The sequence below is a fragment of the Pteropus medius genome, unplaced genomic scaffold (genome assembly GCF_902729225.1).
Source record: "Pteropus medius unplaced genomic scaffold, Ma_sr-lr_union100, whole genome shotgun sequence".
Classification (NCBI taxonomy): Eukaryota; Metazoa; Chordata; class Mammalia; order Chiroptera; family Pteropodidae; genus Pteropus; species Pteropus medius.
In genome coordinates this window covers 4,379,720-4,642,536 of record NW_024346667.1, presented here as the reverse complement: position 1 = coordinate 4,642,536, position 262,817 = coordinate 4,379,720, and the positions used below count along the sequence as shown (strand labels likewise).

The 262,817-nt window shown below is 42.0% G+C and overlaps 3 protein-coding genes across 7 annotated transcripts; 1 reads left to right on the top strand and 2 right to left on the bottom strand.

The window, feature by feature from the left end:
* Positions 1 to 29,377: 29,377 nt before the first annotated feature.
* On the bottom strand, positions 29,378 to 124,328 carry SCARA5 (scavenger receptor class A member 5). Of its 2 annotated transcripts, none has more exons than XM_039875900.1 (9): positions 123,908 to 124,328; positions 119,628 to 119,745; positions 97,828 to 97,956; positions 65,579 to 66,253; positions 56,545 to 56,625; positions 54,198 to 54,296; positions 52,365 to 52,421; positions 38,199 to 38,396; positions 29,378 to 31,560 (listed from the first exon to the last, which is right to left on the bottom strand). In XM_039875900.1, the coding sequence occupies exons 2-9, from the start codon at positions 119,737 to 119,739 to the stop codon at positions 31,424 to 31,426; spliced, it is 1,488 nt and encodes a 495-aa protein (XP_039731834.1). In that variant the 5' UTR covers positions 119,740 to 119,745; positions 123,908 to 124,328; the 3' UTR covers positions 29,378 to 31,423. The 2 variants fall into 2 exon arrangements, with proteins under 2 accessions (XP_039731834.1, XP_039731835.1); XM_039875901.1 differs by having other exon boundaries at positions 38,199 to 38,393; positions 123,908 to 124,325.
* Positions 124,329 to 133,311: 8,983 nt separating this feature from the next.
* Positions 133,312 to 180,791, bottom strand: NUGGC (nuclear GTPase, germinal center associated). 4 transcript variants are annotated; one of them, XM_039875897.1, is made up of 21 exons: positions 180,718 to 180,791; positions 179,325 to 179,391; positions 175,152 to 175,254; positions 169,879 to 169,967; positions 167,870 to 167,974; positions 167,070 to 167,178; positions 166,021 to 166,243; positions 165,402 to 165,632; positions 162,436 to 162,645; positions 157,771 to 157,946; positions 156,315 to 156,333; positions 155,947 to 156,036; positions 150,686 to 150,791; positions 149,344 to 149,477; positions 145,056 to 145,220; positions 142,227 to 142,384; positions 140,528 to 140,666; positions 139,248 to 139,356; positions 138,428 to 138,564; positions 136,006 to 136,096; positions 133,312 to 133,451 (listed from the first exon to the last, which is right to left on the bottom strand). In XM_039875897.1, exons 4-21 carry the CDS (start codon positions 169,919 to 169,921, stop codon positions 133,312 to 133,314), a joined length of 2,385 nt encoding a protein of 794 aa, XP_039731831.1. In that variant the 5' UTR covers positions 169,922 to 169,967; positions 175,152 to 175,254; positions 179,325 to 179,391; positions 180,718 to 180,791. The 4 variants fall into 4 exon arrangements, with proteins under 4 accessions (XP_039731831.1, XP_039731829.1, XP_039731832.1 ...); XM_039875895.1 differs by having other exon boundaries at positions 179,337 to 179,391; XM_039875898.1 differs by having other exon boundaries at positions 175,152 to 175,215; positions 179,337 to 179,391.
* Positions 180,792 to 182,396: 1,605 nt separating this feature from the next.
* On the top strand, positions 182,397 to 254,361 carry ELP3 (elongator acetyltransferase complex subunit 3). The gene is made up of 15 exons (XM_039875899.1): positions 182,397 to 182,554; positions 185,603 to 185,702; positions 188,024 to 188,162; positions 191,255 to 191,325; positions 192,078 to 192,141; positions 193,883 to 193,951; positions 196,087 to 196,241; positions 208,745 to 208,906; positions 211,470 to 211,596; positions 216,057 to 216,250; positions 226,734 to 226,824; positions 229,354 to 229,419; positions 231,012 to 231,239; positions 232,151 to 232,232; positions 252,839 to 254,361. The coding sequence occupies exons 1-15, from the start codon at positions 182,536 to 182,538 to the stop codon at positions 252,913 to 252,915; spliced, it is 1,644 nt and encodes a 547-aa protein (XP_039731833.1). The 5' UTR covers positions 182,397 to 182,535; the 3' UTR covers positions 252,916 to 254,361.
* The last annotated feature ends 8,456 nt before the right edge of the window (positions 254,362 to 262,817 follow it).

Genomic DNA, 262,817 nt, shown 5'->3' with positions numbered 1-262,817 from the left:
GAAGGAAGAGAAGCGCCCAAAAAGACACACTGATTTTTATAGCCACTGTCAACACTTCAGAGGAACAAAAAAATATATATGCCTGTATTTCCTGTATTTAAGACTGAAATTCTCCCCAGTTACAAACACTGAGCTCAGAATGTGGAGTAATTATTATATAACTTGTATTACAAATTTATTTGGCTTTGAAACAGTGTAACTGAAAAGGCATTAACCTAGAGTAATGATCATGTTTCGCCGAGAAGAAAAATGGATATTTAGAAATTTTGCTAACTCTTATAATTACCACATTCAGTTCAACAATTGTTCGTTTATTCAAAAATATTTATAGATCACTTACTATGTTCCAGGTGTCGACTGAAAGCCTACTGTACTATAGTAGTCAATGCAAGAGACGCTGAGATGATGAAATCACAAAACTCCCACCCAGAAGGAGCTTAGAATCTTTTGGGTGGATGGAGCGGGGAGGGATGGAGACATGCCCTAAGAAAAGAACAATAATAGAAACACACACACACACACACACACACACACACACACACACACACACAATACCTCCCATGGTATAAAAGAGGACTTTATGTGGGTTACTATGTTCATATTCCCTATTTTTCAATTGAGGAAACTATGGCGCCGAGAGGTTAATTAATTTGCCTGAAGTCGCAGGACTAATAAATGGTATTTAAAGCTATGTTGAGTTTAGACTTTTACAGTTGTGTTCAAAATCTCTTTCATCTTACACACTCTTACACACACACATACTCCTACCCCTCTATCCCAAGGGCCTTCGCATTTTTGGTCACCCTCTCCTAAACATAGATGGTCGTGTTACACCTTCCCTCTATTCTCAGCCTAATTTTTTTTTTTGTACGTGTGGAGGCATAATGTAGACCTTGGCATCTTTTAAAAGACTATTTATAATTTTCTATACTTTTTATTAAGTCCTACATTTTCCAAGCCCTTTGTTTTTTATTCTTACTGGCTACTAAAATCCTACCTAAAGCAAGAAACCAAGAGCTTCTTAATTAACCACTGCTTGTGAAAAGAAACTCTAGGGAGATGAGGATATTGACACAGGTGTAAGATGAAGCAGCAAATATTTACAAGAATGAAGGCCTTTGGGTAAAGACTTATACTCATAACTATTCTGTTCCCCATCTTGTAACCATAAAAGTACCTCCAGAGATTATCTGTAGAAGCATTGAACTTCACAAACTTAATGTTAGTGAAATATAATTATTCACCTCAAAATCTTGCATATCAGTCAACTGTCATGAGAAACAGCTTCCAACTTGAATCAGTTATTTCTCTCAGTGTATCAATGGCCTGGATCACTTGGCTTAAGCAAAAGAGCCCCAAACTCTATATTTGACTCTTGGCTGGTTATGCCCAAAGGAACATCTGCATCATCCTTTTTAGACCATAAACTCCAACTTTTGTTCCCTTCAGAGCCTCCCTTTTTGACTTTCGTGAGCCTAGTTTAAAGGGGAAAAAAGAATATTACAATTCCCTTGCCCCTCTTTTCTAGTGCTATTACATTTAAATTCTCTTCAAGGCCATATGGATGCTGCTGATTGGCTAGAAGAATAGTGAGAATGTTTAAGGAAGAGGAAGAAAAAAAAATTAAAATTTTGAAATATCCTCTTATTACAGCTGTGTATTCAACCAGTCAACATGCTACTAGGGTGCTGCTCAGGCATCTTGAAGCCATTGGGTCCACAGCTTGAGACTCCCTAAGTTCACCCCTCCCCCACCTCAATTCTCCTCTTCTGGGTCCCAGTTTTAGTGTATGGCACCTCCATCTATCCCCAGGGTCTGAGCCAGGAGCTCCTCTTTCCTTCACCCATCCAAGTTCTGACTACTTTTCCTCGTGCATCTCTAAAATCCCTTTCCTCCTCCGCATCCCACCTTCCTCTGCCTTGGACTGTAAATTCTCACATCTCACTATTGATGACTCCAACAGCCTCCTAATTTGCCCCCTGCCTCTGACCACTCCTCTCCTCCAGTAGATTGCCACATCGCTGCCAGGTTAATCTTTCTTAAATGTAATCAGTCACTCCCCTTCAGGGTTCTTCATTAACTTCAGTGTTAAAAACAACCCCTCTTAGGGGCTGACTCTGGGTGTCTCTAGCTTGGGTCCCTACAGCTCTGAATCTTGTCTCCATTAACTGAATTAATGGTTGTTCCCAGAGCATGCATGTTTTCTCATATCCCCAGCACATGTACGTGTTTTCTCCTCCTCCAGGAAAGCCCTTCCCCGTCTTCCTGACTGGATTAGCATCTCCTCTGCCTTCAGCACTCAGCTCAGGTACTGCCTGCCCCAGACGATCTTCTTAATCCCTCCAGTCTAGGTTATTCCTCCTACAAGTGCCTAGAATGCCTTCCAACGCTTCCTGTCCCAGTGTTACCAGAGAGTGGGGATCTTCTTCCAGCAAGTTGTCCAGGTTCTTGATGTCTCGAACATTGAGCAAAGAATTGAGCAAGACACCGAAACACAGCAGAAAAGAAAAGTTTTATTAGAAGGGAAAGTACACTTCCAGACATGGAAGCAGCCCTGAGCAAGAGAAGTGTGGTTCAAAAGGCCTAGTAACAAAGCCTTTGGGGTTTTTATCCATATTTGCTGTGGGTGGGTACTTTTCGCAGAGAAGTGGGCTTCCTTGATTGACAACTAAGATTGACAGGACTCAGTGATTCGTAACTGTGTAATAAAGCTCATCATGGCAAACAACAGGAAAAACATGGATTCAATTGTAAAATGTAAAATATAAAACTTTTAGAAAAGCTGTAAAACAAAACCATAAAACATAGAAATATAAAATGTAAAACATAAAACTATAAAACTTTTCGGGAAATGTAAATCAAAAAACTATAATACTTTTAGAAAAAAATATAAAACATAAAAGTGGAAAACTTTTAGGAACAGGCTGGTGCTACTTAGGGAAAAACTTTAGAACCAAGGACTAGGTAGAGTTCGTAGACTTAACACTAAAAGCATGTTCTATAAAAAACAAACAAACAAATAAAACGATAAATTGAATCTCATCACAATGGAAAACCTTTGTCCTGCAGAAAACACTGTGAAGAGGTTGAAAAGACAGCTGTAGAATAGGAGAAAATATTTGTGAACCACGTATTTGCAAAGGATTTGTATCTAGACTATTATATAAAGAACTCTCAAACTTTAACAATAAAAAACCCAAACAATCCAGACAGAAAACAGGCAAAAGAGATTGTAATTGGCTGAGTAATGGCCCCCAAAGACATCAGGTTCTAATCTTTGGAATCTGTAAATGTTAGCTCATTTGAAATAGAATCTTTGCAGATGGGATTAAGTCAAAGGATATTGAGATGCAGAGATTATCTTGGATTATCAGATGGTTCCTAAATGCAATCACATGTGTCTTTATAAGAGGAAGCCTTGATGATTTGACCTTAACCAGAGATCAGGCACATAAAGGAGAAAGCAATGTGAAGATGGAGCTGAGAGAGATTTGCAGATACTAGCCTTGAAGATGTAGTCTAATAGCCACAAACCAAGAAATACTGGCAGTCACCAAAATCTGGAAGAAGCAAAGAATACATCATCCTCTGGTCACCTCACTCACACTCTTCATTCCACATGGTTCCAAATGCCTGCCAAAGCCCTATGCTGCCTCTCAGACGATGTAACTATCATGTTTGCTCTTTCCACTTAATCTCACAAAGAAACCACCTTTGGCCTAATTTTTGTCATCTTCATAGATGCACCTAAGTGAGCTAGGCAAATAGTAACATCTTATCATAATTCAATGACTTTTGGCTTCATACTGCCCCTTCCTCCCTAAGGACAGTTTAGATGAATGATGATCATGAAATGGAAACTTTTGAGGATAGAAAAGAGAAAACAGGAATGGAAACGTCGGTGAATTCTGAGGTAATCTGCTTGTCTGGAGCAGCTTCCTGAAGGTGGGGATCTGGGAGAGGGGGCAGCTGCTTTGGAGCAAAGCAGGAGCTGGGGAGCTCTCCACACAGCTGCCTGTTAGGAAGGCTGGACTCCATCAGCCTCTACTCATTTTCAATGGCCAAAGATTTCCACTTGCAACTCTCTGAATTTTCCTACCTTCCAATAAGAGGTAAAATTTTGCTGGTTCTGGGAATATGGGGCTTGGAAAACAAGAAGTGCTTTGGAAAATGTGCTGGGACCTGAGTGCCTTGTAATTGATGAGTTCCTTCCTCTATTGTGGTCCAGAGAACTGAGAAGATGTGACAGGGAATTCTAACTCTCCCTCAGGGAAGACGCCTACTCAATGCCTTACAAAGATGAGTATTCCATCCTCTATGATTGTGTAAGACTTCTGGGCTGGCCCTGACATCTGGCCACAATTTCAGCACTCTGGCATTGTTTTTGATTCACTGTGTTCTTTGCTAACTCAGCCTGAAAACATCTTTGTGATTCTCAACTTCTTAGGGTGAATCGATATAGTGAATAATAGGAAGGGATTTTTGGTTTTGGTGGATTACATTTTAACTATCAAATACCCACTTGAATGTGTAGAGAGGCTACCCCTGGAAGTCCTATTTACTGCATGCTGTTAGAAATTATCCTGCCACTAAGGAACAGCATCTATTGAACATATTGTGTGAAGAGAAATAAACAGGATATTCTCAAGACATATGAAAATCATAAGTTCAGGCCCCTTCTTCCAGGAAAATAGTTAACTAGAGAAGCTGGTCATCTCACACAGTCGGGTTGTACACACATGTACCATATATTAAAATGCACGAGACAGAGCCATAAAAACAAGCCCAGAGCTTATTACTACCAAACCGCCCTTAACTAGAGATCGCTTTTCCAGCAACGTGATACACCCAGTTTTTCAAATAATTGCTCCTGACGTACTTTGAAGAGCTAGGTGGATATCAGAAGGGAAAGGGCCCCTAAGGGCCCAATATCGATGCCCTTTCATGTATCTATTAGAATCGTCAGCACAAATTCAGCAATCCTGAATCAAAGAACAGTTCTGAGCTAGTTATGTAGCTTATTAGAAATCACTGCTATAGTGAATGGGAGATAGATAGATGATGATGATGATGACGACGACAATGATAGATAGATAGATAGATAGATAGATAGATAGATAGATAGATAGATAGATAGATAGACAGACATTTAAATTTAACCTGAACTACGTGGACTTCGATGAGATTCTTCCCTGTGAATGGGAAGAGAGATGGCACTGTAATAATTACTCTTGGAAACTTCAAAAATGGGTGAACTCCTTCACTCCTTTCCTCCCTCTCCTTTTCATTCATTTATTCATTGAAGAAATGATCCTGATCCAGGAGCTGAAGGTTAAAAAAAATAAAAAGATGTATATAAAAACCCAACCTCCCTTCGGGGAGCATACAGACTAGTTAACAAATAGATAAAATACAATGTAGTAAGTAGATGATGAGAGCCTGATTGTGCTTGAGGTATAGGGAAGATTTCACTGACATGGGTCTTGAAAGATAAGAAGTTTGTGTGACCATCCTAATTGGCGGGCAGATGAGGACTGGTAGAGCTCTCTAGGCAGAGGATAGAATGTGTGGTGAGAGACAGGATGCAGTCTTAGAGCAATAAATAGCAGGGAAGAGTTCCTGGGAAAATAGGTAGAGGCCAGATCATGTGCTTTTCTGATGGTAGAAATTTGGATTTTGTTTTGTAGGTATTAGGGAGCCATAGAAGGATTTAAAGCAGTAGAATGACAGAATCAGAATCATGTGTTAGATAAAGAGTTCTCCTTGGTATATGTTGCAGGTGTTGGTGGGGGTTGGGGAGATGGCAGACAATGGGAGATTGTTATCAAAGTCCAGGTGAGAAGTCAAGGTGGGGTAAATTGAACCATGGCAATGGGCTGGAAAGGACAAAATTAATCAAGGCAGTGTTTATGGGGTAGAATCAACTTGCACGACGTGTGAGGCCATAAGAGGCCTATCGCCAAGGCGAAAGGAGGTTGTTTAATCCCTCGAGAAGAGTATTGGAACATGGTCAAAGAGAAAGGCCAAAGGTCTTTTCCAGATATTGCTCCCCTGTGGCAGGGAGAGGCAGAGAGCTGGAAGGAAAGGAAGTTGGGAAAGGCGTCCACCAAGCTGAGTTGACATCACATCAAATCCACATTGTGGTTTTGGCCTAAAATTCCAATAGAATATAGTTAAAAATTCCAGGCTGGATCAAGACTGAAGGCATTCCTTTTTGTATCTTCTATAAGTTCCTTTCTTTTTCTTTTTAAAGACTCTTTAAAAATATATAGCTATTTTAATTTGTATTGAATCAAAATTCACATACAGTGAAATGCATAGATTTTAGTTGCACAAGTGATAAGTTTGACATATCTCACACAAAATATTCAAATGCATACATCTGGGTAACAAGCATCACAATCAAAATAATAGCTATTTCCATCATCCAAAAAGTTCTCTCTTGTCCCCTTCTAGATTATCCCCACCACCCATTGATAATCACTCTGATTTCTATCATCTGATTTATCTGTCCTTCAATTTGATATACAAGAAATCATATAGTATGTATTTTCTTTTTGTCTGAATGAATATACCACAATTTGTTTCTCTCTCTTTCTGTTGATAGATAGTAGAGCTGTTTCCAAATTGGAAATATTGTGAATATAACTGCTATAAACATTCTTAAATGACTTTTTGTGGATCCGTCCTTATTAGTTATGAGTAAATATTAAAAATGGAATTTCTAAGTCACGAGTTGGTGTATATTTAAGTTTATAAGAAACTGCCAAACTATTTTTCCCAAATCATGCTATTTTACACTCCACTAACAGTGTATAATTTTATTTCTAGTGGGTGCAAAGTGGTATTTTATTGTGGTTTTAAATTCTATTTCCGGATACTAATGATGTTGAGCATCCTTTCTTATACCTGTTGATCATTCGTATTCTTTTATAAAGTGTGTTAAAGTGTTTAGCCCATTTTTCAATTACTTGTTTGTCTTATTATTGAACTGTACATGTTTTTTATATATTCTGAAAACAAATCCTTCATTGGATATATATATTGCAAATATTTTCTCCCAATTTTTGACTTGCCTTTTGATTTTTTTGACATCTTTCGATGGACAGATTTTAAAATTTTTAATGAAGTCCAATTAACAGTGTTTCATGGTTGGCGCTTTTTTATTTTATTTATTTATTTATTTTTTATGGTGACATTGGTTAACGAAATCCAGTAAGTTTCAACTGTACACTTTAACAGTAAGGCATATATGTATTTATACTGTGTGTTCACCTCCCATAGTTATTCTTTCTGTCACCACATATTTGACCCCCTTTACCCCATCTACCTCCTTCTTTCCTCCTCCCCGCTCCTCTCTGGTAACCACTAGGTTAGTGCTTTTTATGTCGTTTCTAAGAAGACTGCCTAACACAAGTTTGCAAAGATATTCTCAGTTTTCTTCTAGAATTTTGATAATTTTAGCTTTTAATTTAGGTTTTCGCTCATCTCAGCTTTTGTGTGGCATGAAGTACAGGTCAAGGTTCATTTTTCCCTCATGTATATCCAGTTCTTCAGCACGGTTTATTGAAAAGTCTTTCCCCATTGAACTACCTTGGTGACTTTGTTAAAAGTCGATGGACAGGATATATGTGGGCCTATTTCTGAACTTTTTAATTTGTGTTCCATTGATCTATTTATCCTTATACCAAAATCATACTGTCTTGATTAGTTTAATATTATAGTATGTCTTTAAATCAGGTAGCAGAAGTCTTCCAACTATATTGTTTTGTCTCCAATGTTGTTTTGACTATTTTAGGTTCTTTGATTTTTCCATACAAATTTCTGAATTATTTGATCAATTTAAACAAATAAGTATATTGGTATTTTGATTGGGATTCCATTGAATTCATAGATCAATTTGACATCTTAGCACAATTGAATCTTCACATTCATAGACAAAGTATCTCTATTTATTAGATCTTCTTAGTAATGCTTTATAGTTTTCTTTGTGTAGAGGTTTTACATGTCTTTGACTTAATATATTCTTAAGTATTTTTTGTTTTTTGATGCTATTGTAAATGGTCTCGTTTTTCACTTTAGTTTCCATTTTTTTATTGCTAGTGTAAACAGTGCAATTGATTTTTGTATGTTGAGTTTTTATCCTGCCATTTACTTCATTTATTTATTGGCTTTAGTTGATTTTTTCGGAAACTTTATATAAATAATCATACACATGTGTTCAGAGATTTAATTTGCCAATATTTTATTAAGAATTTTTGTGCCTATATTTATGAAGAATATTGGCCTATAATTTTCTTTTTTTATTAGGTTTCGATATCCAGGTTATGCTGACTTTTAAAATACTGGAGAAATATTCCCTCTTCCTCTATTTTCTGAAAAAGTTTAAGATTAGTACTATTTCTTCCTTGAATATTTAACAGAATTATTCTGCGATTTACAAATTACAAATTTAACTATTTTCATAAACATGAGCTATTCAAATTTTCTAATTCTTTCTGTGTCAGATTTGATAAGTGTGTCTTTCAGAGAATTTGTCTACTTCATCTAGCCCTCAAATTTATTAACACAAAGTTATTCATTATATTCCCTTATTATCATTTTATTTTCTGTAGGATCTATGGTAATGCCCTTCTTTCATTTCTGATTTTAGTAATTTGTGTTTCCCTCTTTTTTTTTTCGGACAAGTCTTATGAGGTTATAATTAATCTTATTATCCTTTTCAATGAATAAACTTTTGGCTTTGTTTATTTTCTCTATTATTTGTCTAGATTTTGTTTCATTCTTTACTACTTTTATCTTTTTTCTTCTAGTTGCTTTAAATTTAATTCTCTTTTTTTCTCATAGCTTCTTAAGAAATTTAGATACTTGATTTAAAAAAAAATTTTTAGAAGTATTTAAAGCTAGGCATTCCCTCTAAGCATTGCTTTAGCTGCATCACAGATTTTGACATGTTGCATTTTCATTATATTTTAATTTAGAATATTATCTAATTTTCCTAGTAATTTATTCTTTTATGTAGAATTACTTATAAGTATTATTTTTAATTTCCAAACATTTGGAGTTTTTTTGGTATCTTAGGATTACTGATTTTTAATTAAATTCCATTTAGTCAGAGAAAACACTCAATAAGGTTTTTGAAATTTATTGAGACTTATTTTACAGCCTAACACTTGGTCTATAATAGAGAAATTTCCATGTGCATGTATAGTAAAGGTATATTCTTCAGTTTGGAGTGGATTAGCCTGTAAATGTTTTTTAAATCAAGTTAATCGATAGAGTTAATCTACATATAGAACAACATATATTCTCTCTATGTAGTGTCCTCTATACTCTTACTAATTTTCTCTCTACTTGTTCTATCAGTTATTTAAAGAACAGTATTAAAACATTGAATTATGATTGCAGAATTCTCTTTCTTATTGTACATCTCTTAGTTTTTGCTTCATATGTATTAAACCCTAGGTGGTGGTACCTTTTTTCATTAGGAGGCACTTAATGTCTGGTTGTCTCTTTACGATGTTATTGATGCTCAATCCCTTGGTCCACTAATTTATCAAAGGTTACAAAATGGTGATACATTAATTCTATCAGACATTTTTCATTTATTTGTTTCCTCTCAACTACTATTTTCTTATCCAGTTACACTATTTATGTAAAAATAAAGCAGGATAAATGCTTCATTATATCCACTTATTTACCAGTTTTCAAAATAATGAATTGGTTGCTGATCATCCTCCAAAGGTAAGTACTTAAGGTTTTAAAAAAATATATCATAAAAACATGGATTTCAACATATTCGATGGATTTTAATTCGTTGCAATTATTGTCCTTACTGATACTCATAGTATAACATCTTTGGCCAGTGGAAGCCTCTTCAGATCAGCTTCTGAATCTTGTTTACCTGATCTTAATCATATTTGATAGCTTCATTTTTAATTGATATGACAAGATACTTCATACTCGTCTTGTACATTTCTTGCTCCAGACTTGGTATCAGCCATTTCTTCAAAAAGTCCCCACGTTTTTCTTTTTAAAGCAGGAAATGACATTTTAAGACCACAACCTGGGTGTTAGGGATGATCATTACTTCTGGTTTGGTTGCTGTTTCTTGAACAGACTTTCAACCAATCCTCTAGTTTTAGCCATACCTTCCCCCAACTGCCAAAAGCGGCTACTGCCTCTGAGTCTTAAGCTTTTGTGGGAGTTCTCTAGCCTTCTTCACTTCACATTTAATATTCAGCCTTTTCATATCTGTAAGTCATTCACCTCTTGTCCTCCATCTTTTCAGTTTCAAAAATGTTGCTTTTGTCCTTTCTTCTGCTAGCCCATTCTTGTAGGTTTATGCCTTTAAAAGACAAAATCACTTTGTTCTTGTTTCACAAGGGCTTTGGGAAGAAGTGAAAGAAGGCACATATATCCAGTCTACCATTTTTAGCTCTGAAAATCTTTCCGTTATCTTTGTATTCCTGGTCCAAATATAGACTTCATTACTACATAGTAAATATTTATGGAAGAGAACTACTCTCTCTTGTTCTTGCTTATGACAAGATGGGTCAGACCAAGACATGCTGGGATAACACTTTTTCTTTAATCTCAGTCCCTGACTTGACCTTGCATATTCCCTGGCAATCACCGCATCATTTACATTTTAAATCCTAAACTTGTGCTCCCTTGAAGATCCTTAGTTTCAACACATGTCTGGTAGATCTGGACTTTCTGATTCTGTTAGGAGTAGAGTCCTCTCTTAGTTATTAACTTTGCTGCTGGCTGACTCATCACCAAGCTGAACCCTGAGCTGATTCCCAGGTGATGTTGCTGTCAGCTGTAAGCTGCATCAGAAACCCTTACAGCTGAGCAGGCTCTAAATATGCCGACTTTAATGCAGGTAGACCTTTTCAAACAGGAAGAAATCTTTAGGAAAAGACTATTCTGGTCTGTCTGTGAAGCATGGAATGTCATCAACCCAGATCTCCCTTTGGCTTGATGGAATATGAGCTTTTCTTCCCACCCTATAATCTAGGGGGGACATTTTGGCCAGAATTATTATTTATTTCAAAACATATTATATTCCAAGAAAGAGAAAAAAAAAGACACCTTCGTTATTTGTTTTGGAAGATATTTCGGTTTGCCTCAGTTACTCCTCATCTTCTAAATAATTTGTGGGATGAATGCATTACCTGATTTTTCTTGTGAGGAGGAAAATAGGAAGAGAAAAATAATTCTTATGCTTCTCTGGAGGGGCAACATGGAATTAAATGGAAAAGGAGGCACAGTGATACATTCCATTTACCTCCAGCAAACACAGTGTAGGGGACCCCTTGACCTCAGTTTCCACAATGCCAAAAATGATTGCTGATCTTTTTTTCAAATGTGACATATTTTCCACAGAATTTGATTCTGATCTTTGCTATGACTGCCTGTGGCCACTCAATTACTGGAAACCTACAATGCCAGTTCTTTGCTAAGTGGCTTTGGCAAGGCCTTTGCTAGCGTTTAATCACAGTAAGAAGGCTCCAGAGACTTCATTGGCTATATAAAGAATTATAGAGAAATTAGTCTAAGTTGGATGAAGCTCAGAGCAGCTGCCCTGCTCTTTAAGGCCAGAAGAATTCTCAGAGATGTATTATGACAACAAAAAAGTATCTTGGGATTTAACCTTAAATTATGTTAATAGTGAACTTAAGTGTTCCTTATTTTACAAAATAGCTGTGTTCCTGAAAATTGTTGTGTAAATCTGACTTCTCTACCTAATCCTACTTCCCCATTCAATATATCATGATTTTAAAAATGCTTAATCTCTATGGCTGAATGTCAGTGTACATAATTATTTTTAAATTCCTCTATTTCTCCAAGTTTCTTTAACAAGAAAGTATAAAAATGTAAAAAGTAATACAGGTATAGTTATAGTATACTATGATAGCTATACATTTAGAGGAATGCTTGTTAAGTATTTTGGTAAAGTGAATATTCACTCAGCATTTTGATTTTTATATATTGACAGAAATTAAGTCTTAGCTTCATCCAAAATGTACAAATGGGGAAGGGGTGCCTTGCCAAAACAAGGAAGCTAATTAAGTTTGCCATTTTTATTTGTTTTGCTTGCAAATTTTGATAGTTCCAAAATGCCAATTTTCTAATTACTCTGTAATAAAGTTTCCAGAGGTCTAACATAAAAAGAGTAAAATAAGAGGAATAAATGACATTTTAGAAGGCTAAATGCATTCAATTTAAAAAATTACCCTTTATAATCCTGCGATTATGACCTTTTTTTTATTGATGATTAAATACACTCTCAGATGTGAAATGGTGATGGTTTGTGTAGATGGTTTTTCAAAGATGTTCTTAGATAGCAAATATTAAAAGTAGGCAACCTTACAACAGTCTTCCATATTTTTTTTTGGAAATTAACTGATCAGTGAAACTCAAAAGTATGGAATTTATTGGCTTCTTTAACGTTCTAAAGCACATTTGCCGGTAATTAACATACACTGGCACAAGATGAGGGGGACAGCTTTGGCCATGCATAATTTCTCAAATGAGAGAAATATACCCTTCTTTTAAAAATCATATGTAAAAATATTTCACAGTTGAAATAGGTGCAGTCTATATATTTTCCATTAATCATTAAATATTATCACTTTCAACTTAATCTAATTCTCAATTTATTCTAATGCTCGGCCTACAGCGATGTTTCTCAAAGTAAAGTTTATAGAACACTAATTCTCTGTGTAATAATTTTCTATGCTGCGTTACAAATTACCACAATCTCAGCAGCTTTAAACAAAATATTTAGATTTCCAGTTCTGGAATGACAGCATCGGGAACTTGGCAGTCTCCAGCAAAACAAGCAAACTAGTGAAAAAATTTTTTTCAAATCTCTAGAAATTGTCCTGAGGGCATATAGCAAATTAAAAAATATATTTATTCAAGAAAATCTAGTAAAACTTAGTAAGAATAGTGAAAGTCTGTAGCATTTGAACCATGACTCATTCCTTCCCTCCCTACTCCCAGCTCAAGGTGACAGAAACTCCATTCCAGGCAGGTAAAGCCAAGAACACAGGGCTCCCTCTTCCCCCAGCTCTCACTTAAGGGATATGGCATCTCCCTGGGAGGGGCAGGCAACAAGAATTTTTCATCAGGCCCAGCTATGTGTTGGCAAGGTTGTGGAGAAATCTGAACTTTCATACACTGCTAGTAGAAATATAGAGTGGTATAGCTAGCTGCCTTGGGAAACAGTTTGGCGGTTCCTCAAAAGTTTAATCATAGATTTACCATCTGACCCAGCTATTTCGCACAAGTATATATTCTCCCCCAAAATGAAAATATATGTCCCTACGAAAACTTGTACACAAATATTCATAGGAGCATTATTCATAATAACCTGAAGGCAGAAACAACCCAAACATCCTTCCGCTGATGAATGGATAACCAAATGTGATATAACCATACAGTGGAATATTATTCACTGATTTTGAAAAAAGAAGTACGTACTACTCATACATGCTACTACGCTGGAAAACTTTGAAAATGTTAGACTAAGTGAAAGAAGTCAGTCGCAAGAGACCACATGTTGTATGAGTCCATTTATAAGAAAGGTCTAGATTAGGCAAATTTATAGAATCAGAAAGTAGATTAGACCTTTTGAAAGAGCAAAAGCTCTTTTCTGAATTAGTGTATAGCTAAGCTTGCTGTACATTGTAGAACTCTAAGGCAGGGGTCCCCCAACCCCTAGACCACGTCAGTGGCTTGTTAGGAACTGGGCCGCACAGCAGGAGGTAAGCAGCAGGGGAGCAAAGCATTTGCAGCCACTCCCCAGTGCTCACATCAATGCCTCAGCTCCACCTCAGATCATCAGGCATTAGATTCTCATAGGAGCACCAGTCTCTAGTGCCAAAAAAGGTTGGGTACCACTGCTCTCAGGGAACCAGCCCATAGACTATTCTATCCTCTGGAATTTTGCAATATAGACACTCTGACTCTCTGCCTTCTGCTGAGGAAGGTTTAAATGGTTCAGACAAGTGGTATGACAGCTGAAGGTAGTTCAGAGTAGCCTTTCTGCTTCAAGAGATGATGCCATCTTTTACTAGCATGAAGTGGTGAGTGGGGAATAATGAAACTGGGTCCAATGTGGAGGGTGACGACACAGCTTTACATTTCTGTTAGAACAAGGTCAATTCTGAATTACTTTTATTGTATGAACTGGTATAATATTCATGAATCTGACTTCTGTGGTAATGATTGCTTATACATATTGGTAGTTTGGTTCAAAGAATAGGGTATGTTACAGGCTGAACGTTTGTGTCCCTCTCCCTGCCCCCAACTCATGTTAAAACCCTAGCCCCAATGTATTTGGAGGCGGGGTCTTCAGAAGATGTTTAAGTTTAGATTAGGTCATGAGAATGGGACCCTCCTGATAGGATTAGTGCTCTTATAAGAAAAGGAAGAGGTCTATCTCTCTCTCTCTCTCTCTCCCTCTCCTTCTCTCTCTCCCTCTCCCCATGAGCACATACATAGAAAAGGCTATGTGAACATACAGCAAGAAAGTAGCCGTCCACAAACCAGGAAGCAGGCCCTCACTAGACGCTGAATGTGCTGGCACTTCGATCTTAAACTCCCAGACTGTGAGAAATAACTGCTTATCATTTAAACTCCCAGACTGTGAGAAATAACTGTTTATTATTTAAGCTATCCAGTGTATTCTGCTATAGCAGCCTGATCAGATTAAGGCAAGCTGTTGGATTAGAAGCCCCAAATCTCTTATTCTAATTTTGTCATTACCAGCCATCTCAGTCCCTTTAGGCTGCTATAACAAAATACCACACACTGGGTAGCTTATAAACAACAAAAATTTCTTTCTCACAGTTCTGGAGGTTGGAAGTCTCAGGTCAGAGTCCCAGCAGAGTCAGGTGAGGGCCCTCTTCCGGGCTGTGGACTTCTCGTTGTATTCCCATGTAGTAGAAGGGGCAGGGAACTCTGAGGGATCTCTTTTGTAAGGACATTAATCTCATTCGTGAGGGCTCCACCCTTATGACCTGATCACTTTCCAAAGGCCCCCACTTTCTAACATTATCACATTGGGTATTAGGATGCAATATATGAATTGTGGGGGAGTGAGGGCACAAAAACTCCAACCATAGCAATAAACACTACACAGGGCCCATCTGGTTTACCAACTAAAGGAAAACTGTTTATCTATTTATAATACTTCTGACACCACATGTGTGGGTTTTCCCACACCAAACATTTTTCCAATTGTCTGTAGACACCAACTGGGTGGCTTAGAATTTAATTCAGTTCTGTCTGACACTCACTACTTGGAGTTAATGCAGACCTTACAGGTCAGGGGCTCAATCCCACAAGACTGCCCCCACTTCAAATGACAATCGCAAGTCTGGGCCTCCTGTATTTCTGACTGATCAGTTACAAATCAGGGGTTCCCACGACTCCTTCCTCTGGTTTGGTAATTTGCTAGGATGGCTTGCAGAACTCAAGGAAACACTTTACTTATGATCACCAGTTTATTATGAAGGATATAAGTCAGGAACAGCTAAATGGTAGAGATCCATAGAGCAAGGTATGGTGAAGAAGCAAAGAGCTTCCATGCCTTCCCCAGGGGCACCACCCTCCTAGCACCTCCATGTGCTCACCCACCCAGAAGCTCTCTCAATCCACTGTTTAGGATTTTATGGAAATTCTATTATATAGGCATGATAGATTAAATTATTGGCCATTGGTGATTACCTTCTCTTCCCTCTCCAGAGATCAGAGTAGGCCGAAAGTTCCAACCTTCTACTGAAATGGTTGGTTCCTCTGGAAGCCAGCCCCCATCCTCAAAGAGTTATTCATTAGCATAAGCTCAAGTGTGGTTAGAGGGGACTTACTATGAATCATAAACAAAACTCCCTCTCATCCTTATCACTCAGAAAGTTACAAGGGTTTCAGGAGCTCTGTTCCAGGAACCAGGGATCAAGACCAAATATACATATGTCACAATATCACACCAACACAGAAGTCATTGGGAAGCTTAGGACATTTCAGGGTCCCTAAAGGGGTGGATATCAGATTGGAACATGTTGAGGAGAAAGTGGGAAGTGAAGAAATAGTCAATAGTTCATCTCTTAAGATTTGGCTTGAAAGAGGAGACAGAATAGTAACTGGAAGTAGGATCAAGGAAATTATCTTCTTAAGCCTTGCCAGAATTTCAACATTTCTAAATCACAACTCAACTCTTCGTTTACTTATCAACATTTATGAGGTCTTGCTATGTGCCAAACACAGTGGTACTTGCTGAGGAAACAATGCAGAATATGATCGAGGTCCTAGATGACAAGCAACTAGCTGTGCAAACAGTTCCCAAGCAGAACAGACACTTCTGTGTACAATATTTAGGTACAAGAGACAACTTGCTAGCAACATTTTTCTTCTGCAGAAATTGTGAACTTTCCCTTAGGCTATATTGGTTTTGAGGTCCTAAAATATTGGAACTGGAAAGGAATCGAGAGATCATCTAATGCAGCCTCTTCATTTAACAAATGCAGGAATATGAGTCTCAGAGAGGCTGAACACCTTGCCCAAGGACACATATTCAGTAAGTGGCAGATTCAGGGATAAAGAAAGCCCTTATCTTCTGTTTCCCAGTTCGAGGAATTTTCCACTACCCTACGCCAGATCATACACGCAAGTGTCAATTTCTGCATTTCTAAATTCCTATAGCTTAACCATTACTTCAGATGGTAGCGTTAATAAATTCCATGAGTCAGTGCTTATTTCCATATTCTGCCAATTAATTGTGGTTTGGGGGTAATTCACTCCAAGGCCCTGGATTATAAGGTGCATTGTCAGCTGCTTTTTCAAGGTAATTCATTCCAAATCTTGGGCCAATTACACCTAATGGAGTTGACAGTTAGCTGAACTTGTCTCTAAATGTCCTTGAATTAAAAATTAATAGTTCTCTTTGTTTACCCCATAGCCTAGCTGCAGGGAGAAATTGTGGCATAGGGAGGGGTGGGTTTCTGTAGAACCTGGGAGAGTGGATACTCTGGGGAATGAAAAAGTCAGGCTTGAGGCAACCCCCGGTACCCTGGCAGATGATGGAGTGGAGTGACTGTTTTGGGAGTTGGCCTTTTTTGTTATTGTAGTCAGAGATGACAGCTGGAAGCACCTATGGTGATTACTGACCTTGTCTCCCCTTCAGCAATCTGGACTGGGCTCTTACCCTCTGGGAAATATCAATTTCATTTAGAAACCAGGAACATCTTCCACCTCATCTAGAACTGGTTACCTCCCCAGCCAGCAGCAGGTCAAGGAGAAACAGGAAAAAAAAATCCTGTTTTATATATATCTGATATATATATATATATATATCAGATATATGTATATATATATATATATATATATATATATATATATATATATATATATATATATATCCATTGTACAAAATAGCCATTTTCATGCCCAAGGCGTTTGGCGATCAGATCATTCTTTAGTGGCCTCTGCCATCCAACCTGATCTCTTGAGTTTATCGGAGGAGATTAAGCCAGGCCCACACTGCTCCATCTAAGCAGTGGGGCCTTGTGTAAGTGATATCATCGTTAAATATTAGAGCTGGAAAGCCTCTCTGAGCTCACATAGTGAGCTATTACAGACAAGAAAGATAGGCTGAGAGAATGGAAACGTTCTACATTATTTACATTGTGATGGTTCCTGCCTTCTCATTTTGTTCTCAGCTTCCTCACCTGTAGAATAAGGAAGTTGAACAAGATGACTTCTAACATCCTGTCCCCCTCTGACACTCTTTCTTCGAAAGTCCCTTACAGCCTTGCTACTCAACAAATGCTTGTGACCAAGCATCCTTGCAAGATCGCCTGGGAGACAGACCTGCAAGCTCTTGGTCTCACCCCAGACCTACTGAATGAGAATCTATGTTTGAACAAAATCCCCACGTGATTCATATGCACATTATACCTGGCTTTAGAAATCGAGTTGATTTCGGCCCTAGACATTTTGTGTTCTTTCCCTAAAGCTTTCGGTTCCCATTTTCTCATTAGCCTGAAGATGTCACCAGAGAGCCAACAATGTTCTTTTTGAAGAGGAGGGAAATACTACATCAAGCTATTTTCCCCCCATTTACTTATGTTTACTCTTCTCTTCTGCCTTTCAAATTCCCTTAAGCTCTTTGGCCTGTTACCCAGTAAAACTACAGAGAAATGGACTACGAAGCGTATTTTGAAGCTGTCCACCCTATAGAAACCTCAGTGTCTGCCCTTCCAGAAAAGAACTGGACCTTAGGGGCCCTCTCGTCTCATCTAAATTTTTATCTACTTAAATTTTTACCTACTTAAAAAATGCATTGGCATAAAGTTGTTTATAATATTCTCTTATTTTCTTTATACACACACACACACACACACACACACACCCCACACACCACACCACTCACACACATTTCATTGCTTCCTTTGCCTTATATTATAAAGCAGGCACCCGCCACATTTTATTTATCCGATTCCTTGACACGCATTTCTCTGACATGCATTCCTAGGAGTGGGATTGTTTGGTCATAGACTTAGCCATATTTAATTTGACTAAATACTGCCAGAATGTTCATCGGAATAGCTATATCAGCACTCACACGGCAGTGCACAAGTCCCCCCGAGCCTCATTCACGCTTGGTATCCTCCACGTTTTTAGTTTTTGCCCTTCTGATGTAGCTCCTTGGGCTCACCCTCAAGATTCAGCTCAAGGGTTAGCACTCTTAGAAAACTTTCTTTCACCCTCCATCTAAGTTAGGTGTCCCTCCTTCGTGCCTTTGTAACGCCTATGCTTATCTTGACCATTACACTTAGCAAAGTTCGGTATTGCCGCTTTCTTTGTCTATCTTTCTATTAAACTGAGAGCGCCTTGAGGGCAGACACAGTGTCTAAAGGTGCTAATATCACCTACTTCCTATTGCTCCCAAGACAAATATCCTGCCCACAACCTGTAACACAAAGGCAGGGAAATCTGCGTGTGACTGTGGACTCTCTAGCTGGGCTACAGCTGATTAGACCAGGTAGTGAGTGACTTGCATGAAATCCTTTAGGGGAGCCAGTTTGAGTGTGTGTCTTTGAGGCTTGAACAAACTGTCTTTTATAACTTGTGTCTCCATCACGTAGCAGTGTGCCTGTACAAGGGAAGGGCTCAATAAACATTTGAATGTGTTACTTCCTGTCATTGGACAAATTAAGAAACTTAAAAGCAGGACATCGTTTGGAACTGTTTCTCTGGCAGGATAGAGTTTTCAGTACCTCCCTTCCCTTCATTCCTCCCTATTATCCTTTCTGGAGGGAAGGGGATCATTTAGCATCACACTAACATGCCGAGAAACAATCAGAAGAAACAATAGAAGTTTGTTGGTATCATAGATGCATTCCCTGCAGAACGTAAGGACTGACCACTGCCATCCAGGACAGAGCCTGGGCCCATGAAACAGCAGCATGATGGAGCTGGGTCCATGAGGGGGGTGGGGGGTAGACAAAGGGGTAAGAAAGGAAGAAAATAAGCAGACATAAAAAGAGGGGGCTTTTGGATGCTCATCTGAGTTGGATTCTGTATAGACCAAAAGATAGCCCGACAGGAAGAGTTAAGACAGGTTTGCAGAAGTACAGTCATGTGGTGTTTTAACAACAGTGATATGTTCTGAGAAATGAGTCATTAGGTGATTTTATCATTGTTTGAGCAATGTAGAGTGCACCTACACAAACCTAGATGGTATAGTCTGCTGCACACTTAAGCCATATGGTATAGCCTGTTGCTCCTAAGCTATGAATCTCTACAGCACGTTACTGTACTGAATTCTGTAGGCAATTGTAACACAGTGGTAAGTATCTAAACATATCTAAACAAAGAAAAAGTATAGTGAAAATACAGTATAAAAGATTAAAAAATGATACACCTGTAGAGGGCACTTACCATGAGTGGAGTTTGTAGGACTGAAAGGAGCTCCGGGTGAGACAGTGAGGGGTGAGTGAACGTGGAGGCTACGATATTACTGTACACAACTGTAGACTTTAGAAGCACTGGACATTCAGGATACACTCAATTTACAAAAATACGTTTCTTTCTTCAATAATAAACTAACCTTAGCTTACTGTAACTTTTTTGCTTTATAAACTTTTTGATTTTTTAACTTTTTTTGTAATAACGCTTAGCTTCAAACACAAACACATTGTAAGCCGCGCAGTAATATTTTCTTTCTTTATATCCTTATTCTATAAGTTATTTTCTTTATTTTATTTCATTTTATTTTTTTCATTCTTTCATGTCACCACATATTTGGCCCCTTTTACCTCATCTATCTTCCTCTCCCCTCAGTTTTTTTCTATTAAATTTATTTTTTTACTTAAATTTTTTTTTTTTTTTTTTTGTTAAAAAGTAAAATACCAACAAACATATTATTCAAGGATGACACACGGTTAGGATTGTCTTCCACTTCCATCTCCTGTCCCACTGGAAGGTCTTCAGGGGCGCTCACACTAATGGAGCTGTCGTCTCCTATGATGACAATGCCTTCTTCGGGAACACTTTCAGAAGAAGGACCTGCCTGAAGCTCTTCCTGAGGAGGTGTCACTGTTTTCGGAAATAGGTCCATGGTAACTTACTTGATTTCTTTCTTTTTTTTTTTTATTATAGATTTGCTTGTAAGCAGATAATGCACCATGAACATTTCTCTGTATTAATGGATACTTTTGGTGTTGAGGTCCATGTTTTCAAACTTTTTAAGGAGCTTGCAAAAACTTCTGCTAAACAGTTCACTGTGTGAATTCTCTTGGCGGTTCTTCCCTTTATTTTTTTTTCTGCAGTTTCCTTTTCTCTTGCCTCTTCTTCAGCTATGCATTCCTGTTGCCGTTCCAACAACTCCCCATTAGTCAACTCCTCAGGAACCACCCCGAGGAGCTCCTCAGTGTCATCCTCACCCACACTCAGGCTCAAGTTGGCTGCCATCCCAACCACAGCTTTATTGATTTTTGCAACCTCTTCACCCGTGGCAAATTCTTTGAAGTCATGGACAAACCTCTTGAGTGTTTTCTTCCAGATGCCATTCATATACATCTTTGTGACATTACCCCAAGCCCAAGCAGGATTCTTGATGCAGTCATAGATATCGAAATCTTTTCAGAGTTGCATTAGTGTCTTCTCAGTGTCTTCCCCAGCTGAAGCAATAGCCTGGGCAAAGATCCTGCTCAGGTAGCAGGCCTTAAAAGCTGCTATAAATCTTTGATCCACTTTTGGATCAAAGAGGTAGTGTGTGGAGGGAAAAATACCACTTCGATATTGGGATGGAGACCATCACTAAAAGGAGAGTGTCTAGAGCATTATCAAAAACAAGCAAAATCTTCAAAAGTGTGTTATTCTCCAAACAGTACTTCTCTATTTCACTTGCATAGCAATTCAGGAAGGCATCTTGGTGGAGGAGTTGGGTCATCCACTGGCAGCATGTGCTTATTGATATACTTGAAGGCCCAGGGATTCTCATGATGCCAGATCTCAAAGGGATTCCATTTTTAGCTTGCAACATTGCCCCCAAGTAAGACTGTTATCCTATTCTTAAAATCCTTGAAACCTGGCATTGACTTGGCCTCCTTACGGATGAAAGTCCTTTCAGGCATCCATTTCCAGAATAAAGAGGTTTTCCCCATATGGAATATTTGTTCTGGTGAGTTATTTTCCTCCACAATCAGCTTATTTCGAGTTTCCAAAAATTCCTCAGCTGCCTTCACATCAGCACTTGCAGACTCATCAATCACATTTACATTATGTAATAAATAATGATTCTTGAATCATTTAAACCACCCAGAGCTAGCAGTAAATTCAACATTGTAGTCTGGTCCAGCCTTTTCTTTCAACATTGAAAACAAACTTTTTGCTTTGGCAGTGATCATCATGGTGCTGAGAGAGACACAGCTGTGTCTGGTCTCCAATCCAGGTCATTTGATATTTCTCCATGTTTGATATAGACCCTTCTCAAAATTTTGTTAGACTCATTTTTCAATGAAGTCGATCCTTTAACAGCTTCCGTCACTTTGTTCTTGTTCTTGAAGATCGTAGCTATAGTGGAATGGGACTGTCTGACTGGCAAGCAATAACCATCACCAATTTTCTACCTTCGTAGTCCTTAATCATTTTGAATTTTGTCTCCAGTTCAATCACTTGACATGGCCTCTTGCTGGCAACATTGGCAGTAGATTTTGTACACTTAGGGGCCATGATGAGTACAGCAACACAGGATTAAGTCAAGCACAGAGAAAACGATGCAATCAAAAGATGAAGTAAATATGAGATGTATAAGGCTGCTGCCAGTATAACATGCATAGTTTTTACAGCAAACTTTTTTCTATAAGTAGAAAGAATACACTCTGAAATAACAATAAAAGTATAGTATAGCTAATATATGAACCAGTAAGAGTTATTTATTATCATTATCAAGTATTATGTACTATACATAGTTGTATGTGTTATAAATCTATATGACTGGCAGTGCAGTAGATTTATTTACATCAGCATCACCACAAACATGTGCATGATGTGTTGCACTATGGTGTTATGACAGCTACAACATCACTAGGCAATTGGAATTTTTCAGCTCTATTACAATCTTATGGAACGACTGTCATATATGCAGTGTTATTGACCTAAACATTATTATGTGGCACATGGCTGCATTTGAATTGGGGGTGTGTTCATGACAGGCTATGAGTAAGAGTAGGACACAACCATAGGTTGACAGATATTACCTGATTTGCTAAAGAGTCCTGAAGAGCAGGATAAGGCTCCCTACTCCTAACTGGATAATACAAATGTCAGTGAGGGCATAAATCTAATTTCTCATCCTAAGGAATTCCTATGTCCTTTCTTTGTGACAAACACAATGTGCAAGCATCATCAGCATGTCCAAGGCACAGATGAGGCACAAGGTGGCATGTTTATAAACTTTCCATCTCTCATTTCACCTTATGAAGAGTCAGAAGCATCATAGGTTAAGTAATCGCTATCTAAATCTCTCATGTCTGAACCCTCATCTCCACACCTGTGGCCATGGCCTTAGTCCAGACATGAACTTAAATCCCAACTTTACCCCTTAGTAGCTACATGACCCTAGGCAAGTTACTTAAGTCTTCAGAGCTTGAGTTTTTTTTGAAATGGGACTAATAGTAATTTACTCTTCATAGGAAGGCTGTAAGGATTAAGTAAGGCAGAATAAGTGAAGCACCTAGCACAGTGTTTAGCAAGTATTAGATATTCAATAAATATACTTTCCTTTTCTTTCTCGTTTTTCTTTTCCTTTTTTTTTTTTTTTTTTCACATTCCACCTTCTTGATATTCCATAGCAGAGTCAATTACTGACCGCTAAAGAAGATCTAGCAGTGACGTTTGTCCAGGGTCACTGCCCATAACACCGACTCTAGAAAAGTTAGTCCTCACCCCCACTGTAATTTATTCCACTTCTCTGAGATGCACTAGTTAATACAACATTGTCATTATCTCTTTCCCACTAGACTGAGAGCTTCCTGGAAGCAAAGAATGCTGCTTTCTTCATTTTTAATGCTCACTTTCCCATGTTCTCAAACTGGACCATATGTATTCAATTTGAATTAACTCACTCTATTTACTCTGAGAAGGAGTGGATTCATGCCATCCGGCTTGTGGAGGCAATATGGCACAGCGTTAGGTGTAGATATAAGCTTAAGTCCCAATTCTGCCACTTACTGGTTGCGTCACCATGGGGTTCGTCGTATGTTTCTTGAGGGTCACTTACTTTATCTATAAAATGAGAAAACTAACCTATGTCATTATGTGGTGTATGACTGGGTTTGGATTAGGAGTTTATTCATGACAGGCTATGAGTAAGAGTGGGCACGACCACAATTGTTTTAAGGCTTATGACTCAGTTGTCAGTACTTACTAAATTTCCGTTTTTTTATCTTTAATTTTAAGTAAGTGTAGAGCCGATTTTATTTATTGATTTTTTTCAAAACCTTGGGGTTTTGCTTGTTTGTTTAAGTGTTTAAAATATGACTCGTTCTAGAAGAATTGGCGGCCTTTGGTAGTTATCTTTGAACGAGAGAGTTCCCAGCAATGACTTGACAAGCTTCAACGCTGTATCGGTCAGGGTCCAGCCAGAAGGCAAAAACATACTAGTTATTTGAGAGAAAATTCAACAGAAAAAAACTGTTCACTAGATAACTGAAAGGGCGAAATGAGCACTCTGTGAGGTTACAGCGGTAGCGACTATACAAAGCAACTACAATTCCCTACAGTTGAAAAGACCAAGAAAACTAAGGAAATAATGTCGAGGAAGGGCCCTGCCGAGCTTCGGGGAGGTGGGGAGGAGGGGTGGGAGGAGGTGGGGCTGGCGGGTGCGGGTGTCTCTGAGAGGACATGATGAGACTGGTTCCTCAGTGCTGGGAAAACTGCAGCCTAGATCCAGCTGATGCTACAAGAAGGCACCTCAGATGCTCCAGGAAGATGTCTTGCTGGGATGATGCTTACGGAAACTTCAAGCAAACAGGGAAAGCTCACGGAGGGAAAAGCATTGTCCCTGCCGCAGCAGAGAGGAGCAGAGAGTTAGGACCCAGCCCTTCTCCGTCTTCAGCCTCATTATCCCTCTAGAGCTGCCTAACGTGTAGGAACGTGTAGAGCCTAACAGGAAGTCCAAAGCAGAAGTGTGGTTTGCAGAGTATCACAAAGTGTCAGGAACTGGGTATCAGGATGTGTCTGGGGCTGAGAGACAATAATTTAGTAACAACGCAAATGTTCAGAGCGACCATTGCAAAGTTGCAAAGGATTTTGGATGCCAAGCTAGTCTGATGCCCCCAAGACCATACGCACAGGGCTTTGGACTCTAAAAAATATCAAGGAATTACAATAGAATCTTCAAATCCAGCTTGTGTAAAAAGTTTGAGTTTGAATGGACATTATAACACATGGAGAAGTAAGTACTTGGCTCGGTATTCAATCAAATCTTGCTCATATGGTCATCATTTTAGTAAAATAGCAAATGCCATTTGTGTAACTGTTTTAATAAAGACTTCTGGTTTTACATTTATTAGAATGAGTAGAAAATTAATGTTTTTGGATTTTATATTGGCAGTGTCATTCTAACAAAGGCCCACCCTAAGGCAGTATCACTGGCCACCTGATGGGAGATGACCCTAAATGAAGGCAAAACATCCAACAAGATTGATCAACCAAATATTTGCAACAACTGCCAAAATGACATAATCAAACATTCTGTTTCTTGGACAGTAGAATCTTGCCATCAGAAGATACTGATGCTCGGAATTGTAGATAGGAAGTTGGCAGTAAGAGAGGGCTCGCACTATTTATAAGATCCCTGATTCTAATCACCTTTCTCTGGGGATATGCATATAACAGAATCTGAAGTTTCTGGTCCCCAGCTTGGAACTCTGAGTCCTCAGAGAAAGCTCCCAAAAAAGTTGAATTTGTTGGTTTCTAACAAACCCAGCTCCTGTTTTGATTTCCTTGGTAAATCACCTCTTTCCCCACCATTCAACCTTATATCCTAGTCTGAACACATGCCCTCTGTTGCACTCCTGCTTGTGTAAATGTGGAGACCCGCGACCTGCAATTTGCCCTCCCTTGCCCCATACTAAGCTAGCTAAGAAGGATCTTAAAACATAGTCGTTTATGTTTCTTAATTCTCCAGTTTTCTTTGTTCAAGTATCACTATGGCTCAGAAACACTTGGAAGGAATAAGATATCTGTCAGACTATAACTAGATAACTTAGGAAATAAATTCAGCATAAATAGCAAGCGACTCTCAGTCTTGATCCAGGAACTGTTGTCTCATTTGCTGTGATTGGTGTGCATTGTGGGACCTATTTGACATTCTTCTTCACACAAGGTTCTACAGCTCCAAATGTCAAACGCTTTCCTCCTCAGTCCAACTTGTGATTCAAGAATAAATAAATATGTCAAAATGATTTTCAGGAGGGAAGAAATTATACTCAAAATGATTCACTTTGAATTATTTTGCTAAGAGAGATTTTAGGAATGATTTCAGAAAGGCCAAAGGTGCTGAGGAATATGAGAAGAGAAACAAAGCCCAAAGTATTCTGGATCATAGAGGGACTCCTCCTATGAGGTAGCAGATCCTAGGAGCTTCATAACATCACCTTTGCCTGACTCCTTCAAATGCTGTCAAAAAGCGGAGAACTTTCCAAGTTGGCGGGGAAGGAGGCATCTGCAGCCTCTAGAAAGAGTCTGTTGTGAGTCAGAGGAGTCCCCGATTGTTCTGAGTCTGTTCTGAGTTGATTGGTCTCACCCTCTATGGGTTCGCTCTATAGGTGGTGCATTGGGTCATTTGAATACAGAGCTGTTTATTTTTGTCGGCATATTAATAGGACTCAAGAGCTCGAATATTTTGTATTCTACCATAATTGACCTATGATCTCCACTTCCTCTTTCCTCAGTTAACCTTTTGGAATTCTGGTTCTATTACTGCTTGTGTTACACAGAGTGTAGTGTTCAAGATTTCTTGAATTCAAGTCCTAAATTCCCCCTTTACTATATGAGCCTCTCGGTGCCTGAGTCTCCCCTCCACCCTCACAGAACTGGGATGGTTAGAACAGAACCAGGGTTAAAAAGATTCAGGGAGTTCATTCTTTAAAGCCCTGAGAGCCTGTCACACGGTAAAAGCTCAGGGGACGTTAGCTATTGTTTCTGTCACATGAGCCACTAACACCATTTTGAATGAATGGACTTATATTTGTAGTGTTTAATTATCCCCCTTTCCTATTATTGATTATTTATAAAACCAGAGCCACGGGTTGTTAACTCACTAGCAATGAAGATGATATTTTACAAATATTTTTAAACAATTGAGTTATTTGTGTTTTGTATAAGTAGGTTAAGAAGCAGCCACTGTCTATTGTTCCTTTTACCTAGGTATTTCCTGTTGTCGTATATTATTGTTCATGTGTGCTCATTGCCATGCGGAATCCTGTCAAAAGGATAAGAGCTGGAATGCAAGTTTCACGAGGGCAGGGACCAGATCAGTCTGGTCCACCACCGTATCTCCTGTTTCAAGTTATGGGGCCTTGCACATGGCAGACACTCAATACTACTTATTAAATGGCCACACGAACGAAAGAAGGGCAAAACCATTCCCCTGTGGGGATAGAGAGAGAAAGGTGATTCACTGTGCCCACTAAAACGGATCCGAATCAGTCCGTTGCAGAAGGATAAGGTCCGTCCCTCAGACCCAGAACGCTTCCTCATGACTGCGGCCCTGGCAGACGGCGGAGTCAGCACATTCTTTTCTACGTACTGAGGAGAATGCAAGATGGGAAATAAGAAAACACCCATGGTGTGGACATAGGTGCGGCTGAGAGGGATGTGGGTCAGGCCGGGAGCCAGGACATTCTTACCAGCTCTTTGGGACAAGAACTCAAGTAGTTATCGAAGGGTCTAAGACTTCTGTTTTGGAGATTTATCTGTTCGAAAGCTGTTTGCATTTTCCTGATATTATTTCTCTGTTGCTCATCCTTAGCTTAACTCAGCCAGTATGAAGGAGAAACAAGCAACACCCCGGTGGCTGACCTTTGAAAGGAGTCTTAGTGAGTGGGGGCCATGAAAGAATGTGAGGGGGAAGCCCCCTCCCCGCGTGAAGATGCTCTTTCCAGAACTGGTCCCTGCCCAATCCTCACGTGGTATGTATTTTAACCATAAAGTCTCTTCCCTTATGATTTTCTGTGACTAGAAAATACCCACGAGAAGAACTTTACTTTAGGCCATGAGCGAGTACTTGCCAGAATTATTCTCCCTCGGTCCTAACTAAAAAATTGTCCAAAATACTTGAAACATATAATTTCAGACATTGGACTGAATTCTGGTACTATAGGTGGCATAAGACTACGATCCTTAAGAAAAGGCAAAAAGTGAGGTGAGCCCACCCTGGCCGGGCTTTCTGTCCGACTTAGGCACAGCGAGGGGAGCCCAGAGTCCAGCCATTTCACCAAGGTGAGGAGACAAAGATTGGAGCGAGGGGAGGCCAAGGAGGCTGGAATTCGCAGGGCACAGGATTCGAAAGTAGAGAGCTACACAGAGGAAGTTCCAGAAAGATGGATAGGGCTCCCTTGAGTTGTGGGCTGAACACCGACAACAATCTGTGTGCACCCTGCGAGGCTGGCTAGAACAACTTCTGAGGAAGCACCATTACTAGAGCTCACACAGAGCTGGGAATTGTGTAACTTCCCTCTAGACAGAGTGAGAGAACTACTCAGAGGGATAAATGACAAAGCTCCACTCAGTTAGAACCCCACCTCTGTTCCAAAAAGCTAAAGGTCAAGGGCAAGAATAGGAAAAGGAGGGAAGGGAGAGGAGTGTTCTATGAAGGGTTGAGGGGAAACCATTCTAGGAAGAGAAAGACAAGGGGTTCACACATTTGTTTTTATAGGAATGTTAGAATAACTGTTATAAAACAATGTGGCTGAAGAAGCTAAGGGCGCCCATAGTAGAGAAAGTTCTAACTCCCTTCCATATATCAAGTCCACTGCAGTGGGTGGTTTAACTACAGCACACATAGGCCCCAAAGCTTGTTCCTCACACGCATTTGAGATGAGGGCATTCGTAGTGCCTCGTAGACATGAGAGAGGGCAGCAAAAGGGAGGCTGCTGCCCCTCTCCACGGGGGCTGCTTACAGAATGGGAACCATAATGATTTGGGGGTGGGCACCACCAGGCTTTTTAGAGGAGAAAATCAGGATGCCTCCTTCGTGGATTCCAGAAGTCAGCTTTTCTGTGGACTTCCTTTAGCAAATTATTGTGGCCCACAGCAAGTCTGGGGCCATTAGGTATTCCTAGAAGTGCCAGCTATGAGTATGTAGCCAGAACTATGCAGTGGCCTGGGCCTTCCCCATGCACGCTCAGGCCCTGAGCCTGGGAAGTCCTGCCTCTCATTAGGTGATGAGGTCCAATGACTTCACAGACCTTGTACTTATCTCTGGATGATCTTCTTACATGTGAATAGAACTCCGGATGGAAGCGCATCCCGGAGCAAAAACTCTGGAGATGTGAGGAAATCGGTGTTTTTTTTCTTTATTGACTATAAAAGCAATTCTATTATAAGTGAGATCTTGGTTATTGTTCTATGGCTTGGGACCTTTTTTCAGGTGACCAAACAATTCTTGACACATCATGTTCCACCATGTTTTTAGTCTATGCTGTTTATTGCCCTCCAGAAGTATTAAGGCAGCTTCTCATAAGATGTCCATTCGACCACAATCCCCACTGAGAAATGATCACGCCACACAATTCTCACCAGTCTTCCCCATCTTCACCGGGTTTCCATGAGAAAGAATGTGATGCAAAGCTTGTCAGTGACATGTTTTTAGCTTTATTGAAATTCTTTCTTACAAAAGGTCTGATGTATTTTAGGCCAGGCCTAATTTCCTTCAGTCCCTGAAATACAGGTCCATGGTGATTCCCATGTCCTCGTAAGTAGAAATGTAAACTAGTAGACTTTTATTTTCAGGTTCAAACACTAACCAGCATCATTTTTGATATAAAACACGTCTTGTGTTTTCCCAAATGAAAAGACCAAGAATATTATGTGAGTCTTCATTGGGGCTGTAACTGGGTTCTTTGCCAGAACCAACTTGGGAATCTATTTTATTCAATGTGACATCTTTCCACCTTTAGTGGTCTTTTTTATAATACAAACTTTACAATGTGCTGAGCTATGCAGTAAACAGTGCCATGTTTATATATGCATACCTATATTGGCTCTGGGAAAAATGCATGAGTACATGCGTATTATGTAAACATAGCAATCGGTCAGAAGGAGAATCTCTGATCATTAGGACATTAATGAATAACAAGCATATTTTTAAAAAAGAACGACCAATCACACATATTGGTTTAGTTGTCAGCCAGGAACTTTGTTGGTCCCACACCTGCGGGGTCCCAAGTGTCACTTTCCCCAGGCAGGCTGAGGCTCATATGACAGGTGATGGTATATCCAAGGCCTGTGAGTTTGTGACTCCCTTAAATGAGGTGGGTCTGCGCTCCCTTGCTGCCAGGGAGCTTCCTTAGTCCTGAAACACGTAGATGGCCCATTCTGACCTTCTCTATGTGCCAAAAGCACAAAGTCAACTGGATCTCCTATCACTAGGAGAGGGGTGCAGATAGAGGATTTGCAGAGGCCCAGGGCCTTCTCTTCCCTCAGAAATTATAAGGAATCCTCATTTCCTTCCACTTCTATAGGACCCATCAGGGCATGTGTTCTCCTGACCACAGGATCACACCCAAAGAGGCCAAGAAGGTCCAATATCATTACCTCCAAACAGCTCTGAGACACAGGTGACTTGGTTGTAACTCTGACTGCCAGAGTATTGGTCCCTCTCCAAACCACCTTTGCTCCTATGTGAATGGCTGGCCTAGAAGCCAGTCATGTCTGATCATACATTCATCCCCCATAGGTTTTGGAGTATGTAACCTAGTCGCTCAGGTCTTGCACCCAGGATTCTTGCTCACGCCTAGCAAAGACACACAAAGGTTCAGGTGGAAGCAATGGTCTCAAGTCATTCTCAATTTTATGACTTATAAGCCAGGTGAATGGGGCAGTTGAGTGCTCCTTGGAGGTAAGGTCTTACTTACCTAAGCTAACATGTCTTGTAGAACTGTAAAGTGGATAAATGAATTTAGCACTCAAGATACTATGTACCACACATGGTAGTCATTCAATAAATGCTAGTCTCACTCTCCTTCTCCAAACTCTCTCTGAAGGAAGCAGTACTTCGAGCTTCTCCGAATTCAGGTTAATTCCTACGGGTGACTTGCATTTCCTTCTCTCTCCTACAGCTGGCCTCTCCTCTATGTCACTCCCCCAAACTAACAAAAGTGTGCAGAGTAAAGAAGAAAAAAATGAATGAATATTCATCATTCGGTATTGCCTCTTGCTGGTAAGAAGGATGTCAAAACTTTTGGCCTAAGATTTGGGAATTATCTGAAAAGTGAATGATCTGTTATACTTCTCTCCCATTTCCATGGCGGCATTTGTCTTCAACATACTCTCAAGAGCATTCATCTGTAACTAACAGACCAAAGGGAACATGGATATTGAGGCCTGATGCATGGTGCTTAGGAGGCTGGGCAAAATGGCGATCCAGTTGTCCAGGGCTTCACGAGCGGGACTCTGGTGGAAGGGAGAGATAGGCAGTAGACCCCACAGTTACACTTTGGAGCAGATGTCCAAAAGGAGAATGACCATAGGCCACCATGGTCCTGGGACAGGGATAAGGGACTGCTGGACTGGGCAGGGAACAGGTGTGGTCAGGGGAGCCCCAGGCGATTCCCCTGCCCCAGAAATGCAGGAAAGAGGCTAGGCAGTAGGGCCTGGACCTTGGCTGTGCTCATTTTCAGTGCCTGGTGCATGTCACCCCAGCATCCTCAGCATGTCCGCAGTTTGTCACCCCCCATTTGGAGAAGCCGCAGCGGAAGATCGTATCCTCTGTGCCTTTGCAGGCGACGTCATCCATCCAAATCCTCCCTGTGCCTGTAGAGACAAGTCAACACGGTTTCTTAGCAGATATGCAAGAGAGCAGGACAGAAGAGAAACGGGAGCATTTCTACATCTGTCCTTGACCAGGCTGTCCCAGGCTGTGCTGGCAATTCTCAAATCTAGTGGTTCCCATCTGCCCTCTCCACCCTACCAAGACCAAATACTTTCTAGGCTCAGTTGCATGAGGGCAGAATAACGATAATTGATAGTGCTGATGGTAGTATTTACTATCTCCTATGTATCTTACACATATGATCTTCCTCTGTTCTCGCCATGGTGCTGAATAGATATTAATAAGCCTATCTTACAGATGGGAAAACGCAGGCTCAGAAAGCAATTGGTGTAAGGTTGCTCAGCTTGTTAGTGGAGTCTAAACTCAAGTCTTTACTGCCTTAAAGCCCACACTTTATATGAGACACACATCACATTACTTTTGAGATACAATATGCTGCAGTCTCTGTTGATGAATACTTAGGCAGGGCTGAATCAGAAGGACCATGTCAGATCATAGGTTGGACAGATCCAGCACTCCATACCAACCAAGTATGTCAGTATCAACATTACCTCCAGTGTATTGAAGTTTAAACCAGATGGTTCCCATTCTGTATACCCAGAACAGTGGTGCTGGAATGGCAGGGGACCCCAAAATTTAACTTTATAACCAGATATACATCTAATGACAAGCAGAAGAAGCATTCCTAACCATAATGACTAGGTCAGATCCCAAAATACAAGGTCCTTGAAATAATCTACTTGAGTTTTGCCTGCTGCTAGCCCTGTTCATCCAGCTCTTAAAGGGACTAGCCTGCTGGTCTGAAGTTGTCCGTGCAGGGAGGCTTTAAATGGCTTTCCTAGGATTATACCTGAATAACATTGGCATTGAGGTCCCTCAATAAATGTCAGGGAAATAGGGCAGCTGGGTAAGGCTCCAAGAGGAAATGAAGAGTTTCTCAGAGGTCAGAGGGGTCTGTGGAGAGGGGAGTGGGCTGTAACAGAAGTCACCTGGAGCCCCTACTGATGAACTGGCAGCACCATCACTCATGGTTCTTGTGGGTTCCCTGGGTCAATGGCTGTACCAGGCCCAGACAGTGAGAATCCATTTGGGAGCCCTCTGGAAGGATGACTGAGCTTCAGATCTCCAATAGAAGCGATGCTTAGAGTGTCACTGCTCAAAGTGTGGTCCTGGTCCAGCAACCTCAGCATCACCCAGAGTCTGTTAGTAAGGCAGAACCTTGGGTCCTGCCCAGGACCTATTGAGCCAGAATCACCTTTTAACCAAGTGGTCACGGATGGAAGTGTGAGAAGCGTGGGTATAGAAGGAGGAGGGCTTTGCAATGGTAGGACAGACCTTGATTCAAGTCCCAGCCCCATTTGGGAGAGCACCTCCATTTAAACTGGGAGGGGATTCCTCAGATGTGAGACTTCTGATGCTAAAACTGTGTAAGTTCTAGGTAAAATGGGATGGTTAGTCCCTCCAAACCCCTAACTTGTTAGGTCTATGAGCCAGTACCCAAAAGCATGTGGTTAGAGGTCATAAACTAGGTTTCAACATTACTGGCTGTGTCAACCCGAGCAAGTGAAATGAGGTAATAAGTAGTCCTCATATTCTGATGCTAGGCCTGCCTCCTCCCCGTCCCATGTCTAAGCAGCCGATCACTCCTTTTAGAGGAATTGTCAGCACTGACTATTAAAACCTTAAACCTGTCACTCACTCTCAAACTGCATGAGAGAAACCCTTTACAAAGAATGGCAAGGGAATACCTAAACCATTTTGCTGCTCAAATGAACTAGTATTTTTGTTATGCAGTGATTTCTGTTGTCACAGGACTGCTGAGCAGCGAATTTGGGGACAGAGCTGGGAGGAAGGGCCTCCTTCCTCTGTCTTCTTGGATGTTTTTTCTCCACCAGAACCTCTTCCCTGGCTGGATACCCTGTGCCTCTTACACAATAAACCCTTTGAGGCTGAGCAATAATTCGCACATTAAATGTCTCACGGAAAACAGCAGTTTACAAATTAGCCAGGAAAAGGCCATAAACCCAAGAGCTCTGTGGAATTAGTCACACCTAAAACAAATAAAGAAGCAAATAAAGGAGACTGACGAATACAGACATGGCTCAAAGTTATGAGCCCAGATGCCAATAGAGGAACACCAAACCCTAGTGGGTGTTCAGCCAGGAAGTCCTCGCTAATGTTCTGTCATGGAAGAGCAAATAAAATGAGAACAGAGTCATTAAATCAGTGGCACTGAATACCTGTGGTTACTGCACAGCCCGGAGGTGAAGGGCCAGTGAGCCTGCAAACCACCTCTGCTCCTTGTCATGTCAGAGAGGCAAGAACTCCCATGACTCTGGTACCAATCATCCCTTTAGCTTCAGAACTGACCTCTGATGGCTCAGAGTGTGGCCTGAGGACCAGGAGCAGAAGCATCGCCTGGGAGCTTGTTAGCAATGCAGAGTCTTGGGCCCACTTAGACTCGAATTAAAGCCTGCATTTTAACGAGATCTCCATAATTCATGTATGCATGCAGGTCTGGCAAGGCCTGCCTTAGATCAGGTCTGCACCCACCCACGTGGGTCCTCTCTTTGAGCTCTATCAGGTAAGCAGGGTAGATAGCCTCCGCCCTATTTTACAGATCAGAAAAACTGAGCAACAGGCTGACATTTTATCTTGAGAGAGAGGGGCAAAATTGGGAGTAGAGGCCAGGTCCTATGACACCGAGAGCAGTAGAGGCTGTTTGAAGGTGATATTGTTGAGATGAGTCAGTGAATATTTTATTTTATCCTTACCCTTCATTCAACAAATATTTAAGGGCTTACTTCATGCTCAGCAGTATTCTGGGTGTTTAGACTATGTAACTGAGCAGAAAAAGATAAAACAATGATGACAAAAATCTCTGCTTCATGGAACTAACTGTAGGCTTCTGTATGTTTATTTAGAGTTATATTAAAAGAAAAAGTGAATTATACTGAATCCAACAGGCTTTTATCGGAGCCTCACACAGAGATCAGTAGGACAGCTACTGAACAGATATTTAAGATATCTGAGGCTACAGATACTAAACAGATATTTAAGCGATAGGATAACTGAGGCTCCAGAAAGATTAAGTGACTCATCTCATAACTATTAAGGGGAAGAGACCATGACCCAGGCCTCTGACGTCCAGCCAATCCAGTCCTTATTCCTTATAGAACCACAGTACACAATATGCAGCACACACACCAAGCTGACAGGTGGCAAATCCTGGACCAATGAGGTCCACTGCCTGCTTTTGTAAATAAAGTTTTATTGGAACACAGCCCCACCATTTGGTTACATTTTGTATATGGTTGCTTTCATTCTACAACTGCAGAATCGAGTAATTATGAGAGAGACCATCTTGCCCACAAAGCCTAAAATATTTACTACCTGGCTCTTTAATGTTTGCTGAGTCTTACGCTAAGCACTAAGCCATCTTCCAGTATTCAAATTTTATCTTAGAAAAAAAGGGTAAAAACGGTAATAATGAAAGGATTAAACGGCTAAGTGAACACTCCCAAGTCTATCCACCCTCTCCCCCCTGCAAGTCCGTTTGTGTTTGTACCCACCTCCACCTCCATTTCGTCTGTTTCACAGAAAGATTTTTCTCTGCAGGTCCAAGCCTAACTCCCGGCTGTGCTGGATTCCACTCCCATGCCTCTCCTCCTAGACCCTGCTCTAGCCACCACCCGTCCACCTTCTCCATCCACATTTGCTCCCTCTCCAACAGCTCTTGGACCAATTTAAAATTAAAAAACACCCCCAACTTGCTCTCATTTGTGTCTTTCCTTACTTTTCCCCAGGGAAACTGATAATCTGATTATTAAGCCCGGTCCAAGAAATTTATGGTGCCAGACCAGTGAGAGAACTACCAGGGACTGGCACTTCCTTGTATTATATTGGGGAGGATTCAGGTCAGGCAGGTGCAGAAGTTTCTTCCTCCCTTTCTCTTCTCTCTCGCCCCTCCTTCCCTCTCATATTTATCTAGTAGCGACTATGTCCTAGGCACAGTTCTGGGTTTTGGAGGTATAAAGGTAAAAGACTCAAGATGCTCACACATTTATCAGAGATCAGAGAGTGTGAGAGGTGCTATGATAGAGACGCGCACGCACGCACACACACACACAGACACACAGACACACACACACACGCAAACTCTCTGGGAGTATAGCATAGAATGGGGCGGGGGCGGGAAGGGTACAGAGGGGATTAAAAGGAACCGGCACAGTTCCTCTCAGGAGGTAATAACTGAGCTGACTTTAAAAGCTGAATAGGAATTAGGTGGATGAAGAAGGAGGGAAAGGCATTCCAGATAGAAGACACAGCACATGCAAAGAAAAGAGACACGAAACAGCTACGCAAGTTCAGAGAACACAGGTGGATACCTATGGCTGAAAGGTGAGACGGAGGCAGGAGGCAGATGAGGAAGAGCCTTGGGGACTAAGCTAAGGGAACCAAACCTGATCCTCGCAATATTTTTCAAACGTGAAAGGATCGAAGCTTGGAGAGGTTAAGAAATCCATTCCGGGTCACCAGCTAGTAAGTGGCAGATGTGGGATTCATACTTGGGGTTGCCTCTGAACCTGGGCTTTTAACCACTGCTCTACCTTGCCTGAGCTCCTAAGGCAGGAGCAGTGAGAATAAAGAGGAGAGGATAGATTCCAGGAATGCTGGAGAGGTAGACACTGGTAGGACCTATAGGGCCCAGGAAAACAAGGGGACCAGATAAGGGGAAGGGGTTTGGGTAAGAGAGGGAGGAGGGACAGGCCTTCGGTCCTGGCTGGCAAGGCAGGAAGCACATCCAGAAAGAACCAGAGCCAGTGGAGGGAGGGGCTGAGGGCTTGGCAGACCTGGTGGGGCTGAGGAGTGGGCACACTGGGGTTGACAGCTGGGGTAGGAGGCTGTGATCCAAGGGTGTCTGAACCTGATGCACAGCCCTGCCCACTGCCCGAAGGGGTGAGCGTTCCCTCCCTTCTGCCACAACAGCCGCTTATGGTACGATAGTCCTTACGACGCTGCTTAGGATCTATAAATATGTCTGCCTGCACCTCTAAACAGAACACGTTGAGGTCAGAGACCAGGTTTACTCAGCTCTGTGCCCCAGCACGGAGCCCAGTATCTGGCCCATGGAAGGTGCCTAGAAACTGCCCAGAAAGAAAGGAGCGCAGTGAGGGCTGTGAGAGAGGGCACCGGCCAAGCTTGGCTGGCTCGGTCCCCCTGTGTACCTGTTCATAATGTCTGGCCTGCCTACCTTTCAAGGTCTCAATATCACAAGTCATAAATTATTGGACTGCGATAGGGAAATACCAGTCCAAATTTGATGTGTACATGGAAGCAATCCGGCTTCCCATCGACTAGTTTAAAGAATCAAGTGGCAGTTTAGGAACTTCTCCACATGTCCTGTGATATAAAAACCAGAGGGGAATGGAAGAGGCCACGAAGTCTCAGTTTTAGGCTAATGTTGCCCATGATATTCAAATGGCCAATTTGGCTTCTCTAAGAGTTTATGATTTTTCTCTTCCAAACGTTTAACTTCCACTTACCAGGAAGAAGTTCTCACTAGACTCAAACATTGAACAGTGAGGGCCGTTCCTACTGTTTTTGTTCCTTACGCAAACAAGAATGGCAGTTTTTCTTGAAGAAAACAGGATGAAATCCAGCCCAAAGCTTCAAGTGGGAGGCAAGTACTCTGTCCCAGGGGGCTGCCCTCCGTGGAGCTGGACCCTCTGAACTTCCCGTGCATTCTGACCTTTCAGTAGAGAGGCTAATACGTGTGGGGTCAAGTGCTCACTCTCTGCCAGCTGTCACAACAGACTTCACCAAAAGTCACTTTCAGTCAATGTGATGGTCTTAGTCTGCTCAGGCTGCTGTAACAAAGTACCATAGGCTGAGTGGCTTATAAACAACAGAAATTTCTCTCTCACAGTTCTGGAGGCTGGAAGTCTGAGACCAGGGTGCCAGTACGATCGGGTCCCGGGCCCTCTTCCGGGTTTAGACTACTGACTTCTCCATGTAGCCTCACAGAAGGAGGATGAGGAAACTCTCAGGGGTCCCTTTTATCAGGGCACTAATCCCATCATGAGGGCTCCACTCATGACCTAATCACCTCCCTAAGGCCCCATCTCCTAGTACGATCACATTGGGGGATAGGATCTCAACATATAAATTTGGGGTAGATACAAACATTCAGTTTGTAACAGTGACTAAGGTCTAAGGGACAAGATTCTGAGCAAGAATTGCAACAGCCCATAGTGGAGATGAGGAGAAAGGCGGCCGTGGGGAGTGGAGGGTTCCACGGCTAGTCGGACGTGACCTGGCTCCATTTCCCTGTCTGGAAAGGACACCTTGACCCCTCCTCTCATGCCATACCACAAGACCCTGTAGCCATTTAGCACAGTGGGTTGGGCAAAGAAAGAACGTTCTAACCATCAGAATTGTCTGAAGACAGACGGGCTTGCCTGGGGCACGGCGAGCTTCCCATTGCAGGAAGTGTCTGAGCAGAGGCCAGGTGACACACGGTAGGATTGCTGCCCAGGGGGCTTGAGCTTCAGAGAGGAGACCAGTCCTAGGCGTCCTGGGCCTTCTCCTTGCGTCCTTTTACTCCGGAGCGCCTTACCTTGCCCGAATCTAGCTGTCCGGGCCACTTCCTGCGCGCCACGGAAGCCCAGCATACGGCACACCACGTCCCCATCCTTCTTGTCCCAGCTGTCATCGCACACCGTGCCCCAGCGCCGGTCGTGGTACACCTCCACGCGGCCCTCGTGAGGGCCCGAGCCGTTCACCAGCCGGATCATCAGCGCCTCCAAGCCACCTGCTGGAAGCAGCTCACAGTCACCGCTCTGCTCCGGGCACGCTCACCCACACCCAGGGACCTTCCCTGACTCCCCTCAACTAACCGCCTCCAGTGTAGGGAGGAGGGGGCTGGGGCTACAGCCAAGGCCAAAACTGTGGCCAGTAGAAATCATGGTGTTACTCCTGCCCTTCATCAGCCTCCTTCCCTCCACATTTTATTTTCTTTGAATAGACTTCTTTTTTTTTTTTTTTTTTTTTTAGTTTTAGGGTCACAGCAAAATTGAGAGGAAGGTACAGAGATTTCCTACATACCCCCTGCTCCCAACATGACAGCCTGCCCAATTGTCAACATCCCTCCCCAAGAGGCACATTTGTTGCAATCGATGAACCTACATCGACATGTCATTATCACTCAGAGTTAATAGTTTACTTGCTGTTATACATTCTACGGGTTTAGACAAATGTACAATGACATCGTCACCATTATAGTGTCATATAGAATAGTTCAGTACCCTAAAAATCCCCTGTGAGCTGCCTGTAAAAATGCAGGTTCCTAGGCCCACGCAGACCTACTGGGTCAGAACCTTGTTGGCAGCAGTCAGGGATCTGAATGTTTTACAAGTGCCCCAAATGACTTTACAGTAATACATATGTATGGGCTGGCACTGGGAGCGACAGGATTCGATGATCTGTAATGTTCCTTCCATTCCAGTCTTCAGGGATTCCAAGGCCAGGAAAGAGGTCCAAATTGTCTATTATACAGCTAGAACTCACCTGGAACATGTAGGGTGGAGGTGGGGACATTGTAGAGGTGGCTGTGGCAAGGTGACAAGTGAGTGACAGAAAAACCCCTATGTGATCTGCCAGAGAAAACAGCAAATCTGATGGAGTTCTGCTCCCCATAAGTACTGCAATTCTGGATGACTTTTTCTTTCTTATTTTGGCCATGCGGGCTCAGGGGATTCCCATTGCTAATGACTGTGATTTAGCAAAGACCTTCATAGGCCCCTTGGGGAGATGGCAGGATTAATAAACCCCATATCTGTGCCACATGAGAAAGGAGAAGGATCAGAACTGGCCATGAGTCTGTTACGTGCTGCCTGGGCTGGGGAAACCCCAGCATATTCTATACAGAGAAGCTAAAGAAGTCACCAGAAAAATACACCGTTCCCAAGATGCTAAAGATTACAGGGTGACTACTTTGGAAGGCTCCTTGAAATGTTTGATGTCATTTTCTATGCTTCCTGCATCTCTCACCATTCTCCCCATACATAAGCTCCCACCAGGTTGTCAAAAAAGGCTGCGAATGATGAGCAAGAGAACACAGAAATCCTGGAGAAAGAAAAACCTGGGGAGAAGCTGGAATGCAGAGGCCCCGTCTGAAACAGAACGGCCCCCTGGAGCGGTAATGACATGCTAACCTGGAGCCAGCAGCGGCAAGTGAGGCCTGGCCCCTGGTTGGGAGCTTGGCCCTGGGGAGGTTGGCCGAGGCTGAGATGTCAGCCTTGATTTCTCACAGACCTGCCTCGCCTCTGTCAGCACCCTGTCACAGTGGCAGGAGGCCGCATCAGGCCAGGAGGCCTCCAACAGAAGCCTCAGTGTGGGGTCATAAGTAGAGGGAAAGTGGCAGGAGGATGCTGTGGTTCTGAGCAGCCCAGGCAGAGTGCAGGGTGTCGGGTCAACATAATAGGAAGAGGCTGGTGGAGGGGGTGGGGTGCGGGTAGTCAGGACTCACGTTCAGACATTTGCCCTTATTCTCTCTGCCCTGGTCAGCCTGAACTTGCTCTGTTCATGTCTTCTTTTAGCCAAATAAGTGACTGACTATCTTTTAGGAGCCTGATCCTATTCTAGGAGCTGTGGGTACATCCATGAACAATATTTAGTGGGAAGGACTAGCCATAAAACTAACAAACAAATACAAGTATAACTATGGCCAAGTATTGATGAGTGCACAGGTGGAAACAGAGGCACAGAAAGGAAGTGGGGGATGAAGGGAGGCGCCATCTTGGACAGGGAGTTTGGGCAGAACTTTTCCTTGTACACCCAGATGTTTACAGGGTAGGGCCTCTGTTTTTAGCTCCTCTTACCCCAGATTTGGAGTCAGAGGTTCTCCCCCTTTACACAGAAAAGCAGACAGAGAAGAGTCCCTTGAAATCAAAGCTGCAGATGTCACCATTACTTAGCGCATGGTGCTACTTTTACCTTTGGGCTTTTTCAACCATCACATGATGATAAGCAGAACCACCCAGATGCTCTTAGGAACCTGAGCTGAGGGAAATGGAGAGAGCTGAGCAGAAGCAGAAGCAAAAAGAGGCAGGGACCGCGGAATTATCGAGCCATGTTGGAGATGAGACACTAGACTGGGAGGACAGGAACCCCTGGTGCTGTGGCCCCAGAACTGCCTTGGATCTGAACGACCTTCCCATTCCATGCTCTGCAAGGCCCGCTTGTATTATGAATCCTGATCTTCTAAAGTTTTCCCAGGTGTCCTTACTATAAGTCCACCCATCGAAGTGACCCAATGAGTCTCTGGTCTTCGCCAGCAAAAATACCCATAGAGAGCACCTGTGAATCCCACACACCCATCTAAGGGCTGCTTAGCTACTTACCTCTTGGGCCCTGGGTGGATTTGGGAATTTGGATGGAGGAAAACAGGGTGGTGGTGATCCCTGTGGAGAGGCAATAGGGGACAGTGGGAAGAGGCAGGAGCTGGACTCAGGCACAGGGTTCAAATTCTGATTCCACTATATTGGCCAGATGTGACCTCTCTATACCTACCCTTTTCTTAAAATGGGTACAGTGGTGGCAGTTGGGAGCAATAGTACTTGTCAAGGGCTTGGTACATCATGGGCACCTCTCACTGTGAGCTCCCATCCCTGGCCAGTCATTGCTTTGCCCAGCAACGTGTAGGTCAGCTCTGAAAGTTCTTCATGCATTGCTAAGGATGGCTTGGATACAGCATCCTGAGCAGGGATGTATCCTAGACAGCTTCTGTGCAAAGCAACCCTGCTGCTTAAGGAGTAGGAATGAAGGGAGTTTATTCCCCCTATTGGATTAATCTCCTAACGTCCTCTGCTCTGCCCAGGACACAGTTCCTGGCTCCTTAGCATATTAGGGGAGGGAGATATGGGCATCAGCAGAATACTGACTTCTGATGTCAGCATCTGTCTGCTCTCGTGTGGGCTGGATGTGATTCGTTAAGCGAGGCAGCTCTGGAATGGTCCAGGAACGTGGTGCTAAGGCTGAGGCCACTGTGGGGCTCCTGGCACAGACCTTATAAAACTCTTATTTTGAGAAGGAGTCTCTTCTCAAAGTGAATGTTTGTTTTCTTTGCCTTGTAAATATATATGTAGGAAAAGCAAGGTCCTAGACAAAGCAGGCCTGGTCTACCCTAGACTCCTCTGGCTTTGACTATCTGAGCCCCAGAGCTGGGAGGGGCTTGCACCCTCCCTCCCACTTCAAACACAGGAATCCTCTCCATTCTGTTCCAGGCCTGACAGCTGCTCATCCTGCCTCTGGGAATGGAAGGGAACTCAACAGTATCTCCTCGAAATCCGTTCCAGGATTTAAAAACCAGCATCTGGTTTCATTCATAGAGCGCAGGCATCTCCAAAGAGGCTCCAGTGTTTTTTTGTTTTGTGTTTTTCATCCAATGATTCGCTACCTTGTTTTACTCTGTATACTTAGGGTTTCGTGCTATAATTGGGGAGTGAGATGCAGAATGACTGACTCTGTCTTTCGCCAGCATCTGGCGGGAGAGCACAATCAGGAATAGCTTCTTTACTCGGCCCTTCAGACAGTCTGGGAGGACAGCTTAATGGCCAGTGGCTACCATCTCAGAACTAGTTTCCAGGGCTGGAGTAGCCTTAGAACTACCTACTACCTGCAGAGCTTGTCTACATCTGGCTCGGAGCTGCCCTCAAACCCAGCCACAACAAAGCCAAGTTCTGGGCACTACCCAAGTGAGATTTCATGTCAAAGATGGACGGCGAAGGGAACAAATGTACACTCAGGTCCCACTATATGTCAGACACTATGCAAAGTGCTTCATTCATGTATTTTCTCATTTATTCTTCATAATTGTGCCAAGAGTTAGTTATTATGGCTCTCACCGAACAGAGGAGAAAACAGTCTCAGAAAAGTCCAGTAATTTGCCCATGGTCACACAGCTACTACAAGGGGCGCTTTAGAATCTACCCCTGTATGAGGATAGTCTCCAACAGTTCACTTGTGATGTAAAGGCACCAGCAGGGTGGACAAACACTGTTTGAAAGGATGGATCTGGGATCGAGCCCCAGCCACACAGCTGTCAGGCCTTGTGAGTAAGGTGCGTAGATGATGCCTCCTCTGGGAGGGTGTCCCTGACCTCTGGCCCCAGTATGCGCTCCCCATATATGAGAAATATTATACTACCCTTCCCTCTTCCAGGTCTCTCTGTTCTCACTGTGAAAGTGACAGCCACAGCACCCTTGTGGTTCCCATTTGCAGCCCCACCTGCAGGCAGAAAGCCTGGCCCATTGCAGTGCCCCAGTAACTGTACTGAATGAGTGAGTGAGTAAATGAATGAATGAATGAGTGAGTGAATGAGTGGGATTCGCAGCCCTTTGAGGGGCTCTAGAAACAGAACCGATCCCTAAATCCCCCAGAACCTGCTCAGCTGTGCATCAGAAGGGCCCCAAAGCCAGGGAGGAGGGAAACCCAGCCTGAGCCTGAAGCGGCTCCTTTAGGTTTGTTTTCCTAACTTCCATGCCCCTGCCAAAGCGAAACAAGTCAAAAGAAAGGAAGTTGTGAAGAATAGAAATAAACACATGGGGCTGGGAAAATAGGCTCCGATTTTCTGCAGCTGCAAAGTAGAGCCCCGGGGATAATCTGGACCAGCTGCCCATTAAGGAAGTTGAATTTTTATTCTCTTGTGAAGAAAGAACTCCCCATGCCCCCAGCCGCCCGCAGCCCAGGGGCCCTGCATCCCTGAGGTGGAGGAAATTGGGCTGTGTCCTTCTCTGGACATGACATTCCTCTTTTCCCTGACAACTCGGGGAAATGTGGTTCATATGGGAAGGACAGGAGCCATCCCACAAGCAAGCTAAGGAATTTCTGGTCAGGCTCTGCTGGAGGGCATCGCTTTTAAAATGTGGTCTGGCCAGTGGGTGTGCTTTCTAAAATGCTATTTCCTAATGATAATTAGGAAACTTAATATGCTCTGAATATGCTGCTTGATGCCTCTTCAAAGCACTTGTGTTAGGTGGTCTCATTTGATGTTTGCAGTCTCCTCTAAGGCGGGTGGTATCATACTCATCTAACAGGTGAGGAAGCCGAGACTCAGAGAAGAAAAGTGACTTTCTCAAGGTCACATGATAAAGTGGTCACACCTGGGTCTCTAGACCCACAGCCCAGTGGGACCACTGTACTGTGTCTTTGATTGGGGATCACACAGAGTGCTTAGGATATTACTGGGTAGAAGGAATAGCAAAAATTATCTCCTAATTCAACACGCTGGATTGGTTTTAACTGTTGACTCATCCGTTGGTCTTCCCAATCCTATTGCATGTTCACTGGAAACTGGGAGTTAGTCTTGGCTAATTTTGTTTCTCCAATGCCCTGCTCACGGCTGCCTGGCTCCTAGTAGGTATTCAAGAAAAATGTATCTGATTAAATAATAAATGAAGCACTTTTCCTGCCCAACCCCAAACCAGGAGCCCTCCCCATCGCAGTGGGAGGACGTCATTTATGCCCAGAAGCTCTGCTCAGGGCTCCATTTGTAGGAATTTACTGCGTGGCCCAGTGCAGAGGTGAGTCCTTTGCCTTGCTTTTGTTCCTGAGCCTCTCAAAGGGCAATGAGGGGTCAGTGAGAGTCAACAGGTCTTTAGGACGAGAAAGAAATGCTGCAGAGCCTGGAGAAAGTCAATGATGCTGAGCTCTCATTTTCTCAGGCCTACCTATAGCTGCGAGGAGGTGTCCTGTTTACGTGGCAGCCCACTACAGGCTTCATGGACCCGCTGCCTTTACCTCTGCGTACCATGACTAGAACTAGTGGCCTTTCCTAAGAAGGCTCTTTCACACCCTCTGCCTTCACTCATGCTGTCCCCACCTTGCCCTGTTTCTTCAGTTCTGCTTCTTCAAGTTCAAGGTCTGAGACACCTGGCTAGAATGCTTTCCCATCCCTATATTTCAATTCCTTGAACACAGGACCTGCCTCTAGCACCATGTTGACCACTTTCTAGCTCTATGACCTTGGACAAGTAATTTAGCCTCTCAGAATAGTTTCCCCATCTGGGATAACCACACATACCTTAGAGAGTTACTCTAAAATATACGTGAGCTCAGTGAACTGGGGTGATCACTTCTCAAGAAATCGTGTTGAACTCAAGATAAGCCCCAAAGATCGAGGTGAGGGACCGAGGCGCTGGGGCTAGGGACTCGCCCAGCCTCTGAGTCAGTGAGGAAACTAACCATGACTCCTCCTACCACAGCATCCACAAGACCTCCTGGGCTGTTCACAGGATTCGCCCCCCTCTTTCATCTTCTCTTTCTTCCATCAATCCCACCATGGTACTCTTTAGAAGAGAGGTTGAGATCTAGTGCCAGGGGAAGTAAGTCCATCCAGATAACTGGGTCCAAGCAACACCTCCAGGGTGTTTTCCGTTGTCAAAATGGCACTCTGAAGTTAATGCAGTGGCAGCTAACGCTGACTCAGTTACATCAAAAAGACACCCTGGGGACCTCCCCAGTTACATCAAAAAGACACCCTGGGGACCTCCCGATTTTAATCCACAGTGCCTTTGGCATGCCTCACCTCCCATCCCAAGAGTAGAGTGCAAGGTCATGGGGATTAAGAACAATTCTCGAGTTTGTTTGAATTGCTTTCTACATAAACCGTTTAACCATTCCTGGTTTTAAAGTACGTCTCAGTTTAAGATTTTCTTGCTCCAAGACCCACATCAAAGACTAAAACTTCAATTCCTCGGTGGTGCCAAGGCGTTGTTTTTGTAGAAAATTCCCGTTCACCTTCCATCTGAGGTTGGTGTCACTAAAGAAGTCTCTTGCAGGCCAAATACCAGAGACCACTGCATGTTTGCCAGGGCATTGGGAATGCCAGTTGTCGCCGGAGCTGCCTCCAGGCCCGTCTTGGAAAGAGGGCACAGCAGTGTCAGCTAAATGTGGGCGATGAGGGAAATGGAGACATAGCATGTGGCAGGCTCCCTCGCTCACTCACCGTAGAAAGAATAGGTGCTTAGGGAACAGTCAAACCGCTCACCTCCACTCACAGGCGTGAAATACCCTGCTAGACTGACAGTTAAAAAAGCAAACCTTCTCAGGTTCCACTTACACACTTGGCTGCTAATTCTTAACATAAACTCCAAACACTGGTGTGTTTATTTTCTTCCAGTTAGCCCTAAGTTTTGGCTTTCAGTTGGTTCCTGCTTTCACTTAGTATATATTTAGAATACAAGCATTAGGGGTCCGTTAGTGACCTTTTAGCACCGCTAGAGCACCGATCCCCCAGGGGGCTTCCTTTCTCTTGCCTAAGCAGTTTTTCTTCGCCAGGGCCCACCCTGCAGCTCACCTCTCTCCTCTCTTTCCTTTTATAAGACACGAATGCAACATGGCTTGCTAGCTCAGCCGTTCCTAACCCTCAGGCACCCCCGTCACAGATTAATCAGAACGGAACAGTTTTCTGCACATAGCAGTATAAAAGCTCTCCTGGAAGGGGTCACTAGGAAGCTTTCAGGAAATGTCACTGGATATGTTTTTGGAAGGCTTAAGATAGGCTCTTGGCAAACTGGAATGTTTGGAAGGCCAGATCCCATTCTCTGCACAGAACCAAGGGAGAGGAAATTGCAGTGGAGGAAGGCTGAGGCACTGGCCTCCGGGCTGGGTCAGAAGGGGACTTGGATCTCAGGATGGCTACTCCACAGCCTGTGCTGCTCCCCAGATCTCACGTCTCGTCTTCTCGGGAAGTGTGTTTCTGAAAAACGGGACTTTCTAAAGGGGGAACGGCTCAGAAAAGAGAAAGAGCGGGAGCATCTGAGAAACATGAACTTGGAATATGGACCTTTCCATGGGGAGGAAGGGTCTGCACACCCTGTGCCCGGCACTGGTCACAGGGTTAAGGGCCGTCAGGAATAGCTGAGGCTTCGTTACCCCTTGGTTCTGGCCCCAGGCTTGTTCTCCCCCTGGTTTGTCACCTCCCTGTTTACAGCCCATCCTGGCTTCCCGGTGCCCAGAGGTCAAGCCTGAACTCCTGACTATTGATCCCCACATACCTCTCCGGCCTTATTTTTTGTTTCTTACATCCTGAACCCTGGCCATGTCAAACTATTCGGGTTTACCAAACAATGTTCTGCTGTTTCATGCATGATTCTCTTTACCTGGAATACTTCGCCTTCCACATCTACCTGTTGAACAGCAACCTGCCCTTCAAGACTTGGCTGGAAGACACCTTATCAACTGACCTCTATAACAGGAGGCAAATTAGCCTTTGTATATATGTCTACTGTAGCCTCAGCACATTCTACTGTGATTAAGTGTTTTTGTTACCTGCTAGACTGTGAGCTCCTCAAGGTGAGGCTGGGTCTTACCCACCTTTGGTTCTCCAGCCGTTGGCCAGTGCCTGGTACATGGCAAATGCTCAGTAAATGTTTGCTATATAAGTAAATAAGCAATGTTCTGTTTCCTGAATGTTTTCTTTCCTTCCATGCATCTATCTTTTCTTTATGATAGAAGTGAGGGAAGCCAGTCCCTCCCTTCCCTAGGGTCCCATCTCAATCTCCCTCATCCCTGCTCCTTCCAAAGCTAGCGTTGTGCCAACAACCTGCTTTCTGATTCATGGGTTTTAGGCCTCTGCTGTCACTTCTGTCCCTGCCCAGTTTTCATCTGGTTCCCACTATCGACCTCATTCACCACGCCCTATAGCGCTCATTCCTTTTCTCTCTGGTGTGTCCCATTCTGCTTCAGCCAGGACTGGAAGCAATGTTTGCTGCAGGACAATTGTTCTGGGCGAATTTTGTGTCCCTGTGTATTTTTGGTGTGACTAGATATAAATTTAGGGGAGGAGACATTTGAAAAACACTCTTCTATCTCTACATATGCTTGGGTGTTTGCATCTGCCCAGCACTCGCTCTATAAGGCTAGAGAGAAGGAATGAATGAATACACAAACTGAACAAATGTGTGAGTGAATCAACACTGCCAGATATGTGCCAGGTGCTTCTGCACAGGTTATCTCAGGAAGGCTACTGTGCTCAGGTCAAACAATCACAAGAATAGGAAAAGTAAGCAAGGCGGGAAGGGCTTTGCTGGCAGGTGCAGAGTACACCCGGCCCCCACTGCCAAGTGAAAAGTTTGCTGTGGCCTATCTCAGAGCCACGGAAGCAGGTAAGGCAGCCAAGGCTTGGAGAAATGAAGAGCAAACTCTGAGACAGGGCAGGGTAACTTAAAAGTAACTGAGAATTGCTGAGGAGGAAATTAGCATCTCCAGATCAACCACTAAGAACAGACAGAGTGGCCGGTGAGGACCCCACACTGTCAAAGGCCAGGAGAATAAAAGATGACCCAAGGGTAGCAAAAGGACTCCAAGCCAGACAGGCCCGATCTGTGTCCTGGCTTCAATTCTTATGAACTCTGGTGACTTCCAGAAGCTTCCTTATCCTCTTCCCTCAGCTTCTTCATCTCTCTTACATCTGTAATCATGCCTCCTGAATATCACTGTGAGAATTAAGTGAAATAATGTGCACAGATACCTTACTCCTCATAGCGCCAGGTACAAGTCTGTTGATAGTATTACGTGAATGGTTAATTTTTCTTAAGTGTGGTTTACTTTTAAATCATGCTGTTGCTGGGGTATTAAAGTTGTATGAGGTATTAAGGATGTATGTGCAGTTAAATTAGCAAAGAAATACAATTGTATGGTCCAGTAGCTGTCTCTCTCGTGTTGGAAAAAATACTAACTTCTGATGCTACGATATCCTAAACAGATTCCTGGAGCCACTGCTTGCAGCCGACTGTAGGTACAGGGAGAGGAGGAAGGAAATTCATGAACTCCAAAGGACTCTCTTTGCACTCCTTATTCTAAAACAGAGATGGAAACATTTTAGCAGCTTGGGACAAATACTGTCTAGAAGCCACCATCCTGATCATTTATTTGGGGCTTATACTGCATAATGGGGGTACCTACTGCCCTAAATATTAAACACACACACAAGATGTTAAACATTCTTCAAGTTTTCTGAGATGTCACTGATAACTATTAACACACCCTGGCTTAGAACTGACCCCTGAGTCATTCTGCATATTTTTTTCCACGTGAAACCAAATTGAGGAAAAAATTTTAAACAATCTGAATGTAGATCCTACTTTAAATTCATGCTGTGGGGCTTAAACTAAACTATATCCTTTACCCACCCGCTAGCTGCAAAAAAAAAAAAAAGAAAAGAAAAAAAAAACCTATTTATTTTTCTTGCAAATGCACCATATACAAGGGTAAAACAAATGTCTTTCTGTCTTGAGATGTGTATATATAACTGTCCCCCCCACCCCCCGGCCAAACTCCCAAAAGCCAAACATCTAACAGAATGACTGATATCACCCTTGCTTTAAACAAAACAAAACAAAAATTTTACCTCTCATCAAGCAGAAATCAGGAGATCTGAATTCTAGACCCAGTTTGGCCATGACCTAGCTCAGGGACTATGGGAAGTCTCTCTGGCTCTCTGTTCTTGGTCCTTGTTCAGAGCTGGTAGGGTGGGCTTGGGGGTGGGAGAGGAGTTGATCTGAAACCCACCCAACTCTAAAATCCTATGACTCCAGACCAAAACATGGGTAAACAACTGCAAGATTTTGGAAAAAATATGTAATATTAACCTAAAACATGGGTACCGAGAAGACCTCTCTTATAAAGCCCTCTTTGACGGAAACAATCATTTTCGGATTCTGACCTGAGGGGTGTCTTATCTTATTTTTCTCATCAATCCCTTTCATGTAGTAACAACTCCACCTGCTGGAACTTTAGGTTCATGCTGCTAAAGGTAGGCACTGTCTGGTAAGGTTCCATGGCCTGAGCACAAGCTGGGTTACGGAAGGAGGGTCCGTCCTCCACCATATCCCTATTTGAAGGAGGGTAGAGCTCAGAACCCCTTCTTCTTACCCATCAGATCTTACAGTGAGGATGCTCAGGGCTCAGGGAATGACTAAGAAAACCCCGGAAGTGGGCACTCAGCGTGGGTCAGAATTTCTGCAGTTTTCTGAAAGATGATCCTTGGCTTCCCCTTCAGAGCCTCAGCCCTAGGGGTCCAGTTAATTCCTCTGGGACTGGAGTTCCGGAAACTAATCAGGAGTCTGAACACAGTGTGGGTTTGACGTGGTCAGAGGCAGGCCAGGGAGTGGAGGCCGTGAGAAGGCACAGATCTCAGCCCTGAATTGCTGCGATGGCCCCCAATAACACCCCGAAATCCATATCGCCCGGTGAGGGAATCACTAGGGCTTTTAAGGAGCCCAACCTACTCTTCAAGATCAGGGGCCTAAGCTCTCATTCCAGAATCAGAAGTCAGAGGCCTGGGTTTTTGGTTCCACCTCTGTGCTTGCCTTGGGAGAGTGAGCTCTCCACTCAAGGCCTCTGAAAATGGGGAGATGAATGAATGGCCTCCCGTTTTGTTGTTCGACAATTCCTGCATGTCTCCCATATTCCTCCACGCACTGTGTAAAAACCTCCTGTTGATGGCGTTATCTCTTTCTTCCCCAATCCATCACTGATGGTGACATTTTTGGGCCTTGACAGAGGGCAGGAAGGAGAAGCTTAGATCTTTGTGCAAGGGCTGTTGTCTGACCTCTGGGCTCCAGGGAGGGTGTAGCCTCTTCAGGGCAGGGAGGAATGCCAGCAGTCCCTGAGACAGGGCTGTCCAGAGCTTACATCAGCCTCTTTCGGTATAATCAATAGGCTCCAGGGCCAAGTGGATTAGACGCCTTTTCCCCTAAGCTCCCCACCCATGCCTAGGGGAGCCCCGCACCACTGGCTCAGTTCCCACCTCACGTACCGTGCACCCCCAGCCTCAGAGCCCAATTCAAGTGCAGAGCCCAGCCAGCTGGGTCCACAGAGACATGTTAAACAGTGAAGAAAGCATCCTTGGGATTCATGGTGACTGATGACCACCACCTCTCCCCAGGCTCGGCCAGTGCAGACTTCCTCTGTCCTCTCAACTCAGCTGAAGAACAGTTGCCAAAAAGTTCCTGACAAGCACCCCTCTGGCATGTGGGCAGCATTTCTGATCTCCCTCTAAAGGTCATTTTTCCACAGCTCCTCCCTTCCTGCCACCCCATCAGGAGTTGTTTATTTCACACAGCTAAATGCCATGGTCCTTCTCAGCTACCTTGGCAACATTCCATCAGAGCACGGTCAACAAAGAGAACAGGAGAAGGCAGCAACCCAAAGACAAAGTATGGTGCCCAGCCCAATTCATAAATGTGACTTAGATATATCGCAGATGTCCTAGATCACATCCAGACTCCCTTCCTTTGCCATCAAAATTTCCTTTTGGCTCCTGCAGGGTCCAACAGATCTCATGTAGCCGGGACACTCCTAGTTTAGCCTTTGGCTGCCCTTGAAAGGGACTCTAGATAATGCTAGGAAGACTGCCAAGAACATATATTGCTTTGTGGATTACAGCATCTAAGGTGAGGTGGGCATGTGGAGTCTAGGGTAAGTGTAGGCATACCTCGTCCTCAAGAGTGACAAAGTGCTATCACGTACATTTTTCCTGTTTAATCCTTAATCACTGCCCCGGGAAAAGGAAGGGCTGAGGAAGGAGGAAGCAAGTTTCAAGAGACCTTGGGAAAGGACACTACTGAGGAGTGAGGTCTCCATCTGGTCCTGCGTGACTGGGATGAAAGTGGCGTTGTAAGGACCTACTGAAACCAAAGAAGATCAGCCCTAGGGAAACTCTCAGTCTGGGTCCGAAGAGTGAATCTGCATAGGTATATGAGTGTCTACAGGAGAACCTGGAGGCGGGCGCTCTCTCCCAGCCCAGCCTCCCTAGAGAGCCAAGACTGGAGCAAAGATGTCCTGGAAGAGGATAATCCACTTATGCCTCACACAGGGTGGCAGCATGTCAGAGCCCAACAAATACTAGACGCTGATATTTTTTTGTGACTTGGCCAGGAGACGCTATTCACTGAGCCTTGGCTAGGAGACTTCATTCTTCTCTGGCAATCTCTACAAGGTTCTACATGTAGCCCTTTGGGGAAGGAAGGAGAAAATAAACCCTAGAAAAGAGTGTTAGCTAGGTAGGCTGGCTTCCCTTGTAAACATCTGAGGAAGGGCCCTCATCAGAAAGATGCCCATTCCGAGACTTGGTGGCCTGCCAGATACTGAGATCTCTTGCATCTCTGCTCAGTTAGCAGCAAAGGAGAAAAACCAGAGATTCCGCTTTGCCTCTACACCTTTCCTCATGTAGGTACTCAGGGAAGTCATGTGTTTTAATGAGGCCAGTAACTGAATTTTAGTGAGCATCTCCAATGATTTTAGGAAGTATGTCTGAATCGGTGTATTACATAGAACAATAATAATGAACATTACTGAGTCCCAACCACATGGCCAGGCATTGTAATAAACACTTCATGTGGATTAACTCATTTAATACTCACAATGATCCTATGAGGTAAAGACTCTTCTTATCCCCATTCTATAGGTGAGAAAACTAAGGCACAGAGATTACATATCTAGCTAGTGAGGCAGCCAGAAGAAAGCCCAGGCAGTCTGCCCCCAGATCCTTCCACACAACCACTGGGCTTAGATCACATCTGAAAATGTGGCCTGTGACCCTGGAATACACTTATCTCTTGCTGGACCAGCAGAGCCCTGAACCAGGTAGTGGGCTCCTTTGACACTAAAGCCGTGGACCGTGGATCCACCTCTGGACCCCCAAACTTTTGGGGCTGGTTGGGTGACAGCTACACCTGTGCTGACAGAAAATCCAGCAACCCCAACAGAATTTTCTTACTGGAATCTCCTGCTCTGTCTCCTTTCTCTCCTTTCTCTCCTTTTGGGCCTCGGTCACCTGAAACAGAGGAGGAAAATTGGCATTAGAAATGGAAGTAAATCCTAATGGTAAATAAAGTACAATCTGCAGAAGACTTATTAACGCAAGACCAGAGAGAACCTCAGGCAGGAGCCAGTAGCTCTGGAGGGCATGGCATGATGGAAAAAGAGCTTGAGCCAATTCTGCTGCCTGTTCTGGTCACCCCAGGAAGCGGAGGGCCCCAGCTGAGGAATTTCCTTCCCTCCTCATTAACACCTAGGAAAGCAGTGCAGCACAGACTAAAGGAGTAGTGATATTTAGCAGGAAGAAGACAAAACAAAGACATTCCTATTAAATAGTCAAGGGTCTGGAAGTCCACATCCAAGTTGCTCTAATAAGCATAAGAAGAGAAAAGGAAGGCTGGTCTTCAGTTACATAGGGAGAAACATAGGTTATATATCAGGCAGATTTACCAGTGGATGAGGCTATAAAACATGAGGGAGAGGCCCCAGGGAATTGTGAAATTTCTTTCCCAGGATATGGTTAAAAAAAAACAGAGAAGGCTCTTTTCCCAGCTAGCATCCTACTCTACAAAAATGTAGTAGGCTCTGACACTGCTCAAGCGGGAGTTGAAATGACCAAAGAACTCTGTTCCAAGTACCTCCATAAAGGTATCTGCAAATCAAAGTTCATGGCATATTGTCTGGTGAAAAAAATCAAGCCAATAAGTTTCAGAGGAGGATGCCAAGTGTGATTCAAGTTTTCTTTAAAAACAAAAAACAAAAAACAAAAAACAAAAAACAAAGGCAACCATATATGTAAACGTGAATATGCTGAGAAAAAGGTCTGGCAGGATATGCTCCAAACTGTTTACAGTAGTTATTCTAAAGAATAACAGCCTAAGAGACCTAGGGCGAGGGGACCCGCTTTCTACTTTACACTTCCTACACTTCTGTATGGTTACATTTTTTCAACAAGCATGTGCTGCTTTTGTAATCTGTTTTAAAATCGATTGTAAGAAATGTGGATCATAAAAGGACGGAAAACCTCAGGCTGTTTAATCACCAGCCGGGAAGTGAAATAAAAGTTCCCAGTGATGCAACGATGCAAGATTCAGAGACCGTCCTGGATGTGGGGTGGGAATGTTAGCAGAATGTCTTTCTTAGACTTCAGTTTAACAAGTGAGAGGCCGAGTCTGGAGAAAGACTGTCAGATTTCCTCGTCTTCTTCTGCAATGATGATAGGTCTGGACGCTTTTGAAATGAACGTGAAAAGACAGAGACTGACTATAACGTGGGCTCCCCTAAAACAGAACGAGGCAACTAGCAATAAAAAGGGAAAAGTCAGAAGAAACACTATTGGTAATGCAAAGCTGAGAACTGACTTAAGTTTGAAATGTCTGGGGAATCAAAATAAATTCCTCACAGTCCTGTGAGGAATCTGGCAGTGGTGGAGAGGAGGTGGCTGTCCCAGGTCTGCAGCCTCTGGGTCTCTCCTGCGGGCCTACTTTCCTGGCGTGGCTTCCTCTGAGCTGCAGCCAGTAGTAATCCTGGTTCTCCCTTGCATTTCTACAACACTTTCGAGTTTACAAAGTGTTTTTACACATGCGTATCCCATTTAATCCTCATGACAGTCCTGTGAAATATGGTATCATAAGGATTTCTAGTTTTTGGATGAAGAAAGTTGTGTCTAATGACGAGATTAAGTGCCTTGCTCGAGGCCACTTAGCCGGTCAGGGGCAGCCAGAAATCGAAGCCGGTCCACTCACTCCAAAGCCCAGGCTGGTGAGCAGGGGTGCTCAGAGACCATTATTACCTTTGAAGCCACGCATGCCCATTGTTCCTGTGGCTCCCGGCTTCCCATCATCGCCCTTGGGGCCGGGCAGTCCTGGGGTTCCTCTCTCCCCTGGAAGACCTGGGGAGACAAGAGACAAACTGGAGAGCCTCAGACTCAGAACTGGAAGGACCCTTAGAGGTCATCGTCTGGCTCAGCAGTTGACCTCAATCATGTGCCTCCCCTTGCCTGCCTCTGCTTCCTGGTTCTCTCAGGTAATTTAAAGATGCTACAAAAGCAGTGTTTCAAAGGTCAATACAAACCTTCCCCATCAGCACCTTTTATCCAGTTCAGTTAGGCCCTTACCCCTGAAAGAGCTATTTCTATTGTGAGTGATGGTGCTGGTGCCAACCCCAGTTAGGAGATGTCCCTTTACCTCCAGCTGTGCTGGAGATTTAGGTTTGCAAACTTTTTTTTCGGAGCATTTTCTAAGTGCCAGGCACTGTTCTGGATGCTTTGTATAAAGTATTTTATCTAAGCCTCACAGTAAACTGAGGTAAATATTATTTCATCTGTGTTACAAGTGAAGAAACTGAGGCTCAGAAATTAAGTAACCTGCCCATCGTCATGCAGCAGAGAGTGTTGGAGGCAGGATCTGAGTCTTTTTGAATTAAAAGACCCCTGTCGGTCAGCTTCATCTCACGCTGATTAAAAGAGCTTACTGGTACTCAAGGTGGGAGGAAGATGAAATAGCTTCCCGTCGTATTTAGGAAAAAAATCAAAAAGATCCTTTTCTTGTAAACACCAGGAAGTCTAGGGATGGGAATCATAGACTAGAGGAAGGGAGAAAGTCAGTAAATTAGATGGACGCCCTGCTACCAGATCAGACCCCAGGGCTCCGACCACGAGGCCCCACTGCTGCCCCCCCTCCACCCTCGCCCCTGCGTGTCACCAGGGAGAGCCAGAATCAACAAATGTGACAGGCCTGGGCCCCCAAGCTCCTGACCTAAGCTCACAGTTATTTCTGCAAAGCTTTAGTTAATTATTAATTGTTCTTTCCTGCTGTGGTTGTTAGTTGGTTTTCTTTGGGCTTTTGCTGTGACAGGGAGAAACCATCTCCTACTAATCATTCCTCCAGAGGACAGGTGGCCCTAAGAGGGTGGCGGGACCTCAGAGAAGGGCTTAATTTCTTTTTTTCCTTCCTAACACAATGTTCCTAGGTCCAACGGCCCGGTTGCCTCAGAATTGTGGATCTAATGCAGGATGTGCCCAGAGCTCCCCATCCTATAATTTACTAAGGCAGAAAAAGGGATTCCACGGCACAGACAGCCCTTGGGCATTCTCAATTTTGAGTAGGGAGCTTTCCCGGGGAGCAGGAGGCCAGGAGTGGAGGCCAGCCATGGGCTCTAACTCTGCCAGCCTCTACTTCCTCTCCTGTCTGCAGTCTCCTTAGAGATTTAGGAAGGAGATGGTTTGGAGGTATGACTCCTGATATAAATGAGCAGACACCGTTTCCCTGATAAACTTCGCCTTGTCTTACAATATTCAGAAGACTTTACACTTTCCTAGAAAAATGTTCCTTACAGTAGAGGCTCAGGAATGGACAGAACGGGATGCAAAGTTTGACAAAGTAATGGAACAGGAACTTCCCAGACAACAAGTCTAAGAAATACCTAACAGTAGTTTCCCAGGTAATGTCATTTCATTCAATGTTGGCGTTTTGTTATAATGCTGATGGGATGCCACTGGAACTTACCTCTCCTTTATATCTATTAGCCTATGGTAAAACTGGTTTTATTATTCATTGTTTTGCTTCAAGTCACAGAACCTATCAACGTCGTTAAGTAAGGACTTATTGTATCCTTTCCAGAAGCCCAAAAATTACCCTCCCCACCAGCTCCTGGAGCTTCAGGGCTGTCACTAGTGTGTCTAGCAAGATGCGGAGGGAAAGGTGTTTATTGACCTGCACAAGTTCTGCAAGAGGTGGAGGCATCAAGTGCCTGATGATTCAGGAAACACTGAAGGAGGCACAGCATACCTGGAGAGTTGATCCAGATCGCAGAATACCCTCAATTCCTTCTGAAAGCTCTGGTCACACAGACCCTGACTCCTGCCTTGGGAAGTGGCTTCAGGGAGCTATAAGCCTCTCATGCACTCTTTTCCTTCAGATCCTGGTGTTTTCTATGAAAAAGTGTTTGCTCCATCCTATTGTTACACCAACAACCTATTAGTCTCTTAACAGAACAGAGCATTCGAGGCTGAGTTGATTGGGCACTTTCCCAGGGAGCCCCACCACCAATACCAATGAGAAAGCAGAGGGTCGGCGATGGATTGGGATCCCTTCCCCTTCCTGGTGTGCCCAGGTCCCTCCTGGAGGTCTCCCTATTACCTCGAAGTCCAGGTAATCCAGGGCTTCCAGGCTCGCCTTCCTTCCCTTCATCACCCTGATCACCTTTGGGGCCCGGTGGTCCTGAAGGGGTTACAAACAGCACCAAGGTTAGAGGGCAGCTTTTTGGAACAAGCCACTTGCAGAGGAAACACAAATCCCTTCTTTGGAGAGGAAGAATCAGCATGATGCTTTAGAAGCATCCAGGACTCTACCCTGCCCAGTCTTATATGTGTGTGGTGGAGCAATCAGGGAAAGCTTCGTGGAAGAAGTAATATCCAAAGTGAAATCTCCAGGTGGAATAAAAGATGACTAATAAGCAAAAGGAGGGGTAGGAGTGTGTGATGAACTGAATGTCTGTATGTCCTCCAAATGCATGTGTTGAAGCCCTGACCCCTTCGGCGTGCTGGTGTTAGGAGGCGGGGCCTTTGGGAAATGATCAGGGTTAGACGAGGTCACGAGGATGGGGCCCTGATGATGAGATTAGTGCCCTTGTAAGAAGAGCCACCAGAGATTTCTCTGCCTCCTTTCCACCCTCTCTCTGGGGAGCATACTTTCTCTGTCAAACGAGGATACAGCAAGAAGGCGGCTGTCTGCAAACCAGGATGAGGCCTCTCACCAGAGCCCAACCATGCCAGAACCCTGATCTCAGACTGCCAGCCTCCACAACTGTGAGAAAGAAATGTCTGCTGTTTAAGTTACCCAGTTTGTGGTAGGTTGTAGCAGCCTGAATAGACTGAGACCAAGCAGAAGGGGCTAGTTCCAGGCAGAGTGAACAGTCCCTATAAGAGCTTAACGAAAGAGATATATGAGCCATGATGGGATTAGAGGCTGGGATAAGAAGGATGAGAAAGCAGAGGTCCTGAAGGCCTGGTCTGAGTGCTGGATTTGACCCTGAGGCCACCAGGCCCCATGGGGGCGGGGTGGGGGGCTGAGAGAAGTGCATGATCAGATTTGCACACAAGGAAGACCGCCCAGCCCGCGATGTTGGAAAACGGATTGAAACAAGAGGGAGAGCAGAGGCAGGGGGGCCAAGGAGAGGCTGCACCCAGGTGAGAGGTGATGAAGCCCTGAGTTAGGAAAGTGGAGGTCGGGAGGGATGTGGGCCATTGGTTGGAAGGAGAAGACACAGACGTGGCTAAGCATAGGTGAAGGCAGGGGAGGCAGCCAAGATCATCTTCAGAGTTCTGGCTGAAGCACCTGGATGAAAGAGGGGTTTCTAATTGCTCCTGAGTGGGGCTTCCTTCCAGGGCAAGACTTCAGTGTGGCAGGAATTCTAGCGTCTGTTTCAGTCCCCACAACAATACTGGGTATTGAAGTTACTTGTCTGAGGCCACACAGGCAGCTAGCAAGGGAAGGAGCTGTAGTTCCAACTCAGGGCTGTTTGGCCCTCTGCCTCACTCATCGCCCTAGACATCTTGCCATTTCCAGAATGCAAACTGAACCTTCCCGCCCCCGCGGCCTGCTGTTCCCAGGCTGGTGAGGCAGAGAGTCAACCTGCTATCACCACCTGCCCCCACCCCTCCCAAGGCTGCTCCTTGCCACCTTCTTGGCCAAACCTTCTCTGTTCCATCGTTCCCGCTGAAAGCAGGCACGGCCTGTTCGAACACACGTACTTGGTGCCATTTGACATTTACCTCACACTGCCTTGTCCTGTAGTCATAAGTGTATGCGCGCTCTTTTTCCTAACAAATTGCCGGCTCCCTGAGACAGGACTACATCCTCGACATCCCTGTTCCAGCGGTGAAGATTCAGACTCTAAGCTCTCCACGGCTGCTGCTTTGTGAGAGGAAAGGAGGACCAAGGAAAATGCACTGGGTTGAAGAGCATCCCCTCCAAACGCACGTCCACCCAGAACCTCAGAATATGGCCTTTTTGGAAACAGGGTTTTTGCAGATGTAATCAGTTAACATAAGGTCAAACTGGAGTCGAGTGGGCCCTGACCCAATGACTAGTATTTGTTATTAGAAGAAAAAAACACTGATAGCCACATGGGGAGAATGCCATGTGATGATGGAGACAGATACTGGAGTGATATGTCTACAAGCCAAGGAACACCAAGGGTTCTTGCAACATCAGAAGTTTGTAAGAGGCCAAGTAGGATCCTCAAGCTTTTGAAGGGAGTATGGCCCTGGGCCCCCTTTGATTTCAGACCTCCGGCCTCCAGAACTATGAGAAAATTGCTGTTGTTTTAAGCCTTCGAGCTCGTGGTCCTTTTGTTATGGGAGCCCTAGGGAAACCAAAACATGTATACCCACAGCATAGCAGTAATGTCTTGCACAATAAATATTTGATGAATGAATGAGTATATGAGATCAGAGGGTGTTAATACATACAAAACAACCAGGAGGCCAAGATCAAGATGTACTGATACATTCCAAAAGTTGGCACTCTCCTCAGACCCTAACCAAAGTTGACAGCTGTTTAATAATTCAATGGCACATGCACAGAGAAAAAGTAATCAACAATTTTAACATGCACAAGTTACACGAATCATTTAAGGAGGACTGGGTTTTGGAGCCAGCTTCCTCTTTTCTGTAAAGAAAAGCAAAGTCAGACTGGCCATATTGATCTCAGTTTTCAGGTGACAGGGTTGGGGCAAAGAACCTGTTTGCAACACACCTAAGATTATACAGCAAAGGAAAGACATAGCGAAGAAGCAAATGAGCTTCCCATTCTCGCAATCTCCTGGCCAGGTTAAAGCTCCAGAAAGGGAATTGAGAGAGGTACCTGGATCTCTGCACTGCTTGAGCTGCCACTGGGCTGGACCTCTGTCCCCCAGTACACCCCACCACTTTTCACTCTCCTTTGCCCACTCCACCCCTCTCCTTGTGGAACACAGGGCTCCAGAAATTGAGCTGGTTAAGTATGCAATCGATCAAACTCTCCAATTTGTTCTACTGGCTCTGATGCGGACGTGACTCAAGGTATGGATCTTCCCGAGAGTAATTCTCACAAGGGGAGGATGCTGCCCAGGGGAATGACCCTGATGGTGGGGCATCTGGGTGGCAGCTATCATTCGGAAGGTGGGAGTTGAGTATGGATATGGAGCATCTTAAGTTCATGTCCTGGTTCTATAAAAATCTAAGTATAAAAATTCCTTTCCCGGGCATTTATAGTGAGAAGTAAGTGGATTAAAAAACATAGTGGATATAAAGGGCCTTGGTAACCTTCGAGTAGCAAGGTCATCCTTGAACATCTGTACCCCACTTTGTATAACACTTTATTAGAACTATTCTTAGACGACTGTGTATGAGGGTTCTAAGTTGCACCTGAAATCACCCTGCCAAGCTTGGCTGGGTCATTCAGGGAGAGTCAGGTCTGAAGAACATCCTATACGTGGACATAGTTTTTAAGACACAAATAAATGCTAAGTGAAGGCCTTTACTAGAGATTATTGGGAAAAGGTTGGGGTGGGTAGTAAAGGTGGGTGCTGGTTTCTGAACCTTGCTCAGCAGACTCAGAGGAACCTAAAATGGGGCCAGTGTTAGTTTCGCGGGGCCAGGATGCCTGGAGCTCTCAGGACCAAGCGTGTCTTCAAATCATTGCTGTCCGTGGGTAACGCACTCCCGGGGCCTGACTTCTTATCATTCTCTCTGGAATCCAGGCTGAAAATCTCAAGCTTGCTTTGCGACTTCTCCCTTTCCTCTGCCCTCCTCACCCTGTCACTCTTCAAGGCTTGTCATTGAGGCAATTCCCGTGTCACGTCTCTACCTCCTTCCTCACTGCCACCGAGCACATCGAGGTCCTCCTGGCCTCGCTCCCAGCCTTTGGCACCTGCTTATCTCCAGTCTCTCTCTCTGACCCATTCTGAGCACTGCTGTTGATTGATCTCATCAGAATCAAATGAACTCAGAGCCCTCAGAGGCCCCCCACAGGATGATGTGCTATGGTCCCCTCTGTTGGAGACCCCTGCAGGTCATTCCCAAGTGATCCCTTCTTCTGCAAACTTACAGTGGGATGCTTCTGGGCACAAACTCTCTTTCGCCTCAGCAAAAACAGTCTCCTCGTGATGACCCCAAATCCTCTCCTTTCCAAGAATCCCTGCCCTCTTAGCCCATGGGCTCACCTTCATGTGCACCCTTCTGATCTCTTAGGGCACCAGGGCAGAGCCCCCAAATCTCAGAGCTGGAAGGAGCCTCAGGCATCACTGTGCATGAACTCCGCATGCAGTGGGGGATGCCCCTGACTCTGATCGGGCCACCTGTGCCCACTTGTGGGACACTGTCACTCACCCTGGATTGTGGTCCCCAAGGAGATTAGTCCCTCTGTGGGGCTGGAGGCACCCACTCTGTGGCCCTGTGCTTCGCACGGTACCTGGTACACAGTAGAGACTCAAAGAATGGTTTCTGGGCAGTCATAGAGGCCATTGCGGTATCAGTGGTCCCAGGGCTATCTAGACAAGCTTTTTAACTTTTCAACTTCGTACACTGTTACTTTCTCATCTTTTCTAGCACTGGAGCAGGTCAGAGAATGGAGGTGGGCTTGGACACAGGGGAGCAGGGTCTATTTGTCCTCCATCATGAAAATAGCCCCAGAGTCCCCTCTACTGTGCTTTTGGTCCAGGGTGCCAGCTACTCCTTCCTAACTGCTTCTCAGAGAGGGCCTGGGGAATGGGACCCCTGCGCCTGGGGTCCCCTCTCAGAGCCCGTCCACCAGTCTCGCCTACTGCCCCACATTGCCCCTGGGGCAGTTCTGCCCTCACCCAGGCTGCTCATGAGCTGTTCCAGCTGGAAGCATCTCCAGAACAGAACAATCTTTGGGAGAAACACCAGGATTCTTCTGGGAATCAGCGCACAGGGAGGGAAAAGCAACCCACTCTCCCTTCCCGGATCCTGGAACTAGAGATGGGGTGGGGGACTCGCGCGTGCCAGAATCTGGCCAGTGACCTGCCAAGAACAAATTCCCTTGACAGCTGATTAAGTGGGCCTGGCGCCAGCAAAAAGTGACCAAAATCAGAATGTAAACACCACCCCCAGAGCCATGCTAATCCCTGGGGTGGCTGACAGAGGTGGAGTCCCTTAAGTAATGACTCGAGTTCTATTTCCTTGATGTCACTGGGGCACTGGATGCTCAGTGCTGTTACCTTTACACTCTCGTGAGCTCTGCCACTTCCCTCATTCCTGGCATCCTCTCCACCACCCTGAGCATGTGCGTGGGGCAGGGACTGTCAGCCCCATCTCACCACGGAGGAAACTTGGGCCCAGAAGTGTGGTGGGCAGGCTGGGTGCAATGACTCATTTTCACAGCATACTCTCCACTTCCCGGCAGAATCAGACGTGGAAGGTGAAACGACTTAGTGCCATACAACCCGCCCAGAAAGTCGCCCCCCAGCCCATGCTTCCCAATCCTTGGCAGAAGAGAAACACTATTGACATGTTGCTCTGATCAGAGACACTCAACACCTCCGACATATTCTTATTCACAAGAAGCCAAAGTTTCAAAGTTTGAGCCTGGAACCCAGGGCTCCACAACGTTACACCATCCCTTCATAAACACTTGTTGAACCGGGCTCTCTAATCTACTAGATGGTGTTCTTTTTCTCGAAAAAGCAGCCCATGGATAAATTTGCTTTGCCAACTTGTTTTCCTGAATCGAGAGATGTGTTTCCTAGTCCCAGTTGGGCCACTGGCTCCAGATTTGACTTGGGGACGACATTTCCCTCTCTGGGCCTCAGGGTCCCCCACGACAAAACAAGAGGAGAGAACTAGGTGATTTAAGAGACCCATTATCACTCTAGCTCTATGATTTTATAAAACAACCAACTCGCAAACAGAGCCATCTGAATATGCCCGCAGAGTTCTGCCTTCAGGTCCTTGCTTACACCTTCCCCCTTCCCGGTGCGCCTCCCTTCTCAGGTTATCGTTCCTTCTCGTTGATTCTTTCCCCCTCCAGTTCCTTTTCCTCCCCTGGTACGCCTCCTCTTTCGGATCATCTAAGTTCTCTCTGCTGCTTGCAAAGCCACAGATTTCAACAGACCTGATTCATGCTGAAAACCCAAAGCAGAAAACAGAAAGTATTGCTGTGAATGTACACAAAAGACAAACTGGAGACAAAAATTCATAGAAAACTGTATAACAAAGCGAGAGAATGAAAACCATTTGGGGTCAAGCTCAAGAATAACATAAATAAGCTCATACTTGAAAAATACATAGTTAAGTATTTGTGGATTCTGAGTCAGGAAAGGGCAGTGTGTGTGTGTGTGTGTGTGTGTGTGTGTGTGTGTGTGTGTGTGTGTAAAGACTAAGAGAGGAAACAGACAAAGTTAGGGCAGAACAGCCACTCTAGGCAGCAGTATATAAATGTGTGGGAGCTTATCTGGTAAAACATTCCATATTCAAAAGCCAGAGTAGAGCTTTGTCTCGTTAAAGTTGAATGGTAATTACATTCAGACATGCCAAACTCAATTCTCTTTGATCATACCAACTGGGACCCTGGCAACCATGAGACAGGGAGGTGGGGAGAGCCTGTGAGGGACTACCCCGCAAATACAGGAACGGAGCCCAGGGGACCATGCTCCCTTCTCTCTTCATTGCTCATAGCTGGTTTCTCTCCACCTGGAAAGCAGGATGGTCAATGACAAAAACATGGTTTTTGAGCCAGAAAGACCCGCTTTCAGATCTTGGCTTTGCCACTTGCCAATTGCACAAGAAACAGTAAAAAAGTTATTCAAGTTTCTCATCTATAAAATGGGGACAATAATACCTTCTTGCAGGATGTGACGATTAGCGATCTTCAATGCGTTTGAGAATTAGAAAATTAATGAAAATATAGAGAATTAATGTTGAGAAAATGTCTGGCTCATGGTAGGTCAAGATTTGGTGTAGCTGCCACTCTACTAAGTACCTGCTATGGGCAGGGGAGGTCAAAAAAAAAGAGAGAGAAGATGGGAAAAGCTAAGATCCCAGTGGTATGGATTTGAAAGAAGAAATTCTACCTCTAGTCCTTCTTTGATTTCTGAGAGGTGAAATCTAAAATGACCCAGGACAAGAAAACTAATCACCTGACTGCTCAGGTTGAAGATTTAATGGTCGCTCCACAAATATTCATTGAGTCCCAGTTATGTGTATTGCCCTGTTGGTGCTGGAGGACACAGGGATGGACAGATGGGGGTGGACCATGATGTAATAGAATGAGCACTGGGCGTTGGGCTAAAAGTCTGGCTTGGTCATTGAATTGTACACTTGAATGGGTGAATCTTACAGCATGTAAATTATGCCTAATTAAAGCTGTTGAAAACAAAAGTCCTGGGTCAGATCATTACCAGCTGTGCAGCCTTGAATAAATCAGCCATTTCCTTCTGGAGCCTCAGTTGTTTTTCTGCAGGAATCCTACCCCACCCTCAGTAATGAAACCTGCCTTCCACCAGCCTCACAGCTGGTCATGGGGACCCACTTTCAAGTAAAACAATATACCCAAAAGCACTCTGTGAACTGGCAAATGCTATGCAAATGGAAGGCCCCATCACTACTATTTTACATTTTGATCAATGTACACGCTCAGAGGAGGGAGACTTGGGTGAGCAAAGGAGGCCAGCATGGTTCTTGGAGGAGGTGGGTTGGAGTGAGATCTAAAGGATCAGTGGGATTTGGATGACGTGGAGCAAGAGAAGAAGGACGCATTGCAGGAGGAGGCACAGCTGGAGTAAAGCTACAGCAGTGGGAAAGGCGGGCTGTGTCTCTGGGGCAGTGACGAGACGTGTCCCACTAGACTGGATGCTTCACACAGTACAGGGGGTGCAAGCTGGCCATCTATGGACCATCTATGGCCCCCAGATGTGTTGTATTTGGCCCACAAGGGTTAAGCAATTAAAATTTTCTAAAACATTCCATGTTTCTGGTTTCTCTTGAAAAATGGGAAGACCTTGTCAATGCCAGTCTGGCCAAAATGGGCTGGACTTGCCATTGCCTCTACTATTCCCCCAACACCGAGGTCACTTTACTCACTGATACTGCTCCACTGGTCTCTGCAGACAGTTCTGTTTGTAACCCCTGTATTCGAGGAACAGTTGGAGAAGGCAGGAAAGACAGGCTGGGGCCAGGTATGCGATGGAAGGCACACCAGCTCTGAGATCGGAAAATCCTAGGTCCACATCTGGCTCCATCACTTCCTACCTGCGACTGCAAAGCAGCTTCCTGAATCTCAGTGCACTTGTTTTTAAATGACATCATATAAGATACTCTTGGCATCACACCTGACAGAGGTGGTGTTCAAAATGGTATTATTATTATTATTGTCTACTGTTAGGCTAAGGAGCTTTTCATAAATTCGGCAGAACCCGAGAAGCCATGGTGGGTTCTGAGCCAGGGAGGTGATGCGGGAAAAGAAAACTTCCTGAAAGGTGCCGCTGACAAAGATGTGCAGGGTGGAGGGCAACGGGAAGGCATGGGGGAGGGGACGACTCAGACAGAAGTAGAAGACAGGGAAGTGGTTTTCAAGGCTATAATACCCATGGCCCCCAAGCAAGAGTACAAATGGAGGCCTGCACATGTTTTGCCGTTATATTTAAGAGTTATCTATACAGCTGGCAAATCGTTAAATAAAATATGTTCTTTTACCTGGATGAATACAGCTTCATAAAAGCCTGGAAGGCCAGGTTCGGATCTGGAATGCCAACTCCTTGTAGTTCTATCCAGTGGAACACTATGGCACTGCGCAGGCACCTCCCTGGTCCTGGGCTGAGCCTGCAGCCTGACCCTCTGCTCTTCCTCCCAGCCCCATCCTCTTAGAGGCCTCAACTGGCACATTCGAGCTCTGACTGCTCAGTCCTCCATCAACCAGCCTTGGCCATTCTCATGCACTGAGCGCACTCTTTGGGGGTGGGGGTGCACAGGCACATGTGCAGCCCTGGAAACGGGCACAGGACATTTGGGTGGAAAATCCCAGGGTCCTGTAGGGCAAAACTTAATCAAGGAGATATGGGCCCCCAGTGTCAAGTCAGCTTGGGGAGCTAGGGGGACTGCTCGGCCCTTGGGGAGGGTGCACGAGAAGAAGGCCTGAGCGGGAAGGGCCCAGCTAGGCCCTGTGGGCTCCCTACCTTTGGCGAGGGAGATGTTCCTCAGAGCGATGGAGTGCTCCCAGTCCTTGAGGCGCAGGTCCTCCGTGATGGTGTTGAGCATGGCCAGCTCCTGCTTGAGCTGCAGCTCCATGCCCATGTGCACCAGGCGCATGCGGCGTGTGTCCTCGCTGGCGTTGGTCACCAGCACCTGCAGGTCCTGCAGCCGCGTGCTGTGGAGGGCCACGTCGTAGGACAGGCTGTAGTTGAGGCCGCGCAGGGCGCCGCCCACGTCCGCCAGCTCCTCGCCCAGCACGTCCACCCTGCGCGCTAGCCCGTCGAGAAGGCCGGCGTGGCGCCGCAGCAGCAGCTGACTGCGGTTGCTCTCCACCTGCAGCTGGTAGAGCTCCAGCTGCACTGCATCGCTCTGCAGGCTGGTGCGGTCGCGCAGCAGGGCCACCGCCTGCTCTGTCTGCGCCGCCTGCGCCTGCAGCCCCCACAGCGCGCCCTCCAGCCGCTGCACCGCGCCTGCCAGCGCCAGCAGCGAGTCCGACTGGTTCTGCAGCGCGTCCTGCACCTTCCACACCTGCTCTGTCAGGTCCGCCTGCAGCGGAGCCTGCAGCAGCCGCAGCTGCAAGTCCCGGAAGCTCTCGTTCAGCCGGTTCACGTTTCGAGTCAGCGCCTTCAGGTCTTCGGGCGAGCTCCGGGGCTTGGACACTGCGGAGGAGGAGAGGGAGAGATGAGCGCCACTGGGGAGTTCCCCGGGTCGCGAGAGGCAGGCCCGGCCAGAGCCCGGAATACAGTAGGTGCTCAATAAATGATAAGTGAAGGGAAAGCAGAGGTGGCTATGGTTGAGTGCCAAGTACTGTGCTAAGTCAACGGTCCCCAAACTTGTCTGCCCATTAGAATCACCTGGCCAGGCACCCCACCTGCAGAAATTGTGATTGAATTGGTCTGGGTGTGACCTGGGCTTTGGACTTTTTAGAAGAGCCTGAAATAATTCCAAGGTGCAGACTAGTTTGGGAAGCACTATACTCATCTAACCATTATGTATGAGGTTGATCCATATGAAATGGCCACTTCTTTGTGCTCAGCCTATGATACTGTGTGTTGTTGAGAGGTCAAATAGAGGAGGAAAGTACCAATATTGTCTCCATTCACCGTTAGAGCTGTTGAGGTGGCCCAAGGTAGCCCAGCAAGTAAGTCGTGGAGCCAGAGGGCTTGCTTGCTCCAGAACCCAGGTGCTTCCCCACAAGTCTGCTCCAGAACTGGTTGAAGGAACCATGCCTGCAGCAGACTTAGCATCTAGGCAACACTATTTCCTGGCCTCCTGAGCTCAGAGTCCCTTTCCCTCCTACTCATCTGCTGTGGCAAGGGCCCATCTGGATGGACGTACACACTTTCATGTTGATACCCTCCCTTCTCCGCCTCCTCCAACCCTTCTTCTGGATCCCCTATTTCCCTCTTCACACAAACAACCCATCTCAGTGACTCCCTCCCCCCACCCTTTCCTCTTGGGGAGGTTCCTTTTCTTGGTTATAAGCAGCTATTTCACAATGCGAAGGGGAGGTATGTGCATCTTAAGCATTAGAATCTGGCATCCAGTGTCTCCTGGAAGCTTGCAGGCTGTGCTGACTCAGGTACACTGGGGCTGGGATAGTTGGAGATCCTTGCTGTCTGTTTGCCGTGTGCTGTCCACAGTATCTGCCTCTCTGCTCTGCACACTAGAGCAATGGCAACTGTAGTGGGAGTTGTGGGGAGTGGGAGGAGCAGCGGTGAGGCACAGAGGGAATTCGGCCTTGGAAATCCTGGAATGGAGAGGACCAGGGAACTGAGTACACAGCTTGTTCAATCAATGAGAAAATTTGGAGAGAATAGCATTCTTCCAGAATCTCAGTCTGGGAAGGGGAAAAATTGGTTGTGAGGGTGCTTGGGCATGTGAAGGATCAGTTAGCTGTTGCAGTCCTTTGGCAATGCTTCTGGAAGTATAAGCATTTACGGTGGGCACTCTGGAGCTAATAAGTCATTTCGGATTAGATTTAGGGCCTCATTGGGCTAGATGGAGCCTTGGAGCCCCACCTCAACTTCTCCCTCTGCCAGCACATTAATCTCCAAGAAAATCACACTGCCATGTTGGTAACCCAGCCTCTCTGCCTATACCTGTCTTTCCACCTTCCGTTAGTGCTAAGTATTGGAGCAGTCTGCATTCTATTCGGACTTGAAATTTTTCTCCCTGTAGTTTCTACCCACTGAGCCTGCCCTCTGGGGTCATGAAGAGCTAGTGAATTTTTCCCCCCCACAAGACAGCTCTTCAGAATTTCAAAGAGGTGTCGTGTCCTTGCTATGGGACACCCTTTCTGGTTTAAAATTTGCTCTCTCAAGACTAGGTTCTCAACCTCCATCGATCTTCTTCTGTACATACACCAGTGTGTCAATACCCCCCTTAAGTCTAAGTGTGGTTTTCCAAGCTGTGGACAGACTGGGCAAGGTATGGTGGAAGGATCAGTTCCCTGGGCAAGGGATTTATATAAATGTGGCCAAAACTGGACCTCATTTAGCTTCATCTGAGCTTTTCAGACTTCCACCATTGCATTTGGCTCTATACAGTCTTTGGTAAAAATTTTCCCCAATTTACAGATGAAGACACTGAGGCCAGGAGAGTGTAAGAGTTGTAAGTACAAATAAAGGTTCTGGGGAAATGGATCTGTGACCCAAACACAACCCAAGTAACCACTGGAACTGTCTGCTTAAGAAATCACCATAGGCCGGGATTTGATTTTAAAGCCAGCGTGTTTGTCCAGTATTTGATCCAGACTGGTTGACAAGTATTAGAGACAGGGCAGTTGGCAAACAGAAAGTCTGATATTTCAGTGTCAGTCTCTGCTCATGATGTCCATGGGGTTCAAAGAGACACTGTAGCTTATCGGAAGTAGTGAGAATACTCTGAATTTTTGTCAATACTGGTTTTAAAATCGGGATTGTGAGTGACTAAGAGAAACAGTGCAACCTACTTGATTTAAATCACAGGACTGATTTAAGGCTCCATCTGCCCAGGCCTGCCAAAGGCAACACATTGAAGTAGACAATTTTCCTTTCTCCCACTCTCTTCTAGCCCACATCAGTCCTTCCTTCCCTCTTCAAGTGGTCCCCACACCCGACTGGTGCCCTGCGACCTTGGAGGCCCCTGGCCTTACTCATTGGTCCCCTCATCTCAGAACCTATCAGCTCATAAGCCCTTCTCTCTTTCCAGAAAACGGACTGAAACTTGCCCACATGACAATCAGTTACCTCTCCCCAGAAAGTTCATTTGAGTCTTGTATTATGGTTCATTGCACAACCAATATAAACATGAATCCAAATAAAAGAAAGAAAAAAATTCTTCCATAATCCCACAACCTCCAACAAAGCACACTGGTTTTCTTTCTCTTTCCATGTTCTAGCTCCGCTGATATACGTACCTCATCTTTACAATTTGATTTTTTTAACCTAATATGATTATTTCATAAACATAATCCTATCTTCCTCTTTGTCTTGTATAATTGTAATTTTGATGGCTGTGTGAGAGTCCATCTAGGGGATGTGTTGGAATTTACCCATTCTCTTACTGTTGAGTGTTTTTTTTCAGTTGTGGAAAAGAAATGCAGAAAGGTCTCTCCTTCTTTTGAAATGTTTTCAAGGCAATGCATTAGCTCAAAGGAATGATATAGACATTTTAGGTACCCAGGCTAATCAGAACAGAAATTATTTGGAGGATAATACTCTTTGGGCACCAAATTGTGCTGTATAAGCCCAGCTTCCCTTTTTAGGGATCACTTACCCACTCCAGAAATGAATTATCTCCTTCCAACAGTCACAGTGTGTTCTCAGTCCACACCACCACTACTACCCACCCTCTTCCCCCATTTAATTCCTTCCAGATGTTTGCTGTTCTCAACAGGGAACAATTCTTTTTTGAGTGTGACTCTCTTAATTCATGTTTATGCAAACAGTTCATTTATCTCTCTGCCTGGTATATTTACTTTTAATGTGCTTTAATTATTCTTCAACTTTTATACTTTCACAAAGAGGAAAATAAATCATAGACTAACAATGCTAACTGGCATTTCCCGAATTCTTACTATGTGCCAGGCACTGTCCTAAGTGCTTTCCATATTAATACACTAAATCCCATAACAACCCTATGAAGTAAGTATTATTATTATCCTGATAATCCAAATGAGGAAACTGAGGCACATAGAGGTTAAATAACCCGCAAGGTCACACAGCCAGTGGATGGAGGAGACTGACCGGGCCCGGGTAGTTGGGTTCCAGAGCTCCCAACTCTTAACCACTTTGGGATGTTGCCGAAAGGGTGAAAGGCACAGAACAAACTTTTTAAGAGACACTTATGTGGAATAAGCTAGTTTCCCATCATAAACTAAGGCTGGAGTCAGACTATTTGTCAGGAATCATGTAGAGATTCAAATTTAGATTCTGATTTAGTATTAATGCTGACTGCTAATTAATGTGTTCATGTATAATTTGTAATAATATATAAGTAACATAATAATGTCAGCCTCGGGCTATATCCGGGGCTAGGTGGCTTGCACATACATATCTCCTGCAGCCTCATCTGCATGGCTTTGCCTTCCCATGCCTCAGTCCCAAGTTGGCCCCTGGTCCCATAATTGTTCTTTATGTTCATGAAAAAAATAATCACATGCTGGTTAAGTCAAGGTGCTCCAGATATAACTGACCAGGATGCTGTCTTCCCCAAACACATGAGGCACAGTGACAATGCCAGCATCAGTCGGGAGGAAGAAAGCTAAGCATTCCGTTTGCTGTTTAGTGAAAGAAACCCTTTACCTGTGTACGAAAGTGCACGTTCATTGCCTCACTTAATTTTCAACATAACTAACCTTGGGAGAGAGACAGGGCAAGTACATATTCATAATCTCATTTAAGGATGAAAAGGAGGCTCAGAGAAGTCAAGAGATTGCCAGAAGCATAAAATAAGGATGTATTGTGATCATCTGTCCCTTAATCCAGTACTCTGCCCTCTACGCCTGTTGCTGAGATAGTCAGTCACATACCAAACTCCCAAATGTATATGGGGAAGCAGGGCAGAAAGTGACATTTATTAAGCACCTACTACTATATGGCAAACTCATCCTAGTCTCCTACTAGAAGTGGCTTCACTTACTCTTCCCCACAACCTTGTGAAGTAGGAATCATTACACCCATTTTCAGATGAAGAAGCTCGAGCCATTGGTAGAGCATGAAAGCAGGCCCCGGAACATCGGTGAGCACAAACTGAACTGGAGGATGCACGGAGCACATGCTGACTGGTGCCAGCTGACAGCTATGATATACATATTAGGATGGCCTGGCATAAGTTCAGAGGATAAAAACCCCACCACTATGTTATTACTTTCCCTAGAGGTGTGGCTCTGTCCTCTGTGCTCCTGGCACGAGTGTTCTCTTTGGTGGTCCAAGCAGACAAAATCTCTGATTATTCACTGTTAATGACTGCAGAAATGGGATCCAAGATGAATTATAAATCAAAAGGTTCCTCTAGAGGAGACCGTACCCAGGATTCCTGTTTCAGTGGCTAGAATATCTGAAGTCATTACCAATGATGTCAGGAAACCCAGCCTTTTGATGAAGCACATGAATCTAATAGAGTAATTCTTTGTGAATTCACAAGTGGAATCGGGGACCTGCTATTTGGACTAATTTAGTGCCCAATGCAGAATCTTATAACCCTGGTAGGTGGTCAAAAAATAGTTGTCAGGTAAATAAGTGAATGACTGAAAATAGAGAGTGTTATGAGGCACTGAAGTGCCTGTATCTCTTCTTGGAAACAGAACTTGAACTAGTGGGGATGGATAGAGCCTCACACTCTCTCAACTCACCTTCTACTCCAGCCAGGGCTACAAGTGACCAACTTATAGTGGATGTAACCTGGCAAGATATCACTTTATCTACATCTCTGATCTTTTGCTTTCTACCCCCAGGCTTCTGTAACTTCTCAGAATCATGAGACCTACCTGGACCTCATCCGTGCATGGCCTTGACCCTTAGGGAAGCCCAGATCTATGTGGGCAGGAGCCGATGGATAGATATTCTCCACAGACGATTCTGCAGTTCTTACAACATAGCCCCTTAGAAAATCCTGCCAGGACTGAGCCCCAATGGCCACAGCAGAAACCAGCTCAAGGACACATCCTTGTATTTGCTTTTCCTCCTTTATGATTTCCCCACTCCCTCACTCCTGCTTCTCAGGATAACTTCTCACAGTAAACTACCAAGCCCATGTTTAAGGCTCCAATTTCCACAGAAATCCCAGGCTAAGACAAGAACCATCTCTTCCTTCCACAGCACAAAGAGGCCGATTGTCTTCCCATCTTCCTTTTTGTACTTTGCTTCTTCACATCTTGATTCCCTGTTGTCCTACGAGACCACAAAAAGTTCGGATTTAAGATATTCATTTGTTCATTCATGCATTAAGTCATTCAATACATGTATATGAGGTACCAACTCATTATATGGATCTGTGTGGGGTAACTGCAGTTGGCTCTTCATATCCACTGGTTTTGCATCCACAGATTTAACCAATTGCAGATTGAAAATATTCAGAAAAAAAAAAATCCCAGAAAGTTTCAAAAAGCAAAAGTTGAATTTTCTGCACTCGAAGCACTACACTGAATTCTCATGAATGAAGTGATGTGTGGGCAGACCCTGCTGTAGCCTATATACAAATATAGATTATATGCAAATACTATACCATTTGTTTAAGGGGCTTGAGCATCTGCCGGGGTCCTGGAACCAATCACCCCTGGATACTGAGGGTCAACTGTACAGAGAAGTCTAAATGCAACCTTTGCTACCAAGAAGTTAATCATTTAGTTAGAATGCTGCACAGAAAAGGAAACTGTCTTATAACTCCTCTGTTCTTAGTTTAGTTTCCTGGGGCTGCCATAACAAAGTGCCACAAACTGGGTGGCTTAAACAACAGACATGTACTTTCTGATAGTTCTGGAGGCTGGAAGTCTGAGCCCAAGGTGTCAGCAGATTTAATTTCTCCTGAGACCTTTCTCTGTGGCTTGTAGATGGCTGTGTTTGTCCTGAGTCTTCACATGGCCTTCCCTCCGTGAGTGTCTGTGTCCTAATCTCCTTTTCTTATAAGGACACAGATCATATTGGCTTAAGGCCCAAACCAGTGACCTCATTTAACTTTAATTGCTTCTTTAAAGCCCCTGTCTCCAAATATAGCCATTTTCTGAAGCCTTGGGGGTTAGAACTACAACTTAGAAATTTTGAGGGGGACAAAATTTAATCTATAACAAGTGGTTAGTGGAGGCCTTTACTAGAGATTAACTGGGAAGAAGTTGGGGTGGACAGTGAAGGTGGGAGCTGCTTTCTAAGCCTTAGTTTTGTCCCGAGGAGGCACTGACCTGACAGACATGGCCAGTGTGAGTCTCGTGGGGCCAGGCTGCCTGGACTCGGAGGATCAAGCGTTTATTCAAATCATTGCTGCCCATGGGAAATGCACTTTTGGGGTCTGACAATCCCATTTAGCAACAAAAATCTGGTGGAGAGTCTTCTCTGTCCTCTAGTGGGCCTTGCTGTTCTTTTATTGAAGTTATTTTTAGAAAGTGGCCCTCAAAGACATACTAATTGAATATAGTTATAAAGAAATAAAAAAAACTCTCCTGATAATTTAGACTCTGTTCTCAAACCACACATGAAAAACACAGTCCCATTAAAGAAAAATGACTTGTCCTATGGTACACACTCGCTGACCTTCCCAGGCACCCCTCATTGGCATTTAAGCTGAAGTCTCCTTTGATATAATAAAGCCCCCAACCTGTAATAAAGCCGTACATCAGGAAAGGGGGTGTAAACACTGCTATCTTAGAGCTCACACTTGATCTTACCTCCAGCACTTTTCATTCTATTTGAAAAGTAAAAAAAAAAAAAACCCTAACTTGATGGATTTCACTTAATGAATGACCCTTCTATATAATGTGGTATCCACTCATCATGAAACAGAAACTCCTTTCTAGAATTTTATTTCATCATTAAGCTAGTAAATTGACCATTTACATAAGTATAATTGGTATACAATATTATTTAGTTTTAGGTATACAGTATAGTGATGTACATATTTTAAAAAATACAAATAAGTGTTTGAATGTTATTAAGTCATGAGATAGTTTCAATGTTTATTGAAAAAAATGTCCCCTACTTATGTAATAATTGGATCATGAATAATTAATTCATTTATTTGGCACTTACTGATTACTAGGCACTGTGCTAGATACTTTGCCATATATGGAATCTTTAATTTTTATAGCAGTCCTCAGAGATTGATATTATGGGAAAACTTAGAGTTTTTGCTATACAGACAAGGCACCCACATTAATATGAAATTACATATATGTAATGGCACAGGTGCTCCACCACTCAAATGCCATGTACTTTCTCTCCGCCTCTCCAAAGGCCGGGCCCATGGTTGGACATGGGGGAGATTAGTAGTTTGGGCTCTAACGGTCCAGTGCAGGCCACTGTGTCAGAGCTGGGCTTTGTGTCCACAAGATGTGAACAATCTCTTCTTAATCTGGCATCAGAGTTTCAGCCTCCAAGCCTGTCTTTTCCATGTCCCCCAAGGGGACCTCTTGTCCACACCCTTCTAGCCCATAAAGGTGCACTGTAGGTTTCAGCAGCAATCAGACAAGAAAGTGGCAACAATAGGCCTGAAAGCTGTCTTGGAGACCATCTGGCTGCTCTTTCCTATTTCACAGGTGAGTCCTGGACAGAAGAATCCTCTTGCCCCAGGTCATACAGCCAGACATAGGTGTAGATGAGACCACTAATTTAATGGTCCATTCATTTAACTTACAGAAGAAAAGAAAACGCTAGTATTAATGGGTGTCTACTCAGTGCCAGACCGGGGACTGGGTGCTGTCATGTATCTTATCTCACGTGATCCTCTGAGGTCATTATTCATATATTCGGTTTTACAGATGAGATGTGTCGTGCAGTATGTGTGTGTGTATAATTATTTTCTGTATATTGTAACATTTTGACATCTTAAGAAATCTTTCTGGCTGGAGAGAAACTACTCTTCCCTGGGCTAGCCAGTTCTTGGGAACAGCAAAGAGCCCAGCTGGGAGCACACCTTTGATATCCAACCTGGAGCCACACCTCCTCTGTGACCCTGAGAGGCAATATACCTCTGCTCCAATCATCCCAGGGCCAGGGGCCAGTCAATGAGAGACCAGCTCTATAGCCCAAAGTCCACCAAAACGATTCCGACTGACCTGCGTTGTTTACCCCACCCTGTCTTGCCTTTCTCACAGGAACCCTGTAAAGGTCATGGCCTTGGTGTCCTCCTCACTTCTGTCTCCTGACCCCCCTGGTGCTTCCCTCCCTGTGGCCCCGTGTGCTGTGCCATGCCTGCTGTCTCTAGGACCTGTAAGAACAGTAAACTTTGGTTTCCTGAGCCTCTCTTCTGTGGCTACACCTGACTGACCATTTCAGGAAGGAAAACCAAACATGTTCATGTGTCAGTTTTACAGATGAGGCTTAGAGAGATTGAGCAGCTTGTTCCAGACAACACAACTCATGCATGGCGAGTCCAGGTTTAAACCCCAGACTATCCGCTCAAACCCAGTGCACGGTCCATTTTTCTTGCTTGAGCAATAGCCACTGAGGCTGGGTTAGGGGAGAGCCTTCCTCCCCCTCTCTAGTCTGCCTCACGGCACAGTCACATGAGGCCACAATCTGAAATCAGTGAGGGTGGCAAGAATGTTTCTCTGTTTCTGTCTTTCTGGACAATTTGTTCCATGAGTGCTTGTTTTCAAACAGCTCGATATCAGTCCCCCAGAGTTTCCACATGGCTTTGGGTTGGAGTGGGTGAGCTTTCCGTGTTGGCCAATTTTCTCCGATTCATCTTTTTTCATTTGTTGAAACTGTCATAAAGTATTTTAAGGAGGTTGGAAATTATTATCACTAATAAGCACGTAGGGAATTTGGGCCAGACTTGTCAGGGATCTAAGCACTTAATGGATTTCCTCTTTCAGAGCATGGGGTTTGCAGCCCCCTTGTCAAATCTCTCACATTATTGTTCCTTAAAAAGCAGACTCATGGTGTCAAAAGATCATAGCGCTTGGAGCTGAAATTGATCTTAAAGTCATTTTCTTCTTATTCTCAGATGAGGGAATGAAGGCTGAGAAAAGTGATATGAAACGTCCTAGGTCATCTAGACAGTTGGTGGCAGAACCAGGGCTCGTACTCATTTCTTGAAACCCAGTTCACATCTCATTCTACCATATCACACTGCTGTCCAGGAAAGCAGAATTAGGTATCCATCCACTCATCTATCCATCCATCCATCCATCCATCCATCCATCCATCCATCCATGTGAATTATCATTGACAATAATGCAAAAAGCATTTCCACCCAAACAGGTGGAGTTTTTCCAATTAGAAACATTTACACTAAGAATGAGAGTTACTTTGAAATATTAATTAATCCCCAGAGTATCTTGCATTATTAGGTTGGATATTTTCAGTGTCGTAAAAAGTATTTAGTATTGCAAAACAGTCATATGAAATTGCACCAGTGACAGTCATCAATCACAATATTGTATTATGTGGTTTCAGAGCCTTTTCTACAAAAGGGAAAAATTTTAATAACTTTTAACATATTGTAATAAAAAAAAGAACACCGCGTGCATCTCATGTTTCCAATTTTTCGAACAGTGACAGTGCTGTGTGAAGTGCAGAGATTATATAAAGGAAGTAAATTTCAGAATTTCATAGACTCTGAGAATTGAATGGGTTCTTAGATATGGATTAGAAAGGAAAGAATATTGAACTAAGAATTTAAAGGCCTGGGTTCAAGTCCTTCCCACCACTTCACCTGCTCTCTTGCCTCTTGAACAAGGGAATTTGTCATTTTGAGTTGCTTTTCATCTAAAAATAGAACTAACAACATCTACCTTGAGTTTGTTGTGAAGACTAAAGGAAAGAGTGAGTGAGCCAGACACTGTTGTGTGTTTTGTGCGGATGTTACATAAGTTGAGACAATCAAATAGGTAGGAAGAAAACCCCATGTCCATTAAAAGCCCTATTCGAATTCATACCATTGGTATTTCTACATACCCTTTCTTTATTATCACATTTGTTGACATTAATATTCATAATGGAACATCAAACAGTTGCATAGAGTTTCATATTTTACAAAGCAAATTATATACATTATCTAATTTCCTACTCTGGACCTGAATTTCATTCCTACTTGTATTAGCTGAAGTACTAAGGAAAGTGAGAAGAAACGATTTTTCGCCACTAGCTAGAGACAGCCTCGAGGCTCTGTCTTGCAATTGTAAATTAAAGAGTGTTCCATCCACCTTTATTCTTCATCTTCCCTGTCTGTGACTTTCCAACAACCTGAACACACAGTTCTTCCCCCTCTGCAGCTGAGTGACCCCCAGCACTGCTCCCCTTAGAACCTGGTAATCATTTGGTACTTTCTAAAGCGATCATGAACACTGACTCCCCTCTTTTCAACCACTGCCACCAAGCTTGTCACCTCTCTCACCATAAGGGGACCTGACCATTGTCATCAATAGGCAGACAAATCTTGTAACTTGACCTCCTCCATGAGCTCTCCTCTGGCTATACCTGAAATGCTGCTGCAACTGGATTCAGAGAGGCTTTCAAATGCCCCGGGTCTGGGGAGTTGAGTTACTTCCATATTAATTAGTGACAGACCCTAGGCAGCTGCAGCCACCTCATTTCCTTGCTATACCTCTTGAAGCACATAGCACTGCTGAAGGATTGTGGTAACTTGGTTCGTTCTTGTGCTGTTTGAATATATCTGGAGCTGACGTGTTTGAGTGGATTGGTAGGCTGGGAAAAAAATCTCCTTAGCTGTCACCTTCTCCATGTTTCTTACTGCCCAAGCCTGCTTTATCCCTCTCATTCTTAGAAGTGACTCTCTGTACCTTTACCAAGAATAGAATGTCATTTACTAGGAACTCTGTGTCCTCCACACCTCACATCTCTGTATCTACATTGTTTCCTCTAGGATTAGCGTGAGAAGCAGGACGTTCCCTACTCGAGGTGAACTGCAGCCTCTGTGTTCCATGCCACCCCTGCCAGTTCCCCACAGGAAGGGACATGGTGGGAGATGTGCAGGGCCTGTGGTTCCTTCAAAGACTCATGTAGTACTGCAGCACTGAGTGGCAGGGAAGGGAAGGTATTAGGGGTGACCGCCTGAACAGTGAGAATCCCCTCGCAAGACAGTTAGTTAGTTAAATATTCGAAGACAGATAGATCCTCCTTCCTTAAGGTTTAAGTCCCTTCATCACCCAAATCATTCTTCTTTGAATGTGTTTCAGTGTGTCTGCATCCAGTGGTGCAAAAACAAAAACCCCACCTTGTAGAGGTGCCAATTTCTGAGATATAAATACTCCCAACCTAGCGCATATCAAACTATCAATATGATATCACTAAATATGGAAAGTAAGAAAAAAAAACCCACCAAATTGTGACCAGCTTTGAAACAACTGATTCAGGCAAGAATTATCAACAGATGCTACAGTTGCTGAATGAAAAATGGTTGGGAAACAGTATATCTACACAGTATCAAAGCGTTTCCCACAGATCTCTTCTTCATTAGAAAAAGAATAAAGATACCTTTACAGTAGTTAAAGACCGGAACCAAGGGATCAAATTTAACCTCACCAATAAAGGAACAAAATGACACAATATGCCCCCAGATGTGAGGCACCGAGCAGGAATAATGAAGTATTTCTGCCAAAAATATTTAACTTATATCTAATCATGGGGAAACAATCAATCTCAAATTGAGGGACATTATACCAAACTACTGACCTGTGTTCTTCAAAAATATCAATGTCATGAAAAGCAATGAATGCTAGGAGCCATTCTAGATAAAAGAACACTAGAGAGACGTGATAACTAAATGTGTGATTCAGGATTGGGTCTTGATAAGGGTAAAAAAATATTTCAATAAAGGACATTACTGGAGCAATTAAAGAAAGTTCATTATGGACTATATATTTATAATTGTACTATACTGTGTTAAATTTCCTGAATTTAACAACTGTAAGTGGTGATATAAGAGCATTTCCTTGTTCTTGGAAATACATATGAAAGTGTTTAGGGGTGACATTTGCAACTGACTCTCAAATGATTCCAGAACAATAAAGATAGTAATAACAATGAGAGAGGAGAGAGAGATGCTGGTGGGGTGGAGGGTTGGGAGGTGGGGTGAGATATAGCAAAATGTTAACAATTGATGGATCGAGATGAAGGGTATATGCATGCTCATTAAATAATGCTTCCAACTTCTCTGTAGGTTTACAATGTTTTAAAAATAAAAAATCAAAAAGAAGACCAATACTGAGGAGTTGTGGAGTTGTCTAATCTGCATGGAGCTGAACAAGACTGCCACCTCCCATATTCTACATAGTATATCTCTATTAATGTAACTTTGATTGCAATGGCTTTCGGTGGGCAGCCATAGCACACAGTAACCCATAGTGGAAATCTCAAACCCTAAACCTTGCTTTAAAACTACTATCAAGCGCATCTTCCCTTCGCTGTAGCCCAAGACCTCATGCTCATCTGTATTAGATGCTCAGGTCTGAGCTACCTCTCTGGGTTTCAGGCTCATTTTGAATTCTGGTTCTACATTCCTTTGAATTGAATGCAGAGCTCCGTGAATCACAAAGATTCATAAACATGCTATCTGGGATTGAGCTACATTCAACAAAATTTATTGAGCATATACAATGTGCAAAGCAATAAGGTACAAAGAAATCAACAATAACTGAAAAAGATGTAGTTGTTGATTGTAGGCTTCTGGAAGGTGAGAACTAGGTCTTACACTTCCTTTGTCACCCCACAGCACCACGTGGTGCTTTTTTTATTAAGCACATAGTTGATGTTTAATAAATATCTGATTTGGCTTCACATAGGTAGTAAGCAGGCAAAAGGCTTAAAGGGCCAGTTCCCTTAAGAGATGGTATAATTAATAGCTAAATGTATGAAAAACTTTATGAGATCATTAGCTATCAAAGAAATGCAAAATAAAACAAAGTGAAATCTCTGAAAATAATGGGGCAAGTGCTACATCATGCTGGCAAGAATATGGTGAAAACTAGTGTGTTTATACATTACTGATGACAGCATAAAATACTTTTGAAAAGCAATTTGGCAAAATGTATCAAGAGCCATAAAAATGTTCACATGTCTGTTCAATAATCTCACCCCTGAGAATTAACCCTAGGGAAATAATCCAAAAGAAGGAAAACACTATAGCACAAACTCATCGCCTTCTTACCTTTTGCAGCAGTGAAAAGCTAGAGTGTTATGAATGGACAATTCAAGAATAATTAAATCATGGTACACTAACTAGATGAAGCCCTAAAAATGACAGCTATGAGGTCTCTTATATAACAATGTGGGAAATGCTTATGCTATAACATTAGGCAAACACATACTAATATAAGAATTAAAAGAAAAGAGGGATTATTGAAGATAATTGATGTTTTAGAGCTGTGAAATTATGAGTAATTTAATCATATTTCCTGATGGTGTTGTTCTATTTGAGCAATATAAATAATTTTAAATAATCATCTATTGAATAAAGGAGGAAGGGAGAGTTTTATGGGCTGAATTGTGTCTCTCCCACCCCCAAATTTCATATGTTAAAATCCTAACTCCCAGGACCTCAGAATGTTAACTGTATTTGGAGATAAGGTCTTTAAAGAGGTGATTAAGTTAAAATGAGGGTGGCCCTAAACCAAAATGACCAATGTCCTTATAAGAAAAGACGCCAGGCACAAGCTTGAGCAGAGAGATGACCTCATCGGGAGGCAGCAAGAGGGTGGCCGTCCACATGCCAAGAAGAGAGGCCCAGGAGAAACAAACCCTGCCAGCACCTTGTCCTTGGACTTCGTCTCCAAAACTGTGAGAAAATACATTTCTATTACTTAAGCCACCCAGTCTGGTGGTATTTTATTACGGCAGCCTTAGGAAACTAATACGGACTATAACACAACCCAGCCAGGCAGGGTTTATGGCTGTATCCAAGGATCTGATAACCAGAAGGCTGTGTGTGCAGGACTGTTCCTTATCAACGCCCCCAAGTGTACCTAGGACCACAGAGAATCTAATGAGGCCCCTTTTGCCATCTTCACCCCAGTGAGTGAAATATTCAGTTTTCAGGCTCTAAAACTTGCTGCAGATAAGGGTTAGCTGAGCAACATTGAGATTACAGCCTGGAGATTCTGATGCAGGAATGGGGTGGGCCCAGGAATCTGTACTTCACATAACAACCCTGCCCCAGCTCAGCTTTAGTGACATAGTTATGCTGGGAGCTATAGGATGATTAAAGTTCCTTATCTCCCCAGCTTTTGGTTTTCTTCTCTATTCTCCTTCAACTTCTATCTCTCCCAGCAGACGGAGGTCTCAGGTGGCCAGTCCTGTTGGACTTTCAAGTGCAAGCTGGCTTCAACATCCAAAGGAGCAAGCAATCCCCCTTCTGGGTACAAACCCAAAAGAATTGAGATGGGACTCAAGTAGATATTTGTCCACACACGTTTATAGCAGCATTATTCACAACAGCGAACAGGTGGATGCAACCTGAGTGTCCACTGATGAATGAATGAACAAAAAGTGGTATATACATACAAAGGAATATTATTCACACTTAAAAAGGAAGGAAATCCTGTCACATGCTACATACAACATGGATGAACCTTGAGGACATTAATTATGTTAAATGAAATAAACAAATCACAAAAGGACAAATACTGTATAATTCTACTTACATGAGCTACTTAGAGTAGTCAAATTCAGAGACAGGAAGTAGAATGGTGGTTGCCAGGTGCTGGGAGGAGGGGGAAATAGGGAGTCAGTGTTTAAAGGGTAAATAGTTTCAATTTTGCAAGATGAAAAGAGTTCTGGAGATGGATGACGGGTGACAGTTGCACAATAATGTGAATGTACTTAATTCTGCTGAACTATACACAAAAGGTTAAGGTGGTAAGTTTTATGTTATGTTTATTTTACCACAATTCAAAACATTTCTAAAGGGGAACTAAAGAGAGGAGTTTGGGTCGGGTGGGGCAAGAAGATGGCTATGTCTGGGGGCTGACCCCCTGGGGTGAGGGTGGGACCTAGGGGAGAGTCTGGCTGTGTCCAAGCGAGAGCTGCCGGCAAGCATTACTCAGGCTCTGCCCGGTCCCACCCAAGGCCAGATGATAAATGGGCTGACTGGGAGCCACTCACTGCAGCCCCAGCTCAGCTTTCACGACTGGAGTTTTGGGACCTGGCCTAGGGCCAGTGGGCAGGAATCTTCTTTCCCTCCTCCCATCTCCTCTGCCATCGAACTGTAAAGGTGGAGGGGCCTGGGACTGGCCCAGCTCTTTGGGGGCAGTCAGGGCTGCGAGCCAGCCGTTTGGCCACTAGGAGGAAGAGTGTAGCCTGGGGTTGTGCTTGGGGTTCGTGTGCCTGGGGACTTGAGAGTGCCTTGAACTGCTCATTCCTCTGGGGTTTGGTGGGGAACGTTCCCAAGTCCCTCTCCAAGGAGGAAAAACAAACAGCTGAGAGCAGGCGGCTCCAGCTGTGGGACACTTTCCAAGACTGAGAGGGGAAAAAAATTATTCCAGCCCCCAACGCCTAGTTAAATCAAAAGTAATGGCTCCAGAAAGCAATGGCAACTTCCTCATAACCTCCAGCTTCATCAAGAAAATTTGAAAATCAGTCCTTGAGCTCATGTGTTTTACTTCGTAGTTTGCAGTGTGGTATTACAACTCTTCTCGTAGATCTTTTGTATAATGTGTACTATAATAGCAGACATCATAAAATCCCACACGGCCAGGCCGTGTGAACTAACACAAATGAGTGAAAGAGAGAAGTGGCTTGGAGCTAGCCTGCTCTGTAGAAAATCATGTTCTTCGTCCTTTATGACCAGGTGCCTCAGTTTCCCCAGCTACTTCTTGCCCGGGGGCCATGTGGTATGATGGACAGAACAGTGAACTTGGGCAGACCCGAGTCCCAGGCCGGTTTTGATCACACGTGAGCAGAGGCCTTCCTGCCTGGCCCAGAGCTCCGGTTTCCAGCAGATCTGCATTCCCTTGGTGGGGCTGGGTGGTAAGCATAGGGGGCCGTCGGGGGGTGGGGGTGGGATGAGCTCTTGACTAGAAAACCGAAGTCTGAGCCCAACTCAGACCCGACCACCAGTGCCATTTACATGCAATGAACACCCATTCACCTGTGACAGCTGTCAGTCTCACTGGGCCTCGACCTCCTCATCTGTAAATGGGGACGATGGTATCCCCCCGCCACAGCATGGTGTGAAGATCAAGTGAAACCATGATGTGAATACAATACTAGCGTGATGTTGTGGTGGCATCGGTGGTGACGATGGCGGCTGCCCTATGGGAAAACGGGGGCCTTGGGCACTACAGATGGGGCAACTCAGGAGCCAGGCCACGGAAATAGGTGGACCTGTGATAACTCAGAGTGCACGGAAGGCAAGAAGAATGCAGATCGGCAGTAATACCCAACTCACTCTCAACTGACCTTCTGCCTTGACCATAGGCAGAGCTCTTCCCTGTGGAAACCGTTAAGCTTGCAGTGACTGGAGGCAGATGGGGAACCCCTGCCACACAGTGTTTCAGGTCTGCGTCCTCCACTACGGGCAGCCTGGGCGAGGACGGGAGGTGGACACAGGTGTGACTCCAAAGAGGAGCTGGGGGCTGCAGTGGGTGGGACACTGTCCCGGCCACAGGAAAAATGTGCACTGCAGAAAGCACTGGAGCTGGAGTGAGCTGGCTGGGCCAATAGGACGGCCACACATAAATGAGCAGGCTGGCCCCGGGCAGGTCGGAAAGCGCTCACAGAGTCCTGAGCAGAGACACAGGAAGACACAGGAAATATATTCTGCTTGTTGGTTCCTCGTGGTGAGACCTGGGCTGAGAGCAATGCTACCCGCTGGCAGCCTCTGAACTGAGTCTTTGCAACAAAGGGAGGTCCAGAGCCACCAAGGTGGGGAAGGCTCAGCACACCACCACTGCCAGCTGGAGGCCAACCCCAGGGTCTGATGCAGTGACACCAACACATCCGCTGCCATTAAATCACCCATGTCTGGGCTTTGACGAGAGCCAGACCTTGGAGGTGCCAGGAACACATCCGCCTACCCGGAACCTGGTCCAGGCCTCGCCCCTCTCCTCCACCCCCGACTCCTGTGCAGTCCTGTGCCACAGTGGGCCTTATGCCCATGCTTGGAGGCTTTCCAACTTGCACAGCTGAGTTCCATCCCCCCATGTCCCCCCATAACTGCAAACAGCTCATGCTTTGCCACTCTCTGGCCAGAAATGGACTTTGCCCTCAGCAGGATAATCCAAAGGCCTGGAAGAAAGCTGGGCCTTCAGGGAAGGAAATTCCACAGTGCCAGATATATTATGTATTTTAACAATTTTCTGTATATTACTGCATATTACGATGCTTTGATATCCTAAAAAACCTTCCTGGCTGGGAAGAGACTGTCCCTCCAAGCAACTAGAGACCACCCCAGTAGCCCAAAGCCCACCATAATTATTCAAACAAGCCAACCCTAAATGGGTTAGTCTGCCCTGTCTTTCCTTCCTGTGGAAACCTCAACGAAGGCATGGTCTAAGCATTGTCCTCACTCCTGTCTTCTGCCTCCTGCCCTCCTGGGGCTTCCCCACGTGGCCCTGCGTGCTGTGCCAGGCCGCCTGTCTCTAGGACCTGTTGGAACAACACATCATGTTTCCCTGAGCCTCTCTTCTCTTTCCTCTCGTGGCAGCACCTGGCTGAGGGTATCATGAAAGAATACAAAGCAGGGGGGTTTCTGAGATTCAGCAGAAGAGGGAGCCCACAGTGCTTTCTTCCTTTCAATGCTTTTTACCAGGAATGACATCAAGCATACTTTCATTCCTTGGTAGACTAGACTGAATAATGCCCCCTGCACTAAGTTCAGGTCTACGCAGATCCTGTGAATGTGGCCTTCTTTGGAATGAGGGTCTTTGCAGATGTGATCAAGTTAAGGTCACACTGGATTAGGGTGGGCCATTTGTGACAACATGGATAAAACTTGAGGAAATTATGCTAGTGTAATGAGCCAAACACAGGAAGACAAATACTGTATGATCTCACTTACATGTAGAACCTAAAAAAGTCAGACTCATAAAAACAGAGTAGAATCATGGCTGCCAGGGACTATGGGGAAGGAGGTGGGGAGACGTTGGTTGAGTGTACAAAGTTGAAGTTAATCAAGTGTTCTCATCACACACACAACAGGCGGGAACTATGTGATGTGGTGGTGTGTTAATGAGCTTGATTGGAGTGATTATCTCCTATTGTATACATATATCAAAACATCACATTGTACATCATAAATATATATAATTTTTATTTGTCAATTAGACCTCAACAAAGCTGGGGGGAGAAAGCTAAAAGAAAAAAGAAAAAAGAAAGTTTAAAGGGAAACTTGGAACATTTGAATTTACTCCCTTTGCTCCCATATAATGACTTTACTCCCAAAGAAAGTAGAAGTTATAAGAAATAAGAAGTAAAAATTAGCAAAGCAGTGAGCTTTGAGAACCAAGGGAGGTGCTGGAAGGCACAAGTCTGGGTGCGGGTGACATCTGGGGCCCCTGAGGAGGGCGCACAGGAAGACAGGGCTTCCCAGGGGGTCTGGAGTTTAGGAGGGTCTGGAGCCTTGAAAACAAGTTTCCAACTGGCCACCGAGGCCTGGGAAACCCGGAGCAGGACATGTCCCCACCCTGGGCCTTGGCCTCATTTATGAGGTTGAGGCCAGGACTAACCCGTCCCAGCTCTGGTTTTATTTGTCATTCGGCCCCTCCCATGCTGGGTGCCCTTGGGGCTCTCGCCCAGCTTCCCCTAGTCTGCGGCAGGAGTGTCCTCTAGTCCCTGACTCCAGGGAGCCGCCGTTGGCAGCATCCAACACCAGGCAGGGGCAGCACACGAGCACGTTTGGAGCATGAGTCAGGGGAGACCTGTCACCTCACCAGTTGGTGTGCTGATGACTCCGGGGCAGTCTCACAGGGCACTGCGTTCTCAGGGTTACAGAAAGATTCCCGTGGCTTTTTTAAAGGGTGGTTTTATTAAAACCCCAACAACATTAGAGGAAATTGAAAGAGAAGAATGTGTACCAATAAGCCTCCCACTCCTCCACGGGGTTTTTCCTTTCTCCAAGGTCCCTTCTGCCCTTCTTCCTTTTGTCTGTTTTTCTGCTTGCATACTTGCACTCCCAGCGTGCGCGCGCGCGCACACACACACACACGCACACACACACACACACACGGCTCGGTAGTCTTTTCCCCTTAATGGTATTTCGTAAACATTTTTCCATGTTACGTCACAGTTATCATTTGGGAAGGCTAGGTAATATTCCTTTGTGTTGATTTACCATAATTTAGCTAAACAACGCCCTTAAATTACGAAATTTAAGTGTTTTACCAGTCTGGAGTGATCATAAAAGATGTTGCTAAGAGTTTTATATACATCCTGTTTTTCTCCTTTGTAATAATTTCCTTGAGACAAATGGAGTAGGATTTCTAAGCCCAAGGGTATAAATGGCTTTTAGAGATCCTGAAAGGACATGGACTTCTTCAAGGCAATCTACTTGTTTACTCTTGCTCGGTGGCCATAGCTAACGGGCAGGGGACAAGTGTTAATAGGTAGGAGACTCCTTTCCTCAACGCCTTCCAGAAAGATGTAGTTTTTCCAAAACTCTGGCAGATACTATGTTTCACAGAGGACAACTGGCCAGACCCCATCGTTGTTAACAACAGCAAGAAGGAGAAACAAAGCACTTTGCAGAAAGAATCCCTCCCAGAGTGAGTCAGCACGACCAGGGCTCTGTCATGCTGTCATGTAGTTTCCCACCCTGGGATCTAGCACCATTGCCTCCTACAAGTCATTTTGGGACACCTTCTTAACTGCCTTCCCCGTGCTCGCACAGGTGCTGGGAGGCAGGTAGCCCCGCTAAATGACAGCTGAGTTCAGACCGGTGCTCTCCTCAGAGAGAAGCCTGGAAGGAACCTGGGGAGAGGCCACCCATGTCCCCTGAGCTGGAGCACAGCCTGGGTCCACCTCTCTTCTGGGATTTCCTGAGGAGGAAAGGCTATGGATTGGGACCACATCAGTGGTATAAGACGGGACTACAAAAATCCACCCCCCACAACAGTGGCTCCCTGTCTCAGTTCCTTGTAGCCCTAGATTACTTCAAAAAGGACCTTGGGGAATGTCGCAAAAGAGCACCGAGAAGGGCGGGAGCCCAGGGGATGCCTGCCAGCCATCATATCACACCGAGCTGCAGCTGGAAGGGCAGTTGGGGCCAAGAAGACTTGCGTTTCCCATCTCTGGGGACATCTCAGAGACAGAAAGCAAGGGGACATTATCCTAACAAGACCATCTGCGTGGAGGCCACAGCAATGGGCCACCAGCCTTGGCTAGCACCAGAGAGAGACCAGGAAAGCAATGCCCACCACCACCACCTCACCACCACCACCACCACCACCCCCACAGACTTGAGACTGGCTGACTATGTGGGAAGTCTTCCTGGTCTTCCTTCCTCCTGGGCCCTCTCACCGTGTATTTGAGACACGCTTCCACTAGAAAATGATTCATCATTTATCTGAAATTCAACTTGATCAGGGCACCCTGCCTTTTTGTTGGCTAACTGTGTCCATCCCACATTGGACGGCAATTGGTAGAGCCCGTTAGGGCTTGCTGATAGAGTGAACATGGGAGGCAGGTAAGATAAACCTAGGAGGATTCCTTGGTTCTTGGTTAACACAACTGGGTAGATCGTGGTGTCATTCGGAGATGGAGCAGAATGGAGAAGAACCATGTTTGGGAGGGAAATCAAGAGTTCTCTTCACATGATGAGTTTGAGATGCTTATTAAATGATCAAGTGGCAATGACACAAGTAGGCAGTTGAACGTATTAGCCTAGAATTCAAGGCAAAAGTCAGAGGTAAGGACAAAATGGAATGTGATGGGATTTGACGAAGGTCACCAGGATGAGAGTTCAGTTAAAGGAGAGAAGGCCAAGGACCGAGCTCCTAATTTACTCCAAGATTTAGAGGTGAAGCAGGTGGGAGTGAGGCAGCAAAGGAGACCAAGCTATGGCTTCACTGAGGTACGTCGGAACTTTCAGAATGTTCTAATACCTCTATTTTGAGGTTTACAGGGAAACATTTATTGAGCCCCTGGTATAAGCCAGGGGTTATGCAAGGTACTTTGTATATTATCTCATTGAATTGTCACAATACTGGTAAGTGATCATTATTATCCTCATTTTAATGGTTTTTTTTTAAAAAATGAGGCTTAAATAATTTCCCCAGATCACAACTCATAAATGATCAAGCTGATATTTGAACTCAGGTTTACTTGGTTCCAAAACGTCTGTTCTTTTTTCTACACTGTGTTTTATAGGTTTTTTGTTGTTGTTGTTGTTTGTTTGTTTGTTTGTTTTCGGCGTATCTGCTCTCTATTTGGTGCACTCTTTATGGCAGGGGCCTCTCTTTATTCCTCTTCCTATCTTGCTGTGCCTAATGCAGTGCCAGGCACATTGCTGGTGCTCAACAAGCATTTATTGTTTGGGATTTGATTGGAGAGGGCTCCAGTCTTTTGGGTGGGGGCAGACAAGGAACGATGCCTACAGGATCATCTCAGAAATTCCAAGAGTTTATAACTTCTTCCCTCCCAAAGGGTGGAGAACAAGAGCTTATTAGTTGCTCAGCATCAATCCCAATTCAAACTCAAAACCATCAGTGATAAAATCTACTTGATAGTTCTGGCACACACAGCAGAAAACAGAACCAGAAAGCAGAAGGAAACATGAGTTTTGAAGGTACAAAGTTTGAGCCATAAAGAGGGAGATGCGAGCTGCAGAAGAAAGCAATAGACTAACTCAAGCCCATTCCTACCTCCTTTTTGCTTAAATAAGAAAATTCCTTTTAGCAAGATCTGGGTGCTGCATTCACAGTTCCTCTAAAGTTTCCTCCAACTCTGGCTCCTGGGATAGAAACTGAAGCAGTCGACAAATCTCTCTTATTTCCTGCATAGCACAGTGAAATGAGGGATGGATTATGGTACGGTTGGCAGGACTTATACGTGTTGATAATCACCTAACAAACACTGACGATACTTAACTATCTGCCATGAATATTGTAGGCGCTTTATGTGGATGAATTAATTTAAGTCTCACTACGCTTTGAAGTGGGAAGTGTTACCACTTCCGAGACACTAAGGCTCAGGTAGCTTGAATAACTTGCTCAAGGTCACATGGTAAGTAACAAGGCCAAGATTTGGGCCCTGGCAGTCTGACTCCAGTGCCCATGCACTTCAACAGGGGGTGATAGGTACTGCACCTGACAGGAGCCTGAGCTAAGAGAAGTCCTGCATTCACACAGTCCCATTGCTCATGGTCTAGACTCCCACCCCGCAGCTGTGGGACCGAGCGCCAGCACCAGCAACTCCTCGGAGCCTCGATTTCCTCGCCCTTATATTGTGACCTCGTTTTTGGATTCCTTCAATTGTAAAGAAAATTAAATGACATAACATATGTGAAAATTCTTTGAAAACTATAGAACATAAACCAAAGGTGAAAGATTAAAGGGCTAATTAGCAGTCAGTATAAGCCTAGTTGGGGGTGGGGAGGTCCGCAAACTTTTTCTGTAAAGGGCCAGGGAGTAACCATTTTAACCTCCGCAGGCCACAGGGTCTCTGTTATAACTACTCAACTGCCACAGTTGTGCAAAGCAGCCATAGACAATACAGACAATACATAGACAATAGGTGAATGGGTGTGGCTTTATTGACAAAAACTGGCAGTGGCCAGATTTGGCCCTTTGTCTAGAGGACACATTCCAACAGGATGTAATTAGATTGTTCCTCTGCCGTGTCCTATCTAATTATTATAACAATTTGAAGACACAAACAGCTTATTGTTAAATTTACAGGCAACCTTTCCCCCACGCCCACTTTTTTCACCTAAAGGGTGGCTGGAGGCATCCATCGAAGTCAGAGAGACATGAAAATCCCTCATCCTGGGCAGTGGAAACTTCCACAGAGGAATCAGGATGTCAAAATTCTCTTCCTCCTTTTTCCTCTCGCTTCCCTGGAGCTAAGGTGAGACTGGGGGGCTCCTTCTGCTGGGGAGGCTCTGATAGCTTGGGCAGGCCCACCCAGCCAAGGTGGGAGGCAGGGGGTACCTTCTCAGGTGAGCAAGGTCCAGGTGTAAGGGAGAGGGTCATCGAGGTGATGTTACACCACCTCACAAGACAGTCAAGTGTGTGCATGGGCTGACGTGCCCCTGGTCATGTTCTTCTGGGAACCGTGCACGTGGTGGCAGGCTATGGAGTCGGGGCTGGGGTGGGAGACTGTCTCAGATATGTTCAGACGTGTTAGCTGAAAGAAAAAGCTAAATGACGGACATCGGAATCCAGATTCAAACTGATCCAACAGGCTGCAATATTTGGCAGAAACCAACGTGATGACATTTAAATAAGATCACTAACAAGATTTGCATTTAAGTTAAAGCAACAACAAAACCAACAAAAGCCAGTTTTACTGACATAGGACGAAGGAGCCTTGCTGGGCAGTGTTTCCTTTGAAAAAGATCTGGGGTTGGGGTAGGGTAGAGACCAGACATGATTATTAAATGACTGCACAGAATTTTATCTGTTGGGTGTAGTATCGTGTATTGTTATGAGTTACCACTAGAAAGGCTTGCACAAAATTAGACTACATCAGCATGCATGGAGCGTTTAGACCAAGACTGCTCACAGCCCAGCACGCCCTGCCCTGGCCGGACCACACCAGGAGTGCTATGTTTCATTCCATTTACCACGCAAACCTGGAGCTTGTCGGGTGGGGGAGCCATTATGTTGAGGTGTTGTTCAGTTTAGGCCACACATTAACTGGGCGCCTACCATATGCAGGGCATTTGGGAATAACAGAGCCTTATCGTGAAAGAGCTTTCTTTTGGACTAGGGGGCAGTAAGCACATACACTGATAACTTTAATAAAATGTGGCAAGTATGCAGTTAGGGGCATATCACACACACGGAGGTCTCTAAACCAGGTCTAATGAGCTACTGTTGAAGGAACTGGTGCTTACAACTCACTGGAGAACAATCACGAAGATGAGGTGAAAGCCTTATTATGAATTGCTTCTACGAGAGAAACTAGAAATAGCATGGGTGAGACAGTCGAGGAAGAGTAGGCAGACGTTTCTGTCACTTACAACTCTTCCTCGGTAGAAGCATAATATCTCATCCACCTGGGAAGTCGAGAAGGAGGTTCTTGCCCTGAGAAGGAGACGTCCTCTGAGGCCCCTGTCAAGGCTTAAGCTCTTGAGTGCCATTGGTGGGACCGGCACCACCGAGCGGCCTCATCTGCTCTCTTCTCTAAAGAGCCACAATGTTGAAAACACGGCGTCGCTTCTTGGCATCCTGAGCCCTGTGCTGTCACAGCAAGCCCAAGGTCCCTCAGACAAAGTCTCTAGGCTTCCCCTGTGTGTTTATTAGAAATGCGTGGGCCTTGGGCGCATACCCTCCTGCCACATAGAGAACACCAAGTCCTCTCTGTTTATAGGCAAAACCAGTAGTAGCTTAGGCTAAATAAGTAGGTTTCTAATCCTTTGATATTCTCAGAGCCAATCCCTCTGATTGCTCCAATAATAGTAATAACAATAAAAGTATCAAATATTTATTGAGTACTTTCAATATGCCAGGCACTCAGAGTTTTTATATATTAATTTAATCCTCACAACAACCCTATGGAGTAAGTACTATTACTATCCCATTTGATAGATGAGGACACTGAGAATTTGAGAGGTTAAATAATTTGCCCCAAGATTATAAAACCATTCAGTGGCACAGCTCAGATTGAATCCAGACGTTTACCTTCAAAGCCCAATTCTGAAGCTAATACACCTATTCTCTTAGAATGTTTGAAAGTCACATAGAGTAATAGAAGTATCATTTAGCCCATTGTTTTTCAGACTATGGCTTGTATCCCATTCATGACTCATGAAATACATGTACGGTTTTTATGACCTTTTTTTTATTAAATGAACAGAATAGAATAGGAAATCATCAGCATGCATCATACATTTAAGATTATTTCTTGTGTAGATGTGTGAATGTGTGTGAACTAGTTGTGATGTAAAATATATTTCTTAATGTAAGCCATGGCCAAAAAGTTTGAAAAACACTCATCTAGTTCAACCTGCTCATTTTATAAGTGAGTGTACTAAGGTTCACACAGCAAAAGGATTTTCCCCAAGATTACAGAGTGTTAATGGACTAAGCTGAAGTTTCTCCAACTCTCAGTCCACATCATCGAGCTTAATTTACTACAAAGAAAGCTAAGAAAAAAACGAGCAAGAATACTAATAGTCGTGGTAGCACTCTACTATAATGACAATAGTAATAGTAGCTGCTATTTCTATCATGCTTACTACGTGCCAGGAAGTAAGTTAACTTATTTAACTCTCATTACAACCAAATGAGGCAGCTATATTAATTTCCCCCATTTTCAAAAAAGGAAACTCAGGTACAGAAAGGGCAGGTAACTTGACCAACATCACAGACCTGGTAACGGAGGAGGTCTGGGTCGGGAGGATTTGAACCCAGACAGGCTGGCTTCACAGTCCATGCTGTTAAGCAGTGTAAGGTACTGCATGATCCTGCCTGTCTTAATATTCTCTTTAAATGCAATAATGCCAGTACAGTATAATTCCATGACCTCTAAGAACGTTTGTCACAACATTAAAACTCTCAGTGTCAGTTATGGATGTATGTGGAAATAGGAAAACTGTACAGCTAACATTTAGTGTGCTGTTACTGAGAGTTAAAGCGTTTCAAAGGTGGTGTGAGCAGTGCCTGCCTTCAGAGCGAGTACCTGAAAACATCATGCACTTGCAGAAATAAATAGAGTAGACAGATTTTTTTAAAGACAAAACTGTGCATAACACCCTTCTTTGTTCCAAAAGGGATTAAGGCAGTTTACAAGGAGACAAAAAATACACTAAGATAAAAGTAGATGAAAATGAGATAAAGGGAGAATGATTGAGAGACTAAATGATGGTAGGAATGAGACGAACACAAAAATGCTTTCCACAAAGTCTATATGTTGCTATGGGTGGAGCACAAATCTGTCTCCAGGTTTTTATTCTAATTACCTTCAGATTCACACATCTTACACTGGGATAACAACCAACTCTCAGTTTGCATTAATTACCTCCTTGAAAGTGATTTTAATTACTCTCAGAGTCACAGTCTCCTTAAGGTGAAAACAAACTAGTTCCTCAAGGAAAGCATACCTCCTTCTAAGACAGATAATAGTTTCTCCCTGGGCCCCCTTAGTCGACGTGCATAATGGAATGAACAACGTCCTCAACAGCACCCCTACAACAAGCGCAGGATGGGCTGTTTCTGACAGTGTTCCAATAAAGGCCAAGGGCATCACACTGTTAATTCCAAGATGCATGATAGTTATCAGTAACTTGCCATATAAATAGATTTGGGCTCTGAGCACACTGTTCTCTGATTGTAGAGTCAGGGAGAGACCTTCTTGAAACGAGGCGATCAAAACAAGGGGTGCTTAGTTCAAACTACATGTGGATCACTTGGTGTTCAGCTCTCCCCAGGCTGAGGCCTCCTCAGCTACTCCAGCACTCGGGAATAAGGCTCTCCTTTGCATAATTTGGCATGTAGCATTAATCACATCATACTGTCCTGATGTCATGTGTGTTTATGATTTTAAACGTTCCCAGAGCAAAAACCACATCTCATAATTCTTTTTATTTCCATGCTATAGATTGAATGTTCGTGTCCCACCCAAATTCCTGTGTTGAAATCCTAACTCCCAATGTGATGGTATTAGGAGGTGAGACATTTCGGAGGTGATTAGGTCATGAGGGTGGAGTCCTCATGGTGGGATTAGTGCCTTTATAAAAGAGACCCCAGAGAGGTCCCTTGCCCCTTCCACCATGTGAAGACACAGCAAGAAGACAGTCATCTATGAACCAGGAAAAGGGTCCTCACCAGAGACACTGAGTCCAGTTCCTTGATCTCATACCTCTCAGCTTCCAGAACCGTGACAGATAAATGTCTGTTGCTTAAGACCTCCAGTCTACGGCGGTTTGTTATAGCAGCCCAAACGGACTAAAACACCACGAACCCGCTAAGCACTTGTGCACAGATGAAGTGCTTGTTAAGAAGGACGATGGCAACATCTGACCTGCTTCTGTTAAGCAAGAATTAAACGAAGGTGCGAGAGGGGCGCATGTTTCGCAGGGAACTCTCCCTGGCCCCAGTCTCTGGCCCGCATTGCTGCAATATTCCACCTTCCCACCAAATTAGACCCCCAGATGTTTGCACGTCCCCTCTTTGCTGTTTCATTTTCACGGTGGGAATTCAAGTTCCCCAATGACAGGGAAGGGGAGGAAAAGGTGGTTCCTGATCACCAGCCTATGTCATGCCAGTGATGTCCCAGTGTCATCATGGGTAAGACTGAATTTCCTCTAACCCTTGACCTCCATCAGAGAACATCTTCCTTAAAGTGCTAGACTGAGGACCATCTGACCACACGACCATCCAATGTCTATTCTCTCGTTCATGAACTTAAGCCTGATAAATCTGAAATAATCATCTTTTTTTTTTCCTTTCACAAAGAAGATTCCCTGGAACGGTATAAAAACATAAGAACCATCAGCCCGGGTAACAGCTAAAATGGTTGAAGAGCTAGAAAGGCTTGGAGGAATTGGGGGTGGGAAAGATGGACTGGTACCGCCTCCTTGGGAGACGATGGACAGCTGTGGATATAGAACCGAGTAATGCTGTGGGATTATCAGAGGAAAGATCACAAGAGAATGCTAATCAGGAATGGAGAGTTAGATGGTGGGTAGAAAACCCAATAGATAAAATCGTTTGGGTGATGGCTAGATTAACCTACCGACAGGAGAAGCTGGGATGACGTACAAACACAAGGTATAGTATATGCCTTTCATTTTGAGTACTTGGATAAAGAGATGAATCGAGAGAAGTCCCAGGTGAGGCTTTTATAGAGTAATATTTTTATGTAATTGGATTATTATTTTGCAATATTGAAAAAACTGCAAGAGCAAGCATATTCACTTCAATCCGATGTTACCAATCGGGTATTCAAACATGGCACTTGGTTGCGGTGAATAATTTTGTCATCCAATTGTAAGAGGTATATGTGAGCTTTGTGGCAATGAGAATTTTTCTTGAAGTCTAGTGGGGTTCAAATAGAACTCCTCCTGTCTTAATCAGCTAGGGCTGCCATAACAAACTACCATAGACTGGGTGGTTTAAAGAACACACATTTATTTGTCACACTTGTGGATGCTGGGAAGTCCAAGATCGGGGGTGGGGGAGGTTAAGAATTGGTTGTTAGCGAGGGCCCTTTTCCTGGCTTGCAGATGGTTCCTTTTCATTGTGTCTTCACATAGTAGAAATATCTTTCTCTCTCTCTCTTTCTCCCTCTCATCGCTTCTTATAGGGCACTAATCTCATCATGATGGCCCCACCCTCATCACCTAATTACCTCCCAAAGACCCCACCTCCAAATACCATCACACTGGAGGTTAGGGCTTCAAAATATAAATTTTAGTGGGGACACAATTCAATCCATAGTGCCTCCTGTGCAAGGTGACCTCAGCAGGGCACCCGAAAGAATGTTCTCCCTAACGTTCTTAAAAACGTTAAGAACAGCTAACAGAAGGCCATGCATACCCTAGTTTACACTGAACCATGGATCTCTTCACCATCTTGGTATTCCTTAAAAGGAAGCATCACTTTCAATCAGGAAGTTTCAATCAGAGCAATCTGAAGAAACTTCCTTCCTCCCTAAGGTCAGGCAGGGCCTGCTTAAAGAATCCCAGACTTGTCTACCATATTCCTAAGTCCCCTCCTTAGGGGAGAGGCAGCTGCTGACTATATTCTTTCATTGGTCACCCTCACCAAATCTTTCCCAGAGGCCAACATGATTTTCCAGATAAGAACCTGGGGAGGTGACAGTGGCCAAGCCACAGAGCCAAGATTTTAAGTATGATGCTCTTTGTCATCAGATCAGTTCCAATCGATTCAAAATTTTCATTCCACACTGGCAAATTTCTGGTATCCAGGAATTTCAGGGTCAGAGATGATCATAATGATCAAAATCCTCCCCCGGTTTCCACATGGAACAACTAAGGAAGCATGACAATGTTTTCATTAGATCAGGAAATGATGTTCCACACTCCATTCTGAAACTTCCAGGATGTCATCGTAAATCCCATTTAACTTCCAAGCCAGGAGAAAAGCCTTTCTTCATCATTCTGGACAGCACTACTTATTAGAAATGCTCCCCGATTTTGAATGGAAATTTATCTTGTTACAAATCCACTCATTTTTCTGGTTCTACCCTCTGAGGCCATGTAGAAATGTGTCTCCTCTTTTCCACAACAACCCATCAGACACCAGACGAGAACTTTCATTTCCCTGCAAGCCTTCTCCCCAAAAGATGAAGTCCTTCCAGAACCTCCAGATCCCCAGAGACCTGTACCAGGGTCCCCACCAGCCTGACTCCTGTAGACCCTCTTCTGTCTGTCACCTTAAACAAAAGTCGACAGAACAAAACTTTTATGTTTAGCAGAGAAATTGTAACACCGTAGCCCAGCTTTCCTGCTGGGCTGAAACACTTTCCAAAAATTCTGGAAATTTGTTACGGTCATGGCAGCCAAGCCCACAAAACCCAGATCCCAATCTTTCACTGAGTAGCTCAAGAACATGTTCAAATCATCCTCTGGCTGGATCTCATCCCTGGATCCCTGGGATGAATCATGAGTTTCCTTCGTTGTTGCTGTTGGCTGCCCTCCGGGTCAATGGTCGGTGGGACAGGCACTACTCCTAATGATGCCCTTTGCCCTGAGTGCAGGAGCCTGAGGGTGCAGGTAGCATGGAACATCCTCATCACAGGGCGCAGATGACTTTTTTTGCTTGACACTAAGTGAGACAAAACCAGGGAGGTCCTAGGCATCCGCCTCAGGGTTTCCAGCAAAGGGTCATCGGCAAGGGCTTTTAACCTCCAGATTCCTTCCCAAGAGTTAAGTCAGGGACCCCACCCTCAGCACTTCAAGCCAGTTCTGCCTGGCCAGAAGCCTTGCTCTGACCAATCCCCGCACCATGCCACACCCACACTTCCTCTGTGTGTGCCTTTTCTGTATTACCACAGCACTTGTGTCAACATATGTCCCCATCATAGTCCCTTGAGACAGGGCTCTATCTGTGTGTACCTGCCTTGTCCCCTAGACTGGGAGCTCCTTAGGGGAAGCCCCTGGGTCTTAGCTGTGGCTCCAATCCTAGCACGGAAACTGGCACAAACGAGGCACTCATGTAAGACAAGCGAGGCTGAAATAAACTGATCCCGTGGCTTACTTTGTCAAGCCTTACATACCTCCATTGAGAAGGGTGGGCATTGAGAATCCCTCTCTCTGAGTGAGAGTCAGAAGAGACCACCACTGACTCTGTCCCTTCACCATCTCCATCATGGCTATGAACTGAGCTGCTCAAAGCATGGGGTCCTCCATCTGATCTCTTCCTACGTCCATGCTCTGCTCTTTCCTGCCTAGAGAATGTGCTCCAAACCTGCCTGTCCTGCAGACAGAAACTAGGGAGAAGAGCCCAAGTGAATTGGGGCCAACCCAACCCACCCCAGTAATTGCAAAAGGGCAGCAGGCTGACCGTGGCCTTGATTAGCCTTAGCAGCAAAGTGTCTCATGACTATTTTCATCACACTTCAGGACAAAGGGCCCAGCCTGCTCTGTGCAAAACACAGTGTAGAGCTCCAGGGAGGCCCAGCGTAGTGCATGGTGTCACATAATGATGCAGGAAAAGTCAGACACCACCCGGAGAAACTAGGTCTCTGCTCCTGGACTCAGGGACTTCCCAAGCTCATGCAGCCCCTGCCAAGATTTATCTCATATCAAACAAGCAATGCTGCTAACAGTGATGCAAGATCAGAAAGGCCAACCGGCTTTCTCGTTCACAGTTTCCATGGTGAGAAGGACAGTGTTTGGGCTCACGACTGTGGAAACGAAGAGTGGAGACTCTGGCTCTCCGGTTCCCATCTGCTCTCACTTCCTACATACCCCCTTCTGCATTCCTAAAGGCCAGGACAAGAAAGGGTGCTCTTACCTGCTAAAATGAAGATGCCCACGAGAATCAAGAAGACCAGCAGGTAGAGCCCAAGGACAGCATGCTTCAGGGCTGACAGGGAGCCCAGCTGGGTGCAGCAGCCCCCGACCCGGCGTTTCTGGCACGGACCTAAACAACAAAGGTAAGAAGAGGAGGGAAAAGACATTTGAAAACCTCATTAGCTTTTTCTTCCTTTCGATCCCATCTCTCCGTGATGCATACAGACGTTCCCATGGAGCCTCTCACACACCTTCTGAATATCTGTAATGCAGCTGGATCTATGCGCAGCTTTTCAGAACCACAAGCTTTTCACCTTCTAGCTCTCCTCCCACCCTCTGTGTTCTTGAACAAGCCAGACAGGCATGTCCGCCACGACTGTGCCCACACAAATCCATCCTCCCAGAGCACACCCAAGCAGCAGAGAAAGCTCGGATGAGCTGAAATACGTGTCCTTTATAAAGCATCATTTTCCCACGTGATCTGGAGAATATGGAGAGAATTTATAACAGGAGTTGCAAAGTCCAATTTCTACAGTGGCAGGAAGGATGGAAATGAGCCAAATGGGCCAGGTGGGGCTGGGGACCCCAACAGCACATGCCCAGTCTGGAAGAGGTTATGGTATAGAAATGAGGGCCGAGTGTTGCCAGTTCCAAAAATTTCAAGATGAGACAGAAGAGATTTTGAGAAATCTCCCTGTTTTTAAGTGTTAACAACTAACTTATCAACAACGACAAATGACAAAAAGCCAAAACTACTAGGGAATATAAAGCAAACACATTTGCATGCTGGATCTAACCCACCTATTTGCAACCTTGGGTTTAGATGTAAACACAGTAACGTCATCCTATGAAACTACTCAAGGTTCACCAGCTTCTGGTCAAAATGAAACAGCAAAATATCAACGCTCTACCAGATCTTATGAATCGTTTAGTCCAATGCCTTAAGTAATACAGATAAAGGATGTCTAATGTTAGTGGCAAACTCTAGGTGAGACTCAGGTTCCCTGACTCCTGGTCACCTTTCAGTTGGACTTCTTCGAGGCAGCCTTCTCAGACAGCCGTGCAGAGGCCAGGAATACACTGATCTTCACCTGCTACGTGCCAACAGACAGTGAAAAGGAAGAAATGCTCTCCAACCTGGACCCCCAGCAGGGCAGATAAGAATTGATAGAGGGTGTGTTTTTCAAAATATGCATGCCCTTATTATGCTTCTTCTCAAAGTTACCTAGAGATTGTTGCACATGGAGGACAGTGTGGGAGCAGAGAAAAGTTGACAACAAGATGTAATAATCGATATTAAGAAAATGTCTTTAAAGATGGGTGACGTTTACAATTTCTTGGTATCTCTGGGTTACTTATTAGCTCTCAGGTATCACTAGCACCTCTGCGGCCTTCAGGAGATTTGGTTACCATGAGGGAAATAGTGGTGACAGCGTTGTGGCCCTAGCTCCCCAGAGGTGTTTTTAAGTCAGGAGCATCCTCCCACTCATTGACCCCATTTTATTGAAAAAACTTCTGTTAAAACAGCTAAGTGGAACTCTTACATAATATTTCCATAACACATTGCGTACAACTTGGAGCAAATTGTCAACAAATACAAATTCAATTATCATTCTCATCAACCCTTAAATGATAGCAAATTTTGAAGAGTCAACCTGATTTTCCACTAAGATTTGCACAGAGTACATCTTTCTAAGTCACCTGAAATCTTCTTTGCCATTTTCCATTCCTTTCCACACACTAGGGTCTGTGACCTCTTTTGCTCCTAAATATATAAGCTTCTTGTATCATTTCTTTCTTTCTTCTTTTTATTCTTGTGAGAGCTACTAGCTGTCTGGTTGCAACATAGTAGAGAAAAGTCTGTTTCTTTTGAGAGTCAGTATGAAAGGCATAGCCCACCCCGCCAGCCCCGCTTCCTCCCTAGATGATAATGAGAATGATGGGAGACCAGCTGCTGGCAGAGGTCAGAAGATGCCTATGCTGAAATGCATTCTTATGTTTATCCTAACCAATTATGGGCTTCTCCATTCATTGGCTTTCTTCGACCTTCTTATTTCCCTTGAAATTTTAATTAAGTTCAACTATATTCTGTTAACTGTTCCAGTGGAATCTTATTTTCCTGGTTCATTATAACAAGAAATCATCCTTTCTCAGAAAAAAAAGTTGATATAAATGTTGTTGCATGTAACTTTTGATTGAGGCACAGCAAAGCATTATAACTTTCTTGAACTTGAGGCAGTCAGTTCATAAGCTGAATGTTAATGCAGTTAAGGATTAAGTGCAAACAATATACATCACGATTTATAAAGTGTAAGATTAGTGCTAATTGCCATTCAGCTTGAGATTTTTCATTTTGGGGAGGAAAACAAAAATGTATGGCCCTCTTAATTCCTCTGGGAATGAAAATCTTTTCCTAAGTCAATCAGTCATAAGGGTAAGGACTACTTTTCCTTTAATCCCACTGATTAAAACATCATCCTTTTATTGTCAAGTCTATACTGACTTTCAATCTTGGCAAAACAAGAGGAGGAAAATCACACAGCCTACAGCACTGCTAACTTGAATCTTGTATTTGTCGTTTGCATGTGTTTCGCTAGCTCTCTGTAAGAGTGGGACAAACTGCAATGACATAGCTCTATTTTTTTTTTCCATCAAAGAGTAGTAGCTCCCTTCCCCTCTACTTGAGGCTTCTATTTAATAGCAAAGACTCACTGGTGACACGTCCCTTTGTCAACTAATACACACAACATAGACCTTTTTCTGCAAGAGCTCAGTTCTCTTGGCAAGACATGGTTACTTTGTACATTAAACAAAATCTATTTTAAATAGGACATAATAAGTGTTTCAAATAGAGATTTTCTACAAATGGTTAGACAAGCAGAACATGAATGGTTCTGGCAAGATGGCTAGAGAATATGACTATGAGAAAGAAGACAGTTTAGGGGAAAGACAAGTTACTAAGTCTGCCTCATACTCATTTACTGACGTTTTAATATTACATGGAAGCAACATGTTAGCTGGGTAAACCATTCAAATAATTTAAGTTTACCGTAAGATTAAAAACATTCGAAAACAATATGATCAGTAAAGCCAGGGCAAAAAGTATGCTCACTTATTTGTTGAAAGAAAAAATGAAAGAAGGAAGGAAGAAAAGAAGGAAGGAAGGAAGGAAGGAAGGAAGGAAGGAAGGAAGGAAGGAAGGAAGGAAGGAAGGAAAAGAAATGAGCTATCAAGCCATGAAAAGACACAGAGAAACTTTAAATGCATATTACTAAGAGAAGCCAATCTGAAAAGGTTAAATATTGTTTGATTCCAACTACATGACATTTTGGAAAAGGCAAAACTATAGAGACAATAAGATCAGTGGTTGCCAGGGGTTGGGAGGAGAGCAGGATGAATAGGTGGAGCACTGAAGACTTTCAGCACAGTGAAACTATTCTGTATGATACTATAATAATGAATACGTGTCATTACACATTTTCCAAACCCATAGAATGTACAATACCATGATTGAATCATTATGTAAACTATGGACTTTGGTTGATCATGACGTGTCCATGTAGGTTTATAAATTGTAACAACTATACCACTGTGTTGCAAGATGCTGATAGTGGGGGAGGTTGTGGTTGTGTGGAGGCAGGGCATACATGGGAACTCTGCACTTTCCACTTGATTTTGCTGTAAAACTAAAACTGTTCTAAAACTAAAGTCCATATTTTTTTCTTAAAGTAGAGGTTTTGTCTTATGGATTGTTGGGGTAAAACTTTAAGAAATGGTTTCTGAACACCCATCACTGATTGCCCTGCTGTGACAGGCAGCCTTCAAGATGTCCCTGGATGATCCTTGCTCCCTTCTGTAGTCTCCTTCTGCACTGTACCAGGATTGGTTTGTGTGACCAGTGGAATATAGCAGAGGTAATGGTGTGTCACTTCTGAGATTAGACAAAAGACACTGCAGCTCCTTTTTTGCTCATTCTTTCTCTCTCCCGGAACATTCATTTGGGGGGAGCTAGCCACTATGTCATGAACACCCTATGGAGAGGCTACATGGCAAGGAACTGAGGTCTTCAGCCAACAGCCATGTGAGCAAGTCTGGAAGCAGAGACTTCAGCCAAATCAAACTTCCAATGACGACACTCTGGCTGAGCTCTTGACAGCAGGCTCATGAGATACCCTGAGCCAGAACTACCTAGCCAAACTGCTCCCAGATTTCTACCAAATTGTATTTTGTGTATATATCTTTCATATTTCTGAGCAAAATTTTGATGTGAAAAATAAACAAAATCTTGGCTTTCCTTGTATGCTCCCGGCTTCCTCAGAAACTGGGTGAGGTAATAAATTATTTTTGTTTTAAGCTGCTAAATTTAGGGGTAATTTGTTATGTGGCAATTGATAACTAATACACTTATGCTAGACATTGGGAAATGCAAAACTAATAAGCCACATGCAGGAGAAACTTTGTCAGGTTGTTCATTTCCAACGTCCCAGTTCTTAGACCAGCTCTTGGCACATAGGAGGCACTCAGAAAATATTTATTGAATAAAGGATTAAAATATGGCCACTGCCCTTCAGGTGCTCACATCTGAGGGGAAGAAGACATGTAAACAGATAACTATTATACGGGTATGACTGACATATGTGTATAAGAGAGAAATGTCATAAGCAAAGTGTGGCATTGCAGGAGCGATTCATTCTGTATTGGGAGGTGGTCCCAGAGTCTGAATAAAGGAGGTAACAACTAGACAGGGCTTTGAAGGACAGGCCTTTCTAGTTGGGCCAAAATCTCTGGCTTTATTGCCTGATTTACATCTATATCTTGGAAAACTGTGACTTTAAGAAGAAAATTTTTTTCCTCCATATGAGAACAGTTCTGGAGAAAATACCAGACAAAGCTGTTAGTTATTAAACATGGTTGTTTATAGACTTGGTCATACACAAGACCAGATTGAGGGAGAAAATGGCGCGTGCACACACACACACACACACAACCTCTTCCAAGATCTAGGAGAAGCAAGGAGAAGGTTTTTCCATCTTGTGATGGCCTCCAGAAATAAGGGTGTCAGCGCAGAAAATCAGAAAGCCGAGAGAAGGGAGCTCAAGAGACCTGGAGAGGGCAAAGCCTATGGCTCCAAAAGAGCAAATAAAAACTAAAAGAAAAATGTAAAGTGACTTGCAGAACAAGTCTCCAGTGCCAGGCTGAGAGCTGTTGTTTAGCCCAGCGTGGAGCATATACTTCCTGATGGCCGAGAAGCAGTCAGATGGTGTTCCCACTTCTAGGCATCCCATCTGCACGGGGCTGTGCAATTTTGCCATAGCTATATATCCCTGGGCTGTTATTTTCTTTGTCACTCCACATTTTTAAAACTTGAATTTATTTGAGAAGGAAATTTTATATCGTTATCATAATTAGAAACTTAGTATCTTCCTATCACACATGAAAATAAATACCTAACTATTAAAATAACAAATTGACACCCATACATCAGTTCAAGCCCTCTTAAGAACCTCTGTAAAGTATGTAGCCACATTCAAGAAACACTGATTTTAGTAAAAGTACTTCAATCACAGTTCAATGACAACTTGCAAGAAAAACGTTGATGCACTCCAAGGAGATTTCATTTATGGAGAAGCAATACCAAACTTTTTAGATGTTCAAGATTTAGTATATGCTAGAATGTGGAATGTACAGGATTAAGTGCCACTGAAAGAACCACGTTAGAACTTGTACACACTTCTAACACTAACTTCGTTATTTTCTACTGTCTACTTACATCTCCATCTGACCCATGTGTGTAAAAAGTCCCCCGGGGTGGGTGTGTCTCATTGATCTCTCTCTACCCACCAACCAGCAACAGCAGGACCAAAATAAGCTTCTTTGCAAGAACAAAGACATGTGTAAGGCATTGATTTTTGCTGCAAAGATCATCTCTTGCATTTGTCTTACGCAAATAGTTGACACATTTTTGTTGACTATAAAGACATATTTTTGAGCGAAATTTCTGTTTGAAAAAATAAAGAAAATCTTGGCTTTCCTTGACCCATGACTTTGGATTGCCACTTAGTGGACAAATAGGTAAACCATAGGTGTAATTCATTGGACCACAACACTTTAATCCTGACGGAGTAGCATAATCACACGTAGAATTTCTTAGACACCCTAAGGCCTGAGCTCCATCCCTGGATGTTCTGATTTTGATTCAATGATGAAATCACACATTTATGGCACAGAGGTGCCCAGTTCTGGAGTAAGGCATTTGTCATATCAAAAGAGAATGTGAAGACACATTCTCGGAAAGTCAATGAAAAGTCTTACTATTTTCAAAGCTTGTTTTTTGTTTTTTGTTTTTTTTTATTTCGATTTCTTTTTAATAGTACACATTCAAAATGGGGTTGTCTCAAACTATTTTATTATTCCCAGAGGTTAAAATAGCAAAGGATTCCTTTTCATCATGGAATAGGAGTACCCTAAAAGAGCTTTTGTTAAAATACTGTCTGCAGAGAGTGCGGAGGTGCTTGGGAGCGTGGATTAAAGACCAGAAAGGAAAAGCTCTTTTTTCTTTTTCCTGAAAACCAATCAGCTCTGGATGGTTGAGCGGCAGAAGAGTCGGGAGACAGCCCCCCAGTGTCAATGCCACACTCAAGTGGGAGAGCTTCAGAACCCTTGGGTCAATTTCCCTAACACTTCCACAGGGGGGACAAGCAAGGGTTTGGGGCTCTGTGGAGGTAGATTCAGAGCCCACCTCTGTCACTTACAGACTGTGAGACTATGAGAACACATTCTGAGCTATCTTGTTTGTCAATTTAGCCTTTCCTTGAAAAACTAATTTTTCAATTTCTTAATCATAATTTTAGAGCACTTTGTGAATTATTTGTTTGAAAATATTTTCCTCCCATGAAAAAAAATTACTCACAAGTTGTATCTGGTAGCAGTGGATATTTACTTATTTCCAAATACCCTGGGTCTAAACAACATAAAAAACAGGATGCAATGATTCAATTGTCACCTAATTTAGTTTCACAAAGGACAAACAGTCATTTTCTTTTCGTTCTCTTTGATCCCACAGCTGGTAAACAGCAGGTGGAGATAAGGTTTTATTTTGGGGACAGATCTCAGAGCTCATCTCATCCAGGATCTTAAACCCCTAAGGCTGACTTCATCATCCTTACTCTGGTTACTCACCACTCACATTGTCCATTGTAACAGGCAGCCCCAATTAACCACTGTCTTTGAAGCTGCCATCCTTTTCTGGCTTTAATGAGGCCTCTGTTTACTTTCTCTCAATAAAAGGAAGAGGAGAGTGTGGGGCAGGGACACTGCAGAGGAGACCCACCCACCTCAGTTTCATCTGACCTGCATCTGGGAAGGCCTTGAACCCCTTGCTAGGGGACCGTGAACACAGGCACCTCTGTCTCGTTGGGCCATGGACCTGAGTCTTCCAGGCAGATGGCCCAGAGAGGGCCCCAGGCAAAGGAGAAGATAGTCTTCTGCAAGATCAGAGGAGTCTGAGCCTTCCACATCCATTTCTAAGAAAGGGAGAGGAGGGATGGCCAGATCTCATTGGTTTTAGATGTTATGATGACCTAGGACAGTTTCTCCTAGTATTTCTAGAGAAGTCTTGTAATTTTGTAACTTCCCTGCAATAGTTGTTATTTTTCTCAACCCCTATTGATTTCCTAAGTTAGCATAAAAATTCTCAAAAACAATCAGGGGATTCTGTGCTTTTTGTGTGTAGGAGGAAAGTGGGAGGAGGAAGGGACACGGGGCGTTGAGCATCTTCTGTTTAGCTGGGGCTGAGGGATGGAGAAAGAAAGCCAGGCAGGCGGGGAAATGAGTGTAGTCAAGGTGAACTGGCTGGTCCCTGCACCCCGGGATGAAGGGAGGAGCCAGGGGTCTCAGGAAGGAGAAGTGGGACCTGGGGCTCGCAGAATATGCCTGCAGTTGCCCAACATAGGCAGTACCTGGATTGGAAAAAATGCCTTCTCAGTGCAGAGAGACTCAAACAACAGCAGGCTCAGGGTTCTGCCTAAATTTGGCCAAAAGACCCACCTTCTGTAGAGTGGCCCTGGATACCTCAGATTGCTCTCCTGGTCCCTTGTCAGAGGAAATAAATCATCTGATGATGTGTTTGCAATGTGGCAGCCAGTGCTCTATTTTAAAATTGCTACTCTTTCCAGGCAGCTAGTGCTGCCTCCCTCCCATCTCCTGGTCCACCTTGGTTTGATGAATTGGTCCATCCTAGGGGCAGGAATAAATAAGTTTAACATTCCTGTCTCATTCCCTCAACTTCTATCACCAACTAAGTTGGAAGGGCCATCTAGGTGTCTGGTTTTAAAGACAAGAAGGCTAAAGGCCAACTGATGCCACCTGTACAGGATTGAGCCAGAACTGTCCCTGAAGCCTACAGGCTCAGGAGCCTCCAGCTCAGTGTCCTCTGCACGGAAAGCAGAAGAGAATTCAGTGGATCTGAGGGAAAACAATAAACCTCTGTCACCTGGTAAGGCCTGGAACCAACAGTTATCATGTATAGAGCTTTGCCAACATTGTGGCCATTGATGGTACAGCTAATAATGTGAATAGAATTTCGTTCATAAATCAATGAACAAAAATACAGATTTGTTAAGGGTCAGCTCCCAAAGGGCAGGGTCTGTGATTCACTTCTGGATCCTATAGATCCTGGCACACAGCAGGTGCTCAATTAACATCTTTTAACCGATGTAGGTAAATGAGACTAATAACTAAACACAGATTTACCAGGCACTCCAAGCCATTGTTTACGCTTTTGTACTCACAATGTTTTCTAGCTTCTGTGTTTGATGCTTTAACATCTTGGGTCCTTGCTGACTCTGGAGAGACTGCCCCTCTGGGGTTAGTTGGACAATAAAGGACTCCCCTGCAAGCAAGCCTTTTATGTGCAAACCAACCAATCCACAGCCCACACCACCCAATCACCTCTTTTATCAGCTCTGACACTCTGGGCCACTACTCATCTGCCCTAATCACCCCAGGGCCACCAGGTACCAGACAACTAGTGACAGCCTTTGCCCCCCAGAGCCCACTGAAATTATCCAAACTAGCCAATCCCAAGACTGCTTTTCTTCCAAAGGAAATCACAATGAAAACTCTTGCCTGAGAGGCGGTTTCCCATTGCTCGCTCAGTAACAAACCATCTTTTCAATGGCAGCTGTCTTCTGATCTGTTGGCCTCAGCATAGCTGAATAATAATAAAACCTACTTTTAAAAACAGCTTTGAAATCTCCGACAGTGCAACACAACAGAATAACAGCTGCCACTTCCCAAGCACCTACTCTGGCTGAGCATTTAGATAAATTAATTATAAGCACATCAACGGGATTGTGACTCCCATTTTGCCGATGACGAAGCTGAGCCTCAGAGTGGTGAGGTGCTTTGCCCACAGCAAGTGGCAGAACGGAGATTTTTCAGTCTTGCAAGGAAAGAGGAGATGTGAGGTCCACAGTAGGGACCTAGGGTGATAAGAGGGAAGCTAGAGGAAGGAATGTCACAAAGACAGTTCTTTCATTCATTCAGAGACCACTTCTTGAGCAAGATGTGGTGGTCGTGAGAGCTGACTTCCAGACTCCATCTCCGCTGCCCGTGCAGTGCAGCCCTTAGAAGGACAATGGGCACCCAGCCTGGAGACCAGCGATGCGAGTGTCCTGGAGGGCGATGCTGCTCCGGGCACCCCCAGGGGAGAACCCATGGCTGTTTGCTTTATCTCTGCTTGATCCCAAGACAGGAACTGCAGCCAGGGAGCATGAAGTAGAACACATGCTCCTCCTAATGATAATTTACCCTTGTATCCAAGTCTTGTTCCATGTCTGGGTTTCCTTTGGTCATGGAGTTTTGCCCCATAAAAGGTTCATCATCTCCTAGAATCTAGGACCTAAACTAGCTACAAATAAGATTTGGGGGCTTTGAAAACTTAGGACTAGAGTAGCAAGAATAATTATATTTATAGTAGCAAGAATATAAATACTTTTATATTTCTTTTTTTAATTATTTATTTAAATTAGTTTCAAGTATATAGTACATTGATTAGACATCTATATAGTTCATAAAACGATCCCCCCAATTATTTTTATATTTCTGATCACAAAACAGAGCTGCCTTACTAGGATGTCCATTTGCAGAGGGTAGGAGAAGGGCACACCCGGCAAGTCAAGGGACCCCGTGGTTGCCCCAGGCGTCCGTGGGGCAGGTCGGCTCTTCTTAATTCCACCTGCTGCTCTTCTTACCTTTAGCCAGTTCACCCCTTCAGGAATTCCCAGTATAAACCTACAGGTTCTAAGGCAAAGCCCTGCCCTCCCGCCCACTGCCCTAGGAATGCTTAGAATACTTAAGACATCACATTTCCATTTTAATAGATGCCCTTAGGTCAGGGTTGGGGGAACACCATAACTCTGCAGGGAAGAAATAAATTTCTACATTTGGCAGAGCATATTGAGGTCCTCACATCACTGGAGAACCAAGAAGCAGAGATAAAACTCACTGGGGAGAGGACAAGGTCAAGCTCGCTTTTATTCATGGACGAACTCTGAGGTCACTTTCAAACAGAAACTCTTTTAAGAGTGAATAGTGTGCTCTATTAATCCATGTGAAGGGAGAGCGGGCCTAAACCAAGCTGGTTCCTGCAAACTGGGACGTGTGGCCCCCACTGAGGAAGCTTGTCCTCATTAGTCCTCTTCAATATGCTCCTCCTGACCTGATCACTGTCGTCCACCCGTTTCGGGTTTCTAGTATGTTCTATCTTCCTAGTGTCTCCTCCGTCAATTAGATTCCCTGTGTTCCCCAAAAAGACGTGTGGATGATAGGTGCTCTAACCCTCAGCGAGGTGTCAGGAAGGAAGGTGAGCAGCCAGCCCCCTCCCTGTAGCCTCCTTTCGTAACAGGACATTTTTTTAAGGGGAGTAATTAATTCATTTTATTAAAGTATAGTTGACGTAATTCTACATTGTATACCTTACGATGCGATCAGCAAGATAAGTCTAGTAACCGCCTTAACAGGACTTTCTAAAGACAAGACTTCTGCCCGCTATGAACATCTTGGGTTATCTTGACCTGAATCTTAAGGCAGACAGCAGGAAGTGGGAAGGCTCCAGGGAGCAGGCAGGCTTGGGACTGTGCAGAAGGCTGCCACCATCACAGACCCCCATCATCTCTGTGGCTGGGCCTTACCAGCAGCCAGGTCTGCAGAGCAGTGGTTTGGGGACAGGCCATTCCTATCTTAATGGGCCCCCTCTTCACCACCGTGTTTCTGCCACTGAACTTGGCACGTGGAGGTTAGACTCTGGGCCAGAATCCCCAGGGGCACTGGGGAGGATAGGGCATTTCTCTGACCTAAAGTCCACCTTGAGGTTAGTGTCCTAGGCTTCTCACAGAAACCATTTAAGACCCTGTCACTGAGTTCCTGTCCAAACCTATCTATGTTTATATCTATTTCCTGCCAGCAGCACCTCTTAGAATAATTCATTCCATCTGTCTTCTACACTGTAGCCATTTTTTCCCATGGCCCCACCCTAGCTTTATCATCAGCCAGAACATCTCCACCCCTGAAACCTTAAATTCCAAGAATCCGCTCTCATAGCCCCTCAAGCCACCAGGGACTCCAAGGCCTGGAACCAGAGGAACAGGCTTGAGCTGTGCTGAGGGGTGGGGTTTGAGGACCAGGCGATGTGAATCCAGGCTTTGCCTCTGACTAGCTGGGTGACACCTGAGATTTTAAATTCTCATGGACAAACAGAATAATAATATATACTGAGGTTTAATGGAGACAATTTATTGAAGCCCTGAATATAGCTCCTGCTTGTGCCACATGCTCGATTAAGAGGAGACATGTATTATTATCACTTCTATTATAATTACTCTAATAGACCCAGCCACCCCTCCCATCATTGCCTCTGGCCTCCTGGCCTCCACGAGAGCCAAAACGAACTCCAGAACTCCTGGTGCTGTAGGACCAGGAGCCCCACTCCCCTGGCCCACACACCACTGTCAGCAGGGCATGGTGGTCCCTAGGACTTTGTGTGCTCCTGGCAAGACCTCGATCACAAACACTCAGCCTCACCACCAGTTTCTGCCCCGGGATCAGCCTGACTAACCCCCCTGAGTCCTCAGCCCTGACTTATATCAGCCCCGCAGAAGCCCCAGGACTTGTGATGTGAGTCCAAGCTAGGAGACTCCCTAGTCACCCACCATAATCCCCCAAACAGCCTTGTTTATCCTCCTTTAACCCTATATCCCTCCCCAACCACTGAAATCTTCCCCCTGGGCCTCCCAGCCACGCATCAGAAAAATCCCTGATTTCCTCGACCTCCGCTCAGAGCATTTCTTTTGCTTTCTTTCTCTCACTGAAGCCTGCTTCCTTTGGCTTCCCATGTGTGGATTTCTCTCTCCTTCTCATACCATTGGTCTCAGGGTGCAGTAGGTGGTGGTGTTTTTCTTTGCTTCTCATTGCTACTTCCAGAACTTTCTTCCTCTCTTCTCCCTAAAAACTCCTAGCTTGGACTCACATCACAAGACCGTACTCTGCTCCTCCTTGCTAAGGGGCCTCTGCTCACCCTTCCCTCTCTGGGCTCACTGTCGCGCGCTCTCTATCTCCTTGGCTGACTCATCCTGACTGCCTCCCCTCTCCTGATTTTCCCTCCACCTCGACACACTCGAAACGTGGCTGGCCAAAGCTGAGGTGGGCTCGAAATGCAAAACACACACAGGATTCTGAAGGTTCAGCATGAGGAAAAAAATATATAAATACCACCGTTATTTTTATAGTGATTACATATCAAGAAGATAATATTTTGGAAATATTAGATGAAACGAAATTTATTCCCGTATTTAAATTAGTTTCGTCTGTGTCTGTTTACCTTTTTATGCGGCTTTTAGAACGTTTAAAATTGCACATGGGGTTCACATTACATTTCTATTGCTTTTACCGATAACCGAAACCCTTTCTTAATCCCGATTTCAAAAAATGCCATGTTGCAGCCACTCCTCCCGTTCCCTGGCGTGCTCCCTCAAGAACTCTGGCTCTGGGGCCCCGAACCTACACACCATGGACCCCACTGCCTCGCCACCCCCTCTCCCTCTCGTGTCCTTCCTGCCCTTCCTGTCTGACTTACACTCGCTCATCTACGTGAGTCACGCTCCGCACCGGTCTCCGCTCCCTTGCTCCTCTCTGGCTTCCTCACACTCCCTTGGCAACACTCTAACCATGGGTGGATGTAACTCTACAACTCTGCACTTCCGTCCACACAGCTGGGCCTAGCTGGGGAAAGGAAAAGCACACCGCCATGCCGATCGATCTGACTTTAAGCTCATGGTCACTAGAACGAAGTGGGCCCTGATGGCTGTCCAGTGGGCTTGCTGCCTGTTCACACTCAACTTCCAGACACCTGTTCCATACCTCCTCCTCCTCCCTCTTCCGTCTGACTGAAAACAAAGCAATGAGGACGAGCTTCTGTAAGTTCCCAGCACAATGTCACTGACCACTGACACGCAGGCAGGCCCTCACGCTTGGCCTTCCCCTTCGTCACCATAGTAGTACTGTCTGTGCTCTAGGCTCAGCCATCACCCCAACTGCACATCCGTTTCCTTCTTCTCTTACTTACTCAGGGACCCAGCTCCAGCCATTCTGCTTAGCCAACATTTCCCTCCGCGTGGTATCACTCCGCCAGCATAAACCACACCGCTATTTCTTTTGTCTTAAAAAATAGGGCAAAAAATCTCTCTTGATCTCCCTTTCCACTTCACGTTTGTCCTTTTATACAGCAGAACTTCTTGAATGAATTGTATGTACCCACGGCATCTAATTCCTCTCCTTACGTTCTCTCCTGAACCTAATCCAATCAGTCTTCTCCTACCCAAATTCCCTGAAACTGCCCTTGCCAGGTATTCTGGGCTGAAGTGTGTCCCCCAAATTCCTATGTCGAAGTGCTAACCTCCGGCACATCAGAATGTGACTATATTTGAAGATAGGGCCTTTAAAGAGGTGATTAAGTTAAAATGAGTCTTTAGGATGGACACGGATCCCTGGGTGGTGTCCTTATAAGAAGAGGAAATTTTAAAAAATCAGAGACACCAGGGGCACATACATACAGAGGAAAAACCAGATGAGGAGAAGGAAGAAGCCAGGAAGAGAAGCTTCAGGGGAAACCAACCTTGCTGATACCTTGATCTTGGACTTCCAGCCTCCAGAACTATGAGAAAATAAATACCTGCTGTTGAAGCCACGCAGTCAGTGGTACATTGTTACACAGCCCAAGCTGACTAATACACCAGGTCACCACTGGCCTCCAACGGCTCAGTCCAATGGCCAAAGTTCACTACTCTTCCAACTTGACCACTTAGCAGCATTGGCACCGTGAGTCACCCCTTCTTCTTTAATCATCTCCCAGGACTCAATACTCTCACTTTTTCTTTCATTAGCTGCTGCTTCTCCGTCCCCTTTACTGTTCCTCCTAACTCCCCACCTCTCAGACCTCTCAGCACGGCGTGAGCCAGAGCCCATTCCCTGGGCCTCTTCTTATTTTCACACACCCCACCAATCTGTCAGCTCTGATCCAAACGCACACAACCAGAATTGGGTTGCCTCTCACCCCCTCCACTTCTTCTGAGGCTCCTCAGATACCTGGATTATCCGCATTTGGATTCGACTATACTCTCTACTATCTGTTGATCTTTTCCTAAGTTTACAGTTGACTTTAAAGTGAGTCCAGTCAGGACTAACTCAGCTGCCAAGCTCTCTGCTCTATGGTTTCTGCAGAGGTCACTGGTAACCGTCCTACTGGAAAATCGAATGCCCTGCTGCAGCCAGAATATCCATTCTAAAAAGCAAGTTGTACCTTATCCTTTCACTGCCTTGAAACCCTCTGCTGGCTTCCCGTTGCCTCCAGAGGTTCAGATTCCAGAGGTTCAGATTCCTATAGATGGCACAGGAGACCTTCCCCGATTTGGCTTTAGCGTCATATAATTATTCTGACTCTGATTGCTATAGATTGATTGTTTATGTCCCTCCAAACTCATGTTGAAACCTAACACCCAGTGTGATGGTGTGAGGAGGTGGGGCCTCCAGGGGGTGATTGGGTCATGAGGGCAGAGCCCTCATGATGGAATTAGTTCTTTTATAAAAGAGACCCAGAGAGACCCCACTCCCTCTGCCACAGGGAGAAGGTAGCATCTACGAACCAGGAAGGTAGCATCTATGAACCAGGAAGGTAGCATCTATGAACCAGGTAGCTCTCACCAGACACCGAATCTGCTGGCACCTTGATCTTAAACTTCCTGGCCTCCAGCACTGTGAGAAATAAATTTCTGTTATTTATCAGCCACCCAGTCTATGGTATTCTGTTAATAGCAGCTTGAATGGACTGAGACACCAGTCCTTCCTAACTGTGACCTTGGGCAAGTTACCAGGTCTCTGTGCCTTGATTTCTTCATATGTCACTTGGGTATAATAATGAGACTCATCTCACTGGGTTAGTGTGAGGATCAAATGAGCTCATCCTTGTAAAATGCTTAGAACAGCGCCTGGCCTGGCGGAGCTCAGTGAGTGAGTGTTTGCTACTTCCCACCGCCATCCTTCCTCAGCCTGAGTGCTGCTTCCCTTGGCTTGGAAACCTTGCACTGCCCTTTGTAGCAGGCACGTTGCTGCCTGTCCTTCAATATTTTGCCCCTGCATCTATCCCTGCAGGAGGCCTTCCTCCTCCCTCAGGCAGACTGAGGGCTCCACCCCTCTACCCGCACTTTGCATGTCTTTCCATAAGAGTATTAATTAAATTATCATGCACAGTCTGTTTATATGTCTGTGTCTTCAGGGGACTTTAAGTCCCTTGAGGACAGGAACCATGGCCTTCCATTTCCGAGTGCACCAGCAGCACCATAAAACCCAGTAATCTTTGGATGAATGAAGTCACAGTTCCTTTTATTTGTCTTAAATTCACCTCTCTAAGCCTTCCTTCTTCCTGCCGCTTATAGATTTAGTGAATAAGAATGCATTCAGTCATTTCACAAGCAAAGGTGACTTCTATGTGCAAGACAGTGCTAGATATTGGGGACATAAAGATGAACTCAAGGCAGACAGTGTATGCCCTCAAGAAATTATAGTCCAGAGGAGATTCAGAGGCACAAGCTGCAGCCTAAGTGTGAATGGACAATGTCATGGGACAGGGAAGCTGGGTCAAAGGCCTGGGAAAGAGATAGAGAGAAGCCAGGGCATCTAGACTCAAGGAGCATCAGCCTTGCTGCTTATCGTGGGACAGCAGGAATCAGTACCAGATAAACCTGGGAGCAAGATGAGAAGAGAGCTCAGTACCCTGGAGACTGAAAAGAGAGACTGTGGAGGAACTAGAGCGCCGTAGATGCGACTGGACAGCGCGAAGGGCTGCGACCTACGCTCCTGAGATCTAGCACGAGTGCTTGGTGAACACCGGGACTTTGTGTGGAACAGCCGGTGTCGCCCCTGCAGAGCCCCGTGTGAGAACTCCGTTTAACAGAGGACGAGAAGCCAAGGGTAAGGACTCGTTCGGCGTTTCACAGAGAGAGCAAGAGCAAGCGGCAGAGCCAGAGTCAGAGCCCACCCAGCCTCTCTGGCTCAGAGCCTGGGCTTTTTGCCACCAAGCAGTGTCATCCCCGCCCTGGCAAGGGCCAGACTGTTCGAGAAGTTAAGTGCGGACTCAGGTACCTGGGGCGAGGGAGCCTGTCTGTAGTTCGCACCAACCGCGTGGGCCAAACCCTGAATGTCCTCCTCACTGCACCACCTTTGGGAAAGCTTTGTGCTTGGCCGGACCTTGGGCTGGTCTGCAATGGGGGGGAGGGGGGGCAGCAGGAGAGAGGGGGACAGACCAGCTAGAGTGATGGTAAAATGACGGAAGGCAGGGCCTTGTCGCATGCCTGCTTGCGCCCCTTGCTGCACGTAGCCAGCCAGTGTGAAGCATCTGGTGCCTGAAAAGAACCTTTCTTATGGAAAGATGAAGATAAACAAATGAAGGAATGAATGAGCAAGGAAATGAAGGGCAGGAAGCACAGGAGCAAGGTCCTTGGGTGGGAGAAACGGGTGACACAATGAAGACCAGCTATGACCTGACTCATCGGCCCTCCATTCAGGGTCTCCCACTCTTTAAGTAATGCCACAGAGGACGTGGCAGAGCTAAGCGGCAGGGGCTTGGGTGAGGAAAGGCAGCAGAGGCTCCTTTTGCACCCACCCACGTGGGAAGGAGCCCTCGGGGTGTCTGAGCTCCTCTCACTCTTCCCCGACCCCTGCACAGGACACCAGCAAACCCAGGGATAATGAAACACATCCCTCAGCCCCTCTGGCAGCAAACCTCGGGGTGGCCCCTGGGAGCCAACAGCTCCGATCAGGGTGGGGGAATGGCCAGCCTCACACACATCACAGCACCAGGAGCCCTGGGGACCTGGAATATTCCTTACACAGCCTACTACTTGGGGAACAGGACTAAAAGATCTCCCTGGGTTTCCTTGAATATCTAGGCTTCACAAGGAAGTCCGCTAACCAAAACTGCTTTCTTTAGCAGAAGCTAAGAACCGGCCTTAAAATGCTGTCCAGGCTGGGGGGTCCTTGAGAAGTGGGGTGGGTGTTTCCTGGGAGACCCTGGGTGACAACAGCTGCTCCTGACCTCCTCGTCTCTCCCTCTCCTTCCTTCCCACATCCCCAAGATTTGTGGGGACTCCTCAAAATGCAGAAAGGCGAAATACAGGTGTATCAAGAGCCAACTGCGCACAGGTGCTTTACCGGGGTTATGCCACCTGATTCCTGCCACAGCTCCTGCGAGGTGAGTAACGTTATTCCCATTTGGTGGATGGGGGCACTGAGGATTAGATGGTCAGGGCGTAACATGCCCACAACAGTTGCAGTGGTATCCTTGGGCCATAACCACCCCAGGCCCTCAGGGTCGGAGGGGAGCAGTCCCGGAACCTGGGAGGAGAAAGCCAGTGCGGAGGAGGTGGCTTACGAGGACCTGTGACCTTAGGCGGAAGGACACAGCAGCCTGAGATGACCCCGTACGGCAAGAGCTGGACGAATAAAGACTCCACTTCCCTTTCTTCCATCTCCCCATCTCCTTTCCAGGCAGCTCCCCGATAGCCATCCCCAGCAAGACAGAGAGTGGGGTGAATGGCGGCAAGTGGGATTGGAGGGGCAAACGGAAGACACCCTGCACTGAGCCCAAGGCCACACGGCCAGTGTGGTCTATGGATTCAAGCCCAGCCCTGCCAAACTTCAATGTCCAGGCTCTTGTCCCCTCCCCAGGCTGTCCCCCATCTTACCACAGTACGGTTCTTTGGGCAAGAGAGACCAGGACCCAGCCTGGGCCCCACCCCCCTGTGCCCACACATATATCTAGCAGGACTTTGCTCTCTACTCTGGTCTAACGGAAACAGAACCCCGAGAGAACTATGGCGCTGCATGAGTTAATATCTCTTCTCTTCTGCAGAGCGCCTGATTCTCCAACCTGTAGAGGGCGGGGACTCCCCTTGAGGCCCCTGCCAGACACTCCCAGGAAACTCACGTCTATCTCTGGCGGCTGCCCAGCAGCCCTCAGCTGCGCCAGATAAACTGGGAAGATTTGATTGATGAGACGGTAGATGAGGGGGTTCCCCTAGGAGAATAATTTCACTTTATGCGAAAGGAGCACTGGAATGGGGAGCTCGGGCCCTAAACTCAGCAAGCTGCCCGGCTGCGGGCGTCCAGGCACAGCGAGGAACATGTGTAACTCATTACCTCTGAGAACCTCCCATTTGTGGCCGGCGGATGACGCCACGAGTGTGGTGGAGGGCCTGAGGCCGCAGGGTGAGCTGACTGCAATATTTTTCTGACACTAACACCTCTCTCTGGCCCTCCGAAAGGGCCACGGAGGAGCCAGGCCCAGCCAAACATCACCCACAGCCAGCCCTCCGCCTCCTCTGCCTCCTGGCGCCAGACTAGAGAGGCCTACAGCTGTACGGGCGAGAAAAGAAAGAAACGGAAAGGTGAGAGGGGAGGGAGAGGAAGGAGCAGAGGGGAGAGGGACAGCGGAGAGGGGTGAGCAGGCCCAGCTGGCCCACTTGGGTTTCTGCTTCGGAGGCGGTGTAAGTGAGCATCAAAGTCAAAGGGAGCTCAGCTAAAGGACCTTGGAGGTTGAATTCTGCAGTTATTCCTTCCACGCTTTTGCAGCAAAATGGTGGAACCAACGCTCTCGCCTGGTGGCAATGTGGAGGTGAGGTGGTCCCTGCCCTCGCCTTCCCATCAAAAGAGGGCTCCAATGAGGATGCTGAGGAGGCCGGTCCTGAGAGGGGGCCCGACCAAGGGGTGCAGAGGAGGGAGAGGGCCTGATGCCATCACAGCGGGGAGTGTGGGAGTGAGCCTTAAAGGATGCAGGATTTGGGCACTTTGCCTTCTCATAGAGGGGACAGAGGAACCGAGACAACAGTCATCACCTTCCCTTCTCACCTGGTGAGTGAGAAGAAGGGAAGGGATAAAGGCAAAGTGGGAGGGGAAGAGAAGACAAGAAAAGAGAGGGGAAAGGAGAGGGAGTTGTCAGTGCGTGACCTGTGAAATAACACGTTTACCCCTTCATGTCTGTAAAGTGCCACCTGCATTAAAGTCCAAGTCATACCGTAATATCTGGGCTGCATTTTTGCAGCTTTGCTTCCCCAGTATCCCCAGGGCCAAGAGGAGACGCCTCCTCTCCTTCCCATCTCCTTACCTCCGAGGGGAAAAACCTGGAAAGAACTTGGAGCCCCTGCGAGGCCCACCACACGATACTGTTTCAATTAACTCAAGGCCCACAGGTGGCTCGGGGCTCCCTCCCTGGCCCCATCTCTGCCCACTCTCTTCTTTCCCATCAGCCTTCCTCTCCCTCTCTGGTTACTCTTTTCAGGGATGAGGATCAAGAAGAAGCAAGATCCTGGGGAAACACATCAAATATGGTTGGAATTTCCTGAAGTCAGAGCTCACTGTTTTCCTCTTAGAAATAGAAAAAAAAAAAAAACTAGAAACCCATGAGTTTTCATTTAAGTGGCTGGTTGCATCTCAACACTAGTCTTTCTGAGTTCCTTGTGTCCCCCTCCCCCAAACTCCGTGCCTGGCAGCCAGGAAGGAAGAGCAAGGGAGACGGAGACAATTTGAAAGTCAGGTTTAGAATGTATTTGTTTTGCCACCTTAAGATTTCCAGGACCCCTGCATTCATTCATTCATTCATTCATTCGTTCGTTCATTCATTTCACAAATACTTAGCACTTACTACATGCCAGGCTGGGAGACATCAGTGAACAAAACAGAGATGGTGCCCTGCCCAGTGTGTTTTTCCCACGAGGAACAGATAGCAAATGATAAATGTAATAAGAAAATTACATATGTGTTAGAAGGACATAGGACTCAGGGGAAAAGGAAAAAGAGAAGCAGGAACAAGAGAAGGCAGGAGAGACAGGAAGGCCTCCCGGGGAAGGTGAAATTTAGGCAAAGGCTGGCAGGAGGTGAGGGAGTGAGCTGAGTGGGGAGGGGCGGCAGAGGCAGCCAGCAACGAAACACGGTCCTTGAGGAAAAGCTTGAAAGGGGGCATGCATGATGGTTAATTTTATATGTTAACTTGACTGCCACAGCGGGGCCTGGATTAAACATCAGTTCTGGGTGGGTCTTGGAGGGCGTTTCTGGATGAGATTAGCATTTGAATTGGTGGACTCAGGAAAGCAGATTGCCCTCTCCGATGTAGGTGGGCCTCATCCAATCAGTTCAGGGCCTGAACAGAAGGTGGAAGTATTTGCTTCTTATTTCCTGCCTAACTGCTTGAGTTGGAACGTCTCATCTTCTCCAGTCCTCAAATTTCTAGTTACACCATTGATTCCTCTGGTTCTCAGGCCTTCTGACTTGGACTGAGTTACACTCCCAGCTCTCCTGGGTCTCCAGCCCGCCGATGGTAGATCGTGGGACGTCTCAGCCTCCATAATCATGTGAGTCAATTCTGCATAATATATCTCTTTATATATGTCCGTATATATCATACAGGTTCTGTTTGTCTGGAGAACCCCAGTACAGACTATCTCTACCTCAGTGGCCCTAAGTCTCTACAAGACTCTTCTGTGAGTTTCATTCTATTCATCTTCAAAGTGGGGATGACGCTGTCTGCTCCCACACTCACTGCAAAGAGGAGTGTATGTATTCGTGCAGCAAGCATTTATTAAGCACCTACTAAGTGTCGTCAAGCTCTGTGCTAGATACACAGGAGGCAGGCTATCGGCAAGGGGCTTTGGGCTTTCTTGGGGGAAGCTGCATCAGTTGTATCTCCAGAGTTTTAGCACGTTACTAGCCCCCAAAGATGTAGTACCATCTGGGTCACTGGGATGGGGAACCCCTCTCTGTGACATGGCCTGGGGCCTCAGACCAGAGGGAGAATGAACACCTGGAGAGGTATATTTTCTCCTCACAAATGCTTCTGGAAATGGACTGGAGGCTCCTCACCTGAGAGTCTGAGCTAATTGGTTCAGATGCCTTTACCTGACCCCAAAGGGAGTCAGGAAACTCAGTGCTGGAACCCCTCTACGACTGACGGTCTGAATTACCGTCAATGCTTTTCTCAGCCTCCACTAGCTCTTCTGTAAAATGGGTACTCATCTTGCTGATCACACAGGTTTGCTGAGATGCATGAATGAGAAAACACATGCAAAATACCTTTCAAAGCAGGAAGTTTAACTTATACAGTATTAAGTGGGAGGTCACCAGCACCCTGGAACAATGCCAAGGTTGGGTATGAGGTCCAGGGCAGATCTCCCACCCCAAGACCAAGCCAGAGGCACTCACCATCCTCGCACAGGTTCAGCTTGGACAGGCTCCTGCCATCAAAAGGCTCTTCAAAGATGGAGCCGGCGTCACGGTCGCTCACGGTGTGCAGGTACATGGCTTTGTTCTCCATCCCGTTCTGCAGCAGCAGCAGCGGGAAAGGCAGCAGAAGGAAAGGAGACGGAGGAGGGAGGCAGCGGGGAGAGAATAAACCGTAGGTGGAAATGAATGAATGGACAGAACAGGGTGCCCACCATGGACCCCAAACCTGGACACTGGGACCATGTCCTCATCAACAGGTGGCATCTACTGGGTCCTTAGGACCCCTATTCCCCATCTCCAACTTCCTCAGTGCTTGGGAAGGCCCAGGCCCTTTGGAACTTTCTGATAATGGGGTCCACCCACTTCCTTTCAACAGCTCTCGGTGGGGCTGGAGCTCTCTGAGCCGAGGGAGCAGTGGGGGTGGGCAGGGCCATGCTGGGCGGGGCCTGGAGGAGCTGACCTCCTGACCCAAACAGAGCAGTTTCTGAGCCTCTGGAGCCCTGGACATGTCAGACAAACTTGGGCTTCTGCTCTGCATCGTAAACGAGGGACATCAGACACCAAGGTGTGAACAGAGACCACTGGCCAACATAGCTAAGACCGGAACTGCTCCCGACCCAGCGGGGCTGGCACGGTCAGAGGAGCTGGGTTCAGGGGAAGCGTAGCAGGGATTCCCCTCTCACGGGAACCTCAGGAGCAGGTGGCCTTGGTTGGGCCCCCCAGACACTAAGACCCGAGCAGCCTTAGACCCAGGGAGGACCCAGGGAGGACCCCAGTGCCTGGATGGCCCCCTGAGGCTAGATCACGGAGGCTCGAGGTCCTACCCATGTTGTCCCAGGAACATACCCACTGACGGGGAAATGCTCTGCTGTTTGAAGTGAACCAGCCCCGTTTACACAAATGTGTATGACGCAGTCCCATTTTGTAAGATACACACATGTCCGACATATGGGAAGGAAAGGACTGTACGTGGGGATGTCCCAGTTGCTCCAGGTGAGACGTGTGTTACAGGACTTTGGTGGGAATTGTATCTGCTTTTGTTTGCTGGATTTTCTAGGTTTTCTATGATGCATTTGCATTCTTTATGCAATTAGAAAAATCAAAGTTTCGAGCCAAATTACAAAGTATTTACATAAAATACTTGATATTCTTTTTCTCACATATATGCTCAGTGATTTTATAAACTACCTCCTTTTGGCTGGTTCCCGCCATTAGCTTGGCCTTTGGTTCTGATGCTCTCTGACTATCTGGATATTGAATCAAAAATTCCGCTTTTAAAAAGTTAATTCTTTGGAAGATAAAAGCCCCAAGATAAGTCCCATGCCCGGAGTGGAATAAGCTCAATTCTGTGACCCAGAGCACCAGCCAGGGGACTACTACCTGGGAGGAGGGGACAGGGACCTGGCAGGTGACAGTGGGGGACAGTGTCTGCTGATCGAAGGGAGCAGCCAGTCAGTTCCTCTTCAGAGGTGGGGTGAGAAAGGTGGGGTCAGCACCATTTCAATAAACAGGGATAACGAAGGAGGAGGCTGGTCAAAGGCTCTGCCTGGTGGAGCGGGCATGTCTCCTGTTCTCACAGCTTGACCTTTGTCTTCAGAGACCTCAGGGCTGAGAACAGACAATAAATGGCCAGTTGACATACAACTGTCCTTCCGCTGGCCTAGGAGGGATGAGTAGGGGCTTCCGTCTTTTCAAGTAATGAGATGCCACATCCTGGGCACACACCTGCGGGCACGTACGCATACGCATGCGCGAGCAGGGTGCCCCAGTCTCTGTGGGCCTTTCTTCCAGCCTGTGGAGGGAGAGGAACGGGGAGCCCAGGCTCAGCCAGCATGTCTCCTCCCTGCCCCGGGGTTCCCGGAGCCCCGAGACAGCTCCCACCCCAGCTTCTCCGTGCTGCCGTTGTGTCCAGTTTGCTAGTCTCCAGTACCCACCCTCTATCCAAGTCCTCCACCCAGTAAGGGCCTCTAGGTGGGGCCCTGAGTAGTTCGCTGCTGCTAAGCCACAGGGGACCCTCCCTAGTTTCACAGCACCCTCCTTCTGGCCTCCATCCAATCCTGGGGAGCTACGAAGCAGGAGGCCGGTGTCTTCTGCAAGTGATAACCCTCTCTTTGCCAAAGGCAATAGGCACTACCTGCCCGAGCCGCAGTGCTGGGAGTGGAGGTGTGGAGATGGGCCCGTGCCAGCTTAGCCCCGTTTTCATTTCCACCTTCCCCTTCTGCTGATGGCCTCCTGGACTAAAACTGGAATGCAAGGCTTGTTATCTGGAATGTGTGTGTAGGGCGGCCTGTCTCTGCTCCCTCCCCAGCCCTCAGCCTGTGGAGCAGGATCCCTGGGGAGCTCAATCCTTGTTCCTTCCTTCGTTAGGGGAGAGGGGCTGGCTGAGCAGGAGGCCAGATGTGAGTGAGATGAGACTGGAAATGCTTAGCCAGCACCGCTAATGTTTGTGACTTGGGAATGAAACCTAAGAATGTTCTGTCTGCCCCAGGTTTTATTTTGGGTGGTTTTCTTCCTTGGGGAATGGGACCAGGAATTTGGACCTTTCGAATGTTGGTCTTATAATTGTTCGGCCGTTTGTGCTCTAAGGAAAGGCACCACGAACCCCTCCTACGGCCCACGAGTTACAGACATTTGCCATCAGGGATCTCTCTGCCCTTCCAGGAACACTGCGAGGCGGGCAGGTGGTATCAGTCTGTCGCTCCCATTTTAAAGATAAGCCAATTGAGACACAAAGAGGCAAGAACCAATGGATGTCAGAGAGGGGTGAGGCGCCATGCAAAGGCTTCCCACCCACAGCACTGGCTCGGCCACGACGTTGCTTTGTCCAGGAGAGATGTATCAGTGCCTTTCGATGACCAACTTTAGGGTCAGTGAAGAGAGGCAGGTAAGGGCTCTGTGGCCAAACAGAGACTCTGAGAGCTGGAAAGGAGGGGGCCAGGGACCCAGAAATATAGGCAAAGTGTGGCTGCTAAAGAGTCTTTGGAGGAAGTCCAAGGAATCTGGACTTCTGTGTTCCAAGTCAAAGAGTGAGACCTTCCTCTACCAGGGAGAGGGTACTTTACTGACCTCTTAGGGTATCTTGATGATGCATTTTGGAGCTGAAGCACTCAGCCATCCACAGCTCCACCCCAGGCGGCCCTGTGCAGGCCTGTGGGGCGGGAGAAGCTCAGCGGACATGGGATCCTATCCTGGCTCCACTTCTTGTTATTCGGGAACTTGGCCCAATCAGCTGAGCTCGTGCAGCCTCAGGTCATCATTTTTATGACTGAGAGAAGCACATCTGCCAGCCACTTGGTTATCGAGAGCCTCATGTGGAATCGTGCGTGTAGAAAGACTTTACGAACAAGGGCACACAGGGAGTTGGTGGCAGAGTCTGGTAAGAACCAACAGCCCCTCGGCAACATCTTATCTTGCCAAGCAGCCAGGTTGGGGGGGGGGTCTTGTGTTCCTGAGGCCTCCCTCCTGCCATGCCAGTCCCAGAAGCAACGCTGTTTGGGGTACCCTTTGCAAAAGGCAATCAGGACTGCAGACCAAAGCAGAAATCCAGACCCCGACCCTCAAAGTCCCTCTCTGGGCAGCAGAGGACTCAATCGATTCTTCCTGCCAAGGGGGTAGCATAAGCCTTGCTTGTTGCTGCAAAGATGGTGTCTCTGGATTCTAACATCTAACTCTGCAGGGCTCCTGGCTTTTCTTTGGATCACATAGCTTTAAACTCATCAAAACCAGGTAAAAATCACCATGCATGTGGCCCTCTCCAGAGAAACTATCACTGAGCAGGTTTTAAGCCCTTTGCTCCTCTAACTGTACTCAGTTAACCTAAGCTGGAGATGTGTAGATGCTTTATAAGTGAGCTTTCCTGCATACACTCCACCAATAGGCATGTGTGTGCACACACATGCACATAAACATGCATGTGGGGATATAGAGCGACATGTAGAATGACTGTCACCTGTACCATCTGCTCCCTGAAGAGGCTCAAGCTGTGACGCAAGCCAGGCAGAGTTGCCAGGCTTCCTCTGCCACCCCAAATGCAGGCTCACACTCGCCAGTCCAGGCAGCTGGATGAGGGCCCAGTGTATCTCCACAGGCTGACAGCTGGGGTCTTCCCATCTGGCACTGGCATCTCCATGTTCCACATCCTGAGAATGCCCAAAGGCTGTGCCCTGCCCCATCCACCACATCCTATGTCCTTCGATTGCCTTTGGGACACCATGCCCAGGTGCTGGGACAAAGTTAGTGTCAAAGTGACAAAAACTCACCTGAGTACCTCCGCTGAGGCTGCAGAGGCTGTCTCCTCAGTTCCCGGCATTCACTGTGGTGGCTGGAGAGAGGGCTGCTACTGATGAATGGAGACCCAGGCAGCCCCTTGGAGCTTGTCCCCACAGCCAGCCAAATCCAGACGGAGTCATAGAAAGAGGCTGCAAGGGTGCCCAGTGACTCGTCTCGGGGGTCACTTCTCAAGGAGGATCAAGGCTGTAGGCAAAACTCAGCCTTGTACCTGAGCTGGAGGCCTGTGGCCAGGGAGTCCCTAGGTTGGTGCCTCGCCTCAGTCGGCCACGGGCAGCGCTCAGGAGATGTTCTGTGGAGACACCAGCAGCTCTGCTAGGTACTGACTGAGATGTGAACGGCAGCTGCTCTAGCAGCCAGTCTTTAAATATGTTCGTGGAGCAATGAGGAGGCCCCGCGAGGGTCTGGAACACGTCCCTCCTCTGGCGGCCAATCTCAGTATTACAGCCTCACACAGGAACGGCTGCTTGGTCCAGAGCAGGGAAGTCAGCCTTGGTCTTGGGAGGGACTCCATACGCCTATTCTAAAGGCCCTGCTCAAAATACTTTTTGGAAAGCTTCTAGGAGAATGGCAGCTAGACCTGGCTTATGAGCCATGCAATAAAACCAGCCTTGTAAACATTTATAGGACAGAATTGGCATTGCTAAATGCATTCACCGAACCCGGTTTAGAATTACTTTGCAAGTTTTCCTGAAGTGACATTCACCCGCCAAAGGACACAGATTGGCCACACTAGGGAGATTCTAGAGACTGCCTCATGAGATTCCCAAGGTCATTCTCAACACAACTCAGCACTAAAGCCAACACTGACAGGGCATTGGCATCGCACAAGAGCCGGGAGATGCAGGAGTGAGAAAGATGAGTTCGCTCTCCTCTAGGGGGTTGCCATCCAGGATGAGAGGTGAGCTCAGGCACAAATAACTAAACCTAAGGACAATGGGTTACATTTAAAATAGGACATCTAACCAAAACATTGAGAGTAGCTACCTTAATACTGGGGTGGAGATGGGGGGGCGTCATCAGAATACCAAAAATAGTTGCAGCCACAGCAGCGCTGTCCGTTGATGTGGACAGCCCTCCTCCGGCCCAAGGTCAGAGTTCTGAAGGTGATGGTTATGAATAGGCTCCCATTTACCGGTTAAAAATTCAGCCTCAACACTTGAGGGTCAGACCTCGTACATGAGAGCAGTTCGCCAAGGCTCAGCTCTCCCCACAGGACAGCTGCCAACTCGCAGCTGAGTCAGAAATGTCTTAGTCATTTTTAGTGACTGCGCCTCCTGACCGTCCTGGGGAGGCAGCGCAGTATTACAGAGAGAAAAAATGGTAATGATATAATAATGATAATAATACTAATAGAAGGAGGAAGAGAAAGAAGAAGGGGGGGGAGAAAACATTTTATAGTATATACCATGTGCTAGGCATATATTAACTCATATATTAACTCATTTAACCTTGACAACAACACTGTGAAGTAGGTACTGTTATTATTTCCACTTTACGGAGATGAAGGAACTAGGTAACTTGTCCAAGGTCAAGCAGCCTGTAAGTGTACAGTTCAGTAGTGTTAAGCACGTTCACATTGCCGTGCAAACATCACCTCCATCCAGCTCCAGGATTCTTTTCATCTGGCAAAAATGAAAGTCTCTACTCATCAAAGAACTCCCCATTCCCCCTGCCCCCAGCCCCCGGGGGGAGCTTTCTGTCTCTACGCATTAGACTAGCTGGGTACCTTGTTATGTCTTTATCTGAGGCATGCTCTACCAAAAATATATATTCTTTATAATTTTTACCTTAAGTATTTTCTTTTTTGATTTCAATCTATTTCGTGTCAAATATAAATATTTCAAAAACCATTTTTATGCGTTGTTCACAGACCACCATTTGTCTTTTTCTGCTGTCGTTCAGCTTTGTAGAAATATCCTGGTAAAAAATATGTAATCTCTCAAAACCCAGAATTTGGATTTACCATAAAAAAAAAGTAATTATTGTTTAATTGTACCATGAATCTCATCAATTTAGGTCTTGTTCAAGAGATAGTTTGGGTAAAAAGGAATTATCGCGCACACCAGATGATATAGGAATTTAGCTTTTGTGGTTTTATAAAAGTTTGTTTAATCAATAATTGAAATGCTTTCTGATTTGTCATCTTATCATTTATCTCAAATTGCCCATCTGATTTTAGCTGAAATTCAACAACCCCCTCCAGCCACCAGCCCCACTACCCTCTGCCAATAAAAGCTACATCTGAGAGAAGGCAGACAGATCCAAGGAAAAGGGCTTCTGAACTGGAAAGCAGCCCAGGTCTCTGGGAGAGTCCATGCCTGCTCAGCTTGAAGTCATGCCTAGTGATTTTTACTTCCACCTCTATAAGTTGCTGTATCTTCCCCCCAAAGTAATTATGTATGCTTTATTAATTAGGAAAAGTATAATTACCCCTTCAAAAGATGATTCTGACATTGAGAGCCTGAATTAGAGACAAAGCCGCAGATTTATAGTGTCAACTCCTAGACTTTGATTATTCCTACTTGTGTGTCCTTGGACAAATCACTGAACTTCTTGGTCTCAGTATTCTCATTGGACATAAAGATAATAATCCCATATTACAGGGCAGTTGTGAGGATCAATTGGGATAAGGCAGTGACTGTGAGCCCACTCGTTTCATGAGATGTTCCTAGGAGTTCCTTGAAAAAAGATTCTCTGATCAAAGCAAAAGGTGTTGTTTAACTGCAGGACTTATCAGAGCCTTTAAGATGCTGCTGAGCACAGTGATTCTTCAGGAGAGAGATGTGGTATTAAGCTTCTCCATTCTTAGTTGAAAACAGAGCAGGGCTAGTGTTCCATAGGATACACTGAAGGAAATTCTGAGCTAAGGTAGTAAAAAGACTTGTTTACAATTTAAACAAAAACATTTTAGAAAACTGGAAGGCTTATTCTTCTGAGTGCCAAATAGTAGAAGATGTCTCATGCTATTGGAATGTGATGAGGAGCCATTCATTCCGAGAGGACAGTAAGACAACCCTGCCTTTCACCGTCACCTTCACCTTGTCATTGTCTCCCCATCCTGCAGCATAACCCATAGCCCATAAATATCAGTGAGTTGGATGCCTGAGCATGAGTGTCACTTCCTTGCTCAAGGCCTCTCTCTTTCTTAATTTACTTCCCTGTTTTGATGGAGCACATTTATGGTGGAATACATTTATGGAGACCTTGTATGTCTATAAATATCTTTACTTTTACCCTCGCCCTTGACTGACAGATTGTCTAAGTATAAAATTCTAAGGTTGAGATATGAAGAGGGGAAAGCACTTCTCAGGGAGTTGGGACCTGCCATCAGCAGGCTGTTGGGAGAAATATAGATCCTTCAAGCATATAGCAATTCTCTTAAAATTGCCAATGTATTCTACATTGAAAAGAACTTTGGAGAGAACTCAAGAGTTAAGGGAATAAACGGAGATAGAAGGTGTGTGCCTGGTAACCCCAGGACTGCTTCATTGCACAACTCCAGGGGTACCCCTCACATTGTATTTGCTGGGAGTTGCATCCCTGGAGTTGCATCATTTGGGACACAATGCCCTACCCCTTTGGCAAACGTCAAGTTAGTCTCTTAGAACATGAGAGCCAGAAGGCACCTTTGTGTCTAGTGACACACGATTCCCTCATTTTGGAGGTGAGAAGGCTGTGGCTCAAAGAGGTGAAGTGACTTGTGCAGGCATCGCAGGCAGAAGGGGCAGGACCTGTGGCCAGGGTTCTTGACTTTCTCTTTACCTGTGCTCCCCCCGCCAAGAGTGGTCCATAGACAGCTGGGAGTCTATTGCAAAGGCAGCATCTCCAGCCCCCACCCCAGACCTGCTGCATCAAAACCGCCTTTAAACAAAACTTTCTGGTCACTTGCACGTGCAAGTGAAAGTTCTAAGCATAGACCTTCACCACACCGAAGAAGAAATCATGGAGATCTTTAAATGTGCTCTTATTTTCAAGATAACCCAATTTTTTCCACTCTGAAAGAAAAAGGATGGATGATGTTATGTGGGCAGGGGAGGGGGAACTAAAATAGGTGCATTTTCAGAATCTAATCATCGGGAGAAGCTTACCCTTCCAGGTAGGTGGCCTCAGGAGAGACATCCATTATCAAAATAATAAACATTGAATAGTCTCAGTAAGATGTAAAGAAATACATGCCTAAATACAACCCTTAATTGGCATCAATTACTGCTACCTAATGTTGGCTCTGCCCTATCTGGGCTTCAGTAGGCATGTTTAACGCACTGAACGATTTCTAAGAATCTGGTAGTTCCAGAGTTTCAATAATTCTACCAGGTTTTGAGAAACATCTTTCTACTACAGGTTTTGATTTGAGAGAGAGAATATGAGAATCAATTGCCTCGGACTTTGTCTCCCAGGCAGCAGTCATCACCTTTCTTCCCACCAACTACACACAACCTTTGTTGTCTTCCAGCTCGAGACAAAATATGCCAGAGGCAAAGATCGTGGTCATACAACTTGTCTCTTTTCCAGCAGCACAATCCCACATGTTCCTTCCATGGGGGAAATAAATGAAAGAACTTTTATATAGACTATGCAGCAAGATTTTAAAATAGAGATTTAAAGTGGTTTTTATCACCAAGGGTATCTAGAACACGGTCTCATCCAGATTTCATGGATCATCAATTTTCTTTTTGCCTCTAATCAGATAGAACTATGTGGTTAGGAGAAGGGGGGATAACTGAGTTATGACATCACTCAGGTCGAAGAAAATGAACTGGCACGAACTCATGCTATTCTGGGTAATTCGACTGGAGTGGAGAGAAATGTAAAAGAAACAAAAGAACCACAGGTCGGTTGATCCCACTGACTGCGCATGGCGTGATGCTTTCGGAGGAAGGGAGGGGTCTCTTCTCGGTTGTCTCCGGTTGTCTCCTTGACGTGGAGATGCTGATGCTGTTTTCTGTTAACACCTCGTTGACCCGGTGACGTCATGTAATGAAGTGCTCCACGCATACCGCGTTCCCTCACGTCGTTTAGCGGACAAGATTTTATTTTTACAATTTGGATGGTGTGCATTCTAAAATGATCATTTCCCTGCTCGCGTAAGCAGAGCCATTGGCCACAATTTAATAGTTTTAATGAGCCAGAGTCACAATTTATGATTATTATTACTGTAACTGTGGCAGGATACATGTGAGTCCTCCCAAGAAGAGAAGGGGAAGAGAAAGAAGCTAATTGAAGTTGTCACCATCCGGCTGAGATGGATCTAACAGCCTTCCTCAGTTCAAGGGGTGGCTTTAGTGACATCTGCCTGGAACAGCATAGCGGAGAGGTGACTTAGCACAATCGTGCCAAGAAACAGAGTCCAAGAGTAAGCTCTCCTCATATGGATAAGTTCTAAAGTAATCATAATCATAATCATAATCATAATCATAATCACAATCACTGCTTTGGAGCAGTGTGCTCGCTCAGTTTGCAAGGCCATGGCTCCTGCTGGTGCAGAGCCTTCAGCTATGGAATTGGGGTCTGTTCTTCCCCACTTTCGAGTTGACAAACCTGGCAGAGAAGTGTCTCCATTACTTTCCAGCCAAAAGGTGAAAAACGGGCAGAGTTCCCAAAGGAGGATGCAAGGGGCCTGAAGGAGGGCTGTTTGAGAATGGATGTAAGGAGAGACAGAGGGAGGTCAGGAAAGAGGGAGCCTCTGGAGGTCCCAGCTGGGCACGCTCGGCTCCCTAGTGGCAGAGACCACGCCTTTCGTCCTCCTACCGCTGTGCTCTGAGAGCTCCTTCTGGCCCTTCGGTCATTCAGTCAGTGTGGAGGAGCAGAGGAAGCTTGAGAAAAGAAGCTATCAAAGTGCTCCCTGATCCCCGCAGGCCGAAATAGAGCTAAGAGACAACTGCCTTCTCTCCCCTTCTCCACCACAGTGTAAGGCACTTTGACAGTGCCTTACACGGTTACCGGCAGCCTTGGGCAGGTGACATTCTAGGCCTAAGAGACCGGGAGGCTCATTCCCATTCTCTTCCACATCCCTCCCTCGACACTCACCCCCGTAAGCTAGTGAGGATCACCCTACAAGACAGAGAGTAAGGGACCTGCTTCCACACCCAAGTTAGACTGTATCCATTTTTAGCTCCTAGTCTCCTTCGTCATTGTCAAGCTGTCAGCAGTAAATGGTGACATTTTCCACTAAAAAGAATGAAGGGTTTATGTGGTCGTTCTATGCCAAAGGTGTATGTTTTAAACCTAATCGTGAAAAGACATTAGACAAACCCAAATTTTATAAAACAGCTGGCCTATATTTCTCAAAAATGTCTGCAATTAAAAGAAGCAAACAGATGTGACAACTAGATAGAGTACATGATCTTTAGGTAGTTGCTGTACTGAGACAGGCTGCTCTACAGGCCAGAACTGGGCAATCAATGAAATTTGAACGTAGACTGTGGCTGAGATGGTAGTATTGAACTGATGTTGAATTTCCTGAATTTCAGCATTATCCTGGGGTAATGTGAGAGAATATACTTGTTTTTAGGGAACACAGTAAAAGATTAAGACATAAAGACATAGCATATGCAAACTACTTTGAAATAATTCAGAAAAAGTACATGCAAGCACATATCCACATGCACACATGAAGAATGAAAAGAAAAGTGTCAAAAAAAGTTTTAGCAAGTTGATAAAGGGTCTCTAGGAGCTCTTTGTGCTATGACTGCAACCTTCCTGTAGGGTCGAAATTCTTTCAAAGTAAAAGGAAAAACATCATAAAGTGATGGGGAACTCCCAAAGAAAAGATATGAAAGGACAATTCAAATAGAAGAAATTCAAATCAACACAAAAAATATTTCAGCATCAGTAAAACCTGAGCAATACAAGACAGTAATGTCAAAAATCTGATCCCATCATTCCATTGCAGAGAAGGATAATAACCAGTTTGGGTTAAAAAACAAGCGAACAAACAAATGAAAAAACCAACAGTGTCATAGGAATTCTCCTTCCTGCTAGTGAGTAAACAGGGTTTCTGGAAAACAATTTGAGACTTTAAAATACTCTTATACTCAAATCCTATAATGAAAGAATTCTTAAAATTTTATCCTAAAAAGAAATCAGAGATAGGGATAGAAATGTCTATATAAGAATATTTTCTATGATGTTATTTATAATGGAGAAAACCAGCACCATCAAAATGTCTAACAGGATAATGGTAAAATAAATGATAGTACTGTACAGGCCTTTAAAATTTGTTTCCAAAAAATACAGTATTGTTTTCCCTGCCCACCTCACAGTTTCTGAGCAGCATACCCGCTCTTCTGGTCTTCTGCTCTAGAATCCGGGCCTGCCCTGAACCCTAGTCTTACTGTCTCCGGCGGTAGCATCTTGCCTAACTCTAGCCAGTCTCCCCTTTCCTGGGAAGATGGATCTGCCATGATTTAGTATCCATGACGGGACCAGGGAGCTGGACTAAGAAACACAACAAAAGACTCTTGCTCCCCATATTAACCTCCTGAACCACAGCTCTTGCTCCTGAATCTCCTGCATTTTGATTCTACCTTTGGTATTTAAGCTTTTTCTTTCTTTCTGGCATGAGTTCTGACCTTCTCTCCTGGATCCACATTATTATCTGCCTGACCTCTCCCACCAGAACTTAACTCTCTGCCGCTGCTTCTTCCCCCTTGTTCTGCTCTGCCAGCATAGGTGCCCTCCTGGCAGGCGGCTCTCAGTTATGTTCTTCAGGCAGTAAACGAACAGCCTGTGCCAGCGCCAGCACCAGCTCTAACATTTTAAGCTTTGGCTGGATGGAGTTAACGCCATGGCTCCTGATAGCAACGAGGTAATTTCATTTGGGTAAAACTAAGATTTAGAGGAGAGAGCTGTAAACACAACAAGATGTTAGTCTACAGCCTCCTTTTGGCCTATGGGTTATTTAGAAGCACATTGTTTACTTTTCAAATATTTGGAGATTTTCCAGATTTCTTTCCAGATTTCTTTCTGTTACTGATTTCTAATTTAATTTCATTGTGGTCAGAGAATAGACTCTGTATGATTTCAATACTTTTAAATTTATTAAGACTTGTTTGTGGCTCAAGCTATGGTCTGTCTTGGTAAATGTTCCAAGTACACTTGAAATGAATTTATACTCTGATGCTATTGAGTACAGTGTTCTATAAATATCAGTTTATAAAGTTGGTTGACATGTTGGTCAAGTCTTCAATATCTTTTCTGAGTTTCTCTACTTGTCCTGTCAACTGTAACTGAAAAAAACTTTTTGAAGCAAAAAAAAGATAGTTTTCATATAATTTGTGTCCTTAGAAAGCATCTTCTTTCAGGGTTTAACAAGAGTTGAAGGAGATAATTCATGCCAAGTGCAACAAGTATAATTTGTATGTATACATTTGCTTTGCACATGTATGGCATATAGTAACTACTCAATAAACATCAGTGGTTATTAATATTTAAAAAATAATGTGGGTTCCTTATAGACAATGTATAGTCAGGTCTTAATTTTTAAAAATCTAATCTGATAATTTCCACCTTTTAATTATGTTTCACCATTCACATTTAATGTGATTATAAGATTGGGTTTAGATCTACCATTTAGCAATTTGTTTTCAATTTTACCTTGTTATTTATTCTTTTTCTTCTTTTCCTTCCTGTTTAGGATTATTTGAGTATTCTTAATATTCTGTTTTATCTCGTTTAGTGGTTAATTAGATTTATCTCTCTTTTGTGTTTCTAGTGGTGGCTCTAGAATGTTATTTATATTCACATGTAATGGGTTTGTTATTGTTACTTTTAAATGAATTGTAAGTAATCATTTACAATTTTTCTCAGTTTTAATTTTGAATACAGTAAATATCAGTAGGTATAACCCACATAAACAAAAACTCTTTAATAATTTTTAAGAGCATACGGTCCTGAGATCAAAACGTTAGAGAAGCACCCATCTTCATTAGCGCCCCTGAGAAGTAATAAAGCTGGGTCTGTCTGGCTGGCTCAAACTCATGTTGTTCCCACAGCACAGAGTTGCCTCCTTCCTCAAAAGTCTCGTCAGTATTAAAATGGGGAACTAGAATTGGTTCCCTGAAGCTTTATTTTGCAATTGTTTTTTCCCATAACTTTTAAGTTTTTTATGTTTAGATATTTTTCCTTGGCGAAGCACATGTTTCTTGTCCCTAAAGCTTTAGAACCCTATAAAAAAGATGACTCCTTTTGGCTATAGAATAAAAATGAAATGATGTTCTTCAATAATCCGCTTATGCCAGAAGTAACAATCGATTGAGTTTTATGTTGTATAGAAAGCACGATTGGGAGATGTTCTTTATTACAGAAGTAATTCTAATTATTTGGCTCCAGGCTTTTTTCTCATCCACTTGATACTAAAGCCCCAAGAATTAATTTATGTTTTGGGGGGGCCAGCTTTGCTGGGGGACATTCTCAGGAGGAAGTCTTGCATGCCCCGCCGTAGCACTGCATTCTCAGCAACCTCCCTCAGGCTTCTGTGTAGCTTTTCCATCTCCTTGTATTCACTTTTGACGTCTACGGAGGAGCAGAAAGCATGCACCGGGAGTTAGAATCTTTTTTCAGAAATGTCCCAAGAAAACAAATCCCCTGAGAATCGTATTGTGACTGGGCCACTTGTCCCAGAATATGAAATCTGCAATGGGGCTTAGAGATCAGATTATCCAATTGATTTGTTTTATAAATAACCTGATCACACCCAGCATTCTTGCTTCTACCTTAAGGCCTATGTCAGCATAGAGGTCACCCTCAAAAAAACACAAACCTACCAATAAGAAGGTTTGGGCCCTCACTGGGTCTTTATTAGGGCCCCACGAGAGCTCAGTGGAAGGAGATACAAAGCATACTACACAATAAACTTCCCCTAAGTCCTCTCTAGGAATCTCTCTCATTCCCCTGATCCCTCTCCCAGCAGTCCCCATTCTAAGCGAATTTGCTCTATTACGGCATTTCAAATTCTTCTCCCACGATCTGCAATCAAATTATATCCTCGCGATAGTTAATATTATGTGTTAACTTGTCTAGGCTCTGGTGACCAGATATGTGATCAAACATTATTCCGGATGTTTCTGTGAGTGTGTTTTCTGATGAGATTTACATTTAAATAAGTAGAGCTTGAGTCAAGCAGATTGCCCCCTTCATCTAATCATTTAAAGGCCTGACTAGAACAAAGGGCTGGCCTCCCCCGAGCAAGAGGGAATTCTCTAGTGGACTGTCACATTCCCAGTGAGACCCTCCCAGAATTCTCTGCCCTTACGCCCAGGCCTCTCTCTCCCATTCCTTGCTTTATTTTCCTCCGTAGCATTTATTAGCCTTTGGCATGCCTCATATTTTATTATTGCCTGCCTTCTGCTGCCTGGGCTACAAGCTCCATAAGCAGAGATTTTTGTCTGTACTGGTCACTGCTGTATCCGTAGCACCTAGAACAGTGCCCGGCACATAGGAGGAGCTTATCATTACTTGTGAAGCGAATGCATACTATCCACTGCTGTGGTTTACATTCTCACACATCTTATCTTACCAACCAGGTAACGTGCCAAGCAGAGACCGCTTTAGATTTCTGTGGCACCTGGCACAGTGCTCCCTACATAGTGTATATTTGCTGTTGATGGTGAAGAAAAGGAAATGGTCTTAAATTATGGCAGGAGCAATTTATGTCCAACTCAAGGGAACATTTTCTGTGCGTGAGACATGGACAGTTGGAAGACCTTAGGCAAGTAGGGGTTCTTTAAAGAAGACGCAGTGGGAGACTGGAATCTTAAAACAGGTTCCTGTGAAGGCTGAGATGGAAGGTCATGAGAGAGTCCAACGAATTACAGTGAGGAGGTGTCGTAGCCCCTTCCCAGGACAGCATTAGGAAGAGGTCGTGTGTCCACGTAACCAGCTGAGGGGGCACAGGTAAGTGCAGGACAGATGTTGAGAAGTGGCAGTTGTGGCTTTTACTTTGGAAGTAGCTCTGACCACTTGCATTCCTACACACTCGGTGACATACGGCAATGGCATCAGACCTCCTTTTGTTCCAGCAGACAACTATGCATGTGGTTTAAAATTTTAAAGGCACAACACGTAGAGTACAAAGCAAATCTCCCGCCCTCCTTGTCCCTCAGCCTCCCAGTTCCTCTCGTTAGAGGCAACCAGTATGACCAGTTTCTTGTGTATCCCACAGAGATCTTTATACATATGTATTTCCCTTTTTTCTCTCACAAATGGCAACATACTACACATATTTTCACTTTGCTTTTTTCCACTTCACAACATATTTTGGAGCTTGTTCCATGCTGCTACTATATATAAAGATGCTTTATTCTTTTTAACAATTATGGTCCTTCACTAGCTGTGTACCTAAGTTAACTTAATCAGTGCTCTATCGCTAGATATTCGAGTTGTTCCAATATTTGATATCATAAGCGATGCTGTCCTGAATAACCCTGCCCACGTGCCATTCCACTTATGGATGAGGACACCATAGGATAAATTCCTAGAAGTAGGATTGATGGGCCAAAGCATAGGTGCATTTTTAATTTTGCTAGAAATTGCCCATTTGCTTTTTGCACCAGTTTATACTCTCCAGTGTACACAGTGCCTGGTAGAGTCCACGGCACGAAAGGGAGATGGCCGCCTGCAGTGGGGCACACGAAGCTGGTATTGTCTCCACAGGCTCCCGGTGGAGGAAGAGAAACCCTTCTCCATGACCACCAGGAAATGAGGCTTTTCATGAGAAGGTATCAACTTAAAAGAACAGGTTTATGGAGATAGCAGGGAATTTGCCACTTTCCAGCTATGGATTCCTGGGCACATCATCTCGTCTGAGTCTCTGTTTCTGTGTCTGCAAAATGGAGCGATCACATCTACCTCTGACGGCTAATGTGAGAATTCGATGGGATGTTGTGCGGAGAGCCCGAGAGCAATGCTTGGTCTTAGCCCAGTGCTTGGTCAAGGGTGCAGCAGTCATAATCCTCATCATCATCTCCCGTCTTTCCCCCGGAAATTCTTCCTAACTTAATTCCCTTAAATCTGGTAAAGAGCGGCCACAGCATAAGCACCCATTATGCAAAGGTTTTTTTGTATTTACCTGCAAGCTCCTTGTAGAGAGCATCCCCCTGGGATGACGCCAGGGTCAGCATGGTGGCGATACTGCCCTTCACCTTCTCTGTGATTCCATTCTGCACAAAAAAGGGTCATCATTCTGTTAGGAGGACACAGCCCACGGGACAGGGAACCTTAGGAAAGGGACCCCACCCAATTCCGGAATCAAAGTGCACAGACTGGGGTTGCCAAAATCAAAGTCAGGTCCCAGGTGGGCCACTTTGGAGTACACAGAATGACTCAGGAGTCGTCAGGGCAACGTTTCTGTGGGGTCTCACCTGTCAAAGCATCGCCTTTCCTTCCTACCAGGACTCATTGGGGGTTGTCCCTCTAGTGCTGACCAACTGAGTCAGGAGCTAATGAGGATGCATGGATCCTAGGGGAGAGCACAGCTGCCACAGCGATGGAAATAGGACAGTGCTGGTCACTAGCCCACCGTCCCATCATGCATTTAGTCACTGGATACATGTTTGTTGAGTACCTGCTTTGTGCAACATTCCACACTTGACTTACCTGATTCTTCTCCCCAACTGCCTAACAAATGTCTTCGTGCTGCTCTCAGTCCTATCCTATCACCTAAAACCATTTACCCTCTTCTATCTCTTGCCTGCCTTTGAAAAATGCTCGACACGTTCACCTAGCCTGAGAGAGCCTAGCTTTGAACCTGGATCTCCTGACTCCAAGTCTTATGCTTTTTTTCTTCAACATACCAGGCCAAAAACCCTAAGCTCCAGTCTCAGCTCTCTAGCTCTGAGCTCTGAGCTAGTCACTTAGTCCCTCTCTCTGGGCATCAGCTTTCTTGTTCATAAGATCAGAGAATGAGAACGTCCTGTGGTCTTGTTTAATTTCCACTTCCTATGTTTGCAATTAAAGATACATTTGTACATAGTCAATGTACTAAGCTTTTTTTTTTTTTAGTGGATTAATTTCCTTGGTCACCTTAGGAGCCAATTTCTACATACCCAATGGGGACTGGGTGCTGTAGAGTTTGGCCAATTTTCTGCACATATTTGCAGACTGTAATAATATGTTAAGTGACAGAAAGTAAACTGCGGTTGCTACAATATGTCTCTTCGCCTATTCCAAGAGAAATTACATGCTTTTTTGTTGTTGTAGAGAAAGGGATTTTCTAAAACTGCAATGAGGTGTGGGTGGTGGGGGGAGGAGATTGAGCAGAAGCAGGTTGGAGATGTTTCAGGAAGTAGGTTGGTTCAGAGCTGAACCCAAATAGCAACCAGCCAGAGGGATCCTCAGAGGGTCAGCTAAGCCTGGACTGAGGCTGAAGAATTTGGAAACTCAGATGGCCAAGGAGGGGCCAACATGTCTTAGGCTAAAACAAAGAGTTTTGTTACTGGGGTGGGGGTGGCAGGCTAAGAGACCCAAAGCTGAGATAAGATGGCCCAAGTATACTTGACAGAAGCAATAAGGTTCAAGATATCTGTGAGGAACTATCTTCCGAGACAGAATCAAGCCTAAATCTGTGCTAGATGCTGTAACTGACTGACCTATAATAGTTTTTTGTTGGCATTTATTTATTGATATTTTGTGTAGACATTTATCTCATTAAAAAATCCATCTAGAGATTATGTTATTGTTGGAGACACTGGGGTCAGATTACCTGGTCCCAAATCCTAGCTCTGTGACTTACTAGCTGTGTGGCTTATTGCTAAAACTCTCTCTGCTTTCATTTCCTTATCCGTAAAATGAGAAGAATAATAGTATAGTCCTACCTCGGTATCTGAGGGGGATTGGATCCAGGACCCGCCACTGATACCTAAATCTGAGGATGCTCATGCCCCGTATATAAAACGTAGTATTTGCATATAATCTATATTTACATATAGGCTACAGCAGACTATGCCTACACATCACTTTCATGTGGATTCAGTGTCGTGTTTGGTATACGGCAAATTCAAGTTTTGCTTTTTGGAAATTTCTGGGATTTGTTTTCCAAATATTTTTGACCTGCGATGGTTGAATCTGAGAATGTGAAACCTGTGGCTGTCGAGGGCTGACGGCGTTTACCTGACAGATTTGCTGGGGACGAAATGAGCTAAGGAATGTAAAGATCTTAGGATCCCACCTAGATATCACAGTTGTTCTACTGACGACTTATTAAAGAAGAAAGACGCAGGAAAGGGCTGGAGGGGCTGCATTTCTGAAGTCCCAGCCTCGGAGGGGAGGCTGACTCCAGCAAGTACTGGCTGGAAGGGAGAATGCCGACCGCCAGCTGGCCTCCTCTCCCTGCACCATGGCCATTGGTTTGGTCCACTTGGCAGAAGGCATCTGGTTCTATTTGGGCCCAAACTGCTACTACCACTTGCATCTTCTGTGCCTGCTTCCTCTATCCACTCCCCCTCCCCGGGAGCCTTTTAGGGGCTGGGATGTAGACCGCGGATGTGGAATACCTTCAGTTGTTGAAACTGGTGCTGCATCCTTTCTTGAGCCCTTTCAAACATGCCCTCGGCCACCTGCCGGTCCACCCCTCTTCTGATGACATCTTTCATCCTCTCACATGCTTTTTTGCCAGTGATCTGAGCTGCCTCTGGCAAAATGATAGCCACAGTCACAGTCCAGCAAGGACTTGCTTAGAAATCTTTAGCATCAGAAAGAAAGAAAGACGAACGAACGAACTATATATCTATATATCTCTATCTATATCTCTATATCTATCTATATATACATATATGTAGTTATATATAGCACCAATTTCCACACAGTGGAAATTGTTTAATAATAATAGGGTATAAAAAAATTAGCATTCTCAATATTTACATAACTATCATTTAGAAAATCTAACGAGTGGATAAAGCAGAAGCTTACAAAATTCCACCCCCCTTGCACACACTCAGCAAACAATAACAGGACCACCAAAATGAAAAGAAGCTGGAAAGTGAGTTTACAAACACTTTTTAAAAAATAAGAATGAGAATTGAATAATGGATTTCACAGTTTAATTAGCTGAGATGCAGCACAGGGAGGAGAAGCAAGGTATCTAGATAAAGAGTAGAGAGAAGGAACTGGAAGCGCACAGGTAAAAATGGTTTCTGAATTACCTCTCCCCACACCCTTGCAATTATTTGATTTTAATATATAGACCAGGAGTGTTACAGGGACCAGGATGCAGGAGGACAAATCTTTTGAGGGAGAAGCAGCCAGAGAGGATGCTAAAGGAGTTGACAGGAAGACCCCCAGAGGAAGCAGAAGCATTGCCCCTGGAGCCCCCACCTTCATAACAGGGCTTCAGGTCGTTCTGAACAGAGGCAGTAAGGGACTCATAGATCCTCCTCTTCTTTCTGAGGATGTATCCCTCCAGGCCTCCCAGGATGGTGCTTATCTAAGAATCCGAATTTTCAAAAGACCATTTGTAACGATTTCCTCAACAGAAGCCCTCTGGTGTTCCCTGTGTGGTCGCCATTCCCCTCGGCCTTATGTTAAGGTTGGCTGTTCACATGTTGCCACAACTAGGCTGTGAGCTTTTTATAGGCAGAAATTTATGTCCCAAAGTGCTTGCCACAGTGCCTGGCATCTACAAACAACTTGTTAAATATTTGCTAAGTTGAACTGAGGCCCATGCAAGTTGATGGAACAGGCTCTCTTTGAGGGAGGGCAAGGGGGAGGCACAGGCTATTTCTGCGGTGTTGCCATGTGATTTGGGCTGGGCCTGTGCTCTGGATTGAATATTTGTGTTCCTCGCATCCCCACCCCTTCCCCCCGCCCCCTCCAAAATTTATATGCTGAAATCCTAACCCTAATGTGATGGCTCTCGGAGGTGGGGCTGGGTGGTGACAGGTTTTGAGGAGGGGGCTCTTATGATTGGGGTTATTCCCCATATAGAAGAGGCCCTAGAGAGTTTCCTAGCTCCCTCTGCCATGGAAGGTTATAGTAAAAAGACAGCTGTCTATGAACCAGGAACTGGTTCTGCCTGCACCTTGATCTTGTACTTCCAGCCTCCAGAACCCTGAGAAGTAAATTTCCTTTGTTTACAAGCCACCCAGTTTATGGTATTGTATGATAGCAGCCCAAATGGACTAAGACAGCCTAAAAGAAAATGAATCACAGATAAGAGTCTTGCATATTCAAAACTGCAAACTTATCTGCAAAAAAAAATGATATTTCTTTCAGCCTCGCTGCTTTGAATAATATTTAATAACACTGGCAAAAATGAGAGAGAGGTTAATGAAAAAAATTACAAGTGGATTTAAATTTTTGTATATCTGAGAATTCTTTGAAGATTCTTCCTGGGAACTAAGTCTACCTGAAAGCTCAGCATTTACTATCGTTTGCAGTAGAACAGTGGGTCAGAGCTGGCCAGGGTGACCAACACCTCAGGGCCACTCCTACCCCCATCCCACTAGGTCGTGCATTTCACAGCGGCTGCTGGGAGACACGGCCAGACCCTGGACACTGCGGGGGACACACAGGGAGAGAAGGCAGTGACCAACTTCCTGTTGGGAAGAAAGCTCCTACTCAACCTCGCTACCCTTTTTGTGATATGAGGATCTTACCTCCTGGATCAGGAAACTTTTTTTGCAGCTATCCAATTTCCAGCCGTTTCTTATCCCAATTTCTGTCATTTTCTCCTGCAGAGAGTTCTTAAAAGCATCTATGTGAGGCATCAAAGCTGAACTGCTGGGTGTTCCAGCCCTACAGAAGATAGCAATGTAAAATGTTAAGATATGAAGGTGGCTACTGTGAGGCTAAAACAAAGAGAGAACCAGCTGGCATCCTTTTATCATTTTAAAGAAAAGTGGGGTGAGGTCTACCAGTTATCACATTCCTATAATGTGCCAGGCACTGTGTTATGCCAGCCTTTGACTTAAAAACCTATGAAAACAGTGCAATGATGACCATTTTACAGAAAAGAAAACTGAGGTTTAGAGAGTTTGCTGATGTGTTCAAGGCCACACAGCTAGTAAGTGGCAGAGTCAGGCTTTGGGCACTGATCTGTTTTACCTCATAACTCAGCCTTTCCTCTGCCGGGGTGTTTCCCCTCGAAAGGGTGTGACTTAAACTACACCTTAAAAGATGGGTAAGATTTAGGGAAGTGAAAAGGAGTTATTCCCCACTGGGACAACATAGTGAATGAAGCTTCAGAATGTCCCAGGACGGAGAAGTAGCACGTTATAGAGGAGAGGGTGTCAGCTTGAAATGCTAGCTCTTTACTTATGAGTTGGGTGACATTGGGAAAGCTGTATGATTCCTCTGAATCAGTTTCATCACTTGACAGGAGCACTTCAGAGGATTATTGGAAGGATGCAATGAGATGATACACAGAAAGCACTCAGCACAGTTACTGGTCCATCTCAGTTGCTCTTTGCTCCCCTCCAGGCTGGCTAAAGCAGAGGGAGGACACGGGCCACAGCTCAGGGAGAGAGCAGAAAGGCCAGCTGGAGGCAGCTAGAATGTCTTGAATGGTATTCTAAGGAATTTGGAGTGTACAGACTTGTAAACAGTGGGTAGGGTGTGGTGGGCATAGGTGGAATGGCATGATCCTGAAAGGGTTTAAAGGGTGTTGGGGATGGGGAAGGAGAGCACTGAGTAAGAATCAAGCAAAGGTAGAATGGTTCAAGCAGCAGCGGGTGGTGGACCGGGTGAAATGCCAGAGGAGAAGGAAGGGAGACTGGGGACAGGCTGAGACATTAGGAGACTGTGTTTCGTTGCTGGAGAAAGGATTGAAGGTCAAGGAAAAACAGAAGGAGCAGGTGCCATGAAGGTATATCCGCCCCCACCCGTGCCACGTTTGTGAGCATGTAGCATGTCAAAAACAAGCACAGAGTCCTCAGCATGTCAAAAACAAGCAGAGTCCTCAGCAAGCCACTTTTCATTTTTGAATTCAGGAAAACTTATGAAGGCCATATGTTTGCTTAACTCCACACTCTCCAACCAAAATACCCTGTCCTGGGCTCAGATCCACAACAAAATTTATCTTTTGCTGCATGTATGATATTTGAAAAATAATGGGAATCATAATATTAGTCTGAAAGCAGCAACAACTGCACTCCAGGTCACCCTGGGAAATTTTTATGTAAACCAAAGCAAGAAGTCTTTTCTTTTGTGTTTTGCCAGAGAGTAAGCTTTCCTCCTCAAGCTGCGAGCTACTCTTCACACTTCCAGATCCAAAGTATAAATTCTTAAAGATGAAACTCTGGCCCAACGCTCTTCAGATGTTTATTCACGAAAGAGCAAGATGAAAAGATCCTTTACCTAAAAATGCCTCCAAAAACAGGGTCAATCTGGTCATAGATGGGCTGAGTGATGGCTTCATTCAAATCGATTCTTGTGCGAGTCCTGGAGGCGTAGATGCCGTTTTTCAGGCAAACGGCTTTCAGAGTCTGGTGGAAACCCTGGTTTCCTCTGCTCCTCTAGATAATTAAACAATAAGGTAGTGGAATTAGGAGGCATCAACTAGAGTGTCACAGGATCAGAATTGCATCGCCTTTGGCCAAAAGCTATTATCAAGAATCACAGGGAAGAGTAGCGACAACATGGTCTTTCAACACATGAGTAAGCTAGACGGAGAGGACAGCAGCCATGCCTCTGCTTGGGCTTCCTCCCAGACCATCATTAGGCTCCTCTAGTAGGCCATTGGCTCGTTGAGATCAGGCACAGTGTCTCATCCATCTCGATGTCCTCGCCATCTGGCAAGGGCATAAGTAGTGCTTGCAAAATATTTGTTAAGTGAGCAATTATTAAATGAAAATGTGCTATGACCCTTCTGGGAGTATCTGTTTCAGATTTTTGCAAGCATAGTCCAAGTTTTTTATACGTTTTGTTAAATATTTAATGAAATGCAATTTGATTTTTCGTATTTTTGTAATATTTTTCCCAGAGAAACAAATTCACATATCGGAGGGAAAAAAATATTATGAAGCTAGAACTATAAGAGACGTTGATAAATTTTAGCCAGATGGCAATCCTTAGTAAAGAGAATAGAAATACATTTGCACTGACCAAAATTTCAGTAGAGGACTTGGGGCCATTATTCAATGATGTATGTTTTAAAGAATTATTAAAGGATGTATATATAAAGGAATACCTTTCAAGTGAAGGGCTGTGTAGCACGATACAATTGGCATCATACTATTTATCTTAATATTCTTCCTTTTTCATCTCATGTTATAACATAAGCAGTTCCTTGATTCATTGAAAATACTTTCAAAACATTATTTTAATAACCTAATAATATATCATATAAATGTGTCATAATTCATTTTACCATTCTCTTGTTATTAGACATTTAGGTTATTTTATTATGTTACATAATGATATATTAGCATATAAATGTTTGCCCAAATTTCTGATCCCAAGGAAAGTTGCTTATCAAATAGGAACACCTTGGGTATGTTTACTGACACAGAGAAAGAAGCCATTGAAGGGCTGAGAAGAGAGAGGACGATTCATAGGATGAAGTCCTAATGGATGGAAGATGACTGGAACTGCTTCTTCTCACAAACAGATCGTCTCAAAGGAGTGGTCTCTGCCTCATGCCTTCCCCTTCTCAGCACCCGCTTGCTCATTCACTTCTTGTGACCTGAGATCTTTTACCATCGTAAAGAAACAGTTCTCTCCAGGGTCACTTAGTTATCTCCTGCTATGAAACAAATGACTCCAAACTTAGTGGCTTAAAATAACAATAAATGTTTATTATCTCTCACCAATTCTGTGAGTCAGGAATTCGGACTGGTTTTAGCTTGGTTGGTGTTTTATAGTTTACTTGGCTCTGCAGCCAAGGTTATAAGGCAGATACGTGCCACCCAGAGAAGAGACCAGTGCATGATTCAAGGTCACTGAGAATAGATAACATGCACACCAGGCTCAAGTGATACAGCATTTATTTACAGCAAGGGGAGGAAAATTACGCACAAGATCCAGGCCCTTGCAACACCTGGATGCCCCATGACCTGCAGGTATTACAGCCACACCCACCCCACTTTGTGCTGCAGTGCAAGGACCCAACCCCAACCTCACGAACAAAAACTGGGGGCTTGTCTGAGGGCCTTTGATGCTTGCACTACAGAGAACAAAGGAGTACACACCAAGCATGAAACAAGGGAAGATATTCCCACACAAGGAGATAAGCCCAGCACAGGCTGCGAGGGCTATTTATCTCTTGGCAAGAAGTACAGCAGGCCCAAGGCCCCTTCTTATGTGACTGAGTGAGGTCAAAAGACTGCAGGTGCTAGATTGCCTTTCCCCACAGCTGGCCAGTTCTGGCTCAGAGCTGCTCCGTGAGGTTTCTTCAAGTGTCAACTGGGGTTACTGTCACCTGAATGGGGCTGGAGGATCTGTTTCCAAGGAGGCTCATTAAAGGCCTCGCAAGGCGGTGCTGGCTCCTGGTGGGGGACCTCCGCTCCTCTCCACGCGGACTCGTCCGCACAGCGGCTTGACTTATCACTTGGAAGCTGGCTTCCCACCGAACGAGTGATCCCAGAGATCAACGCGGAAGCTTCAGCGGCTCTCAGTGACCTAGCCCCAGAAGTCCCACAGTGTCCCTTCTGTAGCACTCCACCACCCACAGCCACCGGCCCTGTTTCAGTGACTGAGAGGACTCCCCAGGGACCTGAATAGCAGGAGGTGAGGCTCACTGAACCATCTTGGGGGCTGCCTATTGCAGTCACCATCATGCTCAATGGCCAAATCCAATGGCCTTTTTCTTACTCCAATTTTCTTTAACCCATTAGGAGAATATGATAATCTCCTTAACGAACTTTCTTGCCTTGGTTTTCTTATTGGAAAATAGGAAATTAAGCATTACACTATAAGTAAGTATAAAAAATAAGAAAATAAGCTTCACACTCTTTCTCCTACTACTTCTCAGACTAATTTTTCTCTGCTCCCTCTTCTGGCTCCTCTTTATTCTGCTCCGTAAATGTGGCCTTTGAGGTTATGTCCTATTATTGTCCTTCTCTCTACTCTTTCGCAATGCCGTTCACTCTTACAGAGCTATCAGTTTCTTGCCGTTTACTACCAAACCCTTGGGGATCAGGCAGACCTCACCAAACACCACACGTTTCCCCGGAAAGGGCCACTCACCGCCAGGCATGCCCCGAGGGCCCGTCGGTAGGAAGTCCTGGCATTCCTGACCCCTGCTTGCAGAGGTCGTGCTAGGTGGGCAAAGCACTGGTCAATGGCCTTCTCCAGCAGCTGTATCTTCTCTTCCACAAATCGCCGCAGGCCGCTCACGTGCAAGTATTCATTCTAGGGACAAAACCATAAGGAGCATGAGGCCACCTACCTCCTCCCTAAAGGCACTTTCTCTTCAAACTTTGCTTCCTTTAACTTTGATTTAGCCTGAGCTAATCACTCACAATTGACTTCTCCCATCATCCCAATAAGGTATCCCTCAGTACACGAAACTACTTAAGCTCTGTGGGATTGGTATACAATCTATCAGGCTATTTGGAGGAATAACAATCCAAATAAAAAATCCAATTGTTACTAAAAGAGATTTTCCCAATGACGTCTGATTCAACATTTCACGTGCCTTGACTGTGCACAAAGCAGGTTTTGAGGCTAGTGTTTTTCAAACTTTAGCGTGTATACAATCTTAGGGCCTAGGATTCCACAGTTCTAGCAAGTGCCCAGGTGAAGCTGATCTTCTGGGCCCTGAATCACACTTTGAATAAAACACCAATAGGACCACAGAAATAAAGACTTGGTCCCTTCTTCAGAGGAGCATACAATCTAGTCAGGGAGAAAAATATCTATTCAAATAATATAGGGGAGGAACCACCAGGGACAGCTTTGACCTCTAGGTTTCAAACGGAACTCTAGTGCCTATTCCGTGCGGGAGAGCCTTGGGGGACCACATAGCACCTGCCCGCAGCAGATGGAGGGCACATTCCTTAGTTTGGCACTTAAGGCCCTTCCTAGTCAGGACTCAGCCAACTTCTCCAGCAGCCCCAGCTCTTTGCCCGAAAAATCCCCCCATGTAGTTGCCCCTGAACTTGCTGCCATGGCTCAAAGGTGCTCTTCCTTTTGTGACCTTGTGTCTTTGCATATGCTGTTCCCACCTTCTCATCTATTCCCATGGGAGGCCTTCCCTGACTCCCCCAGGCAGAGTTGGGCTCTCTTTCCTGCGCTTCTATCACATTCTGTACATCCATGGGTTACATCCGTCCTGCTGTGCTATGTCTCTCTCATTCCACATCTCCTTCCCTGGACAAGAGACTTGCTGAAAGGATAGACTGTGTTATTCATGTTTGTTTATTCCGAGATATGGCACAGAGTGTGCAGTCTATAAACATTTCTGGAGTGAATGAGTGGCTAATGGAGAAACTGTGGATAATGTAGGCTTTTAACTTCTATTCCAAATTTGATGACAGAAATAGCTCTTGAGTTGATGTGTGACCTTGTACAGATGGCTTAGCTTCTCTGGATCTTGAATGCACCATCTTTGAAGTAAGTGAATGGGGCCGAACGATTTTGAAAATAGCTTCAAACTCTCACACTCTGTGAGTCTTAGAGTTGATGAGTTTTAGAGTTTAAAGAGACTAGTTAGCTTTAGGCATGACTTGGGGATTTTCGTAGTTTCACTGGGGAGAATTCTGTAAGCCACATTTTTTTTTTCCAGAGTGCCCTTTAGATTCTTTTCAGTTTGTGGCTGGTCATCAAAATGAAATAAGAAAGGAGTCATGAAAAGAAAATCTATGGGCAAGATTCTTACAAAGTTTCACTCTCAACAAATCCATATTTAAAAAAGAAAAATGAAAAAAAATGATAAGAAAGGGAAGGGCTGACACCTACAATGAATAAATCCAAGACTCATTTGACATTGAGATGTCATAACCAACTCCTTATTGATTTGTAAAAAGAATGACTAGACCCCTGCTCATTTAAAATCACTAACTACCCAAACTCTAAATTTTTTGGTTTGAGGCACACTTTTAAAAAATGATCAATCATGCACTTTCTTACATTCAATTTTTTCAGAATGCAAGGGAGCTGACAAAACTCTTGCCTTCCAACTTTCTATCAAAGGACTAAGACTGAGAGCAATATCTGAAGCCAAAGAATTTTGAGGAAAGCTGCTGGCAACTCTCTGTAAAAGCTTATCACAGAAGGGCCGATCAGCCCCCTCCTCTAAGTTTTCTGTCGCCTGGAGTCTGGCTGCTAGGATGGGGCTGAGCCCCTACAAAAGCTGTACCTCCACATCAGCAGAGAATACCACATGGGGCGGGCGCTACAAGTTTGATTGCAAAATGCCTTGTCCTTCTGTTTGTAAAGTAAAGCAACCACACACGGCACCAAATCTGATTGGTTTTCCATCAGCACTTCCAAAAGCAATCTTTTGCTGGGCAGAGAGGCAACTTTCACCCTGAAGAACTTTTTCAGGAAGTTAGAAATTCAAACCCTTCCCCAGTATTTCAGAGGACAAAAGTCAAATGAGAAAAATCTCAGATTCCAGCATGTTTTGTTTTGTTTTGTTTTTTCCTCACAGAACTAGATGGAAAAAAAGTCATTAAAAATACAATGACAAAAAAAAGCAGTGAGTCTTGCTCTCTATGTCGCTTTTATTTAGAATTTTTAATATGTGGACATTTGACCAAAACTGCATAGCGATCCATAGTTGGTATTGCTTACTTTTCACATTGAAGTCAGGTCTCCATTATCTGCCTCTCCTTGCCACTCCTCAGGCCATCCTAGCTGCACTTTCCCACACTCTCAGGACCTTGAACCCTCATAGAACCCTACTGGTGCACTTTCTCTGCCCCTTCCCTGCTCTGCATAACAAGAAGTCAGACAACTTGGTTGTGTAAATCTGACAAGTAGAAGCAAGTGTAGAATTAAACACCAAACAAATGAGAATGCACAGAGCCTATTTATTCAGTTTGCTATAGCAAGGGAGTCAGCCATCATCACTTGTGTTTGACAGAGGGTGGGAAGGCCTCAGGTATGCCCCGATTGGAGGCCACAGACATAGGGAAGCTATAGGTGGGCTAAGTAGAAGAAGGGATCCTACATGATTCAGTAGGGTGAATATTTGGCTTTCTCTGGTTGGTCCTATGCTGGGTGTAGTGATAAAGATTAGGGAAGCTGTCAGTTATCAATCAAGGTCTGGCTACTTAGGCCATTTGTTACAAAAGTTATTATTTATCTTCTTGGATCATTACTAGAGATAGCAGCCTGACTTCCTACAAGTCTAACTTATAGCAAGCTGGCTTCCTGAGCTGTTTATTGTCAATAAAGAGTTGATTTCCTAGGTGGGTTGCCACAGGCCGTGGCTCACAGTTTTGTCTTTATACAGTTGACCCTTGAACAATGTGGGAATTAGGAGTGCTCACTCGCTATAGGCAGTTGAAAATCCATGTATCATTTTTGACTCCCCAGAAACTCAACTAACAGCTTATGGTTGACCAGAAGCCTTACTGATGACATAAACAGTTAATTAACACATATTTTGTATGTTATATGTATTAAATGCTGTATTCTTACGATAAATTAAGCTAGAGAAAAGAAAATGTTATTAAGAAAAATCAAGAGAAAATACATGTATAGTACTGTATGTATTCACTGAAAAAAAATCTTCATATTAGTAGACCCACATCTTTCAAACCCGTGTTGTTCAAGGGTCAACTGTATATGATTGTCCTTTTGTAATTCAGTCCCTCACAAGGAAACAATGCAGCTGGTGATTGATTCTAGTACCAGAATCAATTTTTCTTCAAAACTCTCCCAAGTCTCTAAAACAGCAACTTATCCCTCTTATTTTAGGGTTAAAAAAAATCATTGGATCGAAGCGATAAATTTGCTCATTACTATGAGAAATATAACTTTTAACTGGTCACTCAGAAGGCCTGCATTCTTGACCTTGAAAATAAATATCTAAACTCTGCTGCTGAAAGTCCCTCCATCTCGCCTTCCTCACACATCCTTTTACAGAGTCTGAGATTCTGACAGTACCAGGGCATGACAAGAGTCCACAGACAGAAGAAAACTTTTTGGACTGTATGCATACACACGCCTCTGCAGGAGAACCAAGAATTGTCTGTATTCCACTAGAAGTAAACATATCGCTCCTGCCATCACTTAAACACATTCCATCTTATTCGAGTCTCGGGAGAGGGGGAAGTAGCAACTGACTATTTTTATATTTTCCTTTCAGTCCATTTGTCCCAGAAAAAATATTATTCCTTTCTTTTCTACTCAAATGTTACAATGTTAACCCTGTAATTATCTTTTCGTCCTCTTTATATTCTCTAAACTTAGTATCTTCCTTTGATATGAAAAGAAAAAATATCATAATTTCTTAACTTGGTAAAAGGGAATGTTCTGCCTAAGGTGGGAGGCGGAGACTATCCAACCCAAGTGGCGTCCATACCGGCAGGTTTTCTGTACAGTTGAAACTGTCTGTGAGAAGCAACAGGCCAAAGGCTTCGGTCACATATTTAGTCACCATCCTCCTCCTCTTGTCCAAGAGCCTTTTCCTGATGTATGCTCTTAACTTGGGGATTTCTGGAATGTCACAGGCACCACAAACAATTTTACAAGATCAGAGTTCATAGTAAATAGAATTCATAAATCTCACAGATCGGGATGGCAGTCTCAGTTAACTACTGTTGAGGTCCTGTGTGAGCTGGGTGCCCACTAAACCAACCTTTCTGAGAAACTTTTTCCCGGGTCTAGGATCGACAGTAATGAATGGTAGATCAGCAATGATAAGTATTAATTTTACTCAGCAATATAAAACAAACTATGTAGAAAAGTGCAGGCTCGTTAAAAAATTGGCACTTTCCCCTGGATGAGTACTCACCTGAATAAACCCAATGTGCTCACATTTCTAGAATCTCAGCTCCTCTTCAGTTCCCCTAGATTTTCCTATATATATCAAATAACCCTTAATATCAAAATAGCAATGGGTGGGATTCTAGATTAGAAATTTATCTTAGCCCTAACCTTTTGTTATTCGGAATGTAACAGATGTCACTCTGCTATTTTCCCCATTATTCCCGTAAATGTAAGTTTTCCTACGTTCCTTGTGTATGCCACGCTGGTTATTTCTCTCATATCCATGTCCAAAGAGTTCCCCCATTTCTGGGAACATCTCACACCTTCTGCTGTTTAACCTCCTTTCGCACTCACCCATGTCTAGAGAAACGCATGCACATTTGAAGCCATTTTGAGCTCAGATCCGAGTCAAGCTCAGATTCTGCCTACTCACCCAGTGTTTACTGCTGCTGCAGTCACACAGATCTCCAGGTCCTCTGAACTTGTATTGTACTCACAGCACCATTTAACTAAACCTTATTTTCACTCTGGCTTTTGCACATGGCTTAGTACTCGCTCCTCATCTAGATTTTAAGTTCTGTAAAGGATGGCGCCATGTCTTCTACTTTTTCCCCCTCACGGGCGAAGCATACAATAGATGCTCAGTAAATTCTTGTAATACCCATAGCTGGATGCATGACGAATCTCAAGCCGAATGCTAAGGAAATGACAACCGGATCACTGACTTTCACAAACTCAGGATAAGATTTGGAGGAGAGAGGAATCAGGGTCTCTCACACCACAATAATGCAGAGAAAGAACAGATATATTTGCTAGTAGGTATAGAAACTGTGACAAGCTAGAACTGTGCCACGAAAAGTTCTAGAGTGGGAAATTCAGAGCGCTAGGCTTAATCTTGAGAATTTTAATGATTGAGATTAAAAAAAAAAAATTACCAGTTTCTTCCTCAGTGAGGAGAGCCTGCTGCCAGTATTCCTGGGCGCTGACTGTGTACACCAGATCCGAGGCTTCCAGGATCTTGGAGTCAGCCGGCAGTTTTCTCTGAAGTGAGAGAGGCACACGGGGGACAGAATAACTCAACCATGGCAAAGGAAACAAGCACAGGCCTCACGAGAGCCTTCAGCAAATTTCGACTCGCTCACTCTCAGTTCTACGAGAGCCCCGGAAAGAACAGACCCTACTCTGTATGTCCACACCACACTAGGTCGGAAGCTGTGAGGAAATTGCTGCACAGAAACTATACTCTCGGGAGTTAAAAGATCTATTCTAGAAGGAAATGTAGAGAGAAAATAGTTCAGAAGTGTACTTCAATGTTCAGAGTGGGGAAAGTACCAGGATCCTTTTTGGGAAAAGAAGCACAGCTCTGGCAAAGGCAGTGATGTGCTGGAGCCAGCTTGCACCAGCTCTGAGAGCGGACTCTACACAGCTCGTCTCAGTGCTGCCTTCAGTGACATCACACTGACAGCTTGAAACTGGCCATGGTGGGAGTATTTATACCATGGGAGTTGACAAGCTACATAACAGGTTTAGAAAAAAAAAAAAAACAGAGAGCCGATTGTTAGACATTTATCAGCATAACACAACACAGTACTGAGCAATGGTCCTATAAAAGCACAAGTTGCTTAGAGGGGTGTTTAGTGAGTAATCAAACACATTTACATGTGGAATGATGTTTAAGCAAATGACGGTTTTAAATATCAAAAAATTAAGAATCGTGAGAAAATCTCTTTTTCAGTAGAAAAACGACATCACAGAGAAGTCATACTAGAAGTATACATAAATACTGTTCCATAATCTTATTCTTCTCACTTAAAAAAAAAAGAGAGAGAGAGAGAAACCATAAAGAATGTGCATGGATATTTGGGGGTGGTAGAAAATAGTAGAAAGTTGTAAATTTCTTTGATTCAAAGATATAAAAGAGCTGAGTGAGTAGTCCACTAAGAGAGGGTAGAGGCCACATCTCTGGCAAGTTATAAACCCAAGTAGTCAAGACTGGAATAGAGATACTGAGTAGGTTTCCAGAAGCCCCACACACCAGAGTCAAGGCTAAAATTATATAAGGGATCTGCCAAGATCCATTTTTTTTTCCTTCTTATAGTTTTGACTCTAGTGGGGAAAGTTCAGGGAAAATTGAAACTATATTCTACTGGGAGATAAAACTAACGTGGAACTAAATTTAAGTAGAATTTTAAAATTGTTAAAAGGCAGGAGTACACCTAAGCTGTGTCTAGGCGTTTGCATTATTTAAAATCTTGCTCTAAATCTTGTATATCTTCTAAAGATTATGAAAGATTAGTTAACACTTATGCTTGTTATTGCAGTACAAAGAAATGTTTTTATAGTGTCGATGAAGTGACTACAGTATGCAAGTTCCATATTATCGTAAAAGAGAAATAGAAACAGTTAGAGCTGGAAGGTAGGATCCAGGAAGTAAATAGATATCCAGTAGATTATTCTATAGGATGATTAGTCACTGTTTTAATTTACACACATGATTTGTTATGATAATGTATAGCACGATATATTAAAGTTAGTAAGAAGATGTTATATATGGGAAAGGAGAAAACCTGAAAGCTCAAAAAAGAAGGGATAGCAGATGGAAGCAGAATCAAAAAGGATATAGTAAAATTGGACTTAGATTGAAATCAGTAAATCATGACCCCATTTTTGTAAAAATCTCTTTTCTAGCTTTGTCACTGAAGTGATTTTGCAGTAATGTCACCCCACCCACTTCTACTTGTATGAAATAATTTGATATGAACCCCTAGCACGCCAACTTTTATTTTTAATACTATTCTCTGCAAAAGGAACCCAAGCTTCTTTGAAAATAGTAGGTCCATGTCTCGAGGCAGGGAAAAAAAGAATAGGCCTAAAAATCTTATTGTTGCCAGAGAGCAAAATGTACTTTTTAATGTCTGGGTAATGCTAAAATGAACTAGCTTAAATGAAGGGTTCCTTTGGGCCTAGATGTGATCAAAAATAACACAATAATTCTGTGAAAAGCCATAGGCTCATTGTGATCCTCAAACTGAGGAAAACAGTATAAGGAATAGTGAAAGGATTAGATAGATGGATGGATGGATGGATGGACGGACGTACGGACGTACGGACAGATAGATAGATAGATAGATAGATAGATAGATAGACAGAATCAGTTGATCTGCTAGAGGAATCTTTTGTTCTAACATTTAGTCTTTAAACCCAGTTCCCAGCACATTCTCATTTCCTAAGTGATAAGAGCAATAGGAACATCCTTAGTTCTAGTTGGTCTTTGAACCTGGTTCCTGAAACAAGGCTCCTAATCCCTTGGAATTTCCGGAGCGACAGGAGTGCCTTTTGTTCTAATGAGGCAACTCTAGGTGGGCTTCTGGATGGGGGCTGGTCACCAGAAAAACCAAGCCATTAAAAACTTGGAATTTTCAGCCCCTCCCTGCCTTCTCCAGATCGAGGAGAGGAGCTGGAAATGGAGTTAGAAATTGATCATGCCTATGTGATGAAACCTCCACAAAAATCTCAATAGTATGGGGTTCTGAGAGCTTCCAGGTTAGTGAACACATCCACATTCCAGGAGGGTGACATATTCCCACTTCATGTGGACAGAAGCTCCTAGGCTCAGGACCCTCCCAGACCTTGTCCTGTCCTGACCGTCCACCTGTATCTTTTATTACATAATAAGCTAGTAAACATGAGTAATTGTTTCGCTGAGTTCTGTGAGCTGTTCTAGCAAATATTCAAATCCAAGGGAAAGGAGGTCACAGTAACCTCTAATTTATAGACAAGTTGGACAGAAGTTGTGGGTAACCGGGGAACCTACTACTTGTGATTGACATCTGAAGCAGGGGGCAGTCTTGTGGGATTGAGCCCTTAACCTGTGGGGTCTGACACTATCTCCAGGTAGTGTCAAATTGAGTTAAATTGTAGGATACCTAGCCAGTGTCACAGAGAACTGCTTTGTGTGGGGAACCCCACAGACACAGATCTGGTGTCAGAAGTGTCAGTGTGGTAGTAGTGTGAGAGTAAAGGAGACACAGGAAGAGCAGCATAGGTTTTCTTGACAGGTGTGCTAAAACGAAGGTAAATTGCTGTGTAATAACCAGTTCAAATGACACTCCTGAGCACATCAAAACACAGCTCTCCTTAACCTTCTACACACAATTAATCATCCAGACCTGTGTATCTAACCTCCCTAATATTTCTTGAATGCACCTCCTCTACTCTATTCCTACAGTGACTGCCTGGTTCAGACTCTTAACTAACCCTCCCAATGGTCTCTCTACATCCAATCTTCACCCGACCATCCCCTCAACCTTCCATTCTGCATATTGGTGAGAAATCAATCTTTCTAAAATGCATAGTACAGTTGACCCTCGAACAGCATGGATTTGAACTGTCTGGGTCCACTTATACGTGGATTTTTTTTTTTTAATTGATCTCAGTTCAAACCGATGTTGTTCAAGGGTCACCTCTTGGCTTTGAGAATCTACCACCATATGCAGAGAGTCAATGGTATTTATATGCAGATATATTATTTTCAACTGCTCGGGTTGTCAGCAACTCTAACTCCAGCTTTGTTCAAGGGTCAACTGTATTTCCAAACAGAGATCTATAAATGCAACCTCCAGGGTCTGTAATTTTTCTTACAATATTTTTTCTTAATTTTTATTTTTATAATTAAAAAAATAAGCATGGACAGCTATATGAATGAGTACCTTATAGTCAACTTCTGCCTCATATTTTCTATGATTAAGTTTGTTCCAAATGAGAACATGCAGTATAAGTAATAATTCAATTATTCACAATAATTCAAACTGAAATAAAGTGATTAGAGAATTAGGGCATCACTGAGCCATCAGAGGTGTAGGTGCGCAGATCACGAAAACACTGTACCATAACAGTCAGAACCATAGTCACCCTACAGGCTGATGTATTATTGCCCACACCCCATCTTGTTGTACATACCAATTTGCCATATTAGCAATAAACATTATGAATTGTGTATTGAAGCATTATGTTTCTGCTTCCAGAAACACTACAATTAGGTACTCATAAAAATGTATATTTTTAATGCCAACAAGAATGATTAAAGAGAATAATAGCTTTAGTGAGTTATTGCCTCATTAAAACCGGCATTCAAGAATTGCATGGTAAAAGACTTTGGCTTACATATGAGGTCTGATTATTCTGAATTAGAACCAAAGCTTTGAAATTTTCAATTCCACATTTTCAATTCCACATTGTATATCAGACATTTTCTGCATCAGTATAATTGGAGTCAAAATACAGAAAGCAATTAAATATAGAAATGGACATGAGGCCATATGTTTTTACTATAAAAACCAGCACTGAAGATTTAGTTTCTGCAAAACCATAGTGTCTAGCACATTATACTAACTCTGATATACCATTTATGTTGTTTTGTTTATATTTTATCTGAAAATTGGTTTTAGTTTTATAGTTGTATAAGACTATTATAGTAAAAAGTTTTGTTTATGTTATAGTAAAAAGTCACCTATTTTAGTGACAGAATAATAAAAATAATTTAAGAAAACATCAAGTATCCTACAGAACAATTACTCAAGCTTGAAAAATGTAGCTTAGGCTTTTCTCCTAACACTCCTGCATACCCCCTTGCTGAGCCATTCAAACTTGCATCCAGCTCATCATACGGAACAAGCTTTTTCAATCATGGTCTTGCCTCCATCTCAAATGTCCTTTCTCCTACTTCTTCACCTACTAAAGATACTGGTTCTTTAAAATTCTGCTCAAGAGGCTGAGACGTTTTCCCTGAATTTCTACCCAACACTGCCTCCCTGACTGCCAGTGTGACTAAAGCATTCTCCTGTGTTCCCATACTACCCTGTGCATTCCTCTAGCTGAGAATGCCTCAAACTGTTTGATGATCCCTGACTTGACCTACACATATTTCTCAGTAAACCATGTGTTCATTCCATTTTTCCTGCAATCATAGGAAGTAGATATTATTTCCCCATTTTACAGATGAGGAAATGGAGGCTCAGAGAGGTATAGTAATTTTCCTAAGGTCACAAAGTTATTAACTAATAGGACTAAGTTAAGTTCAAATTGTCTACTCCAAAGCTTTTGCCTTTGTCACTACCCAAGACCAAATAGACATTTGTTTCCCAAAATCTGAGTAGTTGAAAAGCAGAAAAGTACATACGGAAATCTGTTAACTTACCTTTAGTTTTTCCTTGAGACTTCTATTCCTTTGTAGTTTTATGATTTCATTTCTTTCTAAAACAGCCTCTCGCTGACTTTGAATAGCTTGCTAGATCGGGTAAGGGAATAAAAGCATGGCGAAGAAGACACAGTTACCAAGAGTGATGAAGTGATAAAATGCATTTTTTTTCCAGCAGATCTTCACTTGGCCCAAATAAACGTGCATGTATTTGAATTATATTATCATAAAAGTCTTATTTAAAAATAACTAGTCCATGCCTATGGCCAAACTCATCAAGATGTTGACATTAAATGTATACAATTTTTAGCGTATCAATTATATCTCAATAGAGCTTTAAAAATTAAAAATAACTAGTCCATACTTACATTTCCCATTTTTCTTTCCCTGAAATGAAATTAGAAAAATGTAACAATTACTTAACTCACTACGCGTTGCAGTAGTCTTTCGACTTTTTCTGAAAGCAGTGTACACTGTCCTGCCTTCAAGCCTTTGCGTAAGCTCTGTCTTCAATCTAAGTTCTCTCTCTTCTGACCCACCTCCAGTGTCCACTTGAAAAAAGTGTCTTTACTTCTCAATGTTTTGTCGTCGGTGGAATTTTCTGTGACCTCAACTCCAGATGCAGTCAAAATACAGTCCTGTCTCTGGGTTCCCACAGCACTTTGCTAGTCTCTCTCATATAACCTTTAATCCTCGTCTAAGGCAGTGACCTTAGCGACGAAGCAATATGCCTCTTTAAATTGGCAGCTACCCTTCTACGGGGTTCAATAAACATTTAAGTTAGATTGCCTTATGTTTAGTTTTAGAGTCGGCATTGGAAAAAGAGAGCTTGAAATATTATTCTGTGGTAGGGCTTGGGGTAGATGGAATCGCAGGAAACGTAAACGAAGCTGAAATTCCAACCTAGACCATGAGAGCAAGAGCTAGGCGGGGAAAGCCTTATCCTACTGCTTTACTGAGGAATTTTTCTCTGCTTAGTGAATTCCTGGAGACAGCAGACTCAAGTTTCAGTGGGTATAGGGGAAATGGTGGAGGTGACAGGTAAAAAGCTCTTGTTAGAGCCAAAAACCATCAACAATGCTACATCCCTTGATCATACGCCTGAGTACCCAGCATAGCCCAGTTTATACCTGCTGATCCTCTGTAACGGTTAATAACACCCCCTTTCACTTTCAAAGTGTCCCAATATGGAAGTTAAGCTATAGTCCTCCTAGTTACAGGGGATGGGGAAGAGGTCTACATGGAAATCAACATAAATTACAGCTACTAAGCTCTAAAATGCTTCTCTTTCATTATTTTTTTGTTGTTGTTAAAAATATGACTTTGTAAGAATGCTTTCACTTTTGGCCAAAGTTCTAAAATTTTGAGAGCTCTGTCCCAAATGAGTTTAAAATCTCAGAAGTAGTCAAATCTGAAAACAGGACCTGATACTTCAAAACTTTACTGTGCCAAAGAGTATTCTAGAAAGTGCCTACTCGCTGAGGAGGCATCTACATTTTCCACTTCTGGGGGCTGCTCAGGACCATTACACTGCACAACGGCTGGAGGTGCTGTTAGCCTCTCATACATGCAAGTGACACCCTGGGAACTACATAGAGGACACCTGTTGGGTGTTAAGCAGCTCCTCTGGAAGAGGAGCCACAGTGGTTCAGATTCCTGAGACAATCCACTTAAGGGTCCTGATGTCCCAAGAAGTCATGTAGACTTCTCTTTCATGCCCAACACTCACTTCCCTACGTCCACATCCGGAAGTCAAAGCTCTGTCACTGCTATAGTTAAAACCCATGGAGGAAAGCCCACATCCCCACAGGCCTAGCTCGGTACCTCAGATATTCCGGCAAGTAGAGTTTGTCTGTCTTGGTGACCACCAGGGCAACGTCCCTGCAGAAACCTCGTTGGCAGGCTTTGATGCTCTCATTAAGAAGGTCTTCGTGGGCTCTCTCTCCAGAAACTCTTTCAATGTCACTGATCACCCAGATTACTGAGCATTTATCAATGGTCTGTGAAACATGGCCACAATATGTTTAAGAACATGAATGGTGTCTCATTAGTAGAGGACATGATTCTCAATGTATCATTCGTGTCCTCCACCACAGGCCCCTGTCTCTCTCTCCCACCCTACCTCTCCCCACGCTCCACTGCAGTCTCTACGAACCAGCCATGCTGAGCTTCTTACAGTTTCTCAGATGTAACTTTCTCTTTAATCTCTCATGGGCTTTGCATTTGCCACAATCTCTTCTTGACCTCCACTTGCCCTTTGAGATTGCTGAGGATGGACTGGCCACCCCTCCTCTGCATCCTCAAGCACCCAGACTTCCCTGCCATACTACAGAGTAATTGTACAAGGGTGGCTCTCTGCACCTCCCTCCCCCATGCCTATTGTGAGGTACCTGATGGGAAGGGACTGTGTCTTTCAGCTTGGAATCCACATCACCTCAAGCACAGTGTGTGGCCATACTAGAGGCTTCCTAGATGTGTGTGGCATTGGTGATCGATAGAATTCAAGAAGTCAGACCTCCTCCCAGATCCATCACTGGCTTGTTCTACCACAGTTGTCCTCTAGGGGAAATGACTGTTTACCTGAAACTAGTTCTGGTCATGCATCTACTCCAAAGCTATCACCACGGGGCAACCTTTCCATGTTTGACTGTCCTACATAATGAGCACATTGCCACCGTGTGGCAGCAGGGAGCCAGAAACCGTATAATTCAAGTTGCAAAGGTCAATGAACATGAAATTATAACTTATGATTAATAGCATAGATATTGCTTTATCAAGCATGCATCTTTCATGGGACAAGTAAGCATGTGTTGACTTGTGACATTTCTCTTACTGTATTATTTCACTTGTCTTATCTCTCTATATAAATGAAAAGCTGGTACAACTCAGGGATGGAGTTGTGGTTTGTGGTTCTTCAGAACAGTGCTTTGCGGGAGGAAGAAAAGATTCCTCCTCAATGGATAACAACCCAGCCAATGGGAGCTGGCCATAACAGCCAATGAAAAGTCACTATACTTCAAACTTTTAGTTTCCTCCAATAGCCTCTTTGTAGACAACAGCCCCTCTCAAGTCCATAAAAGAGCTTTTTCTTCTTTGTTTCTCTGGAGTTCTTCATGGTCTGCCATTAGATCTCATGCCCCAAATTGCAATTTTTTATTGTTCCCGAATCCACTCATCTTGCTGGAGAAATATCTGGCTATTTGCTAAGGGCCAACAGTATTCCCCATGATCCTGGTAAATTACAAATGCTTAATAAAGGTTTATTAATATGAGAAGAAGACTGCGATCATAAAGGTTGCAGTGATTTAATTTCAGGCCCTACACAAAGCTCCTAACTGCCAGAATTTGGTAACATTAGATTCACAGAAGACACCAAAAAGCCAGTCTATAAGAAAAGAGCAACTGGACTTAGGAGTGGGTATGATGCCAGCCCCATATCCCTCCCTCCCCCTGAACAGAACGGGCCTCAGAGAGGTCAAATGGCATACCTAAATTCTCAGGACTTCTAGGTGGCAGAACAGGGAGGACTGAATTCATAACAGTTTTAGCTTAGGGAAGGCCAAGCTGATAGGTGGAGAGATGGGGCAGGGATGTTGGCTCTGCTCTCCCTGGAAAGAGGGGAGTCTTTAGTAACTACTCGTGAGAGGAGATCTCAAAACCACAAGAATGTAGGGGAGCCAAGGCCAAACACAGCATGCTGGGAACCATCCCTTCCCTTCAGCCTGACCTCCTCAGAGTGGGTATTCTGAGCCAGACTTGCTGGTTCCTCTATTCTGAGTGGCCTTTGATAAGCTGCCCAGTGTATCTGAACTGGCAGCAACCACGGCTCCATCCAGTGAGAGAGGCTGGCTGCCTCTCTAGGCTGCTGCCGCTCTCTGGGCCTGGCCTGAAACAAGCCAAGGCTGGGATTCCACTCCAAGAACTGAGACCCTGCAAAAACAAAGGCTCTCATGGCCAGGCTGAGCGACTGACCAAGGAGATGGATGCTGGGTCTGCCTTCATCTTAAAGAACTGTTAAGAGACGTCCTGGGGAGGTGGGTGGAGGTGAGAGATAAAGTCTCGGCTGGGGAGATAGGAACCTACTCTTTGGTTTAAATTCTGTTATTCAATAGCTGTGTGGTCTTGAGCAAATGACTTCCTCTCTCTCAGTCTTCATTTCCTCATCTGTAAAATCAGGGCAAAGACTGATAATCTGTAAACTGGCATCCTGATCTGGATTGGAAACCAGTCACAAAGGTCCCTGGCCTACCGTCCTGCAGCTGCCGCGCTGACCGTGTCTCCCTGATACTGGCCCTTCCTCCCAGTGCTCTTCCAGCTCCAGTCCTGTGTCTCTCGTGTTCCCACTGTGTGTGTGCCTGAGCTCCTTCTGCCCAAAGACACCTTTTCTTTCTCTATCACACACCCTAGTTCCTCTTGCCCTTCGAGCTTCCCTAGGAAGTGTAGTATTAAAGTCCACCCCCAGCTTTTCCAGGCTTTCTTCTGTGCCTCTCCCCTGTACACCCCTCTACTCCCTGCTCTCTAGCCACCCAGGAAGACTCATCCTTGCCCCAACACCCAGCTCCCTCAGCCCTCTGGATGTTTGCTAATGCTGGCCTGGCACAGTGTTCAGTGGTCCCACTCCCAACCGCTGTCTCTGCCTGGTGGAGGCTAAGCTTCGATGTCCTCTCTGAATCCTCACTACCTCCAAAAAGAATTCAGAACTTTGTGCTCTCATTTTTAAGTAATGGTTTTAGTTAATTAATATGACTAATTGATTCCTTTTGGACTGTGAGATTCCCAAGGGCAAAGACTTTGTCCTTCCAGAACCTACTACAAAATTGAGTAGATGCTCAGTGAATGTTTGTTGAAGGAATGAGAGTTCTTATTGGAGGTCATTTCTACTTTCGAGTATCCACAGCACCTTATCCCTCCATTGCATCACTTTCTGCCATGTATTTAGTCATCTGCATGTTTTATCTGTCCTATTAGACTCTAAGCCATTTGCGGTAAGGTTCTGCTTCTCATTCAGCTTTGTTTTGTTTTTGCTTTCAACTTTTTAGTTGTAAAGGAAATATATTTTTAGTTGTAAAGGAAATATGCGTTCATGCAAAATATATAAACAAGAGGTGTATGTAGTAAAGAGTAGTGGTAAACACAGAAACTTCTGATAAGAGATAGGTAGTTGGTGTGTGTCCCGTAAGACAGGATCTTTCTTTTGCTGTGCATTTATAAACATTATACACACATGTGCGCACATTAAAGGCCATGCTCTGCATCTTTTCATTCACTTCATTTAGTTGTGTTTTATCATGTAGGATACAGTAGGAGTTAAGAGCAGAGAGGCTCTCGAGCCATCTTGTCCAGGTTAAAACTCCCAGTGTTATAATGGGCAACTTACTTCACTAAGAATAGTAGCTAGCACAAAGTAAATGCTCAATAAATATCTGCTCTCATTATTATTATCTATAATATTTTCATCCTCAGTGTTTAGCAGAATGTTACATATTATACGTGTCTGGCGACTGAACAGCAAATGAACAAAGAGGTAAATTCTTAAAAATACTTCAGCCTCTATTCACTAGGTGCAGATCAAACACTAATGCTTAATTAACTCTGGCTGTAGATACATCTGGGGGTGCCTGGTCAGCTCATACCCCATTTATTGGGAATTGAACCCCTATCCAAGTTTTTTGCTGAAGGGGTAAACTTTCATTTTAACCACCACCATCAGCCACAGCTGATTGCACTAGGGCTGGATACTTAATCCAGAGAAAGCTAATCCATTCACTGTGTAGTGATCAATCGGATTTTTCTTCTCAGGAATCTGAATTAAAACACATAGAGATTATAGTCAGACAGTCATAGGCACATGGACTCCAATACCATTTAGAGACAGGGCTGGGGTGGTCATTTTCCACAACGTGGATTCTCATGGCTAAGTACAGAAAGCTAAGAGAGAAGCAGGACTCTAGAGAGAGATGCATGAAGAGAGACAGTCACAAGAGTCCAAGCAAAGGATGAGAGAAAAGAGAGCTGCTTCTTTCCTGAGAGGCGGCCCTGAGGCCTGGCTGGGTCTCATGGGATCCTTTGATATTCTTTTTGATTCATCCCTCTACGCTTGGGATTGCTTTCTTGAATTTATCTTCTTTACACTCAAACATGATAGTAGCCTCCTGGTGTCTTGATGCCTGGCTGTCAGCTTCTCTGCTTGGTACTCAGCTTTTGGCCTTCCTCTCCCACTCCGCCCTGGTTTGCTCTGCCTACTCTTAGGTTTCTCTCTTGCCGACACTTCTCATAGACACACATTCTTGTTCTGGCTACCAGGCCTACCTCGTGATTCTTAACTCTTTGATTTCTCTGGCCACCCATATCCTGCTGATGCCCTGAGGCTTAGAATATAAAAAGCGAGGAAAAAATTATCTTACGCTGAAAGTGGAGAAAACTTTGTTGCTTTAGAAAGGGTGCAGGAATTGAGGGAAGAGGGAAAGAAGCCATATGAAAGAAAATCACCTTTTTCCACATCTCATCCCTCTTGGTATTGAAGTCACCAGTGCCTGGAATGTCCACCAGCACGACCCCTTCTGGAATCAGCTCTGATTTGGGAAGAGTCACTTCTACGTGTTTTATCAAGGGCCAGATTTGTGTCTCAGCTGATTCTTCATCCCAGTCTCTCCTCTTAGTCCGGATGTAGGGGTCCAGTTTGACAGACAGCTCTCCTGCCTGAGGAAAGAGGAAGAAGTCACGCACACCAGACAGACTCCCAGCATTTCCATCCTGGATTGGCTGTAATTTAAGTTCACTGAAGATACACTGAGTAATGGTTAGAAGCAGCACTGGAAAATGGGCACCAGGAGGTGATCCAGTCTGCAAGGGCCTAGACTCTGAGGGCCAGAATGGACCTGGAGATCAGGAAGTTCAAGCATTTCAACTTATGGATGAAAACACCAGAGTCAGTTAGAATGGGATTCTTCAGCAAAGTTATAGTTTCTCCAGGTAATGGTTTATCTTCTAAATTTTGTTTCAGTTCTAAAATTAATGTAATTAATATGTAAGCTTCTATATTTTGGAGAGAGAGGATTCTTCCTGCATAACTAATGTGAACATTTTAATAACCAGACAGCCCCAACTACAGAAAATTGGTAGTGATATAATGAACATATTTTTCAAATTGAAAATTGGTCTGAAATTGATTTTTAAAAAGGTTTTAAAATTTGCCTTCCAAGTACAAAAAATATCTTGACATGTAGGAATTTCTAGCATGTTTAAATGATGGTGGGTAGGATGGGAAATAGTTCTCAGCCTATTTTTCCTAGCTAAGCATATCCTGGGACAATGACACGGTGATGCCAGCAACTATGTATGGCAGCAGATCTCTACTGGGCTACTTCAGGAGACAGTAGATTTGGGATGTGTGGTAGTCATTGTTCATAAATAACTATAGAATTGTCCTGGAAGATAGGAAATTCTTAAGATAGTTGAAATAAATCAGGAGATTTGTTGTAATCAGGGTAGGAAGTAACAGATTTTATTAATGCTAATCAAATAATAAGAAATTGTAAAAGAGGAGATGATAAAAGTTTTTAAGGATATTTTAATTATAAAATAAATCAGATATAATGAGGGCAATGTAAAATAAAAAGCATGAGCTTGAAAACCCCCTTCTATAAGAAGAGAACTCGGCCCAATAAACTGGATCAGAGCAAACCATTCTGAGAGGCAAACTCAGATTCCCTCATCCTAGTCTAGAGTCCCTGACCCAAACTCTGAATTTGTGCCTTCGTTCACTGAGATGGTAATTCCGTTGCCCTTGTTTCAATGGCTAAATTTGTAACACTGGAAAGGAATATTTCTAAATACAGAGTCGTGAAGAAATAAATATTGTATCGATACCTTGGTGTAAGTTTTGTATATTCACATAAAGTAACCTGTTTTGCAATCATTGTGTTTCTTTGGACATGCTCAGTCTATGTTTTAGATATTAGGAACATAATTATTTTTCATAGTAATAGCCAGTTAAATATAAGAAATGGCTACTACATTCTACACCTGAAACTAATGTAACCAATATAAGATGTTACAACAATTATACTTAAAAAATAAAAATAAAATAAAATGTTAAAAAAATTAAGTTAAATTAAAAAAAGAAGAACCACTACATTTGTTTGATATCCTAGTTATACAAAAGCTAAATGCTTTAAAAGGTTTCATTCATTTAACTTCTAAGTGTGCTTGGTCATGTATTTTAAATTTTTTGAAAGAATTTAAAATACTAAATTTGAACTATAATATAAGGAAGACCACTTTGTAAGTTATAGAAATATCATGCTGTACACTTAAAACTAATATAATATGGAACGTCAACTATAATTGAAAATATTTGTAATTTAAAAATTTTTAAAGTCTAAGGGAAAAAAGTCTAAGGACATTTTATTAATTATGTAAGTAGCATAACTAAGAAGGATTTGCTATGTTAAACCTAGGAGATAATTGAACATTATGTTTTAGAACAGGTGTAAGTAATTGTTCTTATTTTATACCCAAAAAAATGCCAGATTTTTAAATAGAATAATAATATTTGAAAGATGAATTTTAAGGTGCAAGAAAAACTGGGTTTTTAAGTGTACAACATTGACAAATTGAATATCTGTTCTACAAGTATTTTGGTTTAATTTAAAATTAAACTTTAATAATATTAATATCGATTATAAGTATAATATAAATATAATCTACTAATTACATATTGAATATCCACCCTGTCCTTCACCCATGCTAGCAGAATCCTGATTGTTTGTGGAGGTAGTGGATTGACATTGGGATTAGCCAATCATGACAAGTTTGCCTCTTGCTTTCTCTAGACTCCCTTTCAGCTAGGATAGGCCACTCAGCTCTGAACAAGGAAATCGACACAGAAATTTGTCGTCCGGGGGAGGGATGTTTCTGGGAAAGCTTTTTCTTCCCAGTAAAAGGGGAGATGCGGTTGGAGCCGCCTTTTTATCCATTTCTTCCTTAGCTGTGAAGTCCAGCAATTCAGTAGCAATGTTATGACTATGAAGCAACAAGTACGATGGAGGCCAAGGGAACCAGAGAGATGCTGATCTTGACATTGTGGAGCTACTGAACCAGCCCACAAACCCAACTGCCTCCAGACTTAGGTGAGAAAATAAATAAATCCCTATTTGTTTCAGCCATTATAAACTAGGTTTTTAAAAATCATTTGCTACTAAAACATCCTTAACTTATTGTCAAGTAACTGTAGTCTTTCCGGTGCACAAAAGCTACCCTCCCTCCCGTTTAGACACTAAAAACTCCCATTTGACAGCTATAAATAATGAAAAATAACTTGGTCGTGGATATTTCTGATTTGGGTATCAACTTATTTCCAATAAAAACATCATACCTTGAATAAATCCCCTAAATGGAGTCGATTGTTATACTTAAGACTCATGACAAAAAAAGAATAAATATCTTGACGCTACCTCTTCTGCCTTGAGGGTGATGACTCTAGAGGTGGGGATCTTCCCTTTGGGCTTTGCCCTTAGTAACTCCTCATACGTCTTTCTTTCCGCCCCATTTCCATAAAGCATCTGTAGCTTCCAGATGGCTTCCTCCACTGCGTCACCCCTGTCCCACACAGCTGCCTCTTCTCTGCCCGGCTCCTCCGTCTCGTGCAGGAGTTTAGTCAAGTTCTTCAGCTCCTCCTTCCACTCCTGCAGAGCAGAGTAGGGCCAAGCCGGTCATGACACAGACGTGGAGAACACTGACAATGAGAGAAGGCCACTGTCCCTGTGGAGGGCAGGGGGGCTGCGTATTCAGGAAATCTAAAATCCTGTAATCCAGCAAAGGCTCATTTAATCCAATTCCTTTATTTTGTAATAAAGTCTCATAATGAGTTGCGACGGGACGCAGGCCAGAACCCCTTGCTCTATTAAACTTTCTCATTCAGTACTATGTTCTTTTACTAAAAACATAAGCTATATTTATAAGAAATATAATGTTAATCTCTAAGAGAGAGGGAGAAGGAAAGGAAGAAAAGGAAGGAGGGGAGGGAGAAAAGAAGGAAAGATGGAGGAAGAAAAGAAGGAAGGAGACACTTACCTGGTCAGAGAGAAGATGGATTTTGGCTTCATACTGCTCACAGCAGCCTGAGCTCACTTGTACAATACACGAAGTACATATACTTTCTCCAGACACCGGTAGAAACATTGCTTGCTGGATGATGGCATTGATCAGGGAGCTCTTCCCAGCCCCAGTGCTTCCAAATAATCCAATGTAGATTGGGTCCAATAATGGTTTTTCAATTAAAGTAAGAAGCCTGTTTCTAGATCAATTTTTAAATGCACATTGCCAAGGTCATCAAAGCATAGTGGGAAGAACATCAGAACAGAATACAAAGGAACTGAGTTCTAATCCTAGGCAAGTCACAACATCTTTCTGTGTCTCTGCTCTCTTCTTGGTCAAAGAAGAGTATTAATCCCTGTTTACTAAACGGAGTTGTCATGGGGAGCAAATGAGATTATGCAAAAATACTTGGTAATTCTACACACAAAAAAATGATAATTTTACACAAACTCTATGTCTATATAAGTACGAAGCAATCTTGTTTGTGTTCTGTGGAAATTACTTAGTCTTGACCCTAGAAATAAAGTTTATGCAGAGGTAAAGGATTATTAAAAGCAACACACCGTCTTATTGAGGAGAAGATGCAGCCTCGGCACCACTCAAGTCCTTTAAGTCAACTCAGCACAGCAGTTGAGGGCACAAGCTTAGAGTCGCACAGCCTCAGTTGAATTTCAGCCCCTTTGACTTACGCATGGTGTGACTTTGGTCAATGTCTTGGCCTCCCTGAGCCTCAATTTCAGTAAAATGAGGATGATAATAATAGCTTCTACATTATAGCGGTATTGGGCCAATTTAATGAAATTTGATATATGTAAAGTATTTATCAGATTGCCTAGCAACAATTAACAGCTCAATGAATGGTGACTATCAGTAATAATAATAATAGCCCATAATTATGGAAACTTTCAGCCTCCTTTGCTTAGTTTCTAATTGAAAATTCCCTTTCGTCGTTGGAAAAAAGTACTTACAATCACCTAAGGAAAGACACCAAAGTAAGATTTGATGGTAGCTAATATCAGACTTACATGAGATACTTGACTCCATTTGGAATGCTGTCATCCAGGAAGACAGATTGAATAAGTTTCTGATAAGTGTTGCTCAAAACTCTTCTGGTCCGTGACTCCAATTTTTCATCTGGAATCAACAGAGATGTATTACCTAGGATGTACCTGGCAGGGATCAAGGACTAGATCTCCACAGGAGAAGTCTGCTCAATATTGCAGAAAAAGATTTTTTTAAAAAAATGAAATGAAGAGCCAATTAAACAATATAGTAAGTTATCTGACACTAGAGACAATAGCTCGTGGGAGATAGCAATCATTGATTCTGACAGCCTCCCAGGGAGCCAGCCTGCTCTGAAACTCCTTTTAACAGAAATCAGCATAGGCTTTGCCATGGCTTTAGCCCTTCTAGATTCTTCTCTCCTGTGGTTATAAAAAGAAAAGAAAAAGACTAATATATTGTATATGAAACTAATATATTGTATATCAACTATACTTTAAGATTAAAAAAGGAATAAAAAGCAAAAAATGCAAGGGCATCATGTAAGTACCCACCAAACCAACCATTTTTCACAGTCTCTATTCTAATCAGGAAGAGGTTATTTGGACAACAACCCTCCTCTTTCTCCAGAGACTCCTAGAGATAAACCAACAAATTTTATATCTCTGCAGAGACTACATGAGCCCTCCTTTTCTAGATCAGGGTTCTTCGAAGATGTTTTATTCTGCTTCTGAATTTAACCTTCTCTTCCTGTGAGCATTGGAATACATTTAAAAAAGAACAGAGTCCCATCCAAACAAGCTCTAGAGCGGTTCTGACTCACATTCCTTAAGGGCACTTTGTTCCATGGAGGGAAATGCTCGGAACCGCTGGTCTCGATCTGATCTTCTTCTTTTTCTCATCGGTTCTTTAAATAAATTGTTGTTGACTAGAGATAAACAGAGTTACATAAAATCATAGGTCTTGGGCCATAGTATATTTGCCTGACCTTTATCAATACACAAACCCAAATAGTCTAAGCGGATCCCTGCCAGCATTGCATGCCTATAGGCACATTTCAGAAGCAGGCAACTGTTAGGCCGTTCCAGTCTGGTTCCTACTTCTCAGGACTTTGCATCTAGTTCCAAAATGCATGGTCCAACATCTGTCTCCAGAAGATATGTCGAAATGAAATGAACAGTTCCTGTTTGAAAATCCTGAGAGTCAAAATGGCGTGATAGTCTTTATCAAGTGCCAACTATATAGAGAGAAGCCCATAGAGTATTGCAGTGCAGAGGTATGCTGTCTGCCAAAGCCTGAATCTCTGCCACCTCATGCTCATGCAGTGACAGGTAATTGAAAGAGCTTGTACTCCAGACTCTTCTATCTCAGACATTCTAACTTAATGATTAAGCTCAACTCAAAGCATTCATCCTGTCTCAGTTTAAGAACTGCCTTAGAACTAAATACCAAGTGGTTGCAGGCTCAGTGGCTGGAGCTGGAAAGGAAGAGGCAGAGAAGAAAAGAATATGTTACTCGGGCCCCCAGGCCAGCTACAGGCTAAAGAACTCTTTAGTCTGCATTAGAAAAAGTGTCTGTGGAAAGAAAGCAAATGGATGTCGGGCCTTGTTCTTGACTTTGTAACTCAGAAACTCTTTTGTGTAAACAATGTTGGCACAGTATCTTAGCCACATGTATAAAACAAGGGACAGGTCCATATCCGTGGCCTTTATTTCAACTTTATAAGCATTGGCAATCAATATGATAAAAGACTGAAGCTTATTTCTCAACTAAAGCAAAGGCTAATAAGTCAAATTAAACAGCAGGATTTTAAAATTCTTCAGTTTCTAAAATGAAAACCACCTGGAAGGAGAAAGTATTCCATCTTGGATCTATACAGTTTAAGGAAAAGATTTTTATGTTAAATTGTAACTGGAATAAACTGGCACATCTCTTATTCCTTATAATTGTCAAGCACCCCCTCGGCTTTTCTAGCACTTACACATTATCTGAGGAGAGAGAGCAGCAGGGATGGGTGGGGGCAGTCCGAAGAAGGAAACCATAGTGTGCTGCTGCCATTGCTTCTTGCTTCCACAAGGTGTCACTTTTGAAAACTGATCTCAGATAGCCTGACTCCAGGACACAGGTTCATTGCCAATCCAGACCTTTGCTCCAGACTGCCATGGGTCTCCCAAGCAAAACAACCCCACTCCTTGAGGGGTAAGTTCAACCAAGGGTGCCCCCAAATTGCAGCTCTTTTGGTTTGCATGCCCAGCCATTCCTCATATGCTAGTCACTACCCCACTAATCCAGAAACACAGCTTCCCTTGCCCCTAAGCCTCTTTGATTCTCAAAACACAAAGGATGTGATACACCCCATTTACTGGACATAGGGGTTACTTTCCTTCATCTTCCTAGAAAAGGGTCCTTGCTTGGCTCTAGGGGCCCCACACCCAGCCTTGCAGGGAGGGATCCACCTCACTGACTGCAATGTGAGTCACCCCACATCTCCCCTTCTAAGGAAAGCATCTGAAAAAATTCCAGGGACCCTACCTTGCCCATTGTAAAAGAGGCTACCTATGGAAAACTCAAGAAGGTTTTTGAGACCCTTCTTTGAAAGCGGGGAGGAACAAATTGAATTGCTAGTCAGACAGTCCACTACATCATGAACAGGATATTTTAGTTATCAGTGAAATAATATATATTCATTCACTATCAAAACATGTCATGAGAAAGCAGCTTCAGAATAAAGAGCAAGGAACAATGTTAAACACAGTCTCAGCCCATTTGCCCTTGATTATGTAATGGAAAGCAGTTTGTTTACTTCATCAGGGGTTATTGTAGGGATGGTACCTGGATGCTGCTCCTGGCCCACAAAATCCTCAGTCTCTGCCATTTCCTGTTATATAAATGACTGCTTTCGTCCACTTAGGAGAACAAGCCTAAAAATACAAACCAAGTACAAGGGGTGGGGGTGGGGAACAGCAGAAATTGTAAATACAAAAAACAAACAAAAAAAATTTTTTTAATAACATGGAAATCTGCTTATGCTTTAACTAGACTTCAAGCCCCAAAAGGAAATGATCATTTTAACTTAACTTTGAATCCCTCACAATGCCTAGTATACTATGTGTTGACTTAAAGATGACAAAAATCAATGCTTGTCCATTGGTTTTCAACAATAGTTGTGCCTATAGAACTTTAAACTGATATGACCTGAGATACTTAAGGCAACTCACTCTGAACTGAGAATAACCTCTAGTGACTAAACCATGAAGGTGAAATTATATAGCTTTGCTGCTTTGGGTGACATCAGTGCCCCAGTCAGATAAGCCTCGAACCCTTGTGCCAGTGAAAATTAGTCCCAGCAGGTCTCAGCAAGAATCTGATAAATGAGTGGAACTTTAGATATTCCTAGGATTCCCTGGAATTGCTTTGGGGGCTACATAATGGGGAAAGAGAGATATAGTAACTAGGTTCTCTGGAGCTTCCTCACCATCCCACCCCACTGAAATAGAATAAAAGATTAGAAGGACAGCCCTACTGGGGGCTATACACAATGATACAGCATGGGGCATCTGCAGGGGAGGGAGCAAGAGAGGCACCTCCAAAAGGAGAAATGTCAGATCCAACCCGTGTTCTGTTCACCAGCAGGCAGGGCTTGGTCATGGAGGCGAACTGAACCTACAGAGGCTCAGAAGAGAGGGCACTGCACAGATCGGGTGGGGATGCACTATCCTGGAGCTTCTTTGTCTCCACACATAGAAGAGAACGTGAGGAATACAAGTGGGGAGCACTGAAAGTGCCTACGCCCCATATCTGATGTTGCTATTTGGATCACTCAGCCATGTAATTCAAAAGGAGAGAGTCACCAGCCCTTCCGAAATATGCAAAACCTCACCTGACCTGTCAACCCCCACCAGGCCCCCAGGCTGTTAGGAAGACCGTGTTTCATTTACATATTAACCCCTAATGAAAATCAGGACTCATTAGGTGAATTTTAAGTTTACTGCAAATCCAAGATTTTTATGTTCTTGCTTAAAATGTTCATCATAGAGCTGGGAGTGAAAGTGCCCTATGAGGTAACCAAAATTCATGAGAGACACACACAACACCTGGCTTGAAATGCTGAGTTGGAAATGCTACACCACATCAAAACCCAGGTGAGTCAGGAGGGAAATAAAAAAAGGCAGATGATCTATAACCTGCACAAGAATATGGTAATGTCTTAGACACAGAACCAGAATTACTCCTTGGAAAGAGATTTGTTGTTTTCTGAAGATAGCAGCTCAATGAGCCTTAGTTACCCAAGATGTTAGGATCACATCACAGTGGGCGCAGGAAACAAAACAAAGTATGTGGCCCTATCAGTGGACAGACCCACTGCAGACCTCCAGTACAACCTGTGTTCTGGCCGTCAAATGTCAGGAAGAAATAGGTGAGCTGGATGAAACCCGAAAGAACGAACACTGAGCTTAAGGCCCTTTCGTCTGAGAGGGAAGTGGGTTTAAAGTAGAAGCAAATGTGTTCACCAAATTCTGGAATGCAGGCAGTGGTTCTGGCTTCCGTCAGGGTCACAGAAACTTCACTTCATCTAACTTCATTTACCAAATCAATGGGAAACGGAGGCCAGCAAGGGCTGTTGGCATGTAACTATGTGGGGTTGGATTGGGTTTAGCTACATGCAGTTACGACACCAAATCGTGAGCCTCCCACTGTAACAGAATCTCTGGTATCAGCACACGAGTAATCTGTGCCCCTTGACTGAAATTTGGAGAAGTTGGGAATTGTTTGAGTTGTGGTTATGGGCTTCACATTCCTTTGCCACTGTTCAAAAACCAGCTGGATGGGATCATTTGATTGGCAAACAAAAAAAAATGGAAAATGGAAAGAGCATTTACAAAAAAGGCTGAAGAAGGACAGAAAGTTAAGTGCCAAGCATTCAAAAAGAGTAACCTATAAACAAACATATCAGTTATTGGCGGGGGCAAGGCGGGGTAAGGTATAGACAGTGTATAGTCATTGGGTCGAACTAAATGATGTGATGGGAAGGTCATGAAGCTGGGAATCTGGTGTGGAAGATTCCAGTCTGGCTTTGCCACCAACCGAAGGAGCTATAAGACTTCAGAGAAATCATTTCACCGCTTGAGGCCCTTTTTTCCCATCTATAAATGAAAGATCAGACTAGTCCTAAAAGTGTGAATGTTCTCTGATTAAGTAGGGTACTGAAAGGATTAGAGTTCTTGTTTTGAAATGTCACCTTTTGTTGAAACCAAGACCTAACCAATGACGAGGGCTCTCGTGTAATCAAAAATAGCACAACTGAGATCACCGAATTTCAGGTTCATTTGCTTTAAGCGGTAAACAACCCATAGGTGCAGAGTCCTTCTTCAAATGTTGGGATCCACTTTCTTCCCAAAGAGAAGCAGTAATGATGGTGAAATTTTGCAAAAATCTGGTTTCTGTGGAGACGCAATTGGAAACAGTCCAAATCTGTTGCTCATCCAGACAAGGTTTTCATTTGTGGTTTATTTCACTTGTATTTCAACTACGTGGTTAGCATTAAGTTTTGCTTTTACTTATTTACATTCATATGCACTGAGACTAAGAATAGAGTCTTTTAAATGAGACTCTCTGTATATTTGGCTAGATATGGGAAGGTTGCACAGAACGAGTTTCCTGTTAAATAATTACGACTTTTGACAGTTATGCTTGCTTCTCCCACTCATTCTTCTGTTCGTGTTTTCTTATTGTCTTTTTCCGTAAAATAACATAACAGAGGTGACACATGCAATCGTCATTCCTCTACTCTAACAGCTTCATACAGTGGAATTAAATAAAGGACGCTCTGGAGCCCCTTCTTTTACAGATATGGACACTGAGGCCCAGAGAGAGGAAAGAACTTGTCCAAGGTCGCATCGTGACTCCATGTTCAGTGTTCTCTTCATTCCATCAAGCGACTTCTAATAGGTGCTGTTTAAGCAAAGGCTCTGGAGCTCAAGAGTAGGAGAATGGAGGGAATAGTGCCCACAAATATGGAATGAGAGAAGCAACTTGATAAAATTGTACTTAGGGACTCAAACTAAAGCTACTGCCTGAAATCCTTCAGTATCCTCAGAAGTAAAACAAGCCAGTGTGTGTGTGTGTGTGTGAGAGAGAGAGAGAGAGAGAGAGAGAATAGTACACTTTTACTGCATTCATTCTGTGTCTGATGCAGAATTAAATGTGTGAATTAAGAATTACCGGAGTCCTTTTCCCTCCCTTAGCTCTTTTCTTTTAGTCAGAATCTCATCTCACCTTACTTTGCCTCATATCACTCACTCCTCCCAACAATATTCTTGTTGTTTTTTTTTTTTTCATTTTTACCCGCTACGGCCAGCCCAAGGCAGCACTAATAGGAAAAAAAATCAAAATGCTTAAATTAGCTAAGTTCTTTAAGGGGCATTTTGATCATTAACTTTGATTTATTCCCCACTTTTAATAAATGTGGGATGTGCTTGGTACATAGTAAGCACTGAATAAATATTTGTTGAAAGAATGAAGTTTATCTTTTAAATACGTCTTAGATAATGAGATTAACAATGGCAGAAATTATATTTATTCAACAAATACTTGTCGAGTGTCTACTATGTGCCAGGCACTGTGCTAGGTGCTGGAAATACATCAGGAAACAAAATGGGTTAAGTCGTCTGCACACACAGGGCTTACATTCCAGATAGTGAATAGTGTAATAAAAGTTACTCAGGATTTAGAGTCAGAATGCCTGAATTTTTAGATCTTGATCCAGTACTTCAATGTGACACTGAACAAATCATCTAACCTCTCTTAGCCTCAGTTTATCCACATATAAAATGAGAATGTAAAAATACCTATATCCAGAGCTCATTGTGAGGATTAAAGATGGCATTGCATGCAAAGTTGCTCTACGGACACTTAAGCATCTGTACTAACCATGGAATTTTGATGGCATTTAGGGTTGATTTCCTTTCTTTTTAAGGTTTAAGTACCTTTAGTGTTGGCAACATTTCCAACCCTCATATTGGATATCGCACTGCTCTTTCAAACGAGGTATTTGAAAGGAGCAATTTAAACACAACTTAGAAGCAAAAGTGAAACAAGGACCTTCAAACCCCCAAAGGCAAAGAGTTATATTTTGAGCGTTAACGCAACGGCTGAAGTGTGCAATATTAGAAGCACAGCCACCAGAGGTAGATACAGTAGAGGAGGCATTGGGATGACATGATTTTCTGTCCTTCTCTCCCAGGTGAATAGACAAATAAAATGAGCAGATATTTTCATAACGTACTTTTTCAGAATTTGAATCCTCTCATATTGCTCCCCCAAGCTTGCCAAAGTTAATGAGGCATAAGATGACATGACTACTATCCCAATGACGCCTACAGGTATGTTTTCTTTGAGGAGGAATGATTAGTAACCTACCTAAGATCACACTGTTAAGTAAAAATCCCCGATCCTCCAGATTTCTAATTCATTGGCCTTTACATAGCCTTAAAATAACTTATGCAAGAAAGTAGAATTCACTTTCCTTCAAGAAATAATTTATCTTAAGCAAATGAAGAGAGGGAGAAGAAACAAATCTTCCACATAAAAAAAAAATCCAAATACTTTATGTAGCTACTCTACCCTCAAGGAGAGGGAGCATAGCCCCTCGTTCCTTAAGTGCGGGCTGTGCAGAGTGACTTCCTTCCAAAGAGGACAGTATGGAAGGGAGGGGGAGGGACAGAGTAAGTTTACAGTGGAGAAACCTGACAAACACTGCCTCAGCCAGGTGATCGAGGTCAACACCAACAGTCATAAATCGTGTTGGTAGTATAAATGTGATGCGATGAGAACATCACTTTAGTTCTGTGATCTTTCTGCCCTAAACCCATAACTCCAGTCTAATCACGAAAAACAAAAAACAAATAAAACCCCATAAATCTCAATAGAAGAGAATCCTACAGAATATCTGATCAACTATATCTTACTAATATAAGAGAGGAAATTGGGTGTGGGTTGTATGGGACCTCTCTGTACTATCCTCTCAATTTTTCTATAAATCTAATGTCTATTTTTTAATATCAGCCATAAGTTACAGCATAAATTACACAAGAGAAATAACTTACCAGATGTCACTTTTTCTGCTTTGGCTCCAGGAGTCCACAGTGGAGATGATGGCAGTTTCTTTGCCTGAGTATAGACATGTAGAACCAGCTGGGGTATACAACCCTTTGTGGCCACGGTCACGAAGTCGTATTTGCACAAGCAGAAGTGAAACCAATTTGTCGTCAGAGGGTTATTTATGGACAATGTCCTCCCGCAGAAATTGATTCAGGTTATTTTCCCTTTTCATTCAAACTTAAAATGTATGTGAATTAGGGATCTTATATTCTTTTCTGCCTTATTCCTATGAGTAGGCAGATTTTAGTTATTTTTCCTTTCCAAATAGACTGCAGTATCTTTTCTTTGATGGATCTGACTTACTGAAGCAAATAGGAAAAATGCCCCAGTCCCAAAAGAGACAAAACACTGGTACCTATGCTCCCAAATACAAGACAACTAGGAGAGATGTATAATAAAAGGTGGTGAAGATAAATTGATTCTTGTTACAAAGTCTTGAAATTCATCCAAAACCAAACAACATTGTACTGTTTGATTGTGGAAATGAGTGTCACACAATTTAAAGAACTCTTTCTGGAATTAAAATTTCACATCTATATTTTTTTAAAAAAAAAAAATGTAAAATGCTGTCCAGAAGAGAAGAAAGTAGAACCTACTCCACTTTGCTTTGTCTGGCCACCTAAATGATCACATCAAGTACAGGGAAAAGGCTATTTTTTTTTTTTTTTTTTGTCTAACCTTCAACTTCAGGTAGTATCTGACCTTCAAAGGTATACTCAGTCATTACAAGGATAACCCTCAGTAACTATAGGTATGTTTTTAGTCCAAAGGGAGGCTCAACAGGCAAAGAGATCAAAAAGAATTGAAGATAAATATTTAGACTGTAGTCTTAAAAATTGCTTTGAACTTTTGACAAGATGGTATGCCTTATCCATGAGAAAACAATAGAAATACAATATAAAGTTCAAAACAAAGAAAATCAATGTGAATACCATCATTAGTGTTTGATTTTTTTTACCTCTGGGCAAAACCACACTTTATACTTCTATTCCTGTCACATGTGCTTAGCTCTCCCTCTACTGGCTGTGTCTTGCTTCAATAGTTAGCTGAATTCTTAATCAGAGGTACTGCTAAAATATCTAGTAACTAAATTAATTTTTATCACTTTTAAAGCTGCCTGGGTTCTTTATGATGTTCCTTGATATCTGCTCTGGACACTCAAACACTAGATCTGTTACAAGTTTGGGGAAACTACCCGAATTTTCATATTCGCTGAAAATACTGAAGCGACTGAAAGAGAACGTCCACAGAGTCGGACCATCTCACCCAACTGCCTATCAGAATCTGCACTCACGTGCTCTGCCTTTCAGTCTGTTAATAAATGACCCATCCATATGCCCATCAGAAGCTAATACTTTCCCTTGTGCACCAGATTCCATTCTCTTTCTCCAACTCCAGGACTACACAGCGTATTTTCCCCTTTCCTCTTAATTCACCAAATTTTCACTCTTCACTGGATTATTCCCATCGACATACAAACTTGCTGTTAATTATTCTGAACTAGCATGGGGATATAACAAGAGGGACTCCATTGTAAAACCAAATTCCATTCTTGCTATTAGGTCAGGAATGCAAAGGGAAAAGGCCGAGACACTGATTAACTACCCGTTGCCCACATCCTGAATGTACATAACTAAGAAGGAGAAAAACAATGCAATCAGCAGACCCTGTAACATAACCAGCAGGTTCCATTCCCATGATGCTAATCATTTCAAGAAAAGCCAGAGATTGTAAAACTCCTGTGTAAGTTTGTTTTTATAGGACCTGAAGGAAAACCCTGTCATGAGACGAGATTGAGCAGACATCTGCTGACTGTGAGATGGAGACAGTTTGCTGACGACAGCAGGAATGATCAGTCATGGGACAGCCCACCAGCTTCCCCTCCCCAGCCCTCTCCCTCTCCGAGCAGCCCACAGAAGCCCCTCACACAGTCTTATCAGGGAACCAGCCATTCCTTCCTTCTTGCTGGTTACCTGGTGCGCTAGCTATCTCTCAAAAACGATTTCCTTGCCGAACTTCATAATCAGGTCCAGTGCTCATTTCTATGACATTGGGACCCAAGAACCTGGTATTAGCTGGCTTTGGCAACAATTCCATTTTAACAAACACACACTCCCTTTGACCCCAGTTTCCCTGCCAGTTACCCTATTTCTCTGCAGTTCTTTATGGCAAAACCCGTCCAAAGAGTTGTCTAAACTCACTGTCTCAAATGCCTCTCCTCTCAATCTATCATAAGCCTATTCCAGTCAAGCCTTCACCTCTACCATTCCATGAAAGTGTTATTAAATTTCCTAGTGATCCTTATTAATTTTCAACCTTCATCTCGCTTGACTCCCAATAGCATTCGACCCAGTGGATCACCCTGCTCCTTAAATCACTTTCTTCACTTAGATTCCAAGTAACCTCACTCTCCTAGTTTTCTTCTCATCTCCCTCAAGGTACCGCCTCAGCCTTCTCCTCTATCTGATAACAATAGAATACCCCAAAGCTTACTCTTCGGTCTCTTCTCTTTCTTTTCCACATCCACCCTATTTCATAGCTTTAACTTTCACCTCTATGCCTCTAACTCTCAAATGGTATCTCTAGCCCCAACCTTTTTCATGTCTTACAGCTCACGAGGCATCCTGAACACAACATATCCAAATGGAACCCCAAGCCCCGCCCCCCGCCCCCTAATAAAACCCTACTCCACCTACAGTCTTTTCCATTTCAGCTAACAGCAATGGTTCCAGTCCCTTGGTCCAAAACCTTCAGTGTCATCTTCGATGCTGATGTGTGTCTTCTCTCACATGCCACATCTGATCTGTCAGGAAGTCTTATCGAAATCTTCAAAATATATTCAGAATCTAACACTTCTTAACGCCTCCATTGCCTACTATGCTGATTCAAGTTGTTATCATCTCTGGCCTCATTCAGTGGTTCCCAAACTTTGCTGCACATTAGAATCACCCAAGGGTCTTTTAAAAATACTAATGCCTGGCTCCCATCCTTGATATTTTGATTTAATTTGTATGGGATGTGACCTGAGCACTGGGATTTTCCACTATTCTCCAGGTGATCCTAATGTGCATCAAAGTTTCAGAGTCACCTGCATTGGTATGATAATAGCCACCTAACTGATCTTCCAGGCGCACCACCACCACCACCATCCCCTCCCCCCCGCCAACAGTCTATTAACACAGCCAATAGAGAATTTTATAGATCAGATCATATCTCTGCTAAAAATCCTCCAGTGGCTCTCCATGTCACTTAGAGTAAAAGCCAAAAGCTTTACAAAGGCCTACAAGGTCTTACATGAGCTGCACTGTGCCCCATCCCACCCCACCGGTGCATCAGTTCTCTGACTTCTGTCAAATGAACTCAAAAAGTCTAGAGGCTTTGCTATAAATAAATGATAGAGATTTAGTCAAGAGTCTTAGTTTGCAAACTGAAAACACAGATAGGCAAAAACCCGAAAGTGTTCCAAAGAGGAAAGAAAAGTTAAAAGTTCTTATAGAAAAAACCACATTCCTGAGAATTAGCAGTCCTGCATCCTTAGCTGTAGGATTGGTCCAGGACAGTTACTGGTCAGATGTCAGGCTGTCAGGATGATGGATGCCAGGTGGTGAGGAAGATGGGTGCCAGGTGACCTGGTCACATGCAGCGCGGTCTGCATAACTGATGGCAGGTGGATATATACATGAGTCCTTCATTGGGGTAATCAGATGGCCTAGATACATGAGTTTTTCAGCGGGTAATTAGTGGGTTACCAGACTTAGATCCAGGCATCAATGTAACTGGAAAGTTCCCAGGCTAGTTAAAAACAATAGAGTCTTTCCTCATGCTTCAACTTTCATAATGTTAATAATTTTAGCAGCTTGGTTAAAATGACTCCATTTTATACAATCCCTGTCTGCACTCTTTCCTCAACTCCATAACACTTCCTCTCACTCATGGCTTCATTGACACCGGCCTCCTTACTTTCTGTGAACACACCAGGCAACCTCTTCCCCTAAGACTTTAGTGCTAAATGTTTCCTCTCCCTGAAATAGTCTTCCCCCACACAGCTGCATATCAAGTATTAACTCAAAACATCACATTCTCAAAAAGGCCTACCCCAACCCCTATTTAATACCCACCTTAATACCCACCTTGCTCTTTCTCTTGTGTGAGGTAAAAGAATGATGAAGTAGATGATGGTTTCTTCTGTTTAAAAACAAAATTCAACTGAGTGAATTTGATCAAAGTGGCTTTATTAAGTGATTCATGAATCTGGCAGCATCCCAGCTAGCAACTAGAAGGGCCCTCTAAGGGGTTATACAAAATGGATGGTTTTTATCGGAAGAAGGGTGGGCAAGGGAACTATCAAGAAAAGAAAAGAAAGTAGTATTTTTGGACCAGGACCTCTTCTTTTGGGGAGAAGGGAATGACAAGAATTTTATTACACAGATTGCCTCTTCTTTCTATGAAAGATGGAGAGGGCCCATGTGATAGATTGTCTTACTGGTGCTTGACCAGAACATTCCAGACAGATTAATTAAGGTTATATTTCTAGGAAAAACTGAAACAGCAGTTATGTCAGGTATTACCTCTAGGTTTAGTATCATGGGCTTTAACAAATGTGATGCCATTTTGGGCCTGTGGTTTTCTCTTTAACACTTCAGATAATTCCAGTGTTGCAGGAAGCAACACCCAACAGAGGAATTTGGATGCTCAGACAACGTTGTTAGAGGAAGGAGAACTTATTGGCCGGTAGAGCGCATGGAGTTAACAACACTATGCATGAGCTCGCTTTGGTTAGATTTATTACAGCGTATATACCTCTGCAGTGTCCATGCAAAGGGCGCATGATTCCTTTGTCTGAGGTTTCACGTGTGCCTCATGACTCAGGATGGGAGGGGGAGCTTCAGGTGGGGGCTGTGAGAGGGAGGAGTTTCTAGACCACTGGTCTTACAGGTCGTTTGTTTTGTAGAACCGGCAACCTTGGCATTTTCAGCACCATTATAAGATTCTCAAACAGAGAGACGGGACACCGAGGCTATAAGCAGAAAGTAGCACTTATTAATGCCAACACCTGCTCGGCAGATTCCTATCTAAAGGCTGAGCCCCAACTGTAACATAACAAGCAGTTTTACACAGCTTTGTTATTCCTACACAGCTACAGAGATAAGAATATTAGTTGGATAGCAAGCTATGAATCAACAGATGTGAGCTGGAGAGTCCTTGAGGTGGGGGAGGTAGCTATGGGAAAACATGTTAGCTGGAGCGTCCTGGAAGGAGGAGAGAGGGCAGTTAGGAGAGGGCTTTCCCTAGCTGAATCAGATGCATTTTTCAGATGCATCCTCTCCTCTCTCACCAAAAGAAATTAAAAGAGAGTTTTATTCATATATGATTTGTTAATCGGGAAGTAGCTCTCGGTATGAACCAAAGACATGTTCCAAAATGGAGGAGATAGGGCTAGGTTTTTAAAGGCAAAAATTGAAGAAGCTGATGAGAGCAATGGGTTGCTAAGAAACAAGATCACAAACTTACATTATTCATTTTCTGATTGGTGGGGACACCTGGACTTTTCAACAGTCGGCTTACTCAGTGGTCAGCAAGTAGGGCTACAATACAAGAAAGGTGGGTAACATACGATCAGGCATTTGTCAACATCCAAGTTCCAGTTCAGGCTTGTAGCACAGAAGCTTTTGGGTTACTTATCAACAGAAATCAAACAGCACAGAGAGACCTTTTGTTCTGCAGGCAGTTTCTAAGTACAAGGAGCAGTCATGCTCTGAAGGCAGCCTCAGAGTTTAAACTGCAAAAATCCAAATGTTGGGCCGCAAATTATGATATTAAAATTCTTATAAGTCCTCATAAGGAAGGGTAGGGAAAGAGCCAATTTGGAGTTAAAATAGAGTTTCTGTTTTGGACATGTTAAGTTTGAAATGCATATTAGACACTCAGATCTAACAATATGTGAAAAGGGAAGAAGTTGGGGCTGGACTATAAAAATGGAGTAGATAGTATTTAAAGCTACAGTACTCTGGGGCTCACCTTGGGAAAGACAAGGCTGAGAAGTGCCACCTGTGGTACACCAAAATTTTGAGGTGAGGTAGAGGAGTCCACCAGAGACTGAGAAAAAAATAGAAGAGAAACCAAAAGTGCGGAAGATCCAATCATGAAAAACTTTGCAAGGAAGCTCTGTCAATTGGTACTAGGATGATGATACAGATAAATACTACTGAATTTGGCCTGATGGGGTGCCACAGCCAGAATTCTCAGGATGGTGGTGGGTCAAAGACTTGCAGTTCCCTCAATTCTAGTGAGAAGGAACTGGAGACAGCACACTTTCCTATTTTTATGTTAATGTGTTATTTATTTCTGGTCCGAGAACAAAGATCAAGGATGGGTATCAGGAAAATAGTATTTCAAACCCTGCTTTTAAACTCTACAAAACTTTGTGTATGTGTGCATTTTTCTGGAGACCTCCATAACTTTCATTGTTGTAGCCGCCAGCCCCAGATAGACACATGGACCACCAGAAACCAATGGAACAGGAAACACTCTTTATTCAGCCAGCTGGGTCTGTCAGGGATACGCAGACCCCAAATTAAGCAGTCCTTAAATGTAAAGGTACAGGATTTTTAAGCCCTAAACCCCATTCTTCATCCTGTTTGAACACATAAGTCTATTGTTCTTTTTACTGTCAACCCACAGGTCGGTTGTGCAAGCGGGGGAGTACAAAAACAGAAAGCTTATTGTTAGAATGTTATGTTCCCACGGGCGATAGCCAAGCAGTAATTTTTCAGCCTGCACATCATGATGGTTATCAATCATATGTGCCTTTTATCTGAGACCAAGGTGACCAACTAACATCAAAGTTTGCACCTCAAATTGTTCCTTGATTCCTATAAGGTCTCTTCCAAGCTCTGAATTTAGTTTCAATCACACTAGCAGACTCGGCTTGATGCGACCGCCCAGTTACGTTCCCGCCCAGCCACCTATGTCCTTATTTGGAGACCACCCACATCCACACTCATTCAGGTTTCCTTGCCGGGCCTCTGTAGATAAGCTTTATCTTGTGGCCCTTCCGCCCACTTCGAGTTTTATAACGCCCAAGCGCCTGGGCCACAGATTCCCCACCTTCTTACGGTTCCACGCGCCCCCCACCCCTCCTCGCGCCGCGCCCGCGGCTGCTGGGGGGCGGGGCGGGCCTGCGCGCGCGCCGCCTTCTGGGAACAGCTTTACGATATATTGACCGTCTTTTTACAACAGGCCGGGTTTGCTTTGTGGCTGTCAACTTTCGCCGAGGTCCGAGTTAGTAGCCACATTATCTGCGGTGGCAGCTACTATAACGGTGGAGAAATGAGGCAGAAGCGGAAAGGTGCGTAAAAGAAGGGAGAGGAAAGGGTTGGAGGTGGTAGGGAAGCAGAGAACACGTGCGCTGTGAGATGCAGAACCCGATTTTCCCCGCGGGAGTCCGCCGTCTGATCCAGAAGCCCTGCCACCTGGGGTCTGTCTTTCGGCTCCAGCCCCCACCGCCTTCTCATTTTACCTTTTGTGCTTTCTAAGCCAATTTACCTTTACTCTCTTACTCTTTGGCTTGGTGTCTTTCGAATAAATGGCAAACAAAGCTTGATTCCAAGGTACGCCCCCCAAGTATTTAACGTAGTCGGTCGATTTAACCCATTGTCGGACTCATGATTTGCTAAGATTTGTTTGGGGACACATTTCTTTTCTTTTTTTGAGATTTTTTTAAAGCCGTAAGTTAAAAGGAAAGAAAGAAAACCCCTGAATTATTCTTGGAATCTGTGGGACAGTTATGCTCACTTATACTGCCTTTTGAATTAGCATGGAGCAATGTTATCTTTAGTTTTTCAACAGGATGGGGTCAAATTTCAAATATTTCCTCATAGGTTTTAGTCTTCGTATGCTCCTTTGAGCAGTCAGTCTAATAATAATGCTTATGGTAATAATAGCTGCCTTTTATTAAGCTTTTGCTAATAATTCTGAAGTCAGTATCCTCCCCCTTTTACAGATGAAGAAACTGAGAATCAAAGAGTTAAATAACTTTCTCAACCCAAAATTATTCTTAGGAGGTGGAACTGGTTGGTCAAGCTGACTCTGTTAACTCAGAAAACAAATTTTTTTAGTTCGTTTTTTAATCACTATGCAATTTTTTTGAGCAGTAGCTCCAAGTGTCCAAGTTACCTTCAGTTGTCTTGTGGTGTCAGACTCTACATGCCTCAAATTAATTTGTTATTTTCTCCTTCTAGCTTGCTCCTCCTCAGTTTGTCAGGCCAGACAAATTTATACTTTTAATTTTATCTGTCACCAAACCCAGATAGGTCTTAGAAGTCACCTCTCGAAATAGTGTATTCCTCATCGTTTTGGCCACCGTTCTCCTAACCCACTATAATCAATAACTAATATTTGAACAGCACTTTGGCTTTCATAGACATTGTTTCACTTGATCCTTATAATGGTCTTGTGAAATGTGTATATGTTATCCCAATTTTGCAGACAATGAAGTGGAGCTTAGAAGTAGTTGATCTTTCCAGTATCACACAGCCAGTAGTGGTTGAGAGCTAGGGAAGGAGCCCATCTTCCAAGTTTTTTACTTTAAATCTTGTGGGGTGTTTTTTTTTTTTTAATACAGTGTTGCCTTTCAAGAACCTTTTACTTAGTGTCCAGGTTTTATGTATTTTCACCTTCTAAATCATTTTTTGTATCTTTTTCTTTTGTATACTTAATTTCTTTAAACACTACTTTTATCCTTTTACTCCCAAACTTGAGGATATAATTATCCACTTCTATTGCATTCTATTTAAATGCCTTTGCCTAGTAGCCAGTGTACCCTGCAATCTGTTTTTTACCAAATCTTGTCAGAAAGCCTGTATTCTGGTTAGGCAATGCTCCTTCATACAAAAATAGGTAGTTTCTATACTTAACGTTCCTTCTGGATTGCCTTCTTTTGCTTCTCCTGATCCTGCCCTTTTATTAAAGACCTCTGTACCTTTTCCTCCATGAATTACTAATCTACTTCTCCAGTTAATTCTCGATACACTCAAGGGCTATACAAATGGATTTCAGATCTTTATTTTTATCACCTGCATCTCCTCTTCCCCTCCAAATTCTTTTGCAGAATTCTCAATATGAAACAGCTGAAAGCTGAGCTGCTTTGGTTGAAACGAAGAAAGAGACCCTCCCTTTTCTTCCTCACTTCCCCCTTTCTCTACTTCCACCACCACCAGCAGCCCTACTTCTGTTACATGGCCCCTGAGGTGCCTTTGTAGAACTCTGAAGTGCTGAGTTAGATGGTTTAAAAAGCATTTAGCCTTTGATTATAGATGGGCTTTTATTCTCTCTCAGATTGTTTTGTACGTGTTAGCCTTGCCTCGTTAAATTAGAGGTTGCTTGGTACAGTGAGGAAAAAAGCCGTGGAAATTATGGAGAAAGACTTGGATTTAAGTTTTAACTATGCTATTTACAATGGGATCGTAACTTGCCTTAATTTTTCACATCTGTAAAATGGGATAGCAATGTCTACCATGCAGTTTTGTTGTGAGATTTCAAATGAGATAAAGTAAATTAAAGGGCTCCATAATTGCCAGGCTTTCTCAGCTATGCTTCTCTCTGGGGACTTCATTATCTTTGTACACTAGGTTTCTCTACAGACAGAAAGCATGCTTGCTAGCAGCTCTCAAGCTGAAATCTCACAGCTTTTATCACTGGAGAGAAACTAGTGTTTTTTGCCTTGGAGACAAGAGCTCAGTTTGGCCTGACTTGGATAGGTGCTCATCCTTGAACCAATCAACAGTAATCGCAGGGTCATGTAAGAACATGTCACCTTCTGTTATTGCCTTTTAGATGAGAAGAGAAACCTCAGTTGCCATGAGAAAGTTATAATGGTGGGCAGACTATATCTTAGAGATGCATTAAGATTCTTAGACAAGTAAAGAACCCACGTCCTTTCTATTACAAAGTGGTATTACATTGCTTTGTTTCAGCTTCACCCCTCGGTAGCATTTTTATGGGACAGTTATTCCTCATTTGTTCTAAGTATCAAATGAAATAATGCATCAAAGTGTAATTACAAATCTGGAGATAAAGACAAACTATTTTAACTACTTTGCTCCTTTCCTGTGCAATTAGGTTCTTTCTCCTTGTGTTTATCTTTACTCTTTTCTATATATATCATTCTCGTGGTGTACGTGCTTCTAAAGTGAGCTCCTCCCATGTATAGGTAAAGCCAGGTTTGTTTTAAAGATACAGAAGATATCAAATTGTAACAATAGAGGTTTAATGTCTTGTGAACTTGAGGTATTCATCTGGCACAGTTGGAATGATTTGAGAAGGAACATTGCTAATAAATTTAAAAATCTGTACTCAATAATGATTTTTTTTACATTATTGAATATTATGTTTCCAGGAGATCTCAGCCCTGCTGAGCTAATGATGCTGACCATAGGAGATGTCATTAAACAACTAATTGAAGCCCATGAACAGGGGAAAGACATCGATCTAAATAAGTAAGTGGGTCTGTAAAAAACACAATTGCGTTCTTAGGTATTAAATCTCTTATGAAATTATCAAATACTATTTGTTTTCTATTTCATGTTTTATTTTACTTGAGAATTTAGCTTTCTGCCTTTCCCGTCACTATCTAGGCAAAATTGTCTCGTAGCCTAATAATACTAATAGCTTTTAACATTCATTAGGTACTTGCTGTATTCCAGTCACTGTTAGTAGTGCATTGTATGTATTAGCTCACTTCATCCTTTCAAACACTGTAAGAAGTAGGTACTTATATAACCCTCACTTGATGGGTAGATAATCTGAGACAGAGAAAGGTTAAATAATTTGTCCAAGAGTAAATAGTGATGAACAGAGCTGGGATTTAGAATTAGGTTGCCTGTCTCCAGAGTATATGTTCTTACTTTCTGTGCCACATCGCTTTACATCCTTCTTCTCTTCCCTATTATCTGAGAGGAAAACCTTCCCTTTGGGGACGTTGATATAATCCAACCCTTCTCTACTTTAGAACCCCTTCTTGACATGTTCATCTAATTTCTCTCCACAATCATGTTTAGCTTTGACTTTATCCTCAAATAAGAGTGGTCTTTCATCTCTGCATCCAAATTTTTAACTACATATTCGCTATATAGATCTGCTGTAATGAAAAGGTTCTCTCCCCACCCCAAGATCCAATCACCACATGCATGACTTTTTTTAGACCTTATTCTGTTATTTGAGATAAATCGTGTTAACCTACACCCAAGCTTGAAACTAGTATCATCGTGGAACCTTTCTCCTTAGGTTTAATTAACGTCTGAAGTTTGTTATCTTCCTTACAACTCTCACTTTCATTTCCACTACTCTTCCATCCACTCCCTAGTCCATCTCTTAAAAACTTATGTCTCAACTACTGCAATAGTTTATGCTTTTGGTCCGTTTTACTCTCTGAGTGGGTCAATTTTTGTCTCATCTTTTATCATGTCATTTCCCTGTGCAGGAACTTCAGCATGTCCCCATTGCTTATTAAATGCAGATTCCTTAACCCATTATGGAAGGCCTCTCGGTCTGGCTCCAGTTAACTTTCCTAATTTTTTAAACTTCTGTACCTTCTCATTGAAAATCTGCTTTCTGTCAAGTCGTTCTACTCATATTAAAATGTGTGTTTTGCTTTTGCATCTTCACATAAGCCAGCCTATCTCCTCTCATTGTCATCTCCATGTTTTCACTGCATGTCTGAAGGCTACTCTTTTCTGTGCCATTTTCCATGAATATCTACCCAGCATACATTGAGTTCCACTCTTGAACTTTGGAAACGTTCATTGTTGTGTGTGTCTTTTCTCACGTTTTTATCACTTACATATTTATTTTTGTGTATGCCTATCTGCAAACATACAAATAGCATGAAACAACTATGCCTTATACCTCTTAATATACTAAATACTTAGGTAGCCTCTTGTATATGTCAGGTACTCAGTTAACATTTGTATAAAATATATTTAGATGGATTAAAATGAGAAGTTAAGGTGACTGTTAGGGTTTGGCTAACAGGAAAAGAAAAGCTGGTCAGATTATAGAGAAAAGCAAGGAATTAGGATAAAGGTTACTTCTGGGGTTTAGAGTACAGTTACAGTAAGGAAGGGTCAGGTGGATATTCTGAAGTTCTGATTATATTCTGTTTCTTGGAATGTGGTTACACGAGTGGTTGCTTTATAATTGTTAAAAGCATATGTTTTATATTCTGTTCTTTATACACTATTTTGTATTAGAAAAAGTTTGTGAATACTTTTGCATAGCTTTCCTTTAAATTGTTTATGTTTGGTCTAAGACAGTGGTTTGCAGCCAGGTCTGATTTCCCCTCCACCCCAGGAGACATGTGGCAATGTCTTGGGGCATTTTTAGCTGTCACAACAGGAAGAGGGGTGCTAATTGGTAGAGGCCAGTGAGGCCGCTAAGCATCCTACAGTGTACTGAACAGTTCCCAAAGGCAGAATTAATCTGATCCTGACTATAGTATTGCTGAGCTTGAGAAAAGGGTAGAAGCCTTTAAAGCTGGAGCACTGCTTTGAGCAAGACCTACATTGTGTCACTCTCCTGGGCCCCTTCCCTGTAATCATCTCGTTTTCTTTGTAGTACTCCAGATAGGAAGATGAAGTCATTCATTCATGAATTTTGTTCTTCTAGTTCCCTGATATTCACAGATGTCAGAGCCACTATTGTCATCTGGTAAAAGGATAGGGAAATGACAGGAGTTGGAGATACTATTTATAGGTCATCCTTTTGGTAGCTCGACCTTGAAATACTGTGATCTTGATAATGCTAGATGCTTTACTTTCAGGGTGAAAACCAGGACAGCTGCCAAATATGGCCTTTCAGCACAGCCTCGCCTGGTGGATATCATTGCTGCAGTCCCACCTCAGTATCGAAAAGTCTTGGTCCCCAAGTTAAAGGCAAAACCCATCAGAACTGCCAGTGGGGTAAGTGATTCCAATCATGAAATAATGATTGTGTATCTGTTCTGCCAGAAATCCCTGCCTCCGTGTAACGCACAGGTAGTGAAGTGGAGGTAGGGGATTAAACTAATCTGTATATTGTGATACGTACTGAAATGAAGTAGAAATGTGAGCAGAATGCTAGGAGGGCATACATAGGGAAAAAATTATTGTGCTTAAGAGTTAATGATGTTTTGGTGTCTTTATAGATTGAGGCTTGGTGAGTGACTATCACAATATGATAAATACTGTCGGCCATCTTAAGCTAGTAGCTTTCAAAATAATTGTATTAAGGTATTTTTAAAAAGTAGTTAACGGTGCAAAGTCATTCTGTATATGGTAATTGTGAAAACGATCGACCCAATAGAGAGCACTATGGGAGTCCAGGGACATACAGTGAAAGGGGATAGGGAAGGCGCAGTAGAAAGTGTGGCGCTTGCTTGACCTGTAAACGGTGCTCATATAGGCAGAGAAAGGCAGGCTCGAATAGTTAATGGGAGCATGGGTAACGGGCGCAGAGATGGGGATGATAAAAGAGTGTGGCGTGTGCAGGAAACAAACTACGTCAAACTGACTGAAATCGATAATTCATTTGGGAAAGCCTCAGGACATCAGGCTGAGAGTTAGTTTGGGATTAGCTTGTAAAAGATATTAAATATCTCACAAAGAAACTGGACAATAGGAAACAAAGATTTTTGGGAAAGGGAGTGATAGGAACAAAATAGATTATCAAAAAATTACTTTGGATTCAAGATATAGGGTAGCTTGGAGACAAAAAGACCAGTTAGGGTCCTCTTGGTTTGCCCTAGTTATGAGACGTTAAGAGCCTGATTTAGAATAGGGGCTCTAGGATAAAAAGTATGAGAGAGAGAGAGAGGACCCTCTTAAAACAGCATACCCAGAATTGAATTCTCTCTTCCTGATGTAATCTAAGAAGTTCAGTCTGTTATTTGGATGGAGCTATTACAATTCTAGTAATTGTAGCTTGTGTTGATTTGTTTGGTGGCTGTATCACCTGGATCATACTATATTCATGGCTAAGTAAACACCCAAACTTACCGTGTATCACCAGTCCTGGTCTCTTCTGCTTTGTAATTAAGGTTTTTGGTTTGTTTGTACCTAATTGTAGAAAACTCCTTAAATGTCTCATTTTAAATAAAAGCGTTTGTTTGAAAATAATTGTTTTTAATTCAGATCTGTAAACGTATTTAGAGTTTCTCTAAATTATTATTTAATGATTTAACTTAAATTTTAATAATTTTTATTATGAAAAATAATCACAAACTTACAGAAAAGTTATTAGGTCAGTACAAAGATTTTCCCCATGAACCATTGGAGCATAAGTTGTGAAGCCGATGGCTTCAAATATTTTAGTGTGTATTTCCGACAAGCAAGGACTTTTACTTATATCGCTTATAATAATAAACCATCAAAGTCAGGAATTTACACTATTATCTAATAGTGTAAATTAGATAATAGTGAAACATGACTATTATCTAATACTCAGACCTCATTCATTTCACCAGTTGTTTCAGTAATGACCCACAGGACCTAGTTCAGAATCACGTATAGTATTTAATTGTTATGTCTCTTCATCTGGACAATTCTGTATTTCCTTGACTTCATTACCTGAACCCTTTTGAGGATTTCAGCCAAGTTGTTTTGTAACCTGTCCCTCAATGTGGCTTAATCAGATATTTCCTCATAAGGAGATTCAGGTTATGCATCTTTGGCAGGAACATTACCGAAATGATAGTGTTCTTATTGTATCCCAACAGGTGGTACATAATTTCAATTTGTCTTGTCATTGATGTCATTCATTTTTGATCAAGTTGATGTCTACTAAGCTTCTCCTCTGGAGTTATTCTTTTCCACTTTGTAATCAAGAATTTTTGTGTGATGAAGTGCTTTGAAACTGTAAATATCCTGTTCCTTATCAGATTTCCAGTTTACTTATTTGTATGTAGGGATTAATGGTTTCTTATTTGGGTTATAATCATTATTTCGATGCATAAATTAGCCCAGATTTGACCAGTGGAAACCCTTTCAAACTGGTTTCTGTGTCTTTTTTAAATGTCCTTATCATTCTTTGAGAGATTACTAGCTTTGTCATAATAAAATGTTCTAGGCCCATCATGTACTTTCTCTGCCTCAGCACTAGAATCAGCCATTTCTCCAAGGAGTCCTGGTTTCTTTTAGTAGAGGAGGCTATTTAGAGACCCTTAAGATCTGAGTGCTAGATGTGCTCACTGCTATTAGGGTGTTGCCGCTCCCAGATCTTCTCAGGTAGGAAATATAGATGTATATATACATACATACATTCACAGATATACATAACACATTTGCATATGTATTTTTTTGTATATCAGTCTAGAGGTATAGAAAACTATGAGTTCACAATGATACTTTCAATTCCATCCAACTCACAGAGTTCATTCTAATTCTCTCCCTTTTCATATTTATCACTTCCTTCTCTGACAGTAAGAAACCTGGCTTGCATTCATTCACCTTAACATGTGCGTTTATTTGACCAAGCACCCCTATGTGTAACCAATCATCTATTTCTGCCATTCCTTCCTTTCTCAAGCAACTGCTCTCCTCATCCCACTTGGGCTCTAACAGAGTCCTCTGAAAATATTTTGCACACACTCTGAAGTCTAGTTCCTAATTTAATAGTCTCTGTTCTAAATATTGAGATCTAGTTTGTCCATGAGGAGTTTGAGTTACAAGAGTTAGGTTTAGATATAATTTTATAGAATTACATAAAGTAATTATTTTCTTTTAGGTTATTTTAGTAAAACAAATTACAAGAATCACTAACTTTAAAAATTAATTTCTTTTGTACTTAATTTATTGTCAAATATACAAACTAGTATGTATATGTACATTTTAAAGATTTATTAACGTTGAAAAAAATCACCCTCGTACCCACTGCTCAGCTTAAATACAGCATTACTAATACCACTGAAGGCCCTTGCGTGCCACTCTCATTGCATTCCTCTCCTTCCTTCTGAGAGATAACAACTCTGCAGGATTTTCTGTTATTTCATAATACCTTTTTTATTAATCTTTTATAGATTGCTGTTGTGGCTGTGATGTGCAAACCCCACAGATGTCCACATATCAGTTTTACAGGAAATATATGTGTGTAAGTTTGATTTTTGATAAGTCGTGTGTGTGTTTTAAATGAACTAGTAATATAACAGTAAGTCCCCTAGAGCCTTATTCAGTGCATGCTGGTAATATTTAAAACTTTGATTTAATAGATTCATAAGTTCTTTGAAACAAGCAACCATCAAAAGGATATTTCAATACTTTAAAAATGAAACATATAAAGATTTTAATATGTTGCAGTATACAATAAAAAAATACATAGGTATAGAAAAATCAGTAGCTATTCCGTTAACTTGATAAATGAAAATATGAGCTGCTTAAATTCCAAATATCAAGAAATTTGAAATGAATTTGGATCAGAAAAGTATCAAAATAAAAAGTTATCCTTAAAAATAAGCTTTAAACTTCTTAAATTTAGATAATCGGAAAAATTAGGAGAATATGCATGATTCCGGATATGAAAATTAAACGGATGAAAGGTTTTCTTAAGTATAATTACCAGGAGAGCACTGTATCAATCCAAACTTAGGTTCTGTTATTTGCTCCTAAAAACTTAAACCTCTAAAATAATAGTGACTGTAATCTGAAAATGATGATAATGTTCTTTTATTTATCTTTTTTACTTGTTAGTAGAAAAGATATTTGCAGATAGTGCAAAGATAGACTCTTCTGTTAGGATTTGAAAATGAAGCTTGTTTGGTATCAGGATTTTATGGAGACTGCAAATACTTGAAATGACTGTTGAACTAAGTTTTGTATCTGACGTCTTCATTTTTTTGTTAACAGATACTGCCCTGGTGGACCTGATTCAGATTTTGAATATTCGACCCAGTCTTATACTGGATATGAGGTAAAGTAATGGGAGGTTGTTCTTAGGAAGTGTTCCATCATACTTTACCTTTAGTGTACTTTTACGCTTACTGGCTTTCTTAAAATTTTTATTTTTTTCCTGATTACAAAAGTTGTTCACTAAATATTTGCTGAGTGTCTACAAATATTGTCCTACTCACTGGAGAAATACTTATGTGAGCACTTATTATTAATATCTGTCAGACACTATTCTAAGTGCCCTACAACTTTGAATCTTACTGCAGCATTTTAAAGGTAGACACTATTATCTCAGTTTTATAGATAAGGAAACAGAGGTCTAGAAGTCCTGTACAGCTAGTCCGGAGACTTACCTCTAATAAGTGACAGAGCCAGGTTTTGAATTCTGTGCTCCTCACCACTACCTTGTACTGCCTGTGTAACAGTGAAAGCTGGGCAAGGTCCCTGGTCTTGTAGAATTTACATTCGAATAATGGGAGATAAATAATAAAGAACCAAACAAGAGAAAAAAATATGAGGTACCAGTAAATGCTAGGCTGGGAAATACATCAAGTAAGATGTAATAGTTGGATGGATACTTTAGCTATGGTGGTTAGGAAAGGATTCTCTGAAGAGGTAATATTTAAAATGAGACCAGAATGACAAGGAGTCTTTCAAGAATATCAGGAAAGAGCATCCCTAGCAGGGAGAAGAGGCAGGAATGATGGTGAGGTGTTCTGGAGCATGGTGGGTAAGGGGAAGAATGAAATTGGAGGAACAGATGTCGCAAGGGTTTGTAAGCCAGAGCACGGAGTTTGGATTTTATTACTGGTGTCATTAGAAGCCATTAAAATTTAAAACAGGGAAATGATACAATCCAATATAGGTTTTTAAAAGATCATTTGTTAGGAGGAAAGGATTAGCATAGGGGTCAGTGAAAGCAGGAGACCAATGAGCAGGCTTTTGAAGCAGTCAGCCTCTTTGGAGGTCAGCAACCAACTATTTGACTTTTTCTTATTATCTATGGTATTTTTCACCTGTTTTTCATAGTTCAAATTTTTATTTTTTATTTTATCCCAATTTAATTTTTATTTTTAAAAATCAATTTTAGTGAGGCATAATTTAAGGGCAATGAATTGTACTATAAGTCAAATTTTTAAAAGTAGAAAAGGAGAATTATTCATTGAAAAGTTTCCTTGTCATTCCTGTCCCCTGACCACCCCTTTCTGTTTGTTTCCCTCACACCTCAACAGACAGTTATTATCTCTTTTCTGCTCATCCTTCTGAGATATATGGATATATAAGCACATATTATTTATCTTACTTTTTTACACATAAGGTAGCGTATCAAAATCTTGCACCTTGCCTTTTTCATTTAACAATATATTTTAGAGAACATATATCAGTACATTGTTTCATGGCTGTAGAATATTCCATCGTATAAAGACAAAGCTTTTTGTTAACCTATTACAAACTTGTATTTCATAACTTTGTTTAAAGGTTATTTTATCAAATAACTCTACGTGCACATCTGTGTCTGAGTACTCTTACAATTTGTGTTGTTTCCATAAGTGTTTACACAAAGATAAATATAATTCAAGAAGATGCCACTGAAGACAGTGGGATGGAGACTAACCAGATGCTATTCAGGATATTTTGAACCTGACAAGCCTGAGAAATGAGGAAAGGAACATAAGAGAATTTGATTTTTAATTCAACCCTTTTGAAACTACTTTTTATTTTTAATTTAATGTGGGCGTAACAGGATATTTTTCTTTTATTAGCCAACCTCCATGCGAGCGATTCGTGCTAGATATGACCCTTATCTACAGACAAGACATCGAATCGAACAGGTAAATTTTTAAAAAGCATTTTTAAATTAAATTAGATTTTTATACTTAGAAGGTATTATTGCTTGATTTGAGTTGAACCTAAAATAAGAACTAAGATTGTTTTTCTCCTTTGTAAGTTTTTAATATCCATCTGAGGAAAGGAGACTATTTTCCAGTACCTAGCAAAGTCAAAAATACTTTCTTTAGGGACTGTTTCTTTAAAGGTTTTATATTCTGTAAATTTCTTTCACTTTGTAGAAAATCATTTATGGTATGAATTTTACAAAATGTACATGTATGGAAGTTCTTAGACCATAGGTGAATGGATTGAATTTTAGCTTCCATAAGCCAGACAAGAAGTATCGTGAGTGGTTTGGTACAGTGGGAATAGGGAATTGACTGAAAAAGGGTATGAGGTACTCTTGGGAATTGTGGAATTGCTCTGTATTGTGGTTATGATTATACAACTCTACACATTTATCCAAACTCATCCACTTTACATTTAAAATTAATTGATTTTATTGTATGTAAATTATACCTTAATGTAATTGTTTAAAAGCAAGTGCTATGTAAATGGCCTTGCTCTGTTCAAGAAATCTGAATATTAATACAGATTTTTTTACAGTTTTGCAATTTTAAACTTGTCCAATTTTTTAAAAATGTGAGTACTGTCTATAGTTTTTACAGTAATGTCTAGATTTTGTAGGGCAACTACAGAATCTCAAGTGGAAAGTACTGTGTTTATCTATTAGTGAATACCAGCTAGTTCTGATTTTCACTTCACTGTCACCTGAGCATATTAGATCGGTATTGTCAGCTATAGGAGAGGAGCCTACTCGGGGGAGCCTACTAGCTTGGAAAAGTTTGTTCTAAACTGAACCATTGCTTCCCTTTTTTAGCAATGATATTTATATTTAGTTCATTTAAAATGTTTTAACATAGTGTGAAATATTTATGTTTACCAAATAAGAGCATGGATTTTAGAAGATTTAGAAACTACCATAGAGCAGTGATTTTTTAATCTTTTTTCCTAATTCAAGAATCACCTGAATAACTTTTCTAAAACAAAGGCCAGATATTTACCTCTGGAGATTCTAATTAAGTATGGTTTAGGGTCCTGCCAAGCTATTTCGAAAAAGCTACCAAGATGAATTTGTTGTGTATCCCTTGTAAACCAGAGATATAGAGTATTCTTTCAGTGTTGAGATACACACACACACTCATACACATGTACATGCAGCTGCATGTTTTTACATATGTATGCATTTCCATGTATTTATGCATATGTATATAGAAAATGTATACATACATGTATGTATGTATAAATTATTTGCCATTTTCAGAAAGATATTTTAAAAGGTACCTTTTTTTCCATATTAAGTGTATACCTTTTACATGACATATTAATTTGAGTTCATAAATTGGTAGCTACTTGACCCAGTTTTTCTCAAGCCTAAGATATGGCAAGAAATTTAAATATCTGTTTTTAAAAATTAGAATCTTAGCTTATTATAGTTGACAAAATCAAAGATCTGTGGCATTGCATCCTCATAGTTGGAGACATCATATTTCATGTTTTATTCATAAAATTTCTATTTTCCTTTTTTTCCCCTGGAAAGCAGGCTTGAGGTGTTACCTGTACCCTGAATCTTGACAATTGATTTAAAACTTTAAAGTTTTAATTTAAAACTGCTTTCCTAACTTTTGTTTCTAATCTGGTGTTTTTTTCTTTCATTTGCATCAAGTCCCAGTTATGTTGCGTATAATTATCATCTTTGTCCCCAAGGCTTACCACAAAGTCTGGCATAAAATACGTGATTGCTAAGTAGTTGGTTATTATATTATATATTGTATTATATCATATTTGCCTTTACTGCTTGCAAGTTTATATTCTGTGTTTTTAAATTTCCACTTTGTAGGTATAAACATCATCAAGCTTCTTGTTTATTTTTTAACTCTTACTCCTTATTTGAGCTATAATTTTTTCTTTTGGACACTGGAGTCTATTTAATCCACAGAATTTGCTAAGTATGTTTAATTGCTTTTCATTTTTAAACTATACTGGCGAAAACACTGCAAAATAAAATTAGAAATTTGCAATACCCTCTTACAATAGTTGACTGTCTTTCTAATGCCGATGAATTTATGTCTTTCAGTTGAAACAACTTGGTCACAGTGTGGATAAAGTGGAGTTTATTGTGATGGGTGGAACATTTATGGCCCTTCCAGAAGAATACAGAGATTATTTTATTCGAAATTTACATGATGCCTTGTCAGGACATACCTCCAACAATATTTATGAGGCAGTCAAGTAAGAAATCCTTATTTTATCATATTTTCTAAAGTGGTTGTCAGTTTATCCTTCTATCAGCAGCCTATGAGAATTCTTTCTAGGATTCTGCTCTATATCTACATTCCCAATTCTTTTTTGGAGGGGGAATGGTGAGAGGGGATTTCATTATTTTTAAATTTTGCATATTTTTAATCGGTTGTAAGGTTAAATACATTTTTTTCCCAGTTTTACTGAGATACGTTGACGTAGAGCACTGTGTGTGTTCAGGGCATACAGCTTGATTCGACCTACATATATCGTGACATGATTGCCAAAGTAAGTTAACACCTGTCATATCATAGATTCCTAGTTCTTATAGTTCTGTTTTGTAGGAAAGGATTATTTTCATGGAAACAATACTTTTTTTTAAAGAAAAAATGAGTATAATTTGTTGACACTGGTATTCTCAGAGAAAGAGTGAAGACCTTTTCAGCCTGAGGCTGGTCTAAACTGCAGTAGTTTTGACTGAGCTAGTTGAGTTTTCAGCCCACCCAAAAAGAGCACTGGGGCTACTCTTTATCTGAAACATTTAGCTGCTATAAAATCAACAAAACAATTATTATTTCATAACTTAGTTTATTAATAAGTACTATTTAGTAACTACTAATTTGTGTTTATAATGGGATCATTCCAAATTATAGTTGATAGAGAATAATGCATTCTTTAGATACTTCATATCAATTTTTAGCAAGAAGAATCCTAAGGTTTAGTATATAGTTCAATGATTTAAGAAGTGAAAGTCTTAAAACAGTTTTTATTTTCAAAAGTTTCAGGAACACCTGGTTAGTTACTGTGTATTATTCTCTCTTATTTACTCGTCGTTCATTTAGGGCCCACTAGGTACTACTATTCACTGTCTTAAGTACTGGGAACAACACAGTTAACAAGACTAACAAGACATGTCATCCTTGCCCTCATGGTGCTTACACTCTATTAGTTCAGAAAATAACAAGTGCTGTGATGGAGTTAGACAGGTACTGTGATAGAGAATATGTAGGATTATGCTCCAGATGAAGCGGTGCTGTTTAAGTTGAGACCTGAAGTGTAAGAAGAGTCGACTCAGACCAAGAACAGGAAAAAAAAGACAAAGGCAATGAAATGGGGAAGAACTTGGGGTGCTCTAGGAATAGAGGGGAGACCAAGGTGTCTAAATTGCAGTAAATAAAATGTCATGAGGTAAGCTTGAACAATTAGGTATGGGCCAGATTATATACCTTGAGAAATTAAAATTTTATTTGAATGCAGTAAGAAGAAGATGAATAGTTGTAAGCAGGGGAGTGATATATTCAGGTTGATAAGAAGGTCATTCCAGCTACTGTCTGGCTAAAGGATTAGAGAGGGACAAAGAGAAATCTTGTATCCATCCTGGCTCAGATGAATAGAGGGTGGTGGCAGTTATGATGAAGAAGAGAGAATGGATCAGAGCTGTGTTTTGTTGTTGCGACTGACAAGGTTTGGTGGGTAAAAGAGGAAGGAATCAAGGAAGACACCCAGGTTTAGATTGGAAAAATGGTTGATGGGTAGTGCCATATACTAACTTGGAAAAGAGAGAAGAGAACAGATTTGTGGGAGAAAATCAAGAGTTCTTTAGATGTGTTAAGTTTGGAGTGCCTATGATACATACAAGAGATGTCTGGGCTATAATACAAAATTAGGGATTATCTAACTCATAGATGATATTTATAGCCATACAAATGGGAGAATTTCAGATCTCCACAGCATACTGTGTGAAAAAGCAGCTTTTAAAGAGCAGCTCTTGCAGTGTGAGGCCATCATATTTGATACATACACATATATGTATAAATGGCGTAGAAAAGGTAGTAGAACAATGGCCATCATAGGTGTTAGAGCTGAAGAGGAAGAGACATGGGAAATGGGGGTAAAGGAGGCTGTTTACATTTACTCTGTATACAGTGTTATGGGCCTTGTGATAGGTATTCACTTAATGCAACAAATCTTTGAGTTAATTATTTAAATTATCCCTGTTTTACAGGTGAGGAAACTAAGGCTCAGAGAGGTTAAGCAACTTGCCCAAAGTTACACAAGTAGGTGTTGGTGGAGTGGGGCTGTGAGACCCAGCTAGCTTTGCTCTCAGAGCCTGCACTTTGCTATAATGCAAGAAACTGTGCTAGGTGTAAAAATGTTGAGTGTGTCGGTGTATGTGCAAGCACGCATGTGTGTACAACATTAGAGCTTTAAAACATTGGAAGAAATATGGTCTTTTTTTCTTGTACTTCTTTCGCTACTGCCTTTAGGCTTTTTTTCTGGCTTTTATATCAAGAAAAGGGGATCACATAGCTACAAGGTTGTTGAAATAGTGCCCTTCTTAGTTTTTTGTGATAAGTAGGACCAAATTTCGAACAAATCTAAGGGTGGTTTTCATTACCCAGTGATTAAAACAGTTCTTGACATATAGTAATAAGTAAATGTGCGAATTTTGAATGATCCATCTGTAGGGCAGATATTGAGAGCTAATGACATAGGAAGGGCTGCCTCTTGGAATTGGGACTAAGGACATCTTTTTGTGCCCTCTATTCTTCCCCATCCCCTTCTTTACTTTCCCTTGGGCTTGTAAAAGTGGAAGAAAAAAAAAAGAGGTTTTTTTCATAAGTTTAAATAAATATGAAGGGTAGCTCAAGGGGTCTATGTAAAGAGTTCAGCACTGGGAGGTTGGTTGATTGCCTCTAGAGAATGTGACAAGTTAATTCTTTGTCCATGAATCTAAACTTTTAGTAATAGCAGGCCAGTGTGATCTCTTCCTCCTACAGGATGAGATGGTGACTATATTTTTATTGCTCATACAAAACCTTAATCATTCTTGAATATGAGTCATGCTTAGTGCTGAAGTCTTTCAAATTTTAGAGGAGTCATGATACACTCCAACTCATTCTTCTTAATAATACTGAGAATCAGATGATAGCTGAGAATAAAATACAATTTGAGGAAAAACAACTTTAATTAGTTCAAAGCTCCATGACATTGGAATGGTAACAACTTCAGAGGGTTACTGACTAAAATTCATTCTACTCTGAGAATTCCTATTTATTTACAGATTAATCTATCTTCCGGATAATCAAGACCATTATATTTTTCTTCCCACGCTTATGTACTCTTTTCTCAGTGAAGCAATTCTTGTGTTGCAGACCTTGCATATTAAGTGGAATTGAACTATAAAAATAACTTGGACTTGCCCTGCCCCAGCCCCAACCCCCATAAAAGTTTGCCACAAAGTTTTTCACAGTCTACAGTTTGGGTCCCCTGAGTCATAAGAGCTAGGCTCTTATAATGAATTACAACTACATAATGAATTTTTAGGATGCAGCTAGTTTGACATTTTCATCAACTGAAACTTTAAGAACTTTAGAATATTTGCTTTATTTTGGTTAAGTTTTAGCTTTATTTTTGCAGAAATGTTCTCATACCTAGTGCTGTTTGTAAGTTGTCTGTCGTTGGGGTGAAAATGGAGTTTTATATTACAACTAGTTAGCTTCAGATCACGATATGTTTGTAGAAAAACCCTCTGGAGAAGAAAGCTTCTTCCTGTAATGGGCTAGTAGGCAAAGCCTGCATTGTTTTCTTTCTGTTCTTGAATTTACCTCAAGAGGGCAACAAACTACTTTCAGATGAAAATTTTATTATGAGTTGAGTCTTCATTGCAGCAAATCTCATAAATGGCTCTTGGGAAAGTAAAAAAAAAAAAAGTACAATCTGGGAGCCATAAAACCATCTGTAAATGTTACACTGAACCTTGCCAAGCCACACTTGACATGTTCCCTTTTCTCCTGGTTTCTATGCTTTTATGAGGTAATTTGAAAAAAGCTGTTTTTTGGCATCTCGTTTGCTTTGCTGAGGTAACGTTTTTACTACCAACTCCCTATTATAGAGTTGGTATTTGTTTTTTGGGGAAATGTCATATAATTTGAAGAAATAATAGTCTGGTTTGTGTTATAGAACTAGAGATATAGAAAACAATTTTCAAAAGTTAACATCTTTGTGAAATAGAGCAGCCCAGAGGTTCTGTGTTTTTGACATAAGGTGTTTTCTTCAAAATTTTTGGATAATATACTTACCTTGTTCTGTGTTCTCTTGTATCTTGCACAGAGGGTTTTCATGAAAACTGGTTTTCACGAAAACCAGTTTATGTATGAGAAAGTGATGAATTTTATATTTCTTTTACTATTAGTTGATATTAATTATTTTTGTTTGCTAAATAACTACACAGATGTAATGCTGCCTTTCATTAGTTTAACAGAGGTTTTTATTTAAAAGATTAGTTTTAAATTAGGTTAAAAATTATATATTGTGACAGATGAATCAACAGTGTTTAAGGTTAAAAGTCTTTGTTCAAATTAAGGTTCACTGGTGTTTCCCTATTTTGTTAATCATGTATCTAACCTGATTAAAGTTTTCCTTCTTACTTAAAAGATTAAAAGTTAGGGTAAGTAAAAGCCCTAAAAAGGTGAACCTGATTATTATGCATGGTAAATTAGTAAGAAAAAGTATGTTATATCCTTGCAGATAGAAAAATTGGAAAGCTGAGTGAATAGGTGGCTCAAGGACAAAGCAGGTATGGTTTCTGTCAAGGCTCATTAAATCAAGCAAAACAATAATCACTGATTTCTATCAGCTAGACTGAGACGCTTCAATTGTCTCCAGAGAGCAACAATTACTGGTGACTATCGTCCTCTAAAAATCATAGCTCTAGAGATAAAAAAGACCAGCAGTGGGATCTGAGTCACACATTCACTAGAATGCAAATGTTGTCAGATAACTCAGAACAACCTTTTAAAATAATTTTATTCCTTTTTAATCAGTCCTGTCCAGAAGCAGTTTTACATTCTGTCTTTAATGCTCCTTGGCTGTTTTTATAAGATGCAATTTAAAAGGGTAGTTACCTATCAAGAAATGGGTGAGTCATACCTTCTCCCTGTGGAATTTTAAATTCATTTCCATTCCTTCTTCTCTCCCCAGACCCCAATCAATGACTTTGAATTCTCCAGCTATATTCTTACATGTCTTAGAAAAGCTAGAGTGCTAGGTAATACTGCATACCAAACCCAGAAGACAATTTCATAGACTTTTGCAGAGTTATAAAGAAAGCAAAAGCAGCCTAAGAAGGCTTGACAGTGACTGTCTCCTGCCTTGCTGTCCTGGACCTTATTCTGGCAGCCTTCAGAACCTCCTGCATATCTGGGCTTTGGCTCTAATACTCCCCCACCCCTTACTTTATATATTGACCACTTTTACTTTCCTCCCTTGGTCAACCAGATTTTCATAGATAGTGACCAGGATCCTTAACATTGGCATAATCTTAGTCATCTTAAAATGAGGTATTAGTTGTTTTAGTTACATTTTATTTCAAACAAAAACTGAAAGAATTTTCCAGTGAACACCACATACCTGTGTTCTATAATATTTGCTTTATCACATATTTATTCAACTATCCACTCCTCTATCCATCCCTCATTCCCTCTTTGTTTTTTTGTTTGTTTGTTTGTTTTGTTTTGAGATCAATCTCTGGTGTTTTTTTTTTTTTTGAAGTCCGTATGCATGCAGTGAAATGCACAGATCGTAAATATACCATTTGATGAGTTCCAACAAATGCAAGGCTGGTGCAATAAAACCCTATTAAGATAAAGACAATTACCATCATACAGTTTCCTTGGGTCCCAGTAGAATCTCACCCGCACTTCCCAGAGGCAGCAATTGTTCTCATTTTTTCCCTTCTGTAAATTAGTTTTGCCTATTGTAGAACTTTATATAAATGGAACCACGTAGCATATACAGTCATACCTTAGAGATATTGGGGGTTCAGTTTCAACCACCACAATAAATTGAATATCACAAGGGAGTCACATGAATTTTTTGGTTTCCCAGTGCATATAAAAGTTTTGTTTATACCGTAGTCTATTAAGTGAGCAATAATAGCATTATGTCTAAAAAATAATGTACATACCTTAATTTAAAAATATTGTGAAAAAATTCTAACCATCATCTGAGCCTGTTGGAAATATGATGCTGATAGACATACTTGAAGCAGAGTTGCCACAAACCTTCAATTTGTAGAAAATATCTGCAAAGTACGATATAGTGAAGTGCAATGAAACGAAGAATGCCTGTACTCTCTTGTGCAAGGTTTCTTTCACTGAGCATAATATTTTGGAATTCATCCACGTTGGATACTTTAGTAGTTGTCATCTTTGAGTGCTGAGTCGTATTCCATTGTATACATAGAGCAGTTTGTTTATCCATTCCGTTGATGGATACCTTGGCTGTTTGCAGTTTGTGGCTATTATGAATAAAACTTTAATAAACATACTGTACAAGTCTGCTTGAGAATATATGTATTTCTCTCTGGTAATATCTAGAAGTGGAATTGCTGCATCATATGTTTAGTTTTATAAGAAACAGACATTTTTCCAAAGTGGTTGTGCCATTTGTACTCCTTCCAGTAATGCATGAACATTTGGTTATTCCACCCAACATGTGGTGTTGTCAGTCTTTACTTTTAGCCACACTAGTGGATGTGCAGTGGTGTCTGATTGTGGTTTTAATTTGCATTTTCTTGATGATCAATGATGTTGAGCACTTCATTTGCTTATGCTTTCTGTATATATTTTGTGAAGTGGCCGTTTTGCCCATTTTTTAAATTGAGCTGTTATAAATATCCTGGATACTCATCCTGTGTAAGAGCTGCATTTCGCAAGTATGAAAAAACACAGTCTGTGGCTTGACTGTTCATTATGTAAATGATAATCTTTGAACAGAAGTTTATTTTGATGGAAGTCCGATTTAGCAATTTTTTTCTTTCATAGTTATTGCTTTGTGTATTGTTTCTAATAAACTTTGACCTACTCCCAAAGCACAGAAGATATTCTCCTGTGTTTTCTTGTAGTTGTAGTTTTAGTATTTATATTTTGCTTTCGTACTTAGGTTTATAATTCATCTTGAATTAATTTTTATGTGTAGTGTGAGGTAAGAGTCAATGTTTCTTTTTTCTCATATAGATATCTAATTGCTTCAACATCACTTGTTTAAAAACTTCCTTTCCCGTTTCGATTGTATTGGCACCTTCATCAAAAAATCTATTGACTACAACTGGGCTCTTCTGTTTTGTTGATCTGTTTTTCAATCCTTATGACAGTACCACCCTGTCTTGATTACTGTAGCTTTGTAGTGTATCTTAAAATCAAATATTATAAATCTAACTTTGTCATCCTTTTTCAAGATTGCTTTGGATATGCTAGGTCTTTTGTGTTTCTCTGTAAAGTATAGAATTAGCTTGTCAATCTTTGTTAAAAAGTGTGATGAGATTGGGATCGTGTTAAAAGTATAGAACAATTTGGAGAAAATTGACAATTTTGAGTCATCCATGAACATAGTCTGTGTTCTCATTTACTTGGGTTTATTTTCATTTCTCTTAGCAATCGTCAGTGTAGAGATTTTGTAAGACTTTTGTTAAATTTATTCCAAAATATTTTTGTTTGTCGATGCTATGGTAAATGAAAATTTTTTTAAATTTTGTTTTCAAATTGTTTGCAGCTAGTACATTCATTCCTTGGTACCCACAGGGGATTGGTTCCAGGACCACCACACCCCTCACCCCCTGCGCAGATACCAAAATCCATGGACACTCAAGTCCCTTATAATAAAATGGCATAGTATTTGCATATAACGTACACACACTTTTCTCAAATACTTTAAATCATCTTTCCCATATACTTATAACAGCTAATATAGTGTAAGTGCTATATAAATAGTTGTTATACTGTATTGCTTAGGGAATGATGACAAGAAAAAAGTCTGTACGTGTTCAGTACAGATACAATCAGCAATCATCACAGGCCTAACTACATAGTATGTGTCAGCATCAGTGTAACTTTTTTTTTTTCCAAATATTTTCCATCTAAAGTTGACTCTGTGGACGTGGAACCTGAGGATACGGAGGACCAACTATATATAGGTATACAGTTGATTTTTATATACGACCTTATTAAAGTGACTACTTAGTTCTAAAAGTTGGTTTTTGTAAATCTGCTAGGATTTTCTTCATAAACAATTATGTAATCTGCAAATAGGGTGTATTAATTTTTCCTTTTAGATTTGTCCACTGTTCTTTTTCTTGCCTTATTGCAATGACTAGAACATAATACAATGTTAAATAGAAGTAAGTAGTCCTCGTCTTACCAATAATACAGGGAAAAAAGTTAATATTTTAATAAATGCAATGTGGGTTTTTCATAGATAACTTCATTAGATTGAAGAAGTTTTCTGAGAAGTTTTATCATTAACTCAGTTGTCTAATGATTTCATTGCATCCATTTAAATGGTCACATGATTTCTCTGCATCTATTCACATAGTCACATGATTTCCCTCCTTTATTCCGATAATGTAGATTACTTTGGTTGATTTTTTTTTTTAATGTTAAATTAACCTTGAATTCCTAGGATAAACGCTATTTGGTTATAGTGTTTCATCCTTTTTATAGATCACTGGGTTCAACTTGCTAATACCTCGTAAAGCATTTTGTGTCTATGTTCATGAGGGATGGTGGTCTGTAATTTCCTTGTTTGTAATTTCTTTGTCAGGTTTTGGTATTAATGTTATGCCGGCCCCATAAAACAAGTTGAGAAGTGTTCTATTTTATGAAAGACTTCATATAAGATGAATGTTACTTCTCTCATGAATGTCTGCTAGAACTCACCAGTAAAACTATCCACAGCTAGAGTTTACTTTATGAGAAGGTTTTAGATTAATTCAATTCTTCTAATAGATATAGGGATATTCAGATTTTCTGTTTCATCTGTGTCCATTTTGGTAAGTTACATTTTTCAAGGAATTTATTTCATCTAAGTTGTCAAACTTTTTGGTGTTAAATTGTTCATAATATTTTAAAGTTTTAAGTTTTCCTCTAAGCACTGCTTTAGTTGAATCTCACACGTTTTAATATGTTGTAATTATTATTCAATTCAAAATATTTCCTAAAATTCTTTATATTTTCGCACACAGAATGTATAGAAATGGGTTGTTTAATTCCCAAATTCGTGGAGTTTTTCTTGATATCTTATCGATTTCAAACTTAATTCCATTTTGGTCAGAGAGTCTATTCTGTATGATTTCAGTTTTTATTAAGACTTATTTTATGGTCTGGCCTATATGGTCTCTCTTGGTAAACATATGAAGTGTATTTGCAAGAATGTATTCTGCAGTTATTGGATGCAATGTTCTATAAATATAAATTAAATCAAGGTGATAGATAGTATTGTTCAGATTGTCTTTGGGCTTTTTATTTTTTCCTGTCTAGTTCTATCAGTTGCTAAGAGAGGGATACGAAATATGTGACTGTAGTTGAAGTATTATCTATTTCTTCTTCAGTTTATATTATTCATTTATTTTGAAGATTTGTTATTAGGTACTTATACACTTATGATTGCTATGTTTTTCTGATGTATGAGCTTTTTATCATTATGAAATGTCCTTTATCCCTGGTATTAAAGTTTCTTCTATTTGATAATTTAACCATTACAGCCTTCACGTACTTACAGTTCTCCCTATGTGTTGTCTTTTTCCATCCATTTACTTTCCACCCATATGTGTCTCTATATTGATAGCGGGTTTCTTGTAGACAGCAATCTACAATAGTTGGGTCTTGTTTTGTTTTTATTTTGTTTTGTCTTCATCCATTTTCACAATGTCAGCCTTTTAATTGCCTGTTAACATTTACTATAATTATTGATACAATTGGGTTTTCATATACCAGTTTAATCACCTTGTTACTTTGGTTTTCAGTAGCCAAGAATAATAGTTTCTGTGAATACTGTTATTGTCTAATTTTGTATAATGCATTTTTTTACATTCTTTAATAGAGAATGTCTTCTTAAGAGAGAGGATCCCTTATGTCTAGTACAGTGCCTTAGGCGTAGAAGATATTTAGTACATGTTGTTAAATGAATGCAGCAGAAAGAACTGCATTAAGAATCAGGAGACTTAGGTTCCAGACTTCTGTTATTATCATAATCTTGACCAGGTTTAAGCCACTTATTTGTTCTGTGCTTTAGTTTCCTCATCTGTAAAAATGGGGAGGTAGGGCTAGATTATCTTTAAAATTACTTCTTTCCCTGACATTCTATGATTTGAAGATTTCTATTGGAATGAGAATTTTTATCTTGAAATGTGTTCACAGGTTATTTTTTATCTAGCAGTCCTTTCTGACAAAACTTTTTTACAATGACACCAAGTTAGTTTTTCATAGGTAGGACTCATTTATAAATGAAAATTCTGTTTCTCTCTGTATCCTTGGCTTGTTTTGGGCAGAATCCTATTGTTTTATAGACCTTCTTGACATAACTACCAATATCCAGGAAGCAAACTTGACCACTATCTCAAAAAAGCGGGAGTTAGTAATTTTTAAGTCCTCAAACACACCAAACATCCAGCTCAATCATTTTTAAGTCTAGATTATCATGACCACAGCATTATACAGAATATTAAATTTTATTGAGGTATTTTCCAGATAGTAGTTTAGAAAAAAATGTGTTCTGTGGTGGTACCACTGAGGGATTACACCAGTAACCCCAATGTTATTTAGCATTTCAAACAAATCTTTGGCCGACCAAAGAAGTTTGTAAAATCTACTTACTTATTTGGGGACTGCAGATACAGAAGAGTTTGTACATTGTGGCTAATGAAAATTAATATTGCATCTACGTACCATTATTATATACTTTGCAATTTAGTTTGAGCAGATTGAGCTTGAGTTAGAGGGATGTCCATGTAGGAAACTTTACATAGCCTTTCAGGAATTTGGGCCTAGAGCTCCAGCGAGATTTCATGCAGTGCTAGACTAAGGCACATCCAGCTGCATTAATGACAGAAGTTTTAAAAGAAGACTGCATTACATTGATAGTAATGAAAAGTGTTTTAACACTTGGCGTGCTCTCTTCCTTCTGTGTCCCCCTGGTCCAGACCCTTAGTGCAAGGAGAAAGTAAGTAATAATAGATATCATTTTATAGGTTACTTTATTTCAGAAATAGAAGTGTGCTTCCCAAGAAATAATCTATATCCGTTTTTATCTAGCTCTTTGTTCTTAAGTGATTCTTGGTTTTGTCTGTGTGTCTTATCCTTGCACCTAGATTGTTCAGCATCTCTGGGACAAGAACTGTTGTATATTTATGCCCTATAGAATACCTGGCCTAGTGCTGGGCACCTTCTAGGGTTGACTGTTTGCAAGAGGAAACAGTAGAATTGTCTAGAGGCTGCTACGGAAGTGAAGAGAGACCTCTTGTGTCCTCAGTTGTGCATAATTCATTTATTCATTCTTCATATTGTATTTTTTATACTAAAGGAGAGCTGTTAGTGTTAAAGCCCCTAAGCAGTTAACCTCTAAGTGTTTTTGAGCCCTTGCCCGCCAGGAGCTTCCTGTCAGGATGGAGGACCATGAAGAATTATTGGGCTTTAGGACATTAAAGAAGTTGAAAAGGAAAGAAATCTCATGTCTAATGCCGAATTACCTAAGTATGATAAAATGAAATATAGAGCAAGGATTTGAAGCCAAATGGACCCAACTTCATATCCTGACTTGGATTTTCTGAGCTGTGTACCCTTGGACAAAGTATTCGATCCCTTTGAACTTAAGTTCCTTCATCTGTAAAATGGAGATTTTAAGATAGACTTTGTAGAGCTGCCAGGAGCATTCAGCATGTATGGGATGTACAGCACAGTGCTTGGCCCCAGTGGCCTCTGTCAGCGTTAGTTTCTGTCCCCTCACAGAAACTAACAGCAGCCCCCTTAGCAATAATTTTTACTTCTCTGGGTTTTTGGCCAGCATTAAGGCCATTAACTCAAACAGTTTGAATCTAAAATGGTACTCACTACTCTGATACTGATTTTTATTGAAAGAGAAAAAAAGATTCCTAATTTTGTAAATCATTGCTAAGATTAATAGTCTTGGAAGAAAGACCTTTATTGCATGTAGAGGACATTTTGTCCAAGTTATTCCTGAGATCATTTTACATACCCTCCTCTCATTTTTTTATTTATTTAACATGACAAAAATATAGAGTTGGAAATTAATAATGCAGATGGTTTTCACTTATATGAAAAATCATTGCTAGGAACCGAAAAATAGGATTTTTACGGTTGAAATTACTGCTTTCAAAGAGATTATGGTTGCAGCATACTGCAGGAGAATAATAATGATATAATAACATTACTGAATGCTAGTTTGGTCATGTCAGTCTTATGAGGCATAGGCACTGTTATCCTCATTTTGCAGATAATAAAACTGAAGTACAGAGAGGTTAATAGCGTTCCTGTTTGCATAGTGAGGAAGTAGCAGAGTCAGGATTTGAACTCAGTCTGGCTCTAGAGCCTATGCTATTAACCACTCATACTGCGAAGACAAAAAGAAGACAATCCTTTAAATGAGAGCAAATGTGGTAAAATTGTGGCAGGTTGTTCACTTTTATATTTGCTCTACAGGTATTCTGAGAGGAGCCTCACAAAGTGCATCGGAATTACTATTGAGACCAGACCTGATTATTGCATGAAGCGGCATTTAAGTGACATGTTAACCTATGGCTGTACAAGGCTAGAGATTGGGGTGCAGAGTGTCTATGAAGATGTTGCCAGAGATACCAACAGGTAAGATGGTGGCAAATGATCTTACACAAGCCTTCCTCTCCTCCCACCAATTATTCTTTGTTCATACTCATTTTTCCCTCCTTCCTACCACTCTTAGGTATAGAGTCCTCTTTTTAGAGTCATTCTTCTATTTATGCTCTTAATTCCATCCTCTCTTTCCTTGATTTTAAGTCTTTCTTTACTGGCTCTTTTCCAGTAGCCTATAAACATGTTCACATCTCTTTCTAGTCTTGTCATAAACAGCCTTTCCCAATTGAAAGCAGAAGTCAGGGCTCATGGTGAGTAGTTTAAAGCAAGAGAGAAAGTGAAGGAGAATGGGAACAAAGAAAAGTATTTGAACAACAAGGAAGTCAGGGCGAAATTTAAGAGATTCATTTTTGTGGAATAGATGCCAATGGCAGGGTAGTAAGAGAAAGTTTGGTGAGGCAGTGGGTAGAAACTTTGAGAAATCTGGATATGTGAGGAAGGAAAGAAATAAAGGTTGATAGAGCCATCTGACGTTCTCTTCCCTCTAGAAATATATCACTGAGTTGGGGAGAAAAGATATACATGAAAGGATAACTGTATAAGGAACTTTATGATTAATTGGTAAATTAATGAAAAACAAAAGATCTCTGGAGTTCGTTAGGCAGCAGAGATCCTTGACCTAGAATGGTAAAGGCAGGCTTCGGGGAGGAGGTATGTGTTGAGTTGGACCTTAAAGGCTATTTACTTTAATAGGATTTGAGTAGACATGACCGGGGTTGTGCTAGGAGAGGGAAGGAAAAGGGAAGAGCCATGGCCAGCCTCTTAGAAACAACTAAGAAGAATGCCAGGCTAAGGACGGCGGAATCTTTCTCTTAGGTAAGAATAGGTCTGTTGAATATTTTTTGAGCACAGGGAGTAATCTGATGGGTATTAGGCTTGAGAAAGATTAACCTGAATAGAATGCATTCTCGTAGAGGAAGACTCAAACCGGGAACGTTGGTTGGATGGCTGCAGTATTCAAGGGCTGTTCTAGAGAAGTACCTATGGCGATGAAGAGTCTTAAAAGTCAGGGAAGCTTTTTGAAGAAAATGGCAGCTAAGCCGACATCTAACAGGAAGAATATGAGTTCGGTGGTGAATGGGAAAGTTGTTTCTGGCAGAAAGAAAAATATGAGCAAACTGCTGAGCATGAGAGCAAATGGCACATATAGGGAATTCAGAGTGGTTTAGTTTGGTTAGAGTGTAGAGCATGCGGTAGAGTGGTAAGAGGTGAGGCCGAAAAGGTTGGCAGAGGGGCCTAATTATGAGGAGCCTTAGGAGTCAGCCCAGGGAGTTTGGGTTTAATCCAAGGACAAGCCATAAGCTAAGTTGTAATAAAAGCCTATTTGCCTTTTGGAAAGATCACTTTATGGGAGTCACAGTATGGAGATGGATTAGGAAGAGCAAGCTAGAAGAAAGACCAGTTAAGAGGCTGTTGTAGGAATGTAAGGAAGAAATGATATCCTGAACAGAAGTAATGACCGTGTTTGGTGACTGACTGGAAATGAGAGTCAGAGAGTAGGAATTAGAGGAGGCTTGGAGGGAACATGAGTTTCGTTTTAGATATACTGAATTTTAGATTCTTGTAGACCAACCAGCTGAAGATTTGCTTTAGAGCAAGGCTGTCCAACAGAACATTCTGCAATGATTGAAATGTTCTGTACCAATATGATAGTGCAGCTGAGGGACTGAATTTTTCATTTTAATTTAAATATAAAGTTGAATAAATATAAAGTTGAATAATGTCCCTAGTGACTGTAGTATTGTACAGTGCAACTTTAGAGTTTTGGTTATTTGGGTGGAGATCAAGAGAGAGGCCCAGCCTAGTCATATAAACTGGAAAGCCATTAGCAAAAAGAGATGAGAAGTTGAAGCCATGGAAATGGATGAGAACATCCAGAGAGTGGGGTGAAGCCCTTGGTTTCCAGGAATTTTTCGTGGTGAATGAGAATGTCTTGGTGGTGAAAGGATTAACACAGGCTTCAGTCTTCAGTAACCCCATACTCTTATTAGGGCTTGCCTCCTACTTCAGTGTGGCACTAGAATGTTAAGATGATTTATCCAGTTGACCCCAAGTGATTCAGCCTTGTCACTAAATCATTCTCTTTTCTCACTTTTTTAAGGACCCTCCAACCCACCAGAGTGAAATCTATTTTGTATAGAGGTGTGTCTGTCTCTCTCCCCCTCCCCAAATATTTCACAAGATTTTAAAAAGAAAGAACATAACAATATGCTGCTTCTGAATGGTTTTGAGCTCATTCTGATTTTAAACTAGATATTTACATTAGTTAGTTTATTTTGGCTGATGATGCTACAGATAATTTTAGTGTCAGAACTTTGAGTAGGTACATAAGGGAATTTCTGAGAAATATCTCAGAAGTAAAAATGATTTACTTCTAGGCCTTCTCAGAGGAAGATGTATAAAAGACTTTCGGAGATTTCTTTTCCCCAACTATATTATTCTGTTTCATGTCTCCAAGATAGTTTTTCCTCTGCTCCTTGTGTTAACCTTGTTGCCCATTTACATGTGTAACAGGTAGTGATTTTTCTTTCCTCAGGGGCCACACTGTGAAGGCAGTATGTGAGTCATTTCACCTGGCCAAAGATTCTGGTTTCAAAGTTGTGGCTCATATGATGCCTGATCTGCCAAATGTGGGACTAGAGAGAGACATTGAACAGTTTACAGTAAGTGTTACCTTAAACCAGGCTAATTTCAAATGCCTCTGCATGCTGCTTCTACCTTCTCTGCTTGTTTTGGTTATTTAGTATTGATTTTTCCCCCATTACTCAATGCATTCTCATTATGGAATAGTAGAAACACAGAGAAAGAGGAGTCACTTATAGCCCCAACACCAAATAAAACTCTAACATTTTAATTACTGCCCATTCAGGACTTTGTTAGGCTTAGGCTTTTTAAATTAAAGTATTACCACTTTTTGATATTGTAAATAACACTGCAGGTAAACAGTTTTATGCCTATAACTTTTTGTACTATTTAGGATTATTTTTTCAGGATAAATTCCCCAGGGTAGAAATATCAGGTAAAAGTGTAAATACTTTAAGAATCTCACCATATTACTTAGTTGCTTTTCAGAGAATTGTAACAATTTACACTAATTTCAGCAGGATTATCTTTTCTCCCAAGCAATTCTCTCCTGTTTATTTTTTAATATAGATACACACACACACACACACACACACATAATATTTTTATGTTTGCTAATTTGATGGAGAAAAGGACAGTTTCAACTTGCATTTTATGACAGTAATTTTCATATTTGTATGTAATTATAATTCTTTCATCTTTTTGGAATTGTGTATTTTTTATTCTCTAATTACTCTATTGGATACGAATATTTTTAATATTAATTTGTATGAACTTCCAGGTAAGGACGTCACAGATTTATTGTTTTTTATATTTGTTAACAAACATTTTCCCTAACCTGTCTTTGGCTCCTGTTGTCAAATCTTGCTTGCTTGATGATTTATTCAGAAGCTTCTAAGCTTAGAGCTACCTTTCTCTTCCAGAATTTCATTCATCAGTGAAAGAAAATACTGTTTTCTTCTTACCTTTCTGTTTGTTGAATTTTAATACCTACTCTGGAGTTTGGATTTGTTTGTTTTTACTCTATCACATTTTAACTTAATCCATGTTAGTTTTGTCTTAGGAAATTAGATTGGTCAAAACTTGTTTTCTTCAAATTCTCAGATAGGGAAAGTGTCTTAGGGATATCCTTTTAGGGAAGAGAACAAAAATATTTATCAAGTTATTTCATCCACAAAAATACTTTTATTTAGCTTTGTTTATTAAAAACGGAATTCACCATGCCTTACTTGTGAAGTTAATTATTCTTCCCTTTTAAAAAGTTTATTATTTTTAAGCCAGTGAATTACACCTGAAGCCCTATTCATAACAGCATTAATTCACAGATGTCTCTCTTAACTGATGCCCTATATTGGCTGTGTAATAGATTTTGAGGGTCTGATATTTTCCCCTCAGTAGTTAATAACCAGGTACTCAGACTCTAAGCCTAAAAGTCACCTGAAACACACTTTTCTGTAACACAGCTTCTAGTTGCATCAGTGGTATAGCCAGAATTCATAACCTTTAAGTGCCCTTGGAAAAAATATGGCATGTTTCAAATAGTAGCAGATAGCTGAGTCTCACTATTGATTTTCCTTAGCATCTTCAAAATATAGTAGTCTCTCTTATTCATGGTGGGTATGTTCCAAGATCCCCAGTGGATGCCTAAATCTATGGATAGTACTGAACCCTATCTATACTATGTTTCTCCTATGTGTACATACGTATGGTAAAGTTTAATTTATAAATTAAGCTCAGTAAGAGATTAACACCAATAATAATAGAACAGTTATAGCAATATGCTGTAATAAAAGTTGCATGGATGTGGTCGTTCATTGCAGGGAATCTCTTGCTGGATTCTTCATACAGAATCAGTGCTTTCTAACACAACACATTCCTGTCAATCTGTTTATGTCTTCTACCCACAAATTTAGCGCCCTTTCCATTTTAGCTAAGCACTTATCACACACAGTGATCATAACTTTTGCAGTTTGAGGTGCAACAGCAGAACTAGCATGAATTTCTTTTTTCCTTCTTCATAGTTTCAGTTAGAAGATTCATTCTTCCTATAGATCTTAGCAGTCAACAGCCCATTTGATAACTGAGATGGCCACTAAGTGACTAATGGGTGGGTAGCATATGCAGTGTGGATACACTGGACCACTGGACAAAGGGATGATTCACATCTGGGCAGGAGATATCACACTAAGAACAGCAAGCAATTTAAAACTTACGAATTGTTTATTTCTGGAATTTTCCATTTAATATTTTTGGACCATTAATATTTCAAACCGCAGGTAACTGAAACCATAAAAAGCAGAATCACGGATAAGGGGGACTACTGTAAAGAATAGTTCATAATATTGCAGAGACAGCCCTTCATGTAAACAGATTAATCTGCTTCTTTGTAATCTTTTTAGAGAAATCCACAGGGAATATGAGAAGACCATATGCCTTTTCTAACTGCATCTCAGCAAATGAGTGACAAAATAGAGCTAAAATGAGAAATATGATTTCTCTTTAAAGAAAAATTCTCTGCAAAATTAACTTATGTTACTTTACAATAAATAAATTCTACAAATCATTCAGAAAGAACAGACAGCCAGTAGGAGAATAGACAAAAAAGAAAGTTGAACAATTACTTCACAAATAGGATATTCAAATAGCCAATAAACCTGTTTTTTTTTTAAAGCACAATATTTTTTAATCTTATGTTCCTTAATTTTATAATGTATATAATGTTTTGGGGGGGTTTTTTTCCACTCTGAAATATTTCGGGAAATTCTCCATCCCACATGTAGTGCAATTTCAGAGTGGTATATCTTGGCATGAGTTTTTAAATTAATTGTGCTAGATATTGAAGGACCCTGTCATCAGGGAAATTTCTTTGTACTGTGTTGGTCCTTTGGTGCCCTTGGGAAATTGGTTTGAGGAACACTTCCAGATAACAAAATCCACAGATGTTCAAGTCTATTGCATAACATTACATGGTATTTGTAGATTACTTATAATACCTAATACAGTGTAGATGCTGTTCTTCTCTCTCTGAAGGAATTAATTATGGTTAGGTTTTTGTAAGTTTTATTTTCCTTTATGTGATGCCTCAGTTTTCCTTCAAGTTCCTTTTTTTCTCTTTGTTTTGGTCTGGCCTTCATGCTCTAGGTTTTTCCCCAAGTTTCTGGTGATCCTTAGCCAAGTCATGCTTTAAAAGCAAGGGGCTGAAAAACCAGATTGCAAGCTCTATGTAACTAGCTGCTGGTATGCCTCACTGAAGGATGTTCACATAATAAGCTCTCCTATCTTCAGAGAATTCCCAAATGTCAGTGTTCTTATTTAAGGCTGTTTGATTGATCCAGAGAGGAACTTTCCAACTTCCTGTTTGGGTGGGTGGTGTGTAGGTCACGGAAAACTGGCTATGGCATTCAGGGAGTAGGGCAGGGGATCTACCAGTCAGTGTGCTGGCTTTCATTTAATCTCCCTGTTGTCACCCTTGATCTTCACCCAGTCCTTTCTTTGCACTTGGAATCTCAGAGACCAGCAGCTTTCCATTTCTCCAGGGAACAAAAAGGCAGGTGATTGCCTATATAGGAAGGGCTAAAGAATAAGGGACAAATCCCTCCATGTACAGATTTTGATCCAGTGCTCTTTCATCCTGCCCAGTTCCTGTATGAGTCTACCTTCGTTCCTCCATCACATAACATGTAAAATCAAGATAAGAACAAATTGGCAGTGCAAAGTCATAGAAAAGAAAGTGCCTGGTATCTCCTTGCTACATCCCAAATAAAGAAATAAGGCAGCCAGCTGGGATGATACAGAAGAGGAAATGACTATGTCAAAGTAGATGAATTAGATGTATTGTTCAGTGTCCAGATAACAAATGGACAGTGTGTATCCTAGGTTAGGGATAGTGCCAGTTGGCCTGAGGACAGAACAGTCATATCCAGGGACTGGTACACTTTTTCTGTGAAGGGCCATAGAGTAAACATTTTAGATTTTACAGGCCAGATGATGATCTCTGTCATAACTTTTTAAAAGTTTAAACATTGAAGTATATTCCATTATTAAAGGAAGATGCAATCTAGAGGTAAAGGCAGCATCGAATATATTGTCAGTATGATGTTAAGAAGCAGTAATATAGAATTCAATAGGATTTCTTTTTTAAGTGATGCAGTTTATATTCGAAGATCAGGAAAGCCTCTCTGAAGAACTGACATTCAAGCTAAGGCCTACAGATTAGCTAGATGAAGAAAAACTGGTGAACTTTCCAGGCAGAGAAAATTGCCTCTGCAGAGGCAGAAAGGCAAGGTGGTGAGGATTGCATGAGATGAGATGACAGCAATAAACGGCTAGATTAATGAAAGTTTTGTAATCCAGCACATGCTTTGCTCCAGTGAGCCTATAAAAATAACGAGTTTCTATTCTGTCTGAATCCCTTCCCTTGATAGAAAGGAAAGGCAGTCAAAGGGTAGGTATGTGAGAGATGCTAGCCCAAGTTTTAAAACTTAACCATTGTCCCTCTACATAAACAACTCAGAAGTAATTTTCTGTTCTCTATTCACAGGAGTTTTTTGAGAACCCTGCTTTTCGTCCTGATGGTTTGAAGCTCTATCCGACCCTAGTGATTCGTGGAACTGGGCTTTATGAGCTATGGAAATCAGGAAGATATAAGAGTTATTCTCCTAGCGACCTGATCGAATTGGTAGCTCGGATCCTTGCCCTTGTGCCTCCATGGACTCGAGTGTACCGAGTGCAGAGGTAGTGTGTTAACTTCTGTGGCAGAAATAATCAGTAACTACTCTACCTTAACAATTTCTAATGAGAATAGTCTGATTTCAGATTGAGGGGTTGAATTTTTTTTAAGTTAAAAATGGGACACCTGAAATGCTATCTGTAAATAGAGAGGGATGGAAGTGAAAGGGTACTATGTCCACGCCACTGCCAATGTCATATGTACTTATGTATTCCTCTCCCTTCGTTCGTGAGCCAGGAGATAGAGTTATGACGGTAAATGGGTATGATGTTTCATTCCAAGAGTTTATGATCTAAAACAGAGTTTCCATCTCCAGGTCTGCTCCAGTCTAGGTACAGTAGTGCATGCAGGAGGTAGAAACGGCCATGTGTGTGGTATTTCTGTTCTTGAGCCTCTAAAGACAAAAAAAAAATGCCAGCAAATGTTATTTGTAGATATTAATAATCACAGGAGAAAAGAATTGTGGCGCACAATCCTAACAACATGAAGGAGAGTCTCTATCTGCTTTTTTTTTTTTTTTTTTTTTGTGGGAGAGAAAAGCAGCTCTCAGTACCAATCACTTGGGCCTTTGCAAAAATTTATTTACTGAAATACTAACACTGAAGAAAAATTTTAGGAGCCATAAAATTACCTATTTACCTACAATTTTAACGAAACCATTTCTGTATTTGCTGGTCAATTAGGCACATTTCTCTCACCCTGCCAAAAGCCATCTGGATTTCAGGATTATAAGTACAGTAGTCCTCCCTTATCTGCAGGGATTAGTTCCAAGATCCCCCATTAGATGCCTGAAACTGTGGATACTAAACCCTATGTATGGCATGTTTTTTCATACACATACATACCTGTGATAAAGTTTAATTTATAAATTGGGCACAGTAAGTGATTAACAATAACAATAATAACGTAGAACAATATACTGTGATAAAAGTTATATGAATATGGCATTGTTAAGTAAAATAAAGGTTAATTGAACACAGGCTCTGGGATGTGACACCTCATCTGATAATGGAGACGGCTACTAAGTGAATAATGAGTAGGTAGCATATACATTTGTGGCTACACCAGACAGAGGGATGATTTGTGTCCTGGGTGGGATGGAAGGGTATGGCACCAGTGGCACACAATTTAAAACTTTTTAATTGTTTATTTCTCAAATTTTCCATTTAATATTTTTGGACCAAGGTTGACTGTAGGTAACAAACTGCAGATAGAGGGGGAGCTGCTGTGCAGGGCCGAAAGGAGAAAAGTGCATGTTCGTACGCTGTACTGCTGCGACTAGTATCCACAGAGCACAAAAATTGCATTGCTAATAATATAAAACAATGACTACTGAAAACAAGCAGAATTACTGAAGGAAAATTACCAAGGATGTAAAATAATGGAGTTGCTTAAAGATCGAAGGAAGTTTACACCATACTTCTGCCACAACATTGATTTCTTAGATTTTTCAAATTATTGGTCTAACTTAAGGATCTAAATTGCCAATGTAATAAGTGTTTTAAAATACACTTAAACATACTAAGGAGATAATGAATAGAAAATTCAGCACTCAAAATTGTTTGCATTTTGCTTCCTGTTTTTCATCTTTTCTGGAACAATTCAGACCAAAAGACATTAGGAGGTGCTGAACAATGCAGGCATCCAGCAGGAGAGGTAGGGAGCTGCAGGAGGAGAAGGTGTTCCTGTGGAGGAGGCAGTGGTGGGGTGTAGACTGTTGCAGCCCAAATATGATGAAATGGGCATTCTCTCAGAGGGCTGATCTGACACAGGACATCAGAGCTGAGTAGGGTGAGGGGTACGCCTCTGAGGGGGCGTGAAGAAGAAGACAGAAACAAAAGGTTGATTTCTTGCAGGGGGTTGATCTAATAAGTAGATAATAAGGATAATGTGGGCTAGGTTTTTTATCTGAAAAGGGAACTACAAATGCAAAAAAGGAGAAAATCAGAATGTACTCTATGGCCTTTAGGAGTAGGAGATAGTAAATATAGTGTGTGTGTACGTGCACACATGCGTGTCTTTTTCGCAGTCTATTTAATGCCACATCTCTTGCATTTTTGCGTTTGTAGGTGATTTCATTCTCTAAAATGGCCCCAAGTGTAGTAATGAAGTGTTGTGTAGTATTCCTAAGCGCAAGCAAGCTATGATGTGCCTTATGGAGAAAATGCATGTGTTACATAAACTTCATTCAGCCATGAGTTATGGCACTGTCAGCCCTAAGTTCACTGTTAATGAATCAACAATATATGTATAAAGTGTCCTTACACATAAACACATGTAAAACAAGTCGTATTGATCAGTTGATAAAATTGTCATGATCAGAGGCACACAGGAACCTAACCTTGTATTTCCTCCAGGAGCAATGTTCTGATATTCCTAATTCAGTGTTCACGGCAACTTTATAGAACATAACTATCCCAAATAATGAGTATTAACTCTATGTTGTTTCAAAGTACCTCCACAGTGCCCTTATTAATTACACAGTGGAAAAGAATAACATGGAGAAGCCTGGTAGCTGATCAGTGTGAATATCATCACTAATAGTACAAATCATAGTTGTGTGCCACTTGATAGCATGTATTAAAAACATAGCATCACTTCTGTGTTACTCAGCCAGAACTCCATAATCTGAATCTAATCTTAGAGAAACATCAGACAAATCCAAAGTGAGGAACTTTCTAAAAAATAGCTGGCCTGTAATCTTCAAAAGTGGGAGGATCAAGAAAGAGTTCTCCTTTGAAGGAGACTAAAGAGACATGACAACTAAATGCAACATAAAGTTCTCACTGACTAGATCCTTCTGCTGTGAAGGACAATATTGAGACACTGGTGAGGCTAGAATGTAGTCTAGGATTAGACAGTGGTAAAGTATAGCGTTAATTTCCTGATTTTGATCATCGTATTACAATTATGTAAGAGAATATCCTTGCCATAGGAAATATTTAAAGTATCCTAGAGGTGTTGGGACACCTCGTTCTGAAATTACTTTCAAAGAGTTAAGGAAAATAGTTATTTGTACCCCACTTGAGACCTTTCTATCACTTTGAGATTGTTTCAGAAAATTTAAATTAATACACTGGAAAACAAAGATGTAATAAGTACTATTAACAAAGACAAAAGAGGGTTATTTGCTTTTAACTGACTTGGGCAACCAGAGAACAGTGAAGATACTTCCCAGCAGGAGAGCACGGCAAGAGATGTCACTGCTGTGTGGGTCTCAACTTATTGATAACGATGCTCTTAGGTAGAAATGCCTGAGGCACTTGCCTGGCTTCTGTTACTTGTAGCAAGCCCCCACAGACATTTTCCCCACCAGGGCCAATGTTGTGGCTGGACCAGCCCTTATGGTTCTTATGACTGCAGGACACACTTCAGACAAACCATCAGGGGACTCCAAAGAAGGAGATTTATTATTATTATTATTATTATTCACAGGGCCTAGAGGGTACCCAGTAAGCCCGAGGGGGCACACAGCAGGTTTGGGGGTGTTGAGAGTGAGCTATTTAGGATTTTGTGGGTTCACTGTTTATTGGCTCATTTAAAGCATAACAATGGGAATTAGGATGCAGGAAAGGAGAAATGGGGTTACCCAGGACTTTCTGAAAGAGGGAACTTCATGGGTAAGGGAGGCTTAATTCCTTCTCTGGTTGTTTTGCTGGTAGTTGTGTCATACAGCTGGCAATATGTTTATTCAGGATGGAAGTCTTCTGAAATGGATGCCTTAGCAATCAAGAACTTAATATCAAGCTCTCAATCCATACTATCAAAAAACTTAATGTCAGGCACTTACACTAAAGGGAAAGCAGACAACAGTAAAGGTAATACCTCCCAGCATGGCAACAGATATTACAGACTAGACAGAAATTTCACAGCCGTAGACACCTTAGTTTTCTTACCAAAAATAACAAGGCAGTCAGATGAACATTTGCATTCTCCTCCTTCGCTTTCAGTTTTAAATTTCTTACTGCTATAACCAGTGAGTCAAAAGCAACAGAGGCATTGCTATAACCTTAAAAGCTTAATTTTATAGACTTTATGAAATATCACTATGGGACATTATCCTGGCCTACCACCAACTGAGAAAATAGGGACTTTAAGAAAGCAAGAGCAGCAAATATAGTCTGTATAGAAAAAGTGTAAAGGTTCATGACAGGAAGAATTAAGAACATGTTGTATGATGAGAAAGGCATGATTATGGATAACCAACATGAAGCTGATTAAAGAAACCTCCCTGTTCTCAGTTCTTCTATCATGACTCCAGTACATATCTCTCTGGAGAACTGGCCAATAGAAGAGGCCCCCAGCTCCAATTCTAGGAGGCCAGACTGTCAAGTAGTTCTCTATCAATACATAACTCAAAAGGTTTATGTAGGACAAGTGGCACAGGTGGATGTAGGCTTAAGTGACACTTCCACTTTACAGATGTGTGGCTGAATTAGAACTTCATGGAATACATACTGTAAAATAAGAGGTAAAATCTCTTTTAAAGTGTGGAATTAGTAATGTCCTCAGAGAATCTGAGGACGATTTGCTGTTTGAAGATAGTGATGACTCAGTTCCTAACACAGTAAATGCTTTTGGTGGAGAGAGTCGTCTGGTGTCTAGATGTGGTATTTGATTTTCATGCTTTGGGTCTCGTAATTTACTTAACTTTGAATGTGATTGTTGTCTAGGTTCTTATCTTTATGGCATTTTACACTTTATTTTTTTTATGTTTTCAGTACAGCTGTAATTGTTATACAAGTTTCCATTAGAATTCTGGTGGTTTGTTTTTTTATGTAGCTTACTATGGACTAATGTTCAGTATATAGCATTTGTTTTTCTATTAGGATGGGCAGAATTCCTTCAAATATGTTACTTAATGTTTTGTGTTAAATATTACTGAACTATTGATATAACTCCCTGCAGAGGAAATCATTCTAATTAATTATATTTTGCTACTTGCTTTTCACCCATTTTATTTACATATTTTCTTTGTATATACTGCATAAAAAATGTTTCAAATTTATATTGACTTGCATTTTGCTAACACTAATCACTGAAATTTTAGGCTAGACTTTTGCAGTGCTAAGGTGTATGTGGTGTGATGCGGTTCTGCTCTGTACTACCATTCATTAATCCCAATACATTTCTTTTTGATCATGTGATTTTATACTTTTTTCAACAGACTTTGTAGAATATTACTAATTGTCCAGAAATTATATTTTGTTCTTAGTTTCCAGCTATAGTACTATATTTATATCAAAAAATATTTTCTCTATAAAGTTACTTTAAAATCACTTTCAATATATATTAATAATAGGCTTGCATTATTTTTTCAAAACTTTCCTTGTATAACTAATTGGGATGAGTCTTTACACAACAGTATATTTTATACACTGGCAAATATACTACTTGCAAATTAGTATATGGAACTATTTTTTGTTCCATTTCTTATTAAAGACAGAATAATCTTCATAGTTATAATTTTAATGGCAGCATAGTAGTTTAGCATCTTAATTTGTCTTACTCAGTGAACTGCTTCTTTATGTTGGACATTTAGGTTGCTTCCAGGTTTACTTTTTAAAAAATTTTTAATCATCCTGGCCTCCACTAGAGCTAAAATTCATGTACATAGAACTTAGGTTAAGTAATCTGTTAGAGTAGTATAATCTAGAAGGGTTGCTCATGGTAAAAGGTCTAAGCTTTTTTAATTATTATGCTTTCTGGAACAAGGAGAGTATAAATGAATGTTTTAGTTTTTGTTATGTATATGGATATTGTTTTCCAAAAGGATTATACAAGTTTAGAATATATAAATAGTTCCTGGTTTTATCACAACCTCTGTGGATGTGGATGATTATATTTTTTATTTTATATACTTACAGGTATTAATTTGCATTTTCCTAGTTATAGTAAGGATTAACATTTTTTTCTACGTAACCAATTATTTGTGTTTCTTCTTATATCAGTTGAATTTGCCAGTCATAGAATTTAGATCATACAGGAGACAGTGCTTTTTATTGAGATAGCTCAAAAAAAAAAAAAGTTGTACCTTTATCTTTGAGGGGCCTTTTGAATTATCCCCCCTCTCCTGCAAAAATAAGACTAGGGAACCAAAAGCCATGTCCACTCTCACATAGTATATTTAACACTTAGTAACAATTTGGTAGCTGTGTTCTGGTAAAATAGCTTCATATCTACAGATCTGTGCAAGAGAAAGCTGGGTATTTATACAGTGTTAAGTGGCTGAGAAACCTGATTTGGGAAAAGAGAATCACAGGGTTTTGATTCTGCATTGTTTCTTCCAGCTTCATTTTTTAAACTTTTAAAGCAATTCTGAGAATGTAGAAAACTGATACTTGTCTAATTCGGAAGCAGTTGGTTATATCTTGCTTTAAAGAAACCATTGGCAAAGGAGAAAAGCCTCCTTCCAGAGTATTTAATCCAGGCAATTTTAATAATTATATTTTATTTTTAAGGTATAGTAAAGGGAAATCATGTGTATCTTTGTGTTCTGTGCGTTTAGAAAATCTGGCTATTTTACCTATGACAGCTTCTACCAATTACAGGCAATATATTTAGTGTTGACTAGTGAACCTAAATGTATACATGGAGAAGATACAGGTATCAGAAGGGAGGAACAGGGGAAGGAAAGTATGAGGGAAGATATTTTAAGTGAAAACAGTCTTTTATACGTGCTTTTTTAAAATACTATGTTTTACTAATAGATTGCTTGATATTTTCATTTGGCCATTTCCCCCATCTTACCCTCTTTTTTTTCCTTAACTAAGTTACACTTATTTTATGACGGTTGGGTTAATGACATCTTACTGGGTATTTTTATGAAGCGGCATCCTAAAAGATAACTCTGTATTGCAGGCGTGAAGGATGCAGTCAGTGATTAAATGTAAAATTCTGTCCAGAGACATGATAGAGCCACACTAAACTGCTGCTGCCCACAGGCTATTTGACAGCTGTCTGCCTGCCTTGAAGTGATATTTAAATCACTGCAAAGCGTTAGAAGAAGAATACCAATTTGCATCCAAAACATGCTTCCGAAGCATGAGAAACTTCAGACCAAGAAGCTTTAGACATCACTTTGAAAGGTTTTTGATGAGCAAATCGCAAATATTAACACCTCTAAGCTTGAAATGTTACCTGTTGAAATGGAAAAGTGAATATTCTCAAATGTCCTCACGTTCAAACCAAGAATGTGAAAGGAGATTGAAACAAATTGAGAAACCTAAAAATAATTTTTAACTCCTACCTAGTTGGATGTAGCAAGTTCAATTGGTCAGTAATCTCACCTGGGATTTGAACTTCTAGAAGACTAACAGTCTTTTTATCTTTACGTATTCCAGATTGTTAACACACTACTTTGCACATAGAAGATGTTCAGCACATAGAGAATTGTCTCCCTTGATTTTCAATGAAAAAGACTTTGTCACTGAATGGAGACTGGCACATTTCTATTTCTTAATAAGGAAAAGCTCCCATCTGGTATACGCCAGACATGTCATTGCCAAAGACCATTAAAGCTATGTTGCATTTTTGTAATGACACATAAATTTAAAGACATTTATGAACTGTCAGCATCATTATAAAGCCTTGTATTACCAAGTCTTCACTGACTTGTGCTTTTGTGGTAATCAGAGCCATCTTCAGGGACATGCAGCCTCTCAAGATGCTCTGCTCTCACCATCTTGAGATTATTAATAATTTTTTAAAAGAGGCCCCCGTTCTTATTTCACACTGAGCCCCACAAAGTATTAGCTGGCTCTGCTAATAATTCTGCTTAACACTGTGATAAAACCTGTTCCTTAGAGAGTTCCATTGCAAATTTTAATGTCTTTTAGAAGTACTGGTTAATTATTAAAATATTTGTAGAGTTCATCTTCCTTTTCCTTCCCACCACCCCTTCCCATCACCAGTGGAGTCAGTGCCATAGGGGTGTTGACAGCAGCATGCCTGGCATCTGAAGAAATGGAGAGTACAGGTAGGGAGTGCAGAGGTGGCAGCTAGAGTAGTTGGAAGATTGGTTACATTGAACAAATAAGTGATTTAGCAAATAAATGTACTAAACATAAGAGAGCCACATTTCTCACTGCCTGAAGGGATTTACAGATATTGAAAGGTGGAAAGCTGAAAAGAATACTGAGGCACTGGATTAGAATTGTAGATATTAGCATGAACTTGTGGGCTTTTTAAATTTATATATAGAAATAGTAATAGATACATGTTTATCTAATTGTCTTGTAATTAATACAGTATTTGTGATTGATTTTATGGCAACTACGCAGCATGGTTTATGTGTATGTATATATGAATATGAATATATACACAAGTATGTTTATATATACATACATTTCTTAGTTCTGTACACTGAGAGGGTCTAGAGGAAATGACACCTCAGTAGTAATGAGCACAGCAAGTGCCCAGACCTCTGTTTCTCAGTAACACCCTTTGCTAAAAGGAATCAGGGCTGCTTGAAACATTGGCCAGTTGCAGGGCTGGGACAGTAAACATACAAGATAAACTTAAAACAGCTGTTTTCCAAAAAATAAGGAAATATTCAAAGAATGATGGAGACATGTCACAAGGACCCAGAAGTCAACTGAATTCATACCCATAGACCAAGTATAATTTAAGCAACAAAATAATATGTTAATATCAGATTACAACATTGACTAAAATAGAAATCCATGAGTTCCTAAACAGAGAAGGGAAAACTCTTCCTTTTGATAACGGGCTCAACTGATAAACCCAGATGGGGTGATAAATATAATCACCATTTAACAGCCATTGTAGGGAAGGTGATACAGACAGGAATCGCTGGTGGATACTAGACCGGTAGTTGGAGGGTTGATGAAAGAGAATTAGGATATCGATAGAATACTGTGTACTTGTTTCAGCTCTCATACTGTAAACGGTGTCCTTTTCACAGTCTATTTAATAACACATTCTTTACATTTTTGTGCTTTTTGTTGATTTTGCTGTTTAAAAGCATAGTGGTGGTGTGCTGTCTCTCCAGTGTTCCTACGCACAAGACGGTTGTGATGCACCTTATAAAGAAAATACATGGGTAGATAAGTTTCATTGAGGCATAAATTTTAGTGCTCTTGGCCACAAGTGCAATATTAATGAATCAATTATATGTTAAAGGGTCTTTAAACAGAAACACAAAACACTGTTATGTATTGATCAGTTGAAAAAATGCAACTAAAGGCTCATAGAAACCTAACCCTGCATTTTCTCTAGGATCAGTGCTTCAGTATTTGCTAATTCAGTGTTCACAGCACCTTTAATAAGAATCGAATATATCTTGCCACTAATAAGAATCGAATGTATCTGTCATATAATGGTACTAACACAGTGATTACCATTAATTTTATCAATTTATACAGCTATGTTTTACATTTTAGCTTTAAGTTGTAAAAGTTTGTATATTTGTGAGTTATTCATAAAATATTTCAGAGTAAAAATGGCATTTAGAAGACTTTAATTTCAGCTATGTCACTCTTTAAATTCCCTGGTATGTCATCTCAAAGAATTTTGGCTTATCATTGCTTTATAGTATCTTTATGGAACTACTGGCTTCCAGAGCCTGTGGTTTTAGTTATTAGAATCAATAGATGAAGTCGCTAATTGTATTTATTTAACATTTGGAGAGATAAGTAAAAAGAGAAGGAAAAGACTCAAGCAAATATGAGAAGAAAAGATAATTGGTGTATTCTTCCTCTTTCTTCTAATCAGCTAAATATTAGACAAAACAAATTAGGGACTTGTCTTTGAACAGAAAACAGATGTGCTGAGCATGTTCTTCAGATTTTTTTTAACTGTTTAGATACTGATTTTTGTCTAAAAGTGCGTGTTCAGGGCTGCCAAAATGAAACTTATAATTTTAATTTTTGGTTGAAGTCCCCTTGATGCCTGGCACTTTCCACTATATTAATGCTAGGAAATAAATTTTATTTCCTCTGATCGTTAGGCAAGCTGTTATTCCTCTAATGCAGAGTCACTACCAATTTAGATTTTGGAGAAAAGGAGAAAAATGTATTCTTTGTTGTTGGCTAGGCCAGGCCTTTGGTTACTTGTCATTCAGCAGCTGTAAACAAATTGGATTTTATATATGTATTTTTTTTTAAGGTTTTTTTAGTGTAAATATCTCTAGCCAAAAATCATTACTAATGGTTATTTAGTAATTAAATAACCAAATTAAAACAAATGGACATTTGTTTTGCCCTTTTGTAATCTTATAAAGTGATTTTCATCAGGTGTTTCTCACAGAAACCCTGAATGGTAGGTGAAAATCATAATTTCATAGGTGGGATAACTGAGGAATAGAGAAGCTCTTAACCTTACTTCTTAGAATATTAAGCCTCTCCTTTTCTGGTCTGCATTGTAGGTATTTTTGTTTGTTTTATTTTTTCCTTTTTTTAATATTCCTACCCGACTGCTGTAGAGAATGATTTCTATTTTGCAACAGCTGATCTTTTTCTCCTACAGAGATATTCCAATGCCTTTAGTCAGCTCAGGAGTGGAGCATGGTAATTTGAGAGAGCTGGCATTTGCAAGAATGAAAGACCTTGGAATACAGGTAAGAGTCTGACTATAACTGTTCAAATCAAACTAATCTGAAACAAAAAAAAATTTGATACTGTCACACTTAAACTTACGAGTTTTGTCAAAAAGCTTTCATACATTGAAAGCATTCTTACTGTATAACATGTTAGAGTTGAAGCTAGTAGTTGCAAAGAATGCATGCCATCCATTCCATCCCTTACACTCCTCTGCTTTCTTCCAAAAGAGTGTAGATCTGTTGATTTAATTGTTGGTTTGCATTTTCAACCTGGGCTCTGCCTTCAGAGATTCTGATTCACTAGGTCTGGGATGGAGCTATAGGATGTTCTCAGGCACAATACAAATATGGACAACACTTTGAAAGCCGTCATTTGGAGGATTACATATTGTGTTTGTGGACTTAACCCAAGACATTTTATTTTTAGCCAAATTATTTATAGAGAAAGTATTTCAGAAAATTGTCCAAAGGAGTTTGTGAACATTATTGGTTTATTCTACCCACTTCCCAAAAATGAACTACTTCAAATTCTAAAAAAAAACAGCTAATGTATTTATAGTAATTAATAGCACCAAACAAGATTGCCTGCTCTGTTCCCCAGTCTCCAGCTGTCCTTGATCTCCATCTCCTCTCTCCTCTGAGAATACCACCACCGAGTGACTGATCTGGCCTGGTTGTCCTGATAACCCACCATCTCGCTATTGTCTTTAACCCTGCACCACTCACAAACCTTGATAGTCTCTCAGTAACTGCGGCTGAGTCTTAAAGACTGGAATTCCGTCATAGCCAAAAGACATCGTTCACGTAGGCAATGTCTTTACCAGAAAATAAGCACACACACCAACCTCTGCCTTTTAAAAAGCATCCCCCCCCAAAAAAAAAAGTATGCAAGAGTACATTTAGAGCATGTAACTATAGTACGTTCACATGCAAACTACTATATAGAACTGCTAGAGTTAAAAGACAATGTATAAATGTGATAAGACTTATTATAGAGGCTTGTGATCCTACTTTGCTATACAATTTTTATTTGAGTTCATGGAATCCACATCAGTAAAGCATTATTATCTTGGACTGGTTCCTGGAGCATGGAAATATCTTCGTTTTTATAGAACAGAATAATGAGTTCTTATTTTTCCCATGGAATTCTGTACATAATGACAGTCCTTCATAAATATACTGATGGTAGTACAGCTTACATGACATCATTAAATTTCCTAGGTTGATCTTTTCTCACTGGTGGAAATGTTAGAATCCTGAAAATAATTTTTACAGTTTGTTCTATAGGGAAAAATATACCATAGGACATATAATGGAATACTGTAAAGATTTTGTAATTATAAACGTCAGCCTGTGTAGCATACAGAGAGCAGTATCACTCTCTGGGAAAGTTACAATGCACAGTAGCAGATTAAATCTTTAAAGGAATTATGCAGAAGTGATACATATTTTTTCCTTTACACCAGTATTTCCTGAATATATTACCATGGGATCCACTACCCATGTATCATCAATTAACATCCCAGGAAACCACTACCTAATAGAACATTATGAAGTCTGTTTCCCCAAACTAAACCAGACTTTGGGATCATTACAGCTTTAGTGACAAATATCCTTTTCATGGAAACTACTAATACCCATAATATCCATTTGCTATTTTAAAAAAATAAGACTCCTTGAGTTTTACCTAGAAGCTTGAATGTCCAGCCAGCGAGCACATTTCTTAGGGTCTCTTGCAGCATTTTATGGCCACATGACTAAATTTAGGCCACATGACTGAGGCTGGGCCAATGGCATTTATAAAAAGTAGCATTTATTTAAAAAAAAAAAAAAAAAAACCCTATGTAGCATTCACACTGGGTTGTGGAAGAAGTGAGAGTCGCATCACATATGCTTGGCCATGCAGACTAGGCATTGCATCCATATCATCTGCAGGCAGTTCTGTGTCTACCAGGGAACCTTAAAGAGCCATTTGTGACTGTGGTTCAGATTGTATAATAAATGCGTCAAGGTACCTTTTTTCTTTCTTTCGTTCTTTACTCCCTCCCTCCCTTCCTCCCATCCTTTTTCCACAATGCTGTTCTCTGCTAAAAAAAAAAAAAAGGAAAAAAAGCATCCCTCTGACATTTCTAAAGTGATACAAATATAATGATGCTAAAAATATTAATGCCGTAAAATGGTGAAGGTTCTTAAAAATTAGGAATTTGCTTTTTACTCTTGTGTGTACATAGTTTTGGATCGCACTTTCAGATACAAATATATCAGTCAGATCCCCTGGGTAAAACTGTTATCACATTTTAGGACATAAGTTCATTTCTTCCAATATTATATATTGATCTCCTTTGAATTCTAAACTTATTTTAAAAGCAATATTGTACTAACTTCATACAATTCCATTCCATTTTCCTTCAGATTTATTAAAGACGGCTTCATTTTTAAATGCAGGGTTTTTTTTTTTTATCTCAATGTAAATTGTGTCCAAACTTAATTTTGAGCCCAGAGTTTGGTGGTATAATTGCTCCCCTCCCCCACTTTTTTTTTTGGCAGTGCCGAGATGTAAGAACCAGAGAGGTTGGAATTCAAGAAATTCATCACAAAGTACGGCCATACCAGGTTAGTTTCGTCATTTTATAGAGAGAGTGGATCCTGCTCGTAAATCTTTCTTTCAAGCTTGTACTCACACCCTCTTACCAGTGGGACTGAAACCCAGAAGTTATTGAGTAAACCAAGAGCAAAGCGTCATCGTGGATCAAATACAGATATCAAGCCAGGAAAACCCAGTATGAGGGTGGCTGGACTTTAGAAGAGCCATGTTAGGAAAACCAGGTCTGGACTTGAGATCAGCATTTTTCAGTAGGACTTTCCACAGTGTTGGAAATGTTCTGTAATCTGTGCCGTCCAGTGTGGTACAAGCCGCCAGTCACACATTACTATTAAGCAGTTGAAAGGTGGTTAGTGCAACCGAGGAACTGAGTTGTTAATTTTAATTAATTCAAATGTAAATAGTCACATGTGACTAGTGGCTACCTTCAGGTAGATCTAGATGTGATCTGCTTGTCTCTGTGTACAGCTGTTAAATTATTGCCCATTTGTGGCAATCAAATGATCGGCTCTTATCAACAGATAGGGACTCCATGAAACTTAAGCTTAATGCCTGAAGGCATTCATTGTTAGTGATGAATTAACGTCTCTCTGATATATCTTTAATGTCTAGCTGTGTGCACAGTTTTCTGTGGGATTTAGCCCTTTTGTGGAACCCTCTTTGAGAAAGGCTAGATAGATGCGATCTGCATTGATATTTCTGTCCTCGACATGAATTGTTCGACATTTTTCACATTTGGAAACTTTTGAGGGAAAAAGTAGACTTAAGCACAGTTAATTTTGCAAAATTCTTGTGCAGTCCAGTTACTCAGAAAACGGTTAAGAAGGAAGATAAGTATTAGTCTGAATTTTCCAACTCATTATGAGTATAGTCTGTCCATTTTCAGAATATATCTGTGCATGACCATGCCCACGTATGTAGGCTTGGATTTTCTGTGGTATGCATATTGTTATAAATTGCTTATATTAATGCAAAGTATAAAGGCTACTTAACGATGGGTTGAAAATCAAAAGCCTATATAGATTTCTACCACAAAAGCCTCCCCCAAAGCCACTCTCCAGTGATTGGGTTTTCTTTAATGTTTTGATCTCATAACTAGGCATAATATTATAAAGGCCCATGGGATGCCATCAAGGAACAAGTGACTTGTGACATGTTTTTTCCCCCAAAAAGTAGTGGAGGAGGTAAGGACCAGAAAATGAAACCATTGAGGACCTGACAGTTCTGGGGTTCAGGTGCTCCCAAGAGCCACACATGTGACATAGTGTGTAATTTTACCTTAGAGACTGTTCATGGAGCATCAAAGATTTAAAGACATGGAAGCATTTACTGAGCATTAATCTTATAAGAATCTCAAGGTTAATGAAATTCACATATTTATGAAACTGTAAAATTGTTTTCCTTTTATAATAGTTCATGACAAGGCACAAACTCATTGATGATATTCGAGAGTAGACAAGTAAAAAGAAGCACAATCCATGATTATTATGATTATTCATTCTTTATCCGTAAGTGTGGTTATTAGCCTAAATAAATACATATAATTATAAAAATGAACTTTGTTCTCTCATTTTTAAAAAAACTGTGTTTTTTTATTAAACAGATTGAATTGGTAAGGAGAGATTATGTTGCAAATGGTGGCTGGGAAACATTCTTATCATACGAAGACCCAGATCAAGACATTTTGATTGGCCTCCTGCGATTACGGAAGTGTTCAGAGGAAACCTTCCGTTTCGAATTGGTTGGAGGTGTCTCCATTGTCCGCGAGCTGCACGTGTATGGAAGTGTAGTCCCTGTGAGCAGTCGGGATCCTACTAAATTTCAGCATCAGGTATCCTGTATTCCGTTTCTATTTGAGTCTAATTAAGAAATTGCCAAAAGAGGGAAAGAGAAAAGGAATGGGGGAGGAAGGAGGCAGAGGAAGAGACAGCAAAAGAAGGGGAAAGGGAAGTATAGAAACAGAGGAACCAATATTTTAGTTGCTCAGAGATGGCTTCTCTCCATATTGCCCCCTTTGGATGTGAGGTGGGAGGAGGAAGAGACAAATTGAGATTCAGTCAAGTGGATGTAATATTAGATTGAATCATATGAAATGCTATTTTTGAAAGTTAGAAATGGTTTAATACCAGCAATTTCAAATGATTCAACTATTATGGAATCAAAAGAGATAATAATGTGAGAGCACTTATGAAATAATTAAAGCACTTCATAAATGCAAGCTATGTGGCATATAGTGGAACACTATTCCACTCCCCCCAGACAACCTAAAAAAGTAAATAAATAACTCAAATTTCAGGGAAATGGCTTAAAGCCACTAATGGTGGATGTAGCATAGACCCCAAAACTGGTGAATTACAAATATTGCCTGGTTTCAAAGCCTTTTAGAAATTGCAAGGATGACAGCTATTCCATATAAAATTAGATGCCCTAGACTTCATCACCTGGAGATTGCCTAGAACTTGTTTAAAAAGGCAGAAGTTGAGAGGCAGTTACCCTCTTGCTGTGAGTAGATTACATCATCTGCAAAATACCTTTTGGTTTTTGTTGCAAAGTTATTCTTTTTTTTTTTTCTAGTCTGCTGTAGTGCACTTTTGATATAACTGAATGGTTCCTCTTTCCTTACTCCCATAAATGGTTTTTTATCACTGTTATTTTAACAATTAACTAAATATTAGCCTTCTTGTTTTATAGACTCCTCTTAATGACTTCTTCTTAACTCTCTGTCTCCATTGTCCCTTGTAGGGATTTGGCATGCTGCTGATGGAGGAAGCAGAAAGAATAGCTAGAGAAGAACATGGATCTGGGAAAATAGCTGTTATATCAGGTAAGTGGAGGAAGGCAAAGTTCATGATTTATTCACATATTTAACTTTGTACTACACTTAAAACTTCCTCAAGCTCTCTTACCCCTATTTATGTTCCAAACTGGACAGAACTAAGTAGTTAAGACTTGAGCTCAAACACAAAGAAAATTCCTATAAGCAATGTGGTGGAATAGAGCTTTCAGAAGCACTCCATTTGAGTGGCAAGGCCTGTATCCTGTCTCCTCGCCATCTGTCTCAAGAGTCATCAGTCTGTCACACTAGTCGTCATGGTCAACTATTCTCTTGTACATTTTGCCCAGTTACTTTGGGAAAATGAAGTTTGATGATATGGATCTAAGAAAAATGTAAACCAATGTGGAGATTATCAAAATTCAGAAAATTAAAATAGAATATCAGTTGTCTTTACAGCATGTTTACAGGGAGAGTTTCTTGTTCTTTAAATATTATTCTCAGTGGCTTTTCCTGGGGACCAGCTTTCCTCTGGTTGGAAGTTTCCCCATACCTTATCTAGGACATCAGATAATTGGAGAAGCAGGCATGAAAAGAACATTCTGGTATACGTGGAACAAGAAATAATGTATACACCCTTTTAGTTCTCCTTAGCATTGTATCCTTACAAAATTTACTAATTCCAAAAGAACCTAACATGGTAAAAGCCAGGATCAAAATATAGGTTATTTTCCTCCAGCATTTGTTTTCTCACTAGATTGCTGCATTCTTAAAGACAGATTGTTCTTCTAAGAACATAATCTTTTCTGAAATTGAAAGTTGAAATGATATTTTTTTAAAAAAGAAGTTGTTGCCAATCACATATCAATACCCTTGCCCAGGTTTTAATGATTATAATTATAAAAATGTAATGACCCAGGCTCAGTTAATCATTTGATCTGACTGTGGTTTTTGGCATTATTTAGACAGATTAATAAAGCATTTCTTAACATGGCTAGCTTTATCATTTTTCCTGTTATTTTTAATCCCACTAAAGAAGAAGAAACTAAATGAGGCTTACCTGATTAGTAGTGATACGTATAATAAAAAAATGTTTACCTCTCAATTGTTTAACCTCTGGTCCACATGCATCTGTGGAGGGCTGAGATCACTTGGAATTTCAGTAGCCTGTGTTGCTGGAGCACAGTCAGTGTTCTCAGTACAGTACTTCTCAAGCTTTAATGTGTTTGTGCATCACCTGGGGATCTTGTTAAAATGCAGATTCTGACTCATTAGGCCTGGGCTGGGGGCCTGAGAGCCAGCATTTCTAACAAGCTCACAGCGATACCTATGCTGATTATCTTCAGGCCGCACTTTGAGTAGCAGGGTTTTAGTATCCTCTTCTAAATGTAGTATTCTCTTCTATTAAGGTGAGGATTCTCTGTGACCCTGGCAGTGCCTGTACTCTCAAAGTCTAATGTGCAATCACGTGATTTTCTGGTTATCTGTGGGAACCTAATTAACCTTAGAATGGAGAGCACTGGTTTTCTATCCTTTCTCCACATTATTTCATTTGCCTTCATGATCTCTTTTTTTTTTTTTTTTGAAATTACATGCAGAGAGGGCCCCTGACTTACCTGAGGTCACATTTCAATTGCCCATAAGAGCCTCAGTTTCTGCCTTTCATGAGCAGGGTGCCTTTCTAAGTAGAAATCAGCATCCATACTCATTCTAGCTTTTTATCATAATCTAAATAATAGCTCAATTTCAGATCACCTGCTTATAGAATTTTTAAAATAACAAGAAGAGACTTGCTAAAAATAACATGGAAGAGCCTTTCTCCTTATCAGCTCCTACAATTAGACTACTAGATTTCTGGACAGGGGGTTTCTTTTGGTCAGGGGGTTTCTATAGGAACATCCCTAGAAGGCCGCCTTGGAACTAAAGTGAGTTCTGTGGGAGAAAGGAAGCATTACTTCCTGTCACTCTGGTCTATAAGCACAATATCACTTTCTATCAGGGAAGCCACCTAGGGCTTTGACTTTCCATTTGACTCAAGATCTGATCATTCAAATGAAAAAGCTACTACTTGAGATGTCCATTATTCATAACTTTAAGGAGAACAGATTTAAAGTTTATTTTTATAACACGTTTTTTATGTTTTCCCCTTCCGTGTTTGATCATTTTGACTTTGGTCTTTTGATTTCAGTGCAGTGATTGTATGTACGTGTGCGTGCGCGTGCGCGCTTAAGAGAGACAGAGACAGAATTAGTTTTTGTAAAAAGTCAGTTATTCTCCATAAGCTGGTCTTTAGAATGAAAATCTCTTTGTGAAAGTACCCATGTTTGTGTGCTTCATTTCTTCATAATACTTGATTAGATGTGGCATTTGGGGATGGGATGTGGTTCAAGTCTATTTCTGTATTATCAGTAACTCTTCTTGTGATATTGGATAATTTTAGTTGATCTTCATGGATCTTTATCCTTACTAAAAACAAGTATGGGCTGTTATCTTTTACAATTTTTACAGTCTAGAATTCTGCCCCTTAGTATCTTAATTTCTTTTAGTTCTCAACATGACCAGTTGTTCTACTGATTACATTTTATGTAGATTCTTTTCTGAAACCATATTAGGAACCCCATTAATTTCATCAGTAGCTGATCTCATTCTCATTGTAGGTTGGGTACTGGACAATAAAAATGATGATTTTACCATAGGTAGCTGAATCCTCTTAGTAATTTGTGGACACTTGTTAACTTCAGTCATTGCTGGTGGTACTTTGTGACCTGTCTTACAATTTTTTCTGACCTCGTCCTCAGTTTGTAAATCCATTCTTGTTCTGCTTCGTAGGCTTTTGTAAAACTCGTATACAGTAGTGGCCTAGATATTTTGCCCTCGCATAACCAGTACCTTGGGTAAGGAAGAGACAGATCATTTATCATGCTAGTTATGATAACTAGAATGCATTTATGTAGAATTTTTTAAAATTATATTCTGATTCATTATGATTTCATCTTGCCAGCATATTTTCTGTTACTTGGATTTATACTCCTTGATTCTGCCTCTCATCAATATTATTAACTACACAGTAGATTTGATTTGAATCACTAGTCAGAAAAACTCCATGCATTCTATTTTTCCCTATTAAAAACCAGTTTTTAATCTACATTATCTCAATATATTTTGTTTATAGAAGATATTTATATTTTATCACTGACTTATTTTTTAAAAGATAAACTTTATAGCTACATGAGAAAATTGAAAATTTGTTTATCAGCGTTGAATGAAGCACTCTCTTAAAGAGACTTACCGTTTATTCATTCTATTTTTTTTAACTATATATAATTCTTAGTAAACTGACTGTTTTAAAGTTAACTATCAACTCTAAACGTGAAAATTAAAGCAAAAATGAAATGTTTGGCTATTAAGTATCTCCTACCAGGGTTGAGAGGGCAGTTGGACGAAGTACGAGATGCCGCCTCTGCCTTTGAGACACATTCACATTGGGCTGGACAGCTAACTCAGCCCTCGCCCTGCAGGTTGTCCCGAACTGCAGAGGAAGATAAGTTTACTCCCTACTTAGACAGTTTCGCAACTCAGCATTAGTTGCTTCAGAGTAAGAAAATAATCTTTTCCTATGTGTAAAATGGGTTAAATAGGTAATATAAGAACAGTTTATAAAATAATGTATTTTATAATAATTTCAGGAAATAAGTTAATAGCTGCTAAATGTCTAGGCAATTAATGAGTCCCTATTAAGTCCAAGTGCTTCAGTATCTCTCACCAGCTTACTCCTGTAGCATCTGTCAACACATATCTGTTAAGGATTAACAAATCTTATCAACTTAAAAGCCATGATGTTTACTTGGATGATCAGCATTCTTTCCTTTAAAAATGTTAAGATGAAGCAAAGCAGTTTTTTCTCTTATGATGTAAAGTGCAAGAAATTATACAGTAGAACCTAACCACATTTGAAATGCCACCTCTAATAATCACCATGGAAACAGAAGATCTCTGATGTCACACTGCTTATACCGTTTCCAAAAAGCCAAATATAACTGTCGATAGCCACTATTTAAAAAGCCACTCAGTACCATCAGCAAGATGATTTTTTTTTTCTTTTGGCAGTTTTGGCTAGGTATCAGATCCAATCATGTTACTGTTTCTGTTTGCAAAGCTAATTACTATGCATCAAGACGAACAGCTATTCCCCAAGCTCCCCCTCCTACCTTCGTCATAAGCAGTATTCTATTTGTGTTCTTTCAAGTAGAAAATTAATATGGCCATTGGCCAAAAATTGTACGAGGTTGATATCACACAGTGATGGTGAGAAATGAGGAAAATGTCTGAATGGTTGATGACAGAAATCACTGAAGTCAGAGACTAATAGCCATTTTGTTTAAACCTATTAGAAAAGCAAAGAAAAGGGGAGAAAAGAAGGGCTTAAATATAGGGCGAGTAACCGAGTCACTGTGGAAATGAGATCATTCTAAATCATGATGCTCAGAGTTGTATGACTAAAGGCACATCTCCAGTTCCTACCAGTGAGAAAAATCAATGTGCCTGTGCCGTGTATGATCCAATGTGGCTTCCTAGGACTGAAATTAATGGTCTTGTACCCCAGAACTACTGATTAATGAAATAATATGTGGGCAGAAAATAACAGTTTTGTTTCATTAAACTACAAATGGCTGAGATTTACTTAATGGACCCCAGAAACTTCACCTATATTCCTGGCTGCAACACATCTCTCTCCGTTTGAGGTGAAGGCAGTTTTATTCTTTGCATTATAATCTAGTTGAAAAGAAGGGTACATTTGTAACTAGATCTGTCTGGTAATGGACACAGGAAGCCTGCCAAATGCAAACCAGTTTGTGCCACATGTGCATGTGTTAATATAGGACTTCTCAGAAAGGAAGGAAAAAGATTGCTTGCTCTTTTATAGTTTCTATGTCATCCTTTTACATAATTTATTTTTTGATAAATTATTTCCTAATTAAATGCACATTGTTAGGGTTCTATATATTTCTCTCTTTCTTCAATTTGGTATTCTAACAATGATCATACACCTTTATTTTTTTTGGTGCATGTTCCAGTAGGATTTTGTTGTGATGAATATCTTTTTAAAGACAATAAATAAAACAAAATATTGCTTTTATGAGAACTTTATTAATTTCAGCATAATTATTAATCGGACCAGCAGTGATGACAGAATACTATTTTGCTATTTAACAAATTAGCTAAATGTTTGCTAATTGATGTCTATATTTTAACTGGACTCTGAAAGCATTGTTGCATAGCTTCTCTCAGGACTCTATTCCCTGATTTTATATTTATACATTTGTACCTGAATCAGGTACCAGTTTGTATACATGGCCTATCAAGTACATTAGACCCATCCCTCAGTTGGTATCACGTGACTGTTAATTAATGCATGATTTTCAGATATTTCTGAATAGGCCACTAGCAAGTTTGCAGTATTTGGATACAGTGGGCAACTGAATTTTTGGTGAAGTTTCCTAGGCAGAAGCTAGAGACACCAGCAGGTAGTGGCTTGTTGGCATTTGAGGAACAGCAATTGGCAAGTGCCGTTGCTCCTCCCAGGTCCATGCTGTTGAATCTTCTCGTGTCTCAGGAACGCGCATGTTGAAGTCTCAGGATAGCCTTGCTAATGTTGACACATATTTGTAGACTTTTTCTCCCCATTCTCATTTCTCTTAGTTTATGGCTATTGGAAATGGTGATTGTACACTTCTGCTTGGGAAAATGAATAGGTTATATCATGAGGTTCCTAATAATATTCCTGAGAAGTCTGGAAGCTTTGATATCAATGACTTCCTTTATTGTAAAATTAGACACTTCATTGGCTTTTTTCTAAGGAAGGAAGCCTTAGCCAAAGTAGTCTAGCCTCCACTACTCACCATCTGCTGTCTGTCATAAAGTTTGTTGCAATGTTAGCTCCTTTTTAATGTAACTTTAGTATAATTAGTACTGTTTTTTTTCTCTAAATATTTGACAGTGCTATCATTCATTTCAAATTTTTTTAATTCATTGAATTCGATAAAGCTTTTCTCTTTTAAATTTAATAGAGGCAGGGATTTGGCAGATTCTTTGCCTTTGGGTGAGCAGATAACTAACTGATGCTGGAAAGACAGCCTTTTAGTTAGGGCATTTTTCATTCCAACAGGACACACAGGAAATTTCTTATTCTTTAGTCAGCCTGGCTTAAACTGTTATCTCTGACCAACAGCTCACATTTCCAAGACATTAACTGGTGGATTTAGGGTTTTAGATTGCGGCCATGGGAAAATGTTTCCTTATATACCCCCATTGTCTATGTAAGCATCCAGTTGTCCAGTTTATCCACAACTTATGAAGGAATCACTAATGTACGGTATACTGGTCCATAAGCCCCGGACCTGTACCCTATGGGGTCTGTACCTCTTACACTAAATCCTACTTCTTAATGGTGGTTTTGGTTATCTATTGTATAATATACACCATCTCAAAAAATTCAGTGGCTTAAAACTACAACGATGTTATTTGCTCAGTGATTCTGTGGGTCAGAAATTCAGCAAAGCATAGAGATGCTAGCTCATCTCTGTTGCATGCTGTCTAGGGCCTCGGCTAGAGTGGCTCAAATGGCTGGCCGTTGGCTGGAGTGGCTGGTCTGAAGTCTTAGTTCTAGCTGGTCGCAGGGGCTGAGTAGGGGCTGTCTGCACAAGTACCTTGGTTCTTCTTTATATGACGTAGGTTTCTCATAGCGTGAAGGCTAGGTTCTAAGAGGAAGGAGGAGAAGTCTTCAGCTTAGAAGTCTCAGAACATCTTATATTCATAATCTATTGCTATGTAATAAATTACCACAAAACTTGGTGGCTGAAAACAACAAGTAGTTATCTCACATTTTCTTTATGTCAGTAATCTAGAAGTGACTTAGGTGGGTGCCTCTGGCTCAAAGTATCTCATAAAGCTACAGTTTAAGGTGTCATCTGGAACTGTCATTTCAAGATTCAATTGGGGTTGAAGACTCCACCTCCAAGTTCACTGCGTGGTGTGTTTGGCAGGCTTCGGTTCTTGTTAGGGCCGAAGTTCCTCACCATGCCACAGGGGCTGCTCAGCACACGGCAGCTTGCTTCCCCCAGCACAATGATCATAGCCTTGAGGTGGAAGCCATAGTCATTATAACCTTGTCTCAGAAGAAAGTCAAGGAGTCCAGCCCCGCTCAAGGGGAAGGGATTACACAGACCGTTAATAGCAGAAGACAGTGAACTTTGGGGTCATCTTAGAGACTGCCTACCACAGTGTGACTTCTGCCCCATTCTGTTAGTTAAAGAAGTCATTGGACCAGCCCAGATTTAAAGGCAATGGAAATACCTCTTCTTAGAGAGGATATGGTGGTGGGTGGTGGCTATCTGTGGATACTAAGTGATAGAATATGTTTTCATTAACTTGCAATTAATAGACATCCAGCCCCTTTCTATAAGAAACTTCATTTAGCCTTCTCTCAGGATGGATGGTCTTTGGCCATACCTGGATTCAAAGGTTCTTGTTTCAATCCTGTTATCAGATTTTCATGCCAATCATGGTTACTTGTTATTTTCTGAGAGACTACCTTTGGGATTACAATTAACATCTTAAACTTATAACAACCTAGTTTGAATAATGCCAGTTTAATTCTAATAATATATAAACATGCCATCTCTCTTTATTATATTGCTGCTGTCAGAGATTACATCTTTATAAGTGATTTATATCACTTAGCATAATGCTTTCAAGGGTCATTCCAGTTGTCACAAATAGCAGGATTTTCTTCTTATGGCTGAGTAAGATTCTAATGTATATATATACCACAGCTTCTTTATCTGATCATTCATTGACAGACACTTCGGTTGTTTCTGTGTCTTGGCTATTGTGAATAATGCGGCAGTAAACATGAGATTGCATATATCTCCTCAATATCCTGTTTTCATTTCCTTTAGATATATACCCAGAAGGGTAATTGCTAGATCACATAGTAGTTCTGTTTTTAATTTTCGAAGAACCTCTTGCATAGTGGCTGAACCAAATTACATTCCCCTCAACAGTGCACAGGGGTTCCCTTTTCTCCACATCTTCACCAATGCTTATCTCTTGTCTTCATGATAATAGCCATTCTAACAGGTGCAAGGTGATATTTCACTGCGGTTTTTGATTTGCATTTCCCTGCTTAGTGATATTGAGCACCTTTTCATGTACTTATTGGCCATTTGGATATCTTCTTTAAAAAAAATGTCTCTTCACTTCCTCTGCCCATTTTTTAATCTGTTTTTTTTTTATTATTGAGTTGTATAAGTTCTTTATATATTTTGAATATTAACTCTTTAGTCAATATATGGTTTGCAAATATTTTCTCCCATCCTGTAGGTTGCCTTTTCATTTTGATTTTGATGTTATACAGAGCTTTTTAGTTAAATGTAGTTCCGCTGGTCGATTTTTGCTTTTCTTTTGTGCTCCCTTAGTTCTTTGTCCATGGTTTTTCCTTTAGCTCCTGAGCATACTTAAAACAGTCGGCTTTGCCTAGTAATCCCAGTGTCTAGGCTTCCTTGGGTATAGTTTAGTTTCTGTCGAATTCTTTTTTTCTGGTGAATGAGTCTCATTTCCTGGTTTTTCGTATGCTTCACAATTTTTTGAGAACTGCACATTTGAGTATTATCAAAATCATATTCTCCCCCTCCTCAGGGATAGTCATCCGTTTGTAGAGGGACTTTTCTGAACTGTTTCTGCAGTCATCTTCTTTGTAGCATGTGGCCACTAAAATTTGTTTCGTTATCTCTTTAATCAGCCTGTGACCTGACAGGGATTTCCTTAAATGTTTGGATCTTTAAAAAGGGATAAGGAGAGGGGGGTAAATGTCTATTCAAATCTTACAATAGCCATCGTAGAGAAAGCCGCCTAGCGGGGAGTGGGAGGGAACAAAACAAAGGCAAGCATCTGCTCTAGTCCCTCCAGGACCTTCAAAACCAGACAAAATGCACAGCCCTACATTTTTGGAGAACACAGGCTTACTGCCCGCCCTGGCTCCAGCCAGCCATTCTAGGAATGGGGGTGGTAGATGGTTCTCATCTGCTGCTCTCTCACCAAAGTTCAGTGGCCTCCCTTCATCAAGCATTCCTCTAAGTGTCTTTTCAGGTTCTAGTGTCTCAAAAAGTTGGGGTTTTTTGTTTTTGTTTTTTCCCCCAGCTTAGTGGTTGTTTCAGTGGAGGAACTGATCTCTGGAATTCCCCTACAGCACCATTTTCCTTCTTAAAGTCTATTTTTTAAAAGACTATAAATAGAAGGGATCTCTTTTCTTTCCAGGTTGTAAATAGCACAGTCTTTAACTTCTGCAGAGACACATAATGATTTGGGACAATAGCAAAGTAATGAGAATGATCTGTGACATAGCAAACATTTCACACTGGTGGGAACAGAGCCACTCTGTTTTGAACTAGATGATCGTGGACCCTCCTTTGTCAGACTCTCTGTGAGGAAGAAACCCTGTAAGAGCTATAGGCTAACCCACCAGCATCACCCTACTGTGGGTTACCACAGTAGCTTCTGTTTAGATTCTCCATACTTGCGTTACAAGTTACCTTTTATTTTTTGTTCCTTTTTGCTTTGTTATTGTCATAACCATTTCGAAATGGATAGAGGACTCTTTAGGCTGCTGGGTAGCACGTTGGATCTTACATGACTCCTGAGATAGTCTCTGTCTCTTCCAAGGTGATGGAGAACAGTGTACTAATATGCTGTAATAATGATTTTCACTAACCAACTACTTTCAAGAGCTAAGGTTACATGTGGGTAATCTTACAAGATTTTTAATAGAACAGGAAGAAAAAAATTTCTTTCAAACATTTAGGGTCATTATGTAGTTCACTTCCAGTGTTCAGAGTAAAAACCTTTCCCAACTCTCATATCAGTGTACATTGTTGAGAAGTGAAATATCGCCATCCTAAGAGATCAATGAGATATAGTCTCATTTCAATAGTAAATGAATGAAACTAATGAATACATTTGCCTTGAATTAATGCTGCTAGGCATATACCAAGCATCAATAAATAGTTGATTACTTGAACCCAAAAAATAATTAAAACAATTTCTTTTTTTATTTTACTGATTTTTTTTTTATTAAATGATCATGAATCATCATCTCAGTCTTTTGCATCTAATCAGAAAAATCAGATTTAAGTTTCAAAGGATAGAATTAGCATATTTTCTGTCTCTTTTCAAGTTCGGCCTTAGGAATGTGACGTGCGCTCAGTTTTAATGCAGTCCAGCACAGAACCAGCGAGGGAGGACAGCTTGTGTCCTAACAAAGGCAGCGTCGAAGGGCCAGGCGCGCCTCCGGATCTCATCCATTTTCCTGGATGACATGAAAATATTTAAATGATTAGGCCAGAATTTTTCTTTCCTTGAAAAATTCTAGGAGATAAATCTTTTAATTTCCAAGCTTCTGGTACATACTCAGTAAATACTTGATCAGTTAAATTTCCTTCATTATTTCTTCTATTAAATCACAAATATGTATTTTTTTTAGTCCAGTTAGAATCACTAAACCCAGTTTTGTTTGATTTTCCATATGCATGAATAATTGTTTCCTCACTTACACGAGCATTCCCATAGTTGAAATTACTTAAATCCTCTGTTTTTAAAAGTTGATAGTAAACCGTAACAAATAGGAAAGTTCATTAAATAGTAAACAAGGTCAAGAACATACCCACACCCAAAAAGTGCCTCCCGTTGACCCTTCCCAATCATGATCTCCTCCCCCTCCCCGCTCCTTCCCTTCTTTCTTTCCCCTCAGGAGCCTAATTGTTTTTGGTATTTTCTTCCATGTTTGTCTTTATATTCTACTACCTAATTTCGAATCCCTTAACTGTAAAGTTTAGTTTTGTTTTTAATTATAGGTAAGTGGGATCATTTTGGTGTATTTTTATTGTTGTTCCAGCTATTCTTATACAACATTTTTTGTGAGATTGAGTCACATTGTATGTGGCTATGCTCATTTATTGATATGTAGAATCCTATTATGCAGATATCTCACAATTTATCTGTTTTACTCTTGCTGGATATTTTGGTAGTTTCCAGTTGGGCTTATGAATATCCCTATATATGTATCTTGGGGCTCATAAACACACATTTCTATGGAATATATACCTGAGAGAGTACGTGTGTTCAACTAAGAATCTACAAAGTGGTTTTCTAAAGTGCTGTTTTTACTCCTATCCCACTAGGAATGTATGAGTGTCAGTTGTTCAATATGATGAGTACGTAATGGTATTTCTTTATAGTTTTAATGTACATTCCCTGATGACTAATGAAGTTGACTGCCTTTTCATGTTTACTGGCCATTTAGATACCCTCTTTTCTGAAGTTTCTGTGTATGGAATATATTTTCAAAAAGCCCCGGGACATTATTACTATTGTTATATACAGTCAGTATATATTTAGATTTACTAATATGTTTACCACTTTCTTTGCTCTTGAATCCTTGCAGCATCTCTAAGGTAGTTTATTCGTTTTCATTGACATCCAGGGTTCTGTGATATGGATATATCACAATTTATCTGTTTTGCAAGTATTATTTTCTTATACCTAAAGAATTTTAGTAATATGCTGGTAGGAAATTATTCCAGTATTGATTGTATGCGATGTCCTTATTTTGTTTCATTCTTGAAGGAGGTTTTCACTGAGTATAGAGTTCTGAGTGTACATTTATTTTCTTTTGACACCTTCTTTCTATAAGCTTAAATACTCCTGACTTTTCTGACCTTGTTCTAGGATGTAGTTCATCTTTGTCACCAACTCTATATCTTCGTTTTAAAAAGGATTCAAGTTGTTATTGAGAAGTATCCTCTTCCCAGTAGTTCTCACATTCTCGTAAGCCATATCTGTTTACTAAGGTTTTTATTGCCCGCCTGTGTTATCAGACCTTAGTGAAATGGAAATAAGGTCAGCATGTTTGTTTCTTCTAGTGATTTATCAAAACAAAGGACACTGAAAAACTAGGCACATATATAGGAAGTAAGTGATCAAGACAAGTCACATGTCCTTTCTGTACTGTAAATGGGGTGTGCTGTTACAGAGCAGACTTGACTGTTAGGGCCAGGGTAAGGGAAACAGGGTTGAGCATTACCCACAACCCAGGCACTGCACTTCCTTAAAAATGCTGTGAGCCATGGTATCAAGCAAGCTGGGTCTGAATTACAGCTCTACTTCCTCACTGTGTGACCCTTTCTGAAATTCACATTCCTCATAATAATTCCAACCTTATTAGGTTTTAAGTTGGTGCAGCATCTACCTGGCACTTATTTAAGACTCAAAGTGTCTTCCTCCTCTAGCTTTATATATACTATAAAGCATAAACAGCTGTGAAGTTGTTGCTGCTTTTGTCTTGAGATGGAGTTGGTCAAAATTACAAGCGAGGTTGAGTTTAGGCTCACATCCTACTCCTGACTTACTTTCTCTTTTAAAGGGAAAATGTTGGATTTATACCCTTAGAAAGAAAAGGCGGTAGTAACGTGAAGCAGCAGAGTTGCTTTGCAGCCAATTCTGGTACCATATTAACTAGTTTACTCCTTTTGCCTGCTTCCTACCCCTATGTTTTCTAATCAGAGTAGAATTTAAACAGCTAGATTTGGTCCATTTTCATCTTCATTCAATCTTCTTAAGGTTTTGTGATTTCCACCAACACCCCACCCCGCTCTTTTATGAAAGAGCACCAAGCAACTCATAACCTGCTCCTGTAGCCAGTGGCTGGGGCAGTTGCCATGTACATTTTATGTGATTGACTTTCTTCCTCAGTATTTAGAGTAAGCAAAACTGTTTAAGCTAAGTCCTATACATCTTTCAAAGAGAGGGAGAGAAGGTCAGAAAGCAGAGGCATCCTCCCCATCCCACAGCTAGAGGCTTGAGGCTTAAAGGCATTTGGTACAGAAAAAAGATTAGAGACATGCTGTAGCCCCTGGTCTCCCTCAGGCTGCAGCTTCATTGGGAGGTCCAGCAGCTCCTGGCAGCCAGCCTTGGGAACTAGGAAGGGGTCTAACACACTCCATTCCTGTCATCCCATGCAGAGTGACATTCTCTCTGTAATTGAATGCTTTGCCTTGGGGCTGCATCTACCTAAGGTAACTGCAGCTGAAATGTCATGTGTCATTTTGATATCAAGTTTATGCATACACAGAAGTTTACTTTCTTCTCCCAAAAGAGATGTACATCCTGGGGCAGCGGTGGAGGCCAGAAAGGTAATACAGGCTGCTCACTAAAGCCGGATATCAGGATATCACTGTAAGCACATTTCAGGGCATTCTTTTTTTCACCTTCTCATTTTATCACAACTGGTAAAGTGATAAAGATAAAAAGATTTATCCTGTCTCCAAGAGTAAGATAAAGGTCACCACCACCCCCACCCCACCCCACCCCACCCCACCCCCCATTGATACAGGTATATTCTGGTTGTTAGGTAACTTGGAGGATAAAACAAGTGCTCTACTAACAAGTGTTGGCTTTGCTAATGGGGCACCCTGAGGACGGCAGCAGCACATAGGTTTAACTCCTCATCCCCAGCCCAGGGATTGGCAGAACCATACACAGGTGGCCGAGCGGATAACTTGGTTACTTGTGCAGCCCGCTGCATCTCTCAAGGGCAGGAGCAGCATTACGCTGAGGCTTGTGAGACAGCCTGCCCACGTCAGTCCAGGAGGTTGGCTGACGTCAGCTGTGAAATGTAATTGCTTTTTCTTGGCTGCCTAACAAAAGGAAAGTTACTGTGACGAACACTGCCTAGGAGCCCTACTAAGCATGGAGAGGAGACAGGAACAGCGCGTGGCCTTCACCCCACCCGGGTGATGGTGTGTTCCCTTCCTAAGCTGGCCAACAATACTAATACTTTTGACAGCCTGATCTGCAGGTTTTAAAAATGGGGGGAAATCTTTCAAGAAAGGAGAGGCACAAAGAAATACAAATGGAGAATTTTTTGGTTTAGTTGTTTAAGTAGAAAGAGGTTGGAGTGCAGACCAGGTAGAGGTCAGACCTCTTACCCCATGATACTTAAAGCTTCCCAGAGGCTCTAGAAGTAGACTTTCCATCCCAGTTCTATTGCATGTTATTAAAAATTGAGAATAAGAGCTCAAATATGCTTTTCCTTCAAAAGGATATTTAGCAAAGCCCAGGTTCCTCTCTTCAAGTTAGTGGTAGTTTCTGGGCCCATCCCCTGCATAAAGGCAGAAGCAGAGCCTGGGCACCTGGATGCTCTGTTGGAATTCTTACTGAGGTGTGCTTAGTTGTACCCCATAAAGCTGTTCTTTTAACCAGCAAGCTTAGGAAATCAGGGTCCTCTGTATCACTGAACTTTGCGGTTATCCGAAGGCTATCTGGTCCTGTTAGAAGAAAGGAACAGCTTCTCTCACCACTACTGCTGTTTACGGTGGACACTTTTAAATTGTGGCTAGTTGACCCTTAACACAGGGGTGAGGGGCGCTTACAACCCTCACATTCCTAAATCCATGTATGTAATTTAAGCCCCCCACTCCATTTGCAGATTTCCAACTTAGATCAGAAATACAATTGCCCTTTGAATTGCGCAGGTCCACACATACACATGTAAACCTTGTTGTTTAAGGGTCAGCTGTACTTTCAATATTTCAATTTTGGTTGACATGCAATATTATTAGTTTCAGGTGTACAACATGGTGGTTAGACATTTATATATCTTACAAAGTGATGACCCGATAAGTCTGGTGCCCATCTGACACCGTGCACAGTTATTACAGTGTGAGTGACTATAATCCCTGTGCTGTGCTTTATTTACATCCCTGTGACTGTTTCTGTCACTGGCAATTTGTACATCCTAATCCCCTCACCTTTTCACCATTCCCCAACCCCCGTCCCATCTGGCAACCATCAGTTCGTTCTCTAATCTACAAGTTTCTGTTGTCTATTCACTTATTGTTTTTTAGATTCCACATATAAGTGAAATCATGGTATTTGTCTGACTTATTTCACTTAGCATAATACCCTCTGGTTCATCCATGTTTTCTCAAATGGCAAGAATTCATTCTTTTTATGGCTGAGTAATATTCCATTGTTATTCTACATCTTTATCCATTCGTCTACTTAGAGAGCTTCCATATCTTGGCTGTTGTAAATAGTGCTGCATATATCTCTTCTAATTAGTGTTTAGATTTGTTCAGATAAATACCCAGAAGTAGAATTTCCAGGTCATATGGTAGTTCTTTTTTTAATTTTTTGAAGCACCCTCATACTGTGTTCATAGTGGCTGTACCAGTTTACAATCCCACCAACAGTGCAGGAAGGTTCCCTTTTCTCCATATCCTTGCCAACACTTTTGCTGATTTATTGACAATTGTGAGGTGACATCTCATTGTGGTTTTAATTTGCATTTTCTGATGATTAGTGATGTTGAGCATCTTTTCATGTCTATTGGCCATCTGTATTTCCCAACAGAGAGATGTCAATTCAAGTCCCCTGCCCATTCTTTAATTGGATTGTCTTTTTGGTATTAAGTTGTGAGTCCCTTATATTTTGCATATTAATTCCTTATGGGATGTATCATTGTGGAATATCTTCTGTTCAGTAGGTTGTCTTTTCAGTTTGTTGATGGTTTCCTTCACTGTGCAAAAATTCTTTAGATGTAGTCCCAATTGTTTTTCTCTCTTCTTTCTCTTGCTTGAGGAGACATACCCAAAAAAGTATTGCTAAGAGCGATGTCAGGAGTCTACTGCCTGTTTTTTTCTAGCAGTTGTATGGTTTCGGGCCTTACAATTAAGTCTTTAATCCATTTTGCGTTTGTTCTTGTATATAGTATAAGAGAGAGTGGTCTAGTTTCATTGTTTTGCATGTATCTCTCCAGTTTTCCCAGTGCCATTTATCAAAGAGACTGTATCTCCTTTCCTCCTCTGTCATAGATTAATTGACCATATAAGCGTGATTTTATTTCTGGACTCTGTTCAGTTCCATTGATCTATGTGTCTGTTTTGATGCCAATACCATGCTGTTTTGATTACTATAGCCTTGTAGTACAGTTTGATCTCAAGTAGCGCGATTCCTCCAACTTTGTTCTTTCTCAGGATTACTATGGCTATTTCGTTGTCTTTAGTGGTGCCATATAAATTTTAGGATTATTTGTTCTAGTTCTGTGAAAAATGCTATTGGTATTTTGATTGCATTGGAGTCTATAGATTGTTTTGGGTAGTATGAACATTTTAACCATGTTAATTCATCTGAGCCTTCAGCAAGTCAACCTTTTTGCTGGTGGAAGGTCTTGCCTCAATGTTGGTGAAAATGCAATATCTGCGAAGTGCAATAAAGTGAAGCATAGTGAAGCAAAGCACAATAAAACAAGGTTTGCCTCTTAATAAGTCTGCAGGCATTTGGTGCATGTTGATTACATGCCAAACATTGCACTAAGTCTAATAAGAGTCATTGACTTCCAAGAGCTTACATTCTAAAAGGAGAGGTAAACGTACAAGTAAAATAAAGCAGCGCAGTTACGAGACTAGAACAGCTGGCATGGAGAGAGGGGGTTATGAATTCCGGCTTCCTTGTGGATAGGGGAAGTAGGTGCAGAGGTCCTCTGGCAGTAGTGGTGTCTCAGCTGGGGCTTCAAGCATGAAAGAGTGCGCTGCGGAGGTGGCTGCTGCTGAGGGGGTACAGCAAAGCCATAATGGTGGCTCAGGGAACTTATGCCTGGTGTGGTAATCCCGGACTGTAAATAGTAAGGTCAGCTATGGAGTAAGGTCAGCTGTGGCAGGAAATGACTTTGTATACAGGCTGAGGAATTTGAGCTTTTTCTTGAGACACACCATTAGCAATTTTAAGGAGGAGAGTGGCATCGTCTGAATTACTGCTCTGAATTCTGATTTTAAATGGTAACTTGACTTCATCACTCCCTGTCCTCAAGCTTACATGTAAGTTATAATATATTCACTTATAAGTAATAGGAAACTCAAAATGGCTTAAACGCAACATGGAACCTTGAAGATATGCCAAATGAAATAAGCCAGTCACGAAAAGACAAATACTGCATGATTCCACTTCCATGAGGTTCCCAGAATAGTCAGATTCAGAGACAGAAGTAGAATGGTGGTTGCCAGGGGTGGGGCAAATTGGGGGTTAGTGTTTAATGGGTATGGAGTTTGTTTTACAAGATGAAGAGTTCTAGAGACGAGTGCACAGCAGTGTAAATGTATTTAATACCACTGAACTGTACACTTTAAAATGATTAAAGTGGTAAATTTTATGTGTATTTCACAACACAAAAAATTACCAAAACAAATGGCTTAAACTGAATGGAAAACATATTTCATAACAACTCTGTAGGTAGAGTTCCTTCAGGGCTGGGTAAATGCATGGTTTCAGCAGTATCAAAAAGGGACCCAGATTATGTCCACCTGCCCACTCTGCCGTCCTCCAAACATCTGCTTCCTCCTCAGCCAATTCCCCTTGCAAGACAACATCCTAGAAGAGACCCTCTGCCCCTATGCCTCTTTAAGAGCAAGAAAGGCCTCCAAAATCACCTGTTACTCAACATCTCCACATGAATGTCTAATAGCCATTCCATCAGCAGCATCTTGGACCTCTCTTTTTATGTCACACCCTGCAACGATCAACATTCTTTTGACCCTGCCTTAAAACCATTTCCAGATTCTAGCTACTTTTTACCACATCTTACCTAGATTATCACAATACTGGTCTCCCTGTTTCTACCCTTGATTACTTATTCATTCATTGAAAAGAATATTTGAGTACATAATATGCGCCGGGTATTACTACCAATTCTACAGTGAATAGAACAGATAAAAATCTCTGACCTGGAACTTTTATTCTGTTCTCAGATATTTAAAAGTGATCAGTCTGATTGCTGTTTTAAGTTAATCTCTCTCTTTTGATCAAAATCCTTAGATTCACCTGCCCATGCTAATAGTCTCTATATGTTGCCGAAGATGAGGAAAAATCGGGTTTTAAGTTTGAAGTGCCTTTGCCTCTACTGACACTGTCATGTCACAGAGCATAGGTCAGTTTGCATGCTGATGGAGAAAGGGAGGTAGACTAGTCTTTCACAAGTAGGATTCTAGAAATGGAAGCACTGCATTGAATGGCTTCGGAGGCATCTGTATGATAGTGATCACCGACAGCAGTTTAACTACCAGCCTCTCTTCCTGCCTTATTTTGCTGAACTTTTTGGACACATTGAGCTCTCAAAACACATTGGAACATCTGTTAAATGCATGTGCCCCTTCACGCGTGTTTTTGAGATATTACATGCAGTAAAGTACATTTTAAGTGTACCACGTGATTACTTTTTTCATGTGTATGTTCCCATGTAACTAATTCAGATCAAGATTCATTTTTAGCAGCACTCCAAAAGACTCGCTTGTTCCCCCTTTCAGCCCATAGCGTCTTCCAAATGTAACCAATATTCTAACTTCTGTCACCACGAAATTAATTTTGCCTGTGTTTGCACTTTGTGTTGATGGCATCTTTTATATCCGGTTTCTTTCATGCAAAATTAGGTGTGTGACAGTTATCAATGTTGTAGATAGCTACAGTTTTTTTTCATTGCTGTATAATATACATCATGAAAATATCACAATTCTACTGCTGATATTTTGGTTCTGTCCTGTTTTGGATATTATGAATAGCATGTCATTCGTTCGATGTAAGCATTCGTTTCTCTTTTCAATCGGGAGTGTAATTGCTGGATCATAGGCTATGCTTATGGATACAGACTTTTCGGAGATAGTATAAATGGTGAAGTGTCGGTGCTCCTCTGAGGATTTCGAGATGTCCTCTTATATTCAATGGCTCTGAGCTGCTGTGTGACCCATTATTTGTTCATGTTTTTGTCTTCTCTCTGCTCTACCCCTAGCCACAATGTTGAATTCAAAGTATAATTGTGCAAGATGAGTATCAGTAATCCTTGGATTAGAAGGGAAATTCTCCAGTGTTCTTTCTGTTACCGCCATCCTATCAGCTTCGGTTTCATTTAATAGTTGAAAATTTTTGAAGGGAGTAGGAAACAAAACATGATTGGAAATCCTACTCCTTAATAGCAAATGTTTGGGCTAAAGCATTAGGCTAGAATTGAAAGAGCTAACAATTACTTGATTTCATGTACAATACTGGTCACTAGGAGTACAAAGTGATGAGCAAAGTGAACAGAGCTCACCCCAGGTATTGAGGCAGACCAACAACCATCACAGTCCACTGTGGGAGGCAAAGCACTGAAGAAAAACTGTTTTCTGTGTTTTCACTTACTTTACACAGTATTCCCTGAATACTACAAGACTGCTGACACAAGATGTGGTTTTCCACACATCATCCAATTCTGCAACACCAGCTGGGTGTCCTACAATTAAACTCAATTCCTACACTATCTCCCTGGAGACAGTGTCACACCTCCCAGGTTAAGAGCTCAGTCCCACAAGACGGCTACTTCAGATGCCAGTCGCAAGTCCGAGTTGTTAACCTGTGCTCTGACCACTGGGCTATACATTGGAAGTTCTACAACCCCCTCCTCAGGTTTAATTAATTTGCTAGAACAAAGGCCTGAAAGGTAAAGAACCAGACAAAAATTCACCAAGACCGGAACATGGAGTTTAAGGGGAGAGTAGTGGCACGAGATGAAGCTGGACATCTAAGTGGACACCATAACAGGAAGAGCTTTAAACAGTAACAGCCAGTGTTTCTGAGGAGTTGGCCTTTTCCAGACCCTGGGCTAATCACTTTTCATGGACTCATTTAATACTCAAGATCCTTAAAAACATAGGTCTGTCATTACAGATGATAAAATGAAGGTTCAGGGAAATTAAATAAGTGGCCCAGCCCTGGACCTATAAAATGACAAGTACAGGTCTTATCTAACTGATCAACAGCCTGTTCTCTTCACCACTCCTATAGATACTACCATATAAGCCATGCTTTTTCCTATGTGATTGTTTTAATTTGAGGCATCATTTAGTGTTTCTCAAACATAATACATAGTTCTTTTAAAGAAAAAGTTCACAGATCTTTAGGATTGACTTAAATCAGCTATATTCCTTCAGTGTATACAAACATAAAACTAGTATAAACTGGTGCTTCCATTGCTCATATATCAAAATAAATGTACCCATTAAGCAAACAAAACTATAAAACTAATAAAATGCGAGTTAGGTAGCATTAATTTAATGTGACTGGTGATATTGTGCTGCAGTTGTCACTCACGAGGCGTGAGTACGGCGTCGACGCTAAAGCACAGGCCCTGTTCGCTAAGCATACCTCTGCCACCAGCGGCTCTGCGGGGGGCGTGCCCCTGCACCTCTGCTCCCTTCCAACTCCCAGGAAAGCACGGTGCTGTCGGCCTGCCTTTGGAATGTGGACATCACACATTAAACCCAGCTGAAGTAGTGGTGCGTGGTGCCAGCAGGACTGTAAATGTGCAGGCTCTGAAATACAGTTTCTATATTTTAATGCATCTTGAATTCAAAATAATAGAAATGGTCCAAACTTATTAAAATGAGATTTGATCTAGAATGTAGTTTCATCTGTGAGAGTGGGAGAAGGAAGGACTATGGCTATGAAGGGAGCATTTGTTGGCTTTTGAGTTATCATACTTAGTAGTCTTTTCTTACTTTTGCATTTTTGCTTCTTCACAGGGGTTGGCACCAGAAATTACTACAGAAAGATTGGCTACAGATTACAAGGCCCGTACATGGTAAAGACGCTAAAATAACAGCCACACCAGTCTACCTTGATGCAGTATTGTCCCTGGCAGGAAATAGATTCCAGATGTCTTGACTGCTCAGCAGAGAGGCTGAGCAAAGCAAGTGGACCTACTCTGTTCCCCAGCACGAAGCTTCACCCTCATCCTGCAGCTGCAGAGACTGGAACCTGTTTTCAGAGCGGTGGCCGGGTGGCTGCTGTCATGCAGGGAGCCTCTGGCTCTCAGCGCTCCATGCCACCCTTTCCTGCGTGTTCTCAACAAGCCACTTCAGTTTTCAAGGCTTAAGTCGTGTACCCGGTTTCTAAATTCTGCATGCGGCCTGCAGGTGACCTACTTTGACTCAGACACAGTGACAAAAACAAATTAATCAACTCATTTAGACATCATGATTCATGAAGTAAAACTAGGTATTGTCATTGGAAGAGTAAACTTAGGAGTAGGTTATTTATATGCTGTAGGGACACAAAGTCAGGTTGGAACCTATGAAAACTGACAGACTTTGACTACATAACCATTCCAGCACAAGAAAACGAGCTTTTGTTTCAATGGAAACCATTCTGGTTCCTGGTGTTTATAACAGTGTGATAGGAGAGAGGAATTGAGGTTGTGTGTGTTTCAAGCTTGAAACCAGCCTTTTTCATTTGTGTGTCTACCGTCTACTGTGAGCCATTACAGACATCCTTAATTTCACATTTTTTATTGTCTGTACTTCCCCTACTCTTGAGAACTGTAAAGCTGTGGCTTCCCTTTTGTCTCTCCTGTACAGGCAGAGTGTGACATACTTGTGTCTTGGGTGGTGTGATCCTAAGTCAAGATTTCCTCCCACAGAAGCTGTTCCCTGCATTTTAATTCTTTAAGATAGATGTTGATTTGTTTTAAATAGAGAAAGATGAATTCAACTCATATGAAAGCAAAAAAAAAAAAAAAAAAAAAAAAGCAAAACAGGCCCAAATCTAAAAATGGGGGAAAGACTGGCTTTTTCAAAGGTATCTTATAGAACTGCCTCTTTGTAACGTCCAGGTAATCTAAGGAGACTCAGCCTGGAGAGGGTCAGTTCTGAAAGAGCATGGCTTAACTCTGCACCCCTCGCTTCTGTGGCATTTTACAAAGGTTTATTAAATGGAATTGATTCCCCTAAGAGTTTCAAGAAATAAAATCTTCAGCATACGAAGAAGAATCACGTAATGTTTTTTTCTCTCCCTGTAAACGCGGTGACATTTGCCATGAATTTACAGGTTTGGGTTTCCAATCTGTGACACTATTCATTTCCTCCTGGGTGCCGTTTGCCATTTCATTAAACTGCCACACGGCAAATGGCATTGGCTTTCTCATGGGCTCACTGTGGAACTAGAGAGGCTTTCCATGAGTGTAGTTTAGGGAATTTAGCTACTTCTCGATTATGCTTGTTTTCCCTTTAAAAATGAAACTATTAAACTAATAAAGCATATACCATAATGGCTCTTAGCGCACATAACTGGAGAGAGAATAGAGAGCGTGCTGGCCTCTCCCTGCAGTGTGACCTTGACTTAACACGAGCATCTCTAGGCCTCCATTTTCTCAGCTGTCGTATTTACCTAAATGGATCAAAATGTGTAAGGTACAGACAAGTCCTTTGTAAAATTACAAAGGCATTCACATGTGAGGTTTATTTTTAAATGTCAATTTAGAGAAGATTTTAAAACAAAATTGCCAAAGACTCGCCCATTACTAAGGGATAGTAGTCATTGTTTCATCTGAATTTTCATTTCAGGGCTCAGGAGAATTCCTACCTCTTTCCAGCTCATCCTCAGGCTTCCTTGGAGTCTCCTAGCCTTGTGCAAATATGCAGAACTTTTAAAGCTCTGCATGGGTAGATCTCCTGCAGCCTTTCTGCCACTAGAAGCTTCAGCTTCTCTCCTAACTGCTGAGGACTTTTTCTAGCATCGATGGCACTTGGTGCCTCCATGGCCTGGCCAGAGATATGTGCTCTCCAGGCCAACAGCTGCCTCATAAAGATCAGTCAGGTGTGATCTCAGGGCCTCGGCATGAAACCGTTAAAGCTGCAGCTTGTATTCGATCTGTACTGAACGACTTCTTAGCAACCACCGCAAACCCAAATACCTCTGCTTTTAGTTCACCTTGTTAAATCACCTAGAAGTTTAAAAAGATCGAGCCATATCGAAAACAGACCAAATCTATTTGAATAGAAAATGAGATTTAAAAAAATATATTAACCAGTGAAAGAGCCTGATAAAGCTGTTTCTCAAATGGGAGAATGAACGAACCACTTTTAAAGGAAAAAATTTCTACTAACTCAAAAGAATACTGAAATGTACAACTTAAAACCAAAGCCGGAATGTTCTCTGAAAACATCTTTCAAATTGCAAATTTTCATTTCCAAAGGTTTGTTTTTTTTAAGGTTAGCGTGTAATTGAAAACAAATTTTGTGAGGCATTCACAGACCCCTAAATTTATGAAAGAGCTCACAATCTGGGCTCCGAAAACCTGGGCTCCTCTATGAACTCTGAAGCTTCGGACGAGTCCCCTCACCTTGAGCTACTGTCTCCCATTGATAACGTGAGATAGATACCCCTCTCAGCAGGTGCAAGGATCAGATGTGGTCACATGTGAAAGACATTGCATAAACTATGATATTCTCTATAAACAGCTGTTACTCTAATGAAGTAGTTTCTTGACAGACGTGTGACTTGGGACAAGTAAACGCACTGCCTCTCAACAAGTTTCCTATCTATAAAATGGAGATGAAAAGAGTGCCTCCTTCATGCAATGATTGTGAGGAATGAATGAGCGTGTGTGTGTGAGGTTCTTAAAGCGGGGCCTGTGGAACATGAAACACTAGAAGTGGTACGAGCTGTTACTGATGTCTAACAAGTATGGTATTTGGCCCATTTTAACAAGAGTTTATCTGTTGGCAATAAAACTGATTTTTGCCAGAAGCCAATATCAGAAGAAGAGCATCTGGTGCTCTGAGGCCTTTTCTTCTCCCATCCTCTAGTTGGTCCTTCTTTTACATTCACGTAAATCTAGGGTTGCAGATCATCAGATCCATGCTTTGAAGGACAAGAGACTAGCTGAGACTCTGCAACAGCAAAAAGCATTTCGAAATATCCCGGTAAGTCTGAGGGCTTCCTGGAAAATTGTCCAGCATCAGTACGGACTGCAAATCCCATGTGTGCTGGTAGCTATGTCCACTCCGGGAGTCCCTCTGACGGGGGTGGGGAGGACAGGCGGTCTGACATTACTCTATGTTAGTTGTGTATGTCAGCAGCACGTTTGTTTCATTCTATGAAAGTTCCAAAAACTTAAGTTTACAGACTTGTTACAGAAGTTGGTTTTAACAGACACATAATCAAATACATGCCTGGAGAAAGCAGCACACCAGCTGCTTTTCTACATCCAAATGTGCAGCATTATCTCCCGTCTCTTCGCAGGCTGAGAACACTTGACCGCCTGGAAAACACCTCCGCGTGCTGAGTCTGTGCAGCAGGCCCCACATTCTCTAGGTACCCCTCACTGCAGGCCTAACGGTGAACACTAGTCTCCCCCTAGTGACAAATGAGGACGTGGGCCTTAAAGGCAGAGCCACCACGTCCAGTTCCAGTCAGTACCAGTCCTAAAATGTCTGTGGGTCACATACACTCATGAAAAGTGCCCCCAGAGCAGCCCAGCCAGCAGCCCTGGACTCGGCCACGAAACGGATTTCGGAATTCAACCTGAGTCAGTGACAGATTTCCTCATGCCTCTCTACCTCCCATTTTCTTTTTAAGGGGGAAAATGTTTTCCCTCTTTACACAGAAGCGGACCCCAACAGGTCGCGAGCCATGAGCCTGCTTTCATACTTCATCCCCACAACGAACAATCGGTGCGCAAAGTCATCGTCTCAGGTTTTACCATTGCAGACAGTGGAAGTGAACGATCTCACCAAGAGAAAATGCAAAGCAAAGAGAGTCTGCTCTTTTTATTTAAATAAAAATAGCTTTAGGGGTTCTAAAAATTATATATGCTCGTATGTATCGAAATAAATGAAATAAAACGAAAAAGCACAAGATAACCTGAAATCTTACTGTCAGAGGCAGCCATGCACTGCAGTGACTGTCCTTCCATCCACCTCCCCGAACACACACACGGTCAGGTTTGTATTAAACAGTCACACTGTGTGTTGCTTTGTAACCTTTTTTGCTTGACAAAATGTAATGTTAACATACGGATCGACATCATCCTTTTTAATGACTACCTAATATTCCATTGTCTACAGGTGCCACAATTTAAGTAGGTATTTCACATCACATTCTTTTTAGTCTCATCGTCACAATGGCTAGAATCACGTGTTAAGCATGGGGACGCACACATGATTGACTCCATACTGAAATTTGCTGCTTTAAATTTTTTGTCTATGAGCACTCACGCAGCCACAGCAGGCTTCCTCAGTGTCCCTTTAATTCTACTCCCAAGTCTCTCAGTCCTTCATTCATGACCCACCTTCCAGGAGGTGGGGGAGAAGTAAACCTGTCTGGCACTTGGCCTTTTTTATTCAGAAGACAGCAGCACATTTAATCGTGAACAAGTCCCATCAATACAAAATGCCAAGCTGCCGGTTTACTGAAAGGCGCTGGAGCGTGAACATGATTTTACTGAGGTTAGAGGTGACTGTACCTTATATTTTTCTCCCCTGAGAGAAGTTACTGCTTCAAGACAGATTACTTTGCCAGCTGAAGCCCTGCACAGAAGGTTACCCTCTTGTCTTAGGGACTGTTCTTGTCTGCAAGGTTAGCGAATGTGAGTGCCAGGAAGGTGACAGTAGCTGCTGTCCCGCCCAGGGCAGGTGGGGAAGGGCTCAGGACTCGGATCCCTCAAGAAAGAGCGGGCCCAGCAGTCAGCTTCCTGGGTTCGACGCTTGCTTCTGTCTCTGTCTAGCTTTGCAAGAACGAGGGTCTTAGACCACTGCACGCCTGGGGTGTTGGGGCAGCAGGCAAAGGATCTTACACATTTACCTGAAGAAAAGGAAAGGAACACTGGGGAAAAGGAGGAAAAAGGAAATGATACCTGTTGAGCAGACAGGCCTGGTCTTGCCCTCATGACAGTCCTGAGGTAGGAATTATAGTCACCATTTAAATGAGAAACCAAGGTTCGAAACAGTGAGGAAATTAACCAAGGCCACAAAGCTAGCCAGTGAAGAGCTGAGTACAAAGGCAACAAATTGACTTGCAAAGATTCAAGGACTCTAATACCTAGGAGCAGTAGTAGCTCTAGAATTTTTTAAAAAGGTTTCAGGCTAACAGTTGGGTCGGGAAAGGAGTATTTGAAGCTGCATTTGCCTAGTAGATACTGTTCGTCCTCCACCCCACCTGCCTTATCCTCTTCTTGGTACAACTGCCAATGAGCTCTTCTTTTGAAAACTACTTGATGAAATATGGCCAAGATATACATCCAAAGCACGTGAGAAGGGGGCAATATGGAAAGAAGGAACTAGCAGTAAGTAATCAATCTCTTTATATAGAGAACTGAAACTAAGTAACTGGAAGTTACTATTACAGAAAAGAATGAAAGCTTCTGAGTTAAAATAAAGGATTAAATACACATCTAGTTTTGCTCCAACCCAAAGCCCACACAAGACTAAAGGGGATTTTTCTTTTTTTTTAAATCTGCAAGAAGAAGAAGAACAAAAGACAAGATAAAAGTGATAAAATTATGGAAGCTATACAGCAAATGGACAGTAGTAACTCACTTAGCTCTTGAGACTGATCAGTGGAGAAGTTCACAGCCAATACAATTTATATCACAGAAACTTCAAAAGCCACAGGAACTGACAGCACCATATACTGGAGAGCAAGAGGCCAAAACAAGGAGGAATGATGAAAGTCGTCTGACAGCAGTTAGGTCCCTAGGTCCCCATATTCATTCCCTCCATTAAGCAGATGCTCTGCTTCCACCTCAGCAATAGCCTGGAGGACCTTTGGATGAGAGAACTCTAGACAAAGTTGAAGGTCAGGCTAATAGAACAGAACAAGATGATTAAGTGAACCCCTGCGTACCAAATAGTGAGTACTGAGACTTCACTTGTCTTTCCCAGTGCCATTTTTCAGAATGCTGGCAGCCAAACTACTTTGCAGGCCAGAAATTGAAAGGCTCTTTTGAAGAATCCAACCAGCCCTAGAGGAAAGACCTAAAGACACTGTCATAGAATTTCTCAAGAAACAACCCAGATGGCCACTCCACAGCAAAGTCAGTAAACTCTCCCTTGTTAGGAAATGAATGTTTGTGTCTCCCTAAAATTCATATATTGAATCCCCATCCCTCAGTGTGACTGTATTTGGAGGTAGGGCCTTTTTGAAGGTAAACTGAGGTCATAAGGGTGAAGCTTTGATCCAATAATATCCGTGTCCTTACAAGAAGAGACAGAAGAGGAGAGTGGCATCACCAAGGTGACGTAAGTCCCTCCTGACTTGGCTCCCCCTCACAAGAACAACCAACAACTATTCTTGTCCAACATGGACAAGACACCACTGAAAGAATCCTGGAACACAGAGATGAGGCAGAAGCGCCCCCTGAACCACATAGGCCAAGACAGATAGCATCTGAGGGTCAGGGAGTGCAGACCACAGTACACCCACCCCCTGGGACAATGAAGCACCACATTGAGAGGTCCCCTCTAAGTCTATGGTTCTTCTAGTGGGAAAAGAAAGCCCAGAGAGGACATCCAGCTCCCCCAGCATTGTGCGTCACTTTACGGGAGCACCCATTCTGGTCTTTCCCCACAGGGATTGTAGGGGAATCTATAGGACTTGAGCACTGGGAATCTGATTGTAATGGAGAAGCAGAGAGGGGCTTTCAACAAGCAGCACATGAATCGTGGCAAAACCGAGTTCCTACCTGCAGTGCCCAAATAGCCCCAACCATTGCAGCTGCTTTGCTCATCTGCAGAGCCAAGGGAGTGGCACAGTCTGACCAAGGAACTCAGTGGAATGCAGGTCTGCCTGATCCAGGTCCTCAAAGAGCTTTGCCAGCTCTGAAGCCTGGTCATCCTCACCCAAGCAGGGGAGCTGAGTCACAGCCTGTCTCATTGCTGAATATAGCTCCCAGCCCTGCCTGAACAGAAAGTCTAGCCAGAACATCTGGAAACTGTGCAGCCCAACAACACTCAAGCAGAGAGTATGACAAGCAGAGCTGATCATCTGCAGAGCAAAGCCAGTGGCACCATTTGGCCAGGGAACTTGGGGCGGGGGTCAGCTTGAGTCAAGTCCACAAAGAGTCTTGTTGGTCTTTGAGCCGCTTTTTCTATTCAGCCCTGGCAGGGGAACTAATTTATAGCTTAGCCCATTGCTGAATACAGCCTTCAGCCTACGCTACCAGGGAACCTAACCAGAGCACATGCAAAGCTGCATAGCCCATCCACTGTCACACTTATAGAGGCTCTTGAAAAGAGCACAGCTGGTGCTTTTCTCGTCTGAAGAGCAAACCCAGTGGCCCTGACTGGCCAAGGAATTCAGTGCACAGTCTTGCCTGATTCAGATCCCCACACAATAAACCCTGCACTCTCTAAGGCCTGTCCTGCTGTCTCACCAGGACAGAGAAGCTAATTCATAGTGCTGCCTACTAATGAGTATTGTATAAACTCTATAAACACAGAAAAGGCGTTTGACAACTGGGTAGTCCTCACCGTCAAATAAGCCTAACCAGAGAACCCAGGCAACCGCAGAGCTCATCCTACAGGCTTGCCTGAGCAAGAAACCAAGCCTGTAGCCCTAACTGTTCTCAGACCAAAAAAAAGAAAGAAAAAAAAAACTGTTAGATATAATCAATAAATTCAATAAAGTTTCAGAATACAAAATTAACATACAAAAATCAGTAGCATTTCTATACAGCAGGTCCTCAAATAATGTCATTTCATTCACCATTGTTTTGTTATAATATTGATGAGACGCTGTAGGAATTTAACTCGTTTATATAAATTAGCCTATGATAAAATTGGTTTCATTAAATATCGTTTCACTTAAAGTCACAGAACCTACTAATGACGTTAATTGAGGACTTACTTTACATTAACACTGAATTATCTGAAAATAAAGAAAACCATCCTTTTTACAATGGCATCAAAAACAATAAAATACTTAATAGATTTAGCCAGAAAGGTGAAAGATTTCTACACTGAAAACTATAAGACATTAATGAAAGAAATTGAAGAGACTCAAATAAATAGAAAAGTATTCATGGATTGGAAGAATTAATATTATTTAAATATCTATACTACCCAAAACTATCTATAGATTCACTGCAATTTTTATCAAGATTACAATGACATATTTTTTTATACAGAAGTAGAAAAAACAATTTTAAAATTTATATGGAACTGCAAAAGACCTCAAACAGCCAAAGCAGTCCTGTGAGAACAAAGTGGGAGGCATCACATTTCCTAATTTCAAAGCAATAGTAATCTAAACAGATGCTACTGGCATAAAAACAGATACAAAAAAATATAAAACAGAATAGAGAGCCCAGGAAAAAAAAAAAACTCATGCATATACAGTCAAGTAATATTAACAAAGGTGTCAAGAATACTCAATGGAAAAAAGACAATCTCTTCAATAAATATTGCTAGGAAAATTCATATTCATGTATAAAAGACTGAAACTAGACTTCTATACAATGGTGTATTATTTGGCCATAAAAAGAAGGAAAATTTACCATTTGTAATAATACGGATGGGCCTGGAGGGCATTATTCTATGTGAAATAAGTCAGACAGAAAGATAAATACTGTATGATCTCACTTATATGTGGAATCTTAAAACGAGAGAGGGAGAGGGGAGAGGCGGAGAGGGAGAGAGGGGAAGACGGGTAGAGAGGGAGAGATGGGGGAGAGGTGGGAGAGGCAGAGAGGGGAAGGAGGGGGGAGGGGGAAGGAGAGGAAGAGGGAGAGAGCGGGAGACACAGAGAAAGAGGAGGGAGAGAGAGAAAGAGGAGGAGAAATCAAACTCTGTAAGAAGAGAGATCAGATTCCAGGGTTACCAGAGGCGGGGGGGGTAGCGAGAAGGGGCGTAAGATGACAGTGGTCCCAAGGACAAACTCCCAGCTGCAAAATAAGTGCTAGGGATGTACCGTGCAACATGACAGCTATAACTAACGCTGCTATGTGTTATATATAAGTTCTTAAGAGAGCAGATCCTAAGAGTTGTCACTACAAAGAAAAAAAAAAAATTTTTTTTTCTTTTCGTATCCGTATGAGATGATGGATATCATTTCACAATACATGGAAGTCAAAGCATGCTGTGCACCTTAAACTTACAGTGCTGTATGTCAATCATATCTCAATAAAACTGGAAAAAATAGAGACAACAGAGGACACATGCTCGCTCTCTCCACCACGTCAAGGACACAGCGAGAAGGCAGCCATCTTCAAGCCGGAAAAAGAGTCCTCATCAGGAACCAGGCCTGCCAGCACCTTGACCTTAGCCTTCCCAACCTCTAGAACTGTGAGAAAATAAATCCCGGTTGTCTAAGCCTCCAGTCTGTGGCACTTTGTTATGGCCGCCCCTGCAAACTAATACACCCACTGTCCACCCACAGCTTCCTATCAGCTTTTTCATCCTCTAATCATGAGAAGACAGCCAAGGATTATTAGATTTCTGAGGAAAAGATTTATCATAGAAGACAGAAACCAAACAGGAGAAAGCGACTTGGAGAAAACAGATACATTGAGGAAAAAATTCCAAAAATCAGTAATAGCCTCAAAGAGATATGAGATATCACATCAATGAAATAACAAGATTCTATATATATATTATATATATATATATATTATATATATAATATATATTTATATATATATAATTTTTTTTCATTCGCAAAGCTAAACACTAATAAAAACTCAGAGCTAAGATGAAAAACTCAGAAGTTTGGAAAACCAATCCATCC

What these genes read in the sequence shown, in the direction of transcription:
- SCARA5 (XM_039875900.1), bottom strand. Translation starts at nt 119,739, where the DNA reads ATGGAGAACAAAGCCATGTACCTGCACACCGTGAGCGACCGTGACGCC. An exon ending in TGGATTACCTGGACTTCGAG is followed by an intron (nt 54,297 to 56,544) that starts GTAATAGGGAGA and finishes TTGTCTCCCCAG; the next exon opens with GTCTTCCAGGGGAGAGAGGA. An exon ending in GGGCATGCGTGGCTTCAAAG is followed by an intron (nt 52,422 to 54,197) that starts GTAATAATGGTC and finishes CCTCTGTTTCAG; the next exon opens with GTGACCGAGGCCCAAAAGGA.
- NUGGC (XM_039875897.1), bottom strand. Translation starts at nt 169,921, where the DNA reads ATGGCAGAGACTGAGGATTTTGTGGGCCAGGAGCAGCATCCAG. An exon ending in CCCTCGGGGCATGCCTGGCG is followed by an intron (nt 142,385 to 145,055) that starts GTGAGTGGCCCT and finishes TTAATTATCTAG; the next exon opens with AGGAGCAGAGGAAACCAGGG. An exon ending in CCTGAAGCCCTGTTATGAAG is followed by an intron (nt 138,565 to 139,247) that starts GTGGGGGCTCCA and finishes TCATTTTGCCAG; the next exon opens with AGGCAGCTCAGATCACTGGC.
- ELP3 (XM_039875899.1), top strand. An exon ending in CCATCAGAACTGCCAGTGGG is followed by an intron (nt 188,163 to 191,254) that starts GTAAGTGATTCC and finishes AATCTTTTATAG; the next exon opens with ATTGCTGTTGTGGCTGTGAT. An exon ending in AGTCTTATACTGGATATGAG is followed by an intron (nt 192,142 to 193,882) that starts GTAAAGTAATGG and finishes TTCTTTTATTAG; the next exon opens with CCAACCTCCATGCGAGCGAT.